Source organism: Lethenteron reissneri, chromosome 22, assembly GCF_015708825.2.
Source record: "Lethenteron reissneri isolate LAM-NWPU_2019-01 chromosome 22, ASM1570882v1, whole genome shotgun sequence".
Taxonomy (NCBI): Eukaryota; Metazoa; Chordata; class Hyperoartia; order Petromyzontiformes; family Petromyzontidae; genus Lethenteron; species Lethenteron reissneri.
This window is the reverse complement of record NC_083800.1, coordinates 3,497,232-3,785,589: the sequence shown is the minus strand read 5'-3', so window position 1 is coordinate 3,785,589 and position 288,358 is coordinate 3,497,232. Positions and strand designations below refer to the sequence as shown.

Here is a 288,358-nt window from a genome sequence, read left to right as displayed (position 1 = left end):
AAGCCCTCTGTAAAACCCGCACAGACGCGCCTTCTCCGGCGGACGAGGAGGACGGTATCTCCTCTCTGCCGTGGCCGTGTGAGGCGCGGCGGTGTGAGGCGTGGCGTGGCCAATGCGGGAGAGAGAGCTCTCGTGAATATGTTACGCAACCAAAAAAAATTAAGGAAGAACGAGAATAATGGCAGTGGGGAAAAGGAACACGCACACCGGATTAATGGACCGCAGATCATCGACTTAAGACGCTTTTGAGCAACGGACACAAAATCAAATAAAAGCTACTGGCGACAGCAAAATGCAAGCAGCCTGTGGTTGCTGAGGTTGTTATTTTTTCTCCCTTCTTCTCCTCCAAATCCTCAGCGAGTGTAACTCTACACCCCACTCTGCAGCGGGACCTCGCGCACTAATTGTGGCATCTTGAGCACCGGGGGGGGGGGGGGGGGCACGGGCTTCACGTTAATGACCAGTGACCGGCAAGCTCTCAAGAAATAAGGTACTCGATTTAATGAGCCGCCACATCACGTGGAATGGGCCCGGCGGAATGTTGCCTGCAGCGAGACATATGTTGAACATTTACCCCCATCAAATAAATGCAATTAATTTACATGCCTTAAAATAGACTCAACAGAACCGTAAACATTCATTGATTGCGACCCATGAATGTCGCCCGGTTAATGAACATACACGCGCGGTGCCACTTACGCCTACGCAAACTATTGGATGAAAGAGCACACGGCGAGCGTGCCCATGGTCTAGCGCGCTCAGGATGGTTCGTGATTTGCTACGAAAACAGCGCAGGACGCTGTTCGCCCGTGAAATATGGAGGTAGGAAGACACGAATCTACAAGAAGGCAGAAGCGGGTTCACAGCTTTAAACCTCATTTTGAGGAAGACGTGGGTGGGTTGGTGGGTAAGACATGAACAGTGCCTGCGCGAAAGAAAAAATTATACGTGATCAATTTTCACGTGACTGTCTGATGCTGCTTGGCAAAATGCTTGCAGTGCTGATTGTTTGTACAGAGTGTGTTTGCAGCAGACGGCACGCTCTTGACAGCGGCTTAGCTGTATAAACAACTCGATGTAAAGAAAACACCAGATAATCATTAGCGTTGTTGTCGACAATGTAAATAACAAAACAGACCAGGGCGGACTAAATGTCTCTTTCGTATTCCTGTCTCTCAGAAAATAGAGACTACTACGCAATCAAATCGGCGCCACGGCCTGCTGCTCGGGCGGTCTCAATTCACGACTCGTTCGCAGATAAACTCGTGCGCGTGTGGGTCACGGTTAAGGTCAAGAGGTGATCGCGGGCAATGCCACTGAGACTCGATCCCCCAGAGTTGTTGTAAAGCTGACGCGTGACCTCCAAGGTATGCCCTTGAAGCCTCCCCTGCCATCTGCCTTCTGGACGTCGCTTTTGATCGCCCACCGTCTGAGTGTCACTGCGATGCGCTGTCTCGGTCACCTTCCCTCCTCCACCCTCTGTTCCACCCGCCGCAAGCCTCCTACTCTTCCCCATTGCATTTGCAACGCCTGCTCGCAAGTGCGTCTGATTATTACTGAAAACACTTACAACAACAAAAACCAAAGCCATTGTAAATAGAGAAAGATGTACGGTTGTGGATGTAAATAGAAATTTCGATAATTGAGATTCTCATAAGCTGAGGGGATAAAATTAAAAGCTAATCTAAACTATTCTTTTACCAGGTAAGGCCCACTGAGCTATATAGCTCTTTTTCACACGTGACCTGACCGCAAATGATAGCTGAACGAAGTGGTTTATCGCGTGTGAACGCATAACAGCCAAATACTCTAAACGCACGTTTATAAATGTGGAGGGAAAAACCGAAGGAGCCAGAGAAAATTCCACGCGACCACGGGGAGAGAGACACGCAAACTCAAAATATACAGCACGTGTCAAGGATCGGGATTGAACACAGGACCTCCTGTATACCAGGCGAGATAGTTAAAATCTCGCCACCGTGGCTACGTGAAACACATGGCTGGATATAAGACGAACACAATAAAGATAATCAAATAAATATTCAGGTGACACAAGGACACGCTGACGCGCGCACGCACGCGCAGACACACCGCTAGATTTGATGCTTGAATGGATAAAGCCAGGAGGAGGACTCTAACGTGCGCCTCGCATCTGACCCCCCGTAACCCCGTCCACGGGGCTTTTACAGCTGAGCCCCCCCCACCCCTCAACTGCATCTCTGTGCCTCCTGGGAACGTCGCGAGAGAGCGACTGGCGCCCAACACAATGCGCCGCCTCGGCCCAAAGCGTGCGGCCTCGCCCGTAAACCGTAGGCAACTAGATGAACTCCTATTCTTGGGTTTTTTTCGGTCAAGTCACGTAGGTAAAAAATTAAAATTAACTACTTACTTGATACAGCAAGCGTGCTGTGACGGTTCCACCTAAAGACGGAAGCTTGTGTTGCCTCCGAAACGTCGTTATTTTAATTTTATTTTTATTTCATTCATTTTAATTTTTAATTTTTACCTACGTGACTTTACCGAAAAAACCCAAGAATATGAATCCTTGCAGTCACGAAAGCTTCAAATCGAGATGAACTCCCCCATACGTCTGCCACTGCCTACTGTGTGACCGAATCGTCGGGGCGGCATGCGCACGATCACGGCAGATTTCGGATGCTGAAGCATGCTCGGATATCCGCTTGGATGGGAGACCAGCATGCAGAAGAGGCTAAGCTCTGTGGATGGCAGTGCAGTGAAAAAGAAGCCGCTGCTGCACTCGCTGAAATCGTTAACCTAACCGATTCGATGCCACCGATCGTCGAGCACGGTTATTGAATAAAAATGGATACATATGCGAATTTTTTATTTCCCTTCTACGTGACTTTACCGAAAGAACCAAGAATATGAATCCCTGCAGTCACGGAAGCTGTACTCGCATAAAGATGGTCTTAAAAAACCAAATAAAATAAATAACATTTTTGTTAAATTTCGATTTAAAGCTTTCGTGACTGCAGGGATTCATCTTCTTGGTTCTTTCGGTAAAGTCACGTAGAAGGGAAATTATAAAATAATAAAAATAAAACAATAAAATTCTCACGACGTTTCGATATCAGCACAGGAAAAAAATTATTGCTGTGGGTTTCACACCTGATGATGATTGCTTGTGTTGCAATCGAAACGTCGTGAGAATGTTATTGTTTTTTTTATTATTTTATTATTTCCCTGCTACGTGACTTTACCGAAAGAACCACGCATAAGAATATGTCCGTCTTGTTTTTCTACGCTCTCGCATCTGCGCACTCCAAAGCCTTCACCAAATTGCACTGGCAGGTGCAGCCAAGTATGGTTAAATAACCGCCTCAACGACCCGCACGGCACGGGGAAGCCCTCATTCGGCAGGGGGTGGACACAGCAGGGCTGTACGTGGACCGTGCCATCGAGGTCAACGTTGACCTTTTCACAGTCTGGAAAAGTGGATATTTTGCACGAGTGCCGCGAAAATGTGTGAACTATTTTCTTCGTGTTGCTTTTAAACCTTGACGTGCTTGTTTTTTTCACTTTTATTCCTCAGCTAAAAACAATGAATATGCGTGTATATATATATTTTTAAAGTCACGTAGAAGGGAAATAATAAAATAAAATAAAAATTCCCTTCTACGTGACTTTACCGAAAGAACCAAGAATATTAATCCCTGCAGTCACGAAAGCTTTAAATCTAAATTTAACAAAAATGTTTTTTTTTATTTTATTTGGTTCTTAAATGCAACTGCATCTATAAAGCGGTTTACAAAACACACGGAAATAACAAGAACAGTATTAACACGACAGCAATCGTATTACAAAATAAATCAAAACGTGTCTTTGGTAACACGAAGAACCCAGTGTAAACACGCAACGTTGGGCCCACCACCACTTTTCCCGGTGATTGGAACCCTTGGCCCAACGTTCCACATTTTCCGGGAACGCACGTGCACAGTTGATGTAGCATTACTTTGTGTGTGTGACAATCTATTGCAGTGCTGAGTTATGATCGTGAAATGCATAATGGATGGCTACAGTAATGGAGGAGATCAATAAACATGCTTTCAAAAATATGATACTGTACTCGCAGAAAGATTGGCTGCGACATTTATGGGAGACTGGTCAATGGACATAAATGGATTCATGAGATCCATTAGCTTTTAAGGTAATGTGTCCTGCCGTATTGCCTTAACATCGAGTAAGGTACACCCAGATCCTGGCTGTCTGTGACAAAATCACCCGAAGTGCACCCAACCTCGTCAGAACTCGGACGCTGAAGCCTGGTTGAGCAATGGAGAATGCTTGGATGCGTGGCCACCGTGTGTAACAGGTGCCATAGGATGCTATGGGACTATGCGTTAGGCAGCAGGGTGCAGTGCAGCAACAATGGATTGTTCCTCCGTGCGTAGGAACGTCCGCGTCTATGCGGTCCACCCCGTCACCAGCTCGCACCGACCGGCGTGGTGAAGTAAGGTCAACAACCCTCCACGACCCCATGCCGCGTGGGGAGGGCCTCACATAGCAGTGGATTGACAGAAATGGCTGTAGGTGTACAACATTTCCCATCACTAAAACCACGTCTTGTCCACGTTCACGATTGCGTCCACCTCGCCGGCACTTTGTATTCACAGTGTTCAGCCTTGTGTACAGTGGCCTTGTCTGTTTAAGAATTGTTTGGGACCTGCGGTAATTGTGAGGTGGTTATTTGCGATATCGTGCGCTTCATTTTCTTGCAGGGTTTTTGCTCTTGTGTGACCTTTGTCACCCAGATCTCCCTTGAAAAGGAGAACACACACACGAGACCGCCTCCTTTCCACGGTCCCATTTCTACCGATCATCCGCGGGTTATCCGTAAAACGGTCAAGTGCCGCGTTTTTTTGTCCAACCTCTTTTTGAGTTAAGCCAGCTGTGATTTGTAAGGAAAATAAATTCAACCGAACGAATACCGTTTGCGCGTTCATCGTGGTACGGCCAGTGGATGAGCTGCCGGGTCTGAAATTCTAAACCGTTTTGAATAAATCGTAGAAAAAAAATATATAATGACAATAAATAACAGATTTTCCGCGCCAGCGATTCAATTCCCTGCCCCTTTATCCATCCACCGAACCACCCAGAAAGGTCGTTTCCAAGCAATTAGCGCGTCTGAGCAGACCGGCGTGAACTACGTGTGTGGTACACAAACCCGCAGCGTGCGTATCTAAGCCAGGGAGCTGGTGGCACAAGCGGAGAGGGGGCATGGGGAAGGTCGTCTCGGGGGTTGGGGTATCGCCCCAAAGCGACAGTGCAGTCGCAAGGTTACATCTTTGCTCTGTAAATTTTTTATTTTTACTGAACAGTATGATGCGTGAACGATTGTGACGATGACTGGTGACTCACTTGCAATCTCGCCGCAATGAACATTACCTCAGGCAGCCGACCACTCACCCCCTCCTCCTGCCTTCATCCTTCCCACACACCCTTCACAGTGGGGAGTGGAAAACCGAACTGAAACTGGCAGTATTCCCATAAGAGCTGAGTGAGTCACGTCGGCGCCATGGTGATTTCGCCCACAGACAAATTCGTATGCAAGCATACAAATGAGTGCCAAACAGTCAACGGTGTGTGTGTTCGTGGGGCACTTCCGATCTCGTTAGCATTCAATCGTCGTGCCGGTCAACCACCTTGGTTAAGTTAATTCGTTGTTGCCGAACGGAAGCAAAAAGCACTTGCGTGCCCGTTCATTGGAATATAATAATCTGATTTTCATCGTCACCATCTCTGCATTTCCCCTGTGGACATATCAACCAAAGACCGCCCGATCTTGTCAGATGTCGGAAGCTAAGCATAGCGCCGTGACTGGACAGTGCTCAGATGGGTGACCTCCATGAACAAACAGGTTGTCATGGGGTGGTGGAGACAAGTGGTGGGTAACAGACGGCAGTCTGGTTAAATCCGTTGCCGTTCTGTATTTCTATGCTCCCTGCCATCAAAATCACATGGACCAGCATGGTAAAGCATGGACAGACAATCTCCATGGCCCACAGAGTTTTGAGAGGCCCTCATCCAGCAGTGAATTGAATAAAGGATGGTACGTGTTCCTGCCTATATTTCATTCACGTGTAAAAGTATATCGGTGCTCTTTCAATCCTCTAGTGGAGCTCTTTATAGGAAAGCCTGAACCAGCGGTGGACACTCCATGTTCTAAGGTTGGGGGCAAGGCTCTATCTGCGATAACCGCTGTTGACTTACCAGCAAGAAGTACTGTTACTCGTTCAACCAATGCCAGAGAACTGATGATCTAGGTCAACTCATGACCTAAGAATAATAAACCTAATATTCTCATCATGGGACCTCCTTTGCTAGTACCAAAATATGATAATAGGGTTTTCCCCTCTTTTCTGGCAACAAAACAGGTGCTAAGATGTTAATACTCCAACACAAATGCACATGTCTACATTATATATGTAAAGGAAAAATAATGACTGATTTGGAAGTGGTGTACAAGCACAAACCAAAATGCAATGAACTCCGAGTTTGACTCTTCGCCACGGCTAACTTCAATTGCAAGTGACATATGAACTGGTTCAAAGCGGCCGCCCTTCACCGTCCCACACTGACCAGGTGGTGAAGTGATGGCCAAACATCTCCCATGACAGACACAGTGTGGAGAGGCCTTCATCCAGCAGTCGCTGGACAAAGGATTGTAATTTACCATCATTATTATTACTACCACGACGACATATTAATATTATATACGAGGCTAACGTTTCGGGCATATACCCTTCCGCAGAGTAGGCAGACTGAGCAGAAAGTCACTGTAGACACATCATCTAATTTCACCAAAGCGGGGGAGGGGGGGGGGGAGAAAAAAAAGTGGAACGTACCTGTCGACCGTTGCACGACGCCACCTTTCAGCCGCGCTGCGTCAGCCGCGGAGCACCGAGCGCTCTTAGCGAGAGCGCCGAGTCAAGTGACGGCAAAAAAACCAGGCCACTCCTTCCACTCGGCCACACTCACCACGGCAACCACCGCGGTTGGAGAGGATGGCGATCGAAGGGAGGGGGGGCGCGAGCGAGGAAGGGGGAGGGGGGCAAGGGGAGGCTGGGGTACCGGAACCCTCCGAGGATCGTACCTAACTGTGCGTACGTGCGTACGTGGGTACGTGCGTACGTCGCAGACCCGTGGCCAAACAAAAGGCTGTTTCATGGGTTTTAAAAAAAATTCTGTCCAGCGGAACAACGATCACCTTGCCCTGCACCAGGACACACCCTGGATGAAAGGCACGGGTGGGAGGGAGGCGGGAGGACTGAAGGTGTGGGCTATGGGGGGAGGGGTGGATGTTATAGCCGGGTCAATCTCGGCGTCGTGACGACACAACAATCAGTGCATCGCGCAGCCGGGCAATACCAATTGAACCCAAAAAGGGGATTCTAGAATTTTCCCCCCATCGCCGTCACCGCCGTCAATTATTGCGCATTTTGCGGTGCGATCAATTTCGTCGGCACAGGGGCGGTTATTTTTATTTGCAATGTTATTGTAACGTAATTAATTGTCAAGCTATGCTGCATAGAATAACGCAGCCGTTAGGCCAGTCCCGTAAAATGTCGACGTGGTGGTAAGCGGTTAAGGACACGTATGCAATGTGCACATCACAGGCTCCCTACAGGAGCTATCCCTGGTCCTGAAGGCTCTTTCCATTTGACGCCTGCAATCATTGACCTTCAGGAAGAGAATGCGATTCTAGAGGTTACCCACATTTTAGCAATGACGTTTCAACGTTCCAAATGAGCCCATAGTCCCGATCAATTTAATTTTACGTCACTCAATTTCAGACATAATAGTGATTGCGGTGTGGTAATTGTAACTAATAACTGTACCCTATTACATTAACAAATGGCATTTGTAATGACGATCAGTTCAATGATATCACATGGCGCACCGATAACGCCAGATCTGAGTTTCAATTAAAACAGTGAATATAATACGTATGGCCTCAACAATAAATCCCCATCGCAACAGTCTCACGCTGGCGAGCACGTCGGCAATTAGCAGTGGACTGTGCAACGGCGGCCTCGCCCTTGATTAAATGCGCGAGCATGGGAGAGGCGCTCCCTTGTGTACGCGTACATCTGCGCCACATGCATCCCGGCGGACCCTGTGAACCAGAATAGCCCTTCATAAAGCGCCCCCCCCCAATAAAACCCAGCCGAGGACGCGAAATAAGCAGGCGATTCTAGGCAACCGCCAACGCGTATCGCGCGGCGTTTCTTTTTCAGACGGCTCTATGTGGGCAGCCGAGACGAGCTGCGCACATTGCTCCAGGGTAGGCCTGTACCACATGACGATGTGCCACCCCCAATTGACCGTCGGAGCGTCGTTTGCCGTTTTTCTTTTTCTACACACGGGTCATCGTTTGTTTGTCCGCAAGCAGCACAGCCGGAGGAATGGGGACCCGTCACAGCCCCCCCGGATCCCTCGCCGCGTTTTGTTTTGCAGCTCTGCCGTCGCCACGACGGACGCGATGCGCAACTTGCCTCCAAGACTCTGCCGGTGATGTACTTCTCACAGCCGTCGCACAGAACGCCAAACTGGGAGTGGTAGTCCCGCTCGCAATAGGGCATCCCGTCCCTGCAAGAGAGACGGCCCCTGAGCTCTCCGAGATCAACGGGTACATGAAATGCCATCGGGCAACGTATGAATGCACCGGTTCGTCGGTTGAAGTCAATTCTGATGCTCACAATGCACGCGTAGTGCTGTGCGCATATGGATTGATATAATTTGTCATGAATGCAAGCGACTGAGACGTGGATTAGAGGACATGCGCTGGTTAAATATATCATTTTAACTGTCAATAAAAGTAAGTCGGCTTGCACAAGACACACCGCTGAACGGGATGACGGTCGAAAATAGATGCGGATTGGCAGCCCAAAAGATACAAAGGGCAGAAGCGAACGTCCACTGCGGAGATGGAGCAATGAGATCATCGCAGCGCATGTGCTGGGTGGATTGCAGCATCATGAGACTATGAAGGATGGCGGGGAGCCTTGGGGAGGCCTTCATACAACTGTGGCTTGACCATGGCTTATGGTGATGATCTTCGGCCACGAGACGCAGTACATGACAAACAATACAAACGAGGTGATGAACATGAGCTAGAAAATGAAAAAACAACACATTTCATTTGATCATCATCCGTATCGTGACTACTCAATAAATCGCTGCGGAAGACGGATCGTCGAATGCTCATTTATAGTCGTTACAATGGCCCCAATATCTCTTCCACGCTCGAGATCCTCGTCTTACAAGCACACGGTGCAGGTGTCCCATATAAAATAGGTACACGACCAAAAGGTTGAGTACAAATTCTAAATGGTATATTTTTTTAATCTGTCACTGAAAGGGAAAAAATGTCAAGAGATCACCCAAATGGCAATCCTTTAGAGGGAGTGTCACACTTTTACTGGAGGAAATGCATAGGCTTTGAGTTAATATAATACTAATTATGTTAATGGAAGAGAAAGTCGTGGCGATATTGATGGGGGACGGTCAAGTGTGCTCAGAGTGGGAGGCGATGTCATAAATACCTTTCAACTTTTCATTTATTATGAATCTATTTATTTAAAATAAAGAGATCATACATATTTATAGATTCCCCTTTCTCCTGTTTAACTAAAGGATACGGAATTATCCTGATGCCAGCAGTATTACAATGAATGTGAAAATGCAATGGGCACTGAATATGAAATGCGGTCATAGTATGGGGTATAGGGAGCCGTATGGACTTTCACAATGTATATTAAATGAGGCATAGTGCGTTTCGTCTGTCGGTGCCAAGGCTTGGATCCGCTCAAGGTGGCTGGGTGGCTGTGGAGCTGGCATGGTGGATATCGTTGGTCTGAATCTGAGTAGCCAGCCACCCGCGATTAAACTTTGTCATCAAATGTAGCGAGTTGATGGCGCTATCCAAGTCACTATGCAAACAACCATCACGTTACAAATGTGCGTGGGATTTAAACCTCATTCAGCTTATTTGAGCTCGTAGAAAAATAAAAAAAATGCCATCTCGAATCCGCTACATTTTTTGGGCGGTGTCTATTACCTCTTCCCATTCCTCGTGTCGTCCAACGCTCGATTCACCTCGGTCGACCCTGCACTGCGCTAGAGACCTGAGCGCCTCGTGGGCGGAGGAAGAGGCCGAGAGGTCGGACACCACTGGGCGTTGTGGTTGCGTCAGATCGACCGTTACCGGCGAGGCTCGGGGAGGGGAGAAAGGGGTCCCTCGCTTGAGGGCCTTGCCAGGAGGGAACTCGAGGGGTTGTGTCCTAAGGGTGGATGCTGCTACGCCTTTGTCTGGGTGTGCGCCACCCGTATTTGACGTGGGTTTTAGGCGCTTTCGGATGCCGTACACACAGTCAACTCTCAATTGTCTGGGGTAATGGGGCAGTGGAGTAGCCTGGATTGAACAATAACCCAGTTCGTCTTCTTGGTTCTTTCGGTAAAGTCACGTAGAAGGGAAATAATAAAATAAAAATAAAACATAATAAAATAATTCTCACGACGTTTCGGCCACACCGCAAGCAGCCGTCCTCACAGGACTCACAGGACGGTTGCTTGCGTTGTGGCCGAAACGTCGTGAGAATTATTTAATTATGTTTCTTAATTATTATTTTATTATTTCCCTTCTACGTGACTTTACCGAAATAACCAAGAAGATGAATCCCTGCAGTCACGAAAGCTTTAAATCGAAAAATAACCCAGTTCTTGCAAAACACAGGTAAATTAGGCTGCAAAAAGCTATTGTTCCCTTTTCCTTTTCATAAAATGTGGGTGAAGGCGTAGGATGTGTCATCCGCCTTTCATTGGTTCTCAGAGCAATCAACAGGTTTACCTGCCCACGTGTTTAACGTCACCCGGCCGCCTCGACGGGCGAGGGGAACAGCTCACAAACGAGCACGTGGAGAGATGAGCGCGGTTAATCCGCAAACCCGGGTAATCTACCGTCGAGAGTTGCCTGTGAATCCTCACTCCCGCCCACTCACTTGCTGATGTATTCTCCGGTGAGAACCTTGCCGCACGCTCGGCACTTGAAGCAGCCCAGGTGCCAGTGCCGCTCCAGGGCAAGCAGCGCCTGCCCGTTTTTGATGTCTCGTCCACACCCAGCGCAGTCTAAAGCCACACAGTGCAGTGCGACACAAAAGAGGTGGGGTAAATTCGCCCGCATATCTCGGCTCCGTGTGTGTACTGTGTGTACATATATTTAACACCGAGACGTGGAGAGCTGCCACGCATTGGTTAGCACCCAGCGCGATGAGCCCGGTAGCCCGAGTGTTGATTCCTGGACGCTTGCTATCATCAGTGGCGAGCGAAGTCGGAATCGATCCTGGGCCTTCAGTTCAACGTCCCGCACTGACCATCGTGGCGAGGGTCAGAGAAGCCCCGTGGCCTATGCAGCTTTGGAATACATTTATCCAGCGGTAGACCGCCAAAGAGCTGTAAATTAATTTATTATATTTATTTTTATTTGGGACACTTCACCGGGTCTTGAGCCGCTACTTAAACAAGGGAGTCATCAGCACTGATGGCTTGGGAAAAGGAGCTCCTAGCACCAGGGAGAGCAGCAGAGGGGTGACCTCCCCATGCAATAATCATGAATTGAAAAAGTAGATTTATTGAAGGTGATTGGCATTCAGAAACCTATCGAGTGAGTGCAGAGCTCAGTGTCTCTTGAAATGCTTGGTTGCATTATTTGTTTGCACGTTTTATGGTTTGTTGAGCTTAACATTTATGATGTGAAAATTCATTCATCACAAAACAGCAGCACTTGGGCTGGTATCATCAGCAGCAGGTCAACGGGCCACCCTTTTCAACACCAACAGATGCCGAACGCATTATTGCTCAACAATAACGCAGCAATTAATGTTTATATATTTATATTAGTGCACGCAAACCACATGCCACCAAAACAACGTAACATCCATCCACGGGCCATTACGGAACGGACGAAAGTTGGCGGTAGAGGCAAACGCTCAACGAGGATAATGCCCATCGTTGTAGACAATTACCGAGCAAGGCAAATTCGCGTTTGGACTTCACCGTCCGTGATGGTGCGCTGCTACGTGAACAGCCAGCGAAGCAGAGCGAGGGGTGGGTGGTGGCGAAGGGGGAGAGGGAGCTGGGGGGGGTACGCGTGTGGGCACTGCGGATGAGGTCTTTGCGGGGGGGGGGGGAGGTGTGTGTGGGGAGTGCGAGCTGGTTTTGTATGCAGCCAGGACAACCCCACCAATGGGTTTCCTTTCTTACGTGCGCCTCCCTTCGCGACGCTCAAAACAAAAACAACAACACCAACCACCCAGCGCAGTCACAATGCACGCGATGAATGAGAACGGAGTGTACTTGGCCATAGCTGGGATGGACGACCCAGACCGTTGGGGACATCGCAAAGGGCACAAGTATAACCACCACCACCTCCCCCCCCCCCCTAATTCCTTCACCGCAGGTTACACGCCGTGTCGGTGGCGCTCGTGGGAGGCGCGTAACGACGCATCGATTCGTTCGCCGATCGAAATCGGTTTCTCCCGCGTTGAATCGCGCGAGTAGCAATCGGTTTCCGAAATTTGTGATGTGTGCACATTTAATGAAATGCTCGGATATTAATGCATGCAAACTAAACAATTGTGAAGGAGACAAAGAAACGACCAAGGGTCAATGCAAACAAGGCGGTAAAGACGAGATGAAAAGAATTGAGCGTTGAACCATGACATTGCAGGCTTGGTTAACATGAACGTGTTGCGTTTTAAATCACTGAGAGGTTTTTGCGAGCCCCAACAGCAAGCAAGGGCTTTGTGTTAATTTCTGGAACCCGAAAACAAATAAAATAAAATCAAACTTTACTCACGTAGCACAATTCGCGCATAAAATGCAATGCTACACAAAGTGCTTGACAAGACAATTGAATAGCGACCGACACAATTTTAACAACAATAAGATTGATACGTTAAAGACATAACATTATAATGAACTAAAATTAGGAAGAAAAACGCATAACAAGCACAAAAATCAGGGCACCCTAATTAAAAGACAATCAAAAAGGTTACGTTTTAAGATGTCGTTTAAAAACATTCACTGATCCTAATGCCCTCGGATTCTGCGGCAGGCCATTCCAAAAGCGACGGCCGTGGAAGCTAAAGGCTGTCTCCTCACAAGTTTTAGTCCTGGCCTTTGGCACAACCTCTCCAAATGTATTCTGCTACCGCAGTGACTGCACATACATTCTGAAACTTATAAAACAGGATATAGGCCAAAATGAATTTGAGCCTTCTTGAAGTCCAACTTTCATTGTGTGGCATATTTGCAATTCTGTGCCGTAAAATGAAATTGGTATGTATGCGTGTATGTTGAACATCCACACCGTGCATAGCCAACACGTGCCCATACGACATGGGCACGTGTCATACTGATAGAATCGTGATTTTTTTAAAAATTGCCCATTCTAAACCCACTGCTGCTTGTTTGACTACACGTTCATGAAAACAGGTCATTTACCCTTTGATTCACTGCGGTGCACCAACTGCTGGACGAACAGAGACGAGCGGATTTGGCCAATTTTTTCGACTGACTGCGATCGAAGGGGTGACCTCTAGATTGTAATTCCAGTGTAACAACCATTACAGCGCGGAAGTACAGAGGACTGCGCGTGTGTGTGCCTTTTTTTTGTTTGTTCACGGTCTCCTAGACTCCACGATGATTGTTGGCATTTGGCTTCTAAAAAGAGTTGCCTCCTTTAGAGGCCATGCGCCAGCCCTGGTGCGGTGTGACCAGCATGGCATGGAAATCACCAGCACTGCGTTGTTGTTGTTGTCGTCGTTGTCGTCAACGTACTCACCACTAATGTTAACCATGGCTGGGAACCAAACACAGTGACCCCCCCACCCGCCCCACCACTCATAGCCATGGTGCATGAACCAGTGCGCTGCCGTTGCCCTATCACACACAACAACAACAACCGCCATTCGCCACTAAGTGGCGGTGACGTCACCACGACGCTTGTGCCAGGCTATGTGCACCTTGAGGCCGCGTGAAGTGTCGAACGCCCGCTGGCAAGAGGTCACGGGGCAGACCCAGGTGCCACGGGTTGACTGGCTGAGACGACTGGTTGATGCACCACCTGTGCCCTCTACTGTGCCAACTTGCTGTGTTTTAGCCATCCGGCGCTCCGCTCGTTGTTGTGAGCGTCGCTCCTCCGCCCTCCGTTGTTGTTGGGGGGCGACTGCCTCCAACTGCCCAGTAGCGTCCTTCACGAGCCTCCTCCACAGAGGCCGATCTTGACACCGCTAGTACCAGTCATCGACAAGTCCGCTCAGCTCCACGTAGTCCTGTACCACATCACTCCATCTCTTTCTAGCCCGTGCCACGCCCGTTTAGCCCCCTCGATCCGGCCGAACAAAAGCTGTTTAGGCATGCGGTGGCTGGGCATGCGGGCTACATGACCCAGCCAACGCAGCCTTGCCTGCTGGAGGAGCTCACCGATGGGAATTTGTCCACATCTTTCAAGGATTTGTGAGCTCCTCACACAATCCAGCCTGGTTAAACCCAGGATGGATCGTAGGCAGGCCAGCCTAAATGTTTCTAACCGGCGAAGATGTTCCATTAGGGGGGTCCACGATTCGCAAGTGTAGAGAAGGAAGGGAATGACCGTGGCTGAGAAGACCTGAAGATTCGTGCAGAGTGATAAACCAGGTAGCTTCCACCACACAGCGTTACGCAACCAATGAAAAGATAATGCCGCTTGACTGATTCGGAGTGAGACCTCTGCTGTTAAACCGGAGCCGGTCATTAGCACACTGCCAATGTATGGGAAACTCTCCACTCTCTCCATAACTGCACTATAACCAATTGGAAGTTGTGGGGGTGGAGTGTCCGATGGTAGAAAATACCCAGGCAGGTGCTTAGTTTTGGTGGGGCTGATGGTAAGGCCCCACCTCTTGGTGGCAAGCTCCAGGTTCAGCAGCAGCACCTCCAACTCCTCCTCTGAGTGAGCAGCAATTAGCAGATAATCGGCATACATAACGTGATTGAGCAATAGGGAGCCATCCCTTGACCGCACCCGGGCATCGATCAGCCTCCCACTGTATCTGTACCAAATGGAAATTCCTCCGGTACAGCTATTGAAGGCTTCACGAACTACGTGGTCAAAATGGATGTTAAATAATCTGGGAGCCAGAGGACATCCCTGTCGCACCCCAAGGTGTACAGGGAATGGCTCTGACTCCCGGCCACGTAGTTTTACCCGGGCCCGCTCACAATCATGAAGGTCCTTAATGAGCATGAGCAGAGGGTCAGGGACTCCAAAAGCACGAAGAACAACCCAGAGCCCAGGCCTACTGATGGTATCATAGGCCTTGACCAGATCAATAAAGCAGAGATGTAGGTCTTGTTGGAATTCCCTACATCTCTGCTGTAGCAGACGGACAGAAAATATGGCATCTGTGCAGGACCGCCCTTTCCTGAAACCGTATGTACAACAACAACAACCAAAATCACGTGGTAAATGTATATGAGTGGTAAATGTATATGAGTATATAATGAGTGCAGTGAGTGCAGTACATTAGGTCACGTGACCAAATTTTAAAGGAGAAAAAAAACCCCTAACAGCCCAAACACATTCGTAGGCAGACTCGCACACAAAAGCAAATTAACAAAGAGTGCACCATAAATGCACATATTGTCCATTCCATCAGCACATTTACAAAAAGCTTCCATTGTTATTATTAAACCGGGTACACAGTGTATGTTCATTGCATCTAAAGCCGTATTTATTCATTATTATTATTATTATTTTCATCATTATCTTGTAAAGGTGGAACGGAGGTTAGCACACTGCCGCTATGAACCCAACGGTCCGAGTTCAGTTCCCAGACATGGAAAACAGCAAGCGGTGATGGGTATCCGAACCAGTCCACCACTATCCCACCGAACCCCGACCCAAATTCACCAACCCAAACGAACCATCGTGGCGAAGTACGTTCAAACGGCTCCCAGGAACCGCAAGCCCTCTTCACACCCCAGCAGCGGATTGACAAAGGGCCTGTGCAGTTGCCTTCACTAAACAAAGGCATGGTGTATTTTTCCAAAAGTCAATCCGTCGATTGACGCGAGTGATCGCGACAGCGTGATCGTAATGTGTCCAATTATGGGTGCACCGCGGGAAAGGGTCAGTGGTGGTGGTGGTGGGGGGGGGGAGGGGGCGGCCGAGTGGCCCCAGGCAACGTTCGCCGTGCCCAGCTGCGCGCGGCGAACTCCTCGTGGCCAGACGCGGAGAGCGTGACGCCGCTCCTGCCGTGCAGTGTCCGCCACGGCGCGGCAGAGGGCATCCGGCGAGTGTGGAGGGAGGGGGTGGAAAGACTCGTGGCTGGATGTGCACGCGCAGCGCTCTCGGTGCGTCATTGATTTGTCCACCGAAATGGGTTTCTCGCGCTCTCGCGACGGACGCACGGGAAAGTCCGCGCGGGCATCGGCCGCTTGCGCCCGGTGACAGCGGCGTGGCAATGGCGCAGCAAAGCGTGGCGTTCAGGCCGATGGAGCGAGAACGACTGCGTGAATGAGATGGGGGGTGAGGGTATTCAATATAAATGAGGCGGTAAAAAATTAGATGTGGGGAAAAAATGACGTGATGGGATTTCATATAGTCGAGACTCCGAATCGTAAGAAATAATCTAATTAGGTGGGGGGGGGGGGGACAAAGAACCAGTCAATGCCAAATGTATTATTCTGAACATTATTTAGCGTTATTAGATATTATTTATTCCACAGCTATAAATACGTGTGTGAATTGACATCACTTCGGGAAGAGAACGATCATTATTACTGCATTCGCAGTTGCAGACACACGGACACGCGCGTGCACTGTGAAAAATGCATCCGTGTTTGCCCGTGGAATTATACACAACGGTGTCATTGGGCTGTTTGGAGAGGGAAAAAATCCCTTCGACTGCTCTGCCTTGTGGGAATAATAGCCTGAAAAATGCCCTACGGCAGGTGGTTCATTTAATCCCATCTTGTGGAGAACATTGTTGGATTATTAAAATTTTTATTTTTTTACATCCTGCAGAGGATATGACTTACTGGCGTCTCGTCGTCCATGCCGCACAGCGCTGGTATTATCCACGGCGTGCTGATCACACAACACCACGGCTGGCGTTTAGCCTCTAAGAAGGGGCGCTCTTTTAGAGGCCAAATTCCAACAATGATCATGGAGTTTATACGACCGTAAAAAAAACACACGCACAGTACTTGATGCTGCCATGCTGTAATGGTAGCACAGCTGGGGGTGCAATCCAGAAGTCACCAGTTCGATGCCATCTCCCGGCACGGCAGTATTAAACAACTGGCCAACTTTCTTAAATCCCAACGATTCACCCAGCGGCATTGATGGATAGCACAGTTAGTTGATTAGCAGGTAACTGCAGGGTGTGGTATTAAAGTGTGGGTAACGGTACTCCCACCTCCATGGAAGGCTTTTGGCCAGCGTGGAATATTGGGCCAAAAAACCCTCTGCAAACATCCTCTAGAGCTCCGTCTAGTGGAGGCCCTTCTGCCATCAGTGGGTTGAGCAAGTAATTGCGGGGCAGCGCCTTCACTTGATCGTTCATTATTGTTATACAGCGTATGGTAGGTGATGGTCGTGCCTTAACAGAACCGCTAGGCTAAGGGGCTTGAAAAGATCACCCTGAATGTGCCCTATCCCATCAAATCTCAGAAAGCTAAGCAGCCAGAGCCTGGTTGTAAGTTATATGAGAGACTACCTGGGAATTCCAGGTGCTGTAGGCTTGGTCTGTGGGTTCTTTAATGTGTGTGGAGCTTTGACTGCTGCTACCCCCTCATTCATGTTGGCTTTCTCCAGGTACTCAAATTTCTTCCGAAATGCCAAACACTCATTAGCATGGCATTGGCCAAACAACCTAACGACACAGGATTTGACTGCGATAGAGATTAAATGACTCAATGACATTGTTTTATTAACCCTTTCCCATTCCGATGACGTACAAGTCATCAGTTTTTTTCTTCTGATTCCCTTCCGATGATGTACGTGTGCGGCGTCATCAGAACAGAACTGCAAAAAAAAATAAGATAAATTACTTGATCAGGACCGAAGCTCCCACAAAGCCATGCGGGAGGGTGTGTGGTGCAGCTTGGCACCAGCTTTCATAAAGTGCAGTCGTGTCGCCAAAGTTCTCTGCGGTAAGTACAATGTCTTTAAAAACAACGGCGCTACTACGCCTCTCTAAATAAAATGAACGCTGAACCGCTTGCGCGTTCCGAGACTCAGCGGTGAACGGGACCTCACCCTGCAACTTGCAGTCATCTCGGATTGGGAAAGGGTTAATTGGTGTGAATAGAAAATAAAAAAAATTGAAAGTTGTGTTTTATTATTACATGTTCTTTGTAGATACGATGCGCATAACGAGAGCATCATTTGAACCCGCGTGCCATCACTGAGGCTTCTATGGGCTGAAGTGTAAAAAAAAATCACCGTTAAGAGAAGAGCAGTGGTTTCTATGTGTTTATCGATGACAAGGGCTCTTAACATTGCATGACAACATCAACGGGATCCACTCAACATGGGCAACCCCGCCCCACCCCCTCTATAGCCGACCCTCTCCCACCTCCCATTCGAAAACGAGGACCCCTATCAATGTGGCTTTTGTAACCTGTTTTTGTAACGTTCGTTTCTAAAGAGCCGTGTCACTTTTCCCGGAGGCAAAATGAGACGGACACTCTAAATTTTGTTTCCGAAACAAAGCCTGAGCGGTCTCCGGGAGGGCACTTTGGCTCTCCATCCATGATGAGCCGCACAAGAGCGTCCTTTTAGAATGTTTCAAGCGGCTAAACATTACACTGCCCTTTCTCGTGCCAGCGCCTGATTTCTGTGTCTGGGAAATGCCTCGCATGTGAAAGCAAAAGAACACGGCACAAGAAATATCTGTTCGCCATTTCAGCAGGGTGTTTGTGCGTGCGTGCGTGCTAGAGCGTGTGTGCGTGAGTAAGGAGCGGTAGCGTAGCAGTTCGCATGCTGCGCTACGAGCCCGTGGACCCGAGTTCGATTCCTGCTCACGGCCAACACGAGTGATAATTATCCGAACTTGATCTGGACCGGGCATAGCGCTGGTCGCCCATCCCGTCGTGTGCCGTGCCAGCCTTCATAGGTGCTCGCTGACAGCACTTGCCCCAACAGTTTATTCAGGCTATGCGGGGGAGAACGTTGTCTTTTGGTTAGCAAACAGTGCTATGAACTCGGCGACCTGGATTTTATTCCTGTCACTGCTATCATCAGTGGCGAGCGATATCTCAACTGGTACTGGGCCACGCCTAGGTTGACTCAGCCTTTTAGTGAGCACCGGGTGTGCTCGCCGCGCCACCCACTCGTCCTGCTGTCCCTGGCTTTAGTAGGTGCTCGCTAGAAGTATTTGCCAAAATGTAGGCTATATTGGGGGGGGGCAGGGGAGATTTTTTTTCTTTGTGTGTTTTACGCGTCCGTGCCGTTTCGCCACTGGAGGGCATGCCATCATCATTCGGGGCAACACTGGGCCGAGGCGTACGTCGACCTGAAAGACCTGAGCATTTCCACTCCATTAGTTCGGGGGGCAAGCCCTCGTGTTCAAAGTAAAAAAAAACAAATGTGCCCTAATTAGCCATCACGTAAATGCTGACCATATATAAGGAAAATAGCCATCGGATATCGGTGGGTCCAATTACTCGACTGCGCAGGAGATTTTTTTTTATTGCTCGAGTAAAATTAGCTCAAAATCAGCATTAGTCATGAGCGTATAATTAATGCCGGAATAAATTACATGCATCCCGAGCATAATATGAATAACGGCGTTTCTCAGTTGGAACCGCCTGAAGGTTGTGCCTCTAGCGACGAGCATGAAAGTTGCACCATCGTGGATTTTCATTTTTAAACAATACAGTATTTTGTTGCCAGATAAAAGAGTAAAAAAACAATTATCATATTTTGCTACTGGCAAAAGAGGTTCCAATGGTGAATATTAGAGCCTTGGGTTATTTCGATAATGTCACGTAGATAGAAAAATAATGATAAAAAAATTAATTAAAAAAAACACTAATGTCGACTGTAGCCTGGTTCTTAATCGGAAGTTAGTGTACTGGCAATCTCTAATGTGGACTATAGCAATGGTTATTAAGCTGGGTGAGTGTACTGGCAGTCTATAATGTAGACTGTAGCCTGGTTCTTAACCTTGGTGAGTGTACTGGCAGTCTATGTGGACTGTAGCCTGGTTTTTAAGCTGGTGAGAATATTGGCAATCGATCATGTAGGCTGTAGCAATGGTTATTAAACTGAGTGAGTGTACTGGCAGTCTATAATGTAGACTTATTCTGGTTCTTTCAGTAATAAAAATAAGAATAAAAATACAAAATAAAAACCTTCTTTATGGATTATAATCTGGGTGGTCTAGCAGCCGAAGGTTTGAAGGAAAACCGTTTGGTTTGTTCAATTAATGAAGCTGAATCAGTGGTGCTACTGTTCGTTTTTGTAAAGAGGCTGTTCTCCCTTATCTCCGGTTGTAGCCAATATTTTTATGGAAAAATTTGAGAAGGACGCCATCCAGGCATCCACTCTATGCCCGTCCTTGTGAAAGAGGCACGTGGATGACACGTTTGTCATCTGGCCACATGGCCAACCAGCTCTGAACCAATTCCTCAACCACATCAATTCCATACACCCAGCTAACAAATTAACCATGGAGGTAGAAAAGGATGGCATGCTACCTTTCTTGGAAGACCTAATCAAAAAGAGACCTGATGGCTCAATGAGCCATTCTTTCTACAGAAAAGTAACCCATACTGACGCCTACCTACAACCTGATTACCACCACCATCCATCCCAGAAGAATTCCCTCATCAAAACGCTACACCATAGAGCTCAATGTATCTCCGACCATGAACACCAAACCAGTGAACTCAAACACGTCCACCAAGCTCTCAAGGTGAATGGATACTCTGACTACACAATCCGCAAAGCCATCACCCCAACCGTGAGGAAGGAGCCAGCTGAGGATCCAATCAAAAGCATCACCTTGCCATACATAGCAGGGGCAACCAAAAATATTTCCAAAATCATGAACAATCACAAGATCCAGGTCCGATTTAACACAGTACATACAATTTGTGATCTGATCCCATCAGTGTAGGACAAGATTCCAAGTGTCTACAAACTAAGCTGCATCTGCGGCAGCAGTTACATTGGGGAAACTAAGCCACATGTCTCGGACCGTGTTCGTGAGCATAAGACAGATTTGAAACACGCCTTTTGGCGTCATCTGGTCCAACACCAATGGAGACTAGGCTCTAAGAAAAGCTGTCTCGGGTGTGGACCAATCAACTTCAAGGACAGTGCATATCATTATCAGAGTTGTTTCTTTTTGTTTGCATTTTGACTGCTTGTGTTGTGGTTATTGCAAACATGATCCCTTGTATAAAGGTATCAGTTTTTGTACCAGTTGAAAGGGTAAAAACCTATTACTATACTCCTATTCACATCTCCACGTAAAATCCACGTAAATTCCATTTGCTCACGTGCGCTCGAGACCAAAATCGTCCGCCAGCATCTGTTCCAGCATTCAAACTCTGGACGAGCTTTAATCCACGACGTTAAATGTGGGGAGGACAGCATGGGACTATCTTTAGCTACTGAAAATACACCGAGAACATGTCGATCGGAGAACACACACGCGCAAAGTTCGAAACGTCACGTTGACCGTTCAGAAAGAAATAAGCTGGCTTGGACAGGACACGTCGATGGTAGAGAAGGTGGCCGGAACTCGAGATTAACGGCAGAGTGGCAGCCAAAGAAGGGATCAACCCTCGAGAGGAAATATACCACAGAGATTAAATACTAAACTCGGCTCTTGTGTAGAAATGAAATGGATCGTTGCATCCCGAGGCCATGAGGGATGGCGATGGCTTGGGAAGGACTCCATTCAGCAATGGATAGATCACAGCTGATGACGACGACGACGATGATTATGATGATGATGAGATATGTACATTGGCTTTAAGACAACCAAACTGCTGAGGTGTTAGAGAAGTGGAGGTTCAGGCGGCTGGGCCACCAGGACTCACTGCTGGGGTTGCTGGGGTCGCGCAGCACGGGCGAGATGGGCTGCGTGCACTCATGGCACAAGCATTCCCTCCCGTTGAACGTGACACGGGCCCCTGATGGGAACGGTTGCCTGGGGGGGAGCGTGGGAACAGAAATAGAACACAGGTGGAACACTGCTGTTACTCATGGTCCTCACCCAGTGAGAGAACAGATCCCCGAGTAGTGGAGCAGTTAGCGCGCCGTAGCGGTTTAGCGCTACGCTGCGCTATGAACCCGGGTGACCTGAGTTCGATTCCCGCTCACGGCCAACACCAGTGAGGATTATCTGAACCGGTCCTAGGCATCCCCTAGGTCGACTCAGCCTCAAATGAGTACCTGGTGCGGTGTGTAAACATCGCCAGTCACCCACCCCCGCGTGTGCCATGCCGGCCTTCATAGGTGCTCGCTAACAGCACTTGCCTCAACAGTCTGTTAAGTCTATACGGGGAATCTTTGTCTTTGTTTTTGTAACCCAGTGAGAAAACACATCCCCGAGTCGTTCTCTTTCTCACTCCCACCACGGGTTATACACGTGCAGACATTAGAAATGATGCAAACATTCACAAACATTATAAAAAAACATTCATATTATTATATCTAACCGCACAATACAATTTGAATTTATAAAGTACCCACACCCATGACCAATGCACCCCAATATCGTCAGATCTCAGAAGTGAAGCGGGGTTGGAGCGACCTTCACCAACATGCACGGTGAAGTAAGGTCAAGAATAACCGACGTGATGCGAGGAGGCCCTTCGTCCAACGGTGCATTGGCAAAAGGGGCTCTACACGTACGAATATAAACGCAAAGCATCTAGACGCGACCGCATCTCAAGACGCCGTACCAACAGGATAATTTCCATCGACAGCCTTGCGGAAGTTTCCTCTACAGCAGGGAATCGTGGGCATTGATATGATCAAATTGTGGCCAGAGAGGGCACCGGGAAGACATTATAGAACAAGCGTGAATTGTAGATGCCCCATGGAGTAGCCACCCTTCCCAAGGCTACACCAGGGGTAGATGCGGCGTGCCCTGGGGCTACACGAGCAGGCAGGCACGCGCTCCGTGATAATGAAGCGAATTCCATTGTACGCTCCACGTGTAGCAACAGTTACTGCGGACCAAGGGCAAAGCGTTAATGGTTATTTAGTATTCAGCACAACTCCTGCCCATTGCCTATGACCCTGCAAATGTTCGCGCACAGTGTTTTCTCCGACGTGAATTGAAACCTGGTGCAAATGCGATGCATGTCCTCACTTTATTTCCACACCCGCCAAGTGAGCGCGAGCTTGAAAACCGTCGATTGCTCACTCCAATCGCGGCACTCGTGAGTGAATATTTACATATATATAAATTACATCATCATCTCGCATCTTACCCCCCCCCCCCCCCACCGGGGTATAGCAAGGTGGATCCCGTGCTAATCAAAATAAATTCTCTGCATGCCTTGGACATTCCCGCCAGAACAGAGGAACATCTTGGATGCGACCTGATTTGAGTGCGTGGTGTGATTAGGCAGGGAGAAGAAAGGGAAGGGAGTACGATGGCGAGTAACTGCGTCGATTCGGCGGCCCGGACCGCTCGTCTTGATTGAATCTCCTCTGCTAGCGTCCGTGTGGTGGTGTGTCACCTCGCCAGGCTTAGACGAAGCTGACTCCTGAACACAACAACATTGATGTGTGCAGCGGGGCAAATCCATGCAATATTCAACAGTAAATGATGTTGTTGGAAATACTCTGGGGGGGGGGCAGGTTGGGAGTGCTTTCAGAGAAAGTTAAATTGAGACTTGAATTAGGCCAGTGCAGCTTTGTGCTTATTATCTAACAGTATCGGCCCGCTTTTCCAAACTGAATCGGGTCGCGGAATCCACCAAGGTCTTCCAACCTGCCCTGTCCCTCCGCCTAGCGGCATCAACCGTGGACTCCCGGACTGCCGGTCTCTCCTCGGCCAGGCGGCACCGCCCCGGTCTTTCCAGCGCGATTGCGGGCGGCCTCTAGGTCTATTGCCCGGAGGACGTCCTTCGAACGCCTCCCGTTCGAAAGACGTCCTCCTTCGAACGGGTTTGTGGCGAACAGACCCGGGGCACCGTCCAGCCTGCAGGGCTCTCACCTGCACACGGAGCACACGAAGCACTGGGGGTGGTAGGTCCTGCCGAGCGCCGTCACCACCTCTCCCTCCACAAAGTCGCCGCACGCCTGGCAGCGAGTGCCGTAGAGGCGCTGGTAGTCCAGCGTGCACACGTACTCGCCGTTCTTCACGAAGAAGCCGCATTGCGCCAGGTCGCAGCCGCACACTGCGGGAGCGAGAGACAAGCGAGCCGCAGCGCGGGCACTGGCGTGGCGGTGAGGAGGGAGGCAGTCGGCCGCTCTGACGCGTGGCGAACTGAGCGGGTGGTGGCATTAAGGCTGAATTAAAAACCGAAATATAAAAAAACGGGACTTCGATCAGCACGGTTGGCTACGTACGGTGCGACAGAAGTTCAACATACCTACGTGCATACTTACACGGAACAATAATGTCAGGATTAATCATAAACTCACTCAACAACGTGTTTCACTAACCTTTTGTCTCCTAAGGGTCAAAGTTTTCCGATTAAATGGCATTTCAGGATGGACGGCCAGGTGATTGGCCAACATGAAGGGGTTACCTCTGGGACAATGCTGCCAATGATTCACCCACATGCCTCACTTCTCGAGGAAAAATTATACCGGTAGGAACCTTCTGGTTACACCAGCCCACAGGGGATTATTGTGTCCTTCTGTCGTGCAGGGAGGGGCTGGGTGGGGAGGGAGGGGCTGGGTGGGGAAGGGAGGGTGGGGAGGGGCTGGGTGGGGAGGGTGGGGAGGGGCTGGGTGGGGAGGGGAGGGTGGGGAGGGGCTGGGTGGGGAGGGTGGGGAGGGGCTGGGTGGGGAGGGTGGGGCTGGGTGGGGGTGGGAGGGGTGGGGCTGGGTGGGGAGGGGCTGGTCACCCCGTGGTGCCCTTATAAAACGCAACGTTTAACCTACTCACGCCGGCTTGTGCCCACCCTCACAGTCGGCCATATTTGCGGAATACACCACGCCGCCGTTGACCCTGGCCATTGACCGAGCAACCCAACGTTCCTACCAGCTCCCTCCGCAGGAATGTGTTTAAATATGCTGCTGCATGTCCGTCTGGTAAACACACAGCCTTATGCACGCTTACAGTCCGTTAATCCACTGCTGAGCGAGCCCCCACCCACAACATATAGCCAGTTAAAAGTATTTTACCATACTTCACCAATCTGGTCAATTGTAGTGGGGGGAGGGGGCGGCGTTGAAGGTAGGGGGAGGTACAGAACAACATTCATTTTTGCTGCACTGCCCTCTACTGCCCCACAACGCCAACTCCGCCTGTCCGTCTCCGTGCTGAAGTGGTCGGACCTTCCAAGCACTGCCACAGACTCAAATGCTGCTTCGCTCTCCGAGGTCTGACGGAACCAGGCACATTCCTGACGATTTGGTCAGCCCCCCCGCCCCCGAACCCCTGTCCAGAGAAGACATTCTCGATTTTTTTTTTCTTTTTCAAAGCGGTTTGGCTTGATTTCGATTGAAAGCTTTCGTGACTGCAGGGATTCATCTTCTTGGTTCTTTCGGTAAAGTCACGTAGAATGGAAATAATAAAATAATAAAAATGAAACATAATAAAATAATTCTCACGACGTTTCGGCCACAACGCAAGCAGCCGTCCTCAGGTGAAGAACAGGTCTGTCAGAAAGACAGTGTCTTCACCTGAGGACGGCTGCTTGCGTTGTGGCCGAAACGTCGTGAGAATTATTTAATTATGTTTTATTTTTATTATTATATTATTTCCATTCTACGTGACTTTACCGAAAGAACCAAGAAGACGGTTTGGCTTGAATTACCGAAGCATTTACATTTTTCCAAAAGGCCATCCTCAACGAGAACGCAGCGACAAAATCGGCGGCCATAAATCCGCGCGCGACAATTTCCCGCGCCCGCGTCTCGGCCGGCACGTGCCGGACACATTTCGTTGAATAATTTTTCGCGGTAAAACATTTTTTTTCTCTCTCTCTCCCCTATCAGCGCAACTGCTCGCCTCGCGCAACCGCTCGTCGGGCCCAGTGGTGGCGTGGCCAGTGAGAAGAGCCTCAGTGGCCGAGATTGACCGTTTTAATTAAGTCTCCGTGCACGTTAAATTTCGATTTAAAGCTTTCGTGACTGCAGGGATTCATCTTCTTGGTTCTTTCGGTAAAGTCACGTAGAATGGAAATAATAAAATCATAAAAATAAAACATAATAAAATAATTCTCACGACGTTTCGGCCACAACGCAAGTAGCCGTCCTCAGGTGGAGAACAGGTCTGTCGAGGAGACAGAGTCTGACAGACCTGTTCTCCACCTGAGGACGGCTACTTGCGTTGTGGCCGAAACGTCGTGAGAATTATTTTATGATGTTTTATTTGTATTATTTTACTATTTCCGTGCACGGCTTGCGGAGGAGCCCGCGTCACGATCAAAAGGCTGGTGGTGGTGGAGGAGGAGAGGAGTCGGGGGGGGGGTCGTTGCAGAGCAACCAGTTGAGAACCGTATGTCATCGGCACCCAACGCTCTGTTCGCGCGTAAAAAAACAATAACAACGTTCATAACGCAAGTCCCTGCCTCCCGCGCGCCCACACTGCCGCTCCGACGCGACGTTTGCAGTCACGGGCGCGGGGACGGAAATAAATGCCCCCGTTAATTGCCGGCGCTCATAATGTTACAATATGAACGGAGAGAAAATAGAGCGCCGCATGTACTCTGAGAGTATGCGACATGCAGGGAGAGACGAGCAAGCCACGGTGACATTTTCAACGTTACACATGTTTTATTTACAGCCCCCTTCATCGATCCGTCGCTGAGTAAAGGTTTCCAACGTCGCATCAGTCGTGGAGGTTGTTTGACCATACTTCACCACTCTGGTTAATGCGGGTTGGTGAAGTTTGGGGGGGGGGTTCCCATGACCGGTTCACACATTCAGCACTGATGTTGGCCGTGGCCGGCGATAGGGTCATAACACATCACCCTCATCACCACACTACAAGGCCGTAGCCATGGAGTCAACATTGGGGGGGACCAAATCTTCCAGGGGGTCTGGGGTCCCCCCCCCCCCCAGAAAAAATAAAAATTTGAAATCAAATTTCCTGCCATTTTCTGCTTAAAATATAAAAAATTCACTAACACATGGGATGGACTTTTTATTTATTTATTTCAATAATGTCTAATAGCGTATTGTATTACATTGCTGATTTTTCTTTTTTACCTTTTCTTGTTTCATTGTATGTAATGGGATTAATAAAGTACAACCATAACCACAATCATATAAACAGAAATCTATTTTATAGCAATATATTTGAGGGGACATTTTGAGTATATTTGAATATTGGGGGGGGGGATGTGTCCCCCCCAATAAATATTACAATTACGGCCTTGCCGCACTACCAGTATATACTGATTGATTCAGGATATATTTGTTACTTATACAGTATATAACAAATATACAGAAGTTCCCTTATCACATGGGATGCATTTGGGCTGCTTTATCATCTAAAAGAGTTAGCCATACCAGAGCTCTTTCTCGCAGTTTTGTTTCAGCAATGGACTAATCTTTGCACACCAAAGTGCACACGGTACAGCCCTGTTTAAACAAAAATAATTTAAAGCACCTCTCCCTAATGTTTTTTTTTTTTACCAGGACCTCCACCACATGCCCGTGCTTTGATAAGGCCCTATATTTTACAAAACAAAAAGCCAGATGGGATTAGTTTTTTTTGGCCCGACTTAAATTCCTTTCGCCAACATTTATATTTAAAAAAAAACGAAAGCTTAAATTCCTGCAGAAGGACCCAGCGTTACTCGCACTGTCACTCTCACCGAGCACTCGACATCCGGCTCAACGTGAAAGCCGTTTCTAGATTTGAAGCTTTCGTGACTGCAAGGATTCATACCCTTAGTTCTTTCGGTAAAGTCACGTAGGTACCGAAAGAACTAAGAGTGTGAAAGCCGTTTCTCCGTGCCGACGGCGTCCGCTCCGTGTCTCTCATCGCGAGCGCCGAACGCGTGTCTGGCCCTACACGGGTAGCGTAGCTGGTGAGTGTGCAGGCGGTGCAAACGCAACAAGGACCCTCTGGCCAGAGTGACCGAAGCACGAGGTTACAAAGAGCAGGGGAAGGTCGGGGCATGCGCCGGGCTACGAGAGAGGTGGCAAAGATTGGAGTGCGGTGGTGGCCCCATTTAATTCGCCGTACCAGGCCTCAAGTGCCAACCACGCTGCTTGCGGCCACACTGCTTAGCGCCATGCGGCTGTTGTGCGCGTTTGATCATCACGTTTGTCGATCAGAGACGCACAGCAGAGGTTAGTGAAAAACACGGGAGGCGGAGGTAATGGCAAGTAACTCTTGGACCAGCCCCGTATTGAAAGTTGCGCCTTTCCATTCGAATTGGACCTGCCAAGGTGAAACCTTTCAATAAATGAAGCCCGTGTAATGACGCGCCCTTTCGCCATCATTATCATCATCATTCATCATCCGCCATGATAAGTATCACCATCATCCATGATCTATCCACCGCTGGAAGACAAGGGCACCTTGGACAAGCCGCCGTAAATAATGTCACCGCGTCGCAAGCCAAATTCACAAAGCCAGTGGTGAATGTTGAACGCTCGAATCGCACAGTAACTCCTTTAAAGCTTTCACCTTTCCTGTGTTTTTTTATTTTATTTGCCACTCTAACCCTCCGAAGGCCTTTTCAACTCACCACTCTAGACGTCCGCGGCCCTATATAGATCGATAGGCACACTGCGCCAAGCAAGGTAAGCGTGATGCTCGCGTTCCGTTACCCCCCCCCCACCTCCCAGACCGTTTGGTGCCATCGCCGTGGATTAACGCTGCTGTCATTCGGACACAAACCAGCAACGAGGGCGGGAAATTGTTGGGTTTACCGCGCTCGATCAGCACTTTGGATTCCGTGGGGGTTTATTTACTGCTCCGCTCCAGCTACATAGATTTCGACTCACAATTCAAAGCCAGGCAGGCAGGGGGTCAACATGCATAACTTCCCTAAAGGATATATATATATGGCTGTACCGACCAACTAAACTAAAACTCAACTGGTTATAGAGTCTGGCAATTCTCTGTTGTAGCTTTTTGTGGCTTTAGGTCCTTTATTAAACTGTGGCAATGACATAGAACAACAACTCTGCTTATGATTAATGTATAAAGAATATAAATGTTTTTTTTCTTATATTTAAAAATAAATATGTGTATAGACCCTCTCCAGAGTGGAATGGTGTCATATTATTTAGAGCTCCTCACCATGAACCCGACTGACCTGACTTTGATTCCCGGCCACGGTTATCGGCAGTGGACAAGTCACGTGTCAAGCGTTCATGGACTCTCTCTCTCCTCCCTTCACCAACCTGCACTTACAAATATGGTCAAGTTTCGATTTAAAGCTTTCGTGACTGCAGGGATTCATCTTCTTGGTTCTTTCGGTAAAGTCACGTAGAATGGAAGTAATGAAATAATTTAAAAAGTTTTGTTTATTATATTATTATGTTTAATTTTATTATTTTATTATTTCCATTCTACGTGACTTTACCGAAAGAACCAAGAAGAGAAATATGGTAAAATTTGGTTAAACAACCACATGGCTAACACGTCTTAGAGAGTCTTTCATCCAGCAGAGGATTGACAATAGGCCATACAATTTTATCAATTATAGTTAATCATGTTGTTGTTATATCATTAAGCCCTTTACAACATGCTAATTTGCCATCCTGGACACACAAACGTCCGACGGCTATTTTTTTTTTACAGCGGGGTAGAGAATGAGCGCTGAGAACTTTAACAATGTTTACATTTCCACAACCGCTTCCACATTGCCACAAACAGCATGAGACAAATGAATGCTACGCACGATGTTTCCTCATAACGAACTAAACATCAGTGAATCACAGCCAGTGGGGGAGGGGGGTGGGAGTCTCAGAAAGGCTGCCAAGTGGGCGATTGTTATGAAAGTTTCAGAACGGTGCTCGGTTTGCTGCACAAGCGCTCAACATGATCGGCGTTGATTTGTTTTTTTTCTCCGACTTGCTTCTGATCTCGCCCTCTCACACAATAATGTACAGGGGACGCGTTGCGCATGTAGCGTGCGCAAGTTAATTATGCATTCCTCTCTCGTCAAACAACTGGAGCTGAACGGGAAATGTATCGGAAAATCACATCATCAATTAATGTTGTAATTCTTTACCTTGAATTGCATCCAAAATCAGATATGTTTAATCTCACGTAATATATAAAAATGTCACTGCGACGGCTTTAAAACTTTGTCGTGTTGTTGTTTTTTTTTGCCGGGGAGATTGTGCTGCGTGGACGAACAAACGGGGCGCGGGACAGCACAATGGCACAGACACACTGCGAAAAAACGCTGATGGGCATTACAGAGTCCAGATTATTGGGGCAGGATAACGTTATCTTTGTAACAACAACAACAACAAAACACAACTCACTCTTTATCTGCTCCGCATAGCAAAAACGTTGTTTTTTCAACGTAGAAAACACAAACGCAGGAATACCAAAATTCATCTTGGACAGGACAGGACAGACACCTGCTATAACAGCTGCGAGCGAGGACTGGCAGCCTAGATAAATGGGGTTCAGGGGAGGGGGCCCAATGCTAAATAATGAACGCCGGCGAGAGACGTACTTTCATCGTCGGCCAAAATGCATACGAGCCCAGGAACATGCCCGGGCGTAACGGCGGGACAAGTACCCAGGGCCACAGGGAGCCCGGAGAGGTACCGACGGCTCGAAAATTCTTCGTCGCAAAAACGGCCCCTTCACGATCCCCCAGTGTGCTTTGCACCGGTCAGCCGAACCGTAAAATCTGACGGTGCGCAAAACCCCCACGCGTGCATAGTTCTTTGTTCGGATTAAAGCGAGTTATTTTGCGGAAACTACAGTTACTGTTGTTGTTGTTGTTTTAATATCCCCGAAACACATTTTAAAGCGGTGTGTTCGTGACTCATCATTTAAGTTCCTTTTGGGTTAGATCGTGGCGGTGTAATGTGACAGGAACTAACCAATCGTGTACCATGATATTGGCCGTGAGAGTCCCACGTGTGAAATGAGCGCGTTCGTACGGTATCCAAAATGTGCACATCTCTCACACACGTTTAAATACCCGCTCTTTCAAAAGTCACTCGCAGAGCAAGGAAGAATAACGTTCTCTTCATGTGCCAATCACAATCATCTTGATTCAATTGGACTGTCGGCAAGTGCAACAATTAATGATAAAAAAAAACACTTCCTTAATGTGTGCGTGTGCAGGCAGTCCATGAATTCTTATGCTGTAGGCAAGAGGTCACGAAGAGAAAACCTTCCCTTCACTCTCCTGCGTCTGTTGCAAGCCCGAGGCGCATGACACACATTTTGAGAGCCACCTGGCGCATCTTACTCACAGAAAAGTATCAGAGTCATCATATTTATTTATACTGGAGGAATCCTATGAGCTATACATCTCTTTTTCACAGATGTCCAGTAGGGGCAGTTAAGAACGTATAGGGAAGCTCAATGTTGAGCACTGGAGTTTCACGACACATCAAAAAGATAAATGCCCTGTTCCCACAACCCAGGTATGGATCTGGCCCAGGTACGAATCTGGGCCGTGCTAGAGTCATCGGATCAGTCTCCCACACTCTGAAAGCTCAATCCCTTCTGCTCTGTAATCCTTACCCCTCATCCCCTCATCAAAACCTCTACGACTCGTCGGGAAGTAATTTTTCGAAAATAAAATATTCATAATAATCGTTAACTCAGGCTTAGGGTAGGTTAGGCTATCCCAAGCATGCATTATTTTCGTTATTTTTGCACGATGTGAAAGCCCAGGAGAATTCATTGGCTCAATTGGAGTTGGCATCCAGCCTGCTTGGTGCCGGATTTGCCTGGAAATGGCGCCACGGAAACCCGTGTGCAGTAGGCCGGTTCACAAACCGAGCGAGCCTGGCTTGCTTGCCGATGGTCACGGAAACAGGAGCAGAAGAGTACCGTGGAGTCTGCAACGCGGATATCTTTGGTACGATATGTTCACCGTCATAATCATCAACATCAGCCATGGTCAGTCCCCTGCTGGATTCAGGCCTCCCCCAAACACCGTCGCCGTCTCTTGATCTGGCTTTCGTTTGCCTCGGCTGCGCCGCACAAAAATGCGAATTTTCTCTCTCCGCTGACTGCAGGAACTGGAGCACAGGCAGCGCCGAATCTACGCGACACGCGCAGCGCAGTCGCACTGCCGGACTCGCTCTTTTAGCCGACGAGCGCACCGAGCGCCGATCAAACGGACGTCGTGGAGGAAAAAATCGGCCGTGCCGGTCGGTGGTAGCACGAGCCTGAAATCCGGCACTAGCGAAGACGAAGGCTCGTGGCTCGCAACTTTAGAGAAGCTCCCCCGTTGGCCATCGAGGTGCCACACCCTGGGCTTGCCAGGGAAATGCGGTCGTGCAAAGTGCAGACGAATCTCATCATCCATCCTTTCTGCATGAAAGACCGTGTGTTGCTCTACCCCCCCCCCCCCCCTTACGTGTGTGAGATTTTCTCAAGGTGCTCCGGTTTTCCTCCCACGTGTATAAACATCCGTTGACTGGCTGAAAACACACGAATAAATAGAGGATTGCAGATCATGGGCAATTGTTGGTAGCGCCGGCTCACCAGCTGGTTTGCCGGCTTGGTCTGTGGTTCCTCAGCGATTGTGAGACGCAAACTTGCGCGAACGACGCTAGAGAAAACTAAACATTATTATTAATATGTGCGGTGCGTGTGGTTAGAGGTGGGGAACAGAGAGTTGCGGCCCAAATCACACGGATTATGCGTGCTAACATTTCTGATGTTTAGTGAAGCGTCGGGCGGTGCGGACGGGGGACGGGTGATTTCCAAAGAGATATTTTTCGTGTTGCTGCTATCAGAGGAGCCCACTTCCGCTGAAACGCTGGCAACGCCGTCCGCTCAGTCGATTGAAAACAGCTTACGAGGGACGGCTTAGTCGAGACAATATGAGCAATTAATGCACAATTTGCATTATAGAAACACTGGGATTTGCTGAGGGGGGAAACAGCATTTCTGTGCTGAAGCCATGATTGCTATAATCATCAAACGATAAATGGCCACAGATGCAAAAATGTCAGTTTATTGTCACGGATCACGGGATCTCCCTAAGGAGGAGAATATTATTCTTATAATTACTCCTGCATGAATAACATGTTACAATATGTCGCACGAGGATAATGGTTTTGCCATGTTGAATGAGCACAGTAAATCATTACTCTTGTGTACCGAGCAATCCAATTGCTTCGCTATCTTCCTTTTCCACCATCACGCTGCATACCCAGGTTTCAAACGTATCTCGAATACATTTGACAGTGAAATGTACGAGTGCTCAGACAGTCTGAGGCACAACGTGCATTCAGGAAGGTTTGCCTTTCATTGTCACTTGATTTTTTTTTCAAACCCAACGGAATCTTCTTTTGAAACATTTCTTTAATTTAAACTCAAATAGCCTTACGTAAATGTCTTATCGCTTGGGTCACCATGTGCCGTTTGACCTTTCGTGTAACAGATACGCGTGAACAACAATGACAGAAAGTATATCGAGTGGCAGGAAGAAGAACACCATGGACTAGAGAGAACATCTGTAAGTTCAAACATCGCACATTCTAACTCTGTAGAAATGTAAGTCTATTTGGGCAAGACTTGTCGCTGGATGGGATGATGGCCCATGGCTAGTCAACGGAGTGGCAGCCAGGGTAAGGAATTGCGTCTGGAAGTATGGCTATTGAGGAGGTGTGGCGAAGAAATGGGTTCGTGGGCAGGTGGATTGTGATGTCGCACGACTGTGAGGAGTAGTGCCGACTCTGGGGTGGCCTTCATCCAGCAGTGGCTTGATCATGGACGACGACGACTGTGAATGACGTAAGAACAGTCGTGGACAGCACTTGATACAGCAAGCGTGCTGTGACGGTTCCACCTGAAGACGCAAGCTTGTGTTGCCTCCGAAACGTCGTGATTGTTATTTTATTTTTTATTTTATTTTTATTTTATTTTACTTTTATTCATTTTTATTTTTACTTTTTACCGAAGTGACTTTACCGAAAAAACCTAAGAATATAGTCGTGGACAGTACTTTGAAAGCCGTGGACTCAGAAGAAGTGTTGTCTTAAGTGAGACGTGGCGATGCAGATTTACTTATCCATTTCATCTTCATATTTGCGCTAATGGTGTAACATTACATTGTAATTCCATTCCTTAGGAGCGAAGTGCAATGCTGATAAGGCGTTCTGCCATTTGAAATATGTCAAAACCTGAAACGTTAACGTATTTATTATTAAATTAAGCGGGTTACTTATTGCGTGGCATCACATATGCAAACAAAACAACACGGGATAATATTTATCCAACAGCGTTATCGGTCAATGGCCACTGGCCACTGCAGTGTGACCGCACTCCGCTTCATAATTGAAACTGTGGCCGGCACTGTTCCTCGACAATTATTAAATTCTATCTCCAGGGCCATAACGACCATTGCCTTGCGATCCCTGCGCGGTGAATGCCAAACATTCAGCACCATCAGCGCTCGTGTCAACGGCCGTAAGAATCCAAGGTTCCCAAGTGATTTTCTCAAAACTAAAATTTGCGGGAAGCGAAAAGTAAACTTTAATTTATTTACTTTTCACGTGTGTGCTCTATCTGAGTATAGGTGTTTGACGTGGCCTTGAGAAAGAAAATTGCTAAGCTCGGAGCACACGCTGCGTTTCGACTCCGAGCAGGGGACGCAGCCAAACTGTGGAAGTTGGGAGCATTCGGTGGTTCTTGGTTACATTTCAGATAGGGCCCACGAAGTTCGCTTCCCCCCTCCCCCCCACAAGACAAAGACAAAGATCCCCCGTATAGCCTTAACAGACTGTGGGGGCAAGTGCTGTTAGCGAACACCTCTGAAGGCCGGAATGGGTGGCCAGCACCACGCCCGACCGCCTTTGTCTCCCCAGTGGCGATGTTTACTCACCGCACCAGGTACTCATTTCAGGCTGAGTCGACCTAGGGGAGGCCCAGGACCGGTTCAGATAATCGTCACCGGTGTTGGCCGTGAGCGGGAATCGAACCCGGATCGCCAGGTTCATAGCGCAGCGCGCTAACCGCTACACCACCGCTCCCCACCCACACTTCGTAACAGACATGAAGAGTTCAGCTGCACTCTGACAACCGTATTCTCTGGATTATACAACGCGCCGCAAAGGGACACGTATCCCACAACGATGAGCACGGTTGGCTACATTACAGCAAGAAGTTCAACGTACGTACATACAATACAGTTGAACGAATGTGGTCGCAAACGCACACCGAATACTGGATACTAAGACACACCCACAGCGTTTGCATTAGAGATCAGGGTGTAAAATCCCAAAGAAAGTCAAATATATTAAAACTTAACAAGCGCTGGCGGCTGACTTGGCATTGACGTGCGAGTTCTACTGTTTGTGACCGACTGTGTTCCGTTACAGGGCGCTTCATCGGCATTGGTGTCACACTGTTAAAAGGGGGAGATAAAAAAATTGACTTGAAAAAACCCACAATTATTTACGTACAAATATTTTGTCCGGACGCCCATGACACCCGCAGTAGCTGCATCCCTGACTCTGAGAGCACGTCCTGGCCACCAGGAGTGTCGGGACACAAAGCGTCAAGTGGCCCACGGGACCAAATAACAAAAAAGGAAACGAAAAAAGAAATCTCTTGCGCTGCCAGTTGCACTCGAGTATGAAACGATGGCAGCTGCGTCAAGTGGGGTGCCGTGAGCTGTGTACGAGCACCCCCACGTCTTTTATCTCGTGAGTCCAAATAGAAGCCTTGTTTGCATTTCCCAGACAACCTTGGCTCCAAATATGTTCAGGCAACTTCTTGGTTCTTTCGGTAAAGTCACGTAGAATGGAAATAATAATTTTAAAAAACCAAGAAGAAGATAAATCCCTGCAGTCACGAAAGCTTTAAATCGAAAAATGTTCAGACAAGTTTGTTTTCAGATACATTGCGAAAGATTATTCTATTAGACCGATTAACGATTCAATTCGCCGCTGTGCGAAGGTTTCCCCGTGCCTGTCATTGGGGTTGTTCGGCCATTCTTCACCACGCTGGTCAATGCGGTTTGTTGCAGGGGATGTCCAGGACGAAGTCAAATGTCACCCGCCGCTGATGTTAACCGTGGCTAGGTATCAAACTTACATTGCAAAGTGTACAATGACACCGCTCAAATCCCTTTTCGGATATCTCTGTTTTCACGTAGATTACTGCATGTTAAAAAAAAATCACACAATGAATGCAATCACAAACCGTTCGCCTACATTCCCACAATGCATAAAAAAAACTAATTATGACTTGAGCCTTGAAAAGTAACTTTAAAAAACTATTAAATATTTGCATCTTGTTTTCATGATACATCTGTTGGCGTTATAAGGTTTCGACTCCTTCCTCTTAATAATAATTAAGGTCGTTTGTTTCATTATTTTCTGCCAGACTTAATTCAAGTATATTTTTTTCCCTTTTGCCTCCTAAAAGGACGGTATCCGTGACCACTCTCATTGGGGCCCTATTAGCAGGCACAAGGTGGCTTTGCGGCAGGACAGGTAATCTTCTTTAAATGAGGCCATTTGAGAGCTGAAAGCATGCCTTCAGGAAGAGAACAGTGGCAGTGAAACATGAAAGTCACGCAGGGGATAAAAAAAATTCCCTGACGGAATCCGCTGCGAAAGACGTGGGCAAGGCATATAGATTTCAGGATTTGCATACAAAATGCACACTTCCCTTGCATGCCTGGCTGAACAAAAGTCTTTTCAATGTGGGATCAAGTGGGTCAGGAATAACATTTACATCATTTCAAAACGAGATGCTGCCGTACAGTAACGGTTGTCGCTTTCGACTTGCAACCCACGAATCGCCGGTTCGATGCGATCTCTCGGTGTGGCAGTTGAGAAAATTGGCTACTGGCACGTTTATTAAATCCCCCCCCCCTCCTCTTCTTCAGATTGGGGCGAGAGGGGTGGGAGGGCCCAAGCGGGCCCCATTTATTTCCTTGCAACAGGGACGTGTGTTCTGAGCACACCAAAAACGAGTCTAAAGACTTGTGAGAAAAAAATATTAGCCTACTTTACCTGAAAAAGCCCCACTGAGTCTCAAGACTATTTAAGAAGGGCCCTGCTACATTGGGATGTTTGGCCAATGCCAGTCATGATTATTTGGATTGTGAGAAGAAACCGGGAGAGCCCGGAGAAAACCCACCATGCGCATGAGAGGGTGACGCTCGGCACGGCCATCTCCTGGTCACGCTACGGCCCCGCGCATCTACAACACCTGGTGGGCCAAGCCTTCGTGGTCAGCCATCCAATTACTGACCAGGCTCAGTCCGGCTTAGCTTCCGAGATAACCCGACAAAATCGAGCACGTTCAGGGCGATCAGGTCAAAGAGAAAAGCCGATATCGCTCACGGTAACAAGACACGAGATTTTCAATTCGCGTGAAACATCCCTTGGCCTGGGTGCACAGCGGGGGGAGGGGGGGGGGTCACGGCTTTTCCGTTTCGCCGAACAGTTTTCAGATTTGACGCTGGAGGTCACGAGGCCTCGCTAAAAAAAATTGCGCCATGACGGTTACGGGCGGTGCAATCAAATCCCAGGCAAAATAAATATTAATTGACGGCACGTAAGGCCGTGTGCCTTGATTATCGATGATCAGCTTCCGTTTGCGAAGCCATGGTGACCCCTGGCAAGAGGACGAGGCTTGAAAAGAGAGAGGCGGACAGTGAACAGGACGAAGAGGTGAGCTGGCAAGTGTGCCGTCTATCTGCAGCGGACAGCTGAGAAATATGCTATTTTAAGACTGTATAACTCTGTGATTAAAGTGCTGCCGTTGCAGTGGTCATAGGTGTGGACTACTAATCATAGAATGTACCATGTTGTTTACACGGGTGCGTGCGTGCGTGTTATCCTGTTGTTTTGCCGCATCGAGTCAAAGTGACCGCGGGACAACATGATGCCCGGTGGTTTACACGCATTCTCGTGTATTTGAGATTTAATTTGCCGCGTGAAATCGAAGTAACCACAATACTCCATAGGTTTTTCAAATCAAATGCCTCCCGGTACCACGTGTTATTGAGTGCGAATCTGTCGCTGTCCGCGATGACTCCAGGATAAGAGAGCTCACACCGTGGGTTTCATCTGCGAGCTCCCAGCCCCGAGCTCCCTGCTCAGCCGGAGACCCGCAGCGGACGTCACCGACTCCCGAATGCAGAGCAACAATCGCCCCCAATTTTAACAGGCGGTGGGCCCCAAAGTGACTTTAAATAACAAGCAGAAGTAACAGCGTACCCACAACAGCATTCACGAGCACATCTTGGACATGGCCGAAATGTACTTGCTTTATGCAGTGAGAAGGACTACTGCTTGTTTATTTGTATTTATATTAAAATATTTGTTACTCACAGTATCCCACAACAGCACTTCCCCCTCCCCCCCAGGATTATTGGTTCGGTGGGTGGGTGGGTGTGTCGGTGGGTGGGTGGGTGTGTGGGTGGGTGGGTGGGTGTGTGGGTGTGTGGGTGGGTGGGTGGATGTGTGGGTGCGTGTGTGTGGGTGGGTGTGTGGGTGGGTGTGTGGGTGTGTGTGTGTGTGGTGGAGAAACAGGAGTAGTCGGTTCACAGTACCCCATCCATCCTGGCCCTTGGAAAGAACAGGCAAGTCGGCCAAATAGAACGGGGAAGTATCAGCGCAGGTAGTGGCGCCGTACCCACAACAGTGGTTACGTGGGGCAGGGACAAGACACGTCGCAGGGAGAAGCGACGGTCGGCGGTCGAGATCAGCGACGGCGTGGCAGCCAAGGGAGGGGACGCACCGACGAGGGGGGGGTAGGGGGTGTCGCTCGCTACTCGGAGCTCTCCCACCTTTGCAGGTGAAGCAGGAGACGTGGAAGTGGCGATTCTCCACGCGGAGGACCTCCCCGCGGCACAGGTCGCGGCACTTGTAGCAGTGGATCGCAGGCTTGTCCCCCAGCACGCTCTGACGCTCGTCCTGACTCTCGGCCACTGCTCATTCCATGGGGGGGGGGGGGGGGTGCGATTGTTTTGGAGGGGCAAATGGGGAGCGGGGGGTGAGTAGGAAGGGTGCAGAAGGTGAGACGGTGAAATGCAAACATTGCACATGAGACGATTGAAATGCGGTTAAATTGCATCCGATTTGGTTGTGAGACGTGTTGTTCAATTTAACGGAAAGCTTAAACAGTGACGAATTGGCGCGTTAAACGCTGGTGCACTTGGCAATGTCGTACTGTGTTTCGCTATGTCAGGTGGCGGAGGGAGTCACGACACGAATCCGGCCAGATAATCACTTGGCCTAACCCAAAACTCAATTTTGAATCGCAAACAAGGTTCTTGACGAATATCGGCTCCGTGCCCGACTGTTCGCTCCCCGTGCCAGGGAGCTTCTTCAGGAGCCTTGAAGAACTTTGAGCAGCTCCCAAGCAAGTGGGAGCGAAACGTCGGACACGGCACCGATCAACACACGGTACGAGCAGAAAGCACTTTGGAGAGCTACAGGGCACAACTGCAAACACCGCCGGCATCGAGAGCCATCAATTTCTACCCCATGCAAGGCGACGTGGCATGCGTACCCTAACATACGCCGATTTGCTCATCACGATCTTGTTCCTTTCTTTCTCACTAGCCCACAGTGTATTTGCGCTAAATCTGAAATATTCAATCGAAAATAATGTTACGGTCATGATTATTGGGTCCATGTTTGTGGGGAATATTATCCATTTTCTATACTTTTTAGGCATAAGCAATTGAAAAATAATACTTAGTACCCAGGAACAAATGTAAATCAACTACTTTTTTTTCATGGTCGATCGGTTGGACTCGGATACAATTGGCGACCGCCTCGACATCCTGGCATCCCGAAGGTGGGAAACCTCCTGTGCCGTCGCCCCAACCATGGCCTGACTGGTGATGTTGACGACGTCATCAAGCCTTGCCCCCTCACCTCCTGTCCAGCGGCACACGTGGAAACGGAGGTGAGACTTTTTTTGGGTTTGTTTGCCAAACTCTTTGTCGCATTGTCCAATTAGCCGATCATCGGCAGGGGAATCGATTGCTAAACATAATTAGAAAGCCCAGCTCTGGAATAATGCCATCTCAACCCCACCCACCCATCGTTGGGTACGTTCCTTGCACCCTGACCTCGCTGTGCCAGGGGGCATGGCCTGGGCAGGCAACGCTGACATTCACCCATCACGATCACGACCCTGCTCCCGCTCAATGTATGCCCTCCAATTACCGCCAGAACTTTTAAAACTGGAGCATGTAAATGTCGTAACTTCTCACGACCTCGGCTACGTTCGACTGCAAGCTAATTATAATTTTGTCGTGAGCTTATTACAGCCTCTTTAAGTCTCGTAAGGCCCTCCAAGAGACAACACTGATTAAGCATATTGTCCCTTGGCTATGCACAAGAGTGGGCCCAGGGAAAACGTACTAACGAGATGCTAATTCAATTCCATCATCATTATCATCATCAGCCGTGATCTCTCCACTGCTGGATGAAGGCCTCTCCTTGCCATTGGCATCACACACAGTCCCGTGATGCCACAACATCCATTTCACTCCCGCATGTGAAGCTGGAGTCTCTGCTATGAAAGTCATCGCCCAAAACATTACCCTGTTATATATTTGTACATTTAAGGCAACGTTATTGACAATTTGTTGAATGGTTTGTTATTGTGGTGGTCATCCTCGTAGGCTTAATTCTCCCCTTTTTCTGCCATTCCATCACAAATCTCGTCCATCATCAGTCATCGATCCTTACTTCCCAAACATGTGTGTGAACATTGCTAACTGAACAACATTAACTTATTTTGCAAGGTCGATAGGCTGATAAAATAACAAAATATTGTCATGGATGCCTAATGACGGGCAGCAAATACCTTGCAACCTCCCGTGGAATGAATGAATGAATGATCAAGCATGTACCCCAAAACAGTCATGATGCGTGTTGACCTGCTTTGTCTTTACAGCAAACGCAAGCAAACGTCGGCCCCTGTCCACAGACAACCACGATCCTTCCCATTCCACACCACAAGTGCGACGTGACTGTTGATGAAAATTGACAAAGGGGCCGTCCATAAATGACGTCACGCGATTTTGGACGATTTTTGACCCCCCCTCCCCCCTTCGTCACACGGCGTCACAAAAAGTCAGACCCCCCCTCTGAAATATGACGTCACAAAGCTCTGCCCCCCCCCCCCCCCAAAAATAAAACATGCTTCAAATCGCTTTAAACTATTGTCATTGTAGTGCGTATTTAAGGTGGCGCTGCACTCTGATGTTGTAGGAGAAAACATTTATTAAAATGTCTATTTAATTAGGTAGAACGTGTTGTCTATATTTATTTAAAGTTGCGCATTTTGATGTGACGTCACATTTCTCAACCCCCCCCCCCCCTCGTTACACATCGTCACAAATGTCTGACCCCCCCAGGTGACGTCACTTATGGACGGCCCCAAAGCTGTCCGCGTAAGCGTTTGTACATTAAAAAAAGACCGCATATACGAAACCGACAAAAAAAATGTAAGTGAGAATTAGCATCGCCATACGGGGAAAGGGACTAATAGCTTCCAAGTTCACTGGATGTTATTCCAAGTGCAATGCGTGCGAAACGAATTTCATTATCGCCGTCACACCTACGAGGCATCGTGGCAAAAAAAAAGACCCGACAGCCCAGTCACCACCAACGTCTGCCCTACGTTCCCCTACAACAGCCCGCGACGGATTCCCGCTGGGCATTGCTGACGTCACAACCTGCTGTACCCCCAGCAGTTGGCTTCAACACTAAACCTGTCTCATTTGAATTATAATTACGATTTTTTTTCTAAATCATAAATAGCCGTTGAATAGCGTACACCGATCCTTTATAGTAAGAGGCCGTATTTCGATTTAAAGCTGTTGTGACTGCAGGGATTCATCTTCTTGGTTCTTTCGGTAAAGTCACGTAGAAGGGAAATAATAAAATAATAAAAATAAAACATAATAAAATAATTCTCAAGACGTTTCGGCCACAACGCAAGCAGCCGTCCTCAGGTGAAGAACAGGTCTGTCGGGAGGACGGCTGCTTGCGTTGTGGCCGAAACGTCGTGAGAATTATTTTATTATGTTTTATTTTTATTATTTTATTATTTCCCTTCTACGTGACTTTACCGAAAGAACCAAGAAGAAGAGGCCGTATGCTCGCGTAAGGCCAGTTTCCTGCTTTGTGTTTCTTGACAGCACCAGGTCCACTCGTAAAACAACGTTTTGCAAAAACTCTGCGCGATGACCCCACATTGCTATCGATGGTAGGGTCGGTCTCTTTTAGAGACGTCGCAATGTTTAGCCGAGCGTGTTCCCTAGTTACGATATGAACCAGTAGAAATACATCTGAAAATGTACAGTTGAGATCTCAGATGCTGCCATGGGCGTGATCGTTTGCACGCTGAGCTTGCAATACAGATGTCGCCTGTCCACATGTTACCTGTTCACATGTTACCTATTCACATGTTACCTGTTCATTCTCTCGGTGGGGCGTGGCAGTCGAAGCAATGGGCAAGTAATTTTGTTTCTTGCTGTGCTTGTCCCACCTGATGACGGAAGCTTGTTTTGCTTCCGAAACGTCGTGATTTAATTTAGTTATTTCTTTTTTTTTCACCTACGTGACTTTACCGAAAGAACCAAAGAGTATGTGGATCCTTGCAGTCACGAAAACTTCAAATCTAGAATGGGCTAGTTTCTTCATTCCCTCCCCACATATCCTACCCCATATCCCCCATGCCTCTGTCTACCCAACAGCGATGTATGAATGTGTGCTGCGCTATTAGTCGATCGGCAGGCCACGTGCGTTTGGGTAGATTGTGGGTACTTCAACCTCCTCCAAACGAAGGTTTTCCTGCCATTTGCATTCCAACTGCGCGCACCACCCCACCTGTGCATCAGACTTCGCCGGACAACAGCCTGTGGAAGGTGACATCCCAGAACTACAACTGAGATTTCCTTCAATTGCCTCTTATCCACACCGAGATAAGAGGCAATTGAACATCGTATGGGAATCAAATCGATCATTTGCGTTTCAGAATCTGGAATTGGGATATTAATAATTTTCGTTAAATAAATATATATGATGGGTTTTGTATGCAGTCATTTGTGACCAGGATGAGAATATCAAGTCACTAGGGTTCAGAACTCAGTTTGTTTCTGGGTGGGAGAAACCCAGATTCAACTCCTGACACAAAACCAATCCATCGAACCACATGGACCCATCCCCCGCTTTGTCTACATTTTCAAAATTATTTTAGAGCAGCGCATTTCTACATGCTGAGAACAGCTTGTGGAAGGCGATATCACAGGACTCTACTTTTGAGATTCTGTCCGGTTAAATGCTTTAATCCACACGAGAAGGGGGAGGAGGGGGGCAGGAAACACTTTCCCATTGTCGCACGATGACGAACATTTAACGTGATAATTGTTTGAGCAGTCGTTGATGAATTGGTTCAATACAATCAACTCGGCCACACTTGAGAACCCAGTTCAATCACGGGCAGCGGGAAGCCAAAATCAAATCTGGAATCTCACCGTTACCAGCTCAGTGCTCCAACCCCCGAGATCGGCCAGCCACCTCAAGTTTGTGTAACTTTTCAAGGAAATTCAACCCTCGGGAAAATGCCTCCACTGCCTCGGCCTCTGTATATTGAGCGATAGAATTGGCGCACGCAGCGGTTGTGTGACTGGATGGCTTGCGGTGGGTCAGAATTAAGGTTAACCCAACCCTTTATAAACCCATATGGCTGCAAGGAGAAATACGACAAACTCTGTTCCAAGAGAGGGGCACACCGCAGTGGTGAGATGTTAACTCCCTCACCTGGTATGGAGGAGTTCGTGGGTCCGATTCCCACCCTGACGCCTGCTGTATATTTGTAATATCCATGCTCTCCCCGTGGTTACGTAGATTTTTTTCCAGGCCCTCTGGGTTTTCCCTCCACGTTTAGGATCAACGTGCGTTTAGAGTATTTGGGTGCTATAGAATTTCCACAAGATAAGCCACTTCGTTGAGCTATCATTTGTGACTAGGTCGCTTCTGAAAGAGAGCTATATGGCTCAGTGGGCTTTACCTGGTAAAATTAAATAGTTTAGTTTAGAAGTTCCCTTTGCGTGCAGCGGCATGAGAACCGTACACGGGGCACTCCTTTACAGTTTCCCAATCAATATTATTAAAGGGAAATGGTCACACACAATCCCGCTACGCGCGCACGTTCCCACACATTCGCCGGGCACACTCCCATTCACCCACACAATGCCACACTCACTCACTTGTCAACAAATAGACTCGGTAGTTCTCGCACTCTCTCCCCGTTCAGCCCCTTTTACGGAGGTCACTGGGTCCATGTACTTACGGCAGTAACCTCAGCAGTAATCATCATCATTATCATCATCATAACTCATCTGTTGCTGATAATTGCTTGTCATTCGTCTCTGTGCAAGTGCCTCCTCTTCCACTACATCAATTCATTTTGTCTCAGCCATCCTCTTCTTCTGTTGCCTTCCACTAACACTGCCATTGCTTTTGCTCGATTGCTGTTTGGTGCCATGTTCTTCACATTACCAGGCCATACAGCAGTCTTTTTGTTCAGCATGGTTGCGGGAGCAGAGGCCCAAAAGCTCCAAACCACACAAAGCAGTCAGCAAGAAACAGCACTTTTTATGAAGTCTTAACAGATATGAGCAAAATATGCTCCTTGAATTCAGCAAGGTGACACAAAAAAAAGTCGAGCAGTTTCAACTTCTGAATTCCACCAATAATTTATATTATTGCTCGTCCCCACCTTAGAGTTCCTTCTCGTTAGCTCACACACTCGGAAGACTTGTTAAAATTCGTCCCGGCTGCCCCTGCACGCGAACTCCAGCCAGGCGTTCGCCCGCCCGCCCGGATGCACGTACGCCACCCACCAATGTGAGTGATCATCCGTCCGTCCACGCACGCTCGCAAGGAGCAGTGAGCGATGGAGGAGGCCGTGTGCTCGGTGGCAGATGACGGGGAGCTCTGCATGCTGATATGAGCTACCCGTCGGAGGCCGTCGGACTGCGAGAAGGGCTGCGTGCAGAACGAGAGAGGGCGAGAGAGAGAAAGCGAGAGAGTGAGCGAGAGAGTGAGCGAGAAAGTGAGCGAGAGAGTGAGCGAGAAAGAGAGCGAGAGAGTGAGCGAGAGAGTGAGCGAGAGAGTGAGCGAGAAAGTGAGCGAGAGAGTGAGCGAGAAAGAGAGCGAGAGAGTGAGCGAGAGAGTGAGCGAGAAAGTGAGCGAGAGAGAGAGCGAGAGAGTGAGCGAGGGAGTGAGCGAGAGAGTGAGCGAGAGAGTGAGCAAGAGGTGGGGGTTTTACATAAAGCTAAGTTTAAAAAGAAAAAAATACGAAATGATGAACGAAGCAAAGTGCCGAATACACCGAGCATCTTCTTGTTTCCACTGATCGTAAAAAAATAATAATCGTGGGACTGACCTAGGAACCGTCTGATTGTAACCGGCATGGCCCCCAGGGGGAGCCGTGCTCTCCTTGGTGGAAAAAGCTCTTGATTTATCGGAACACTTTCACTTGTAGCAGATGTATCCAGCCTTCTGGCAATCGGTGTGAATGGGGATAATTACTTAACGAGAGATGGACATTTGCAAAGGGACACTAATGCAGACAAGGCATGTTTAGGAGCAAGCGGGTTGGAGTGTAAAGGTGGATTTAAATGCTGGCAAGGTCCATGGCAACGGAAGATCCAGCGTGGAAAATGTTAAATTCTGAATTGGTATTTTAGCGGCAAATGTGTACACAGTGTCTGCTCCATGTTCAAAATAGCACAGCTGCTATTTATACCCTCAGTGACTTGGTGTTGCACTGAATCACTGTGACTTGTCATTCATCACTCACCCACCTTCCCGCACACATACACGCCCACACACGCACACACGCACACTACCTATCTACGTGCACATTATAGGAACTCGTCATTCTTTGCGACAATTTGCACACGTCTAGCGATGGTGCAGGACGCGCTGTATCCCCAGAAAGAGTGACGGCGAACGATCGACGAGACTGATGATGGAATGGCAGCAGGAGGAACGGTTCCGAGGCGGACGAACATCACGGAGATGGAGTTATGAGCTTCAGCTCGTGTGCTGGAGCTAGAGGGATCGTTGCATTGCGACGCACTGTGGGGGAATGGTGAAAACTCGGGGAAGCCTTCATCCAACAGAGGATGCAGCATCGCTGACGATTATCGACGGATGTGTATTTTATATAAACAAATATGCCGCATCATAACACGGGACCTTTTTGCCGGTATAAAAATATGAAAAAATAGGAATCGCTTTAACACTTTCTTTTGATTTAATCCTTTCTGGCAATAAAACGGGAGGTGTTCAGATGCTCAAACACCAAATAGAAACCTTTTGCAAGGAATGAAGTCTGCATTACCCACACACAGCACTCGTGGTGAACATGCAAACACACATGGCTCTTATAATATATGGGCATCGTCTGTGAAAATGATTGGCCTACACTAGACAACCTTCTTCATGGCCAAGCCTCTCCAGTGTCAGACCAGAGAACGCCAAAAGGCGAACAGCACCAAGGCAATGCCACACGCATCAGAGCATTGAGAGCTCGGGGTTAGCAGCTACATCACGGGACCTTGCTTGCCAGTATCAAAGTGTGAAAAAATACTAGGTTTACACCATTGGAACCTCCTTTGCCAGTAGCAAAATATGATAATTGTTTTTTTACCCTTTAATCTGACAACAAAACTGACACCTTTTTTTACCATGTGAGACTAGACAACACCATGTGAGACTAGGCTCTAAGAAAAGCTGTCTCGGGTGTGGACCAATCAATTTCAAGGACAGTGCATACATTATCAGAGTTGTGTTTTTTGTTTGCATTCCGGCCGCAGGTATTGTGGTCAATGCAAACATGACTCCTTGTAAAAAATGTGTCAGTTTTGTTGTCAGATAAAAGGGTAAAAAAACAACTATTATTAAAATACTAAGGTTGTTTATTTGCATGTTTTGTTTTCACTCTGCATGGTTAATGCAGATCTGATTCCGTGCAAAACGTTTCTATTTCACACCTGCTGTTTTATTGCCAGAAAGGGTCAAACCGATTCTTATATTTTTTTCATGCGAAACCATGTGTGCTGTATATTTGGTTAATGTGCCGCTGTGGATGATATGTTGACGATTTAAAATTAAACAACATATGTGCGATAAGATACAGTGGCAAGGTTTCCAGTTCAAATCAAACGCACCGACTACTGACGAACAAAACAAGGCACAGCGATGTCACAATGAGTAGACTTCCCAATTAAATGTAAACCCCCCATGAAACAGAAAATGTATCTGACAACCCAGTTGGCACTTCACTTATTTATTTTGTTATTGATGCCATTACATAGGTCGCATGCAGCAAAAGCACTCAATCAATGCATTCGCCCAATTACTTTTGCGATCATGACCAGCTATACATGACACGCTGCATCAGCCAGTGTTTCAAACCCTCTCACCGAGCGCTCAGTCACGGGAGAGACGTGTGATCGTGTGGACGCGTCTCATATTTGGTGATTACAAGCGGCAGATGAACTGTTAACTCCAGGAGCTTTGTTCGCCCCGGAAAATGTTTCTCCTTCCGATTTCTGGTGGCAGATGCCCTTCACATTAACATTTCAGCCGCGCATTAAATAATAACAACCGGTGACACCGTGCGCACGCAACTGAAGAAAAGGAAGAGAGATGTGATACTGCATTATTATTTAAAATGTAAATGCAGGAGATATAAACTCAACTTAAAATACTGGGGGGGAAAAGAAAACAAAACGCATCAACCAAGAACGCCTACGCATATGATAGAATCGAACAGTGGATACTCACGTCAACCGCGAAATTCAACCCAGCGCATATCTATACTTGCGATGCATTATTAACGAGCCCCATTTGACCGAATCAAAAGCATTTATCTCGCAGGAATATCCCGAACGGCTGATGCGTGAGGCGGTGTTCCAATGGCGACACTGCGAGGTACAATCCGAGGGAAATTTATATCCGGAGCAAAAGACGCTGAGCCCCATTGCTTCGTGTGCACGAGTGTCGAACTCTTTTCGCACAGTGCGAAGCAAACCCTGATATAATCGAAGGTGCTGGGGCAGGCAGGGGGACAAAAGTGTTTGGAGAAACTTTGTTGTGAAAATACTTTGCAAAAGACTATTCGTTAAGACCGATTAACGATTCAATTCGCCGCTGCACGAAGGCTTCCCCCTGTGCCGTGTCGGTCGTTGGAGTCGTTGAGCCATACTTCACCACGCTGGCAAATGCGGGTCGTCGCAATCAGATGTTACCCGCCACTGATGTTAGCCGTGGCTAGGTATCAAACTTACATTGCCGGGTTCATTGCAAAGTACATTAAAGCCTAATGGAGAGAGAGCGAGAACACCATACTCCTTCAACGCTGTGTGCTGTTGGCTCATTGGCCCACGTTGATCTGCTAACGACATTCTGCGCCTCCATTGCTCACGGAATTGTATTCTAAAAGAGCCCTCCCGACTTTTTGCCACAAGCGAGTTTCAGCATTCAGAAGCTCGTGTTATGTTGAACAAACGGGAAGCCAGAATCGTGTCGATGTGTGCAGGCGAACATAATGTGAGCGTTGAATTGTAGTTAAACGCCAGCGATAATTGTTTGCATCATTAGTTTACGAATACATGACGAGTACATATTCAGAAGTTAACGATGCATTGATTTTTTAAAAAACAATTTTTTTATGCTCGCAATGAATGCATCGAACCATGTGCACAAGAACCGAATATGAGACAACAGAATCGATGCTTGAATCATAATTGCAATTCCGAATCGTGACAATCCATGGAATTGCTGTGATGGTGGAATCACAACTTGCCTAATCCATTTGTGTTGTAAAATAATAATAGATTTGCATCATAGTTTCACATTAAGCCAGAGTTTAATAACAAAAAAAATAATTAGACAATATATTTTAACAACGATAATTTTTTTTTCCATTATGCCAGCTTTGTTTCCATATCGCCCAACATTTTTTTAAATTGCTCTCAATGGACTGGTGAAATTTGCTAGCCGTCTTAATAATAATAACGGGCACTATTCTAAAGCCACATTTATCAAGCATTTCTCACAATTACTGCTGTGGCAATGAACTCGAGTGCCATTAAACTGAGAAGAAAATATATAGCGTAGCACGGGGAAGGCACGCTTACCCAAATTACCCGCCATCCGTTCCGCAGTGAACTGGCAAACTCATCGCCACAGGGACCACCGCTAAGCAAAGGGTATTGAATGCTGCACAGACAACTGACTGTTCTCTATAGAGCCTGTCCCGTGGACCACCCACTGTGTGAGCAGTGAGTGTGTAGCCATATACGTTAAGGATGCACAGGATCTAATGAGGGTACAGGGAATACTCAGAGTTAAATAGAGTTAAGATTCATGAACAGAGAGGCATCGAGGGTGGGCTGGGTTACTGCCTATTCTGGATAAAACTTTGTGAGCCGTTTGCTTAATCACAAAAGACCATTTGAAATTTCTGCACGCTGCTTTGAAACATTATCAGTTTCGGGAAAAAGCTAATCAGTCCAAATTGAACTTACTTGCTGTTACGCAATAAAAATTGTATTAAATTCTTACAAATTTATACGGTCATCTCAAGCGGGAGGTTATGTTCTAGTGAAGATTACGTTTATTCGGGTTTTGGCTGAGTATAGAGCATGCACGGCTGGAGGAAGTCAGACATAATTGAACATTTGACACATGTACGGGCGCAGCACTTTTGTCAATCCAGTGCTGGATGAGGGCCTCCCCACGCTGTGCGCGGGTAGTGGGGGTTATGTGACAATACATAAACACGGCTGGTAAGTGCGGGGTTGGTCAAGGCGGAGAGAACAGGCGACGGAACATAGAAGTGCAATACAACAACAGATTTTACTGCACTGCGCTCTGCTACCCACAGTGCAGCTGGGTGGTCACCCATCCAGGCACTATCCCGGCTCAACGTGTACTTGGCTTCCGAGATCTGACGAGATCATTTAAATGTGTCGGCGATTTAGTTACAGACAAAAATCTAAACGGCAGCCTCCTGGAAAAATCAACACACCGCATGCCCTGCAGAATTCCTCACGTACAATCACAAATGCCTCACCGTTACAGATTAAAACACGTGACTCGGCCTGCCAACTGCACAACCCAGCCCCTACAAATCCCGGGCTGCTGTGAATATTTTAGTCCAGCAATGTCCATTTGAAGGTCACGTCGGACATTTGAATAAGTGGCAATGGAATCCTGATGGCAATGTAATTGCCGGGCGCCTGTGAGGCATGTGAAGTGGCAAGGTTGCGATTCAAAGGACATGAACTACTCGCACTGTACATGAAAGTGTGACCTCTGAACCCTCAGCCGCGACCCTCTTGAACGGACTCATCGGTCAATATCTCACGGCCTTCGCTTGTAACAAAAAAGTCAACATCGAGGTTATACCTCAGGTTAATGCTTTACCCACGTGCATTTTTTTATTTTTGTGAGTTACTTTTTTTAATTGCCACAAGGTAAATATCTAAAAAGCGCTACTGTACTTGGGGATTGTATATTTGCATTACATTTTCCCATGTTTTATTCATATTGACCGTATTACCATGCATAATCAGGCTGTAGAGTCACATATATATTGCCTAAAATATCTAACATTTTTGTTTAGTTTCTCCCTGAGGGTGGAAAACTACAATTTATAGGATGCCCAATACAGACGCGATATATTTCCTGTATCCCTCTCTCTCCTCCGCACACACACAGGGCCTACCTCACCAAACTTGGGATCAATTTAAAGCCAAGGCTGTATCTTTGTAACCATGTTATATTTTAAAACTTTCAGATGTTTTTACTTTTCTCCAAAAACATTTAAAAAGTTTACAGTTCAGGAAAAGTAAGCAAACTATTGCAGACATTTTTTTAAAAGATAAATACATGACATCCGATTGCACCCGCAATATCTATGGGGAAAAAAAAACTATAAACTATTTTTATTTTTCTATTTAAAGCTTTCGTGACTGCAGGGATTCATCTTCTTGGTTCTTTCGGTAAAGTCACGTAGAAGAGAAATAATAAAATAATAAAAATAAAACATACTAAAATAATTCTCACGACGTTTCGGCCACAACGCAAGCAGCCGTCCTCAGGTGAAGAACAAGAACAGGTCTGTCGGAAAGACAGCGTCTGAAGATGCTGTCTTTCCGACAGACCTGTTCTTCACCTGAGGACGGCTGCTTGCGTTGTGGCCGAAACGTCGTGAGAATTATTTTATTGTGTTTCATTTTTATTATTTTTATTTAAGCAGGTAAGAACCTACTGAGCTGTATAGTTCATTTTCAGAAGCGACCGGGCCATGAATGATAGCTCAACGAAGCAGAAATGTAGAGCAGCCAAGTAAATACACTGAACGCATGTTTCTAAATGTGGAGGGGATACACCGGAGGACCCGGAGAAAAATGCAAACGACCACGGGGAGAAAAACGCAAACTCCAAATATCATCAGGTTCGGGATCGAACCCACGGCCCCCTGTATACCAGACAAAGTAGTTAACATCTCGATACCGCGGCAGACTTCTAGAGGGACACCCCCACAATTCCCACAATCTCCTCCCTCCCCCAACACCACATCTATCACTGGGTGTTAATGTATGTTTAGTATTATTTTTATATTTTTTGCTTGTGTGGCACCGCGTTGGCGAGATGTTAACGACCTCGCCTGGAATACAGGAGGTTGTGGGTTCAATCCCGACCCTGACGCCTGCTGTATATTTGGAGTTCGCGTGTCTCTCTCCCAGTGGTCGCTTGGATTTTTTTTCGGGTTCTCTGGTTTTTCCCTCCACGTTTAGAAACGTGCATTTAGAGAATTTAGCTGCAGTAAATGTCCACGTGATAAGCTACTTCGTTCAACTGTCACTTGTGGTCAGGTCGCATCTGAAAAAAGAGCTATATAGCTCAGTGGGCCTTACCAGCTAAAATAAAAACAGTTTCTAGTTTAAGTTTCATAATGCGTTATGAGCGAATTTTCACTGAATGTGGGGAGGCCTTCATCCAGCAGTGGATGGATAGCGTGCTGCACGTGACATGACAACCAGGGACGATTCAGACATGACTCGCCACTGATGTCAGCCTTGGCCAAGGAATCCAACTCGGTCGGTTCGCTGCAAGTTGCCTCGGTCGCACTCGGACCATTTCTGTTTTCAAATTATTAAGACTCGGTGTGAATGTTGAAACGGCCAGGCTCATAACTCATCGATATATTCCACAAACGGCGGGAGGCCAGGGTCCAAGCTGTCCAGCACGGCTGCCTTGTACTCTATTTCGCAGGGAATGTTTGATTATCAGTAGCTCATTCCAAGCAGTGCATTGTGCATACAACACACAGTGGCAGGGAGCAGGGAAGCAGCAGGCCATGAAAGCATTCACCGTTCTCACCCTCCCGCCGAGACATGCGACTCTAATGACTCGCAAATAGAGAATGAAAAGTTGGACCTTGGGTGTCGGTACAATTCAATCGCTGCACGTTGCCAACTGCTAAACTCCATTAGCGATATAGAAAAACAAATCATATTGCCAAGTCATAATTGATGTCAAGGCCACTGAATCAATGCTTCAATGAAACAGAGTGGCAGCCAAGAAAAGTAACGCAACCAAGAGGTCGTTCACTATGGAGATGGAGCGACCAAAGGCGATCGTGGTTGTGCATTCGGTGGATTGTTACGCTGCAAGGATTGTCAGATGGTGGTGACTTCTAATGGAGGCCTTCATCCATTAGTGGACTGACCAAGGCCAATGGTCGTAATGATGATGTTTCATCTTGTGGAAATAGTTAGGTTTCAGGCAGAGGGACTACATCTCCAAATTGTGTACAAGTTGAAGTGAAATTAATTGCATGTACACCGTTCGAGAGTACCATATTCGCAGAGTGCAACCATTAAATATTGCCGAGCAAATTGGCGCAATTTCATGAGAACACTTTCAAGCGACACTAAAACATTTTCATCGTGACATCATTATATATTTTTTTGATATGCTGTACACGTATGTATATGGAAGCATTCTCTGGGTTAAAAAGGTTCGGGAGGATTCGTGATGCATGGACCGCTGCAGGACTGTGAAAACACCGCCATTAATCTAAGTTTCCATCCCAGAGGCAAAGTACATCGTGATCTGATACTTCAGGATAATCGATTTCCCCCAAGCAGTCGTGACCTGTGGAATAAATTTGATGGCTTGATACACCCATACGCAGGTGAATTGCATGCGTGCGTGTGAGGAGTAGTAGCACAACGGTTAGCGCGCTGTGCTTCTAACCGGGCAGCCTGAGTTCAATTTCCACTCACAGCCATTATCAGTGGCAAACAACATCGGGTGCCAATTTAATCACCAGTCACGCATTTTCACGCAAGCCTCTAACCTCTGTGTCTGGGAAGTGACTCGCAAGGTGAAAGCAAAATCACAATAAATATGTTATCCATTCCGGCAGGGTGTGTGCACGCACACTTCCATACTTGATTGCATGATTGTGAGTGTTGTCATTTCATGATTGTGATTGTGTGTTGTCATTTGCATGATTGTGTGTGTGTTGTCATGTGCATGATTGTGATTGTGTGTGTGTTGCCATTTGCATGATTGTGTGTGATTTCACTTACATGATTGTGTGTGTGTGTTGTCATGTGTATGATTGTGATTGTGTGTGTGTTGTCATTTGCATGATTGTGTGTGTGTTTCCATCTGCATGATTGTGATTGTGTATGTTGTCATTGCATGATTCTGTGTGTGTTGTCATGAAGCATGATTGTGATCGTGTGTGTTTTGTCATCTGCATGATTGTGATTGTGTATGTTGTCATTTGAGCACTGAGCTACAAAACTCGACGAACTGGTCGCATTGTTTTCACGGCGATCATCATAGAAGTGGTCGTGGGCCTCCTCTACGTTGTCGCAGCCATTATAAACATCAGCACCACCTCGTGCGCCGTGCCGGCCTTCATTAGGTGCTCGCGAACAGCGGTTTTGCCCAACAGCCCGAAAATGCGAACGCTAGAGATCTTTGTTAGAAGATTGGCGTATGCATACACCATAGAGTACGTGTCTATTAAACAGAAGCTGCAAAACGCTAAATGACTTTCGTATTGAGAAACGAAGGTGCCACATTTTGAGCAGCTCATTCCCATGAGCATTTTGACTTTACGAGTAACTCATTAATTCATAAGGCCAGCTGACCAAAATGTCAAGTCTTTCCGTACTTCAAAGCGTTATAATAATAAAAAAAACTCCACATTTTAATTATTCATTTGAATTAATATGCATACGCTAGTAGTATCGTAAATGTTATTTTATCACCTTAAGAGAATGTCGTATTTCACAATCTCTGAGAGCATTAACTTTGTATACATAATAAAGAGTCCGATGAAACGGCTTGAGAATTATACTCTTTGGTTCTTTCGGTAAAGTCACGTCGGTAGAAAAATAATAGATCACGACGTTTCGATATCAACACAAGGAAATGATTTCCTCTCGCCTCAGCGGTCCGCCTGCTGTATTGTTTCACCTGAGGACGATGGCTTGTGTTGCTATCGAAACGTCGTGATCTATTACTTTTTCTACCCACGTGACTTTACCGAAAGAACCAAAGAGTATGGATTCCTGCAGTCACGAAAGCTTCAAATCAAGATTGCCTTGAGAATTATTTGTCGCAATCTCAAAATAAACCACAATTAGCATTTCGCCACCTCAATCCACAAACAGAACAACAATTGCCGTGGACCGCTTTAATAAATCCAGACTGGACTACGGACGACGCTGCAGAAGAGACGGTCGGAAATTTGTTTCGACCGACGCGCACAGCAAAGCAAAAAAAAAATGAAGAGTGGCGAGAAAATAAAATTGCTTAGAGCGGCGTTTCAGCCGCCTGGCTAACAGATGAGCCTCATGCCTTCAAAGTCCGCTCCCCGTGCCACCACGGCCATCGCAAGCGGTGCAACGCACGCTGGGAGCCTGCCGTGAATCATATGGACAACAAAAACACACACACACACACTAACACACACACACAAACACAGCAACCGAAAGGCAACGCGTGACGCGCGTTTAACATTTACAATCGCCCGATGAGAACAATAACTTTCCCCGGCTGCACATTTGCCGTTGATCTTGTCACGGTCGTGCACATTGCACATAAAGAGATCACAGGCAGACAGCAATGAGAACGGCGGGTGCGCCCCTTTGCATACCGCCCTGAATTCGCCTGCCGCAACCGTATTGTATCGGATCCATTCTAACGTCATCGGTGGCCCCTGCCCGCTTAGAAACCGAGCAGCCGATCGATGACGATGCCTCGAGCTGGATTTTGACACCAGTAATCTCCGCAGGAAAGCGGAGGGAGCGAGGGAGGGGTGAGGCTTCCGTGTAAGAATACCATTTAACGTAACAATGTCCTTTATTTACGCAAGAAAGCCTCACCGAGACTCGCTTTCTTCTTCTTCTTGGTTCTTTCGGTAAGAAGACCAGGTCTGTCGGGGAGACAGCGTCATTCAGACGCTGTCTCCCCGACAGATCTGGTCTTCACCTGAGGACGGCTGCTTGCGTTGTGGCCGAAACGTCGTGAGAATTATTTTATTATGTTTTTTTTATTTTATTACTTCCCTTCTACGTGACTTTACCGAAAGAACCAAGAAGACGAATCCCTGCAGTCACGAAAGCTTTAAATCGAAATTTACTCGCTTTATTCTTCAGGACGATCCTGCATTTGGGGTTTCTGGGCGACTTACATTGAAGAGTGTTTGGGAATGTGGCAGGAAACCTGAAGAAAAACTCACTGACTGTGATCGTATTGCCACGAAACAGTCCGAGCCAACAGCAGCCGTAATTCCCAGCCATGCTTCCATCCAAATACTAATCAGACTCAAACCTGCTTAGGCTTCACATCTTTTAAATTGAGTGCATTTAGAGTTGCGGCCATGTGGAATTGATTTTAGACAGAGATTTAGCCTAAGACACCTACACGGATATTAATGTCACTTTGCATAAATATATTAAGGAATGTCAAAATATTTTAGTTAATTCTCTCTCTCCTGTCACTTTCAAAATGGTAACACCATATGTTGCACTATTTCTCTGAAGGATGTAGAACTACCGACCATATTCATTTACACAGTGTGCAGTTTGCAAAATAGAGGCTGCTTAACAGATGTGTGGAACATTTTGTCTTCGTCTATTGCAAGCATTCATAAATTTTAAATTTTTTCACCTCGCTCGGGGCTTCATTTCCAGCTGGATCTGTCCGCCGGGTCGGCTACCTAGAAAATATTTCCATGCCCCGGCACACCACATCCAGGATAGCTTTCGCGATGGCTGTGGCTCCTGGTCAAGTGGCACCTACTCCAGTTGATCCAGAAAATATTTCGTGACAAATTAAGCCCTGCAACCACTATACACATATATATAATTCCATTGACCGCAGAGAGCCTGAATTATTCAAAAACTGGCGCATCTTGAACAATGTGCTATGGTTATGGTGAATTACTGGATTTAACACACATAAGAGGCACATGGGGGGGTGGGGGGCTTATCATCAAATTCGATTTGTGTATGACTTGAGCAGCCCAAAATCAAATTAGAAAGCACATCGGCCTTATTCGATTTCGGAGCTGTATCTCAATCTGCAGATAACGCATTATTTGAGAATATGCACGGACACGGTGGGAGCACGGTTTAAATAATCCAGACCTTAATCCTCTTAAGGCTTCCTAAAAAACCTTGCATATGCAATATGAAAGGAGCGTGTTAATATTGCTTTTGGGTAAACTGACTTGCTTTGACAGAATTGACACCTGGGTGTTTATTTGCGGCAGCTAACATGCGTAGGTGGTGGTTGTCCTTTCAGTAGTGTAGCGGTTAGCGCGATTCGTTCTGAACCCGGCAACACGAGGGCTTCACCTAGGTCGACTCAGCCTCAACTGAGTACCTGGTGCGATGTATAAACATTTCCAATGGGGAGACAAAGGCGGCCGCGCGTGGTGCTTGTCCGCCCACCCACCTAGTGACCGCCGTGTCGCCCTTCATAGGTGCTCGCTAACGGCACTTGCCCCAAGAGTCAGTTGCGGGATGTAAGGACGTGGAGCGCCTTTGTCTTTGGTATCGTTTCACACAGTTGGGAGTGGGGGGTGGCGATCAGCAATGGTTATGTTGAAATGTTACTCGCTGGGTTGGTGCAAAGCTTAATAGGAGCCCCGTGTCAACAGGCAAAAAAGTCACACTTTAAAACAATTCGTTTTCGTCTTGGCCTCCTGCCAGGAAGAGAAGCCGTTTGTCCTGTAACTTTTTTCGCTGCAATAGTACAACGCAAAGCAATTTGAATTTCATCCACGGTTGTGAATCATGGAGAAAAGGGATATTGTGTATCTTTTGTGATGTGTTATTTAAACAGAATAGCCGAAGGTATCGTCGGCATTAAATATTCACCACCACACAGAATGCGTGGCTACAATTAATATCACTAAGCATTGTAACCACTCCTGGGCAATTGTTCATGAGTACACAGGTTGAAAGAGCCCTAATATGCTTACCTAAGAATACTTAATGCATTCCTGACAAGCAATCTTGAAATTGAGTAATGTGGATCAATGCCCCCACCACCTCCACCACCTCCACCACCCCCACCACCCTTCATGCTATTTCATCTTCAAGATAAATCGATATGAGAGTGTGTTCACATTCTTAAAATGCTCAAGTCGCCCGCACACTGCCCTTTCTGTTTTCCCAGGGAGGGTTACTTTCTCCAAATGAGGATGTGAACAGCATCGGCGTGTGTTTCTAAGTAGCACAACATGATAATAAATTAAGCAACACCATTTATGTATTAATAATTATTGTTACGATTGCCATTTAAAATCAATTAGGAAATCCACAGAAATAGAAAAGAACAGAGAGTGTCTCGGACAAAAAAACGCACCCCCCTCCTCCCCCACCCAATTAGAGGAAAGGCTGACTCGGCCATTGTGGGATTTGCACGGAAAAATGTCCAAGAGCGAGGTCGACCCAGCCCAACTGCTCTACCCCCCCCCACACCATCTGCCGCACTTGTTTTTTTTTGCTGCTCCAAAAAGACACGCTCGCGTGGGCAGATAACTGGTTAATCAACACTCGCCCATTTGTAATGTACGAAACACAACGCACGTGTATCTTTCACAAGCCCTCTTGCTTCACGGTAACGAAGGCGCTGTCGAGAGAGAGGCACGGAGGGACGCAGTGGACCTGGCAACAGAAACCCACGATTCCTCGAGGGCTTTGCGCCCGCTGCGAACATCAAAAACTTTACTTTCTTGCTCGCCCGCCCGCCCGCCCCAAAACGAAAGCCCAATTTTTTGGGGGGGGTTTATTCTCCAGCAGCTCGCCGCTTAAATTATAAAGGGTGAGAACAAAGTCGCTCGGTTTTCTGCCGCGGTTCCAGTTTGTTTTCACAGAGTTGGCAGAAATAAGTTGCGGTTTCTTGCAAGGGGCCACTGTGGGTGTCCACAACGTTGGTGTCCGGACACCCACAATATAGATTAATATTTTTAACAACTGAACACATTCGAAGATCACACTGTGGTCTTAAAAGAAAGTTTATAAAACAATGGGTGGCCCCTTCATCACAGACCAAAACGTTGTCAATTATACATTCTACGTTGTTCTTTTAAAGGCAGTACTTTTGATACATGTGTTGATTTTTTTTTCTGCCAGTGCATTACTTATTCATTTGTTCAACATTTTTTTTATACATGGCGAAGAGACACCCGCCGACGATTTAGACCAAGCGTGTTTTTTGACTCTTGTGAATTTTATCCTTTCAACAGAGTGGCATGACGGCTTATTATGCAGATGAAACTTTAAATCCACAGTAGCGCACCAACAGTCGGCTCCGTACTGGTGAGTCACTCATCAGCATTTGTTTGGATATAATACCCCTGTGCTGTAGTAAAGTAGTTTAGTTTAACACGCATTAAATAACGATTGTCTGTACGTCGTAAGACATGCCGTCGGTAATTCACGAGCAAATGCCGGGTCACCGTGCGGCTGTAATCGAACCAGTGGCCACCGCGAACCATTCGCCAATGAGGAGGACCCACAGTTTCCCAAAGTGTGGCTGCATCCCTACGTTGAGGAGGAGGAGAGAAGAGGCGTGGGGGGGGGTAGCGGTGTGGGGAGAGAGGACCAGCTGCACCCACCGACCACGGGCACATCACTGGCGGAGTAGTCGCCCGGGTTGATGCCGGGTGGCGGCGGCTGCCTGCGCACGCAGCTCATGGGCGCCATGTAGAGCACATTAGTGACTTCCCCATCCACGATGACGGCCAAGCGCTTGGCCGAACCGTGTCTCTGATCCTTCGTGCACTCGCCCCCATCCAGCCTCGCCCTCTTCGGTCGCAGCTCGGAGCCACACGGGCAGCTCAGCCCCAGAGCTTCCATTTGTTCCCGTCTTCTCTGCGGAGGCTTCTTTTCCACTGCCTCCTCTTCGTCTTCCGTCTTCCCGTCCTCTTTGCTCCAGGTGAAATGGATGGCGGTTGCCACTCACCCAGACGACGAGGTGCGAAGGCCGGGCTACAGCGGAGTTGTGGCACCAGACGGAAAACTCCCGAGACTTTACCGCAAGGCCCCTCGCCAATGGCTTCGCGTGCAATGGATGCGCTTGGTCATTTGCTCGCACTGCACCGACCCAACGGTGCGGTGCCGTTCCGAATGTGACATCTGGATGTTGGCCAACGTCCACGTCATGTCAGCGCTGTGCGTTTGCTGTATTACGTAGGCCCAAGGAGCACTCTAAAACTACGATTCTGATGGAGCATATTAAAAAAGAAATCTGCAACGCTAACATTCTGAAAAGTCTCACCTCGAAGTTGTCTGGTATTTTTAAGCAAAAATTATCCTGAAAGAATTACGCAAGTTCCCAAATATTTAAATAAATACGGTACAATATAATATCCTAGACTGTACGTATTCGCGTTTCACGCATTTGCTTGAACAGACAAAATAAAAATCCTGTTCACATCCCCAGGACACTTATTAATGAACAAACATCTTGAAGGTTTAGAGCAGACAGCGCAAACGGTTTTGACGTGATCTCCGCAATGGGCTCTCCATGAAAGGCTCTCCGTGATGGGGTCTTCGTGACAGGCTCTCCGTGATGGGCTCCATCCAAACTCCTCACCATCCTCCATACCACACGAACAGAGCCACTGTGCCGAGACACTGCAGGGGCTTGGTGGTGGAGCGGTGGTGCGGTGGAGCGGTGTCGCTGTGAGGTGGCCGTCCTCACAGAGGGCTCACTGATTTGCACCTGGCTTAAAGATTTATTTTGAGACGTGGATAATCTGATTATCGGCTCAATCTTTGACACGGGGGATATTCTAACGAATAACACTCTTATTTCCTTCCTAATCCCCTGATCTAACTTTTGGAACTGAAATTTCCTTCACCTCTCTAAGTTCTTCTTAACGTTTAAACTATTCCCATCCTGCCAGTTCAGAGAGGGGTCAGTGCATTGCGTTTTTCCACCTGGCAGGGTTTAGTTGGGGACAGGGCATTGCGTGTTTCACCTGGCAAGGTTTAGTTGGGGACAGGGCATTGCGTGTTTCCACCTGCCAAGGTTTAGTTGTAGACAGGGCATTGCGTGTTTCCACCTGGCAGGGTTTAGTTGGGGACAGGGCATTGCGTGTTTCACCTGGCAGGGTTTAGTTGGGGACAGGGCATTGCGTGTTTCCACCTGGCAGGGTTTAGTTGGGGACAGGGCATTGCGTGTTTCACCTGGCAGGGTTTAGTTGGGGACAGGGCATTGCGTGTTTCCACCTGGCAGGGTTTAGTTGGGGACAGGGCATTGCGTGTTTCACCTGGCAGGGTTTAGTTGGGGACAGGGCATTGCGTGTTTCCACCTGGCAGGGTTGAGTTGTAGACAGGGCATTGCATGTTTCCACCTGGCAGGGTTTAGTTGGGGACAGGGCATTGCGTGTTTCCACCTGGCAAGATTTAGTTGGAGACAGGGCATTGCGTGTTTCCACCTGGCAGGGTTTAGTTGTAGACAGGGAATTGCGTTTTTCCACCCGGCAGGGTTTAGTTGGAGACAGGGCATTGCGTGTTTCCACCTGGCAGGGTTTAGTTGGGGACAAGGAATTGCGTGTTTCCACCTGGCAGGGTTTAGTTGGGGACAGGGCATTGCGTGTTTCCACCTGGCAGGGTTTAGTTGAAGACAGGGCATTGCGTGTTTCCACCTGGCAGGGTTGAGTTGGGGACAGGGCATTGCGTGTTTCCACCCGGCAGGGTTTAGTTGGGACAGGGCATTGCGTGTTTCCACCCAGCAGGGTTTAGTTGGGGACAGGGCATTGCGTGTTTCCACCTGGCAGGGTTTAGTTGGGGACAGGGCATTGCGTGTTTCCACCTGGCAGGGTTTAGTTGGAGACAGGGCATTGCGTGTTTCACCTAGCAGGGTTTAGTTGGAGACAGGGCATTGTGTGTTTCCACCTGGCAGGGTTTAGTTGGAGACAGGGCATTGCGTGTTTCCACCTGGCAAGATTTAGTTGGGGACAGGGCATTGCGTGTTTCCACCTGGCAGGGTTTAGTTGGAGACAGGGCATTGCGTGTTTCACCTGGCAGGGTTTAGTTGGAGACAGGGCATTGCGTGTTTCACTTGGCAGGGTTTAGTTGGAGACAGGGCATTGCGTGTTTCACCTGGCAGGGTTTAGTTGGAGACAGGGCATTGCGTGTTTCACCTGGCAGGGTTTAGTTGGAGACAGGGCATTGCGTGTTTCCACCCGGCAGGGTTTAGTTGGAGACAGGGCATTGCGTGTTTCACCCGGCAGGGTTTAGTTGGAGACAGGGCATTGCGTGTTTCCACCCGGCAGGGTTAAGTTGGAGACAGGGCATTGCGTGTTTCCACCTGGCAGGGTTTAGTTGGAGACAGGGCATTGCGTGTTTCACCTGGCAGGGCTTAGTTGGAGACAGGGCATTGCGTGTTTCACCTGGCAGGGCTTAGTTGGAGACAGGGCATTGCGTGTTTCCACCTGGCAGGGTTTAAAAAGTTAACTGGTTTTGCATTTAAATGCTGGTAGTAGGCAGCAGCATTGAAGATTTATGAGGAGAAACAAATAAATCTTAATTTATTGCCTCAATTTCATACTTATAGTCATTATTTATTGTTTTTTTAGATGTCCTGCCAAAAAACGATTTACATAGGAATCTAAAGATTAATTTACATTTGTTTTGTTTTAGGGTCTACTTAAGATTGCTATTCTGCAGTTATGCTATGTCAACAAGTTGTAAAACATGTTTTTTTACATAACACATTAATAACTGCTGCACATTTGCATCTTGAAACACGCTTCCTATATTAACAAAATGATAAATTCAGCTTTTAACAAATGTTTATTTCTCCCTGCGACGACATTATTTTCATAATCTGGCTGAGCATTGTGTCATGGCTATTTTGTCTCCAAAGAAACCCAATGTACAATTTGTTATTAATTCACTTAAGTTTTTAGAACATCCACCACAATCCTTGCATATCTCTAATAAATCTAAAATAATGAATGAATCACTCTTCAACAGACATTCATATTTCATTTTAATTAAAAAATAACGTATTTGTTAGGTCCTTTGTTCCCTATGACAGCATGATGCTCGGAGCGTTCAAACATGATCCCTTAGTCTACACCCCTGCACCACGATCATTACATGGTAAAGAACCCCCCTCTAGAATTAAACACAAATAGAGACCGTGAAAGGAGATCACTGCAACGCGGAGAACCGTGTCACGACAATCGACCACAGTCTAATCCCGCTTCAATCCCACCACGACGAGGACATAGTAATAGGATGTTTAATCAACTGGATTTTCAATGCACTCTGTTTCATGCGCGTGGGTGTGCATTTGTATAGAGAGGTGACGCAGAGATGAGCACAGGGCACTGCAACCCCAGCAACACACCCTTGACAACAAGAAGATAGTCATCACTGGTGTTTGGCCCTGAGCAGGAATCGAACAATGGTCGCTGGATTCATAGCAGCAGCACGCTAACCGCTGCACTACAAATGCGATCAGATCCTGGCCTGGCAACACCCAAAGTAAACACGGGCCCTGCTGAAGGAAATCAATGTGGGGGGGTGGGGGGGCTGCCTTCCCACCTCCCCGTAGCCCAGCACGTGGAGACCCTCTGGCACGTGTGCCCCCCACCTGTACGATTGACAGCTCTGCCACCGAACGAACACACAGCCTGAAGGAAAGGCCTGGAGAGTAGTGCGTCAAGCGCTGAGTGACACCATTACTCGGCGGCACAAGGTGTCTCTGCGTGAAGAGCTGCCCCATGACCCGCTCTCGCACGTGCTGTGCCACCCTTTAAATCCCGCTGTGCTATCGGCTTCATGTCACGAGAAAAAAGTGTCCATTCGAAACTCCCGCAGGTGCAGTGCTCACCGTGCGTGTTCGAAAATGGCCAGTGGAAGCAGATGTTGCAGAACTACTTGTGAGATCTCTTCAAGTGGCATTTCCTTACCACGGACTGGTCGGTGCAATTTCCCACATCTCAGAGATGGAATGCAGTCACAAGTGAAAATACAAAGTTTACGTGGGGATTTTTTCTTGTGCATTTTCATAGAAATGGGCTGAGACCAGCTCACGACTCTTGAGCAGTTGGTTTCAATCACAGGTGACTGAAACCCAGATAGGAACCAAGAATCTCAGTGCTCTGTCACCTGAGCCACACAGGCACCTATCCACCTCCATTGGAGATTATTAGAAAAGGCGATTCATGTCATGGACATGGCTTCCATGTAGTCAGCGTTAACATCAACACGTGCTCTGGTTGTGTGATTGGACGGCTTACGGTGGAGTTTGAACCCAGGATCTCAGTGGCGCCGTCTCAGTGCTCTGATGCCCAAGTCAACCAAAATGACAATCTGTATTTATACTGGAGGAATCCGATGAGCTATGAAGCTCTCTATCACAGATGTCCAGTCGGGGTGGGTCGGAACGTATCAACAACAATACAACAACATGATAGCAGAGCAAAGTATAGAAAAGGTAAGCAAATCAATGATGTCAGCCACGGCTGGAATCGAACTCAGGTAGCCGGATTCATAGTGCCATGCGGTGACCACTCTACGCCTGTAAGCCATCACTTTAACTTCCTTTCGAGTAAGTACTTGGCCACATCTCCATTGGCATTATATACACATCTTAAATTTAAACAATATTTTTTTTTGGTGAAACTGTGTTGGCAGTGGTGTAGCAGCACAAAATACCTTACTGGCAGTGACCTTACTCATAGCACAGTCGTGAGATATCTCTACCATGCAGAAGGGGCATTGCCCGAAACGCCACCTATTTTATATATGTTTGATCCTTCTAGGGCCACAGTGTTATTGACAAATGTGTCGAGATTTAGTTTCAACTTTTGGGACTTAGTGGAAACAGCAGCACAGATTCTGAGTACAGCACATGCATTATCGCGCCGCACACACGACCCATCTAGTCAAGACCCAGAAGTCATGACTCTGACTAGGTGCCTCGCAGCCGAGTTACATCCCAAACCCTTCACGGTGTACTCCTAATATAAAGGCACTATCAGAAGAAAGTTAATGTCCTGTGAAAATCAGCTTACCTTAAGAAGTGCTCCAGTATTTGTGGAGTGCATTAATATTTCATGTGTCTATGAGTCGAAGATCGTGTCGAGTCCAGCTTTCCTAATGCGCGGTTGGAATGCTCTTCAACGTCAATCAAATAGCAGTCATGCTCAATGTACTTTATGCAATGAAAGCTTGGCCTCTCCGTGTACATGGAGTTGTTTTACAGCTGTTGAAAAGCAGGAGTTTGCAGATCAAAAGACTTGGATGTTAGATTCACCATCCTGGAACAACTCAATGTTACATTCCAGAGCATGAATTTTGTAAAACATATAGTTTAAATAATAAACGAGGTTGATTCAGTGGCGTTGAATTTATCTGCGTACCTAGAGACTCAATTTTGAAGCAAATTAATTATTGCACGCTGCAGATGTAATCAGCACATCTTGCCAGTAAACATGAATAATGCGGAGTAGACATTTAAAAAATATCCCCAACACCTTTTAATCACCATGATACTTAAAAACCTAAACACCACATTAAAGTGGACTTCAATTATTAATGGAACTGTTTGAAATGCACGGTCTAGGCAAGCCACCGCAGGAGTTTATGAATATACGACAATGTGGTCACGTCTCCCTATATATATTTTTTTATTACAAATAAAAAAAAGAAACCATGACTGCACACTGACTGTGCCCCAGCCGCTCAGAATTCTGCCGCATACTTGTATCACCAATGAATCATTGACCGTAACCTCGAATATTATACGGAAAACGTCCTCGCTCAAAACCATCGGGAAATTCAACAGCATTTGTTCAAGCGAACCTGACTATTGGCGAGACACCGAGTAGAGAAACCGGTCCAAAGTTCTGCTTGGATTGAACCAATGCTGCTGATAAGATACACTCCCAGAAGGCCGTGCAGTCGATGGATTGTGTAAAACAAAATACATTTTTTTTACGTGGAGAGACAAATAATAGATGTTAATTTAAATATAATAATGTTTAATCAAATCGTTGATTTTAAATGGTAATAATTTTCTCAAAAATTCAATTTTAATTTACAGTCATTGGTCACTCGACTGCTGCATGGACTTCCCACACGGTTTTGGTCACGGGTGTTGTTTGTCCATACTTCGGGGTTGAGGTTAGGAGTAACATTTTTGTGTTTTATTAATTAAGGGGGTGGGCCCAAGACCAGTTCGGATGTCGCGTTCCACCCGATGTTAGCCCTAAATGGGGATCAAACTCTGGTGGCTGGGTATCGTGTGCACTGCACTGACCACTCCACCACTGCTCCCCACACTCCCACAGCACCCCACTCGCCTATAATTGATTTTATTTTGTTCAAAATGACAGCAATTGTATCGCAAATGACTCGGTCATCTTTTTTTTCTTCTCCGGGAGAAAAAAACGCAACGTTTTGCACTTTTAAAATGGGACAGCCAAACAAAGATTGCATTTTGAAAGTGAATGGATTTTTTTTTTCAATATACAATTGAACAACAATTGAGAACCATTTAAAATGCCACTGGCCACTTCTGCGGGCCGCGCCGCCAAACGTCCAAGGAGTCATCGTCGCGGAAAAGCACTCGCCGATTCACCTTCTACGGACAAACACAGCTCTCATCGCGAGACCCGTTAGCCTCGCACGCTTCCGTCAGCACAAATTGAAATTCCAGGGCAAATGGGCCTCGTTAAGAGAAAGTAATTGCCCTCGCCTCATGCCCCGGCAGTTGGTTTGCCAATTAGGCCACTCTTTCCCAAAAAATAGTTCAGTAGAAAAAACAAATCGTCATCACCGCCTATACAAATGTGCTCATCAAATTTTAACAATGTATATTGTACAAAAAAATCCGAATAAGATTCAAACATGTGGTTTGACACCTGCAGAGTTTGTGATCTACACATGTTAACGATTGCAGTAACCCTGTCAAATGGGACACTTTCCTAAGTGCAAAAAATATCAATATACCGGATGTTGTCACTTTTGCAGAGGTGGCCAGGTGAATCGGTACTCGAGGCAGCACTGGTTGAGATCCTGGGTTCAACACCTGGTCACCGCCCATAATTACTTTCATGTTTTCCTGTGTAGCGGGTTTAATGAGTACATTTCATCTCTGGTTATTCTCTATTGTCAACTCACGGTCTCATTCACTAACAAGACGAAGTGTCTGACTGACTGACGGAGTTCCAGACGCTCCATCTCCTTGTGCCATGACTACCGAACGATTGAACGCACCGCCATCTGCAAGTTTCAAAGCATTAGATACGCAGCTAATACCCAACTACACGTTATGATAACGCGAAGAGATAACCCGGGTATTGCACAACATTCATCATTCATCCATTGCAGAGAACGACAGCTTGCTTGTTACGTACGCAGCCAAGGTGGTGTCAATGCCAGTTTAATTATAAAAAAAAAATAAAAAAAAATCTACTCTGTCGTAATGGACAGCAGGTTCCTCAAGTAGCGCATGCCGCCGGATCATATCCCTGCAATCAGTGGGCTTGGACCAATTCTAGAAAGAACTACAGAATGTTTCATTGCAACTTGGCCATGGACAAATAGCTCGTGTTTGTTGCTCGATGAAACAAACGGATGCCAATTTTCAGTCGAAGTGTATAGGTCCGTGAGCATGTAGTTTAAACGTTTTACCGTTTTGCATGCACTTCAAGATGTAATGCCAGGCGAGGTGTGTTCCAGATATTAAAGGATTCGTTTTTTTTGTATTAAAAAAAATACAGTCAAAGAATACAAGTACAGCAGTCAGTTGATGGGCAGGTCACGATTGGTTGAGTGTGGGTACTTCCACCTTTCAAGTCGTCTGGCCAGAATGGAAGAGTAGACCAAAATTATCCCCTCTAACTGGAGGGCCTTCTGCCAACAGTGGCACCGGCCAGCAATTGCAGGGCTGCAAGCACACAACTTTATCTGTGAATGCTGCACTTTCCATCCTTTTCATGCAGGGGGCGCTGCAAACCTACGCGCCCCCTGCATGAACGACGAAGGCGCAGGGACAGACATTCGATGACGTTGGAATCGATCTGCAGACGGCAGTCTTCTCGCACGGCCAGCAGCTTAATGTTGCCTTATCTCGATCGCGCAATCCAAAACAGGTGAAAGTCCGCATCAAACCGAACCCCCAGCAAGGCCATCTACTTAACGACGAGAGAAAATTCACACGAAACGTCGTTTTCAATTAAGTCTTCCAGATGTAAGATGATATAAGCTCCTAATGAAGAAACAAAATTATCTAATTCAAAACATAATACAATTCAAAGATGTTTCATTTTAAAACTTCAAAACGGAGCATCGGGTGCTTGCGTGAATGCGTCGTTCGTGTGCAATTTTTTCGTGACTTTCCTGGCCAAAGGCCGTAAGTGGTTGTGAGGGGCGCCTACTGGCGCCTCCGAACAACCCCGAGTCGTTATAGAAAAGCAGACACCCTCGGCACCGTTGCCAAACGGAGTCGGCAGAGGGATAATCTTGCAGGCGCCTTGGGTTATCGCCAGCCACCGCCCACTTGCCACTGGCGACTGGGGGTGCCGGCGGTCACGCACAACGGGCACGCCCCGAGCACTTTCATCGTAACGTGGCGGCGGTGGTGGCGGCGGTGGTGGTGGCGGTGGTGGCGGCGGTGGTGGCGGCCAGGGGGGGTGGTGGTGTGACGCCGGCGGAGGGTGCCGCCTCCCACACGCGGGCTAAATATAACCGCACAGCTCGCCACGCTGACGCAATTGGCACGGGCTCGCAGCGTGAATGCGTTACAGCCTAACTGCCTTATTGTCACATCAATCAAGGCAGGCGAGGGTCCAAACGTAGCGGGGATGGTGCACGGTGGCGAGGAAGATCAACTCTGCAGCAGTCGTGACTGGGCCAGTCGTCGTCGTCGACAGCAGCTTGGTCAGGATCAATTTACTGCTGGATGAAATTATCCGCAAGCTGTGACCATCTCCCACGGCTCTGTGATGTGGCAATCCGCCAAGCACCTGTACACATTGAGTCATTGGTTCATCCCCCCGATGGACGGTCCTCGGACACATTTAATTCCTTGGCTACCAGTTTAGTTGCAGCATAGCCAGACGTAATAATATTTATTAATAAGTATTTATTTTTATGGTGCGCATACATTTTCATCTAAGACATGTTTTAGCAAAGACGCCGAACAAATATCAGTGGATTTTTTTTGATGGAATAATTTATGATGCTAAATCATTTGTATATATTTCCCACTGTAGTAATAATGAAATATGTAGCTAGACACATAGAGAGACCATTCAATTGCACGTGGGCCACATTTAGAGCAGCATGACGGCCGAAGAGCAGCGAGCGATGTGCTCCACATCTGGGCAATTTTTTTTTGTGCTCACCTAAATAATTCAGGGTCTCGGTGCTCGGCCACGTGGAAGCGCGTGAATAAAATATTAAACCCAACTGTCGGCGCCGTCGTGCCAAATATTAAGTGTTGCGGGTCTGCGTCGTGCTGAGTGAACAGAGGGGGGGGGGTGGACAGAGTCACGGGGTTTGGGGGTGCTCGGTGCGGGAAGCCTGCACTCCATGGAGGAGAGATGTGGATCCCGTTCATTGTTTCCTGCAAAATTGCCGCTCATCAAACGTTTCTCCTGCGACAGGAAAATGTAAACGTGACAGCCACATCACGAGTTCTAAGGCCCCGGGTTGGTAACTCTCGACTGAGGCTATTCCGGGGAGAATTTTTATTTTACAAACGTATTTTATTTCAAAATCTCCCCGGATTGCTTTCAATAGTCACCAGAAGATCGATGCCAATTCCGGTAGAGACTCACGGACAGTCCGTGAGGATCGGCAACTCTACTCAGGCCACAGAGCACCACTGGCTTCTGGCCCAGAAAACCCATTGCTCCTATGTTGCACAACTCTGCCCCATTTTATGAGGGTCAGCCAATAGTAGCCCTGCAATGTTTGCTTATATATTTTTGCTAAGACGACGTCTACCCGAAAAGATGGAAGGATGAATTCAGTTTGTGCGGAGGTGCCGTTACAGGGCAGGATTATCTGGTGGTGGCAACTTTGGAAGGCCTTCATCCAGCAGTGGATTGACCACGGCTGATGACATGACCATCATCAGCCATGTTATACTAGCAGTCAATAATGAGGGCACGTTATTAAATGTAGGCAAATATTGTATATTACATATTTAAAAAAAATGGTTACCGCTAAAATGCACCACGCTTTAGGCATTGCGATATCAGCTGCAAGCCTTGCACGAGTGGCTTTCCATTAGAGGGGAAATTAATGCGGATGCTTAAGCATGACGAATTATTCGGCAGTGAATAACCTCGGGTGATCACATTGCAGGACTATCAAAACAATAAATCACCTTGGCCGTCCGCACAGCCACGCTCTTGACAGACAATGCATTGCATCGCCGGGCTCCCAACGCCGCACACGTTGGCATAACGTGCGCCGGGATCCGCAGTGAACAGCCTCTCCAGCCGAAAGAGCTGCCAGCCTTGCCAAGGACGCTGGCACGCAAATCGTTGCATTTCAGAAAAACTCCCGGTATGGTGCGCGGTCCACGAAGCGCGCACGTCCGCGTCTCTGCGCGCCGTTATTGGCTGAGGGGCTGCTGCATTACGGCTCGGGGAAGAAGCCACCGCGGCTAGCGGAGCGATCGAGCGAGCGAGCGCACGGGAGCATGCCTGTGATGGCCGTCGGCGGGGTGCAACGCTCCAACTGTGGATAAAGTGAAAGACTCCCACGAGCGCTCGCCTCCTTCATCCTGCGCACATCAAGAGAAAGAAGTGCCGGATCGTATCGCGCGCCCAGGCACTGCAGGGGAGGGAGCCTCCTTACGTGGATTCGGAAGAATAATTTGTTGCTGCGAGGAGTTGCCGCATAAATCAGACGTGCGGAGCACGACTTGGGCAAAATGTAGACTACAGTATTCTGCGCGAGTGCTGCAATGCAAATCGCGGCGAAGGATGGATCTCATTGCCGCATTTCTGCAGCTGTGTCTGTGACTAATGCTGATAATTAAGCGTAGCTTGTGCTTGCTGAATCACAGGGGACAGTTCGATTCTGACAACAACAAACACCTCCTCGTTGTATACACTGAACGCCAAGTCAAATAACGCAATAGGCGTGACTCATGACACTCACGTGAAAGGAAATGGATAGATTCAATTTTCAGATTGCTATTTGCTTTCTTTATCAGAGCCCTGCAGTTTAACGTTGCGAATAAAACATTGCAGGCAATTCAGCTTTGTGTGCACGTTCATAAAAACCTCACCATTTCTGTAATATTCGCAGTGATTGTGTTGAACCAAAATCCATAGCGTCTCCATGTAGGATTATTGAATTGCTCCACCAGCGCTGTATGCATATACGTATGTAGAACTTCTTTCGCACCGTACGTTGACAACGGCACGAATCAGAGGTGCAATTCGCGCGGTAGGCTGCGACTCATGATTCACAGTGTGCTCCAACTATTGAGTGTGCAGGCGCTGCAACTGCACCTGGTGGCACACGGGCGTTATCATGCAGAGCTTGCCATGCTGTGATCTATTTGTATTGTCTTGGTACAGCCTGGGATGCACCCAAGCAGCGAGCTACGAAGTAGGTGGGGAGTGGGGTGGGGGCAGTGGACAGAGGGTCTCATGTCGTCCCTTCCAGCAGGGTCCCATGGCACTGTGCTCAACGCATCATTTTCTCCCATGTGGGCGTTGTCGATTCATCGCTGGATCTCTCCAGCGATCAGCTATCCTTGTTTCCAGCGACACGTGACACGAATCTCGTTGGGGGGTTTTTTCTACCAAATTGTACTTTTTAAAAGCACAATTAATTTCTTTCGCAGCTGAATTGTAAAACGAAAATCAAATCAACGCGTCAAACGATACATCGTGTTCATTTCATAAGTGGCGTGCGTGCCCGAATTGGGATAGCGTTGATGGTAGCAAGCATACTTTTAAACATATAGCAAGAAAAAAAGTGGTTTGCAGAACCTTTGAATATTTTTTTACAAGAAATACTCAAATCAATTCGGAGCAAAGCATGAAGAGCATTACACCTTAGGCCGAGTCTCCTTATTTTACAAAAGAGTCACTGAAAGCCTACGACAAATAATAAGCGAGTTACAAGATGGGGGCGGTAGAAAGCATTCCCATGAAATGCACTCGTGATGTCATTGAGCTGCGAGCTCGGAAATAATTCAATTCTCACAAAACTGCATCTACTTCTGGGAGTCTGCGTGAAGTCGTGATCTATGTTTTATCTTTGCAAACTATGAACAGATCACAGCACAAGCTCTACATGATAATGCACATACGTTCATCACCGCATGAAGTTATGCCGCCTTCGTTAATCCACCCTTAAAACGATGAGATATTTGTCTGCAATGAACAATATTTTCTCTCTCTCTCTCTCTTCCCGGTCAAGTTTTGACAATTTTAATCAAACCCGTAATCGTGTTAATGATCGAGTCTGGCACATTGGCCGTTATTTCCTCGCGCTGTAATTTACTCAACATCTTCATCCATATCACTGCCCTTAAAATGGAAAATATATAATCGGCAACGTTTTGGCCAATAGCTTTTCTTCATCGCTTACAAATAGAGAGACCAAGAGAGACATCGTGTACAAAAAATGTTCATTGGTGACTGCAATTTACACTATGGTGCCGGATGATAAAAAACAAAACATTCTGATAAACACTTTCAAAATTTCCATGTGAATAGGTACCGAATAGTGCCTATATAATTGCTATTTCGAAAGACAACCCTTTGTGAACAGATGTGTTTACAGATCTCACTAGCACACGTGGCCATGGCATTGATCTGCTTAGACCAGCGGTCGGGAACCTATGGCTCGCATATGGCTCCCAGACAATTTTGAGTTGAAAAAAATACAAAAATCAGTTTGGAACTGATTTTAAAATATTTGTGATATTGCTTAATAATAGTGTCATTTTAAAGTAAACATAAATTCGTTTTGAAGATAAATTTCACGGGGCCTCAACGCCTGCATGAAGCTCAACCTCACCACGTACGAACCAGACTACAAGGCCATCATCAAAACCATGCAGCACCAGAAGTCACATTAAAAGTAAGACATATTTAATGTATTATACGTTAAAAATACTATATGGCTCTCAATGCAATATATTTAGAAATATTTGGCTTTTATGGCTCTCCCGGTCAAAAAGGTTCCCGACCCCTGGCTTAGACTCTGAGGTCAGACGAGCTCAGGCTCACCTCGAGCGATTGTTTCACAGGCCGTCTGGAACGCTCTTCCTTCCGACGTTAGGAAGCCACTTGGAGCTGTGCACTTTGAAATCTCGGCTGAAAACTCATTTCTTCAGAAGTGCTTTTGGTGTTTATTTTGCTGTCATTCCTCCACACCTCCAATTAACACGGTTGGCTACGTATATGGTGCGAAAGATGTTCAACATACATACACACACTGCGAGGACACAATGGTGGCTCAGTGAGACTGATTTAAGGGGACGTGGTTCAGCCCTTTTCGGTGACCAATTGCTTCGTGGTATCCCGACAGCATGCGTGACGTCGCATGCTGCCTACGCGGCCGGCGTTACTCCAGGCGGCTCCAGCAGGCACAGCCCCCCCCCCCCCGTGCTGAACCTTACCATTTGGACTCTTCCCATGTGCGAGAGAGAAAAGATCATTCAGCACAGACCGGTAAGTAACCCTTGCAGTGCAAAATGAGTTTGTGCTTCTCGCCCTGATGTTGCAATGTTTGTGTAATGGGTTCCAGAGACACTTGTAGAGGTAACTTCGTATTTACAATATAACACTCCAACAGTCCTGATACTCTGTTACAGCCTAGGGACACAGCCTAGGGCACAGCCTAGGAACACAGCCTAGGAACACAGCCTAGGGACACAGCCTAGGAACACAGGAACACAGCCTACTCGAGCTACGCTCTGGGGTCCTCTGGCTACAATTATCCTAGGGGAGGCTACCTGACCCGACCCAGCCAAGGTGCGGGTCTAGACTCAAGATCCTAGAGCCCCCAGCAGCCCCTCCCCTCTTGGGCTGGCACAGTGGCCCCTCCCCTGGGGGTCGGAGGTAGCTGCAGATGGGTCCTGTCCACCACTGCAGGTAAGTGTGGCCCACCTATGGCACTACATTTGTACAGAACGCCTCTCGTCTGTGGCCTTTTCAAACGCGACTCGTATCATCCGCGGAAGCTGTAGCGTCAATGAAGATGCCCGTTATCCGTGGCCCTATGCTTCCAATTATGTTATTTTCAGTGGATTTTTATTTTTCCCCGTGGATAAGTGGAACCATTTTTTTCGAATAATCCGACGTAGTATGAACGCCACAGATAAGAGGAATTGTTCTCCGCTCGTTTGCATCACACAAGTCGTTTCGGATAATTTTCCAAATGAAATGATGAATTGCCTTCCAGAAGCATTGCGGTTCATACGTATTAGTGTCAATGGGTATTACACGGTGCCCATATATAATGTATGATCGGTGAGATTTGATACAAATTAGACTTGCTGGGAGATATTAAGTAACACGGCAGCACCCGACATCTGTACAAATTGACTGCAAAACCAATACACCTCTTGGAATTTCGGATCGATATAGATTATATTCAACACTGTAGCTGCCGTTTTGTCACGCATTCATTTTTTTTGCATTTAAATACGCAGGCACATTGTGGATTTTGCGAACGGAAAATGAAGGTGCAGTTGGTTAGTCCACTGCCCTATGAACCTGGTGTCCTGAGTTCGAATCCTGTCCAAAGCTAATATCAGTCTTAGTTCTTTCGGTAAAGTCACGTAGGTAAAAATGTCAATTAAAATTAATACAAATAAAATAATAATAATTATTAACTTTTATTTCATTTTTTACCTACGTGACTTTACCGAAAGAACTAAGAGTATGAATCCTCGCAGTCACGAAAGCTTCAAATCTAGAACTAATATCAGTCCCCCATCCCCACCCTTGTTTCACCAACACGCACCAAACAGCCTGGTGAAGTATGGTCACAACAATCCTCGTGACTGACACGGTGCAGGAAGACCTTCATCCAACAGTAGATTGACGAGGGGCGGTAAATGAATGAATGTTACCATATTAGTGTCATCTGACGCGTCACTAACACAAACTACACAATGCAGTACATGCCCTACTAAACGGTACTGAGTGGGCTACCTAATGCAAATTAAGTGGCGAATAGTTCAAAACAAACGCGGCAATGTCTTCATGCGACAGACAGTAAGCTCGACACACTTGGAAATGTCACGTTGCCCTCTCAACCCCCCACAGAACGCTGCACGGTTACAATAGCCGAGACCACTTTATTGAATATTTATAATATATAAAAGCACTCTGAGAGAAAGTGGAACAATATGCATTTTTAATCAGCTTTTTGTTGCAGAGCGCTTGATTGATGAGGAGGGCCCACGTGATCATAAATGCACGCGCGTAAGTGGCTGCATAATGCCTACCACCTTCTTGACATTTTATTTTTATTAAATTACCGTATTCTCTGCATGATAACAGATGCTCGGGAAAGTAAGACGCGCTCTTAACGTACGCCCAGTGACAAAGTTATCCAAAATTTGGTCACAAACACACACACGTCTACCCAATTATAAGACGCAGCTACAACTTTTGCTTTAAAATACAGGGGGGGGGGTGGGAGGAGTGCGCCTTATCATTCTATGGACCGCAGACAGATTCAGATTGGCCATGAGAAGCGAAGGAATGCACGTACAATAAATAAATCTTCATTTTACCTACCAATATCGCCCTCAAAACGAGTAGGCGTCAGTGTGTACATTTACATCCGCACATCTTTAATTGTCGCAGACAGCTCGTGACTGACTCTGCTGGTGAGCCCCAGAAGGTCGAAAACCAGTCGGGAGTTTGCATGCTTCAACAAATTCTGCTGGTTAATATCAGCCTGGCAGACTCGTGGTCAGATGGACTGACACATATATATATAAATAGTATTTTAATTTTGTATTCGTTTTTTTATTACACACGATGCCTAAGCAACGTCAGAAGTTGTGTACATCTGTGCACATGTGCATTCCATATTTGGGGTGCACGGTCGGGATCACAGAATGCATTGCGACGTTGGGTCAACGTTACCAACGTCGCAATGCAGTTGGAACCGTTGGACGAACGTTGACTCAATATTGCTCCAACATTCCTCGTTCACCGAGATAGCCCCCGTTGTAAGCACTGAAATGGGGCTTCCCGTTAAAGACCCCCCCTCTCTTTCAAGTACGTTGCCAGGGGTCCCTCTGGGCCGTATTGCACCGGTGCAGGTGCACCCCCTGTGCACGCGACAGATTCCACCCTCTGTGTAGGTCCTATCTGCAGGTAACAATCTTTGCGTTGTTGGTTCGCGCAAGGGCAGAGCTTTAAAGGCAGGAACATCAAACAGACTTGTTCACATTATTTAAGTAACACGCACGACCCCCCGCCCCTCCGCCCCCCTCTCCATACACCTCCGCCGCTCTACAAACTGGTCTTTTGTTTCAATCAAGACGGGGGGGAAATTGAAAAGCCAATTAATGAGTTGGAACCGGCTCAGGACAACATTCCAACGTGATTCCAGGTCTCCATAGAGACACGCCTGTTGCCGTTTCTTCATCTGGGCACCGACGCGATACGCCAGTGGGTCTTAACCTGGGGTCCACGCACCCCCTGGGAGTGCGTGATGCCCTTCGTGGGGGGTGCGAGACGTGGCCAGAGAGTTTTAGAAGGTAAATCATCAAAACACAAATTAAGCACGGGCACATAAGTACAACTACTTTGTTTCGTCGACCCTATGTATTTATTAACTTTTTTGATTGTTAACGATTTAGAAACAAAGGGGTGCAAGGCTGCAGTAATTGTGAAGAACTACGCTGCTCTAACGCAGCAATTATGTATTGTAGTGCCACGTCACGTATCCGACTCACTGGAGACTGAGCTTGCAGGCGGATACGTGAAAAGGTCAGATATGCGAACACCTGTGGACAAATGACAGTGAAAGCGACGTGTGTACAAATAGGTTAGTGGAATTAAACAAAGCGCACGTTTCTTTAACCATAGGGACGTGTGTCAGTGCGCTCTAGAAGCGAGCGAATATAAAAATCAGCGAGATTAACAATACAATTTGTGAACATCCACGGACATTGACAGTTGCACTGCGCGCAAATACTGCACTGGGCGTGGGCGGTTCATTGGCCGGGTCGGATATGCGAAATCAACAGTGACCAGACACCCGTGATTTAAATCGTTCCTGGTATCACCATTATTTCAGCACCATTGTGATGGGCACGTGATGCTATGGCGCGCTATATCAACCGTCTATGTTATTGCGTATTATTATTACTATTAAATGAATGTACGGCAGAGATGAACAACCCCAAGAAAACGGTATCCTTGTCTTCTTGGTTCTTTCGGTAAAGTCACGTAGAATGGAAATAATAAAATAATAAAAATAAAACATAATAAAATAATTATCACGACGTTTCGGCCACAACGCAAGCAGCCGTCCTCAGGTGGAGAACAGGTCTGTGGAGAAGATTATGTTTTATTTTTATTATTTTATTATTATTTCCATTCTACGTGACTTCACTGAAAGAACCAAGAAGATGAATCCCTGCAGTCACGAAAGCTTTAAATCGAAATTTAAGGTATCCTTGCCATCAATAAGATGACAAATCCAAAGACTGTCTCTTTGTTTAGCGTTGTCCTGCCCCTCCCGGACATGCGAATGCGACTGTCTCCTGTTGCTTAAACCGCGCACGGCATTCGTGTGACTTTTAGCACCCTTGTAATGGGCCTGTTGTGTTAATGTCGCTATTTCAACTGTCTTTATTATTATTTATTATAAAATACATGTACGGCAACGATGAACGACCCCAAAAAACTGTATCTTAAATTTCGATTTAAAGCTTTCGTGACTGCAGGGATTCATATGTCTGGTTCTTTCGGTAAAGTCACGTAGAAGGGAAATAATAAAATAATAATAAAATATTTGTTACAAATATATTTTTTATTTTTATTATTTCCCTTCTACGTGACTTTACCGAAAGAACCAAGCATATGAACTGTATCTTAGTTTTTTATCAACTAGATGAAGAAGTAAAACACTGTCTCTGTGTTTCGTGTTGTCTCCCCCCCCTCCCGCACCTTCGATTAGCACGTTTGGCTACGAAGGCTGCGACCGGAGATCTGCATACGTGCACGTTTCGCCTAGCTGCGGCATCATTCAAATTGGACAGGCACGCTGAGAATAGCATCTCATCTTACCGCGAAGTCTTGACGCTCCCACGGGAGAGTTTGATTTTTGAGAATTAGCAAGGAGAGTGAAATTTGGTCTGGCTGAAAATCGTATTTAGCTCAAATGAGCCTTCGTCGTGGTGCCAGCCGAGGTTGACACGATCTTTTCTCTGTCGAAGAGTGAAGTGTGGTGTTTAATGTCCACAGGCAGGATCCCAGCTTTTCCATCTCATCGGAAAAGGAAGCCACTTCCCACGATTTCCAGAAATGTCAGCACAGTATTATCTTCCCTGATTCATCCATTAACCCTGAAACAAGCCCCCCCACACTACCTGACCCCCCCACCCCTATTCACATTCCAGACATAATTTATCAGATGTCTTGGCCATTAAACTCAGCAACTAAAACCTTTATCATTCAACTATCTATTAACATGTCATCGTCAGACATTGTCAATCTACTGCTGGGTGAAGTCCTCCACCAAGCCTTTGACATCTCTCGTGATCATACCATGTAATGATCCATCCATCTAGCACCTGCGCATGAGCCGATTTCAAAGCTGCATTTACACAGCGTTACGTAGGCATGCAGGTTGAAATTATTTCGCACCGTACGTAGCCAACCGTGCTAATCGGAGGTGCGGGGGTGGGAAGGACAACAGACTATGAACTCTTGGGCACGTTCTCTCCCTTGGCTGCCACTGCTATTATTCTCAACCACCAAACTATCGTCCCCTTCTACCCCGCGCCCTCTTAACTTCTCTTAGCAGTGGCGGACACCAGTAATCCTGCACTATGGGGGGGGCAGCGAGGGGTTTCGTGGATTGCACAAACGTTGAGAAACTCCCTTCTCCCACGGGCGTGGAGGGGCCAATTGTAACCACAATACATTGCTGATCTCGTTCAGAAGCATAAAGGCATCATCACGTAAACTCCAGTCATACTCCTCGTAGCAGCAGCTTTTGGCTGGCGATCGAACAAAGACGGTCACCGCATCGCACGCTTTCAGATGCCCTTGTGCGGCCGTCTGGAACGCTCTTCCTTCCGATATTAAGAAGCCACTAGGAGCGATGTACTTTTAAATATAGATTGAAAACGAATTTCTTTAGAACTGCTTTTTTGTGTTTGGTTTGTTGTCCTTCCCCCGCACCTACGATTAGTGCCATTGGCTACGTACGATGCAAACGAAGTTCAACATACAAACTATGCGGCAGAGCAAGTGGATTAATCGCTATCTGTTACATCTGTACGGGGATAGAGTGCTGCCACCTCGTGTGCGTGGGTTTCCTCCGAATTGTGCAATAAATTCATTAATTCTCCAAAAAAATCATCATCAAATAAATAAACTAAATCCGAGACCCTCCAGAGAAAAAGAGTCCCGAGGAGTCAGCGTCACTCTCCGGATGCCAAATAACCTGCATAACGTAGATTTGCTTACGTGTCCCGATTGGCAATCGTTCATTGCCTACGAATGCTGAGCAGTTGGGAGGATTCTTCTTTCCCGTCACCTAATACACGTCGTGTTCATTTTCCAGTTGCGTCCGTTTCAGTTTGCCGAAGCAGGAGTGCTCATTTGAATGTAAATACTGTACAGGTGAATGTGCTTCATACGGCGTTGTCATGACTAAGTCCGTTCTTGGCCACCGTAATACGCGTAATGGCAAAGGCATACTGTATAATGGGGAGCGGTGGTGGAGTGGTAACGGCGCATTGTGTTACAGGCCCGGCTACCCGGGTTTGATTCCTAGCCATGCACATCAGTGGTGTTTGTGACATCTAATTCTAGTTTGGGTATCCCCTATGTCAACTCAGATTTAAAGAAGTACTCTATTGTACATGATGTGGCACTGGCACCACACGACCCCCGTGTTCTTTTGCCAGCCTTAATAGGTGCTCGCTAACATTCGCTTTTTAGTCTACAACCCTAAATGAGGGTTCTTTGTCTTTTTCGAATATCAGCTGCCATTCTCTGTACACTGTTGAATGAAACTCTCCACACACTTTTTTCACCCCCCCCCCCTCCGATTCTCGCAATTCCACAATCGATCTCGCTTCTCCATTTCACGTGAAAGTGATCCTCTCGTCGCTACATTGGCAAAGTGCTCGCCCTCTCGGGCGCGTTCCTTCCTGAGCCTTGGCAGCCGTGCCCATCACCAATTGTCTCATCCATTGGCCCACCCATCCATCCATCCATCCCTACCGATGCACGCTCTAGCCAAAGCCGCGACGTCTCAACTGCTCCGCGGAGGGAGATCGAACCGACGAAGGCCCCCCCCCCCCCCTGGGGATTGCGACTCCAGCTGCAGTTACCGCCCCCCCCCCGTTACAATCCCGGCAGCGGCCACGGGCTGACTTGGTCACGCGCGCCCTTGCGATGTTCACGTGCGCGAACCACGACGCGCCCAGTGGCAGCGTTACAACACCGCGTGAGCGTTTAATGTCGACGCTGGCTGCATACCGCCTCGATGGGGGGGTCCACGTTGCGGGCTGGGTTGGTTAAAAGAGGTCGCTAACCGGGTACCCGATACCCGTACCCTACCAGATACCCGGATACCCGTACCCGGCCAGGTACGGGAACGGGTACCCATTTGCGACCCTGGTGCGGCCGGGTACGGGTAGGCCGTGAGTCACTGGTGAGTAACCGTTTGTCACTCATTTCGGGTAGGGAACGGGTACGGGTAGGGAACGGGTACCCATTTGCGACCCTGGTGCGGCCGGGTACGGGTACGGGTAAGGAATCAAAACCCGTTTGCGACCTCTGTTGGTTACCCGCTAAGGTCTCGCTGGAACTCGACGTTTCATCTCTGTGGCGTATCCGACGCACCGTGTCCAGAATATTTATAAAAAATATATATCTAGATATTAATACTTACGTAAAAATGTGAAACCTGTAACGTTGCCAGTCATTGAATATGTTGACTATACTTCACCGCGCTCGTCGGTACGGTGGGGAGAAGGAGGGGGGGGACACAGGACCGGTTCCGATATCACTCGCAACTTGTGATATTAACCGTGACCGAGAATCTAATTCGGGTTCCTTCATATCGCCGAAGAATCGCCTCTCATCATTGCGCCACCGCTCCCATACCCCGCATCTCTTTACCGTCGGTGATTTATCATTTACAAATATTCATCGTGCAGCCGCGCAAGCAGCCAAGAGTTGCGGCTGATGTAAATATGTACACGAGCAGGTCGTGGTCTATAGCGCGTATGGACAAGTCACCGGGAACGTGTCCGCTACGGTGCAATGCGATGTGGATGATCAGTGGCAATGGGTGGGCAATCGCCGTGCATGACGGGTGCTATCGACTTTGTACGCAGCCTATACGACAAAAAATAGGAAATACAACAAATATCGCCTTAGCAGACTGTTGGGGCAAGCGCTGTTAGCGAGCCCCTATGAAGGCCGGCACTGTGGCACACGAGGGGGTGGGCGCCCAGCACCACGTCCGGCCGCCTTTGTCTCCCCCTGTGGCGACGTTTACACACCGCACCAGGCACTCGTTTGAGGCCGAGTCGACCTAAGGGATGCCCAGAACCGTGAGCCGGAATCGAACTAGAGTTCGCCGGGTTTCGTGGCGTAGCGCGCTAACCGCTACACCGCCGCTCACACACACAGGCTCACACACCACGACAGACGCTCCACGTGCCGTTCAAGGCTGCGTTGCTGGGTCGTGCGTGGGAGTTGTGCTCGGAAGAACGCGTGGCTGAGTCACCGTCACCGCCACCGACTCTCTTGAGTGCTACTCAAAGGGGGAAATTGAGTTTTCAGGTCCATGCGGCGTACAGCCGTTTCCATGTGGGCACAAATGTGTTCTTTTATTATTAAGTTGTTTGTTTCTTCCTTGTGATGGGACCTTGCAGGATGAACGCCGAGATGTATAAAGGGCACGGCGTGACCAATAAGGTCTGACTTGGTCTGTAGTAAGGTAGGGGGGCACTGATAAGGGGTTGACAGGTGTGGAATTATAAGGCGATCCGCAAAGTAAAAAAAAAACGCACTTCCCAATTTGTGCCCCCCCCCCCACCACCCCCAAATTATTTGCTCACACACGCACACACTTCCCGGATTATAAGCCGCAAACCCCCAATTTTTACTTGGAAATGCAGGGGAGAAAGGCGCAAAGCGCGGCGACCGTTGTACTTCGGTATGTACAGGTGCAGCACGGCTCCTTTCCGTTTATCCACTGCTAGATGAGGGCCTCCTACCCTTCGCTCGTCCATGCCACGCGGGTCGAGTTCACAGTGCGGTGCGCTAATCACTGCACCACCGCTCCGCTGCCGGTGGTGTACAAGCAATGTACTTTAACTCATGAAACAAGCCTCCATCTCTCAAACACTGACCACAAGCGCTGGTCAGTGCGGGTTGATGGCGGTGGTTAGCGCACTGCACTGTGAACCCTGGGCGAGCCCACTTCGATTCCAGGTACAGGGCTCTCACATCGCCGGCGAGCGTTACCTGAACCGGTCTTGCCATCAATCAATCCCCTCCTTCACCAGCAACCACCACACTTCACACCAAGCCGCACTAACTAACCCAGCGCGATGAAGTATGGACAGCATAAATTTCGATTTAAAGCTTTCGTGACTACAGGGATTCATCTTATTGATTCTTTCGGTAAAGTCACGTAGAATGGAAATAATAAAATAATATTAAAAAAAAAAAATTCCATTCTACTTGACTTTACCGAAAGAACCAAGAATATGGACAGCATATCCGCCATGACCGACACGGCAATGGGCAGGTCTTCATCCAGCAGTGGATTGACAGAGAGATGTTCGAACCATGCGCGGTTCCAAAAGTGGTATCAGCGGCAAGATTTGACAAACCAATGGGGGTAGTGAGCGCGCCACCGCGCGATGAAGCCGGCCGCCCCAGTTTGATTCCCGCTCACGGCCAGCATCGACGACTAAGACATATCTGCAACGGGTACTCCCAGCTCCCCAACGATGTCGACAAGCCTTCGTTGTCACGTGTAAAAACACCCGCAACTGAAGAGACAAAGGCGGCCCGGGCGTGATCCCGACCACCACCAGCCGCCTCGTTATGCCCCTGCCTATCGGCGGTTGGCCCCAGGCAATCTGTGTGGCTTTACGGGGGATCTTTTGTTCACCTCTGTGTGTGTGTGTGCGCGTAAAGAACAATGACGGCTGGGCAGTGAAGTCAGCCGAGTCAGCGGGTTGTGTGTAGGCAGGAGGCGCGCGTTCTGTGTGCGCGGTAAGCGCACCAGCGGAGCGAAGCGGCGCTGCTCTCGTTTTATTTCCACAACGGGCGAAGGATTCAAGCGCAGCTATCGCGTAGCGCCGGCGGTGCAACTGCGCCGGACACCAGGGGCATGTGGGTGGTGGTGTTGGTGGGTGGGTGATGATGTTGGTCGGTGGGTGGTGGTGGTGTTGGTGGGTGGGTGGGTGGTGTTGATGGGTGGGTGGGTGGTGTTGATGGGTGGGTGGTGTTGGTGGGTGGGTGGTGTTGATGGGTGGGTGGGTGGTGTTGGCGGGTGGGTGGGTCGGTGGGGTGGGTGGGTGCTGTTGATGGGTGGTGTTGGTGGGTGGGGTTGGTAGGTGGGGTCGGTGGGGTGGGTGGTGTTGGTGGATGGGTGGGTGGTGTTGGTGGATGGGTGGGTGGTGTTGGTGGATGGGTGGGGGGTGTTGGTGGATGGGTGGGTGGGTGGTGTTGGTGGATGGGTGGGTGGGTGGGTGGTGTTGGTGGATGGGTGGATGGGTGGTGTTGGTGGGGGGGTGGTGTTGGTTGGTGGGGACGGGATTGGCCGTGGGAGGGTTGGGTGAGGCGTCGTTTCGTGGGTAGTGGTGAGCGCGCTGCGAACACGGCGACCCGAGTTTAAATCCCGCTCACGGCCAACACAAAGTGACGATTAATTATCGGTCCCGGGCCTCCTCCCCTAGGTCGACTCAGCTTTAAATTAGTACCTGGTGCGGTGTGTAAACATCACCACTGGGGAGACAAAGGTGGCTGAGTGTGGTGCTAGCCACCCACTCCCTCGTGTGCCGTGCCGGCCTTCATAGGTGCTCGCTCTCAGCACTTGCCCCGACAGTCTGTTGAGGCTACACGGGGGATCTTTGTCCTTGTCTCTTCAGGCATCGAATTCCGTGGGACCAAGGCCCGTGCCAAACACACGTGGGCAACACTTCTCAGTTATCCGGAAGGAAAAAAACGCCGCTTATAATCCTGATAATTAAATTGCCTGCGCGTTGATGATAACAAAAAAAAACAAGGCGGCACAAATAATCCGGTATAACTGCGTTGTTTTGTGTGCGAGGAGCGGTGGCGCAACGGGTTGGCACACTGCGTTATATATCAGCTCCCGAGTTCGATTCTAAGAGAAGGGTAAACCAATCCGGCCCCGTCCTTTTCATCAACCCACACTGACAAATGTGGTGAAGTATGGTCAACAGCCCCTATCGCCGACACGTTAATTGACTAAAGGGGCTTTAATTTATCAAATTGTCTGGTGCGCGTGTCACTATGGTGGGGATTCAGAGGGCTCACTTACCTAATAGCGTGCTATATATAACATGTATGAAACATCTACAGTGTTCATATTCTTAGGTTTTTTCGGTAAAGTCACGTAGGTAAAAAATTTTAACTAATAAAAGTAATTTTTATTTTTTACCTACGTGACTTTACCGAAAAAAACCTAAGAATATGAATCATTGCAGTCACGAAAGCTTCAAATCTAGAATCTACAGTGTTACCAGCGGTTTAACGCACATATATAAGAGACTACATTTACCGCAGTGTAGATCGTGTGATTTTAGGTCAGTACAGAATATGGTTTTGGATATGCACTGGAGACAATCGTGATGTATTTTTAGCAAGACCCCTCTCCCTGAATTCTAACCCTCGCCTTTGCACGTACCAAGCATCGTCCTGTATCAACCACATTGCTGTAACTGGAGTCGCAATCTCACTGTGATAGGATTCAATTCCCAGCTCGATATTTTCCAGAACGCTGCTAGGCTGGCTTAATTATCGGCATAGGGCACTACCACTAGAATACAAGGTACGCCCGTTCATAACAATCCTATGTTATTGTGTCATATGTTCCCGCACACCACCACAGGATCACACGGACAAAATAAGGCGAGATGGACTGTGGTTTGCTAAAAAAAAAATCCAAGCACAGCATTCCATCGCGACTATTCCAGCTAAATTAAACGCCGAGCAACGAGTATAGGCTGGCAATCATCGCATTGTTCTGTGCCAGTCATTTGATCGTGCCCGATTTGTTTCCGCCGAACAGAGAAGAATGGGATCCTGCCCACGCGAAGGAGACGGTGGCGGAAACAGTTGCGACAAACCGGGGCATGCCCAAGTCTTACATCCGCGCTGCAAAGTCATCGCGCCTCGGTCCACAACGCCCACTGTCGCATCTCGACTCCAGATGCGAAGCCACTGGCGACGGAGGCATGCGTGGGAATCGCGTGCCGCGCCCGTGAACTTCAGCAAAGGGGGAGTGAGCCTCTCTCAGAATTCCCACGCGCCAACAGGCGTTCTCGCGAAAAACGTGATTGCCTGAACATCGAATCACAGCGAATGCGGCGCCCGATTTCGAAAACTAAGCAGGGGTTTGAGCCTGGCGAATTGCTTGGGTGTGGGTGAACGTCGCCAGGGCTTGATAGGTGTTGTGGGCGTTGTGGCCAGGGGATGGCAGTGGTGAGCATATCCCGCTCGTATGAGCACTGCAGTGGCGTTTTCTCCGAAATGCAATCCGCTCGTGAACGAAAAGGTTTTTTTTGTTCGTCTCTGTCCAAATCGTTTTAAGAATTCTGCATATTTAGCATAACCCACGAACTGAATTCAATGTAATAATGTGCGTGTGTGTATACTGTCAAATTGTCCGTAATATTAATTGACGGAATATTAATTACAGCACAAACAGCAAATAATACAATATAATCATTCACAGCCCTTTGTCAGTCCACTGCTGGATGAAGGCCTCCCCAGCCCGGTTCAAGCAGGTATGGTTGTTGAACCAAGTACGGTTGTTGAACCAAGTACGGTCGTTTAACCAGGTATGGTCGTTTAACCACACCTCACCGGGCTGGTCAGTGTGGGTTCAGATATAACTATCGGATAAAGCACACCTGGCCTCGGCACTGATGTCAGCCCTCTCCTGGAATTGAACTTCGATAGGTTCTAGTTCACAGAGCATCGCGCTAATCATTGCGCCACCACTCCTCCCCAGTAACAGACGCAATGATGCAGCGGGGAAAACAATAGACTGTACTGCATTTGCAATCCAGACATTCCGACGCACAAACAATTAGACGCGACGCTACTGGCTGCGTGTCTGTAGAGGTTGCTAGAAATCACAATGATCTATTATGTCCTTTGTTTACGCAATAAAGCTTCAACGATTAGCGCGGATGTCTACGTACGGTGCAAAAGAAGTGCAACATACGCGCATACAATGAGTCTCAAAACCCCGCTTGTCAAGAAGGGTCCTCCTGCAATGGGACATTTGGCCAACACTGCGTCGGAAGAAGCATGCCACCCTCCTACGAGGGTGGTTACTCGGACGCTCCGCACAGAGAGATCCAAAATCCATCCACAAATAAACAATTAATCCATCTGTGGATTGAAGCAATTGCTGTACCGGCAGTACTGCCACATCCTGGCCACCTCGCAGCCCACGCATATGACACCTGGTTTTCCCAGACAGCATCCCATCAAAGTAGCCGACAAACCAGGCTCCCGCCTGCTTAGCTTCCGAGATCTGACGATTCAGAATGATTTCGCTTAAACAACAAACCCAAATGAACACATCCTATCGACAACCACAGCTCCGTCTAACGCAATCACACACACACATGCGTGTATATGTCATCACAAGCCGTGATCAATCCACTGTTAGATGAAGGCTTCCTTGAGCCGCCGCCGCCTCTGCAACGAAGCACCGACAGCCTTCCCGTGGCGCAGCGGCGTGACTGCTTCAGTCGACCTGGGTGGCTCGATGGGGTAAGGGTGCACCACCCCAAAGCAGTCAGCCACTCGGCGAGAGGCGAGAAAAAAACGCATTCCTTTCTCCCAAACCGCACTTACCAGCGTGGTGAAGTATGGTCAATCCACCAGCTCCACTCTCGCCGCATGACCGACGGACATAGACGTATTAGCATAAACGCAGAGACTACGCGCGTTATGCATGCGAAGAACGCCAAAACGACATCAACTTACTGGAACTTCTCGAGCTCATGATGTCCGGCGATGGATGATTGCGGGGGGGGGGGGTCCCGTTTTCCTCTCTGCCCTGTGCCGAGTCTGTGGCTTCGTCACAGAGCGCTGCGCAAGAGGGAAGCTGGCTTCGTTCGGCTAAGCAGGCGGGCAAGGCAGTCACCACCAAGGGGTGGGTTAGCTAGAGCGGCGGCAGCAGTAGCGCGTAGACTGCTGCAAGTGCAGCAGCAGAGCAGCTGGCTGGCCGCACTGCCAGAGCTGTTCTCCACCCAGCCGGATCGTTCGTTTTGGGCGATCAGCTGGTGGAGAGAGATTGGACGGGAGGGAGAGAGAGGGGTGGGTGGGTGGGTGGGGGAGGTGAGGGGAGGGGGTGTGATGGAGGCTACAAGGTAGCGGGCTGGATGTTGCTAGAGAATTAGAACGCGGAATGAATAAAGGACTCGCCGATCGCAGCCTATGCATTATTGAACATATTTTATTTCTGCTTCAGCGCAAAAAAAAATCAGGGCCTTAAAACATGCTTTTAACGTGATCAATTGCAATAATTGCAATCTTTCCGATATCCCCGCATGTGCGAGTGATCATCTGTGTCGTACGTGTGCATGTATACATGCAGCATTGACAGATCAATTCGCTTGTGTGGCGAATTCATTTGCCTTGCGTCTTTCTTGCCACTCGGCACGCTGTACCGCACGAAAAAAAAACATCGCCCGGAATTTAACCTGGAGCCTCGGACCGAACCGGCAGGTGTCCACAAACACCAACACAGTCCCATGACGTCAACCTCTCAGCGGCTCCTGCCAGCAATGTCTGTGCTTAAAGCCCCCCCTAGTGGTTGCGACAACTGGAGCCAATCAAGAGACGTTCGGGCCATGGTAAACTCCACTCCCATGGTAAACTGGACTCCCATGGTCAACTGGACTCCCATGGTAAACTGGACTTCTATGGTAAACTGGACTGCCACGGTAAACTTGACTCCCATGGTAAACTGGACTGCCACGGTAAACTGGACTTCCATGGTGAAGTGGACTACCACGGTAAACTGGACTCCCATGGTAAACTGGACTCCACGGTAAACTGGACTCCAATGATAAACTGGACTCCCACGGTAAATTGGACTCCAATGGTAAACTGGACTGCCACGGTAAACTGGACTCCCATGGTAAACTCGACTCCTATGGTGAACTGGACTTCTATGGTAAACTAGACTCTGATGGTAAACTGGACTCCCATGGAACTGGACTTCTATGGTAAACTCGACTCCCATGGCAAACTGGATTCCCATGGTTATGGGTCGTCAAACGAAAATAACAAGAAGAGGCATTTTTTTTATTCGGTTAAAAACTCGATATTTCTAGAGTCGCAATGCATGTGCATACGATGCCGTGATCCTTAATAAAGACACGTCACGAAGCAGAGCCGCGGGTTACCGAACCCTGCGCTCGGGGGTAAGGGGGTGCGGTGATGCGTCGATCAATTGATAAGACACCTGGAAACCAACATTGAACCGAGCGTGGTATAATTCGCTGTTTTTTTATTGACTCACGCGCTCAATTGTATTTTATGCACAGAAAATGACAATGTTACAAGCGAGGCTGTTGGAACGGGCAACATTGTACAAACGAGTCCCAAAAAAAATCGAGTAGCTTCTTCAGCCAGCTTATGCAGTACGACTAATCACATTGTGCAATTTTAATAAAACGTTTCAAGAATACAGTAGAGACATGCATTGTTGTAATGGCGAGCAGCACAGCAGACTTGCAATCCAGAGGATGCCTGTACAATGTCCCGACATCAGCTGAAACGCAGCATGGACGGGTTGTGCTTTTTCTGTAGGATTTTATTGTTTACGTATGTGATGTTTATATTTGTATACAATTAATTTTAGGTGTATCTTGTAATTGTATTGCTTGTTGCGGTTGAACCCAAACCAAGTGCCGGATGGCTCACAGGGTAACTCCTAATAAATGAACTGGAACTGGAAACAATGGGAATATCTTTCGATTGAAAGCTGCTTTCGTGACTGCAGGGATTCATCTTCTTGGTTCTTTCGGTAAAATCACGTAGAAGGGAAGTAATAAAATAATAAAAAATAAAATTATATAATAGTCTTATATTATGTTTTATTTTTATTATTTTATTACTTCCCTTCTACGTGACTTTACCGAAAGAACCAAGAAAATGGGAATATCTATTAAACACCTCCTGTCTCTGTCCGCCCAACAATGTGCTCACGTGTGTGCTGGGGTAAAGTGTGGGTGTTGCCACCTCTTCCAAGACGTCTGGCCACCGAGGAATAGTCGGGCTGGATACTCTCGAGAAATGCCCTTTTTAAAAGTCCCTGCCATCAGCACTGGCGTGAGCAGGCAACCTTTGCTTTTTTATTTTACGTAAAATATTCCTTTCCTCTCAGTGACAGTAAAGATTCTAATTATTCTCAATTAACCTATGCATTCCACAGGTCACACCATCACTCATGCCTGAATTAATTTAGCATTCACATACGTCGTCTATTATATTTAAAAAAAAGAATCGTATATGCTAGGCTCGGAAAAATAACAATTATATTACGCGGTATAGTAGTAAGTTTTTACCCTTTCAATTGGTACAAAAACTCACACCTTTATGCAAGGGAATCATGTTTGCAATAACCACAACACAAGCAGTCAAAATGCAAAGAAAAAGAAAAACTGATGTCATGGAGCTGGGTTTGAATCCACGCCTCCATTCGGAGATCAGAAGTCCCCGCGTTGAGCACGGAAGGCTTCCTCGCCTTGAATCTGGCTCCCGAGACTGCTCGAACATCCTGACCACGCACACCTCGGCGAATTCACAAACAGCCATCACGTCGCTTGAGTCTCAAGCCCCGGGGATGACCTCCACGGAGACGGAGCGACGAAATCACAACACGAGTCCAGTTGTTCGAAGGGAGGCCGAAGGCTTGGCAAGACTAAATGTTATAAAATAAAAAGTCTTGTCAGAAGTGGGGTTCGAACCCACGCCTCCATTCGGAGACCAGATTGCCCGCGTTCAAGCACGGAAGGCTTCACTCGCCTTGAGTCTGGCGCCTTAGACCGCTCGGCCATCCTGACATTGAGAACCCCAGCCCAGCCATGTGGTTTATCAGTGGTACTCAACGTTTAACCTTCTCACGCCGGCTTGTGCGTATTTGCGGAATACACCACGCCACCGTTGACCCTGGCCATTGACCGAGCAACCCAACGTTCCTACCAGCTCCCTCCGCAGGAATGTGTTTTACCCCCAAAATAACCTCACTAGTTCTCGAGAATACGATTTCAGGAAGGTCCTGCATCGGGGACGTTTGACCAAATCCACGACGAAGCGTCTTGCCTTCGTGTGGGATGCCACTGGAGCGCGCACCGGCGAGACCACCACCACGAACGCGATGCGATAACACTCAAACGTCCACACGTAAGGGCTCCCAGACCACTTGCTCTACTGTCATCCCCACAGGCGTATACCACCAGTGTATGTGAAAGGGACAAAGGCTGAGCCCTTGCCCAAGCCACCCCAGTTGCATCCCACTGGAGGGAGCTGTAGATAATCCCTCCAGAAGGTATTTGGCCTACTCTTCCACGCGGGCTAGATTGTCTTGGAATAGGTGGGCGTACCCACACTTGGCTCTCATCACACGCAACCGCTCGATCGACCAACTGTGGTGCGTTACTCAGTTGAACTCGGGGGAGTTAACCCGCGTCTGCTGCTGTGTGAACCAGACTACACTGTTTGGAGTGGGACCGTGCATCGATACATCGACCGATTAACATTGATATGGAATCTCGAGTGTTATAAGAAGCGATGCCTTTAGATTGCTACATGCTCCGCGTATTTGGCACACGTGACACTCTCGGCTACTTGAGGCCGCCACATTCGCAACGACTTACAAAAGAAACGGTGAGGGGGACAGCACAGTTAATGTGAACCAAACGTTAAACACGGAATGAGTAACGATACGATTTGGTCATGTCTACAATGCATTCTGCTCTCTCGACTACTCTGTATATGATGAAAGGCTGAAGAAAAATCCGACATCATTGTTCAATATTGTACCAACATTATTTGGCTCGATTAGAAGAATTTGACTTGCAAGATTTGCTTTGTGGAACCATACCGAAGCAATATGTAAAACTTGTTCGCTAACCCACTCCCAACGAACAACCATTAGCAGAGCCCACGGGTTGCAGCTGCGAGTAATATTTATACATTCAAATATATCCGCGCGTGTGAGATTGAAACCGCCCGTAATATCGTGGAAAATTATACCATTGAGTCGGGTCACTGCCCGTGAATTCTTAATGGGCTACGGCATGGGTGGGGACATCTTTTCATTTACCCAGGGCCGAATAGGACTTTCAAATAGGTTTGGTGGATACCCATACATTTACCGCACACACACACACACAGTCAGTAATTTATATCACTGCAAGATGGCCTTGTAGTGATGGAAGTAAGCGAACGCGCTAAATTTAGAAGCACGATATGGTTTGCCGGGTTAAAACAAAAACGTTCCCCTATGGTACGCAATGAGTTGCGGCAAAGAAGTGACCAGCCGGCTATTTTTTGTTCATGAAATTTCATCGCGGGTCCGATGTCGCCCCAAACATGGGCAACCGCGAACCAAAGTGATACGCGTGGTGGGACGGAGAGATTGGATTAATCGAATTGCGCGAGTCGATGTTCAATTCCTATGCTGTATAATGCACAAACATATTCATTGTAAGCATCGGCATCGAGAACATAACACAAGTTGATAAGTGGAAGATACGTCTTGTGAATATATCTGTGTCCTCCACGTGAAAATTGTTTTGTTCTATGCACAATCATCAGTCCAACCGCCTTCTGAGAGTGCTGTGGGGTATACGTACACGGCATAGTTACGTAAGGCGCTTACGCGAACCCCTGCAGATATTTGTGGGCGCTATATCTTTCAGAACGTGAAAATTAAAAAAATATTGTTGATCGAATCACGCACCATCGAATCGCCGAGTAGTGGAAGGGGGTGACGCCGTTCACCCCCCAGTTCTATTTGAATGGGTGACAATCAGGGCTTGCCAGCTGTTATAAGTGTGAGGCTGCAAGGCCGCGTTGGCTGGGTCATGTAGCCCGCATGCCCAGCCACCGCATGCCCAAGCAGCCTCGATTTGGCCGGATAGAGAGGGCTGAAAGGGCGCGCTACGGGCTGGAGAAGAGATGGAGCTGATGCGGTACGGGAGGATATGGAGCTGAGTGGACTTGACGAAAGCCGGTACCAGCGGTGTCAAGATCGGCTTCTGTGGAGGAGGTTCGAGAAGGACGCTGCTACTGGGCAGTTGGAGGCAGTCGCCCTCCAGCAACAACGGAGGGCAGAGAAGCGACGCTCACAACAACGAGCAGAGCGCCGGGCGGATAAAATACTGGAACAATTGGCACAGTGGAGAGCAATATTGGTGCATCTGCCACTCATCTCAGTCAGTCAACCAGTGGCAGCTGTGTCTTACTCGTGACCTCCTGCCAGCGGGCCTTCGACAATTCACGTGGCCTCATAGGCGCACCTAGCATGGCACTAGCGCCGTGGTGACGTCACCGCCACTTGGTGGCGAAGGGGGCACGTTGTTGTTGTTCTTGTTGTTGTTGTTGTTCCTGTTGTTGTTGTTGTTGTTGGCGAGCCATGTGGCTTCTGTAAAAGACGCGAATGACTCAGCGGGCCTTACCTACTAAGATAAAACATAGTTTAGGTTTATTTGTATATATAATTTAAAAGTCATTTGTTTACCTTACCTATAATTTGCACTCCTATCGTTTTGTTTATTCGTTGTTGTTGCAACGTTCTGGTATAAATCAATGTTCTGATTCTGGATATGACAGTGCCGAGTGTCACCCCCTCCGTGGTGTGTATTGGAGCTTTCCTCCCACACGAAGCCTCAACTCAGTCGTGTTACCGACCAAACATTCCGACGCAGGACCCTCCTGAGAAAGGAGCCTTCATTTTAGGGCACGGTTTTGCTGGGTTAGGTGGTAGCATTACTACGACAGTACTATTATTTGCAACCAGCGGTTTGGCAAAGCGTCATTCTGTATGGCGGCAGTTCATAGCCACGATTGCACGCACAGTTGCAGTTTGCCTTTAAGTAGAGAAATCAATTTCCATGCGGATGTTGAAACGCGTGTCAATTGTCAGTGGCTGCATGCTGCTGCCTTTGCTTCAACGAGTAAGCGCATCGCATACAGATTAGTGCCTGCGTGCGTCTGTGTGTTTGTGGAGAGAGAGAGAGAGCGGTGAGCGTAGCGGTTAGCGCGTCGCGCAACAAATGCGACGACCCGAGTTCGATTCCCGCTCACGGCCAAAACCAGCACCAGTGACGATTACCTAAAAGGGTCCTGGGCCGACTCCGCTAGGTCGACTCAGCCTCAAATGGTGGTTCTGGCCACCCACCCCCTCGTGCGCCGTGCCGGCCTTCATTGGTGCTCGCTAACAGCACTTGCCCCAACAGTCTGTTCATGCTATACGGCGGATCTTTGTTTTTGTGCAAATAAGTACTGTCATGATAAAGCTGGAGCCCTGCAATTGCTTGCTCACGTCAGTGCTGGCGCCAGGACCTCTACAAGAGGGAGCTCGGCTCAGAAAAAATGAAGAATTATATTACGCGGTGTTTTAGAGTTGAACAAAAAATACCGTACGTGGTATTAAAAAATACTGGCAAATGTGTACCCTCCAGAGGGCATTTAGTCGGCTCTTCTTCCACGCTGGCCACCACACGCGACCTGCCGATCGACTAACACGACTAGATTAGTCGCAATTACATATGCGTTACAAATGAATGCACTCGTGGGTACAATTCGTGCTCGGCCGAGATGCCTAATTTTACGCGTACAAAGTGCCACGGAGAAGGTCCATTAGCCAAAACGTCGCCTCGTATTTTCCATCTTGCCGAATGGTGTGAGTTTATTTTTAAATATTATTATAATTGTTAGTGTTTGTGCTCGAGCGCCACTGTTGATGCAGCAGCATGCATCGAAATAATTTGCCAAACTTAGCACGGACCCCAGGGCAGTAGCCGCTGGGATTGCGCTCGGCAAACCTCAGCCTCAATTTTCACACCCTGATGCTGTTTGTCGCAGAATAAATATGTTGAAATCCCCACGGACGCACCCCTGCAAGGTGCCAGCCACCAAAAACAGTTATTGCATCTGGACCACGAGCCAATTCGCACTAGCGGTGTACGGTGTAATATCAGGCACACGTGGGCCGTGACACGCGCACGCGGGGACATTGCGGATCCGCCTGCAAGAAGTCGCGTTGGCGTCCGCGCAGCAAAGAGTGACAAGTCTGTACCAGCCCGTCATGCTGACGAGGCGATGCTTTTAGAACTTATACACTGGTCAACACACTTTTTCTGGCATAAGGTATTTCAACGGTTTTAAGGTAATTTTGGGGTGCTGATTCCAAATCTGGCATCGGTATCAAATATTGCATTTTCAATAAAAACTGCAGAAGAAAAATATTAAATAAATGTGGATATCTACATAAAATGATATTATAAACACACTATCCTAAAAAAACAGCACCATATTTTAACACTAAAGCAGTCACTGACTCGCAACAACTTGCAATCATAAGTGACAGAGTTAACTTCGGGTAAAATCTATGAAAATGGGGTATGCCGATAGCATAAAAATGATGTGATAGAGCAAATCTGAGATCAGATTTGGAATCAGCACCCTGAAATTAGTCTAACACAGCTGCAAAAGGCCAGGCCAGAAAAAATGTTTTCTTTTTGTTGACCAGTGTAATAAATTCATCGCACGAGTGGCCTGAATTGTCGTGAGGCCTCGTCCCGTCCCCCACCCCAGAGTCACTTTGTTTTTTCCCCGTTAGATACAATACCACGATGTGTCCAAAAGGGGGCGTACCACTCATTGCAATCACTATACTGTGTTAGGAAAATAAGTTTTGCTGGCTGGAGAGAGGGAGGGAGGGAAGGAAGGACTTTGACAGATGGTCACGTTCATAACACGAGCTGGCTGACAGTGAGAATTACAAACAAACCTAGAGTCATGTGTTTACGTACCGAGATCATGGTCGTGCATATATCATCATCAATACCATGAGGTCCCTGGTTCTCTATAGTTAAAATGTTCCCTCATTCGACAGAGACACAGTTGAGCCATTTCCATTGCGCTATGTGACTGACGCCGTGTGACGAAGGGGGGGGGGGGGCGGGGGGGTCAAAAATCGTCCAAAGTCGCGTGACGTCATTTATGGACGGCCCCTTACGAGGGCGACAGGAGACCATGACAGCGACACCCAAAACGACAAAATCTTTGCGCAGCCCTGGCGGGGTTTCTTCTTTGTTTTCTTTGTCCGACAGCTGGACTCATTGCACATTCACCTCGGCGGATGCCGCCGGATTTATTCTCAACCTGTATAGAGCACATGCCCACATGTGCACCGCAGCAAGCGGTCACGTCAAGCTCCCCTCCTCCCCCTCCCACCGCTCCCCCCTCGAATAAAACAATCACAACGATCTGTGTGCACTGCATACCAAGGAACACAAAGACCCCCCCCCCCCCGTATAGTCTTAACAGACTGTAGGGGCAAGTGCTGTTAGAGGGGACATATGAAGGCCAGAATGGTACACGAGGGGGTGGGTGGCCAACACCACGCCCGGTCGCCTTTTGTCTCCCCAGTGGCGATGTTTACACATCGCACCGAGCACTCAGTTGAGGCTGAGCCGACCCAGGGAAGGCCCAGGACCGCTTCAGATAATCGTCGATGGTGTTTGGTCGTGAGCGGGAATCGAACGCGGGTCGTCGTGTTCATAGCGCAGCGCGCCACCGCTCCCCACCAAGGAACACGCGCACACACTCACACATCCCAGCTCCATAAGTCTATAGCGCAGCTATGTCTAACGGTACCAAATGTCCTCCTGGTGTGGCCACACACAGCCCAAGTGGTTTGAGGAAGGATGTCCCAGCATTCCCCACCCCTTACCCCAGCCCATGCCCACCCCCCCAAGCATATTTCTTATCACACTTGCTAACCACATGCCCAAAAAAGACTCAAAACGACAAGCGGTCAGAAACAAACAGTGATGTCAACTTTGCAATAGATCAAAGTTAATACGTGCCTCGAATTGAGCGACGTTATCAGAACTTGGAAAAAGAAATGGAGTATTGGCTAGGGACTCCAATGCCGAGCAGTGCTAGGGGTAATAACAGAAAGTGCTAATTTAATTATCCCAGCTTAAAATGTTCTGAGCGAGTGGGTGCCTCTTAATACAGCCGAGTAGTTGGGCAGGACTGGCAGAGGAGTTGGTGTGGGGGACGGGGAGTACAGGGACTCCCCTGCTTACGAACGAGTTAGGTTCCAGAGGTCTGTTCGTAATTCGATTTGTTCGTAAGTCCAACTTTACTCCTGTCGATTCCAAACATGTTGTACGGCATGCACACTAAACACGGGGAATATATTTAAAAGTTGTATAATCTCCTGTAGATGTAGATGCCACTGGTTCTTCACGTTCTGCAGATGTAGATGCCACTGGTTCTTCACGTTCTGCAGATGCCACTGGTTCTTCACGTTCTGCAGATGTAGATGCCACTAGTTCTTCACGTTCTGCAGATGTAGATGCCACTGGTTCTTCACGTTCCGCAGATGTAGATGCCACTGGTTCTTCACGTTCTGCAGGTGTAGATGCCACTTGCTCTTCACGTTCTGCAGATATAGATGCCACTGGTTCTTCACGTTCTGCAGATGTAGGTGACACTGGTTCTTCACGTTCTGCAGATGTAGATGCCACTGGTTCTTCACGTCCCGCAGATGTAGATGCCACTGGTTCTTCACGTTCTGCAGATGTAGATTTCACTGGTTCTTCACGTTCTGCAGATGTAGATGCCACTGGTTCTTCACGTCCCGCAGATGTAGATGTCACTGGTTCTTCACGTTCTGCAGATGTAGATGACACTGGTTCTTCACGTTCTGCAGATGTAGATGCCACTGGTTTTTCACGTTCTGCAGATGTAGATGCCACCACCGCCATCTATTGCGCGGCGGTTGAACTTACGACTCTCGGTCCGAAGAGGCAAACTGGACACTCGGCTCGGGTTTGTTCGCATCTCTGAAAGTTCTTGTGTCGAATGTTCGTAAGTCGAGGTGCACCTATAAAAGCGGGTGGGACTGCTGGAGGGAGGTACTGCCAGATCACCACGTGTCCAGGTTGACCCTCCCGGAGACTTTGAAGCTGTATACATCGGTCCGTCAATTGCAAAGGCCCATGACACGTGTAGTGCGATCGGTTGCGTGTGTAAAGAACCAATGTTTTATTTTTTTAGATTCATGTAAATGTTAGAGGCAAATCACAGTCGAATGTTACGTGCCTATGCCAGCGGAGCAAGCACAACTTCAAGCAAGACGAAAGTGATTAGAGAACAGGACAAATGGGACGACAGAAACGAGAGAGGCAAAACAACTGGATTCTTGAACCGACTTGTGGTGACGAACCATGACAATTCATCAAAGCGCAGGGAGGGGAGTGAATCGTTAAAAGTCATCTGCTGTATGATTTAGGCATTAGGTATTGTAGATAAGAGGTACCCGAGTAGCTGCGACTAGGGTTAAAGGATCCAGTATGTCGTGTGAGTGCCGTAATTATCCCAACAGTTATATTTTTGAGTTATCATTGATATGCTATTTAGAGTAGTCACATGCCAGTAGTCTGCAGTAGATGTGTTAAACCCATAGCTGTCACGTGGGGTGTCTACCAAGTACAACATTTATAGATTTAGGCAAAGCAGCATTCGGTCACAGGGACGTTATTTACGCACTTTCAACGGGCAGCGTCTTTTATTGGCTTAAAAATAAAGAATTTTATTTTGGCAGAGCACTTCCTGCTCAAATGATGCCCACGACAAAAGCTGTGCTTATTCAGGAGATGCCCGATGCGCCCCACAGCACGTGTTATTGCACAAAGCATTCCTTGCGCGTTCACAATTAAAATTTGCACTCGGAAGACGGTGGCCCACGCGTCAGATGCCTCGGTGTATAAAGGAATCGCGGTATTGAATGTTTAAATCCACGTGCCGGCATCAGTCATAGACGCACCATCCCGTTACAGCATGTGCCGTATTGCATTCCAATGTCACTCTCTGCTGTCATTCTCAATCCAATGATTATAATTTGCATGCATAAAGCCGTGGAATTTGGCACGAAAGCCATGGAATTGGGATTATTGGTGAATAATTGGCAATCGTGAATGTTTTGTACATCACTTGAATACAAATCTCATTTTAACTCGGTTATTTACAATTGTCGGGGAAGTGTACGGCACTGCCAATATTGACGCACTGCGCTATGAACACTGCGACCTAAGTTCGATTCATGGCCACGGCTAATATCAGTGGCGAGTGTTATCCCAACCGGTCCTGAGCTCCCCATTCATCAACGCACACGACTGACCAGTGCGATGAAGTATGACACTAAAAAAACAACCCGCATCAATGACAAGAATTGGGGAGGCCCTGATTCACCAATGGATTGACAAAGGGCTATCGATGGTTATTTTTGCTATTACTATTGTCATTACTACACAGAAGAAAACAATCTGGCAAATTAGTGCGACGGTTTTGAAAACATTATCTATCATCGCAACTGGCCGATGGGTATGTGAATGCCAACACTCCACGGCACAGATGGCACACTGCAGCGCCCATCATCCATAACATAATCAACTAGCTGAGCCCAAAACATCAAACACTATTACCGTGCGGTAACATCATTCTAAATAGCAGGTCAAAATTGAAAGTCATCTTTACAAAAAAATATATCCCTGGATCGTAGCTGATCTCCAGTTCGTTTCCATGCATTCGCCTAAACCGCAGCAGATTTCCGTGTCTTAGCCTGTCCACTTTGGGCTAGTTTTGTGCGCTGTTGATAACATTGTTCATCGCCGTTTTAGTCTCATTGTTCATTGGTGGAAGCATATCTACGGCAGATTTTCCAGTCTGAAAAGAGAAAAAAACACGCACGCAGTTTGTACAGGGATTTTGCAAGTTTTGCACACAAACAAGGCAGTGCTCAAAGTTGACATAGGTTACATTATTGGTGCGCTTTATAACCAATGCACGCGCGAGACCGTGACGATTGCAAATTCTAGTGGTGCTCTAGAAATCTGAATTTTGGCACAAATATAGTTGAGTCTGTCCCTGCAGCTGTATTTAGAATTCTGGCCCTATAAATTATGCTCCGTAGATTAATTCATCGGACAGGGGGCCCACCAAAACGTTCTAAAACGCTTTAGGGTGTTTTGCTAAACACTTAAAGGAGTGTGCTGCTACCAGTTCCCAGTAAGTCTATATAAATACGTGCGCACGCAAAAAAAACCCCACCGTACAGCCGCGTACATTGTAGGAGCACGTATTGTTAGACATCGTCTATTAATGTGGAAGCCATGCCCAAGGGTTGCGACGTAGTCAGCACGACACCTGGCCACCTTTGTCTCCCCACGGCTGATATTTATACACCACCCCCAGGCACTCGTACGAGGCCGAGTCAACCGAGAGGTGGCCCCAGGAAAGAGTTCAGACACCATTTGCCACCCACGTCATTCGTGGCCAGGGATCACTCAGGTCACCGGGTTAGAGTGCGCTGCGCCAATCGCCACACACTGCCGCTCCCCACCACGCACGAAGACAAAGATCCCCCGTATAGCCTGTAACAGACTGTTGGGGCAAGTGCTGTCAGCGAGCACCTACAAGGGCCGGCACGGCACAGAAGGGGGTGGGTGGCCACCACCACGCTCGGCCGCCTTTGTCTCCCCAGTGATGTTTAGGCACCACACGAAGCACTTTTTTAAGGCTGAGTCGACCTAGGGGAAGATGATGACCAGTTCAGATAATCGTCACTGGTGTTGGCCGTGAGCAGGAATCGAACTCGGGTTACCGGGTTTGTAGCGCAGCGTATCGCTAACCGCTACACTACCGCTCCCCACCCCACCACAAAGATCCCCCGTATAGCCTTAACAGACTGTAGGGGCAAGTGCTGTTAGTGAGCACCTATGAAGGCCGACACAGTACACGAGGGGGTGGGTGGCCAACACCACGCCCGGCCGCCTTTGTCTCCCAAGTGGCGATGTTCACACACCGCACCAGGTACTAATTTTAGGCTGAGTAGACCTAGGGGAGGCCCAGAACCGGTTCTGATAATCGTCACTGGTGTTGGCCGTGAGCGAGAATCTAACTTGGGTCGCCGGGTTCGTGGCGCAGCGTGCTAACCGCTACACTGCCGCTCCCCACCACACACGCACACACTCACACACATGCGCATATACCGACACGGCCACTCATCACTCACGTAGTTTTTGGCACCAACGCTGGCACCCGCCGAGATGAGGAGCTGAGCGAATTTGGGGAGCGCCTGGCGCATGACCTCATGGAGCGGCGTGTCCCCTTCCTGCACAAGGCGGCGGGGGGGGGGGAGGAAAGGGCATGCGAGGAGACACGGCTGTTACAAATACACACACATGCCCACTCCGTGTGCTACTGCCGGAGCGAGTCGTTCACTCAATTGTTTCATCTATTAAACAATTGCAATCGACTACCATTTTCCGCCGTGAAAAAGGCGGCCCACTCCCATGATCCTTCCTGCCGAATGCGGGAAACCCCCTACGAGCCACGCCAAGAGTGAAGTCGCTGATGATGCCGATAACGCCGCCTATCAAATCTCATACAGTGGCACGTGCGGGAACAGAGGTGAGACTTTGTATTTTTTAAATATATTTTGTGTTATGCAAATGGTAGAGTCATCTAAGAAATTAATGTACCGATTATAATCGGTACAATTAATGTGAATTTAATGTACCGATTATAATCGGTACAATTAATGTACAATTAATGTACCGATTATAATCGATTATAATCGGTACATTAAGCGATAACTTAATTAATCGCATATCCCAGCTGTGCTCTCCATCCTCCAATACAGTTGCTATTTACAGAATAAAGCGTCTCAATGTGAATGCATCTCAATGCACTGCACGGAAACAGCTGCCCGAAAATATCGTCAGACACTGACAGAGAAACCACATATCTCAAAACCACACGTGGAGTACAAAGCCCAAAGATTATTTTGTTTTTATCGTCACTTATTGAACTTGCCTTAGGAAGCTCAACATTATTGTTTTGAGTGAGTGCTACTGCACTGTTATAACCCAGTGACTTAACGGCAGTTGATAGATGGATGTGTTGATTTTTTGCCCAAGTAATTCCAGTTTTCTCCAAAACGCAATACACTCGATATACAAATTACAATATAACTGTATACAGAGTTCTCCTGTTAAATAGTCTTGAGCCTCAATTATTCTACGTGTTTTTGCCTCAATTATGCTTTACTCGGAATTTATTTTACAAAAATTGCGTCCATATTACATTTCATTTGTGATATCGGCAGTATGTTGCGAAAGTACTGATTGTGCCGTGCAGTGCACTACCTGGTATCAAGGAAAGGATTTCAAAGATTATCTTATGGACATACTTTTAAAGTCAATTCCATAAGCTACTTTATTCATAATACATATTGTATTCCTTGAAAAAAGTATTTGGCACGTGTCAATTCAATATATAATGTTTTATATTAATAGATGGTATCAAATCAAAATAAGTGAAAACTCAAATTCAAGATGATGATTTTTCTTTTGGTGCATCAACTCCCTCTTGCTTGCGAACCTGTGTCAAGTCACAGGTGGTTGCAACATTGATGTGGACCCAGGATCTCAAGTGGTTCCAGCTCCTCAGGTTCATTGACACAGTTGTTAGCCTCCTGCGCTCATCCGACCACCTCATCTAAACACGCATGTCCGATCCCAATCAACGGGTCCTTCTTGCTGGCACGCACCTTGTCCTGGGCGTTCACGTTGGCGCCACGCTCGATGAGGAACTCTGCCACGTTGTACTGCCCAACGCGAGCGGCCACGTGCAAGGGGCTGCTCAATATCTGTGAGCGAGGAAATGCAACGATTAAACTGCGGTCATGATGAGATGCGCGATTATATTATTATGAGATGTACGAATACACTCTGCTCGTCATCCTCGCAGTGGCGGCGGCTTGTTGGCTCGCCGTCGAACAAAGACGGTCAGATGCACTCCTGCGGCCGTCTGGAACGCTCTTCCTTCCGATATTGGGAAGCCACTGGGAGCTATGCTCTTTCAAATCATCTGGATCAGTAGTTCTTAACCTTTGCTGCAGCCTTGCACCCCTGTGGTTCTCAGTCGTTAAAACTAATTTATGTTAATAAATACACAGGTTTGATGAAACAAAGTAGTTGTACTTACGTGCTTGTGCTTAATTTGTGTTTCGATTATTTACCCTATTTAAAAAAAATCTGACCATTTCTCGCACCCCCAGAAAGGGCATCTCGTACCCCCAGGGGGTGCGTCCACCCCAGGTTAAGAACCACTGCTCGAGATTGAAAACTAATTTTCTTTAACTCTGATGTTTGTGTTATAGTTTGTTGTTCTTCCACTGCACATCCAATTCGCGTGGTTGGCTATGTACGTATGCCTATCAACCCATACGGTTTACCCATAATCTTGAAAAGGGAAATTGAGTTTTCAGGTCCATACGTTTCAATACGGGCACACAAAAATTGTCTCTTTGTTTGTGTTTCTCCCTTGTGATGGGACTTTGTAGGGTGAACGTTGAGATTTGTAAGGGCACGGGATGACCAATTAGATCTGAAATTGTCTGTAATAAGGTAGGCACTGATAAGGGGTTGACAAGTATGTGTACGGTGCGATAAAAGTTCAACATACATACATACTCATGATGGCAAGCTACGGCACGCCAGACTTTTAGTTGACCGGCGAGATGTGTATAAACATTCTACTTACAGCGAGGGGATCGCAGTCATCATCGGTTGTTCTGAAATATCCCCCACCACCAAGATATGATTAAGTAGGCACAACCCCATCAAAGGACGGGACAAATAATATGGAAATGTAAGTACACAGCTCAATTCCCAATCTAACCCAAGGATCCACTGCAGTTTAGATATGTCTCCACATATACATGCAAATCATCATTTACAGAATAAATAAACAGATCTCTTATTTTATTTATTTGCTTTGTTACCCATACTGCTCTGCAAAAATTCGTGAGGTTTTTTTTCTTCCGTTCACCAATATCAGGTGGGAGTGGGTTGACTGTGGAAATGAATTACAACTGAAAATTGAATTTGCTATTTCTGTCCACCCCAATCCACCCACGCTGCCCCTGATGGGTCTGTACCTACTTAAGCCCGTTGTGGTAAAATGCACATGTGCACCATTGATGACAATCTATTTGCTGTAGTTAAATCTTATCATTCATTAGATGTGAGAGTGGTTGGGTGTCTTCATTGTTTTCGTCAATATTATCCGGATCCCCACGATGTTCCCCAAATCTTCTGTGAAATTCCTAGCATTCTCATGTCCAACACTCTGCCTTAAATACCTGTCCAGTCACACTCCAGTTGGAACCACGCCGTAAAAAGCAGGTTAGGTTCCGTTGAAAACAAAAGTCCGTCTTGCAAAGCGAGACCTCGGGATAAACGAGCGAAGGTGGACCTCGAGTCAAGGTGCCCTTGAGGTGGACCAATTGTTCATCTGCTAACGAGTGACGATAATCAGAGGGCGATGACGGTGATGGTGACGATGACGATGCCATTTCGGGCGGTGTTGCTGGAGAACTGCCTCCCGGCGCTGCTGCATAAATTCTGCGTAAGGCGCGAATCTGTCAGCGAGGCACGGGGCGTTTGTTTGCTTTTGAAATGAACCGGGTAGTTTAATATTGATGTCACCACATCCCTCGAGACTCCCAGAGCCAGCCTTTGAATATTTTTTATCATAATTATTTTTCCCCCCTTTTGCAGCGGCCGCAGAAATGGATGAACGCGCGCGTCACAGCATCACGCACTCATGGCGCCTCAGCCTTCAATGAAATGACTCCTCAAACTGCGTATTAATGTTCGCTCACATTTTCCCAGGTCCACCTTGTATGTATATGTACGTATGTCAGAGGTCGCAACCGGGTACCCGATACCCGTACCCTACCCGACACCCGGCTACCCGTACCCGGCCGGGTACGGGTACGGATACCCGTTTGCCACCCTGGTGCGGCCGGGTACGGGTACGGGTAGGCCGTGAGTCACTGGTGAGTAATTGTTTGTCACTCATTTCCCAACGTCTTGTCTCTTCTCACAATTCAAGTTCCTAGAATCAACCCACCCGCACCTGCAACATGGCTTCATCCCAGAGGTCGCAATCAGGTACCCGATACCCGTACCCTACCCGTCCCCGGCCGGGTACGGGTACGGGTAAGGAATCAAAACCCGTTTGCGACCTCTGACGTATGTTGAACTTATTTTGCACCGTACGTAGCCAACCGTGCCAAATCGCGGTTCTCCCTTGGCAAAACAGACTTTTGCTTGAATGAGTTCTCGTCTGGTTTCATGGGAGAGTAGCAATGTCAACTTTCGTGTGAATCAGACGGGTATTTAAGGCAGGCATAATGTCTGCTTATTTTGTTTGCAACATAGAGTTGTGCATTTCACAACGAAGCTAGAAAATGCAGGGCCGCGCGAAGAATATTTGGTTACGGCACAGAAAATGCGGCCAAGTAACTCGAAAGTTCATCTAATAGAATGTGGGCAGGTGCTGTCGGAAGGGAGGTTGCCATTGGGGGGGGGGGGGTGTAGGCAGGAGGAGAGGGGCAGGTGACACCGTTTGCCGGATTATCCTAGTAGCAAAAGTAGCTACGTATGCTACGGGCCCCGCGCTAAATGCTTTCAAGCTATCAATTCCGGTTCAGTGATTCTGCACATGCTCTATTACTATAGTACTATACTGCCTTCAACTTTCATGAACGACTGGGTGTTTAAGGTTAGCGATTTGTCGTATTGTCTGGCTCTATAGAAGATGAAAAAATACAATGACTTTACAATGCAAGTAAAAAATGTGTGTTTTAATATTTCTCTGTTTTCTTTTTACTTAGGGCCCCTTTATAACATCATATGCTACAGGCCCCGCACTAACTTAATCGCAACGGAGCGTCGCGCCCAGAGGTCAGCAACCAAGAGGGAGAATTCAAACCCAGATAGTAAAACATCGTCGTTGAAGGCCGGGATTCAACTTTACTCACCATCATGGGATCGAGCGATAAGGAAAAGGAGCCTTGCCGACGTGTGATTTATATCTACGGCGTCGGACATGAGGATCTCCTGGCCTCCCCTCTCTGTATACTCGCAACCGTTGCGTAACGCCTCCCGTTGAAACGCAGAACTAATTGCACGCCTCGATGGCCCATTGATAAGTTGAACCCCCACCGAGGCTCCTCTATATGGTCGCAACTCCGGTGAGCTGGAACTCACGACCCAACTGCGCATGAATAGCCCAGATTAGGGGCCGTCCATAAATGACGTCACGCGATTTTGGACAATTTTTGACCCCCCCTCCCTCGTCACACGGCGTCACAAAAAGTCAGACCCCCCCTCAAATATGACGTCACAAAGCTCTGCCCCCCCCCCCCCAAACCGTATTTCCATTTTGAAAATAAAACATGCTTCAAATCGCTTTAAACTATTGTCATTACAGTATAGTGCGTATTTAATGCGGCGCTGCACTCTGATGTTGTAGGAGAACACATTTATTAAAAAGTTTATTTTATTAAATAGAACGTGTTGTCTATATTTATTTAAAGTTGCGCATATTGTTGTGACGTCATATTTTTCAAACCCCCCCCCCCCCCATCGTCACACATCGTCACAAATGTCTGACCCCACCCCCCCCCCCCATAGGTGCGTAACGTCATTTATGGACGTCACCTTGGGTCCTCACTCAGCCCCTCGGCAAATTGTTGCGGGCGCTGTCACACCAATGACTCGTGCGCGCGATGACCCATCGGCAGATATAATGATGACATTACCGAGTCTGTCGCCTTGATGCTGGCGCCGCTGTCCAGGAGGGTCTCCAGCACCGCCACGTGCCCTCCCCGGGAGGCGCAGTGCATCGCGGTCGACTTCAACTGGCGGATGGGGAGTGCGAGACGCGGGGCGAGTGGTGGGTGGGTGGGCAGTGGAAGAGGGGGGGGGGGGGATTTACCAGGTTAGGGGCCATCCATTGAGTACGTACGCATGGAGGGAAGAGGGGGGCGTTAACCCAATTGCGTATGGGGGGGGTCTACTGACAATGTACGCATCGGAGACGGGGGGGGGGGTTGAAGCCTCGATGATTTGTCTACATTGGCCTTCAAATGAGTTAGATCGTCCGGCGGTGGACAATCTGTTTGCTTAAACACGTTAATATTATTCATTCTTGATCGTTTCTGCGTGGATTAAATATCGGCCGTTCTATAGGATTCGGGGGGGGGGGTGGGTGCTTCAAGCGAACGTACGCAGGTGGGGGGGGGGGTGAAGTTTTGACAGATTTTTGCGCACCTACTACATGGATGGCCCCTTAGCCGGGGAGTCAAGGGGGAGGGGGGGGTGTTGGCCGGGTATAGAGCGCTCGCATCATCTGCGCGAATTTGCCTATGCACCCCCCCACACCCCCAACGTCAGCTATGCTAATTAGTGCGTAACGCTTCATTCAGTTTCGTGTCCATCGTTCCAACTTGGATCGACGGAGACCATTTGTGGGCACAAGAGGCCCGCGCGCGGGCAGTAACGATGCTCAAATCACCAGCTGTGCCAAGAACCTCCCCCCCCCCGCCCCGTCTCTGGAAGATGACACGGGGAGCAAGATGAGGCGAGCAAAAAAAATCGGTCCCTGGGCGAGATAACGTGATCGACACGTCGACTCACGCCGCCGGCTGGGAGTAGCGTATTACAGCTGTGTGCAATGGGGCACACGCACACGCGTCTCTGTCTCTGCGCTGTGCGAATCGCTTTAAATCACCACTGCCCGCATGTATTGTGCGCAGGACCGGATTAAGATTTTGTAGGCCCCTGTCATACAGGTACTGTGAGGCCCCCAGTAATATTTTCAAAAGGAAAACAAAGTTAAAGAAAGGCTAACAGCAAATAAAATTCAGCATTCACAACTTAATTTAAAACCAAGCGAGATGTTAGAAAATATGTCCGTGAATAGAATTTCAACTGATAATAGGGTTTTCCCCTTTTTTCTGGCAAGAAAACAGGTGTTGAGATGTTAAAACACCAAACTGAAACCTTTTTACAAGGAATCACGTCTGCGTTAACCACAACGCTTGTGGTCAGAATGCAAACAAAACACACTCTGATAATATTTGCATCAAATTAAATAACTTTTCACATCATCTCTGGAGGCCCCCTCCAGTTGGCGGAGGCCCCTGGGCTTGCAGCCCCTAAAGCCCCGTGCCGTAATCCGGCCCTGATTGTGCGCGATACAGCTGAGCTATTTATAGATGGGCGCTAATTTAAACAACAAAAAACGTCGCCACGTGTGTCCTTCGCGCCGCTTTACAGCAGCAGACGCGCGGCGTTCTCGTGCGACGGGCGTTCTTGAGAGAGCAGAGCGAGAGAGACGTCGGAGAGATTTTTTTTTGGCGACGTCAAACTTTTGACACCACGGTGAACTAAAAACACACACCGACGTAGACACAAACTCTTTTATGCAGCCTCAGACTCTTGAGTCATTCTTTACCCTCTGCGCAGGAGAGGGGCAGTTGTCTGAAACATCCCATTACGGTGTTTTATTATTGTTTCGAAGACATGTTGAACAATAACTCTCGTTCAGAGTTAGGAAGCACTCTGTTTCAGAGCTACCAATTTTCAAAATGGTCGTTTGGCCATGTTTTGAAGTTTCGCAAAAATGTAGAACATATTCATAATCACAAAGCCAACGACTGTGCAGTATTAAGCCAGCAAAGAGTCTCAAGACTCTTTTTCAAGAGGACCCTGCATTTTGATGGTTGGCAAATACCATTGATGAGTGGCGTGTGGGGACGAAGCCTGTGATAAAATCGGGATGCATACGAGAGGGGTATAATCACTCTGCACTGCCATCTTTTGGCCACCTTTGCAGCCCCCACGCCTACTACACTTGGCAAGCCCTGATGGTCACCCCCATCCAAGTACTAACCAGACTCAACCCCGCTTTAGCGTCTGATATCCAATGACATTCGTGCACATTTAGGGTGATTTGGCAAAAATAAGCAAACGCACCTTGTCTTTATTTTCCAATTGAGCTCCTTTGTCAATGAGCTTCTGTACCACTTCCAAGTGCCCGGCCTGGCTGGCTTGATGGAGAGCCGTGCGATGGGTCTGGGGACACGGTACATACAGGGAAAAAAACACAAAGATCGCTTGTGTAACCTTATATAAGCTGACAAATACAATGTAAATAAAACAAAACATGAATTACACTGAGAGACGGAAACACGTGGATCATAGAACCAACACAGATGAGATGCACAATATTGACCAATGAGAAAAGTAATTGGGCTTGTCCGACACACGTCGGCAGAAGGGATTAATGTTCGAAGTGATAAGACCCGTGATAGTTAAAGGTGGGAACTACCTGCTGTAGGGACAAGTGCTGTAAGCGAGTAGCAGCGGCTTTGAAGGCCTGCTAGGAGGGAACGCACCCAAGCGGACGAACACCATGAACATGGATCTATGAGATCAGTTCGTTTACAGGAAGTCGGGTAAATTGTCGCATCCCAGGACTGCGAGGGATGGCGACAGCAGTGGATAGAGGATGGGGAAATATGATGAAGCAGCTGCGGGCGAACATATATTAAGACAGCCATGGCGCAATGAGAGGGTGCTACGGCCAGCACCATGCCCGGCCGCTTTTGTCTCCCCAAGTTCGGAGGTCTAAGTACCACACCGAGGCTGAGTGGAACTACGAAGAGCCTCGGACAGGTCCATATACCACACACCCCTGGCGTTATCTATGGGTGGAAATTGAGCCCAGCGCAAGGCAAACGACTGCATCACCGCCACCGACACACACCGCACACACCCACTGATTACCAAAATAAGACCTCCCGTTTAACCTTACAGACTACCGGGACAAGTGCTGTTATTGAGCACCTAGTAAGGCCCGAATGTGCGGCCGGCGCCACGCCTGGTCACCCTTTGTCCACTTAGTCAACCGAGGAGAGACTCAGAATAAGTTGAGCTGTGAATGGACTTATAGCTGCCGAGTTCACGTGTGTATTTAATGTTGTGTAATTGAAGCAGCCGTGCGTGGTGTGGTTGTCAGCTTTGTGTGGACTCTTTCGCAGGGAGATAATTACAGCACTGACCACCGAGCATGATCATCAAAAAAAAAGATGAACTTGAGCCTCACTGGGCTTTCATCGCTTCTAAATACTCTCACGGGACAGGTCCGTGCTGTGGATACAATAGCCAATTTTACCAGTGTGCCTACTCATACAAATGCATTGCTCTTGCAATATCCGTCCTTTGGAAACGTCCCTTTTTTGGTTGTGACTGTCACATGTTTCACCGCTGTTCATGTGAGTTTCAGTACCAGCTTGTGGGGAAGTCAACAGTGATTGTCCTACAGAAAACACATTCCCTGCCGTAGGAATGTGGAATTTCCACCACTGGTGCAAGGCTGTAAACAAGAGATGAACACCACTTCAGAAGAGCTTATCCAAGCAGGAAATTACGCCGACTTGTTTGACTAAATGGCTAACGTTTAGGAAGTTGTAACCAAAACTGAAAATATTCTATTATCATTTAATTTATTTTCTTTCTACGTGACTTTACCGAAAGAACCAAAGAGTAATTCCTGCAGTCCCGAAAGCTTCGAATCTAGTTCAAAAACTGAAAAGTGCACAAATAAGTGCGTGGGAGATGCACGCTTTGATTTTATTACATTAAGAGACAGAAAGATGGACAGATGGACTTGGGGACACGTGCAGGTTTGAGACATCTTTGGGCAATGGGACGTCGCCAGAAAGGTGGTTGCAACGCGTGATAGTGTGGCAGGGAATGTAATCCGGAAGATGTCCACCGCAGAAAGGGAGGGATACGTCATTTTGTGCACAAAGTCCTCGGTGGATCGTTGTTACCGAGCACGACCATGAGAGATTGGCGACGGCTTGGTGAGGCCTTCATCCAGTCGTGGATTGATCACAACTGATGACGACGACGATTATGATGATGATGGCAATTGGAAAACTAACCGCATCGCAAGAGTCAGGGTCACCACCCTGCTGCAGGTACTCCTCCACCACCTCCACTTTCCCTCGAGCCGCAGCTTTCAGGAACTCCGCAACACTCACCGAGTTCTCCTGATGTCCAAAGAGAGGGGAGGAGCAGGATGAACGGTGGAGGCAAAGCTGATTGATCCATCACAAACCATTATTGTCTTCCGTGCAGCACCACTAACCATTCTTCCTTCCTTACACGTGGCATAACGCAATTTAAAAAACAGTGTCCCCATGCTAATGGCATTTATCCGTCCACAAAAGCCTAAATTATTCTCAGTGTTCTTTTCAGGAGGTCCCTATACATTGGTGCGTTAGACTCATCCTTGTGTTAAAGGGTGTTTTGCTTAATGTGAAATGAATCCGTAGTGCTCGCACACAAGCTGCTCATTCGAGGGGACATAGCACTCAACAATTTCGCACAGATGGGGTTGCGCTCGACACTCTTGCTGCGCGGCCTGGCTAAGGAGTTTCAGAAACCTGCGTGGTGTACCAGCCCGCGCCTGCGTGTGCCACCACAGGCAGCTATAGAGGGGCCCATTGGCCGGAGGCTTAAACGCTGTTTGGTGATCGCGAGGCAGCGGTTACAATGCCACGTTCTTGTGCCGAGGAGGGATCGCTTATAGGAAATGAAACAATGTTGATTTCCCACGAAGGGATTTTCACATGGTAATGCAGTGACGTGGTCAGAAGTTGGCAGCATTGCTATGGATTTCGAATCTATCTGTGCGGAAGCTTTAAGTATTCATCCGATGTACGTGTGGTTTTTATTGTTTTTTTTTCAACACGCCGCACACTCAATTATGAAACTGGCCAAATATTGTAATATAGATCACTCCTTACATAGATTATTCCGATTCCTGAAAGCTGGTTAAATGAGATTATTCCAATATGTTTGCTATCTAAAGCCTTGCTGAGTCTCAATATATTTTTTTCACTCGGGACCTGAATTGGTTCGTTTGACCGACTCCATAATGAGTGTTGACATTTGGGAAGAAGCTGGAGAACTGGGGGAAAACCAACACATATATCTGGATAATACTCAACATTTACATCTCATAACCACATTGCAGATAACTTTCGAGATTTGGAGATGGCTGTTCAAGCTGCATCGTACGTGATTTGGTTCATGCATTTAGCAAAACTAGCTAAATAGATTTCTATATCGAGTAATATACAACTTAATTATATAAGAAGGCATATGCGAGGCATGATTTAAGTATGATGTAGATTTCCACGTGAACACAACATTAATCACAGATTAAAGGAATATTGTTTTTCGATATATTAAAGTATCGTTCAGGAAATCGTGAAGATGGCCAGTCCACTAAAATCTCGATTCGTTTTTTTTTTATCCCAGTAACTTAAATCACGCCACTACTTAATCTGCAATTCAATAAGGATAATGCTTTGTATTCACACGGTGCTTAAATGATAATTTTAATGAATAACAAATATGTACATACTGTACCTGCTTGCGATGGCTTGCTTTTACATTTAATTAGAAAAAAAAAACTCAAAACATGATTTTTATTGTTGTCTATAAGAAACTTTTTTTTGCACAACACTATATATCCATGAGCACAAATTCACCGTGTCCCCCCACCCCCCGCCCATATGTAGGCACACAAACAAAGTTTCACTGATAACAGAAAAAGGACGACGCTGAAGCGGACGAGATAAAGGATCGCGTCGTGAGTGAACCGGTCACAACTTCGCCAAACCCGCACTGACCAGCGTGGTGAAGTATGGTCAAACAAAACCCCACGACCGGAACGGCGCGTGGGGGGAGGCCTTCGTCCGTCAGTGGAATTTTAATTGATCTCAAGTTGACGCGTTCTCATTTGGTGCGTAAGGATTTAATTTTATCATTATAATTGTATCTTCTTGGTTCTTTCGGTAAAGTCACGTAGAAAGGAAATAATAAAATAATAAAAATAAAACATAAAATAATTCTCACGACGTTTCGGCCACAACGCAAGCAGCCATCCTCAGGTGAAGAACAGGTCAGTCGGGAAGACAGCGTAAGAAACGTCGTGAGAATAATTTTATTATGTTTAATTTTTATTATTTTATTATTTCCCTTCTACGTGACTTTACCGAAAGAACCAAGAAGATGAATCCATGCAGTCACGAAAGCTTTAAATCGAAATTATAATTGTACTAAAAAATTGTAAATGTTGTGGTTTCACGCTTCAACACACCGGTGGGCTAAAGCAGTGAACTATTTGTCTTTTGTCAACGTGACACTTTTTTACTGATTGGCCGGGTGGTGGAGGGTTACGACACATTTATAAATAACGCGATCTAAACCCAAAAACGTTGATTATGAATTATAATTGTTGTCATTATGCATATTTGCACACACCCAAAGACATTTTACTTTGCGGTCACTTGACAATTTGGTAAAACACTCATCGTTGCACTCGTTTCCGTTACATAACGACAGCATATCAGGTGTGCAAACGTCACAGCAACGTACCGTCTCCTCCTCGTCAATAAGAGTCATTTTCTGCGCTCAGAGATGATAAACGAAGCCAAACGGAATTCGTGGACGTCTCGTCCGTTCGCCCTTCCGGATCTCACAGCTGCGAGCTGGCTGAAATTGTTCGACGCCTTTGCAGAAGCTGTGCGGGATCCCGAAGTGCGTAGCTTGGCGACCACCCGTTGGGTTTAACACACAGACACACACATATATATATAGGAGGAGGAGGGGGGAAGCATGGCTTATAGGGTTGGGGGAGTGGCCCATTCAAGGGGTCATCAGTAACCGCATGGATCAGCTTCTTGAGCCACAGGACCTCCTCATTCCCACCCCTGAACTAAATCCATCCATCATCTTTGCCGACACCCCAACCCCCCTACCTCCCCCCGGACTGCCGCTTGAGCAATTCCCACAACCCCTTATGATCGCTGTCAGTGGCCGATTCAAATGACAGTGACACAGTGTGAGAAACACACAATGTTCTCACTGTTAACACGATTGTTGTGGACATCTGTATTCTACAGATTTCGCCCATGGATCACACACGCCAAATTGCACGCGCACTTTCTAACCCGTGCCTGCTCCACACTCACCGCAAGAGTACATGTAGGTCATGCTAATTTACGGGCCCACTGTAAATCCAATGCTGGATGAAGACCTCCCCATGCCGTGTCGGTCATGGGGGTTGTCTGTCCATACTTCACCATGCTGGTCAGTGCATGTTGGTGAAAGAAAAGTCCAGGTTTGGTTCAGATATCACTCACCACTGATGTGAGTGATGGCCAGGAATCTCTAACCATCCTCCCAGCTAATTGCTGCCCTCCTGAGAACCTATATGTACATTATTTATCCTTTGCTTCTGTACGTTATGTTAATATTCTATTCACACACTATATCTGAAATGGGAGCATTTCTAAACGGTGCTTGCTGTGTAAGAGCTGCAATTATGGTGACATATTCCTGTAATTACCGCAGCGCTTTGAAGGCACGGTTGTTGTGAGACACCCACCTCCCAACAGCGGCGAGTTGCCAGGTGACAGTGCAGGAAGTAGGTTACTGGCCTTTCAGCATAGACTTGTCGAGTGCTCACTCCTCATGCGCATTTCGGATGCAACGAATATTCCAGTTTCTTCCAACGCAAAACAAAATACGAAGGAAACCTTGTTTGAGTCATAGCAAGCGGCAACCTCATTAAAAAACACATTCCTGCGGAGGGGGCTGGTAGGAACGTTGGGTTGCTCGGTCAATGGCCAGGGTCAACGGCGGCGTGGTGTATTCCGCAAATATGCCCGACTGTGAGGGCGGGCACAAGCTGGCGTGAGTAGGTTAAACGTTGAGTTTTATAAGGGCACCACGGGGTGACCAGCCCCTCCCCACCCAGCCCCACCCCTCCCACCCCCCATCCAGCCCCACCCTCTCCACCCAGCCCCTCCCCACCCTCCTCACCCTCCTCTCCCAGCCCTTCCCCACCCTCCCCTCCCCACCCAGCCCCTCCCTCCCTCCCCACCCAGCCCCTCCCTGCACGACGGACGGACACAATAATCCCCTGTGGGCTGGTGTAACCAGGAGGTTCCTACCAGTATAACCTTCAGACTCAAGGATGCTACCTGGGTAAATAAATACGGTTTAAGATTTGAATGCTTTGCAAAACAAATCCAAGTATCTATTTCATTACGCCATTTGACATTAAAATCCCCTTAATATAACTTGACAGCAGCCGTCTGGAAATAATGTTTAATGGGAATTCTGTAACGAACACGATGAGCCAGTGTCTGGAAACAGAATCGGTCGCCCCCACTAAGTTCATTTATTGCGAGGCGACAACTCGAGGCGCCCGCAGTCAGGGATAGCCGGTTCACGCATCGTGAAACCACGGCAGGGACGGCGTGCCATCTGATATAAAAGTATGCATCTGATACAAAAAAAGCTGATTTACAATTTCTGATATGAGGTGAGGCATATGCATGCACCCGCCCGCTGGAATTACGCCACGTGTAAATGTACCGCTCTTTCGTCAATCCACTGCTGGATGAGTGCCTCTCCACAACGGCTGAGTCGTGGGGGTGGGGGGGGGGTTATTTGACCATACTTCACCACGCTGTCCAATGTGGGTTGGTGGCAATGGGAGCATTGAAGCAAAGTACAATGGATAGTCATGCATTGCCCTATGCAATAGATAGCACAACCCTGAAGATATCTGATGACAACCTGGCATGCATGGTGGTCGCCCAGTGAAGCACTATCCAGGCTCAACCGGCTTAGCTTGCGATATGTCATGAGATTGGGTGTATTCCAGATGAAATTTATCGAGAAAAAAACCCCATTCCGGATGGAAAAAGCTCTTTAAAACACCCATACACTGCAATCGGTATTGACCAAACATTCCAATTCTGATAAATAATTACCCTTAAATGACTCAATTGGGATCTGCATATAGTAACACTTCACAGAACCCTACTGAAAACCAGTCTTTCCTGCGTAAAAAAAAACGTAATAATAAATTATAAAACACGATTGGACAGATACATAGGATAGTGTGAATCATACAGGTTAACACAATAGAGTCCACCGCTTTCCACAATTATAATTTAGAACAAAAGCCTCCGCTCACATCGAAGACGTTTGCACATTCGGAGCACGGCAGAGACGCCATGAAATAAAAAGGCGATGTTCGTGTGTAGGCTGTACTGTCTTCGTTTCTCTCCCTGCCTTCATATGCATATGACGAGACAGAGTGTGCATGCATGTGTGGGAGCGGTGATTATTAGTACAGAGGAAAGTATAGGCTTACGAGTCAAATATAGTCCTGCTTTTGACGTCCGTCAACCTTAGGCACCCCCAACTGTGATATACGTGGCACAGCACTTGCACATGGATTTAGACGATACGCACATTGCCTTGCAAGTAATGTGTAGTATGAATCAAAATTGCTGTCTCAAGAGCAGGTGCACGTGAGGCTCTCAAGCCATTGGCAAATGTCAGCTGTGGCTAATGAAAGGGCCTTCCTCATTAATGTTTCCAAGTGGCATTTGTTCAAAGTATATTCCCTTGCCAAAATAGTCCGCCTCAGGGAAAATTACATTCATAACTGTTTTAAATGTTTAAAGATCAAATAAAGTATCCGCTTGCTCGGTGGAGGAATGGTGTGGTCCAGCACCGCCATGCGGCTCTATCGAAGGCGCACAATGTCGAACGTACGATCACAGTAGCAAAGAATAATGACTATCTCCTGTGCTGTGCCGAAAACTGTCTAAATATACACACGTGTATATATATATATATACACTTGGCTCTTTGCAGAACTCACGGGCACGTTGTGGGCCTTGGTATGTAACACGTTGGCCACCCCTGGTGGAGTGATTCCCGCAATGCGCTATGAACGTGTCGACCTGGGTTCGACTCCTGGCCATGGCTAACAACAGTGGCGAGCGGTATCTGACCAGGTTTTGGGCACCCCTCCTTCTGCACCAACCTGCACTGACCAGCGCGGTGAAGTATGATCAAACAACCCCAATGACCGACACGGCATGCAGAGGCCTTCACTTCTGCAGTAAATAATGTGATTATCTTACAGTCCTTTGGCAAAGAGACCAGAAGGATTGCATGATGTTAATTACCTCGCCTGGTATACGGGAGGTCATGGATTCGATCCCAACTCTGAAGCCTGCTGTATATTTGGAGTTTGCATGTCTCTCTCCCTGTGTCGCGTGGACTTTTCTCCGGGTCCCCGAATTTTTCCCTCCACAGTTAGAAACACGCGTCTCGGGTATTTGGTTTGCTATAAATGTCCACACGATAAGCCACTTCGTTGAGTTATCATTTGTGGCCAGGTCGCTTCTGAAAAAGAGTTATGTAACTCAGTGGGCCTTACGTGGTAAAATACAATTTTTTATATAGTTTATTTGGTGGAATTACCCATACTTTACCCCACCAGTCAATGCATTGTGCCGCTTTTGTCATTAACGATGCGAGCATTTTTTTTATTTAATACGTTTTGACAGCACATGCTTCTTACGGCCGTGAGAGCCTGTTAAAAGAGCCGGACAGCCTATTCTGTGACAGATATGGATGTGAAAAGCACATGGTGCAGTGTCCCATGGTGGAACTTAAATGTGTCCAGCTCAGCGTGTGCGTGCGTGACATACCGAGACGAGTGCATTCCCATTGCAGACATTTCAGAAAGAAGCCGAAATGTTTAGAAAAACGGCAAGACGGATAGTCCTTAAATCAAACAGTGGCGATAGAAATAGAGTAGAGCGATGGAGCATCGGCTAGTGCATGGTTGACCGACGACCTGAGTGTCATTCTCAACCATTGCTGTGGCGAGTGAGCCTGTTCTGGGCAACCCCTTCAACAAGCCACAACTCACCGGCGTGGTGAAGTAAGTTCGAACAACCCCCGTGAGTGAAAGGTGTGGTGGGGTGGTCTTCATCCAGTAGAGGATTGATAAATGGCTTACACACACAAACCTATCAATATGAATGCGCTCGCGCATTTCATTGTATCAGTGGTAGTGTCATGCTAGAAATGACTTTACCAGAAAAAACATATTCTCGTAAGGGTCCTGGGATGTTTGGCCAATGCCATTCGTGAGCATTTGGCACGTGGATAGAAACCCAAGCGCACCGAGGAAACCTACATCAACGAGGAGATACCGGTCAAAAGCTCCGCACAGGTAAATTAAATCCACTGACACATTCAACCCATTGCTGTACTTCCATCTCCTGGCCACCTCACAGCCCCTACGTCTGCAACAAAAAATGGCCATTCCCGCATGGTTCACACATCCACACTGGGTTTGATTTGAACGTTGAGCTGCCGCGGCATTATTGTCCTTGACCAAGACACGTGCCGAACCCCCTCCCCTCTGTCTCTGAGCACGCAACACGCGGCGTCTTCATCGTGGTGGCATCACGCAACCCACGCTATTGCGGCCAGACACTGGTGGTGGTGGTGGGGGGGGGTCGGTGATTGTAAGATGGGGATGAAGGGGACAAGGGGGAACACTTTAAGTTCTCCTTATGTACCGCGATATATAATTATGCGTCGGGACGAGTGCAAGCCCAGCGGTAGTGTATATATATAAAGTGTTTACAAACACGGTTAAACTGCCAGCCGCGCGTGTCGCGTTACGAGGGTTGGGGTCTGTGTAAGGCAAGCTCCCGCATTCCCCGCGTGCGAGCGTGACTTGTGCCAAGGATATTATCCCCCCACAGAGAGCGCTTTCAGCCATAAGCGATAGGGGAGATACTTTATTTAAACGGTGTACGTTTGCCGGATGGAAAATGTTTCTAAGCACAAGCTCATATATGTCGTTGTTATAGGTGCAGCCCTGCAATTTCTATGCTCGAGGGTTGACCATACTTCAACCATGCTGGTCCTGCACGAGGGCCGGTTGATGAATTGGGGAGTGCGGTGGGGTGGGATGGGGGGGTGTTGCAGATACCACTCGCCACAGGCTTTTTAGCCGTAGCCGGGATTTTAAATCAGGTGGAAGTTGCAGCAGGTTCGGAGCGCAGTGTGCCGTCAACTGCTGCTCCGTAGCATGTTGACCCACACGGACGTGTCTCTGCTAAGTTCACACCTGCACGTGGGCCACCATCCATGACTCCTTTGCTCCCCTGTGTCACCCCTTTGATTTTTTTTTAAATACAACTGCCATCGTCTCCTGCGAGCGTTGTAAAGTCAGTGCCGAAAATAAAAGCACCCTCCCCCCCCACACACCCACCTCTCATGATTATGCAGTCTCACTAACATCTTAGCGATGGGACCTTTTTTCAATCACTGTACCATTTCTTTTAATCGAATTATGAGATGCTCTCGAAAGACACACCCCAAAACTTGTGTTCGTTTAAAATAGTTACAAAAATCTGGTTACACACACACACCTGCGAGATGACAAGACGGACACCCAGCCGCTTTAAAAGCTTCTTACAATACACCCACTTTGATTTGCCTCTGTATACAGGATTGAATATGCGGAATAAATCTGACACTACGGGTGGCTTGCGTGTTTTTAAGACACATGCACGTGGGACATCTTGCGATTGCAGATAAATCAACAACCGATGTTTTATAACGCGCTGGTGAATGCCACGTTGGATGATCCGCTGGAACGCGGGGAGTGATTTACCGAGGTCCAAGTGGGCCCACACCCTCCCTACCCTGTGGTCCTGGCTGCTTCCAAGTTTCCAAAAGCAACTCAAAAAAATAATTCCCATAAAAAAAAGGTTTTATTTTTCAGACGGTCGTGTTACGGGCACTTCATGTTCATGGTTTACGCGTACGAACAAATTGAGGGTCAGATTGGATAATGATTCAAGATTGTGTGGACGAAGTATAATGTGGAATTACACATTACAGTGCACTTAATGTCTATAAGTGTAGTTCTGAGCGACTTTGCGTACTTTTCAGCGTTTGTTCCACATTCTTAGTACATGTCCGTTTTCTTATCCATCTCATAGCAGGTAAATATGCACTAATTACTAAGTAGAAACTTTAATTAGACACTGGCATGTTGTTTTTCATGATTAAGTGTATTAGCTCAGCTATCATACTTTTTCAACAAATAATTATGCCACTCCGCCGAGAACCGAATCACCCACAATGCACCCTATCTCATCAGAGCTTTGCTTGGATGAACGACCATCACATGCATGGCAAAATAAAGATAGTCATCTTTACAAATCTAACTTTAACACATCCCATCAGCCACGCAGCAATTGGCGAGTATATATTAACAACACCATTGCAAGGTTCTGACCCGTCCCCACAGGACATTTGTGAAAAAGAGTTGTTAGAGCTAATAGGATTCCTCCAGTATAAATAAATATTCTGATTCTCAACACAATCAAAAATCTGGACCGGTTTCGACATCCAGTGTCTCCTCAGCAGAATCAAGCTTGCTTGAATCAAATCTAGTGAACTGACAGATGTTTATAACTAAAATATGATCTTGTGTATCGGCGAGGATCATGCTTTACAGATTGTTAAAGGCTGCGGGGCTGTCTGGCAGACAGCAGAGGGCAGTGTGGAAGAACATGTTACACTGTCGGCTTGTTTAGAGGCTTCGCACCTCGATGCTATCCCATAACTGTCAACCCCCTATCAGTCAGTGCCTACCTCATTACAGACCAATTCAGACCGTATTGGTCACCTCAACGTTCATCCTACAGAGTCCCATAACAAGAGAGAAACACAAACAAATATATATTTTAAAATTGCCCGTATTGAAACGGCTGTACGCAGTAAGGACCTGAAAACGTAATTTCCCTGCACAAGACTACCGGACTAAACCGTACGGATTGACAGCTCTGCTATCCAGCAAACAATGCACGTTGGTCCAACTGATTCCAACCACGTGCCAACACTGGCCCAAAGTTGTTCGTTTGAGTGTGGTGATCGTGGCGAAAGTGTGGTCTCCACTGCGGCTGAATTCAAATGCCCTCTTCTCACAGAACGCACGGCCACCCATGAATCCCACGTGTCACTGTGCAACGGTTACCCGGGCAACGTCCGCACAACAACAAAGCGAAGCAATTGCCACTTCCACAATTCGACTTCGTTGTGCTCAACCGCACGACCGGACGAGTCGATTTTTAAGAAAATAACAGAAACGTTTAGCAAGAGCGAGGTTTAAATTGAACACGCAAATGGATCCTCCCCCCACCCCACTGCCATACAAGCGGTAGAAATAAGAAAAAGCGGTGGAATCATCATCAGTAGCGGCAGCAGTACAATTACTGCATTGACGGCATATCTGCAATCAGGTGTAGTGGCATTAACCGGCTGTAGTTAGTATCAGTAGTAGCGGCACGATCGGTAGCTGTACTAGATAGAAGCTTGCTGCTACTGCCAAGTTGGAAGAGCGTCTGGAAGATGGAAAACAAAGTGGGTCGCCACCCATGGTAAGTGAGTGTGTGAGTGAGTGTGTGAGTGAGTGGGTGAGTGGGTGAGTGAGTGGGTGAGTGAGTGAGTGGGTGAGTGGGTGAGTGAGTGGGTGAGTGAGTGGGTGAGTGAGTGGGTGAGAGAGTGGGTGAGTGAGTGAGTGGGTGAGTGAGTGGGTGAGTGAGTGAGTGAGTGAGTGGGTGAGTGAGTGGGTGGGTGAGTGAGTGAGTGGGTGAGTGGGTGGGTGTGTGGGTGGGTGGGTGAGTGGGTGAGTGAGTGAGTGGGTGAGTGAGTGGGTGAGTAAGTGGGTGGGTGAGTGAGTGAGTGAGTGGGTGAGTGAGTGGGTGAGTGAGTGGGTGGTTGAGTGAGTGGGTGAGTGAGTGAGTGGGTGAGTGAGTGGGTGAGTGGGTGAGTGAGTGGGTGGGTGAGTGAGTGGGTGGGTGAGTGGGTGAGTGAGTGGGTGGGTGAGTGAGTGAGTGGGTGAGTGGGTGAGTGAGTGGGTGGGTGAGTGAGTGGGTGGGTCAGTGGGTGAGTGAGTGGGTGGGTGAGTGGGTGAGTGGGTGAGTGAGTGGGTGAGTGAGTGGGAGAGTGGGTGAGTGAGTGGGTGAGTGAGTGGGTGAGTGAGTGGGAGAGTGAGTGGGTGAGTGGGAGAGTGAGTGGGTGAGTGAGTGGGAGAGTGAGTGGGTGGGTGAGTGAGTGGGTGGGTGGGTGAGTGAGTGAGTGGGTGAGTGAGTGAGTGGGTGAGTGAGTAGGTGAGTGAGTGAGTGGGTGAGTGAGTGGGTGAGTGAGTGGGTTAGTGGGTGGGTAGGTGAGTGAGTGAGTGGGTAGGTGGGTGGATGAGTGGGTGGGTGGGTGAGTGGGTGAGCTGTGTGTGTGAGTGACGGCTACAGAGCCCCCTTCAAAGCACTCACTCATCTTTCGGGAGGGCTGGGGGCGAGGTTTATTTCTCACAAGCTCTTGAACACAGATAAAAAGAGTCCCCGTCATAGCCTTAACAGAACCTTTGGCAGGCCAACGCGGCACACGAGGGGGTGGGGTGGCCAGCAGCACCACCTTCCGTCGACTTTGTCTCGGCAGTGCCGATGTTTATACATCGCACCAGATACTCGTTTCAGGCTGAGACGATCTAGGGGGAGGCCCATGGCCGCTTCAGAAATGCATCACCTACGTTGTCCGTGAGCGTAAATTATAGTATGAGAATGAGTGCCTAATCTTTTACAAAAAAACGACAATTTAACGAAGAAAGTAATGATCAATAGCAAGCAAACACAATGCATTTTTTTAAATAAAAGCTGGATATCAAAGCATTTTGGTCCTGAAGAAAGTCTAGAGATTCAATAAAAAAATTAATTGGTTTAAAAAGAAAATCTTCGCCACAATAATTGTAATGTTTAACGAAAATTTCAAATCTGGATTCTATAGCCTTGTGTTTATGTGCTGCTGGATGAAGGCCTCCACCTGCCTGCCCTGTGGATTGTTTTACCACATTAACGACACTGGTCATTGCAGGTTGGTGAAGGGTAACTCAAGACCGGTTCGGATATCACTTGCCACCGATGTTAGCCGTGACCGAGAATCGATCTTACATCGTCTGGTTCATAACACAGTCCGCATACCACTGTGCCACCACTCAAGCACCAAACACTGTTATCATTTATATATGTATGTACACTTTTAGATTACAACACTTCTAATGGATATCACGAAAGGCGAATGTTCTTACTCTTTGGTTCTTTCGGTAAAGTGACGTAGTTACTTACGTGCAGTCGCGAAAGCTTCAAATCAAGATTGCAAATGTTCTTCAAGATTGCAAATGTTCTTCTTCTGCTGCAGGTACAAGGAGCGCTTGCTGGCAAAGCAAATCAAGCGGGGCAAGAAGAGCGAACTTGCGGGCTCCTACGACTGCCGACAGTGGCGATTCCTCCGTCCCAACCTGGACACGGACTGGCAGGGCCTCCCCCCGGTCTTGACCACCGCAAGCCTCCTCGCGTACAACGCCGCAACACAGCACGCGGCATCATCATCCGCCCGCTCGGCCAACTCTGCAGACGACCTCGAGCCTCACCAGGTGCACGAACATCACGATGTGACCACCGCCCAAGAATCACAGGAACGCCTGGAGCCTCCTGCGAAGGTGAACGATTCCGACAAGCGCGGATCGGCTGATAAAAAGGAGCGTTTGAAGCTACCGGCTATCGATGCCGACACCGCATCGTTGGATGGTTTGCTGGTTCGCGTTGGGAGTCCGCGGGCTGAACCAGTGCTATTCAATTCCAAGAAGACGGGGCAAGGACACCGGCCAAACAAATCGTCCAGCTTCGTGGATCAGCGTCGATACCTGTCCCGGCTCACTCCGCTGCAGCAAGCGCGCCGGGCGCTCGTGGAGGAGACGGAGTGGGGCTTGCTTGAGCACCCACTCGCCCTCTACCCACACCTCCAGCAGAGCCTCGATCCGGAGGTGCAGTAACGCTCGCATCACCGTTAAAACAAAAAAATGTATCTTTTAGCGAAGCCGTATCATCATTCACTCATCCTGTATGTGCAATATCTGTCCAAAGTCAGCTTGGGCCTTCTGCTGATGCTTCCCTGCATCTGCTCTATGTTTCACCACCTAACAGCATATGTACTGCAACATTCACTCCACTGTGAATTCCTGAAGCCCTGACACACTGGGGTAATGTAGGGAATTGTTGCCAGCAATTGTTAGCACTGTTGCATTTACTAATGAGCAACTACGACAACTTGAAACGGATTGGCACGGTGACGTCCCCATGCAACAATGTGAACGGAGAATGTTGACGTGTGTTTTATGAACAAGGATTGGTTTACACAGCGCACAACATTCCTTGTAGTTGACATCCCAATCACCTACAATGGAAAGCAGCAATATCATTTGTTTCCACTAATTTCCCTCAATAGACAATTGAGTGGCAACCATCGCCGGTGACGATACCCAGCGACGATTGCCCGATGATTGCCCTAGTTTATCATCATGATCATCATCAGCCATGATCAATCCACTGCTGGCTGAAGGCCTCCCCATGCTGTCACCATCGCTCATGGCCCTGCTATGTAACCAACCACCTAACAGCCGCACGTGACCTGATTTTGTCATTCCATCTCTGTGCGTGTTTGTGTATAAGGGCCCATATTGATGAGCATCATGGTAATGTGTTCGTTTTATCGTGGCCATGTAGATGTTTGAAGAGGTGGTGAATTTGCTGGACCCAGAGATGCGGCGCTTTGAGGCATCTCTGCAGGAGGATGTGGAGCCACCTCCTGTCGAGCAGGAGGATGAGGAAGACATGGATACTGCAAATGGAGAGGCCACCGAACCCTATCCAATAGAGGGTCGGCCAACCACCATCTCATCCACGTGAGTACACAAACTCATTCTTGATAACTCACAAACGTAAATGCTAATTTACTATCGATTTCTAACCCAAGGTCATTAATGGTGGAATTTTAACGAGGACAAGAAGTGTTCACGACCACACAGAGGCAGTCGATCATCGGCAGAGGATACAAGAAATGTCTTAAATCTGGACCTGAATGAGCAGGGAGCCAACAGCACACATGGCTGGAGGAAAGGGCCTTCCAGACCTTTGGGCAGCAGTGGCGAATGAAATACCACCCATAGAGTGGAGGTCAACAGAAGGCCTTGGTTGTTTGATCAGAGAGTACTTGGAGGTGAGTAGAGTGAGATGAGAGAGGGGAGGGTAGGCAGAGACGGGTTCATGTAGGATTCATGACTTTGGTGATGGATTTCTTGACATTTGTCTGGGACTAGATTGGGAGCCAATGGAGAGACTGGTGTATGAGGGTGACATAGTCTGAATTTCGATTCAAAGCTTTCGTGACTGCAGGGATTCATATTCTTGGTTCTTTCGGTAAAGTTACGTAGAAGGGAAATAATAAAATAATAAAAATAAAACATAAAATAAAATTCTCACGACGTTTCGGCCACAACGCAAGCAGCCGTCCTCAGGTGAAGCAACAGAGCTGTCGGAAAGACAGCGTCGTGAGAATTCTATTTTATTATGCTTTATTTTTATTATTGTATTATTTCCCTTCTACGTGACTTTACCGAAAGAACCAAGAATATGACATAGTCTGCTTTGGTAGTCAATGTTTGTGGTGCTGTTGTTAGTCGAGAGGGCAGGCACCAGAACCCATACCGCTGGCTTCCCAAGGTGGAGGGCAGCAGCAAGGAGGACAGGAGAGGCCGACGGAAACTTCCGAGTGGCTCCTCGCAAGACGAGGACCTCAAGCGCGTCACCCACGACTTCTGCGACTGGGTCGCCTCACTGGTGAGGGCCTGGTTATTTTCACTGACGCACTAACCCAGTGCTCTTCGTTGCAAGGCCCGTGGGCCACTGGCGGCCCCTCGTGGCCTTTAGTGGGGCCTCCGACAAGACACATACGTGAAAACACCCCATTACGCGGTGCTGTCAAATCCAATGGTTTCAAATGTGTGGCGGCCCGTCACACTGATGATGTCTTATCGTCGAAAGTGACACCCCTCTGCAAATTAGTGAAGAGCACTGTACCATTAATTCTGTACCAACCTGATTGAAAGAAATAGAGAATATTCATTAATTCAACGCTGTGGAATAATATTATGCAATGCCTAACTTCAAAGGAGAATATGAATACACAGAAGGTGGCTTAGAATATGAATACTTATGGCAACACGCTCACCATGCAACAAGGCGCACATTTTGACTACAGTAAGACATTCTCAATAATAATCATCATCATCATCATAAAATGTCCCCACCACTGCAGTAGGCTGAAGTCGGAGCAGAACCCACGGAGGAAAGGGGGGAATGGGATGGATATTTATGTATACAGCTCAAATTACAGCCGGCACGACGATCAGCACATTCCAAAAGCTGGTTTCCAGATAGTGTGCAAAATAGCATTTGCCAGGCTCAGGTGGAAGTAGGGTGACACGGGGGGTGTGGATTAAGAGTCAGTTTTGTTTACAGGCATATTTTGTTCATCTCTGCGTGTGTGCAATTGTGTGTGTACTTAGCGGTCAGCGCTACACTGCGCTACGAACCCGGCGACCCGAGTTCGATTCCCGCTCACTGCCAACACCCAGTGACGATTATCTGAACCGGTCCTGGGCCTCCCCTAGGTCGACTCAGCCTCAAATGATTACCTGGTGTGGTGTGTAAACATGACCACTGGGGATCCAAAGGTGGCCAGGCGTGTTGCTGGACATCCAACCATGTAGGTGTGCCATGCTGTGCTTCACAAGTGCTCACTAACAGCATTTGCCTTTACAGTTTGTTAAAGGCTATACTGTATAAAGAAAAGTTTATATTTGGAGCGACGGCGCACTGCTCTCTGAACCCAGTAACCAAAGTTTGATTCCGGGCACAGACAACAACGTTGGCAAATATCTAAACCGGTCCTGGGTATCCCCAAGGATCAGTGGTGGCATGTAAAAAAACTACACCCCCATGTATGCCCCTCTGGCTCTAACAAATGCTCACCAACAGCACTTGCTCCTACACTCTACCTCGACCACAGGGGTATCTTATCTCCGTGTGCGTGCATCCTAAAAGCACCAACCAATGCACGCGCGTCGGAACTTCTTTCGCACTGCACGTGGCCCACCATGCCAACCGGAGGCACCCATCGTGTTTGCGTTTGTGCCGAGGCCAGGGCGGGGAGGACGACGTGATCGAAGAGTCCACCCTGATGAGCCTCTTTGCGAGTGGCTACGAGACCAAGCCCCCGCTCACCGTGCCCATCCACGTGGTGGAGCTCGCCAACGTGCCCCCTGAGCTGCGCTCGGCGGCTGGAGCCACCCCGGACAGCGCTTCCTCCGCCAATGCCAACGGCACCTTCGCCCACAAGACCGGTGCAGGGCCCCGGGTACGCGATCGACAGCACCCACCTTGGCATGCCATTGCGTACGAGATGCGCGGAGCCGTTGCACGGTAGTGCAGCAACGAGAGATGCACGCTTGCTTGTGACTACTTCTTATTTTTCTTTCTTCCTTTTTCCCCCCACTCCTGTGGGGTCTGCCTTCCTGGTCCTCTTCCCTTATGCAATCACTCCTGTCCAAGGCCATCATCTCCACATCCACTCAGCAATCGTTCATAACCTGGCTCACCACTTCAAACCACCTCTCTCCACCCTGGTGCTTCCATGTTAATCGTCACGTGGTTTCCCTTTGTTCTTGCGACATGTCCGAGTTATCGGAGTCGACTTAATTTCAGCTTGTCCGAGATGGAAAACCACGACCAATTTGCAAGTCACAATGCAAAAATGCATACTTTTTTTGTCATTGTGATGAATGTATCGTGGTTGCATATTTACATTAGCCAATCACATTCACCATATACAAATTAATGAAAGCAGATTTGTATATACACATTTTCATGCATGTATTGCAAGTGATGAATTAATGCATTATTACAATTCCGAGTAAGTAAATATGCGCGTTTGGCACGTTTTTTATTTACACCAGTAAAGTCATACTTGCTCACATGTTGACAAATCTGTTACAATTGAATTTTAACGTTGTCGACTTGTGATGACATAACATAGTTGTTACAACTGATGCTTGCCAACGCTAATGCACCTTACATAGTACATAATGAGTGAACCATTACAGACTGAACCGGCCGGTTATAGTTTAGGTAAATGTCGATTTTCTTATCTTAACGTTATTTATATAGCGCCTTAACCAAGACGCTTTAACCAAGGCACATTACAGAAAATTAAGAATGGGACAATATTTTGTATCAAAAACCTCAACATGTTCGTCAATAACACTACCTTAAAATGAAAAAACATAATAGGCTATGATGGAAAGGCCATTGGCTGAAACGTCTCCTATATATATATAACACTATAGCTGACCAGTTAAGTTTTTTTTTATTTGTGCTTGTGCACCACGGCCAACCAAAGTATCACCAAATAATATATGTACCGTTTTGTGTGGCCTGGACTTCACCATCAGCCACAAAGTGGGAGGATGTGCTACGGGGCCTGGTATCTGCCACCTGCCACTTGGAAGAAAAAGCCTCAAAATGAGCCTCTGGAGGACCCGAACGTTGTCCAGGAGAGAGAGGCTTCTGAAGCCAAGAAGAGAGCTACTGCCATTGTAAGACTTTGAATCGCAAACATATTTTAGTCTTCGTGTCCATCTGAGAAAGCCGGCTATGACATAATTGTGTGGGTTCCTAGAAAAAATTGTAAAAACGAATATCACTTTAAATATTTAATTCTGAGAACTTTAATTTCATGAAAATTACCTGTGCCATTTTTCATACCAGCGACAGTTAATGCTTTCCAATGTTTTCCTTCGATTTGCCCAATCCATCCTTATCTCAAAGCAACTATTTATACATTCATATCATTGCAATGCAGCGGTCACAGCCCAAATTCAAAGCTGCCTAACTTTGGAGAGGTATTTGTCGCGGACGTTGCATCAAAACGCGCGGCACCACTAAAGCGGAGCAGCCACGCATTGACCTAAAGCGCTGTGAAAGCTGCCAGTAACAGCTCACTCGCTTGTCTTTACAGGACACGCAGCTGCTGCACTTGCACGGGGCTCTGGCATTCCGCAAGTTTGTGGACGAAAAGGGAGCACGTCGGCCACAGGTAAGACTTTTTCATAAAGTACTCATAAACGTAAGATTTAATGGTATAAGATTTAATTGTGGGTATGCGTGTACATAGTACAGCCCTTTGTCAATCCACCACTAGATGAAGGCCTCCCTCACACCATGCCGGTTATGGGGTTTGTTTGACCATACTTCACCACACTGGTCAGTACTGGTTGGTGCTATCCGAACCAGGACCGGTTCGGATAGCACTTGCCACTCGATGCAAGCCGTGTCTGGAAATCAAACGCAGGTTACAGAGGTCAGTGCAGTGTGCTAGCCACTGCACCGCCACTCCACCCCAACAATGTATGCACTGATAATACCCACATACCCATTAGACTGGCATAAAAAAAATTGAGGCATGAGAATTCAGTTCTAATGAATTTCTACAGAAATTCCCGACAACCAGCTGTCCATGCCGTGGACTCCCTGCCTATTAAAGTCCATGCTGAAGACCTTCCTTTTTTTCCTTTGTCTCTGACCACCTATCTGTAAATCAAATATGCCCTCCATTCCTGTCGAGTGTTTTGAAATGCGGCCACATTAAAACGCCGTTTAAATCCACACATTGCAGTATATTCATGAGCACACATGGTTGTTTATTCCTTGGGGGGTGAAGCGTGGCTGGGATGTCACAATCCAAGTCTCGCCAGGCCACAATGCTACTTCGGGCAAAATATTGTGCGCCAAGTACTTGGTTAACTTTGTAATTGTTTCCGTTATTCTGGAATACTTAAAAATGTCATTTTCTACCAACATCACGATCCAAGTATACACCAATGATCAATCAAACCTCTTTTACCTCCACGTTTAAATTTGAATTTGTATTTTAAATTTACAAGACACCCACAACCCTGCAAAACGGTATTTTTACAATGCAGACAATGTAATATTTAAACCATTTTTCACAAATAGCAGCAAGTATGTCCAGAACAAGGTTTCCGGCCGAATGCTTTGCAGGGGTTGGGCTCACTGTTCCTTTTCTGGTTTCAGTTCCTGGAGCACGTGTCCATGGAGCTCTCTGAGGAGGATGGGAGAGAGCAGACCTCTGCTGGCAAGCCCAGGAAGCGCCAGACTGTGGAAAAGGGACGCCAGTCATCCGCATCCACCGCTGCAGAATCCGTCCTCAATTAAAATCCAAGCGGCATCTGCCAATAATCAACATAGACGTTTCACACGTCACTTCCCACCGTGATTTGGATTAACACTGGAAACATATTAAGCCTATCTTTTTATACTGTAATTGTTTTTTTACACGGTTATTTTTCTAATGGGGTAGAGTGGTGGTGCAGTGGCTCACACACGGCGGCCTAAATCCAACGGCGTAAGTTACAATCCTGACCGTGACGAACATCAGTGGCGAGAGATGGTCTTGGGCACCCCAACCCTCGTGACGAACTCTTACAGACGAGCTTGAAGTATGGTCAATCAATCCCCCTGACCGACACAGAATGGGGAGGATTTCATCCAGCCACGGATTATCAAAAGGCTATGAATTGATATTTTTTTGTTTAATCTAACAGTTAATATAACGTGTAGCACAAGTGATTCCGTACCTGGAACATTTGGTGATCAGGTAACCTGCCATCAAGTGGCCTTGATGACGTTCACACATTTATACCACCTCTGCACCGTCACAAATGTGTTATTGTTTTGCATCACATATCGCTTGTCAACAAAAAACACAGCGCACAAAGACCACAATGATTGTGAACGTAAACATTTATTATGCAAAACAAAGCAACAGTGAGTGTAGAAAATCAACCTGAGATCGAAAATGATGGCCAAATACACGCAAGCCAAACACAATGAAATATACTGGAGTGAAATAAAGACACCGCGTAGATTGTAACAATGTAAAGGTTTCAAACATAATTCAGTTGTCACAACTGTAGAACATGTGCCAAGAATCAATATTGTTTCTTTTTTAATGGTGTTGCCATCAAGCACTAAGAGCCCAAGTACAACCTTTAACTCCATCAAATAAATATAATACCGTTCTCTTTGCATAATAAGAAAACTAATTCTGTCAATTTAAGATTTTTCTAAATTGACCCTGAATTCATCATTTCACTTTTTTCCAAGACTGAAATATTTTTCAAATATTTTCCAGTTGAAAAATAAAATATAAACTCTGAAAATGTGTTTATGGCACCAAAATACCTGTGCAACAGGAAATATATATATATGGTGTATGTAACAGCGAGTGCCACTTACATATTGAGATATACTGTTAATTTGCAGTATAAAAAAATATCGCCATAAAATTTAGTATTTATATATTTTAACCAAACACACATCTTTACTGTACTCACATTTTTTTATATGCTATATTATTTCAATTGAAACCATTGCATAATCTGAGCTTACATTGTAAATGTTAATAAGAAAGCTAAAGAAGCACCACCATCAATTCGATCAGTAAACATTTATAATTTCTTGTGCTTTCAATTCAATTTCCCTACGGTGCAGTGAATGTAAAATTGGGCAGTAGCAGCAACCTTGGCATTGAAGGACAAGTTGTAGACCGAGAATGGTACGTGGGTATTTAAGATAACAATGACTAAAACTGTCCACAATGAAGCATCGCCTATGGAGATATCTAACATGTTTAAATTTACCGTACATGTGAGCAACCTTCCACAGTGGTATTTTTGGTCCTGGAAAGACTAGCTCCATCCTCACTTCCTGTGCATAATTCAAGTAGAGTATTGGTATGTGCCCTCAAAGTGTATTCTCATTACCTCTCATGTACAGTAAATTTGGCTGCAGTAACACAAACGTACGGGTATTCTCTCTATGCCAAGAACACATGAGAGGCAATTCATGCAAATTCCAGTTAAGCAGCTTAACATTCTGCAACGTAAAGCATTTCTTTACACAAGCGCACACAAAACACAGACAGTAAAATGGCACACTTTTTTTGGCATACACCGCAAGTAAAAATCACATCACCATGACAAAAAGGTTGCTTGGAATACAGCTATACACGCAAACATTGCAAAAGCAAGTCAAGTGGAAACAGTTCAACTTTCCCATCTGATGATGACGATGAGGCCAACGTCCCGCGGGGCAGCAGGAGTAAGCCTTGACCAGGGCCCAGCAAGCCTCTCATGTCAGAGTTTCCCCTTTGGTCACCTGCACAAACGAACCGAGTTCAAACGAAAAGCATGGCTCCAAAAGACCACAATCAGATTTGATTCTTTTGTGGATGTCGGCAGCCTTCACGCGGCCCACTCTAAGTGAGAAATCGTGACGAATGCTATAAACGCAGCGACCGAACATCGAGTTATCGATCTCCCGGTCTCCAGAGCAACAACACAAATCAGATAATCCCAGCGAAGTGACTCCAAAAAAGAATTAGGGAGAAGTACTCACCCTAGCTTCGATGTACTCGATCCTGCGTTCCAACGCGGTGAGCTTCTCGTTGAGGGTTGCCAACCGCGATCGGCATGACATATCTACAAACACAACAGTAAACTTCTCAATCTCACGTGAAATTCTAGACAATTGGCTACGAATGGTGCGAAAGAAGTTCATCATACACACATTGCTGTAACTTGTCAGTTGCATGATTTTGGGCATACAGTTCGGATGCTTCTTCTTGGTTCTTTCGGTAAAGTCACGAAAGAACCAAGAAGATGAATCCCTGCAGTCACGAAAGCTTTAAATCGAAAAAGTTCGGATGCTATTTAAAAAAGTGGGTCATCATTTACAATAGAATATGGCTATCGGCACAGCTTATATAAGTATAGCTATACTATAAGCAAAACGTGCTTCAATTACACTGGTAATTTAAGCTCACTCCACTTTGGATATTAGCACACCTGGGCTTGCTCCAAATGGCTGTGCTTATTGGGATAAACCGAGGTTTCGTTAGAGCTGGTTTAGCAAAGCAGGTCATGGGCAAACAGGGCCTGATGTTTGGTTCGCTTCACTCAGGTTGGAGTTTCTGATACGTCAGTGACCAGGTCAAGCATTCCTATTATTACTCTGATTAGTTGTCGGCCAGATATGAGGAGTTGCTAGGTCTGGTCTGGGCGTGTCAGGGGCCTGACTCGGGCAGACGAATTCGCTGTTGGATAGGCACGGATGGGTCACCGCTCCATGAATTCTAGGGTCGTCCCCAAAGAGCCGCTGGGCAACCACAACAAAACAGACAACGTCCTTCTTCCCCTTACGAGATCTCTGCATCCACACCAGAGGTCGCAACCGGGTACCCGATACCCGTACCCTACCCGATACCCGGCTACCCGTACCCGGTCGGGTAAGGGTAGCCGTTTGCGACCCTGGTGCGGCTGGGTACGGGTAGGTCGTGAGTCACTAGTGAGTCACTGGTGAGTCACCGTTTGTCACTCATTTCGGGTAGGGTAGGGAACGGGTACCCGTAACCGGCCAGGTATGGGTAACCATTTGCAACCCTGGTGCGGCCGGGTACGGGTACGGAATCAAAACCCGTTTGCGACCTCTGATCCACACGCACGCAGAGAGACACAGGGATGTGGTCACATGTTCAATGTGCCCCCCCGAAACCCACAAATGACAAACCTGTCAACCCTTTATCAGTGCCCTACATTATTACTGACCAATGCAGACATTATTGGTCACCCACGTGCCCCTTATACATCTCAACGTTCATCCTACAAAGTCCCATCACAAGGGATGGGCCGATGGGCCTGAAAACTCAAATTCCCTGTACAAGAATTCGGGGCAAACCGCATGGGATGATTGACAGGTGCGAAATGAGAATAGTTTTGTTTTAATTGTCGTCGGAGCTTCATGGCAACCGCTCCACGTCCAAGCCAAGATGAGGGCCTGACTCTAGCAGCTGTATTCATCCACAACAAGGACAACAACAAGATCACCCCGCTGGTTCTACACGAGCCCAAGTCACGAACCTCACCATTCTCATGTGCGCAGAGAGCGGCGGCGTCAACGTATTCGTCGCGACGACGGTAAAACCACCACCGGTGAACATTCACACGCCCAACCCAGCCAACCCACCCGGTAGAAATGTCCCCCGGCAGCTGTCCGTGAACTCTGAAGCCTTTCTAGAGCTCATTGTTGGGGCTTCAAGGGTCTTCAAGCGACATTGGCGAGCACCGATCACGGGTAGGGGACGTGGTCAGAGGAGCCACGCCCGTTAGCAAGACAAAGATCCCCCGGGTAGCCTGTACCGGAGTGTTGGGGCAAGTGCTGTTCGTGGCCAGTAGCAGCACCAATGAAAGGGAGGGGGTGGTAGGCAAGGCACACGAGGGAGGGGGGTGTGGGTGGCCAGCAGTAACCACGCCCGGCCGCCTTTGTCTCCCCTCGTTCGAATCACGTTACACCTCCCCCCCTCCTCCTCCAGCACCACCACACAGTCACGAACCATTTCGGTCGTGTGGACGCGATTCGCTCACCGAATGAATTCAAGAAGTCGGCGATCTTCTTAATGCTGCTGGTGATCACCTCGATGTACTCCCTGTTGGCCCAGTCCTGGTGAATTTGCCTCTGCACCTCGTCGTTCTGTGCGGCCATGGCGAGACGGCGGATTTGTGTGTTCACTGAACAATCGGCCAGCCACAGACACACACACGCCTCTCTTGCCAGCCACAGACACACACACACACCGAGCACTGACCCCCCCTCTCTCTCCCGCACTGTCAAGCCTTCCTTCCTTCCTGTCGTAGTTTCCTTCCTACCTCCCCCACCAATCATCACACGAGCCATGCAATTGGGGGGTGAGTTTATTTCACGGCATGAGCCACCAGGAGGCAGCACAGGACAAGTTTACGGAGGCTAAAGGAAGCTATGAAACTATTTGTTTTCATTTGAGCAGATACATCCCACTGAGCTACATCGCTCTTTTTTCAGAAGCGACCTGGTCACAAATGTTAGCTCAACGAAGTGGCTTGCCACGTGGAAAATTACAGCAGCAGCAGCAGCCAAAACACTCTAAACGCGCAGGGAAAAAAAACCGGAGGACATGGAGAAGAATCTATACGACCACGGGGAGAGAGAACACACCAACTCCAATTATACATTCTAGATTTGAAGCTTTCGTGACTGCAAGGATTCATATTCTTGGGTTTTTTCGGTAAAGTCACGTAGGTAAAAAATAAAAATTAATAAAAGTAAAATAAAAATAAAATCACGACGTTTCGGAGGCAACACAAGCTTCCGTCTTCAGGTGGAACCGTCACAGTACGCTTGCTGTATCAAGTAAATGAGAAATTCCAAGAGATCCGACCCCGTATATATACTGGTTGAGGGGGGAGCAGCCAGGACAGGCCCCCTTTTCATTATTATTAATTATACAGGCGTCAGGGTTCGGGATCGAACCACGGCCTCCTTACATACCAGGCGAAGTTGTTATAAACGCATCTCACAACCGCGACACTCATCCACATCTCGGCGATCGAACAGGCCAGCTGCTCAAGTTCGACAAGAACAGCGATGATTTAAAGTGAACATTGTCATTTTAGTTTTTTGGTGATTGGTCAGCTAAACAAAAACCGCAATATATTTGTCAATAACACTACCTTAAAAGGAAACAAGTATATAATGGGTCATGTTTTGGAAAATGTTCCTTTTTCATATGTGTTATGAAGAAAGAAGTCATATGCTATGAAGAAGGGCCATTACACAAAACGCTGCCCATTGTGGTAGACATCTTTCCTTTCATGGCGGTGTTATTGAGATGTTTTATGTGGATACAATCCAGCCAAATACAATGTTAAGGTTTTCCTCAATTGACTGCTGTCTCATCGGTAAAATATCTTTAAACGTACGTTTTTAGTCAGGCTCGTAAATGTAGTCTCTGGTGGGTGGTAGCCGTAGTCACCTTTGATTTTCACCAATGACTCACACTGCGCACGTAAACACAGATCGTGTTAAATTTCATATTCAAAATTTATTTTCCATTCTCTAGATTTTTCCGGTTTTTATTCGGGTTTTATTATTTGTTCTACCTCTGAGGATTAAAACATTGTGGTTCATTGCCTTGCGACAAAACATTTAAAGAAGGACCCAGACGAGATGTTATAAGACTCAATGGGGCTTCATGGTTAAACAAATTGAACTATTATTAGGGTTAGTAAGAGGCAATTGAAGGTGCAGTATCTCAAATACCTGTAAAAGATAAAGGTGCAGCCCTGCAATTACTCTCTAAAGCCACTGCTAATGAATGAGCCTCCACTATCTGAAGCTATAAAGAGCTTATTTTGATGTAAATGTGGCTTACTCTTCCGTACGAGCTAAACATATTGAAGAGGTGTGCAGTACCCACATTTTACCTCACCACACGTGGCATGTAGATGGATTAACTGGCCTATTTATACTACTGGATGGACAGAGGCACGGCGATTTTTTTTAAGTAAAAAAAACCTTGCACCTTTGTTTCAACGGCCACGCCAGGAAAATTAACCGACAACATCTGGCCTGAAAGTCCAGCGTGCTAACCACTGCACCACAACATCAGCTTCCATTAACTGTAGTTCTGCGAAATAATCTTGCAGAACCCATCTGCTCACATGGGGTGAATCCTACGCCGCTTTAAGCCAGATTTCCAAATGGAACATTCTTAATGACTTGACGGCAATTAAATAAATTGGAATGCATTTGGAAAACAAAGAGGCGCTTTAAAGTGGCGAACCAGCATATAAAAAAACGTGTGGAATGGGCGTGGGAGATTATCTAGAACACGAGGAGATGATTATTAAGGAAGGAAAGATGGGGTGGTAAAATGCCAATTAGAGGGATTGATATTCTTGGGTCTTTCGGTAAAGTCACGTAGATAGGTTAAAAGAAAATAACAAAAAATAACCTATCTACGTGACTTTACCGAAAGACCCAAGATTATGAATTCCTGCAGTCACGAAAGATTTAAGTTAAAGGGATTGATGTAAGCTCTCAATTCTTGTACGCCGCCTGCTGTCCCTTATTTGAAACTACAATATAACATTTGACGTAAAGCAGTACCGTACATCCTTTATTCAATCTGCGCTGTATAATGCTAAAATGTGACAGTTAAGAATTGCATATATAAACTACAACAACTGATCCTTAAGGCAGTACCCAGGGGTACCAAATAATACAACATGGTCCAGGCAATTAAAGACTTTATTTCAGGGACACTTTTTTGTTCCAGGGGTGTACTTAACTCCGGGACTGGGGTACCAATCAATCCGAAATCGGTGCGATTTCGCGATGTCGAAACGCAGCGAGGACGATTGTGCTGAAACCCTGAACGCTCGTACGCACCGTAGTGGTGAATCGTGTCCAGCTCGTCGAGATGAGTTGATAGCCGCATCGCCGACCATCAACAGACTAAAAATGACTGCATCAAGGACATTGTGCGAGAGCCGGGATACTATGGTTTGCCTAGGGTACCGCTATAAGGTTCAACTAACCACCATTCATTGACATTGTCCAAATGATGGTGATGAATGTGTGTGACTTGTGTCAATAGAGTATGTTTGTTATGATACAGTACTGTACAGAAATTGCACACCTTTTCCACAATGACCGTTTGTGCATGCAAGGAAGTGCTGCACATACATTTAAGACATACATGTACATATGCAGCACTTTCATTGGTCCACTGCTATATGAGGGCCTCCACGTGCGGGCCGTTGGTGTTATTTGACCATACTTCCCCACACTGGTCAGTGTGGGTTGAGTTAAGGCATGGAGCACAGATGGAGCCTAGTATAGGACAAGCATGGATGTGATGCAGTGCCCCCTGCTGCATACGACAGCCGCTAATTGTATTTAAAACCAGCACGAACTTAATTTATAACCAAGCGAGATGTTAAAAATTATATCCGTGAATAGAATTTCAACTGATAATAGGTTTTCCCCTTTTTTATGGCAACAAAACAGGTGTTAAGATGTTAAAACGCCAAACTGAAACTTTTTACAAGGAATCATGTCTGCATTAACCACAATGCTTGTGGTCAGAATGCAAAGAAAAAAACATACTCTGATAATATATGCATTGTCCTTGAAACTGATTGGTCCACACCAGAGACAGCTTTCTTTATTTTCAACTGTTTATATTAAAATTAATCAGTGACGCATAATTCCAAGCGCTCCCGATGTGATCGTTATGGCTTTCCCCCACCGCCAGTATTATTCATACGCAACAAATACCGTGTAGGCTCTTGCACCAGACAATTGCTCAGATAAAATGTACAAATGATAGATTTTTCAGAATACAATTTCACAGATATGATTCTGAGAAATGCAACTTGGCAGGCTGATACACCAGGAATAAAGAGGTATTTGATTTTATTTCAGAACCAGAGGTGGGAAGGTTGGCAGACGTGCTTCAAGCTATCATTTCACGGCTGTCATGTCTGTCACGAGTCTGAATTTATATGCATGCACAATTTCTTACCTTCGTGGGGGTTTTTTTTTTCTTTCAAATTTGTTGTGGAAGATTGGCTTCGTATTTTCTATAAATGTTGCAACCGGTGGAAGCTGCTGGTGGTCCAACCAACAGGGTCTCGTAATTGTTGCTGAGCAGAATGTGGATCGTTCTGATGTCCCCCCCCCCCCCCCCCCCCCATTATAAGAGATGAGTCTTCATGCAAGGCATACATCAGTCTGAGAACATCGCCTTTGAGCCATGATGCTCATGAATATAAAAAAACCACTTACATCCGTTTGGCAATTCACTCCTGGAGCCAGGTCTCCAGCAGTGAATTTCTTAAATTTCTATCTTCACTGTACTTGTTTCTTTCATTTCCTGCTGGCGAACCGTCTTAGTTCCCTCCAATAATATATATTTGCATTTTTTCGATGTGCATGCATTTGTGCAGTTTTTGCACATCAGGTCGCATGTAGAATGTTTATCAATCCAAAAAGTGTTGTATTAAGAGGTATGTTAATTAATTGAACGGCACATGGCAAGACCTAGGCAGAGCCAATTGGTTATGGAAGCATATGTGCACTAACTATATACAGTATATATCTACACAAAATTTGAGCTTATAATTTGCACAAAAGTTGCATTCCAGCCAAACACCCATCACTGGTGGTCTCCCAGATGGTAACATGACAATTAACATGACAATGCAAAGCAATGCCATGTTACTTGCCAGCTAAATGACACTAATTAGCCAAAACAATACACAAACAATAAACTCACTCGAGTGCCTTCTGTGTGTAGCTCCACATTTCATATCTAATGCATGAAGGAATATTGCTGGCATGTGCTCTTGCGCAAAACAAAGATCCCCCGTATAGCCCTAACAGACTGTTGGGGCAAGTGCTGTTAGTGAGCACCTATGAAGGCCAGAACGGCACACGAGGGGTGAGTGGGCCAGCCGCCTTTGCCTCGCTAGTTGCAATGTTTGTACACACCATACCAGGTACTCATTTGATGCTGAGTCCACCTAGGGGAGTCCCAGGACCAGTTCAGATAATCGTCACTGATGTTGGCCGTGATCGGGAATCGAACACGGGTCGTCAGGTTTGTAGCGCAGCGCACTAACCACTACACTACCGCTTCCCCTTGTGTACACACACACACACACACTTGTGTGTGTACGCTGGAACAGCTGCAGGTGTGTACGTTGGCGCCAAGAGCCATACAGGTACATAAACTACTGTTGTTCACCGTGCCTCGCATAACGAGTGACGATCTGGCATGCATGGCCAGGGCCCAGGAGGTTGGTAAGACATTGAGTCTGAGCATGGGCAAAATGGGGTTTGGATTGGTGGATTGCCAGACCGTGCGTGGATTGAGCATGAAGAACGTTTTTAAGCGGCCAGTATCATATTATTATTATAAAGCACAGCGCACTAGGTTGGCCCGGTGTATTTTAAACTGTGCATTAATGGCAAGAATCCAAGGCACTTCCAAACGGATTTATTTATTTATTTGCTTCAAGCGGCGGTATGTATAAATATTCTGCTTTTTATTTAAGGGCTGAAAGGCATTCAAACCAAACTAACTTGGAGTAAACCGAAACAAAATGCTGGAGCGTGCCCAGCATTACACAGATGTTTGCAAGGGACCTATAAAATATCCATTATGAAGTTCCAGTACGTTTCTTACAAACAGACCTGCCTTTGGAAGAGTCCGTTCAAACAAACATTAAAAAGCCAGCCACTTTGCAAAACGTTATAAAAACAATTCACTTCGTTTTTAGGCATAAACAATATACCACGGTTATATATCTCCCCGATCAATACTACTCAAAAATATTATTTTATTTTGTATCAAAACTGTATTGTCATTTACAGCCATTTGCCAGTTCAGTTGTCGACCATACTTCACCAGTGAGCGTTTTCCAGATTTTACAGTCACCAGTCTCCAGAAAGTACTGCATTCTGTGCAGCAGAACAAATCATTTTGCTTAATTAATTTTTCAACGCACTTGAATTGATTTTCACGGCTGCCTGCGCCTGCTTGGCAGTCAACGTGACTGGTAAAAAAAAAATCGAAATCCCCCTCAACAAAATTTATGGCCATTTCCTTACAACTTCCTAGAAATGCCGTAATAATGTTACTGCCGGTTGATGTGCTGTATCATATCTCACGGTACCACAGCACTACTTGAGCCACAGCTGGAGCAGAGAATTTTTAAATCAACAAATGAGCTCGTCATGTGGAATCAGATGGAACAATAAAATGCATCCTTAAAGTGATAATTTTGACGAATTAAAATTGATGAAACATAATTAGTAGAAGCTAAAAAGTTGAACGGCCATATCAACAAAGGTTCCTTTGCAAGTGAGCAAAACGTTTTTTTTTTGCTAAACTTTAATTACCCAGCAGCACTTTGCCAAAAAAACAAATGCTTCATGGCAAAGTGAGGCAATTTTTGAAAGTGTGCATTTGTCAAGATACACATGCTCATCTGGATGAGTGATTGTGCATTTCCTGCAGTGCAGCTGTTCAGGGCTTGGGCAAGGTCAAGCCAGACAGAGAGCCTGTACCCTAGGCCAGCAGACAGGCCAAGGGAGGCAGGCGAACCGGTGTGCGCTGCATGGCATTACTCTGTTAAGAACAGTGCGACAACTTCAGAAGTGATGTCGCGTGCAGAATCTCGCAGCCGTTCACGCTCCCCATTGAGAAACCGCGGAAGACAAGTATATAGGGCACGCTCTCGTCGTTCTCGTGCGCGCAACCTCCAGGGCATAATTCTACACTGCTAATCTATTATTACATTATTTACGGTGTTTTCAATTATAATTTCATGCGTTCATTTCTTTGGATGAAACGTACCTGTCTTTGTTGAACAGGGGAACGCCTTTGAGCTACGTGCAGGTCTCATGAAAGGCGACACTGTGCTCTCTTTAATGGGGAAAAGTTGAATAATTGCACGCAAATTTCCATACGAATGTTGCCAATTTTTTGGGTACATAATGGCCTACTCTGACTGCTCCAGGCTGCCATGTCAGACAGGCATGGCCAGTGTCTGAATGGTCTAATAGGTAACATTTAAACGCCATAAAGTTGGCCCAAAACTTCATATTATTATTTTCTTAAAGCATTCCACATATGATTTATATAGCAGTTCCACCTTCGTCGGCCGCTTTTTGGTCTCAAGTAACCAGCTCCTATTCATATTTGTCTTCAGTTAAAAAATTAAATATTTGTTTTCGTCACTTCGCGTGTGCGAGCTGCCCTCTGTGGTCCTCTATCCTTCGTTCTGCTGCTTTGAAGTTGCTTCAAAAAGGCCACTTTTAACACTTGTCTCAACACACAGGCGCTTTACACCTGTGCGATTAAATCTCGGGGTGGGAGCTGTGGCCCAGTGGATTAAGGCACTGCTAACAAACATTTAGGGAGAGGTGAACATTTTCTTCGAACAATTTATTAAAAAGTACACGTACATGAGGAACTATAGAAATGTGTTTGAGTGGTGTAACGGCGGTGAGCGCACTGCGCTAGGAACCTGCCGACCAGATTTAAATCCCGGGCGAGAACTAAATTAGCGAGGAATGGTATCGGAAACAGTTCTGGGTACCGCCTCTTCACCAACTCGAACTACTGACCAGTGTGGTGAAGTATGATCGCACAATTCCCATGACTGAAATGACGTGGGAAGGCCTTCATCCAGCAGTGGATTGACAAAGTGCTGTAAAGTATATATCATCTCATACTATAATGGAGCAAGTGTGAGTATGTCTGTAAATCTATAATTGAGGTGCATTATTACATTGGTAGCAAATTTCCTGTACTTTTGTATTGCCCTGATACATACGTACTTAAAGTTTGTGTATATTGATTGGCATTTGTATGAACGAATGAAAACAAATAATGTTAGTTTCACAACTATGAGCCATGAGCACTTTTAAGCCTCTTGGGATTAGAAAGTTTCCAGCCTCCCCTTGGGCCTAGCCTAGCCCTGAAGATTGAGTTCGGCTATAAGGCTCATTTGCTTAAGACCAAATCATCATAAAGGTGCCAGATTTGAACAGACACCACAAGATAAGCAGAGCTGAGCCTGATTATTATTGCTTGGGAGACTACCTGGAACTTCCTGATTTTGTAGGCACGAGGCTGGGGGTTGCGAGGTGGTCAGGAGATGGCATACCATCCATAGGCTCAGTTCACACATTGCATGTATTTGGTCCGTCTTGTGGTTTGAATCTAGTCGTGCGGAGATTTGTGTTTTATTTACTCCTATGCGTGTTTTTTTTTCCTTCTCAATACTCTGGTTCCCTCCCACATGAAGTTGCTCATCAATGGAATTGGCCAACTGTTTCAATGCATGACCTTTTTGAAAAAAGGTCTTGAGACTCAATGAGGATTCCCTGGGTAAATAATCATTTAATTTGTTTATGTAAACACTCCTTCAGCAGCAGGATGTAGCATGTCACCTTCTCTGTTGACATGATCTGCACGTTTCGGTGACATTACAGAGGCTGTTGAGGAAAAGAAAACAAAAAAAAACTATTGAGAGGTCATGGGGTGGAGGAAAGAATGGATATCAGATTCAGGAAATCTGTGACTGGCTTTGGAGGGAGGGGGGGATGAGGGAGTGTTGGTAAAGGCATCTCTTTAAATACTTCCTCCGCATGCATTCCAGCATCGGCCAATATTAACAAACCCTGCGCCGTGGCTAAATAAACACAAAAAATGCTATGGCCCTCGCGATAAAAGGGGTTATTGTTTAAAAAAAAAAACAAGCCACACTTCCCGCTTGAAAAAAAAAATCTGCTTTCAAGAACAGCATGAGCGAGCAGGGGTGTCCTCGCAGCTGGAGAAGGACGACTGTGCGATCAACCCAGCGGAGAGACACGTGCACTGCGGTGTGGCTTTCTTGGTAAAAGCGAGCCGAACCAACGTTGGTGTTCGCGGCATCGACGTACAATGGCAGAAGCTGGAGGATTTCCAAAAACAGCTTCTGTGATGCGACGTCCCCACGGATACTCGATTGCGAGGATGAAAGCAGAGCCACGAGTGGGCCGGCAAAGTGAAGATGTCAGAATGCCACGTATAATGGAAATAATAAAATAATAAAAATAAAACATAATAAAATAATTCTCACGACGTTTCGGCCACAACGCAAGCAGCCGCCCTCAGGTGAAGAACAGCTCTGTCTCCTTGACAGACCTGTTCTTCACCTGAGGACGGCTGCTTGCGTTGTGGCCGAAACGTGAGAATTATTTTATGTTTTATTTTTATTATTTTATTATTTCCATTCTACGTGACTTTACCGAAAGAACCAAGAAGATGAATCCCTGCAGTTACGAAAGCTTTAAATCGAAATGTCAGATTGCGTTAGACGGGTGGGATTCCAACACTGAGTGGGTGTGAATCTCATTTCAGAGAATGTAATATCCGCCAAGCCGATGCAATCGTCACCCACCGCTACGTGCAGAAAAGTTAATTTTAAGCAAAGTTCGCATCCTTAAGGCGCTGCTTTTCTAATGCTTCGTCGTCCAGTCGGTGATGCCGATGTGGTGAATGTGGCAGGGAGCTCTGATCGCACGCACATTTGTTGCGGAAACAATATTCAGTGTGTCCTTCAACAACAACAACAAAAAACAGACGCGCGCACAATTGTTATTTATAACATTTTATTAAAAACTATCAATAAATTAGATGTCAGGCCAGTGGCGGCTTGTGCTCAAATGTTTTGGGGGTGTTCGTCATTTGACACAGAGTTAGAGGGAATGGCTGGGGGCCTGGAAGCATGCCATCATGCTTTCCTCTCATCCCCAATCCTCATTTATCTTAATCATAACCACCATCATCACGACTATCGTTACCAACAATTTATTCAACATAATTTTCCATCATCACTCTTTATGTGCCAATCATCAGTCATCATTAACCACCGTTGACCATTACTGTCGCTGTCATCACGTGTCTTTAGGGGAGGCGGTGCAAAGATGAGCTATGAGTGGGGCTAGAACGGTTATGGGTGAAGCTAGAACGGTTATGGGTGGGGCTAGAACGGTTATGGGCGGGGCTAGAACGGTTATGGGTGGGGCTAGAACGGTTATGGGTGGGGCTAGAACGGTTATGGGCGGGGCTAGAACGGTTATGGGTGGGGCTAGAACGGTTATGGGTGGGGCTAGAACGGTTATGGGTGGGGATAAAACGGTTATGGGTGGGGCTAGAACGGTTATGGGTGGGGCTAGAACGGTTATGGGTGGGGCTAGAACGGTTATGGGTGGGGCTAGAACGGTTATGGGTGGGGATAGAACGGTTATGGGTGGGGCTAGAACGGTTATGGGTGGGGCTAGAACGGTTATGGGTGGGGCTAGAACGGTTATGGGTGGGGCTAGAACGGTTATGGGTGGGGCTAGAACGGTTATGGGTGGGCTAGAACGATTGTGGGTGGGGCTAGAACGATTGTGGGTGGGGCTGGAACGGTTATGGGTGGGGCTAGAACGGTTATGGGTGGGGCTAGACCGGTTATGGGTGGGGCTAGAACGGTTGTGGGTGGGGCTAGAACGGTTTTGGGCGGGGCCTCCACCCAAGGCTGCCAATCTATTGGCTGCCGTGCACCGGTTCTCGTGGGGCAAGGGGGGGGGGGCACCAGTGCCTCCCAGGTTTTCTTACTTTGGACATCAATCGACACATCGAGTGAGATATTGGGAAGCCGCTGTGAGCTTTTAAATCTCGATTTAAAACTCACTTCGTTAGAACCGCTGTGTGTTTTCGTTTTGTTGTCCTTCCCTCGCACCTGACCGACTGGCACGGTTGGCTACGTGCGGTGCGAAAGAAGTTAAACATACGTACATACTGATCATATATGACCCTCCCTGCGAAAAGATGATGAGTCGTGGGTGCAGAGGGCGCGACTGGAGATTTGTCTGAACACTGCAATCCCTATTGAGGAGCCGCCACTGTCTTAGGCACAATCTTATGACATTTAACTTGCTTTTGTTTTTACGACGCATGCGAAATGCTTGGAATGTACATACACAATAAGTATAAACATTAGTAAAAGAAAACAATACTGTTAGTGTCGATTCTTAATATTTTTTTTCAACGTTTATATAAAACCGTACAGCAAAGTGTAGCTTTCTAAGGTTTTGTCTATAAACAATGGCATATATTAAACTTTGTTTTCCTTCTTCAGAAAGTCCCCTGATGTTTTTCTTTTTTTTTTAATGAATAAAGGAGAGAATAAGTGTTACTGGCTAAACAACCGTTTTTCTATCGTTCATCTTTCTGAGCTGCCAGACCAGTCTGATGCATTACAGCACTACGTACATTCTTATCTGTTGTTGTACTCCTGAAAACAAAAACAAAAAACAGAAATGGCTTTCAGGCCCTCTGTATTAAAATAATCTATATATTTTTTTTTATTAATATACATGCTAAAATGCACCTGTAATTACTGTTTAGTACAAAATTACTATTATTACAGTATTATCAATATTATTAATAATATTATAAAATATACATATAACTATTTATACATTTACATGAAAGGCTTCGTACCATGTAGACCGCATTTAAAAAAAAAATCCGCTATCCCCAGCTTCAAAATGTGCTGTACCAACAGTTTTCAGTAGGTCACACACAAACATCTTTTTCGGACGGGAGAAAAATTTCCCGATGTGTGAGGAAAGACGGTCCCAAAGCAGGTGCCATTGTATACACGGTCCATCATCATTTCCTCCAAGGTCTCACGGGTATCGTTCTCTTGTCCTAGTGGGCACGGGCAGCCCACGCTCAAGTGTGAAGAGGTGACTTTTGACGCCCATCTGCAATGTCGTCTTCATTCAAGTCCAAGACGCGACCGTTTCGAGCAGTAGGAGGCATCTTCAAATGGCGCCAATGTCTTCACAACATAACTTAAAAAGAAGTGGCACTCCCACAGTCCTCGTCCATGATTGCTTACAAAAAAAAATACAATACACCAGCATATATCACCATCTGCAGTAGCAGCAAAAATAATTCATAGGCTTAAAGAAAGGTACGTATTACGTATTAACGTTTAAGCTTCAAGGTAGCATTACTCAATTATACGAAAGTATGTTGGAAAGTTGTCAAACGCGCACAATTTAGAAGATCTAAATCCAAATTTACACGAAACGTAAGAAGCGTGGTTTAAGTCTATAAAATCCAGATGAAACGTTCAACCGAGGGTAAATCACCATCATCGGTTAGAAAGTACAGTTAAGCTTACAGCTGCTGGACACAATTCATCAGGACCGGATCAGAGTGGGTGAGACACAGGGCCTACACGGAGGCAACGTGGCACACGGTCCACAGGGCCCTCGTGAATCTACCAGCCCCAGTGGGGGCGTTTTGGGCCCATGTTGGTGCACGTGGGCACTCAGGGCAAACGAGGTCGCACGACCAAACCGGACCCAGGCAGCACCGCCAGCGCACCTCCCCGCCTGGCGGAGTTACGTCCGCTGGGGCGGCTGGCGCGGCGGGTTTGGCTCGGCGAGCGGCAACTCCTGAGTGAAGCCCTCCTCGGGCTGCGCCGGTTTCGGGGGCGGAAGCGAAGGGCCGATGAGCACGGGCGGAACGGACTCGTGGCCGAACACCGAGTCGTCCCCGGAGGAGCACGTGCTGTTGGAGTCCGCGAAGCTGGGGGAGTACTGCTCCAGTGGAGCGCACAGGTCCAGGTACTCCTGTCACGAGGTGGCAGTGGAGACAACGCGATGTTTTAGCGGCGTCCACCTGGGCGACGTTTCTCGCGCCCATTGTTTGCCTGAACCCCAACTAACTCCTGGGATCCTCGTCCGTGTATTTGTCACAATCGTGACCCGACAATCACAACTCTCTGTTCTGCAGCCTCGCCAAATGCTTCATCTCCAAGCTGCGGATGATCGCGAAATGGCCGCTGCCTGACATCTCACCCATAAACGGGACGACGTCACTCCGATACTCCGATCGCTGCACCGGCACCTGATCCAACCAGTTTTAAGATCGCGGTGACCATCCTCAAGGTTCTCCATGGATTCGCCCCTGTCAACCTGTCCAGCTTACGTGTCAACACTCTACTACCCAGCACGCACTTTCCAATCCAGCAAAACCAATACTTTTATCGAAGCCCCCAGTCAACCATCGCGCATTGACAGGCCCCTCGTTCTCCTCTGTTGCCCGTGGCCCCTGTTCAAGTGCAAACGCGACGCTTTCCTTTTTTTTTTTCTCTGCCTATGACTGACTGCCTCTAAAAAATAAAAGGGCCCACTGTTTTTGGACAGCACCTTGAGATGCGGTGAAATTTAGACACTGTCATCATCAGCCATGATCAATCCCCCGGTTGGAGGAAGGTAAGTGGATCGTGGTTGATAATGGTAGCTTCTACATTTCAATTGTGCTGTGGCTTACAAGGCACTGGAGCCTTGGCCCATCTCTGAATCTGTATTCAATGCTAACCACGGGCGGTGCTGTCACTGCAACAGCATTGTGTGACTGCATCCCTCTGCACAGGATTGCATAATCCTAAGTACCTCCTGCGAGCTGAGTGTGAGGATCCTGTCCATGCTCGCCACCAGCTGCTTGAAGGTGGGCCTCTGCGATGGGGAGGCTGCCCAGCACATCTGCATGATCATATACCTGCAGCAGACACGCACGCACACCGCACGCTGAAGCTTGTTTCATGGCGCACAATCGAGCTCCCTGTAGATGAACGGGCAAATATTCCCCCTGCACTGAGATTATAATCAGTTGTCACGGCTATTTCAACCAGACCCGAGGATTTGGTCACATGTTGCGTGTTGTATTATTGCATTTTGTTGCATACAAAGACAAAGACCCCCCCGTATAGCCTTAACGGACTATAGGGGCAAGTGCTGTTAGCGAGCACCTATGGAGGCCGCAACGGTGGGGGTGGATGGCCAGCACCACGCCAGTGGCGATGTTTACACACCGCACCCGATACTCATTTGAGGCTGAGTCGACCTAGGGGAGGCCCAGGACCGGTTCAGATAACCGTCACTGGTGTTGGCCGTGAGCGGGAATCGAACTCGGGTTGCCGGGTTCATAGCGCAGCGCGCTAACCGCTACACTACCGCGCACTCCCACTCATTCGTCCGCCTGTGCAAGCGTCAACGTACAGCTCGTTGGGGCAGTTGCTGGGCTTGTCCATGCGGTGTCCTTCCTTGAGGAGCTTGAAGAGCTCTTCCACTGGGATGCCGGGGTACGGGGAGCCACCCAGAGTGAAGATCTCCCACAGAAGAACTCCAAACGACCATCTGCAAGCACCCACGCGAGAGCACCGTCGATGTGCCACCCCCGCAACATGGCCAAACAGCCGCTCATCCTGGGCCCTATCTCAACATCGACCTTGGCCAGGGTCAACGTCCGTTCTAAACTCCACCATCGGTTGCGATCAGCTTGGTGTATATTTGGGGTGCCATCGAAATTTGCATGTTTATCACATTGCTGGTAAATTGTGTAGGTTCATTACTGTTCATTCTTATGCTCATGGTACGCACATCCAATTGTGTGTATAGGAATCTATTATTTTATATTGTCTTCCATATAATTGGTTCACTTGGCTTTACCTCTCTTGCCACTAGAGGCAGAAAACAACCCTTAGATTCTTGAATCAAATCATGACCTAAAATTGTGATAATTTATCAAATCCCAAAGGAGAGTTAATTGTTATAGGCTTAGTACCATGCAGTCTAACATGAAGAATATCATATCAAGGTGCGTTGTTCACCCGTGGGCACCAGTTTTATATAAAACCATTCCAATCCTCGCATGATGAGCTAGAAAACATACAATTGAGTCCTGCAGTTTCAGCAGAGTGGGATTTGAGTGGCGATTAAATTACAATCTATCTTTATAAAAAAAAAAATTCCAGAGCATTGCCATGCAATCCCTCTCCAAGGATACAGCTGCTGCTGTTGCAGGAGAATTCGAACCAGATCCTCGCTACACGCAGAGCTCACTCTCACATTTTCCCCCAAAGCCTACACTACTCTGGCCCTCCGTTTCTGCACCACCGTCCTTTCCCCCAACAAACAGTCATCCACCCCCCGCATTCCATTGATTCTTTTTTTTTCATGCGCTGGAAAGCATTTTGTTGCATTAAATTATTCGGTCAAATAATAAAATGAATAACGTTAGAGAAAGATCGGTTGCCGGCCGACAGGTTTTCTGCGGTGTTTCATACGATGGCCATGAATGAGATTAGTCGGCTAAGAAGTTGAGATCAGTCTACTCTTACTAAGTTTACCGGAGTGAATTTGATCCCTGAAAAAAATACATTATTTTATCTCTGACCTGTCCTTGACCCTGACAAACTTCCCGCTATGGCTGCGGCTACTCATCACGTGTGACCTCCTGGTTCACCAGTGACCCGGAAATTATTCAGTGAAAACTTGGCCCTAACAAAAAGCCGTTTTATAATACAGACCAAAGAGTGGCACACTGAGTGTTGAACCCGGACCAGAGTTTGTATTGTATGCTTTTGAAAATGTGCACTCCCAAAAGGCCATGCGGCCAATGCGATGTGTAAAATTACACGTGGAAAGACAAATATGGGGGAGCAGGCATCGTGTCTGCTTCTTTATTTTGTTTCAAAATACTGTAAAATTAATTGGTTAATTGCTTAATACAAAAAGGCTGCTTCTCGGTCTCCTTTAGCCGAGATGCACCGTCGGTGCAGGTGGCCTCCGTCAGGTCTGTAATTATGGCTGTGAGTGCGCATCGACTGGCTGTGCGTTGGCGGGCCGCGTGAGCGTGCGTGTCAGGGGGGGCGGCCTGCCAGCCGGCCGGCCGGTGCTTGCGGTCGCGCGCACGCGTGCGGTAACTTACACGTCGCACTGGTGGGTGTACACCCTGTCAAACAGCGCTTCAGGCGCCATCCACTTGACGGGCAGTCGACCCTGCCAGCACCGGGAAACAGAAGGCATATTATTCCTCTGGAATCCGCGCGTACGCTAATTCAAAAGACGTGGGAGGAGGGGTTGTCGAAAGAAAACCTACAAAAATACAACACCGGGGCGCTTTAAATTGAAATTCAACAGTTTTTGCTTGCAGTGTTGGGTATTCATTAATTTCGAAGGGGGGGGGGTTTATTTGTTTAACTAAAAAAAGAAAGCTCCACATATTTGTAAGAAATGTCACACCGTTTGATCTCTCATTTGTAAGTGTATATAAAATGTGGTGATTTAATTAAATGTTTTGGTACTTTGAATTTTTAAATACACAGCGCTCCAAAGACAAGATCCAGAGCCAACAAAGCGAGTGAGTGTAGCCAAAATTAATACCCTCAATTTGTTTGGTTTCATTAACCTTACACAATATTTGTCATGTACTTTGAAAATTCGTTTTACTTTTTGCCCTCAGACCTCCATTCAATGGAGTGAATCTGCACATCATCTTTGATAAATTAGACATGTATTTTGGGAATACAAAAACAAAAACGAACTCACTATTTATCCAGTAAAGCCTCGCCGAATTTCAACACTCGTTTCCAGAAGGGTCCAGCATCAAGATTATTTGCCAATTCCATGAATACTCTGTCTTTGTCATATTGACGATAAGCAGAGTACCCAAAGAAAACCAATACGTAGCGTGGAATTAAAATCTCTAAGCTCCCCCCACACAGATGGATTCAATAACCCGTGGCTGTACAGCCATCGTCCGAATTCAAGTGACGTTTCACCGAGTGTTGGCTCCACTCACGTTGGTGGTCTTCTTGTAGTAGTCGATGTTGTGCACGTCGCGGGCCAGACCGAAGTCTGCGATCTTCATGACGTTGTCCTCGGTGACCAGGACGTTGCGTGCCGCCAAATCGCGGTGGATGCACTGGCGGACACGAGGAGACGGAGTTTTAGTCTCGGGGAGGCGCCCGGGCGCAAGAGAACCGTGCGCTTGCGAGCAAGGCAACTGTGCGCTTGCCAGCAAGACAACGGTATGTCCTCTCCTGCTCTCGCAAGTGTCATGCGACTGCACTATGCAGGGCCGTATATAGAAGGGGGGTGGGGAGCATAGGGCAGGTGGCACGATTTTTCCTGTGCTTTAGATCCAAGGGTGCCTTAGAAAGAGCCAAGGGAAGAGGCCTCAGAGAGCAATTCATTTGACATTTTGGCCGGGCCCTTTCAAAAGGCAGAAAAGGAGTCGGTTTCTTTTTGTCAGTTCCAAGGGAAGAATAATCCACAAACACTGAGCTACAAAACCATTTTTCCCGATTTAATGTGCATGCCCATGGGATGTAGAGAAATTCAGTGGCTTCTAAACACACATTCTGCTGTGGGACAACACAGGCAGACAGTGGAGTTCAGATAATTTCGGGGAGTGTGTCTCTAACCCCAGTCCACATGTTTTCTCGATTACCATCAGGTCTCCACAGTGTATAGCCGGTTAATTTGCATATGAATGGAAAAAGGTGCACCATATCAAATGTCTGAGTTTTAGGAAACACTGACTTCAGGCAATACCACGCGAAACATTGTTTTCCTTCTTGGCTATTTTTTTTTACATTTCACAAAATTTTATCCAGATTGTGCTCGCGGCATTATGTCGCGAGACGAAGCATCAACTGAAATCTGCGGCAGAGCGGTTGTAATCCTTGGTGTAAGCGAAACGGCTCACAGAAGCGGAGATCACAGAGTTGTCTCTGCATCAAACAGTCGGGGCAGCGATTTTGCACCCCAGCTCTGCTGCCACTGAGTGAGTAATGTTCCTTGGCCATGCCAAATTTTACTAGGCAGCGTTTGTACGTGATGGGAGTCGTAATGTATTTTTTCCACGTGTTCATTTGCTCTGTGCCTCGAGCAAAAGACACCCAGAATGCACCTAAACCTCCTTAGATTTCGGAAACTCGGCAGAGTTGAGCCTGAATAGTACTTGGATGGGCGACCGCAATGCACGTTAGGTTGTCACGGGTATCTGCCGCGCTGTGCTACATTTGTGGGCATCGGAAGGGCGGCGCAAACAAAATACATTTGTTGTACTGTGCTTGAACACTCCAACGTCAACGTTCCCCACCGTCACCAATCCATACTGACCAGAGCTGAAGTACAATAGACTCACCCCGATGCCCACATGGCACGGCAGAGGCCCTCATCCAGTGTTGATTATTATAATAATTTTTTACGAGGTATGGCCCACCGAGCTATGTAGCTCTTTATCAGAAGTGACCTGGCCCTCATGTGGAAAATTGAAAGCAGCCAAATACCCTAAACGCATGTTTCTAAATATAGAGCATCTCGCCACCGGGTCAAAAGGCACAGCAAGTGAACACGTGGGAAACGTGACTACAACGGACGATGTGGTGCACGGCGTCGAGAGGGGCAGAGCGAAGGCAGCAGCAGCGGGGGGAGGGGCAGTGCGGAGGGGGGAGGCACCTTCTTGGAGGCGAGGTACTCCATGCCACGCGCCACCTGGTACGCGCACGACACGAGGTCCTTGAAGGTGAGCTGCTCGCTCGGATCGCTGGAGCCGATCGGGTCGAACGAGTATCCGACGCCCGGGGGGCGCCGTGCCCGCAGGTACTCCCGCAAGTTCCCTTTGGAAGCGTACTCCACGATCACGTACAGGGGACCTAGCGGCACGCAGAAAACGAGCGGGGGGGGGGGGGGGTTGTTCGTGTCACTCTCGGTCCCCTACTTGTTAAATGGTAAAAGGTGCAGCCCTGCAATTGCTCGCTCACATCACTACTGGCGGAAGGGCTCGCCACTTTCAAGCTGGCGGACATCGTGAAAGAGGTGGGAGTGCCCACCCCATCACACGCGACCTGCCCATCGGCTGACTGTGGTGTATTTCGTTTATACCGCTGGAGTGCACAGGGGCGGGAGGATTTTAGAAACCCGCACCATTGCTTTAATTCAGTCGCCGCCAGGAGATCGAATAGATCAGCAGGGGGGGCCACTTTCGCCGATAAGACATCAGTGTGAGGGCCGCCACACATTTGAAGCCATTGGGTTTGACAGCACGATGGGGGCTATTTTCACATTTGTGTATTTTCGGGCGCCGCATTAAAGGCTGCCAGTGGCCGCCAGTGGTTCATGCCGGCCTTGCAATGAAGAACACTGGAATAGATCAATCGATCTCGAGATTGCAAGTCCATTGCGCTAACCATTTCACCGCCGCAGCATCATTTACTAATTACTGGTATAAAAATAACAACAAATAAACCGAGTTATTACAAGGTCAAGAGCCTGTGGGTATGAATTCCGCATGCTTATAGTGGCAGTGAGTCATAGCATAGAACAGCCACTGCTGACTTCCCACAGGTACTCATTGTATTGATCCACAAATGGATGGTGGGGCTGACCCAATGCCCGAAGAGGATGTTACAATTGAGCTGTGTGCTCTTAACAAATGTGCTGCGTGGCCAGCTCTTAACTTTGAGCCCTTTATCCTTCATCAAAACTCGCTCTTTTATCGTTTACCATTTCCTGCTATCCATGATCATTGATAGCAGACAACACGGGTCCTGGGATTAGTTTTCTTGCTGTGCCAGCAGATAAGATATAATTAACAGAGGAGAGCTTTAGCCACATGTAACAAACCACTTCAACAAATGCATTGGCCTTGCTACGACCACAAAACTGACAGCAGCGCATTGCTGCTTTGAATTATTGTTGGCAAGTTGCCCGCGATGACGCCACCACGCACCATCCTGGGTGCAGGCTCCCAGAAGGTTGATGATGTTTTTGTGCTTTCCTATCATCTTCATCACCTCCATCTCGGACACCAGATCCGAGAGCTCCTTGTCCGTGGCATCGTCTGAAACGCAGCGCCCACATTCTCGTAAAAAACTTGCAGCCACACAGGGATCAACAACTTTTCTCATTTCAATAACGCCGTCACTACAGGCCAAAAAAGTGTGGCACAGAGAGAAATCTAGGCAAAGCCTCATGGATTCGGTATTCAACGATGCATCGCTTAATCGATTAAAGTCAACTGTTATGCCAACGACACATGCACTATATAACGTGCATAAGAATACAGAGCTGTTGTTCAATTAAGATGAAATCACATCCAACAATTACTTACTATCATCTATAACTGTGCTTGACAACGAGCACAAAACTACCAACAATATATTAGGAATTGTTTTTAACGCCTTGTCGAAAAATATTTGTAATGACATTCTCTATGTATTACGTCTTTTTTGTTATTAAATTGCATTTTGCATAATTATACTGAGAATAATACATTGCTCATTTTCGTGTTGAGGATTTCATTGCTAAACACAGACGCGGAATTGCTTAAGTATGCTTTTTCCTGTGATATCAAATGTCCAATTCAGCTTGACTTACGGCCGTGCTTTCTTAAAAAGGCAAGCTGCACTGCGGTGCTAAATGTTTGGGGAAAAATGACGTGCGGCACAACAGCGGTCGAAGCCAACGAGATCGCTCGCCGTTCACCCTGACGGGATGGGAGTCGATTACTAAAAACAGAAACGTGACTGCAAATTGGCCAACGAGTCCATAAACCGCCATCACCCGGCCTGAACCCCGCCGCTGCACCCAAAATAGTGGCACTCTCATCGCTCCAGAAGAAAACGTTTAATCAGAGGTCATTACACGAGTGCTAATCGGACTCTGTTGCCGAAGAGGCTTTAGGAAATTACAGCATTACACCGCCGCCCTATCGGTAGACAAAAGGGACAAATGCGATTTTCACCGGCGGGTCCACCGCCCCCGCAAACCCTCATTACCCATAATTACCCTCTCTCTCTGCCGGCCTCTCTTCTCCGCACACCCGGGGAAGGAAAAAAAACCCTCATTTTCAGCTCATTACCTCTTGCGCTGCTACCACCAACAATGCCGCGGCCCGGGGCTGTGTCCAGACGGAACAAACCCTAAATCCCCACCGTATGTTTTTTTTTCCTGCCTTCTGTCCATCCCTCCGCGCCCTGCCGCTGCCCTGTGTTTTGCCAGCTCGAGGCTGTGCGCACAGTGTTTCTTTTTGCGAGTCTGCTTTCGTACCTCGATTGACGATTGGGGCTGGGTTCACGCGGAACATTCTGCGAACCCGAGTCCGGATCCGAGGGTGCTACCCCTTGCCATCCCCCCCAACGATACGTTCCTCGATCCCAAAAACCCCACAATATGTTTAAGAGTGACTCTCCTGCGATGCACTGGTCCACTCCGATACGCTACTTGTAATTATACGCGATGCCGTCTAAAGGTTTACTTAAATTTGTAAAAAAAAAAAACCCTACTGTGTGAACACACCACGCTTGCCAGCAGATCAGATCCGTTTCCAAAACGGGCTATGGATTAATGCTGGCTGGATTGTATGAACACAACCGAGGTTTTGAATATCAACTACTTGCCAATAGCTACAATAAACACACCTGCACTTTAGAACATCCGTCCATCAGACTCGCCGCTGATCGATCGGGAAAGCCAACAGAGCATCTCGGCGCCAGCCCGATCGCACGCGAGGGCACAGCGACATTTACAGACTCGCTGCGCCGTACGCCCCAACCCACCCGCCCCAACCACACCGCATCACACACCCACTCCGCCACACCACACGGCACCCACCCTTGAGCATCTTGACGGCCACAGTGGCCGTCTTGTTTGGCTTCTCCTTGTCAACTCCGAGCCCATCGGCCATCACCACCTGTCCGAAGCAGCCTTCGCCCAGGGGCTTTCCCAGAGTCAGCCTGAGCACCGACGCAGCCGTGGTCAGGGTGTGGGATAGCAGGGAGAGCAGCAGAAGGTGGGCGGGTGGGTGGGTGGGCGGAATAGCAAGAAGCGTATTAGTAACAACCTTCTGCACATTTAATACGCTCAGCTATTGATCTGTTTGCGGTAGTTTAGTGGTTAGCGCTGCACTATGAACCTAGTGATTCGGGTTCGATTCTTGCTCACGGTCAACACCAGTGACGATTATCTGAACCGGTCCTGGGCGTCCCCAAGGTCGACTCATCCTCAAAATGAGCACTTGGTGCGCTGTGCAAAACATTTCCACTGGGGAGACAAAGGCGGCCGGGCGTGGTGTTGGCCACCCACCCCCTCGTGTGCCGTGCTGGCCTTGAAAGGTGCTCACTAACAGCACTTGCACCAACAGTCTATCCAGGCAATACGGGGGAGCTTTGTTTTATATATATAAAAGGGGCTTCAAATAAATGTTAACACTTATATGGGACTATCGTTTTTAATTGAAAAAGAAAGGATAATAACACTTTATAACATGATAACAAAAGTATGTTAACAGATTCAGAAAGTCAAAGAGTCTCCACTTGTTCACCATCATTGTCAACGCGTGCCTGGAATCTTCTCCAGGTGGTCTCCAGAGCCCGAAGGCAGCAAATTCTCCGAAGTGTTAACATTTTTTTGAAGCACCCTGTAAGTTGCTTCTTCAATGCACTGCATTCTATACAAGTCGAATGACATAAGAGGGTTCAAGGACCACTTATACTGCCGCGTAAGTCTCCGCGTAGGTATTGTCTGTTGCTTGGCGTGACGTCCGACATTTTACTTCACGAGCTTCTCCAGGAACTGAATATTCAGGTCCTGAGCTCCAACAGTTTCTGAAGAAGCCCCCAGCATAAGGCGCGAGTCGGAGCTGATGATTGCTACGTCTATATTCCAGCTGAGTATTTTGCTGAGAGTCTGTAAAAATTTGGACGTTGACGCCCGGCACACAATAGCCTTCTCTTTCGAGCGACATCGACGGGATCTTAAACATCCACTGCAAAGCAGACGGAGCGTATTTTTTATGCTTACGCAGTATTAACCGGGGCGGCCACTTCGATGCGAGCCGTGAACCCCTGCAACCGGCGGCGAATGCGCTACGGCTGAGCCACGTCACCGACGTGCGCAGTAGCACGCGCGCCGACCTCTGCTTTGCGGCTACACCACCTGCCCAGCGTTATTGATGTTGCTGTGAAATGGCAAAACACCTGTCGCGCGGAAACTCCCAGCGGGGGTCCTCGGGCAGCTCGTACTCGGAGACCCCGGGCAGCCCGCCGCCGTCGCTGGAGGAGCAGCGCGTGATGCGCACGAGCGGCGTGTGCGATGTCAGCGACGAGCTCGAGTCGATGGACACCTGCGGCGGAGCGCACACGACGGACACGCGGTCGCGCAAGGCCCGAGACGGCGTGCACGCGCGGAGCGGAACCTGTGGGTCCCAGCCTGCCCCACCTCCCACCTCCCTCCCAACCCCTTCCCCCCCGATTATAAAGCAGAGAGGGCCGCCCTCTCCCTCCTAATCTCCGAGATCACCGATCGCAGCCCCAGAAGTCTCCCTGCAATGACCCAGCCCTGTCGCCCGTGCACACCAGAAGGCCCCCGTGGTGACCCAAGTCTGGACCTGTACACACCTGCTGCTTGAGCGGAACGCCCTTGGAGAGCTTGCAGAGTTTGGGCTCGGGGAGGCTCTTGGTGGCCGCGTGCCTCCAGCGGTAGAGCAGCATCACGGCGAGCATGAGGCACAGCAGCAGCGCGCCGGTGCAGTAGATGCCGATCTCCGTGTACATGGGGTCCAGCGAGCTGCTGTCCCTCAGCTCCTTCACCGTGGCTTGTGTAGGGAAGGGAGCGGATGGGGGATTCTTGATTAATACATATATGATTGCATTTTAATGTGTAAGTATTCACAGCCGCTTGCAGCACAAATGTGTGTTTGGATGCCCAAGGTCACCACAACAAGGCCATCTGGTTATTCAGTCTCGTGCAAAGTTTCAGAGGCTTTCGTTGTATGGACAGCTTTGGAATCCGTGGCTGGGTCAGGAGAGACCGCGGGTCTATGTAGAGTTTGCAGTGGCACCATCACGATTCAATCGCAGACTCCAGCCGTGCCATGGCTCAGGCAAGGTGGATGCTTGTGAGGCCACGGACACAGAAGGATCAGTGCTGCTGTGCCCGTCTGCAACGAGTCCCACTCCACCAAGCCAAAGAGGCAGCTTTCCCAAAACACATCGGACAGTAGCTCTCCGATGTGTTTTTCTGGTTGTACCACGTGCCGTTCGGCATGATGGCTGACTCTTAGCTCTGAGTGCTAATAATAATTGGCATTTATAAGGCGACGCGGAACGACCGCAAGTCGGCTTCCAAAGCGCTCGCGCGAGCCACAGCACCGCCGCTCAGCACATCGTTGAGACGCGGACGCGTTGACCTTCGACGTCAATCGCATTTCGATTGACGTGAAGCCAATGCTCTTTCACATCATCATTCTTATTATTTGTTTCATTACATAAACTCCAAGCGAGCTTATTTCATTTTTAAGCAAGCAAACGGTTGCACACCCCGAGTACATTTAACTCGTGAAGCAATCGCAAGAGGACAAACGACACAGCGAGCACAGGAAGATGGCATTCGCTTACATGTGCGAGCAACAATTGTGCACCTTGTTGCCAATTGCAAATGTTTGTCCATGGCAGCAAAGAACAGATGAACTTCGCTGTTGTAAAAACCAGAAAAATGAGGTTGTGTGGGCTATGACGGTGCTTTATGTAGCATCAGCGGCAATCTGGGACTATAACTGACACGTGAGTTGTGGTTTGAGACTGCAATGTTGAGCTCCACTTTCAGCTTGGATTGTGTCATTTATATATAAAAAAAACATTTAACGATGCGTTGCTTCATTGACTAAAATGTATTTCGATGCTCAAGATAAATTCATCCAATCACGTGCATCAGAACCGATTACTTTTGATCTCTCAGGTTTAATTTAATTGGTTCGTGCAAACCGTGCAATCACTCGCAACCTCTACTTAAATAAAGAGTTTGAATCGTGGCCCCGAATCAGAACCGCCGAGAATCGTGTCAATTCGGGAAGCCAGCGGTAGGGCTAAATCATTACCTGCCTACAAATTAAACAAACGTAAACAAAACGTATTCATTTCAGCCAAACACAAATCTGTTAAACTCTTGCACCGTTAGTCACACTGCAGTCACGCTGTTTTTAAAAGCTTCTGAATCCAGCCGAGCACGACCCGGGGTCTCGTGTGCAACAATGCGCTAAATGTGCCCGGTAAACTGTGGCTTTAAAAGCTGCCTATTGGCCGTTTAAGCTCTTTGAAAATCAGTGGCCTAGGGGCGGCTTGCTGAGCGAGGAATTTGGAAACTGTTGAGGCTTCATTCCGGGCCAGTGCAGATGGAAATCCGTGCCGGCACGCTCCGTGCACACCCGACGCTATTTGTCCATTCATCGCTCCGGCTCCAGGCGCTAGCTTCCCGCCGTGCTGTCAATTTTAATCACAGAGCTCCTGCATAACTTCTGAAGTATCCCCGGCAGATCGCCTCTTATTTTGCGGCAGATTCCAGGTTTGGAGCAATGCGATTGGCCGATTATGCTGTCGATTTGTCAAGGCTGGCACGAGAGAAACGGGTCAGAATTCGGACAACTGGAAGGCACAGAAGATGGAATAAGCAGTTGTTTCTTCCTTTCCCCCACTAAGTTAATTATTGCTGTGCTGGTAGAATCATGTGCACCGCTAATATTTATCAAGTGTGGCGAATCAAATCTTGCCTTAAAACTGCAGGAATTCCTATTCTTTGGGTCTTTCGGTAAAGTCACATAGATAGGTTGAAAGAAAATAAGAAAAAAGTAGTTTTTTTTAAATAACAAAAAAATATTTTTTTGTTATTTTCTTTGAAACTATCTACGTGGCTCTACCGAAAGACCCAAAGAATGTGGCAAATCGCTTTCCACTTGCTACCGAGCCGCTCGAGTGTTTGAATGTGGTTAAAATGCGTTAATTATTAATGAGCATCCTGCCAGCACGGCAGTGGGTTTAGTGAATCATTACGGATCAAATGATGCCTTGTCAAAACAATTGTAATGGCTGAGATTGAAGCAGCAGGGCCTGAACAATCGCTTCTCACCGCATGTGTAGTGGCAAGAGATTTTCTCATAATCAAGTAGATAGCACTGCTGCGGTAATTTACCACTCGAAACAAACCAACAAAAATGTAAATGAACATAGTAGACTTTGAGCTTCTTGTCGTGTCATGTGTGTGAGTGCATGTTTTTTTTATGACACCCTTCATGTTATTATTTTGAAGTTTTCATTTGCCGTTTGAATTTGCAAACGCAAATATAAATCAGGGTCGTGACCGCCTATGCGTATTTTCGGAACCTTCACCGTTTGAGAACCGTTAACTGTTGTTAACTAAACGAATGAAGTGAGCCGATCACAACAAAAGCAACATCACAACCGTGATGAACAGCAGCAGCAGCAGTGTTGGCAACGTTTCAAATTGGCAAACGACGCGGCAAAGTCGTGCGATTATAACGTAGTTGGGTGGCAGACTCAGACACCGAGGCAAGACACAGTCACGCAGAAGTAACACGCGAGACGAGGCCAGGGTGGTTCTAAAGTCCATGCCTTGCTACGGACCAGTTCAACAAATTATCCCCTTTTAATTACAAATGTAATTGTTACGTGCCGCACGTATCTGATGATTTCCAAACGAGTCCCATGTGAATTAGCGAGGAGCTGATCAATTTCAACCGTTACACCACCACGTGAAACGCACGCGTACACACGGCACAAAGTTCTCCACTTCAACTTGAATCCACTATCTCCGCGCCATGCGGGACGCGATTTGGCAATCGTTGGGCGCGCGTGCGAGTGGACGTGCACATCCGCCGCAACGTTTTCGTTAAATAAAAGGCACATCGGCAAAAGCTCGGAATGACGTAACCCCTTGTGGGTCGCGAGGATATGGAAGCCTGGAGTCAACGCAAGGACCCCAAAAACACACACGCGGTGGGTGGGTGGGGGGGGTCGAGGTGCACGAGGAGAAAAGCTCGGAAAGTACCTGGCACGACATTTAGCCAAGCAGTGTGATAGGCGAACCCGATAGAATTCCCAGCCAAGCAGGTGTACTCTCCGGAATCCTCGAAGGTGACATTCCACAAGTACAGCACCTCGATCTCTTTGTCTGTCGTGTTCACTCCGGCCGTCTACAATGTGGGGGGGGTGGGGGGGGCGATAGGGTGGGTAAGGGGGGGGGGTGCAGTCGGAGGCAAAAATTAAGAAACGAAATCAAGGAAGAACAAAGGGCGAGTTTAAAGACGGAGCTTCCGCCCGCCAGTCACGAGTGGACGACACCCACGGGCACGGCGAGCAGCACGCCGAGACGCGGTTCGGCTTCGGGGAGGGGGACACCGCGCAGCGCCGTTGGGGGGGGGGGCTTCGAGCGTCTAACGAAACCGCAGCGGCGATTGCATTCCGGAGATCCATCCGCGCGGTCCGTGCTCGTCGCATTCATTACGCGTGTTTTTATTAGTTCAATTAATGTGCTCGTCGCTTGAGCGACAACATCAAATGAAACTGTAATGGAAGATTTGGCGACGATCGGCCGATCGACGCTTTGGCGCGGAATTTAACGCGTCGCGCTGCGCAGCCGGCGAGCTGGGTTCAATTCCTGGCCACGGTTATCCATGGTCAGTGAAGAGGCATATCTGAAGTGGTCCCTTGCCAATGCACACTAATAAGTGTAGTGAAGTATGGTCAAACAACCCCCCATAACTGACACTTTTACAGTTATGGGGGTTGTTTGATTTCATCCAGCAGTGGCTTGACGTTTACGTTTATAATCTGCAAGTTTAGAATGTATCAATGAACGATGGGGCTGGCTCAGATATGCGCATTACAAAAATTTGGGGATGTTACTTTTGCAAAGGAACTACGGCGACTGGTCAATGTCCACCTCGTCTTAGCGCAGTGGGTCTCGGCGTCAACCCCGATTTGCTCAACCACTCCCAAGAGAGCAAAAAGGTCCGAAGCTTCAATCGGCTGCGGCGCTGTGCCCACAGCAGATTCACAGCCTGGCAACACACTCACCTGTGCGCCACGCCATCACGTGCGAGACGAGACCATGTGTGGAAATGTGCCGCTCGTGAACAAATGGCCGAGGGCGGATAAGTGAATTAATTAAACAAGTAAAGGGACAGTGTAAATGTTCTGTCTGGGATCATATTAACAGCCACTAACGTTGCCATATGGTCAAACCACGAGTGCCACACATTAACACACACACACACAAAAACAACGATTAACATTATAATTGGTCTTTTAAGTGACCATTAAGAGGCCCTGTTAGTGGCATGAAAGTGCGGATATATCCTGCAGATGGAAGATAATCCTTTGTTTGGTCTTGCCGGGCAAGAGGTCATGAGATCTCGTGGCAGTTGCTCAGAAGCACAAAGGGAACTGCAAACAACCCCGCAGCCAGGATCCAGCGCCGCATACGAATACGAGCAGGGCAAGCGAGCGGTGGCCAAGAGCTCGCACACGCATCGGCTCCCTTTTGGCATTTTCTTTTGAAGGCTAATTATTAATTGATGAACGAACTGATTCTTCACTACAGACCGCTCATCACTCTTGCTCAATAGCTGTGAGATCGCCACAAACCCCCCCCCCCAAAAAAAAAACACTACCCGGTTGATTGCTTGGAAATGCACTAAACGATTTACACGAAGCTTAGCTTGCGCCGCCCCCCTCGGACATGTGTGTGCATATCTATGCACTCGTTGAAAAGAATCGATTAAATCAATGCCACTAATGTCGTTCCGGCTCATTCCGTGCATCTCATTCAAGCGGCCGCCTCGCATTCGCGGCATTGCATCCTGCGCAGCTGCATGTTCATCGGCTCACATCTCCATCTGCCAGCGTCCAAGCCTTTCTCCGCAAGTCACACAAGAGCCAAAGCATTTCTCCCACAAGCCACCTGCGCTTGCAGCAAACCACCTGGCAACCTCCCGCAAGCCCCTGCGTGGCACAAGGCCGCCGCACGAAAACAGGCCGGCTCATTTCGGCCTCGTTTCGAGCGGGCACAAAACAACAACAACAACAACGACGACGACAAAAAGCACAGCAGTCCCAGCGAGCATCCCTGCAGCAGCAAACACCAATTGAAGAAAGCCCTGCGGTCCCAAGGGATCAGCAGGGACAGCTGCCGGGGCAGCGGAGGGCAGAAGGGGCAGAAGGCCCAAGCCGTTACCTGGCGACAGGCCGAGGACCGTGAGCCTCGCCTACATAATCGGAGACCTTACGGGCGTACTGGCCGCAGTCGCCCATCGACACATTGCGCAGGCGCAGCGCCTGCACGTCGGGGCTACTTAACCCCGAGCTCTGGGGGAAACGGAGAGAGACGAACGTGGGGGGGTCGGGGAGGGGGGGCGGCGTCAGCGTGGGGCACGTGAGCGGGAACGCACGTCCACAGTCCTCGCCAAACCCTCTACTCCCCAACGTCCGCACTCAAGCCTCCCTCAAGATGTGTGTGTGTGTGTCGAACTTCGTTCACACCGCACGTAGCCAACCGCGCTAATCGGAGGTGCGGGGGAATGACAACAAGCTGAACACGAAAAGCAGTTCTAAAAAATAAATGAGTTATCAATCGAGATGATTTGAACGTGTATAGCTTCAGTGGCTTCCTAATATCGGAAGGAATAGCGTTACCCCTACACAAAGGGCTATTGCGAACAAATGACCCCATTTCAACTCCATCCTCGGCAGAGTGAGCCCTGTTGATCAAATGCTGCTGGGCTAGATTCGTGTTCACGAACCGCATGGGACCTGTCCAGCAGAGTAAAAACACTCGGTATATTTATATTGATCCCTGACGTTTCAGGCAATGGGCCTTCTGCATAGCACATACGAAGAAGGGCCACAGGTCAAAATATAATTTATTTGATATATATTTTACTTTTAAGTCAGTGTTATTGATAAATCTGTTTTTACATGTATTATTCACCTGTTCGAGGACTGTAATGTGTAGTTAATAATTAACAATCTATTAATTAGTTTATTTTTAATTTATGATGTTACTGGCTGCTTATTTTAGGCTGGGGAAACGAGAGGTATTTTTAAATTTCTGGATTTTTTTTTGTTTATCTGCGAAGATAGCTCAAAACCTTGGACGACTAAAAGGATATTTGTATTAACTCGGGACGACGAGGAATTTGCATCACTTCTGAACAAAATTACCGCCACTACTCCAAACAACGGCGCAGAAACGCCAACTCCGATTAAGCCATCTCACTGACGAGAAACCACGAACGTGTAAACATTACGTCATGTTAGTTTTCCTAACGAGAAATGGAGAAAAAAAAACATACGAGTAGGCGCGCACACGCACGGGAGAGGCACACGGGCAGATGTGCGGACAGACAACGAACCCTACATACTGCAACGAGGGTGTGGAAGCCCTCATCCAGCAGTGGATTGAAAAAGGGAATGCGCTGTGACACTTGAGACGTAGCACGTGAAGCACATTGAGACAAATCTTGCTTTTGCGACAGAGACCTGTGATACGGAAATCTCATTCGGAAGCAAACCAAAATCTCACGCATCAACAAAGTAGTGAGGGATTTAAACAAAAAAAGTCAGAGGATGTCACTTAACGCGACGACGTCACTCGACGATCGCATGACGACGATGGAGGTGGCACCTCACCTTGAGGACCTGCACGTAGGGCGAGCCGTCGGGGCCGAACTTGCTGCCGTTCACCTCCACGTGCTTGAGCCACTGGATGTGGGGCTGCGCGTCGCTGTACACTTTGCAGTGGAACTCCACGTCGCTGCCCTTCACCGCCGTCTTGTTAGCCGGCAGTCCGGCCTGCAGGATGGGCCGGTGCGGCGAGCGCTCTGAGCGGGTAGTAAACAAACATTAAAATTTTAATAAAACACGGGCCTGGGACAAGGGTCACGCAGACGCCGGAAACAAAACGACCGGAGGAAAAAACAAACTGACGGAAAGAGAGAGTTTGTCTTGGCCTAAAACTAACTATTTTTTTATTTTACCAGGTAAGACCCACTCAGCCATGTAGCACTTTTTCAGAAGCTACCAGCCCACAAAAGATAGCTCAACAACGTGGCTTATCAACTCGTGGAAATATATAGCAGCCAAATACTCTAAACGAATGCCGATTCTTAAAGCGGAGGGAAAAACATGGAGGATGCGGAGAATAATCCACGCGACCACGGGGAGAGAAAACACGCAAACTCCGAATATACAGCAGCAGGCGTCAGGGTCGGGATCGAAGCCACGACCTCCTGCATACCAGGCGAGGAGGAGGTTAACATCTATCCACCGCGGCGGCCTGGCGTGGTGACGGGCTCTCACCCACGACGTCCAGCTGGTAGGTGTGGTTGATGGAGCCGTAGCGGTTCTCCACCATGCACGTGTAGTTGCCGCGATCCGAGGGCACGACGCTCTCCATGATGAGGCTCCAGTGCTGCTGCCTCAGCTGCGATGATGAAACACACGGCAACAGCAAGGGTGGCGCGTCAGTCGAGATTTGTATACGCGGACGTGCGAACCTTCACTATTCTGGCAAATCGCCCGATGATGCTGGATATAATTGCCAGCGAAACGTCACGGTACTACTCAAATTATAAATGTTGTGGATTTACTCCCCAACACACCGGTGGGCTGAAGTAGTAACTAACTGGCGCGTTGTTTACGTGACAAATCCATTTCTAATTGGCTGTGTTGGGTGGTCGAGGGTTACGACACATTTATACGCGATCTAACCCAAACAACCTTTATTATGAATAATATTGGTCGCGAAAGCCTACGACGTGTTAAATTGTACGACCCACGTTTGTCAACCAAAGTTCACGACTTGTTATTATTTACAATCTCTACTGCTGGATGAAACCCTCTCCACTCCACGTCGGTCATAGGGATTTGTTTCACCAAACTCCACCAAGATAATTCAGCGCAGCTTGGTGAATGGAGGCAATGGTGGCCAGGGCCAGTTCAGCTATCGCTCGCTACTCATGCATGTATGTCGAACTTCTTTCGCACTGTACGTAGAAAACCATGCTCATCGGAGGTGTAAGCCATGGCTGTGAGGGTCGCTGGGTTCAGAGCGCGGCGTACCACCAACCCGCACCGTCGTCTCGCATAATACAAAAATAAAATAAAAATTATTTAAATCGCACGGCGAGGACCATCACTATTATTGAAACTATTCATTGACCGTCGAGTTCACAGCCGCCTTGCGTGATTGCGCACACGTGACCGAAAGTGCCTGGGGCAGTGGAAGATAAATTGGGTAAATTAAGCATGGGACAAAGGGAGCAATATAACAGACGGTTATTTAAAAAAGAAACATTCGAGCCTTTCACTCAATTATATCTATCTATTTTTTGTGTTTGGGCTTGAGACACATGTATAATCTTACACCTGAGCACCGCCGCACCCAAAGCAAGACTAACGATGGTGTAACGTTACCTGCCCAACTTGCACGTGCCTCCCCGCTTTCGCACAACAATGGGGCGGCATTCGGGAGCCTCTTCACAACCTACTTAGCTATTCAAACGCATTTTTTATTTTACCAGGTAAGGCCCACTGAGCTTTGTAGCTCTTGTTCATAAGCGACCTGGCCACAAGTGATAGCTCAACGAAGTGGCTTATCACGTGGAAATGTATAGCAGCCAAATACTCTAAACGCATGATTCTAAACATGGAGGGAAAAAGCCAGAGGACCCGGAAAAAATCCACGGGGAGAGAGAGAGAGGATACGCAAACTCCAAATATACAGCAGGCGTCAGGGTCGGGATCGACCCCGCAATCTCCAGCATACCAGGCGAGGCAGTTAACACTTTTTACCACGGAGAGAGAGATGCAAACTCCAATTATATACAGCAGGCGTCAGGGTCGGGATCGAACCCGCAATCTCCAGCGTACCAGGCGAGGCAGTTAACACTTTTTACCACGGAGAGAGAGATGCAAACTCCAATCATATACAGCAGGCGTCAGGGTCGGGATCGAACCCGCAATCTCCAGCATGCCAGGCGAGGCAGTTAACATCTCGCCAACCGCAGAGGGTACCGAAGCGGCGACGTTTCTCGCAGCGCCGCGGATCTCCGAGACGCCCGAGGCCGGCGGCGCGAGCAATGAGACGAACAGCGATTGATTTGGTCGCTCGCGACAGGCCATCCATCACAGGGCCTCGTGGTCACCTCGCGGGCGGGTCAATGTCGCCGCGGACGGACGGCCCGGTGTTTGTTTGCTCGTGTAATGGGACAGCCGCATTAATGCCGAGACGAGCAGATGTCGGCGGTTTGCCAGACGTTTGTCATCGCCGCCACACAGGGCGTGGTTCTGTCCTCGGCTGCCTCCCGTCATCGCCGGTTGCCTCGTGTCCTCCCGGTTACCTTGCCATGTCCGATGCCAGACAGCCCGCGCGCGTGCGCGGAGAGACAATGCCACTCGGTAACTGCTATCAGCCTGGCTCGCCTGACGGCAGCTGGCCCAGTAAAACAATTTAAAGCCGGCGTGCCACGTGCTGAATGTTAATGTTTTGTTTAATTATGCGAGGGTGAAGGCGTATTTTGCTCACCATTGTGTGCCAACTAGTCATCGTTTTCAGCTCCGTTTTATTGGCCAAAAATAAGCGTGAGCACACTGAGACGAGACGGGGAATCCCTTATTCATCTTTAACGACTGCAGGGACAAGTTCGTGTAAGTGAGCCCCTATTAAAGAAAGCACGGGACAAGGGGGCAATTTGGCAGGTATCACTTCCAGCGGCATTTGCCACCCCGGTTCTGACAATGAACACACTACACAAAGCAAAAAAATGTAGGAATGAATGGATTGGATACTAATTTATAATGAGCGTCATTGGCTAGGAATTGAACCAGAGAGCCTTTGGATTTGTTGCACCAACCACTACGCCACCACTCCCAAACACACAGAAACAAACATCGGATTTCATCAGCAAACAAGATGACATCACCCCACTCCTCCAGTCCCTCAGCTGGCTCCCGATTCAAAGCCAGATTCTTTTCAAGATCGCCCTTCAAGATGCTCAGTGCACGTTCTGCTCGAGCAACCAACCCCCCAGGTCAACGTCTGCTTGGCGAGCGGTCAATCGTTCTTCTCTGCTGCTCACGTAAGCTGCAACTCCGGCCATCCATGCCATCGATGCCCTTCCCATGCTCAAGACCGTTCCCCGTTCAGAGGCTCAAGACTAAATTTCGATTTAAAGCTTTCGTGACTGCAGGGATTCATCTTCTTGGTTCTTTCGGTAAAGTCAAGTACGTGACTTTAGCGAAAGAACCAAGAAGAAGAAGAAGGCTCAAGACTCTTCCTCTTTTAGATTTGAAGCTTTCGTGACTGCAAGGATTCATATTCTTAGGTTTTTTCGGTATCACTTGATACAGCTATCGTGCTGTGACGGTTCCACCTGAAGACGGAGGCTTGTGTTGCCTCCGAAACGTCGTGATTTTATTTTATTTTTATTTTACTTTCATTAATTTTAATTTTTTTCCTACGTGACTTTACCGAAAAAACCTGAGAATATATCTTCCTCTTCTCTTCCTCCTTGTTCCGACGACAGACCGCCTCTCTCGGTGTAAAACAAACACGCCCGGCGTTCCCACAACGGCGGTCTTGACGTGCGATCGCATCCCAGATGCGGCGTAAATCCCCACCCTAAAAAAACCGAAATTTCTAATTTGGACCCCCCCCAGCGAGCGCCGTGCCCCCACCTCGTTTCCCGTCGCGACGCCTCTCACCTTGATACCGCCCATGCGGTGCTCGCTGCGGAATTCCCGGCCGTTCTTGAGCCAGCGGATGACAGGAGGGGGGTTCCCTGCGGCCGGGCAGCGGAACTTGACGGTGTTCGCGGCGGGCACGGCGTGAAGACGCTTGTCCATCTTCTCAGGGTGGGTCCAGAAGGGAGGGCCTGCTAGTGGGGGAGAGGGTGAGGTGGGTGGGTGGGTGGCAGCCGTCAATGACAGAGTTCCACAGTCATCACGTGTCACACACATGCATGTTATACACGTACATCTACGGCCCATTGTTTTGTTAATCTACTGCTGGACTGCTGGATTGAGGGCCTCCCCACACCATGTAGATGGTGGCAGGTATTGGATTATGCTGCTCAGGACGGGTTGGTGGTGTGGTGAAGGCGGGAAACATAGAAGTACAGCGCAGCAACGGATTTTGCTTCATTGCTCGAAGCTGCCTACCACATAACCCCGCATCATCCAATGACCTGTGATGCATGGTGGTCGGCCGTCAGAGCCATATCCAAGCTATGGGTGCGTTCCCGGTGATATTTGGTCGTGGGCACAACCCGTTATCATTTTGAGGACTTAATTCTCCGAGGCAAACGAGGCTGGCAACGTGTGCCACTTAACCTCGCCCAGATGTAAAAAAAAAATGTTTTTTTGAGGTTATGAATATCAGACCAGTTATAAGATATGTCTGGGAAATGTCTTACTTTATACATTTTTTTAATGCCAAGCTGACTCAACGAGACATGATAACAGGATATACAGCTGGGTTTAGGTTGTACATTGTGCCCATTTATATCAGAGTCATAGCATGTGATTGTCCCATGCCATCAGTAAATGATGGCGCACATGCCTGTGTGCGTGTGTTTGTGTGTTTGTGTGTGTGCGTGCGTGTGTATGTGTGTGGGGAGCGGGAGTGTAGTGGTTAGCGCGCTGCGCTACGAACCCGGCGACCCGAGTTCGATTCCTGCTCACGGCCAACACCAGTGACGATTATCTGAACCGGTCCTGAACCTCCCCTAGGTCGACTCAGCCTCAGTTGAGTATCTGGTGCGATGTGTAAATATCGCTACTGGGGAGACAAAGGCGGTCGGGCGTGGTGCTGGTCACCCACCCCCCTCGTGTGCCGTGCCAGCTTTCACAGGTGCTCGCTAACAGCACTTGCCCCAACAGTCTATTAAAGGCTATACGGGAGGTCTTTGTGTGTGTGTGCGTGTACGCCCATAGCGGTGATAGGTGACTTTGTAACCCAGCCATGAATCATCCGCTGACAGAAAATCAAAGGAATGCAGACGCCTTCATTGTACCTCAACCAACGCGAGATATTCCACGGAGCAGGTAGTTCAGACTGCGATCCTCCGACACAGATAAAGTGCAGCCCGAGTTCATGCACGGCTCCAATCAATGCGACGTTCACATTCTCCTTTGTGTGCCCATGAGGGCCTATGCTCATAAATTCCTAGGTTTAAATAATTTTCAAGAAATGAACATTATTTTCCCAGGAGAACCATCGCTGTGGCTCAAGATTCTATTTTTTGGGGGGGGGAGCAGGGGGGGGGGGGCCTGCGACAATGCGACGTTTGCTCCGTTGTGTTACAAAGGAGGAGTATGCGGCTTCACGTGCGAAGAAACTGAAGAAGCTGCAGAAAACCCACGGACATACGAGGAGGGTGACGCGCGCAACGTTCCACGCAGTTCAATTCAAGAAGCCAAATGCTGTACTGCAATATTCGGGCCCACATTGCAGCCTGAGCCTACACACATCACCTGGGAGCAGTATTCCCAGGCAGATCTTCCATCCAAGTGCTGAACAGGCTCAAGCCCGCTTAGCTTCTGAAAGTTATTGCTATCGGATGCATTAAATTTCGATTTAAAGCTTTCGTGACTGCAGGGATTCATCTTCTTGATTCTTTCGGTAAAGTCACCACGTAGAAGGGAAGTAATAAAAGAATAAAAATAAAACATAATAAAATAGTGAGAATTATTTTATTATGTTTTATTTTTATTATTTTATTACTTCCCTTCTACGTTACTTTACCGAAAGAATCAAGAAGATCGGATGCATTGTACTAAATGACGCTTTGTCTACCCAGCAGTGTCACACCGAGTCTCGAGACCCTTGTTCAGTAGGGTCCTGTCAAGTTTATGTTTTATTCTTTCAGTTTGATGGGGGGGGGGGGGACGTTGCCACGTTTAATCCCAACCGAGTCATTTGCAGGTCATTGTTTTCCTCTGGGTTCTCCAGTTTCCTGGAGAGAGTGGCGGGTCGGGAGAGACCCTCCGTGACCCCGATTTTTAAACGTAATGCTAAACTATTCAAGTTTCCTGGAGAACCCAGAGGAAATGCATGCAGAACGGAGGGAGAACATACAAACTCCACACAGAAAGCCGGGAATCGAACACAGGTTCGTCTTGCTTTGAGACGCGGGTGTTATCAAACGCGCCACTCTGCCGTCTTTGCGGGCAGAACGATTTGATCGTAGGGGTTGAGTTCTTACAAGCAATTGCTTTTCATTGCAAAAAAATATATCGCTCACTATTGCAGACGGCAGGATGCGTACAGATCCAGGAGAGAGAAAAAAAGCTAGAGTTTAATAAGGATACGTGTATCATTGCATAGTAGTGAAAATGCCTGGTACCATGATGATAAAATTTAATAAAAGATGATCGTTTCATGAGGTTCCATCATCTCTCGTTCTAAAGGAAAACGCATTATTTAAATTGGCTCGTTTTCCAAATACACGAATAGTTTCAAATGATCCGAATGCAATAGCGGGATGTCAAAATGTTGTTCCTTATTAGATGTCACGAGCCAAGTGGAAACTCACTCATTCCCTCTTGTATTTGAACACATTACGAAGAATGGTCCGGTCAACCCTTTAGAAATGCGGAGCGAAATGAAGCACACTCGGCAGACATTTTAAAATTATTACGATTTTTAAACGTAATGCTAAACTATTCAAGTGCAAATCTTCTCCGTAAATTATTTCTTTTATAACCCTGACCACGAACAATTTCACGGGAGGTGGGGGGGGGGAGGAAGAGGGGGGGGGCGATCGCACACTATTTTCCTTCGCCGACGTTTGCCGGGACTTGCACTGCTCGGGGTCACGGAGGGTCTCTCCCGACCCGCCACTCTCTCCAGACGACACAGAATCTACAAAACGACAAGAGGCTGCCGGTGGTGGGGGGGGGGGGCGGTTACTTATTCTCGGCACGCGCACGGAGCCTCCTGCATCCCAACAAACCCGGCACCACCGTCACCACTGCCGCCGCCGCCACCAAGCGAGAGGCCAGCACCGCTGCCGAGTGAGCAGCTTTGATCGACACCGCCACACCAAGTGAGGGGCCACCACCATCATCACCACCGGACAATCTTCCCCCATAATAAAGGTTTTTGGGACAGATCGCGTTATTTATAAATGTGTCGTAACCCTCCACCACACGACACGGCCAAATGTGTCACGTTTACAAAGGACAAAATTTTTTTTTATTTTGTCCTTTCTAAACGTGACACATTTTTTACTGTTTGGCCGTGTCGGGTGGTGGAGTGTTACGACGCATTGAAAAATAACGCGATCTAACCCAAAAACCTTTATTATGAATAATATTGGTCGCGAAAGCCTACTACGTGTTAAATCTTCTCCCATGTAGCCGAGAGAGGGTGTGCTGTTAGCGAGCACCTATGAAGGTCGACACGGCACACGAGGGTGCAGTGAGGTCAGCACCAGTGCTTCTATTTACACGCCAAACCAGGTGCAGTACTCATTTGAGACTACGTCAACACAGAGGAGGCTCAAGACCAGTTCAGATATCAATTACCACTGATCTTAGCTATGGCCAGAAATGCCACCCAGGTTGATGGCTTCATACTTCCTCTCCGACAAACCCACCGCCGTCACTGCCACTCTCACCACCAACACAACCACCAACCATGTGGCCAGACCACCAGCTCCTGAGGCATTGAGTCTCCACCACACCAGGCGACATGGGTAGCAGTCAGCAGAGCTGACGAGTGCCGTCGGCCCACGCAAATGCAGCTGCAAGCCACATCCACCAGAGGACGAGACCGGCGGAGTAATAACACCGGAGTCCCCACAAAGCCACAGAGTGATGCGTGGCCTGCGGTCCTGAACGTTCTCACAAAGTGTAGCGCACCGCTTGGCACAGCACACTGAACTCTCATGCACGAGTTCACCGTTGTTCAATAGCCATGGTTTTTTTTATCTTCCTTTGCACAACTACTTGATGTTTCATAATAATTTAGAGCCTTTGTCAAACCACTGCTGGACGAAGGCCTCTCCATGCCATCCCAGTCGTGCAGATTGTGACCATATTTCACCACGCTGGTCAGTGCAGGTTGGTGAAGGAGGAGAGGCCCAGGACTGGCTTACCGTTGATGTCAACCGTAACCGGGAATTGTAATCAGATCACCGGGTTGATAGCTCAGCGTCCCAACAACTGCCCATTCACACCCAACCCCCACATTGCATTCAAACATTAGATCACATATTACGTTCGCTTAAATTCGGTGAGACGATTGAAGATCAGTTTTCAAATTATCTATACATATATAGAACGAATTGATAGCAGGAGCGCCCGTTTTAAAACGCGCGTGTATCGGAGCAACGGTAGCTGCTTTCGCGCTCTCTCAAGGCTCCTCTCGACACCTGCTGCGGGCGTCGGAGACGATGCCGACGGGATAGGGGGCGAGGCACGCGCCGCTCGTTACGCAGGGGCACAACGCTCCCCGTTTCTACTGAACCTCGGCGTGAACAACCCGGAGCAGCGGGGAGGAGGAGGGGTCCCGGGGAGAGAGGGACAGAGTCCTGGACACCGAAACACTGCAGTGAGCACCTGACGACCATCGCTCCGGGGGGAGCAAAACAAGAGGGGATATAAACCCTGGACACGGCCCCCGGTGTTACTCTGTTTCCTGCTTCGTTTGGTTACATTAGTCCCCTTCTTTCCACTCTTCTTCTTCTTCTTTCGCTTCCCCGTTAATCTGCTGCTTCCCGATCGTAGCATCCTACCGTGGGTAGGGTAGTGAGAGCCCAAGTGCCTCCAGACACCAACCTCCCCCCCACCACCCCCCCCCCCCTATTTGAGACCGCATGTTCATAATTTGTACGTCCCTCTGCGATGTCCGTGTCCTGGGTTTCTTGAAAAAAAAATACTTTATTTTAACGAAAAAAACCAAGGGGGCAACGCGAAATCAATAGTCGGGCAGACTGACGCCCTTCGCTACTCGGTGGCTATGGCTCTCGATGGAGCGAGGAGGCGGCGGTGTCAGAGGGCCATCGCAACAAAGCAGCACTGCCATATTCCATCAGGGTGAGGAGACGGGGGGGGGGGGGCTGACTTCTGGAGAAAGTTTGCAAATGTAGCCCAGCATGGAGCCGCAGCAGCAGCATCGTCGTCCAAATATCCACACAGTGCTTTTAAATAATTAATAAGCGGGACGCGCACAAAAAAATCTAATAACACAAACGTGACGGGAGGAGTTTGAAACATTCCTTTTTAAATTGTATTAATTAATGTGTCTGTTTGGGAACCTGTGTTATGGTTTAAAATGCAGCTCTATGCCACAGACATTACATGTTGCAAGGCCCTATTTATATAACATATTTGCATACATTTCAACCCCTTGTCACTGCCTACCTTATTACCGACCAATTCAGACCTTATTGGCCACCCCGTGCCCTTATAAATCTCAACGTTCATCCTACAAAGTCACATCACAAGGGAGAAACACAAATAAATAGACAAAAAGTCAATGTTTGCCCGAATTGAAACGGCTTCATGACGTATGGACCTCAAAACTAAATTTCATCACCACCAATAGTGGAGTACAGGTGGGGTGGGTGGGTGGTGGGGGGTCAACACTTTTAGTGGAAGATGCCGAATCACTGCCGGCGCAACGGCGACCCCAACTGGGTATCGAGCAGCAGAGGCAAAGATGTCCGACGTGTCTGGAATAAGGATTACTCGAGCAAGCATTCCACGACAAGACTTAAGTCTGCGCCTACCATCCGACGAAGCATTCGCAGAGCACAGCTTTTAGAGTGAGGCCGCCTAAGCCGCGCATGCACTCCGGAGGCTCCCCGTGCATTACAGGCCACGGGACCCAGCCCGTGACGTTAGTAACCCGAGTACACTCACGCAACGCATCAGGCAACACGTTCGTTCACTCGCCCGCCCGTCCCACCGGTTCATCCGACACCCTGCGCCGGACATCGACGTGCTTCTTGAATTGGAATTCTGCCGGCACACCCCCCCGTTCATCCTCCCCGGCGCTTTGCGTCGCGTCGACGCTGTGATGCCCAGCGATGTCTGAGACACGCGAATGGGTACTGAAGCGAATGCGAGAATGGTCATGAGAACGTGCGGTGTGGCCTCTGACACGTTTTGAAAATACTGCGACAAAGGCGCAGCGTGAACGATAACACCGAGAGACGGGATATCGTTCAGATTGTGCCTTAAATCCGCAATGACCGGCGTGGTGAAGTATGCTCAAACAACCAACGATGACCGTGTGGGGGGGAAGACCTTCGTATCAGAAGTGAATTGACAAATAGGCTGAACAATTGTTCACGTTTTAGTATATAAACAATGCCCGTCTTCTTAGCCACCGCCGAAAGAAACACCTGAATCAAAAGCATGCGGACAATGCACAGAGTAATGTTTGAATCGCGGCTCTGTGTTATTTTCACCGGTCCCCAACAAAGGCTGTTATTGTTGTGGCGAGACCGCGTGTGCATGTGCGAGCGCTCAGGGGCTGTGCATTCACCTAGGCAGGAAACGAGCAGCGAGCGCTCACGGCGATAGCCAAGTGGTGGAATCACGCTCAGAGGCTGCCAAGTCTCGCTCGCTCTCTCGCTCGCTCTCTCTGTGTGTGTGCGTGTGGTGTGCGAGCAACAGAAAGGTTATTTTGCGTCGCCGGGCTCGTAACAGCTTTGCCGAACGGCGGAATTTGCGCCCGGGAATGGGGCGCTCTTGTACGGTGCAAACGCGGTGGAATGCAACCCGGCACACACAAAAAAAAAGCGTTCGGAGACAGGAAGGAAAGGGGATAATTTAAACCAGAGACTCCTACGTTCGCTGTGCCCAGCGGATGCCGAAATTATAATAAAAAAAGCAGAAAAGAAATATTATTTTGGAGGAGAGGGAAAGCTGGGGGGGAGGGGTGGGGAGTGAAAGGAAACCTGCTCAATTAAACCACAAAAGCTCCAGTTTGCTCTTGGATTTGAAAGTGAAACGTTATACGTCTATTAGTGCTGTGTGCTGTAAACAGACTGTTGTTTAATGTCCGTTCTGAGACGAACCATTGTCCCGCGGGCGGCGAGAACCTCGTATCGCTGGGCACTGCTTAACTTGATAAACGCAGCGTTTTGCTTTTAGAATTCACCGATGTTGGATTGTTTCGTAGATTGCCCGCCCTCCCCTGTCCCGCAAGTCTTGATAAAGGAAAGAGGCTTATCGCGGGAAATGCAAGTGAGTGGCCAAGAAAGATAACGGCGGGCAAGTATGATGTCAGTGATTGCATCTCTTCATGGCCCGCCTACATAGCGCCGTAAACACAGCAGTCAAAACGGTATACTTAGCAAAAATAATTACAGATGCGAAGGGTGAGCTGTTCGTTAATTAAACGTAATTAGCTTTTTTATTTTTGTTGTTGTAAATTGAACTACTTTGGGAAAGGGGGGGGGGGAACCCCCATAAATAAAGCGAATGAAAAAGAGAAAACTCGGTTCAATAAAGGAAGGATTTCCTCGGAAACATTCCTACCGAAAGGTCAGATCACCGCTCCTTTGCACGTTATGCCAGAAAAGAGGTAAAGCCCAGCCCAATGCTTGTTCGTGCCAATGCTGGTGAAAAGCCTCCACTGGAGGTCCCCAACGCTGGGTATTGAACCGATGTCATGAAGGTGCAAAACATTGACGCTTCAGAAATGTCCCGGAGACTATGGTCCACAGTCACATAGAAACGATAATGGGAACCGTAACCTACCTATCACACCTTTAATGGCGACATTTGTTGCTGGCTGCTTGAGGTGTTTGGGCCTTTTTGGGGGTATGTGCACAGCAACCGGTATTGAAATATACACCGTGTCTCTTATCGAACAGCGTTAAAGTGCATCTCACTCACACCAGGGTTTGAAAACGTTCGCTGTTTTTTTTGTTTCTGCCCGGAACAAGGGCAATGCCACGTAATTGATCGTTATAACATTTTTGTTAATTGACAAAGCAGTGTTTGTTAAGCGGAAAGGGCAGTTGAAGGGTTTATTTTCGATCGATGATTTCGTGGCAGCTCAACAACTGACATCACAATCTAGATTTGAAGTTTTCTAACTAACATCACACCGACCCAAGGCCGCTGCGGTGGTAGGTCCCCAAAAAACACACATGTTCTGAGCTTCTACAGCTCACTACGGAAATGTGAGATGTCCCATTCGTTGGGAAATGCATCTTTCCTGAAAATATTCACACTGCACACCAAAAAACCCACACACGTGAACAACAGATGTCGATTCTTAAGTGAGCACTATTCAACCTCCACAGTTTCATTTTCACTGCACCAAAAAAAACAAAAACTGGTTTTATAATTTTACCAGAAGCGACCAGGCCGCAAATGATAGCTCAACGAAATGTAATAACCGTGTGTTAATTTACAGCAACGTACGTTTTTAAATGTGGCAGGAAAACCCGGAGGACCCCGGTGAAAAATCCACACGGCCACGGAGAGAACACGCAAACTCCAAATAAAACAGGCGTCGGGGTCGGGATCAAACCCACGACCTCCTGCAAAGCAGGCAAGATAGTTAACACCTCTCAACCGTGGCACCCCAAATACACGCGACGGCGCTATTCGTCCATGCGTGTATTTAGCACATTTCCATAAGTGCGTTATATCAGCACAAAGGTTTCATGCGTACCCATGATAGTTAATATGCAGAGGGATTTTGTTTTTTGTAGATGAGACTGAAATAATAATAATACGCTTTGCGTGTTTTTGTTTGAAATGCAACGCATGCTCATAGTATTTAATGTATTAGTCAAATGCTAAAGCCATAGTATGTTTAACTCAAATGCGAAACTCTCAACGGAATGGAACACAACTGGGATTCATATCACGTCTGAATTTGACCACATTTATGCGTGATGATGCAAATAAGCAGTGAACGTTTTTATCTTAAGAGTCAAACAGAGGGGAATAAATACATGGCTTGAAAAGGGCCAGGGAGTCAACAGGATAGAAGGCCGGGGGAATAGGGAAGTTCCAAACAACGGTGGCCAGCGGAGGGAGAATATTTTGGACTTTTCTCAGTTTCTTCATTGCCTCCGCATGTCTCTTGTCCTACAACTCCGCACACATGCTGCACCCGTCCATCTACCCAGCTCTAACCGACACAAACACTACCTTTAATTATTCACGGGTGAACACAACTGAAACATTACATCCGTTACGTCCTCCCGCGATGCGGTAATGCCGCCAGCGTGCGCTCGCTCGCTCGCTCGTTTGCTCGCTATTCCGCACGCACATCGCGACGGTTACGTGAAGGAATTACGTAACGCGTCCTCCCCTAACATGTGGCGGGGAATATTTTTCGCAGAGCTCATGTTCCTGGAGGCCCTCGCTTCTACTGGGGGGGCGGGGGGGGCGGGGGGGGCGCCACGGGCGGACACGGACGCACGCGGCGAACCGGACACCGACAGCCACGCGTGGGCACAGAGCTTCTCCCCTGCAGGGGCATTGCAGCCACCTGCTGCTGTAGGGGCCATGAGCGAGGACTGTCGCTGACCCAGGTTCGGGTCCAGGGCTCAGGTCAGGGACTAAATACAATCACGCAGACCACAGATAATGCGTCGAACAGGGTGGTGGGGTGGGGGGAGGCATAGCTTATATGGAGTGCTCTTGCCAATAACATCTGTCAACCCAGAAACATTCGTATAACGAGCCTCACTCTTGCTGATGAGACCAACGATGTCGTAAACCGGTCCAGAGTGTCCTTGCGTAAACAAATGCTGCTGGATATTGCTTGAGGATGCTCATAGGCTGATGGACCAAAAATGTATTTATTTGCGAATGCAACAAGCATGGACCATTCGCCCATGGGGACATATTCCGCTACCGATCCATTCGACGCAGAGGGTCCGAAAACATCAACCTCCTCTTTGACCGAGCGCCAAGGACCGTCTGTAAATGTCTTACAGTTGTTTGGCTCAAGGAGCAGCTATGAAACTTCCTGCTCAAGTCGCTGCTGGCAGAAGTGCCTCAAAATAGAGGGAGCTACAGAAAGTCCATGTAGAGGGGATTACGACCCACGCCGCTACACTGGCCAGGTGTAATGTAAGAGCTGTGAGTGCCTACACTTTACTCCACCACACTTGACCTACCGATCGACAGAGAGAGGACGTGGGGATTTTAACAAACTCTGCCGCAAAGTTAAAACTGTGACGCCGAGACGTCAACCCAAACGGGCGGCCCTCTGGATTGAAATTCCGCTGTGGCTAACCCAGTGGCAGCTGAGTCGAGAAGGGCACGTCAGCGCTGGTACAGCAGCAACTTGTGTGTGCGTGTGCTTGCTTGCGCGCTTACGACCGTGCAAATCTTTCGGTCGTTTTTTAACCCACTTCCCGTGATCCAATCGAGCTGACATTTTGCACACAGACTCGTTGTGCGTGACAATTTATTTTCGTGAAAAAATTTGGATTTTTTTTTACACTTTTTAGGAAAAAATAAATTATATTTAATTACCAATTGCTTAATGGTGGCAGGCAATCATCTGACCCATAGGTGGCAGCCATCTCAAGCCAGAGGACGAGAGGACTCTGGCCGCCACGCATATAAAGGATTTATAGTGAAAAACTTTGTTTTTACGGGTTAATTTTTTATTGCCTCCCTTTTACATCAACATTTAAACGTATGCACACACGCATGCAACACACACAGAAAAAACCGTACGGGGGTGGTGGTGGTGGTGGTGTCGGCGCTGGGGCGGGGGGTTGGGGGGAACGATTGTAACTCGCAGTAATTCGTAGGGAAGAAGAAGATGATGATGAGGCATCACATGGGACGCCGCCCACCCCATCGAAGCTGCTTGCCACTGAGGCCGCAGCTGCTGGAGCGAGGTCACTCGACGGTAACCGTCGGACACAGAATGTGGAGAGGCCAAGTAACGGAAGAGAGAGAGAGGGAGGGAGGGGAATATTTTTTTTATAATTCCACGCTGTCAGATGTTTTTATTTAATTTTCAAATCACAATTGTTATTGCTTTGGAAACACCCCCCCACCCCCGCAACCATTTTCCTATAAGACTGTAATAACGGTGAAGAAATGTAAATAGAAATGTAGTTACAATTCTATACTATATGTCCAGACGCCGCCGGTTCGATCTCCCGGCGAGGCACGCGAAACAAAATTGTTGCAGGTTTCCTTGAAGCCCCGGCCACCTCTGCAGGCATACACGGGTAAGAGCCCACCCAGCTCTGTTTGATCGGCAGGTCATGTGTGGCGGTGTGAGGTGTGGTTTACTTCCATCTCTTCCAAGGCCAGCGAGGAAGAGTAGGCCAAGTGACCTCTGGAAGGGGGGGGGGGGGGGGGCTCTGTTGAGCGTTCTCGAGTCAGCGGTGGCAGAGGGGCCTCCACTCCAGGGGAAGCACTCCTCTGATAGCAGTGGTACGAGAGAGTAATTTCAGAGCTACACCTTTACCTTTCACGAAGACAAAGATCCCCCGTGTAGCCTTAGCAGACTGTCGGGGCAAGTGCTGCTAGCGAGCACCTATGAAAGGCCGACACGGCAAACGAGGGGGTGGGTGGTCCAACACCACGCCCGACCGCCTTTGTCTCCCTAGCGGCGATGTTTACACATCGTACCAGACACTCATTTGAGGCTGAGTCGACCGGCACGCGCGCACAATTGTGCTGGCTTTTTTTGCTCTCTCTCCAAACAAACAATTAGCACGTTGAAATACTGCCCATGTGTTCTAATGCTACCAAGGTCTCATTAAAGGCACTCGACTCACCAAATCCGCCGTCCCTCCCCCTCCGCCCCCCCAGCAGTATTTTACGAGCGAACACAAAACTGCGACGCGGCGGCTTAGATGGCACGTCTCCATACCCGACTAAAAATAGCTGCCAAAAGTGGCCTCTCTGCATGGGAGCATTTTTGCATGTTTTGCAAAAGGTGGTGGGGAGGGGGGCAGGCGGGGAATGGGGGACATTGGGTGGTGGTGGGAGGGGTTAGAAGTAAAAGTTTGCGGTTTGTGAAGAGTTCACCAGAGATAAATTGTTTACGTGTTGTTTAACTGGACTTGCGGTGTCTCTGAAACTTTTTTTGGCCTGCGGACACCTCGGCCCGATGCAAACATTTCCGCGGACCGCCCAGCCGACCGCCCCCCCTGTAACAAACCGCATATCTCTAAATACCAGGAAATAAAAATTCTTTATAATCCCTGAATACAAATTACGCGGCTACAAAGTTGTTTTTTAGGCGAGGAGATGGGTGGGGGGAGGGCATTCTGATGTTAGGTTTGTGATAGTTTAATCAAGTTAGTTTACCAAACTTACATTTTTTTCATTATATGTCAAAAGTAAAATGTTAGTGAATACCCTAAACAAAAATGTACAAACGTGGTCAGTATTGTCCGGATCAGCCTGCGTCTGCATCGCAGCCCCGCGGACCACGAGGAAGGAGCCTCACCGACCACGCCGGAGGCACCAGGTGACCTCCATCCTGAGAACCGCCGCCGTACACCGCAGTGACTCAACCACGATGCCACCTCGAAACCTCCGCGCCCTTAAGGTCACTTTTCCTGCTCGCAACGTTCCCACTCTTGCTTCGTTCGGTCAGCGCGGATGGACGCGGTAAACGAACGTTGATCCCGACGGAAAACCGATGGGACCGTGGCGAGCCCGAGCCCACGGTATGTCAACGTTACGCGGTGGGGAACATACGACCGTGACCTTACGTCTGGTGCCTCGCCAAACTGAGTGTATGTATTCTTTCACACCGCATGGAGCCTACCTTGCGAACCGGAGGTGGCCAATAAACTTTGTGAGCGACGGATGAGAGAGAGACGAAGAGAGAGAGAGAGACGGGAGACATAGTTGACTGTGGATTGGATACGGAGAGAAAGACGAAAGAAGCAGGGGAAGAAGAGAGCGGGAGAGATGGCAGCATTGAGACAACATCCACGTGCTTGGGGGGCCACAGCTGGACAAGAAGCAGCTGGGGAGAGGAGGGAATGGAAGACACATTTGGGGATTCCGTTGCCCAGCGGTGGGAAATTACACGCTGAGAACATCAACAACAGCAACTTTATTGAAATCACACTGCGCATTGCAAGCGATTATGGCGAAATTTATATAATAGCGTAACTCTATTGTGTTTCTCCACGTAGAAAAAACTTGACTTTAGTCCATCACCCGACTGGCACTCCATGACAATATTATCAAGCGGAATTTGTTTAACCAAGCATGACTGATGAAAACCTAGAAGGTCGAAACCGGTCCAGCGTTTGCTTGGCTCACTGCTGCTTGATGACATTGGTCGGAAAAGTGAATTTGGGCTGATGGGCTAAACAATGTTTGTCTCTACACGTGGAGACAATAGGAGGAGGTTCTGCCTGTAAGTGACGTCATCCTATTGTTTCCTCGGAGCCACCGACGCAGGAGTGCTGTCGTGAAATGGTCGTCAACAATTGTTGTGTGGCCCTGAAGGTTGCTATTGGGCTCAGCTGTAAGCAATTTGGTGACTGAGCAGCAGTAACAATTTATCCCCCCCCCCCTCCCGATAAAAAAAAAATCGGCAGGAAAAAGTTTGCCTTGTGGCGTCACTTTTCTAAAATTGGCCCCAAAAACGGACGCCTGAACAATGGCAGGTGTCCTGTGTTGAATCCAGCTTCTCGTCTGTTTGTTTTTTAAGAGCATTTAGCACGTTGCCATCCCCTTGTGATCCCAGGATGCTGCCAATCCATCTTTCTCCTGTGCATGAGCTCAACTCGTCGTTCCATTTCCACGGTGGACATATTCTTGGGTGTGTTCTCTCCTTTGGCTGCCACTGGGTTATCAGTCTCAACCTTCGAATGACATTTCCTGGCCGGGGTCCCACTTGGTTTTCTTAATTGTCAATGCGATGTCTCCGACCCACGTGTTCCTTTTCCCATCTCTCAGTGTCATTCCAAGCGTGCATCTCTCCGCGTTTCTTTGTGCACTTTTCACTGTCCAGTACGCGTCCAATACATGTCCATTCTGTTCTACACATAACCACACAACTGTGGATATACCTGGATAGTCTATAATTACGATTGTTTGATATGTAGGTTTTACCGAACTTTGAATGGGAATCATTATTGTTGCTTGTTTTCTTTTCTATACAGCTAATCCAGTTTCAATCGTGCACGACATTTTGGGGAATTGAACCACGAAAATCACTACCCCATTGCAATTGATCAAAAGCGTGCCCTTACATCGCGCACACTTACACCGCACAATTTGACCTCGCGAGCAAAATCACTACCCATAACTGTAACCGCCAGTCGCAAAACGGAATCAAACTTGAAATGCACATCACTGGCGTTCTCTTGAACGCGATCCTCAAAAGAAATGATCGCCCAACATCAAAGCACCGTTCTGTTTTGTAAAACAACAAAGTCACCTTTCAAAGCACGTGAGGTTTTTTGTGGGTTTTCTTTTTCCATGGCTCGTTTTTTTTTATTCTCCGTTTAATTTTTTCTTGCCGATGACGTCCCGCGACCCTAAATTCATCGCACGCAATACGACAATCACTGCATAACACAAGCCTGTTACTCATTACCGACCTACAATAACTTTGTTTTTTTCACACACGCACATACACAAACGGGGACTTCTTTCGGATTGAAAGTCTGTGCAGAATAACGTCCCTCTGTGCTCAGCGAGGTCAAAGAACGGACGAACGAACCGATGAGCGGACAGGCAGACGGGAGATTGACAGCTTAAACGGTAGGCTTGTGCACCGTTCATTACGTAAAAACATATTTTTACACGCAAGCGCACGCCAGCGAGCAAGCTGAGCCAAGTGACCATAACACAAAAAAAAAACACTAAGTACGCTCTCACACAAAAAAAAAAACCCACACATGTCCTGATAATCGGCTGCGCACGGGATGCTTTTCGGCAAGCTCATCGTGCCGCTTAGCGGGCTGAGCTCATTCATAATTTTGTTGGGTGCCTGCTGTACGCTCGCTGGCAAAAAGCACCGCATTCTGATGCCAGCATCATGGGAAATAGCGGCAGAGCGGGCAGGCAGGCAGGCAGGCGAACGAGTGGGGTGGGGTTGCAGGATGAGGACTGTTGGCTTGAGGTACAAGAGTTGAGGGAAGGAGGGGGGGAGGAGGGGAAACGTAGACGAAATGGACAGAGTTTCTGGGTTTTCCGATCCACTTGCGCCCTCGTTCTAATAAGCGCCGTTTATTCTACAACACGACTGTTTGTGAAGTTGATCATACGGCTGGAAATGTACTGTATGTGTACAGTACTTGCGAAAAATGCAACCGACTTGCGAACGCAACTCAAAAATACACTAAATTTCGATTTAACGCTTTCGTAACTGCAGGGATTCATCTTCTTGGTTCTTTCGGTAAAGTCACGTAGAAGGGAAATAATAAAATAATAAAAATAAAACATAATAAAATAATTCTCACGACGTTTCGGCCACAACGCAAGCAGCCGTCCTCAGGTGAAGACCAGGTCTGTCGGGGAGACAGCGTCGTGAGAATTATTTTATTATGTTTTATTTTTATTATTTTATTATTTCTCAAATATACACATCATGTATGCGGAATGTCAAAATAAATGTGCTGTTAGCGAGCACCTATCAAGGCCGCCACGGCACACGGGGGGGGGGGGTGCCCAACACCACGCCCGGCCGTCTTTGTCTCCCCAGTGCCGATGTTTACACACCACGGCACCAGGTACTCATTTGAGGCCGATTCGAGCTCGGGGAAGCCCAGGAACGGTTGATATCATCGTCATTGATGTTGGTGGCCGTGAGCGGGAATTGAACTCGGGATGGCCAGATTCGGAGTGCAGCGTAGCGCTGACCGCTGCACCACCGCTCCCCGCTGGCACGGACAAGCACCACTCTCAACTCCTCCCCCCTTCTGTTGTTTACCCCGGCCAAGTGGTGCTGCTATTGTTATCAGCCTCCGTCTAGCTGCGCAGATTACCATCTCATTTAGGGTATTATCAGAAGGCCTATTACTGCAGTTAGGGCTGTCTGCAACACAAAGGAAGTCAATTTCGCTTGCTTAAAAAAAAATGTTGTCTTTGATCCGAACGAAATGCTCCGGGCAATTACAGCACCAATTTCGGGTTTGCGTGTTTAATTGGCGCACCGGCTGGCGAATGTCTGGATTGTAAATATGAATTAGTGGGCGAGTTTCGCCAGCATAGATGACGGAACGGCAGGCGACGAGCAGACGTCAGTCAGCGCGAGATCCGCACTCTCTCGAATTGGGCGAATTCTCGATGTTCTAGCGCACGGGTTTTAGTCGGTCATATGCACGTCTCAACGACCTAAACCCGAGAAAGCAAAGCGTGGCCTCGTGTGCGTTCGTTGTGCTGCCGCCCATGGGACCACGCGGCGAGTTTGGTGGCGTCGTGATGGGTAGATGGATGGATGGAAGGGCACGACATTACGTTTCGTGTGCTCGTGGTTGGGGGTTGGGGGTTATCATCAGGACCGGGAGCTCTACTGCTGGCCCAACGCCCACTCCCATGATGACGTTTGTAAAAGGGGAGGTGAAATATCGCGACTCCTTTTCACTGCCTTCAGGCTAAATTGTGTCGTGTCAAGGCTGAGACCGGCGTTTATTATTATTATGATTATGCACACACACACAACTGTATATTTTAAAAGCTAAAAAGCCATAATGCGCAGCACATGGTTCATGCAGGGGGCTCTTCATCATCCCAGACATTGCCTGCAAGCGGCGGCGATGCGTTTTTTGTAAAAAAAGCCGATCAATGCATTTGTGGGCAATTCTCAGTTAAGTGGACAGAGCTATTTGCTGCTTGCAGATCTATCCCCGGCCACTCTCGCATGCCTTGGGAACAACTTTGTATCAATATTCACTTATGGGTTTTATATGGACTCTTGAAATGCATGCGACGAGCAGTGTCTGTTTACGGGAAATGAATGACTGTTGCCACCATTAACAGAGTTAACGTGACAACCGTCGAAATGCTTTAAAAAAATAAACGATCTCAGTATTAATCGCGTCTGAGTGTTTTGTGCAGGATATCGCGTGCGGGAAATGCAAGTTGGAGAATATTGTGTGCTGTTTACGAAGGAAGATGCATATTAAGTGTCTACACCATGATCTCATTTACAATGAAAATGAGAATATGTCCTTGTCGATAGAATGTGTGCACAAAGCCAAAAAAGGAATAATAGTAAACTAAAAGATATCTGCATTTTAATGTCATTCATCTAAACAGGAATGCCCCACGTGAAGTACAAACACTCATTTTCCTGAGACGTGGCCAATTCCTACATTGGCAAGTTTGACGAATTCCACTGTGTTTTGTGTGCGGAAGGACAAGTGGAATACCCAGAGAAAACCCAAATACATCTGTGGAAAATAACATTCAAATGTCCACGCAAATGGTTCACATGCCTACTTGCTGTACTGTCATTTCCTGGTCACCTCGCTGCCTCGGAAGTGAGGGAGTTGTGCAAATATGTGTGTGATCCACGTTCATTATCTTTAGAATGTGCACGCAAAGCCAAAAATGTGCAGTAAGGAACTGTCGATCAACAAAGGTATGTACTTTCCATTGTGTGAGCAACAATTTGATTTGCACGGCGAAAAAATATATATTTCAGCCGTAGCTTTTTATTTGAAGGCGTTCAAGTAAAATACGGTTTAAAGGAGCGCACATCAAAATAAATAAGTGCACATTACACACGCACGATAAGTTAATTACGCATAAAAAATATATAGCGCAGGAAATGTCTGTAGCTTGTGTACCATTAAAAACCCTCATAAAGGCATTCACGACTTCCTTTAGGATATAAATATAATGCGGAATAACGAACGAGTCCGATTAAAACACAAGCAATCAAAAGCACCGCGTGGGCAGGAGGCCTGTGGCACCAGGGTGGCGCGTCACTTCCGAGCGCGTCACGGCGTGGCTCAGCGAGATAAAAAAAATCTGGTCGGTCGCGTTACACAGATGGGACGTCCCATTAAATTAAACAAGACCAGACGCATTTGTCAGGTATTTACATCGGCCTGTCAGCACCCAACGTAGCTCAAGGTGGGGGTGGGGGGGGGGGCGGGGTAAAATATGGGAAGATATGCGCGGACCTGCACAGATGGTCGCCACATTTCCACACGAGGCCGGCACCGTTGCCTCTGTGTGCTGCCACGCCACGGGGCCCTGCGCGTTGTCCGGTGGATGGCACCTGTCCTCGTGACATTTCCCCCCCCCCCCACTCGCGTCCCCAGTGCTCCTTACAGAGGTCGCACTTGTCTTGAGAAAATTCGCTCGAATGTTCAAGCGTTTGCCAGAAGGAGCTGCCGCTGGGTTTTTTTTTCTAAGTCGCGTGCTTGTGCCGCATCTCGGCACACCGTAAAGATCCACGTTAATTCTAGATTTGAAACTTTCGTGACTGCAAGGATTCATACTCTTTGGTTCTTTCGGTAAAGTCACGTGGGTAAAAAATCTAATAAAATAAGTGAAAACAACTCAATTAAATCACGACGTTTCGGGCGCAACGCAAGTGTCCGTCATCAGGTGGGGACAACCACAGCGAGAGAACTATGTTTGCCGAAGGGATGGTTGTGACGAGGGATTATATACCTGGGGGGGGGGCATACACCAGCGAGAGTTCTCTCGCTGTGATTGTCCCCACCTGATGAAGGACGCTTGTGTTGCGCCCGAAACGTCGTGATTTAATTTAGTTGTTTTCCTTTGTTTTATTAAAAAAATTACCTACGTGACTTTACCGAAAGAACCAAAGAGTATGGATCCACGTTAAATTGCACGACCACGCTTAAACAAAAAAAAAACAATCTATTTGGTCGACCATTGCTTCATGCGGATTTGTGTTAGAATCGATCAGTTAGATCACGGCAGTGCGATTGTACTTGGTTTTATAATCTGCGGAAAATCTGAAGAGCGGCGCTGAAAAAAGGACGGATAATCATATGCAGTCCGACCACAGATGACATCATGCATGCAAAAAGCTCCTATTTAGAGTGGCTCAAAAGCAAAGTGTGCCCCCACTGCTTGCCGCATATTGTCGCGTTTAAGCCGCCCATGTTAATTATGTTTGGCGCTTTCTAACGCAAAGAACATTGCGCTACATCTGTACAAACAATACTACAGCAACAAGCGCCGGTTATAACGGCACGCAAGTGTTATTTTAATTAATTGTAATTGTTAAATGGGGTTTTTTTTCTTCGAACGAGTTAATGTACCACCGGACCGTAAAAACGTGCACTATCGTGATTTATCATGCCAACTAATGGGTGGGCATGAAAAAAAGAAATCTGCACACCACGTATTGTTAGGCGCTGAATGGAAGCCGGCCCGACACTGAGCTTCCTCTGACGCTGTTGTTGACCGCACGCCAAAAAATGCAGCTATTCGTTTTATTCAAAAGCAGATTTCTGCAGCTGTTTAGAATGCCCATAAGAAGAAGAAAAATAATAACAAGTGTGTACACGGGGCCAGGCACAACACGACGATAATGTTTAGTGAAAACTAAAATGCCTGTGCTTTTGCCGACATCACGGGCCCTTGTGTATGTTGTGCACGTGGGCCGTGTTTGTGGAATACATGCAAAAAATAGTGCCGTCATCATGATGTACAAGGCGTGCTGGCACTTGCTGCAGCGGTTTTCCTCCGTAACATTTGGTTTTATGAGCAATTTTATTCTGAATGTCAACAACCCGGGCAAAGTATTGACGGTTCCTCAACCGCACTTCTGGCACAAGCACGCAAGTTTACAAAATAAAGCTGCACAATATAAACCGCAGTCCTTTGTCAATCCACTGCTGGATGATGGCCTCCCTACATCATCGCGGTCACGGTGTTGTTTGACGAATTCACTACGCTGCTTGGTACGAGTTGATGAATAGGGGTGTATTAGTCGCGGCTAGGAATCCTAATTGGCGGACTCATGGCGCTAACCGCTGCGCCACCACTCCATCTTAAATCCTTTGGGTGGGGGGGGGGGTAGATTTTCCAATTGGAGTTGAGTCACCGATTTTTTTTTAAATTCGAAAATTAAAAATTGAGACACGTTGACAGCTGTAGACAACAACGCCCCAAGCTCCGTGTGAGAGGAAGCCTGCATTTTGGCTTAGATTTGTTTTCACAAGGTTATCGCTTGTGTTGTTGCTGTTGTTGTTGTTGCTGCTCCCACGATGCCATACACCTTGAGATGGCGAGCACTCACTGTAAATCACCGAGGAGCTTTTTTTTCCCCCCGTAGCGTGAAAAACGAGATGCCGAGAGAGAGGGAAAAAAAACACGACAGGAATTAAACATGTTGTTGCAAGGCGTTGACTAACGCTCTTCAATGTATGCCACATGCGCCGGCTGGAACCCAAATGAATGCGCCGTTAATTAAGGCAGAAAGAAAATTAACACCCCATCACCTCCCGCACACCAACCCCGCGCCCACTGCGCAAAGCATCAGCGTCGTCGTCATCGTCGTCGTCATCGCACGCGGTGGCTGCTGATCAGCTGCGGCTACGCAAGGCAGCTGACAGCCAAGGGGGCCCTCGGTCGGCGGGGGGTTATTAAAAGGATTCGAGAACGAGGAGGAAGGAACCACGGGCAATCGGCCAATCAACTCCAGACGTACACATCGCGGCTGTGCGGACTGGGAGTAAATGGTCGGTGGCCATGGTGGGGGTGGGGGTGGGTGAGAGTGGGGGGTGAGAGTGGGTTGGGGGTGAGAGTGGGGGGTGAGAGTGGGGGGGGGGGTGAGAGTGGGGGGTGAGAGTGGGGGGGTGGAGGAAAAGCAGAAGAAGCAGCGAAATCAGCACTCTCGTCTTCATCTTCTTTAATTTGACTACGGGGATAGGCAACAGTACGAGGGGTAGAAGGAGAATGCGAGAAGGATTCCATTGCGGATTCGGAGAAGTCGTATTGACGTTATATTCATCAACGCTTCCTGCGTAAGAAGTTTTTTTGTGTTTAACCCAAAGTGGATCAGTGTAGCAATGTGATCAACGATGTGCGCGACCATCGACTGTGGCGTAAATAGCGGAGGATAATACTACTCATTATTATTATTATTTCGTGTGCCAAATGCACTGTTGGATGAAGGACTCCACGCACTGGGGTTGATCTTAGAAGTTGTGCTTGGTGATACTTCACACTCGCCAGGGCATGTGAGTGAAACGAGAGCCCAGGACCGGTTCATGTTTCAATTACTAACGATGTTACCCATGGCTGAGACTCGAACTTAGGTCGCCAAGTTTACAGCACAGTGCGTGGAACCACTGCTCCTCCTTCCCAAGTATTTCATTAAACCTACTGCTCCGATTAGCAGGGTTGGCTCCCTTACGGTGTGGAAGGAGTTCAACATCAAATATCCCCCGTATAGCCTGTAACAGACTGTAGGGGCAAGTGCTGTTAGCGAGCACCTATGAAGGTCAGAACGGCACACGAGGGGGTGGGTGGCCAGCACCACGCCCGACCGCCTTTGTCTCCCCAGTGGCGATGTTTACACACCGCACCAGGTACTCATTTGAGGCTGAGTCGACCTAGGGGAGGCCCAGGACCGGTTCAGATAATCGTCACTGGTGTTGGCCGTGAGCGGGAACCCAGGTCGCCAGGTTCATAGCGCAGCGCGCTAACCGCTACACTACCTCTCCCCACTAGTTCAACATACACACTGCTATACATACATACGCGTGCGTGTGTGTGTGTGAGAGAGTGTACATTTTAACAACATATGCATCTGCCGGGGATGATTATGTATCCACCACACAGAGCTGCATTGTCATTAACTATTGTGGCAATATTGAGTCAAGTCACGGCGTCGTAGGAGCGCTCCATGAAGGATAGCAGCAGCAGCAGGGTCGCTGGTGCAGACCAAAGCACGCCGAGGATTTCAACAGACAGCGTTCAAATATTCCATCATCCCCTGTCATGAATCCAGCGAGGCTTTCCGCGGTTTTCCTAAACAAGCCGGGGGTGGCGGGGGGGGGGGGGGTGCTTAATGTAAATAGGTGTCCACAAGAGCCCATTCACAAAAACCTTGCCTCCGAGCGCACACAGTACCGGGCCTGGCTGCCATATGGGAGAAGCTAATGGGAGGCAAATGCGCGGAGGGGAATCACTGTTCGCAACAGATTGGCCATAAATTCCATGAAGTGTTTTATACCCCCCCGCCGCCGCCCCACCCCGTTCATGACAGCAAGCACCGAACGTGTTAGGATTAAAAAAATAAGTATCATCATTATCCTGCCATTATCTATCCACTGCTGAATGAAGGCCTTCCCATGCAATTTATCATCTGGCAACAGCTTCGTGATCCCACAAACCAACGTCGCTTCTGCACTTTAACTATTCTCATCGTTCCATCTCCGTGGCGGACGCTCCCTTGGGCATCTCCTCTCCCCTTGGCTTCCATTCCATCACCAGTCTCACCCCACCGGCCATCATCCCACACTTGCGATTCATCCTGCGTAAGCTCACTTGTGTTTTAAAAAAATAATTTTGACATCTCCAACATGTATTTACATTAGGTAACGTAATTTTTTTTGATGGCACAAAGATGACTTCGTAACACAAAACATGCCTTTAATTGTTATTATTATACTTGTTTACCAAGGTAAGTGCCATTACTCGTTTTCAATTGGTTCATTTGCAGGTAATTTTTCTACATTGGGATGTTTGGCCAATAGCGGTTCGGCTTGACTTTTGTTGTAAAGCTTTGGGACGAAACCAGAAAAGCCAGAGAGAACATATGCAGAGCAGGGGGGGGGGGACGTACCAACTCCACCCAGAAAGACACCCACCGCAGGGTTCAAACCCTTCTTGTTGTGAGGCACGAGTGTTAGCGGTGCACGACCATGCCAACATAATTAAATACTAAGTAGAACACAATTTTAAACATGTATCTCCATTACAAAACGAATGCATTGGAAATACGTGCCTACAATTGCCTCGATGTATATTATAACCGAGCTGTGACAGTGGTACTTTAAACGCACTGCACAATTGCAGCCTTGATCCTGAAGAGGTTCCAGGGTTTTAAAACCTAAAACGTGTCAGAGCAGCAAATATCTGCACTTCCAGTACCCGTGAGCAGCGAGCAGTGGCTGAGGTGTCCCATTGGATCATAGGTGTCCCGTTGGATCATAGGTGTCCCATTGGATCATAGGTGTTCCATTGGATCATAGGTGTCCCATTGGATCATAGGTGTCCCATTAGATCATAGGTGTTCCGTTGGATCATAGGTGTCCTATTGGATCATAGGTGTCACAGTTTAAGCAGGTCACATGCCAAAATTCCATCCCCTTCAGCGATCCTACCCTCTAACCCCTGACCTCTAATCGACAGCACCCTCCCCCCCCCAACCTCCTCTCTCCCCTCCCCCACTCACCCCTCGAGCCACTGCACCAAATCCACTCTTCAATGGAGCAACCCTGAGAAGAGACAGATGTCCGTACAGATACCGGCCGAGCGGAAGTTTTGGACCAGCAGCCGTCCGCGAAAGTCGGCAGTTTATGCTTATTCAACGCAACTTGCAATCCGGGGTCGTTGCCGTTGTTGTTTGAAAATGGAAATAAAAATTTGCACATGTATTCCACGCGCGCGCGTGTGGGCATAAACTACCGGTTCAAAGATGTGGGCATGAAATACGTATGTTGGCGATTCCATGGCAAAGAAATTGCAAGCGAGCTGCAAGAGAATTAGATGCAGCGGTGAGATGAGTGGCATTGTGTATCGCGCTAACCAGCTGCGTAAGAAAATTCACAAGCTACAAAAGCCCAATTGATGCTCATGCTGCGAATATTGACATTATCAGCCTCTGTGTTACATTCTGTCACTCCGTGAATAAAGAACTGACCACGTACGGGCATGCACTTTCCACGTAAATACCTGTATGGGTACAAAACTGAACTAATTCACCGTATATACACATGTACAGTATGCCTCACGAACAAATAAATAAGCACGTATTTTTGCAGGGCATGATTAAAATAATCAGATTATTTTTTTCGAGTCTTATTAAATTAACTGCAGATATAAATCAGTCTGCTCCGCGGCAGATCGCTAATGCACATTACCAGCACGTCGGGTGCCAAGCTCTTTAATGCATGAAGGTTATTTGCCTCTCGCGGATTATTTTACAGCTGTGATTAATTAACATCCTGTGGGCCAGCAGGAAACGAGCATCGTCCCCGTATGCGCAGGCCCTCTATGCGGCCCTTCACGCTCGCACGAGGTCCTCAGCGCTCGCTCGCTCGCTCGCACGCACTTTCGTAAGTCGCACCTGTGTTGAGATAACAACAAAAAACTTCCCACTTTCCTCGGCTAGACAGCCAACCCGGAGACGAAAAATAAAATCCTTAAACTCTTTGGGAAGCTCCAAAAATAGTTGTACGTATGTCAATTTAAGTTTTGTAAAGTCTGAAACGCATAGGGTCGGAAAAATAAACAAGAGCGCAAGGAAGATTATTCTTTTTTTTTTGCCCCTAAAATCGAGACTTGTTGAGGTACAAAGCAGCAGCAGAAAGAGAGACCAACACACAAAATAAATAGTTCCCTGCCCGGTGCGATCAATCAGGACCTTGCCAGGAAGCCGTGTTTACTCTCGACCATTTCACACATGGGGCACAGACTTGGATGTGAATACCTGTATTAGTGCGCTTGCAGGCACGCACGCACGCTCGCGCACAAACGGCGAGCGGCTATGGCGCGCACGTCCGCACACACGTCCACCCACGCACCATATTTCATGTGCGTAAGAGGCGGATGCGAAGGCCAGTTCAGGGGCTCGCCAACAACACGGCCGCCTGCTGAACACCATTTCGTCGTGCTGGCCGTGTACGGTTATGCGACTGTGCTGCATAGCTCCGCGATGTGGTTTTTTAGGGTATGTACCGCGTGTCGTTCGGCATGTTCCAAATTCAGCGCCCGAAGACGCTCCCGGCACGCGGAGCGGAACGTCGGACATCGTGCCGAACAACAGGCGGTACAAGCCAAGAAGAAAACGCATCGGAGAGAAACCATTTCATTCTGCCACCATTCACGCTGGACCGCCAATCATATTGTAAAGTTCCTTGCTGTTTTTGCCTCGCAGCCACTGTGTTTAAAAAAAAAAAAAAGCTCACATCACTTGCCTGCACGAGATCTCAGCGGAAGCTGAAAATCGTTGCACTTGAAACTTCTGGGAACACCTCCAGCTTAACCCGTTCGCGTATCAAAATATCGGCCACCATGCCGAAAAATTATAACTTCGTTTAAAAAAAACGTACCGTCTCTCTCTCTCTATTTCTCTTTTCAAGTTGGTAAAGTTTCTTGCAAATGTGCTTCACCGGTCTCCAAGGATACTCGAGCGATGTGCAGTCTATGGCTTAATCCGTCGAGTGATCTCCCCAACGGAAGCAGCGCTCACAATGCCACGCTCAGAGCTCTGAAGCCGATACGCTTTATACGGCGGCTTTACAGGCGGCCGCGGCCAAAGAGTAAGCGCAAGATGGGCCCATCCGCTTCTCAAGAGAGTGGCCACACACGCCAGAAAATTGAAGCGACAATGGGGGCAAAGAAGAGTGTGGAGGAGGGGGGGGGAATGCAGCTTTTTGTTAAAACCCAACAGTGCCATGTGCAACTTTTTTGGAGGGAAATAAAACGTTCATTTGTCGACTGCGATTGAATGAATTACAGTTTTACGAGAGTTTTGCATGTCCTGAGACACTTTAAAACTTGCGGGTGTTATTCTCACCCGGCACTTTTTAGCAAATATGACGGTGTCAAAGTGGTACGTTATAAAAAAAAACTTCTTGGCACCTTTTTAAAATCAAAGCTGCGGAGGTGACACGGAGGTTTGCGGTTAGAATCCGGCAGGCTGCCCCTGGTTAATACCGCGGGTGCGTTAGCCACGATACATACACACGTGCCGTTTCCTTCACAGCAGAAGTTAAAATATCCTGCCACACAATTCGAAGTAGAGCAGGCCACCGTCAGCAACGATTGCAAAAATTTGTCAAGATGCTCCTAAAGTAGAGGATTGAAACTCGGCGAGGCGTTCCTGGCTAAACAAGCGTAGTAGTAACAATAACAATAATAATATAAAAAGTAACCCAATAGATATTATGCAGCAAGTCTCTGAGTCTGCAGTAAATTGTCGCTATGTCGGAGTTGTCTTTGCGAAGTTTTACAAAACAACACGCGCTTTACATGTACAGTGCATAGCTACACGGAGTATTATTCGCTCATCATAGCACCGAGCGTGCGCAGTTGTGTTTTCACACTTTCAGATGAACTGCGCGGGCAACACGCTGTTTTGAACGGCTCTTTGCTCGGTGGCTTCTCAGCTGTACAAGAAGAGGGACAGAGTTTCTCACAGTATTCTGCCATGCAGTCTGTTAACTACCTCGCCTGGTATGCAGGAGGTCGTGGATTCGATCCCGACCCCGACGCCTGCTGCTGTATATTTGGAGTGTACGTGCTCTCCCTGTGGTCGCGTCGATTTTTTTCTCCAGGACCTCTGGTTTTTCCCTCCACATTTATAAAGATGCGTTTAGAGTATGCAGCTGCTTTAAATTGCCAGGTGATGAGCCACTTCGTTGAGATATCACTTGTGGGAAGGTCGCTTCTAAAAAAGACATACATAGCTCAGTGGGACTTACATTGTAAAAATAAAAAACAAAAATGTTGGGCCTTTGAGCCTGTGCTCGGCAACTGTGTTTTTTTAAAAAAAGCACAAATCACGTGCTCCCCAATTCCACCCATCCGTCCTTCTCACGCAACACCATCTCCGCGTCTCCCGTCCTTACCGTCCGGCCGGTCGGTGCTGGCGTCCGTGGCCCCCCTCTGCTCCACGGGGGACGGGCGCGCGGACACGACCAGGGCCAGCATCGCTCCCAGCAGCAGCGAACCCGGCCCCAACACAGACATCTTGGGCGGCATCGAGTCAGCGCATCCCACGGGAGCTCCCGGCACGGCCGCTGACGCCTCCACCGACTGCGCACGGGAGAGAGGGAAGCAATTAGAGCGCGGCCCACCACCGCCATCATCGGGACGCTGCCACAGCGGCGTAACGGTTATCGCACTGGACTTGCAAATCCAGAGGTTCGATCTCTCCTGCAGACAACCAATTAGCACGGCGGGTTACGTACGGTGCGAAAGAAGTTCAACATACATACATACAAATCACCACCACCGCCCGCTATTGTTTACCCAGCATATGATGGGGTAAAGTGTGGGTACTTATTCCTCTTCAAAAACGTCTGGTCGGCAAAGAAGGTCAATTTACCCCGTAGAACTCTCCCTCTCGTAGAGATGCTATACCCAGCAGTGGAGCGAGCACGTACTTGCAGGGCTGCCCCTTTAACCTTCTATGAGCCAAACCTCCCTTAACGCGAGCCTTGACCTCTGCAGATCTCGGAAGCTAAGCAGTTCTGAGCCTGTTTAAAGTTCTTGACTCATTGACTACTTGCGAATACCACAATGTTGTAGGCGTGGGTTAGAAATGTAGTGTAGCCATAGAGTCTTGCACCTATCTTCATGGAGCTTTGAGTCTTATTCCCTTATTTGGTCGTGGGTATCTTTTGCAATCCGGTTTCCTCACAAGAAGGGAACTCTTGAAATATAGTCTTGAGACTCAATGAGCCTTTCCCTGGAGATTAGATGAAAGGCATTATGATCATGATTGTGAGTTGCATCACTTTTGGACACCGCGGTTAATGTTTCTCGTTTTGAGTTATGCGCTCAGGAACATCAGCCGTTTCCTGAAGGAAATGCCCAATTTGCGGAGGGATAGGCGTGAAAATTGGACTTTAGATGTTCTTGGGTCCTCTAAGCCCCCTTCATTACTTACAGACACGGCACAGTGCTTTGTTTTTACACATACCGGACTGCTCATAACAGTCAAATCCCAAGACTCATTCTTATCCCATTCCCCCACCCACACACGAAAACCTACAGACTTTGCACAGACCTATACGGGCACTCACGCCCGGTCACCTTCGCCCCCCAAGTACTCGTGTTTACACGCCGCACCGGGTACTCGTTTAAGGCCGAGTCGACCTAGGAGAGGCTCAGAACCGCTTCAGACGTCGCTCGCCACCGATGCCGCTACGGCCGTGTTCGTAGCCACGTGGCTGGACATTGTTAGGTGCTCTCTAACAGCACTTGCCCCCACAGTCTACTGAAGGCTACACGGGGAATCTCTATCTTGGTGACGGTAGGTACACGTTTCACAAGAGACACACACACATATATACCCTTATACAATTCAAATATTCTATTATTCATACTTTCATATCGCATATAGCCTTTAACAGACGTTTGGCGCAAGTGCTGTTAGCGAGCACCTATAAAGGCACACAAGGGGGTGGGCGGCCAGCAACCAAGCCCGGTCGCCTTTGTCTCCCCAGTGGCGATGTTTACACACCGCACCAGCTACTCATTTGAGGCTGAGTCGACCGAGGGGCGACCCAACGCCGGTTCACTTTTGTTGGCCGTTAGTGGGAATCGAACTCGGGAGGGCCGGTTTCGTCGCGCAGGGCGCTAACGGCGGCACTTACCGCTCCCCCACAGCACACACACATACATAGTACACACAGTACACACTACTCGTACAAACACTTCATGTCCACTCTCACACGTAAGACTGTTGGGGCAAGTGCTGTTAGCGAGTAGCACCTATGAAAGGCCGGCACGGCACACAAGGGGGTTGGTGGCCAGCATTACACCCGACCGCCTTTGTCTCCCCAGTGGCGATGTTTACACATCGCACTCGGTACTTGTTTGAGGCTGAGTCGACCTAGGGGAGACCCAGGACCGGTTCTGATAATCCTCACTGGTGTTGGTAGCCGTGAGCGGGAATCGAACTCGGGCCGCCAGGTTCGCCGCGCTAACCGCTACACCACCGCTCCCCTCTCACGCAGACACACACGCGCGCACACACACAAACGCACCGACACAATCACACACACACAGAGCTCAGGTGAAAAGCGGTGGAGTGAAAAATGGACTGCGCGTATACAGTCTAGAAACACAGTACTCTCTATACACCGCGCTGACATAGCGCGCAAAACGCCGTCAGTGTGCGCGTGGCAGCGCTGGCTTGTCGGAGCTCACGCTCGGTGCGGCTAGACGCATAACCCGTAAGACTCACCACCCTGCCCTACTTTACATCCTGCCTTCAAATCCCGTCCACGGAGTTATCTTACGGCCCCGTAGCACGTCGACAAGATGCCCTCTTCAGATACGACGAGTGCGTAAAATGACGACGCCGTTTCGTCGATTTACCCATGGGTCATTTTCCGTCCCGTTTTTTTTGACAGCGTCCTTTGTTATGGGAACCTCATTTGCTAGTAAAATATGATAATTGGTTTTTTTACCCTTCTATCTGGCAACAAAACTGACACCTTTTTACAAGGAGTCATGTTTGCATAGACCGCAATACCTGCAGTCATAATACAAACAAAAGAACATAACTCTGATAATGTGCACTGTCCTTGAAGTTGATTGGTCCAAACTTCAAGGACAGTGCACATTATCAGAGTTATGTTCTTTTGTTTGTATTATGACTGCAGGTATTGCGGTCTATGCAAACATGACTCCTTGTAAAAAGGTGTCAGTTTTGTTGCCAGATAGAAGGGTAAAAAACCAATTATCAGCGTCCTTTGTGTTTGTGTTGTTTCTCGTTCTGTTCCCCATTGAGTTACATTATCAGCAAATGGAAATGTAGGCTGCAGCATCAATCGCAACAACAAAAGACTGGACGAACGAGACGAAAAAGCCCTGGGAAACAATGCAAATGCGACGGTTAAAATAAAACGACAGGCTAGGACAAATTATTTAATCAAATCGTGGATCGAGAATGAGTTTTACACCCCTAATGCCACCCGAACTCCGAGAGGCTCTGTGATTTGTTTTGACTTCGGAGCCTTCTGAGACATCGACCGATTGCCGCATGAAGAACAAGCTGGTCACACAGGGTTGGGTCGGGGAGAGGTTTGGTTATAGCCGTGGCTGTAGAAGTGATTCTTCTATTCGGGGAAGGAGGTGCAGCGTTGATTCGGTGGATACGAAGAACACGCAAATTTGCTGTTTGTTTATTCAGATGAGCCTCGCGGAGTCTCTAGGCTATCTTTTCAGAAGGGTGTTGCTACAGTGGGGACGTTTGGCTCATTCCATTGATGAGTATTTTGCCTTCGTGTGGAACGAAAAGCAAAATACTCGGAGAAAATCCAATCACGCGTACCAGGGGGTGATTCACTCCAAAGCTCCACACAAATAGATTCAATAATCCATTGCCGGGCTGCCGCCCTCCTGTCCCTTGTCAGGTAGGTGTGAGGACTAAGGGGCTGGAGTAGCGACAGGGTGATTAATGGCTGTTTGATGGGGGTAGAGATGGGGACAGGGGTTTTGTTCAAGGGTAGGGTTCAACAATCATCGTCAGCCATCATTAATCCACCGCTGGTTGAAGGACTTCCCAAGCCGATGCCACATGTTGCAAATACGCCTATTAATTTCTAAGGTGTGCCTTTAATACAATTCTCGTCACGAGACAATTTTGCACGTGGGTGTTCTGATAGCATCAGATGATTTCAAATAATTAATCGTCGGTTAATGCACAAAGGTATGTTGTTAAGAACAAAAATCAATGACAACAATTTCCTCCAGAATAGATTTTTTGCAAACTTTATGCGTAATTCTTTACGTTCAAAAACCAGGGAAGCAGTAGAGCAGCAGTCGAGTGGCCGTGTCATCCCCAGACGCGGCTAACATCAGCGTCGAATAATAGCTAAACCGATTGCCGAGCACCCCTCAACATCAACCAACCCGCACTGACGGGAAAAGTGAAGTATAGTCAAACAATCCCCATGAGCAGCTGCGCGAGTGGTGTTCTCAATCAACCAGTGGAATGACAAAGGAATCATCAATTACTAAAGTATTGTTATAATTATTGACAACACATACAAATAAATCACGCCCTACGTTTCGACATGTTTTTTTTGTTACACATGCTCTTCCCTCGTCTGTTTCCCATTGCTATTTTTGTCATGGGGCGGTGCGATTAAAATATTGTAGCTTATTTTTTTTTCCATGTACGATGTACGTGGCCTTGACCGCAAGTCCCCAGACATTATCGTCATGCAGAGAGAGCGCGCGGAGAAGAGCGAAAATGTGGAAGAGCGCCAAGAGATAGGTGCTCTCTAAACAAGGGCACACGAGTTGACGCGGCAGGCTCTGCCCAACGAGCGCCTGCTCACTTCCAAATAGGACTCTGCTGCGCCTTGTTGACATTCGACATGTGGTGTCGATTCGACATCATGTAACTCACGGCAGCAGTGGGCCACGATGGCCAACTGTCGTGCTGATGTCTAATAAAGGCAAAGCTTGCTATGCCTGTTGTCTATAATGAAGCGGGGGTAGAGGGTGCTATTGTCTCGACTGCTGTCGAATTACAAAAAGAATGTCAGATTTTCCTCTCCTCTTGAGCTTGGTGACTATCACAGGCATTGTGCGTTTTCTCTTTGAAACACCTTGGGATCGATATACCATTATTATTCCAATTGTTTCCAGTCTGCGCACATGTTTTTTTACAGGCTGATAGGTTTTCTCATTAGCTGCACAGAGTGCGTGAATTTCATTATTTAACTCGTAAAAAACAACTAAGTTCATGTTTTTGATCTTACACAGGAAAGTATCGGACGAAATTGACTACAGAATGCATTAAAATTAACATACACACTATTAATACCGCGTAAATCATGATGTATGTATATATTGAGCTTCTTTCGCACCGTACGTAGCCAACCGTGCTAATCGGAGGATGGATAATTAATCATCGAATTTGACCAAGCACCTGGCGCCACAGCGGACTCATCTTGGTAAGCGTCAATGTCTGTGCCAGTCGTCGCCTCTTTGAAAGACAGCCAGTTCTGGGATCGTTCACAGAGCAGCGCACGCCCGTTTGGAAGGCGATCAGTGAGGGTCCTCACATTCGACTGCGTGGGTCTCCCTGCGTGTGTGTGCACGCCTGGTTACGTACGGTGCGAAAGAAGTACAACACACGTACAGCTCTCTGGCATAGGTCTTTGTATGTATATATTGAGCTTCTTTCGCACCGTACGTAGCCAACCGTGCTAATCGGAGGATGGATAATTAATCATCGAATTTGACCAAGCACCTGGCACCACAACGGACTCATCTTGGTAAGCGTCAATGTCTGTGCCAGTCGTCGCCTCTTTGAAAGACAGCCAGTTCTGGGATCGTTCACAGAGCAGCGCACGCCCGTTTGGAAGGCGATCAGTGAGGGTCCTCACATTCGACTGCGTGGGTCTCCCTGCGTGTGTGTGCACGCCTGGTTACGTACGGTGCGAAAGAAGTACAACACACGTACAGCTCTCTGGCATAGGTCTTTCTACGGTTTGTCCTGTACAGATGGGCTCTCGGTCGTACTGTGAGTTTCGATTTAAAGCTTTCGTGACTGCAGGGATTCATCTTCTTGGTTCTTTCGGTAAAGTCACGTAGAAGGGAAGTAATAAAAGAATAAAATAATAAAACATAATAAAATAATTCTCACGACGTTTCGGCCACAACGCAAGCAGCCGTCCTCAGGTGAAGACCAGGTCTGTCGGGGAGACAGCGTCTAAATTCAGACGCTATCTCCCCGACAGACCTGGTTGTGGCCGAAACGTCGTGAGAATTATTTTATTATGTTTTATTTTTTTATTATTTTACTACTTCCCTTCTACGTGACTTTACCGAAAGAACCAAGAAGACGTACTGGGAGTGTTGAGGCGTCACGACTGTGAATTTGTGTGCTCCAGGTCTCCTCGCTACCGTGGCCGACACAGATTGCCAGGTTGTTTTTTGGAGGGCGAGCGAAGGGGGGGGGGGGGGGTCGAGGTGGTAGTGAAATTGTATTCACCCCTCCACACTCGCCGCTTTGTGCTCGATCCAACCCCCTCCGATCTCACTTGAGCAGGAAATAAAACTGCGACAAGCCACGCTCCAGAGGTCACATACTCCTGGCAAGCACCGACACCCCCCGCCCCCCGGCCCTCATTATAGCATGACGCTTGTATTCCCTAACACTACCGTCTAAAACATATCACCGTTAAGCATCGTGCATTTTTCGTTTAATGCTTTCGTGTCATTTAACAACAACAAAAAAACACCGATGCCCTTGCGGCGAGACCTCAATACGCCACGCGGTCACGTCCGATTGCGGTGGAAGAACATTTTTCGTCAAAATCTTTGACCATCGCTAATCCTAATTGCTCGCCTCTAAGCTTAATTGGCTGAAAAACCCCACATTCGTTGGAAGTTGCGTGTGGTTTTTTTTTCAGCTTGCAATCGCCAAAGGGCACCCGAACGCGTTCTCTCTCCGCCCATATCTGCACGAGCTGTCTCGGGCCAGCCGGTGTCAGTCAGCGCAAGCGCTCACATCGAGACCTCAAACGCGCACCAGAGACTTGACCCTTGTTGTCTTTGATGTCATCAGCTTGTTTTAACTTCCCACCGCTGGGCCTCCTCCATATCCCTCCATTCCTTCGTTGTCTCCAGCGGCCTCGTCCAATCGTGCACTCTAAAAATATTTTGATTTAATCTCACCGCCTTCTGCCGCTCTCTTGCCCTCTCTGCCACGTCTGCCTGATCTCGGGCTCCGCTCTGCAGTACATTTAGTCCATTTCTCGTCGGTTGCACGTATGTATGTTGAACTTCTTTCGTACCGTACGTAGCCATCCGTGCTAATCGGAGGTGCGGGGGCAGGACAAGACTAAACACAGAAATCTGTTCTAAAACAAAATAGTTTTCAATCGAGATTTAAAAGTGCAAAGCTCCGGTGGCTTCCTAATGTCGGAAGGAAGATCGTTCCAGACGGCCGCATAGGCGCATCTGAAAGCGCGCGATGCTGTGACCGTCTTTGGTCGATGGTGAGCCAAAAGACGCTGCGAGAATGACCGGAGTTTACGCTGAGGTTCACCAATGATGCATTAACGACATCATCGGTGAACCTAGGCACCGCCAGACCAAGTTTGCTCAGCCACCCCCTTTTCTGGTGACCTCGCAGAAGTTGGTCTCACCAAACCTGCCGTGGCTGTAATCCCCTAAACCCATGCGCGAAGCAAGACTCGCGAATCACATCTCTCGGCACAGGAGACTGTCTATCAAATTCGGATCCACGTACTTTGGTGTCCGCTCAGCAGAATTGCCGAATCCCGGTAGCTTGGTCTTTCGTTGCCACCGCTAAAGACACAAACAAAGTCTGCCCTTAAGTGCTTCGTTAATATTAGAATTGCCAAGGCATCGTTGCCTTGAAAAACGACAGGACTTTAAGTGACCCATCATTTAAATTCACTTTGAGCCAAACCCTAACCGGGCAGAACAGCTCACATTTTTGTGGGCTTCAATCCCCCGAAAAGCCTTCTTGTATTATGCCTCTGTACAATCTCCACTGCTTTCCTTTTCCCTTTAAGTCACACTCACACGAAGAAGAAACGTGAAATCACGATTTTTTTTTGTTTTACTTTCAACCCCTTTCGGAGGTTGAAAAAAAGTACGTGATCACTCCCCCACACCGCTCAGCATTTCAAAGTTGCTGGCGCTGTACTGTCGCAGAGACAACCACCCATGAATGCCACCGCAAAGCCGCGCTTTGTGATCGGCGCTGCCACAAAGGCGAAGCACGGTCCTTCTCATGCGCCCCTCTTTGGGATGCAAAGCCGCCTTCTGGAAAGACAATGGCAACTCTGCCTTGGCCACGCTGGGCCACGACAATGAGATTCGAGGGAAGCGAAGGGTCACGGGTGGGAGTGGTGCAGACTCTCCGTCTCTGTCTCCGCTCGCGTCTTGACTCGCTTTCCTCGTGCGTGCGAGCCTGCGTGTCTGTCTCCCCGTGTGTGTGTGTGTGTCTCTCTATACTTGTGTGTGTGTGTGTCTCGCTCTCTCCTCGTCTCCGCGTCTTTCTCTCCCTCTCTCTCGTGTGCATCTCTCTTTGTGTGCCTGTCTCTCCCCGTGTCTTTGTAGACGTCTCTCTTTCCCCTCGTGTGTGTGTGTCTGTCTCCCCGAATGTCTGCACGCGCCTCTCTCTCTCCTTGCGTGTCTCTCTCTCTCTTCCATCGTGTCCGTGGCTCGATCTTGTGTGTGTGCCTCCCCCTTTGTCTGTCTCTCTGTCTCTATATTCTTATGTTCATGTGTGTGCGTTCATGTGCGCGTCTCTCTCTCTCTCGTATGCCACTTTTTCTGTGTGTGTGTCTTTCTCGTTTTCCCATGTCCGTCTCTCTCGCTCTGCCCGATCCACTGCTGCACCGGTGTCTCCGCGCCTGCTCACCATATTCCACATCCACAATCTCTCCCACCCCCCTGCCCCCACCACTGTCCTCCATATCTGGCTGTAACAATAAAGGTTAATAGGGGCACGGGGTATGCTGGAACCTGACCGACCATCTGTCCAGCGTGGGCCAGTGACAAGCCTTTCACCCGGCTCGGCTGATAGATGGTCGTCTCCTGCCAGATCTCAGCTACCCACCCCACCCACCCCCCATCCATTCATTTCACGTGCCGCCCATGTGCATGCGTGCACGAGAGGGGCCACAATTTCAGTCGGCGGCCAAGCCTCATACGTGGAGACTCCCAGGTGACCGTGTCGCCGCGTAGGGCCAACGTGACCTACCTCGTGGATGCGTAGCAAAGCTCGGCTCTTTGAAGGAAATTAACTCCCCCCTCCTCTAAATTAGCCTCATCCACACGAGCAGCAAAAACAATTGTGCTCCCCCTATACACAAGCGCTGTTCCCAAAACATATTGATCCAGTTACAATTCAAACGGAGGAGAGGTAAGGCTGAAGTCGATGTGTTTTTGGCTGAATTCCTGCCACACGCCAAACACACGTGCAAGTATAGTACCCTGAAATTTTGAAGTTTTTATTCTTATGCTTTTATATATTTGGATCTGAAATTTATATTAAAGTCCTCATCCTCGTGGATCTCTATATATGCTTTTCAAGCCTGGTTTAACGTTTTATTTTTTTAAAAAATCTATATATTCACGTAAAAAAGTCATTCGGATTATTTTTTTACGTATTGTTAGGTCTCAATTTATGTTTACATTTATGTGGAATCATGTTTGAGAAAATCAATTTACATAGTACGTACAGATGAGAGCCAGAGAGAGAAAACACTGCAGTTCGACATCACAGAATTTCTTAAATTTGAAGTCGAAGATAATCTACTTTTCTGGCTTTGTGCACACATTTCGCCTCTGCCTAATCGTCCGAGAATCTCGCATAACACATTCTCGCACAAGCCAGCAGAAAACATGATTCATGCACGCACGTAGCTATGCGTCTCACAGACAAAGGCAGAGAAAGAATCCGTGGAGCGTCCAAAATAGTTTAACTGTCGGTGCCCCCTTCTTCCTGGCTCGTTCCCTTCAGGTGCATCATCCCCTTGGGTTTTCTTGACATCGATTAAATATTCCTGTGCCAGCTTACGTCATACCAGCGAGGCTCTATTAAATGATTTATTCACCGCTACATATTGTGAGCGACGAAGTAATGTTCTCCTCTGCGTTGCGAGATCCCGGGGCGTTGCTTTGACACGAACACTTTACTTAACCCAAATGGGCCATTTCTCAGCTCAAAATTTGACACCCATCATTTCCTGCCACCTAATAAGCACTTACAGGGTTATCCCGGCCATACGTCGACATACCTGAGCTCGCGATGCATTAGCGTAACCTCTGTCCATTACACCGACGGTTTTGCGACGCGAAACGGAGAGCGAGGGAGCGAGAGAGAGAGAGAGAGTGAAAGAGTGAAAGATGAGTCAAGACGAGACCGAGAAAACAAAACGTGCCCAGCTCTGACGGGACAACAGCAGCAGCACCGGCGTAGCCACACCGCCTCATTACCTCCGCACAAACAGCCCCGCTCACTCGTGCAGAAATCCCACCCTTCCCAAAACCAATTAAAACCGACGCCCAATTTTCATTTTTTTGGCTGGCCAGTCAGCAGCCACACGGGTTCCGTCCTCATTGCAACCTTGTGCCTGTGCAGTTGACGTCAACGTTGAACCACAAAAAAAAACAATGACTGCAGCATTTTTTTGGGAAGGTGGGGGGGGGGACTCAATTTGTAGTTATACGTTTGAAATCTTTAACAAAAATAAAAACCGTAATCCATTTAGGAATGGTGACCTTTTTTTTCTGACAAAGAACAACAGCCACGGTTGGGCAGATTGTAGACAAATTCGCAAGATATGTCTGTAAAAAGTGTAAACTTCTCTGGCAGAAGAAGACGCATTTTATTGAATACAAATACACACACAAAAACGTCGAAAATAAACGATTTAAAATCTTTCACTCATTTCCCACCAAAAGAAAATTCCAACATACTTGTAAAAGTCAGCGATGGGGTCACCCAGCTCATAAATTTCCATCAAACTATTTTTGTTTTTCGGACGTCAACGGAACGTACGTTTGTAACTGCAATCACGCGATGTTATGGCATGTTTAAAAGTCTAAATTTACGCCGTCGCGCACAGCTCAAGGGGAAGAAGAAGAAGAAGAAGATGAAAAAAACACTGGAGGAAAAAACTCGCTCCAGTCGTGTTGTTACCTGGAAGTTTCTTGACTGCTCGCAGAAGAACCCAGAGGAAGGCAACTTTGCAGCCGCAGCGGAAGAGAAAGCCCAGGTGACCCCCGGCTCAAATAATCCTTGCGTTGGAGGAGATGGCGAGCCGGAGATTAGAGGTCTTGAATTGTCCAGTCCTTAACCCCGAGGGCAGGTTTCTCCAATCAGGACTTCTCTCTTCGAAGCCAGACAAAAGGTCAGTTAATCGCAGGGTGTTTGCTGGCTCGGGCTAGGAATTTGCAGCAGCCTTTTCAGCCACGAGGAGAGGTGGGTGGGGGAAGCTAGCGGGTGGCCAGCAGGGCTTAACCTCTGAGGTCGGTGCGCCCCTGGCTTCAAGGGTTCTCCCCGTGCTCTACAATGGACACACGTGTACGTGCGTGCGCGCGTGAGCAAGTGAGTGTTTGCCTATGTGTGTGTGTGTGTATACGACGCACCGATAAGTACCCGACAACCAAAGTTGTCCCGTGTCCTCTGCGACGGTTCGTTACCAGAATTGCTCAACTTCCACGCAAGATCCTCGATGATGAGATGCGTTTTCTGCTCACTTTTCAACGGTGGAATGACGGAGGAGCTGCCGAACTTTTTCGCCCTTTCGAAAAGTCACCGGTTTTCTTTTTTTCGCTGCAAGCCCCGCAAAAAACTGTTCCCGCTGTCGAAGTCGAAATCGAGCAAAAAAAAAATTGCGTCCAGCAGATTCTGATCCGGCTTGACGCTCGTCAACTTCTCCAGCGATCCCGCTCATTCACGGCTGGCACAAAAACAAAAGAACGTGCGGCAAGACGAACTCCCGTCCACCAACCACCACCACCTCCTCCTCCACCCGCCGGGCAGAGAGAGCGATCGAGCGAGCGAGAGCCGCTGTGGACGAAGACCGCGTTACGTGCGCTCACTACGTGCGCGCGCGTCGCCTGCGCGGCAGTCTGCAGGGACCCATCACTTGGCGTGCCTAAAATCCCCCCCATGCTTGCACCCGCCTCCATCCCCGCCCCCGCAATCGGCACGATTCCCTCTGGTTGGCTGCTGCCTCGGACTCGAATCACGGCCCACTGTCGACATCACCTCGAGTCGGACCAATTGCGGCCCGCGCGGATTCAATGAGGCCCTTCCCCAGTTGTGTGTGTGTTTTTTTGTGTTGTGGTAATGAATGACTGATGACTTCTGGCTGTGGGCGATGCAGTGGGGCGTTTTGTTACAACAAACCGTAATTAAAAGCAGCACCCCATACTTAGACAAACCGCGCATCTCCCTGTCCCCGTGCCTGCCCCCCGACCACTGTGCGCTTTTATATTTTTTGTTAAACCGTGATCCGACTGCATTTCATTATGGTGCTTGCCCCCCTCCCTCCCGCATTTGTTTTGCTTTATAGTGGTAATGTTTAACATATTATATTTGATGTGCGTGGCAATACTGTGACGTCGTATGTTATATTGTGTGTACATAAAGCTGGTCGGAATACCGTAAAAGGAAGAGGATTTTTTTTCATCACGAAACGCTGTGATCCATTTATAGACACCCCACTGATTTTGTTTTATTACCCTGTTAATGCTAATGACCTCAGTTTGCGCATCACTGAACGTTGTAAGCAGGTCGCACCAGCCACAGCTGGACACCGTGTACCAGAAGGGGTCTTCAGAGAGCGTAATTTGTGGATTTACGATTGGTGGCAGAGACATCGATCCTTTGCGATAAGACTACAAAATGCCCTTCTCCCTATTATTTTAGTGGGGTGCTCATAATGTCTCGCCCCCCCCCCCCCCGTAGTTTCACGCGCACATGCCAGGCCTGCACACGCGCAAAAAAAAATGTGCCCACCCATGTGACGGGACGTGCAGCGCGGAGCCCCATCGGCTGGGCTACCGAGCGCGACGTCGTGGATGAATCATCGCCGGATCATCAATCGTGAGCGGGCACCCTTTGACAACCGTCCGCTCGGAGTCATTTCCTCTGACCAATCTACGATCGGCTCTACCTGCAGCCAACGTGGTGGGGGGTGGGTGGGTGTGTGTGTAGGGGGAACACTCAGCGAGGCCTACGCGCTACGTGTGTTTTAGATGCAAGTGCGCACGGTCCAGCCGAAACATGTTGTCGAATTAAGGTCACGGTTCGACTCCAGCGGTCGCCCTGGTTTATTGGCATTATTATTGCAGGAGCAATAGCTAGCACGGTTATACGCACCGTCAGCTTCACGGGGGGCTAGGGGGGGGGGGCGTTAAAGACCCCCATTACGTCATCGGCAAGAGTAGTCGAAGTAATTGTGTGCAGGCGTCAGGGTTTTCGATGTTTTGGCAAATTCAAAAATGACCCGCAAATTACTCAATTTGGATGATACGTGTCAAATCATCGCCTTCAACTTGCAGGCAGAGACTGGTGTCCGGGGGTCACTCTCGCAAGCGAGACGAATGAACAGCGTATCCTGTTTTTTTTTTACGAAATAATCTTGAAACTTGACTGGTGCCGCTCCCTGTCTCTCCGTGTCTCCTTGCACGCTCGACGAATAACCGACTGGACATGTGTGAAAAAGAGCTTCATCGCTCATCGGATTCCTCCAGAGTGTAAGAAAAAAAAAACACTCTGATTCTGAACCACTGGGGCTTGCCTACCAGCCGGCGTTGCGGTGCTCACTGGCAAAATCAATCGCGCCATCCGTCCCTCGCTCGGAGAGACGCGATCCCTAGTCGCCAATTCCTCGGTTGATGTGTGAGCAATGAACGCGGGAGTGCTCATTACTCTGCGCACTTTCAAACACGCGAACAGTTATCCTTTGTCCCACGGTGACATTATATCACCCCCGCCGCATCAACGTCATTAAAGTTTCATTTAAATTGTCCAATAATAACTGTCGGCGCTCGGAGTGTGTGTGTGTGGTTTTTTTTTTTTGGCGCAGCTAATATAATGCCCGCGGTCTCATATGCAGACGTCTGCGAACCTATCCGCGTCTATCCTCCTTTGTCATAAACGTTGAGGCTGCCTCTTCATCCCCCCGCCGCGTTGCAATACCATCAGCGATTGGCGGAGGCTGTCGCTTCGCTTCGAGGTTTAATCTTACCCCAAACTAAAGACGTCCACGATGAATGCAGAAGTTCCTTTCGGAATATCTCGCTCTGCGCGGCTTTTTCACGCGCTCCGCTCGGTCTCTAAATCGCCAATCGGTTTTTTTTTTCTCACACGGATTTTTTTGTTAATCCTCCCTTGTGCACGCTGAATGGGGGAATTGGTGGGCGCTTCGGAGAGAGAGAGTGAGAGAGAGAGGGGGGAGAAGCGAGGGGCAAGGGGTGAGGTGGAGAGGCTGAAAGAGAAAGGTGGAAGGGGGGGAGGCGAATAAGAGAGAGACAAGGGCGGCAGAGACGGACGGAGTGTGGGGGGAGTAGAGGGGAAAGGGAGACGTGGGTACATGAATGATTTAGGAAGTTGGGAACCAGGAGAGGGAGAAAGAGAGAGCGGAAAAAACGAACGAATCTAAGAGACGAATTGGGGAAAGGTACAAAAGCGGGCACGGGAGAAAGGGCGATCGAGGAGAGAGTGTTTGGGCCTCCGATGTCACTTAGTCCACTTAGTGTGAGCATTTGCGGACAATAAGTATTTTACAGCTTAATGAGGGGCATTACTCAGCCACACTGGTGTGCGACCATTGTACCGACTGCAGGGAAGGAGAGTGCCCCCCGGTTATGGCTCAAACCCCTGAACAATTAAAACACAAAAATCCAATACCGCTGCACGGCGCGCGCCAAGCATCACAGCCACGACACACGGCACTTGAACCTTCGCCGCGTGCGTGCGTGCGTTTTTTTTTGTGTTGCAGCGACTGTTTGGATCAGCACGGATTATTATAGGAACACGAGCGTTGTGTAAAGTTCACCGAACCGTTTATTTTTGCAGTTTGGAACATTTGTGCGATACAATGACACGTTCGCATACTCCGTGCACGGTGCAAAGAGATAGCGCTGCTGACGATAATAATGTAAGGTGAACGCTAACTGTGCTTTCGCACATTTCAAATTGCCATTATTTTTAGCTGCTGCAGATACAGCGCATTATTCACGAAACTTGCCGAGAAATTCGACATCTGCGGTATTTTAATTGCCTCGCTATTTTGAAGGGAGAAAAAAAATTCAACGTTGTACTTCCAGAGTACGTTATTCCCACTTAAACTGAAGAGGGCTTTTTTTTTACTTTCTTCCAGTGGGGCTCGCCTGCATTATGGTGAAGACGTTATAAGCCGTGCAAGGCTCCGGGGTGGTTCAAATCATCGTGACTATCACCAGGCCCGTGAGAGTAGCGCACTCACACGCCTCGTAATGTTTACATTAAACTTCGTATACTGTAATTAATCTGCGGTTGCACATGAACGCGTTTAATTAGCTGCACTCGGACCTCAACAAATAAATCAGCTGCTGCTGTTGTGTTTTTTTGTCCTATGCTGGACGTGTACCATAATCCAGTGTCATTAATAACTTCATGGCCTTTTTTTGGCCTATCCGCCGCTGGATGAAGGTGTCGTCACGCACCCGTGGTGTCAGTTGTGCCAGGTCTGTTTGACCATTCTTCATGCCACTGATCAGTGCGTGTTGGTTGAAACGGCGAGGAGGGGGGTGGGTGCGTGCGTAAGTTGACGTGAGCCAAGATTAAGACGTCACTCGCCACTGATGTTCGCCGCTGCCGTGAATCGATCTTTAGGACACCGTGTTCACAGCGCAAGCGCGCTAACCACTGCGCCACCGCTCTGAGCAAGTCCGTTTAATTTTCAGCACTGTCATAGCAACAACACAAAATGAATGCGCAGTCTTATGTGACGAGACTGCAAAGCGTAATAATGAATCCAACTTGTTGTAGGAAGCATTACTCACTTCGTGTCAACAAAAGCCAGGAGTGGACGGCTGACATTGACCATTGGCTCGTGGAACGGGATGTGGAGAATGAAGAACCTCAAGGAGCTCGGAGTGGAGAGACAGAGAGGGGAGGGGAGAGAGTGAGAGAGAGAGAGAGAGCAGCAGACGACGAGTAGATGGGGCAGCAGGGAGTCGGCTTGATTTAGTGACAGCTTTATGGGGCTGCTGTAATAAAGGCAAGTCTCTCGTTAATGACGAAATTTATTGCGGCTCCAACTTTCCACGAGTCCCCCCCCCCACCCCCTGTGGACTGAGAGCACAGCGAAATTATTAACCGAGTCACAGTAGCTTCCCTGTTTAATTTATTCTTTAATATATATTCAACTTACTTGTGTTTATTTCTACCTTAATTTAGTCACGACGCCAAGCTTCCATCCTACCCCCCCCCCCCATATAAAATTTGGCTCAGCTCGCAACGGCAGTGGCGGGTCGAGCCAATGGCGCCTCGGTAAACTAGTGAGTGGGGTGTTGTGTTACGAACCACACTGCCGTCTCCTCCGTCCCAACCGGGCACTGGTGGCCCAATTTGCCCACTGCCGCTCGCGAGCTTGACTCGCACGTGGCGGGCTGGTGGGGGAGACGTGAACTGTCACTCGAGAGGAACCGACGAGCGGACCGACCTGGCCAAAATCCTTAAAACGTTGGCGCCGCTGAGACCTCTTTTATTCACCCCCCCCACCCCCACCGCGTACGTTGACTGCGTAACCACGCGAACGAAACCGGCTCCGTCCGTGGAGCCGCCCGTCTACGATCGCTGCGCGCCAGGATGCCCACAGCGGTGCGGCGCAGTGCGTGCGAAGGAGCGACGCAACGAAGAAGAAAGGCAACTTGGCAGCCAACACCGCCGCTATAGCACGCGAACGGTACGTTGGAAAGGCGAGTGAAACGAGAAAAAAAATATCATAATGGCTGTCAATGTTTCGGCTGACAGCCCTTCAGCAGGGCTTCTCAAGAGCACGCATTGAGCTTCCGACCTTTATTTTCCACACCGCGTCTACCATGAGATTTTAAAAAAAAAATCACGTGGTTTCCACAACCGTGCTATAATTATAATTAATCACAAAACACCAAAGAGAAAAATATATATTTAAAAAAACGTTTCCAATATTAATCTTGGCACACACTTCCCTTAACGACTACTGTACGTCGTTTTTTGTTCCCTTAACCGTACTGAAGAGTGCACGATTTGTCAAGGTGGAAGCCGTACGTTACAACAACAACAAAAAATCCTCCACAAATCTTCAGCTCTGCTTGACGCCGAGTTCACTCCGCACAGAGACACCTTCGGTGGTGGTGGCCCACACTGCCACTGGCGACAAGCCGCTCGTCAAACGCAAATTGCTCGCCTGAGTACATCGCTCGGACTGTTAACACAGTTAATTTGGCAGCGCTCATCATAAAACACATCACCAGCTCATAACACATCTCTGCGCTGGGTCAATGACCTTTGAATAGAACATCGCTCTGTTCCCGCTGGCTGTTTCGTGCCATTATCTCGATGCAAATGTGAAGTCGCTGTACGGTTTTCGCGGTTGTGCCGTCCGGCTCTCCGTTGTGCTTTCGCGTGTTGTTCAGCGCGATGTCCGCCGTTTTTCACGCGCTGGGAGCTCCTGCTTCGGGAGCTGAAGCTCCCAGGGAGACACCATCGGACGTCATTGCCAAAAAACAAACGAATCACGTCTGCATTAACCACATATGCCTGCGGTGAACATGCAAACAAAAAACGTGCTCTGCCTTTGAAAGTGATTGGTCCACACCAGAGACGGCTTTCTTTCGAGCCTAGTCTCAAACAGTGTTGGACCAGAGGACGCCAAAAGGCGAACAGCACAAAGACAATGCCACCATCAGGACATTGAAGCTCAGGTTGAGCAGCTACATCATGGGACCGGTTAACACATTTAAAAGCTGTTTTATTGCCAGAAAGGGTAAACATATTCTTATATTTTGATATTGGCAAGGGAGGTCCCATGATGAAGCGCTACAAGCCCTGCACCAGAACGAACGGAGAGCTGTTACGTCGCCTTAAAGCTGGCGATGATGATGCTGAAGCAATGACTGAGCGAATCGCACGCGATCCAATTAATTCCAGTGCCCACAGACATCGCCCAAGTGTGAAGGGTTCTAAAAGGTGGGAGATTGACTTCCTGAATTGACTGCCGCCCGCTTGTGCGCCAAGGCATTGTGTGTGTGCGCGTGTGGGGCGGCGGGGGGGGGAGGTCTGTTAGCGATGATTAGCACGGGGCCCCACAACAAACCCCAGCAGGCACAGCCTCCCTCCGCGATGAAGGCTCATTATAATCACTCGCGAGAGAAGTCGTTGCACACCCCCCCCCCACCCCCCACAGCAATGCGTGGTCCCCGAAATTGTGAAACGATCTCCCCGTGTTGGGAAAACACTGCCTCTTTATTACCTGCTTCGGCGCCGTAATTAGCACACGCACGGAAAATTGCAATAAAATTGGCCAAAATGCATGTGTGAAATATTTCACGTTTGGACACATCGGTAGACTGTGGGGGGTCGGGAGGGGGCAGGATTCATTCGACAGTGCTGTCTGTCGAATTACACGACTAGGGAAAAGATTAAATTAGTGGATATGAAACGCACGGGAAGAATATGAATCATAGCGTTCGTCCACGCAAACCAATATCTATGTACATACCCTGGATATATATTAAGACGAGGGAGAAAAATCTTTTTTTTTCAAACCAAAATTATCCATAAAAGCCGAGAAACTAAATGGTATCATTTCTCTTCAGCAGACACTCCTTGTGTCGCGTGCTGTGATTTATTCATTGATTTCACAGACATGTTATGATTATAACTGTCATTAGATATCCGTCGACAAACTATAAAGCATGCAAACGTGTGTAATGTAGCGCTCAGAGACACCGTCTTGTTCAGTTATAAGTATATTTATTGTGAATAAAGTCCGCGGACTCCACTGATAATTTAACGAGTAACCGCGAGTTGCCTATATACAGCTGGGTAACTTCTGTGACTCTACGCGGCACTCCCCACGTAGCTGGCTGGCTACACAGCAGCGGACGCGTAGTCACGGAGACAATATGTAACTCGAGCCTTCCAAGACGACAAGATGATCAAGATGTACCCGCTCCAAGATGACGACGGCGGCGATGACAGCTCCTTGGTTCCCCCACATCAGCAGCAGCAGCAGCAGCAGCCCAGAACCCTGTTCCACGCCGACTTTTATCCACCCCTCGACCTGGACAAGGCCCCTTTCCCCAAACACTCTCTCACCTCATCTGGGCCTGCCTGTCCCTGTCTCAATGATTACACTGGTCAACACACTTTTTCCTGGCATAAGGTATTCCAACGGTTTGAAGGTAATGTTGGGGTACTGATTCCAAATCTGGCATCAGTTGTCTATCACATCAGGTTTTTGAGATATCAAATATTGCATTTTCAATAAAAACTGCAGAAGAAAAATATTAAATAAATGTGGATATCTACATAAAATTATATTATAAACACACTATCCTAAAAATACAGCACCATATTTTAACACTAAAGCAGTCACTGACTCACAACAACTTGCAATCATAAGTGACAGAGTTAATTTAGGGTAAAATCAATGAAAATGGGGTATGCAGATAGCATAAAAATGAGATGCGATAAAGCAAATCTGAGATCAGATTTGGAATCAGCACCTTGAAATTAGTCTAAAACACCTGCAAAAGTCCAGGCCAGGCCAAAAATTTTATTTTTGTTGACCAGTGTTATTTACGACCAATTAGGCCCCGTGCTTATCCTTACGCGACCCTGTCAGTGCCCGTCAATTAGGACACGAGGAGCTGTACTGTCCTTACATCGCACCTACTGTCCCTACAGATGTATCATGTTTGCAGCTAGTAGGCATTTTTTTTAAGCACGTTCAAATTTGTCTGTGCTCATGATTCTATAGCAATCATCAGCCATGACCGACGCACTGCTGTATGAAGGCCTCCTCAAGCTGTCACCATCTATCACGGTGTTGAGAATGCAACACTCCATCTGGCTCCTGCACGCGAGCTGATTTCATTGCTCCATCTCTGCGATAGATGTCCTCCAGGGTATGCTCCCTCCTTTGGCTGCACATATACATTGGTCACGTAAATTATTGAGAACAAAATATCAGAATATTTACAGGCCAACCAACGATATGAGCAAGTTGGGTCCAGCATAAGTTTCTCTAACCATTGACCGTATACATAATGGTGGATATCCAACCATTATCTGCTCTATTGATCATATAAACAACTTGTTTTTTTATAAAAAATAACCAGAACTTTAATTGTATTCGAAACCCACTAATGGTATCAGTGCGCGTGCATATTATGAATTTCAGGACAGAAATAATTACCAAAGCTAGACATTTTGTTAAGTTCAACTGCCCAAAGTAAACATTTGACATACCACTGCAGGGTTAGGCCCTCTAAACCTAGTCCCTGCAGGTCACTGCCATGGGTGAGAGGGCATCTGACGATGGAGGTGCAACACGGCAGGACAAGTGGGGGCCCTCTCTCTCGTTTCGTTGCCGATATTATGCCACGTCTGGCATGGCCACTCGCTAAATAACGGAGCCGTTTGTGAGATTTCCACAAGTGTACTCAGTGGTGGCAGTTGTGGAAATTTTCGTGTGGTTGTAAATGCTCACATGGAAGCACACAAGGACATATACAACCTCACATTTTTATTAAAATCCAATATTAAAACAACATTTTTTTATGGGACAAAATGAAAAGCGCCAGTTGCTTCCCTTGGCATTTGTCCACTAAGCGTCTCGATTTCTCCAACATGCGTATTACTTCATAAACAAATAATGGAGCGAAACGATTTGACCGATTTAACTTTTTTTTTATATCCCATCGGCAACATCGCCGTTTGCTAACATCTCACGGCTCTAGCGACGGGCATCTTTAGAAACACGAAGTGCCAGAGTGAGTCCCAAGCAACCTTTGGGAGTCGCTCTAACCAACAACCAAAATGAAAACGCAATGTCTGTGATGTGCAGTTATTCAAGGTTCCATGTTTGAGTAAAGTCCACGATACATTTTCCAAATGTTGCAAATGGAGTTTGGTGAATGATTATTACTGCCATTGGAATGGAAATGCGATGGAGACCACACATTTCCCATAGTAGGTAAGGCCCACTCAGCTATGTCGCCCTTTTTTAGAAGCGACCTGACCACAAAGGGATCGCCCAACGAAGTGGCCCGTACATGTCGACATTTTCTCGCAGCCAAATACTCTAAAGCGGAGAAGAATCCACGCGACCACGAGGGAGAGACACGCAAACTGCAAATATACAGCAGGCTTCAGGGTCGGGATCAACCCCACGACATCCTGCATACGAGGCGAGGTAGTTCACATCTCGCCACCGCGACGCCAAATTGGCAGCGGCATCTGGTATCGGTGACAAAGAAAGCACAGAGCAGACTCCGCTGAGCACCATAATTGCGCTCATCATATACTGTAGGAAAATATTATTATGGAGAGGTATATTTTATTCTGGAGGAAGATAGTAAGCGACAATCTGCCCGTGATTGGCCCTTCCATTTCCATTGCGTTCTTTGAGAAGCAAGGTATTTTGGGGGCAATTTTTAGAGTCGTAGCACGCATTTATTGACCATATTTTTCCCCTCAGACGTACAATCGTAATCTAAATCATTGGTCGACTATTTTTTTTTGGGGGGGGGGGGCTGGGGTGACCCCAAAACCACTTGGCCTCATTTAGTAATTTTTTTCTCAATGCTATATCAGCAAGTTTAAAATATACAGCTGTTGAAAGTGCAAAAATAACCGTAAAGGAAAGTTACTGCTTTCCGTGATATTTATTGCAATATGAGGTACATTTTTAAATGCCAAACTTGACGTCTCTAAAATATTGTTCAACTGCAAACACAAAACGCCCGCTTACGCGACGCCCCCAATAACGGCCCTTTTGATTCACAACAAAACACTGGAAGAAAATAAAAGCCGGTTGAGTTTATTAGAGTGGAGCTGGCGGTGGGTGGGTTTTGGGGGGGGGGGGGTGCGAAAGTCCGCACAGTGCAAGAGTTGAACATTCCATTCAAAAACTTAAAAACTGTACAAAAAATATAGCGTCTTTTTTATTTACCGCGCACAGTGCTTAGACGGCCTCTTCAAGGCGCGCACAGAAACGCTTCAACGTTGCGCACGCCGCGCGCTAAGAGACGGAGTGGGAATTGCTCGACCCCCCCCCCCCCTGTCATCCCCTCCCTCCGCCACCCCCCTCCTCCTCCTCCTCCCCACCTCCACCTCCCCCACATTTAATGAGCGGCGGCTTGAACATGAAGCACAAAAGTGCTGAACGCTGCATCTGTCGTTCGACGCTCACGGTTCCGTCCTGCAAGGCAGACGCCGGTGTCTCGCCGCCAGGTTGACTTTTGTTCTAATGTGTTTGCGCCACCGTGAAAATTGAAATCTTCCGAAAATTGAAGGTTGAAATCCAGCCGTGTTTTCTTAATTTTATTTCTGTCTGTCAAACTGGGTAGGTGGAGGGGGTGAAATTGCATCGTCCGCACAGGCACCTGACCGCGGCCCACATCACGTGGGTAACGATGGAAATGCGACGCAAATAAAAAAAACACACAAGACGGTTTCTCGTTATGTAAACATCGAGTTCATTTTTTCGTCCGGAATTAGAGGGAAATTAAGGGTGCGATTAAACGCGCGCAAGTGAGTCGCTAGTGTCGATTTCTGCAGGCGAATTGCGATGTCACGCCCCGATCTCCCTCCGTCAACCTCCATCCCAGTCGACAATAGCACCACGTATCTCATAACTTGCCATAAGGGTGGCAGAACCTCCACTAGACGGAGCCCTATAGAGACCCTCTAGAAGAGGGTCATTTTGTCTACGTTCCACGTTGGTCCGACATCGAATAAGTGGTGGGTGTACCCACACACTTTGGCCCATCACACCGGACCAGCCGATCTACTTAACTAGTGCGAATTCATCTCTTTAGAACTGCCTTGTGTTCAGTTTGTTGTCATTCCCCCGCACCTCCAATTAGCACGGTCGGCTGCGTACGGTGCGAAAGAAGTTCAACACACATGGGTGAACAAAACCGGGGGAGTTTAAAATACGTACACAATCGTTTCACCTGCCGTGCCAGAACATTAAATCGAACCGGCGACCTCTGTAATTTTCAGTCCAGTGTGCTAATCGCTATACAGCAGCAGCAGCAGCTCAATCTCCTAACTTATCGTAACTAATACAATGTAACCCTTTCCCGTTCCGAGACGACTGCAAGTGGCAGGATAAACGCTCAATCTGGGAACGCGCAAGCGGTTCAGCGTTAAATGTATTAGCAGGGGCATAGCGCCGTCGTTTTTAAGGGTGTTGTGCTCACCGCAGAGAACTGTAGCGACGCGCCCACCCTCCCGCATGGCTTTATGGGAGCCTCGGTACCAATACAGTTATTTTAGTTTTTTTACGATTCTATTGCACCTCTCCCCACATCTGCGGTTGCACAAACCCTACAACGTGTCTCTCGACTTCCAGGGCACCGTGCTGCCAAATACGTCTGGCATTGACGCTGGAAAGGAGCGGGGTGGTTGTGCATATTCGCGTGTGCGCTCGGACACACGCTCGTATGTGCACCAAGCCTGATAGATTATTATTTTAATCAAAGGTCAGGTTGCGTAATGGAGTAAGGCATTACACCTTAAACTCCTATGTTTGCGTTGGCTAATTAGCGCTCCGTATCCGATAGCTTCGGTCAAATTACTCGACTCTCAGTCGCGCAGCGTTTCAGGTGCATCCTCCGCGCGCTCCGTTTCAGCTCTGACCTTGAAGACACTGCTACTCCGCTCTCGCACATAACGCGGCATTTGCGGTACATGGGGAAATTAGTGCGCATGCGCAGCCTTCAGATATCAGTGTATCATGTTAAGAGGACGACACTTTTTTTGGCGTCTACGCGACCGTGCAAATGAGATTTTTTTCTCCACGATTTAGTTGCGAAATGTGACCCCCCCCCAAAAAAAAACACTCAAATGTACAATCGCCATCGCCTCTACCCTCGCTGTCACTTGTGCAGGATATTCCAAATCGAGACCGAGCAGACCCCACGTCTCGTTAATGAGGACCAACCATTTCGTCTGCGTCCACGAATGACAATTTGAAAGCAACAAGCCAAATTTCGATTTAAAGCTTTCGTGACTGCAGGGATTCATCTTCTTGGTTCTTTCGGTAAAGTCACGTAGAATGGAAATAATAAAATGATAAAAATTAAACGTAATAAAATAATTCTCACGACGTTTCGGCCACAACGCAAGCAGCCGTCCTCAGGTGGAGACCAGGTCTGTCGGGGAGACAGCGTCTGTCAGGTGAAGACCAGGTCTGTCGGGGAGACAGCGTCTGAAGACCAGGTCTGTCAGGGGAGACAGCGTCTGTCTCCTCGACAGACCTGGTCTTCACCTGAGGACGGCTGCTTGCGTTGTGGCCGAAACGTCGTGAGAATTATTTTATTATGTTTTATTTTTATTATTTTATTATTTACATTCTACGTGACTTTACCGAAAGAACCAAGAAGAAGCGCAACAAGCCAGTTTAAATGTTGTTTTTGTTCCTGGCGACGTCTAATAGAACTGTCCGTGGGACAACGTGAGGCGCACGCCAGCAAAGGCGACGCGTCTCTCCTTCTCGAGCAGCGTGCGGGGACCATTCAGACGCGGCTCGGTGTCTGGGAGCCATGTGACGTCTCCGACTCAAAGTTCAAAGTTCATTTATTAGGTATAGCCCTGTGAGCCATTCGGCTCTTGAATCGGGTGCAACCGCAACAAACAAAACAAACATGAACAAGAAAACATCTTAAAGTGACTGAGTGCAAACAGAAAATCGAAGAAAAGACAGCAAAATATTGCAGAAAAATCACCGTACACCAACCCTGTGCAAATATCCCAGTGGGATGCAAGTCAAACAACAACAACAACAACCACAAGACAACTTAGATTAAGGCCATCAGTCTAACTCTGGACTACAACAAACAAACATGGCCAAACCAAAAAACTCTCAAGCGAGCGTGCGAGAGGGCACCGGAACCCCTCCCCCTTCCTCCTCATTGTGTCCTGCGCCGCACGACAAGGAAAAAATTAACCCGTAAAAACAAAGTTTTTCACTATAAATCCTTTATATGCGTGTTCAATGGGCCACAACTCAGCCCACATTGGTCTTTTAAACAGGCGGCTAGAGTCCTCTCGTCCTCTGGCTTGAGATGGCTGCCACCTATGCGTCAGATGATTGTCTGCCACCATCAAGCAATTGGTAATTAAATATTTTTAAAAAATTCCTAAAAGGTGTAAAATTTTGGGAAATTTTTTTCACTAAAATACATTGTCACGCACAACGAATCTGTGTGCAAAATATCAGCTCGATTGGATCACGGAAAGTGGGTTAAAAAACGACCGAAAGATTTGCACGGTCGTAAGCAAGCAAGCAAGTGAACTTAATATAAAGGATTTAAAAAGGAAAAGAGGCGCGGCCATGAAATTGAAACGCCCGCACCTGTACCGCCACGCACGCCGATCGCTTCGCGCTTGTGCTGTCCTTGCTTGCACGAGCGGCACTCGTGATCGGACGTTGCGGAGGGGGAAGAAACTGTCCGAACCTCTCAGTCTGTGTGAACTCGGGCGAGAATTTACAACAAGAACAACACAATTAGGCGATACTCGACAAAATAAGCAATGGGCGAGAGAAAAACAAATAAGGATTCAATATTATTCATAAATATAAAATGAAGAAGAACGATTTTTTTTAACCGATGGAATTCAGACAAATATGTTACAGTATTTGTTTGAATTGGCCGCTTCACATTTTAATTTTATTTTCGTAACCTACATACATAAAGTAATGTACGTTTTTTTTTTCTTTTTTAAAGACAGATTGCGTATAAGAGTGCTCTATATTTACCCTGAAAGGCCTCGCTTGGGCTCAAGATTCTTTCTTTGGGAGGTTCCTGCAGTGGCTATTGCTTGTCCAAGTCCACGCTAATGAGCGTTTGGCTTGCGGGTAGAAACCTGAGTGCCCGGAGAACACCCACATCGGCGAGAAAGGTAACACTGAAAGCTTTCTTACAGAATGAAGCATCTACCGCTGCCCTGCAATCCTCTGGCCACCTCAAAGTCCGAGCCTACGACGCCTTGGGTATTGGCAGGCAGTATTCAATGCAAGCACTGGCCACGCTCAAGTCAGCTCAGTTTCTGAGAGCCAAACGAGACCGGGTGCAATCTTGATTTGAAGCTTTTGTGACTGCAGGAATCCATACTCCGAAAGAACCAAAGAGTATAGAGACCGGGGGCGTTCAGGGTGATTTCGCCAAAGGCCAACTAATATCTCACAGTGAAGGGCACCGATGATTTAATGCAAAATAAACAAACAGCTCAACACAATTTTCAAAAGCCACTGCCAACGCAGCATCACCACATTCTAATTTGTTTAATGCCAAATAAGCTGGACAAGCAGAGTGTTTAGCAGAAGTCTCTGACTTTGCCACGTTATCCGCACACGTATTATTATTTTTGTTTTTGCATCAGCACATTTCGCGCATTACTGTTGAAGCTGCAATTTGGCAACAGCAACAAAAGAAAGTTACATTTGCAACGGCGACCACATTTTTTAATAGCAGTGGGCAATAATAAACCAGAGCTGCGAAATTTCGGTTACTCAACTCTCAGCGCAGTGTTCTCTCCCTGCTGCGCGAGATGACCTTGAAATGCAAAAACAGTAACTCGGATCGAAGGTGAAGACGCCACTTTTGGCAGGGAGTAATCCTTGCGACAAGCGTCGTCACAAACTTCTGCGACAATAAGTACCCTTGCTGCAAAGAGGTGCAAAATCATAACAGCAAATCCCAGAATGCTTTGCACGTCCAGCTCACATCACAAATCCTGCATTCCTGCACAGTGCCCATGCTGGGTGCGCTGAAAGTCAAGAATAAATGAGTGGCAGCCAAGGGGAGAATATATGCCCAAGTTACGTCCACCGCGGAGATGGAGCTATGAAATCCGCTGGCGTGCAAGTGCTCGGTGGATTATCACATCGCAGGAGATGGCGACGACTTAAGGAAGCCTTCATCTAGCAGCGGCTTAATCAAGGCTTATGGTGATTAGGTCTAGGATAACTGCCAGCTCCAGAGAGCGTAACACGTGGTGTTTTGTTTTAGGCATCAGCACTAAAGCGGAGCCATCACGTGCATGCTGTTGCCACTGCTGCCATGAGTTAAGTGATGTTTTATTTCCAACATTTGCTCTCGCTTCATGCTTACTGGGAATCGTCAATCGTGTGCTGTCCTTCCCCCGCACCTCCGCTTAGCACAGTTGGCTACGTACGGTGCGAAAGAAATTCCACGTACATATAATAACGCTAATGAACGTGAAACTTAACTTGTCCTGCTATTGTCCAAAATGGAGTGGTCCAATTTGTACTCTTTTCTGAGTAGGAGTCTTATCACAGGCTGTGTGCGTTATCAATGCAGGAACTGCGATGTCATCTTCACATGCAAAACATGCATTGCTGTCTAAAGCACCTCGTTTGAGTCTACAGTACTGCATTGTCATTTAGAATGTCTCTTCTCGGCATCTCAGTGGCTAATGGGTTTATCCCGCCAGCTGCGAAAAGTACGTGATTTAAGTTTTTTTTATGCGTAGAAATGCACAAAACAACGCCCACGTTAATTTCACCGGCTGAAGCGTCGGAAACTCCTCAATTGATCCCACGATGTTTTCCCAACTCTGACAATCGGCGCTGTGCCACGAGATGGGTACTCCGCTCGGAACTCTCGCACGCAGAGAAGTGCAACTCCCCGTGATAGAACATGGTCCGCGGAAGGAGACATCGCAGAATTGATTCTGAAATATTTTCAAGTGACCCTTTGTCCCGAAGCAGGGGGCAGTGCTTTCTCAGCTGCCCTGCTACAAATAATGTCCATGGCATCGCAGTCAAACCGATAGTTTTAATTTCCATTTGTGATATTGAGTGCACAATGAAATGGAATGCTTTGGGGGGTTTTTGGGTACAGTCAGCCTGAGACAATTAACTCGCTACACTTGCGAACATTGGTGAATCACGGGTGGCCTGCCCAGATTTCAAAACCCACGATCGCTCAGCAGCTCAACGCTCTGATGATCTCTGAGCCACCCGGCCTCCTTCCACACTGGAGACTTTTAATTGTCGGGCCAGCCTGGCTGTCGCCGGCAGTGACGAGCTACGGACGGGTGTCGAACGCCTCGTGGCAAACGACAACCCAGATTCCCAAGAGCCGTCGGGGGTTCGGCCGGGCTCAGCTTTGCCGAACAACCCAGATTAGATCTCCGCCCCCCACTAATTACTCAGCCGTGTGGTGGCGGAGCATGTAAAACGCATGCGCAAGCACACACTCGCTTGTCGCCAACGCGGGCAGACAGGCACTCTCCACGACGCGCACGCAACTAGCTCGGCAGGGTACACAGGCAGGCGACAGTGCGCACTTGCTGGCACTTGTCAGGGAAGTCTGGGCGACACTCGAGGGCCGTAAACAAATGGGATCGCCGTACGCTCCGCGGCGTGCGGCCCGATAGCTTCCTTGAACCATGTTTTCTACAATTTGGACAGTGCCACTCGTCCTGCTGACGATAGGGAACGATGGCAGACGGCAGCTTTTGGAGCCGTAACGCATTGCTCGACTTATTGGGGTACCTCGTGCGAACATCACAACTCTTTTTTATTTCACCAGATAAGGCCCACTGAGCCGTATAGCTGTTTCAGAAGCGACCTGGCCACAAATGATAACTCAACGAAGTAGCTTATCATCACGTGGAAATGTACAGCATCCAAATAACTCTAAAAAGCGTGTTTGTAAGTGTGGAGGGAAAAACCGGAGGACCCCCGAGAAAAATCCACGCGACCACGGGGAGAGAGACACGCAAACTCCTAATATACAGCAGGCGTCAGGGTCAGGATCGAACCCATGACCTCCTGTGTACCAGGCGAGATCTGTGGAGCATGGTGCCTTTTCTATGATGGAGCAGAAGTTATGGAGCTGTGTGCCTGAGCGTATCCCTGCATTGACGAGCGTGTATGAATCCAAGAGCAGACACCTGGAGACAAAGTGTTTTCAAATTAGCTCATGAATAATTTGGTTATGTGCAATGTAGGAGGAATCAGATAAGATACTGAATATGTATTTCATTATATTGAAGTACTTTGTACGATTTTGTGTACATTCATTGGTTGTCGCTGTTGTTGTGTTTGAAGATAGTGGGCATTTGCTTCACGTGGTTAAGATGTCTTGGGTGAATTTTGAATTGCAATGACACGTGGAGGCCGTTTTCAAATAATACGTTATGATGGCGGCAACGACGGAGACAACTTGCAAATGCACTCACACGAGACACGCCGACTCAAATCAGGATTCCTTCACCACCCATGGTGAGAGAATGAGTGGCGCCAGGATACTTTCCGATGACATTTTTTAATAAAAATAAAACCATTCTTCCCCCACCCCCATCAACTCTCGCCAGCAGCGCCTTTCACACGCGCACACCCCAGCACCACATGTGCAGGAATACAAGTCCCAGATCAGAGAATCCAAACATCCGTTATCTTCAACCAGGCAAGGCTGTTTACACAAGCCCTCGAAGAAAAAAAACACATGCACCCCCCCCCCTCCTTGCCCTCCCACTGCCCACTGCAGCCGCTTAATCCCAACCCTAGAAAGACAAACGTCTTCTGACCACCGACGCAGATGGGCCAGCACCAGGCAGGACGCCGGGACATGAGACGGTGAGGGGCGCGCGGCTTAAGGAGAGGGCTTAGGTCGAATTGAAATTTCTGATATTTGACCTCAGCCGATGCTATCTCAATATCGCGCTGCCCGAAGCCATTGACGCTGCCCTGCACCTCGACACAAGCGCTGGGGTTTATTTATTTATTTCATTTTGGGAGGAGATTGTTGAAGAGAGAGGCAAGAGGGGGGCAACAAATATTTTCTTGTCATAACTGCATTGGAAAAAATGGGACCAAAATTGGCGCGCGTGCTTTGTATATTATACCATACAGTATGTGAAAAGGTCATTTCTTCCATTTTTCTTTTTTCTTTTTTATGCATCTTCTGGACCTTGCCCCTAATTGAGAATTACCATAATCGCCCCATTATAAGACATGCTTTTTCCGCGATACTTTTAAACAAAAGTTCAGGGTGCATCTTATAACCGTTGGGTGCGTGTTTATGAACAAACGTGTACTGTATAAGTTTATTGACATGGGGAACACGTTTGCAGTGTCTCTACTTTTCCAGAGCGACTTACCATCCGTAGAATAAATTCACGGAAATAATTTAGTTTGCCATCTTTGTTATGGCTATATAAATGTTATGCCAAAGGTTCGGATTGCAAACGACCTCAATAAAGGACTCTCTCTCTTACACACACACACGTTTACAAAAGTGAATACGCTATTCGAAGGAATGTCCAGGATATTTTAGAAAATTGGACACAAAGTGGACTGCACTGTCAAAGGATCGCACAGCGTTCTTGCAACAGAAGTCAATTCCGATTTAAAGCTTTCGTGACTGCAGGGATTCATCGTCTTGGTTGTTTCGGTAAAGTCACGTAGAAGGAAAATAATAAAATAACAAAAATAAAACATAATAAAATAATTCTCACGACGTTTCGGCCACAACGCAAGCAGCCGTCTTCAGGTGGATTCAGACTCTGACTACTTGACAGATCTGTTCTCCACCTGAAGACGGATGCTTGCGTTGTGGCCGAAACGTCGTGAGTATTCTTTTATTACGTTTTATTTTTATTATTTTATTATTTTCTTTCTACGTGACCGAAATAACCAAGACGAGAAGTCAATTTTCTTCTTGGTTCTTTCGGTAAAGTCACGTAGAAGGGAAGTAATAAAATAATAAAAAATAATAAAAATAAAACATAATAAAATTATTCTCACGACGTTTCGGCCACAACGCAAGCAGCCGTCCTCAGGTGAAAACCAGGTCCGTCGAGGCGACAGAGAAGTCAATTCTTGAAGACCCCCAGGTCACCCTCTGTTGGGGTCCACTGATTGACTTCACAATGGACCCGTGGAACAAAAGGGTTAATAATTCAAGAAAAAGGTCTTCATTTGGGAGATTCCTCGAATATCACTGGAGGTCACTCCATCCTACTGCAGAGAATGACCGCTGCCCTCTGCCCCATTCTTTCTTCCTGAGCACCAGGAGTGAAAGCCTCTAACGCAGGCACTGCCCTACTCCTTCACTGCCTGTGCCTTCCATCACAAACTTCAGCTGGGTAACTCATCTGCATTTGATAGATATGTCCTCGTATGTTTATATACTAGTGCAATAGTGGTAGCTTATATCTGCTTCATGTTTCTGTAACTTTTTTCCCCCCCAAAAGTATGTTCTTGAACAAACGATTCAGCTACACACAGAGGGCACGTATGGGAAAAGGCACCAGTATAGAACACAATGCCAAGTACAATGATTCCCACCAACATTTGACGTTGCTGTGTGTGTCGATTAAATGTCTCCGTAACTTAATTTTTTATTGTACTACGCTGAAGGGAATTCATAATGTTAACATCGATTTATGCTTGTTGCAATATTTTTCATTTCTCATGTGATGCAGTTGCATTAAGGCTGCATTCTATTGGCTTCGTCAATTTGTTGCGCTTTTGTCATTTAGTTTACCCGGGTGACGCTTGCAAATGAGACTATCCTTACAGCTAGAGATCCGGTTTGAACAAAATAAGCTCGCAACGCAAATGTTAACCTGCGCCGATGCAGAATCTGCTTGCAAGGTAAATGTGAATGTGCTCCGCCACAGAAACGCAGATGCGACATCATCATAATTGTCGTCATCGGCAGCATCGTCATCATCGTGATCATCGTAAATAGCTGCATCATCATCAGCCTCACCTTCGGCATCAACACTTGCAGGCAAAATACACAACACGCGTGGAAAAATATTGAAGACTTACTGTTAAAAGAGGTATCATAGTGTAAATCCACACCCTTGTTGCTGCAATGTCCTTTCGAACAAGAACGATGCAAGTGCCCAAAATCTCGACTCCCACACCGCAATTTCCGACCGACGACAACGACGACAACTCCCTTTGCAAGCGTGGCCGTCCTTGCTTTTCTCTCCTTTTAACCCCCCCCCCCCCCCCCCCACCGGCGTATTTGACGAGCGACATCGGGGAAACAAGGCGGCTGTGTTGTCTCAACAAGGAGCCCCCCGGCCCCCTTGCAAGAAATGTAAAGGGCTCTTCAGCTCTCAAGCTGCGCCCTGCCGCCGCCGCCGCCGCCGCCACACCAACGCGCACGCAGCGCCATCCGTCAGGGGCACGAGAAGTTTTTTTTTGAGCGGCAGCTGTGGCACCTCGCCGGCTCCCCGTGGGGGGAGGAGGAGGGAGGAGCGGTCGGTGGAGGCTTGGAAGGGTGGGTTCCTCTCCCTGTTTTCAACTCGCGTTCCTCCCCCCAGCAGGAACAAAAAAGAATTACCCCCACAGAGCGCTCTTGTTGAGAGTTCACGGGGTTTGGAGTGCAACACACAAAGCGAAAGGGGGCTTCGGAGGGCCAAGAGACAACGCTGTCACTCAACGCCGAAGCGCGCGTCGAGTCGGGGTTTTGAGAAGGGATCATTTAAAGATTGAGAGACGAGGTGGGGACGGCGCCGGGGTTTCGTTGTTGTTAAGAAGCACACAGAACGTCGTGAGAATTGTATTTTATTATGTTAAATTTTTTTTTTCTATTTTTTATTTCCCTTCGACGTGACTTTACCGAAAGAACCAATAAGACGCACAGAATGTGTCGGTGAGGAGCGAGTGTGCGTAACGCCACTCGCTCACGTCTCTCTCACTCCCCCCCCATGCCCCCCCAACCTCACGCTCCGTCTCTGCATCGTGAGTACGAACACGCGCCGTGCAGACGAGCGCGCGGCTGACTCACTGTGTTCACGAGCGGCGGCGCTGCTGCTGCTGCTGCTGCTGTTGATGTACCGCCGTAACCACCACCACCACCACCACCAACCACCATGCCTCTGGTCACCATCCAGACTCTCCGTGCCACTTCAAACAAACGCGGGGCAAAAATTACCCTCGCCCAGAATTTTATAACGAAAAAAAAAAAACTTAAATATATATAATAGTCATCGTGCGAAGGGGGGGGGGGGGTGCGTCATTATCTGAAATGCTCCCCAAGGCTGGTCAACCACAGCAAGCTATAACAAAAAAAATTGGGAGCCTTTAAAGGTTTACAGCTCACAGGAGAGACCATGAACACTGCTCTTTTGTTTTACCTGGAAAACCGACTCGTTTCTGTGCACATGTAACATGCAATTAATTACGCACGTATTTGGCATACAATAAAACATATGCTATGTGCCATTGCCATGACCGGCTACCTTTAATATAGCGTTCAATTGTGAACAAAATAAACACTCATGATGCCATCCCGTGCAACTGGAATGCATTTGACACTCGCACACGTACCCTCATTATCGTCACTCGTTCTCTCCTTTGGTTGGTTATCACCTCCTCTATGCCCCCTCTCATGTCGAGTTCCCGGGCTGTTATTCTTTCATTAGTATTGTCAACAAACGTTTTTTTGTGGATTGTTATCCCATCCGGAGATGCGCCCGGTCCCCAAACTCTCACTTCTGCTCAACAGCGGTGCAATCAATGAACTCCCCAGAATGTGTTTCAAACGCAGTGAAATGCACCGTTGCCCCCTGCAAGTAGCATTGCGTGGGGATTTGCAACTGAGAACATACGCAAAGTGTCAACGCAAAGTCGTTTGCAAAGCCTACCGAATACAGCCAATGTATTATTCATCCTGGTATAATAATTATGGCTGCGATTTAATAAAAGCATGTTTTCCTGAACTTTGCTTATATTCTAAGAGGGCCCATCCCACTTACTAGAACTTCAACTTTTTCCTTCCAGTCGTTTGGCGCTCTTATATATATTGAATTATTTCTCCACGTTCATATTGCGGCGACACAGTGGTTTTGAACTCGGTGACCTGCGTTCGATTCCAGGCCACAGCAATCAACAGTGGCAAGCGAGGTCTGAAAAAGTTCTGGACTTTGCCTCCTTTAGCAACCCGCAATGACCAGTGGGGAAGTATGGTCAAGCAACCCCCATGACTGATATGACATTGGGAATGTCTTCATCCACCAGTGAATTGATAAGTGATTGTAGATTAAAAAAAACATATTAACACTAAACAAAATGCGAAATCTATATGCAGTATAAACGCATACACATTCTTAATGTCAAGTCAAAGTATACCCTTGATCAAGTGAGCATTGGTCATGGAAATTCCACATCCATAGTGTGTTAATTCACAGACAGCATGGAGGAGATATTCTCTTTTATTCCGTCCTTCACAGCCTTAGGGGACAGGCAACACGCCACCAGACCCACAGCTTGAAGATGGTGAGGATCACGATGACAGCGCCACGAGTTCCATTCCAGATCGCAGGAGCCCCGATTGTGAGTCGGAGTTCGCCTTTTATCCTGCCCAGCGTGGCCCGGCCCCCGCACCCCTCTGGATCCCCCAGATGGCCCCGTGCCTTGCCCACAGGTGCAACTGGTAGAACGGGCTGTTACCCCCAATGCTATTGTCTACCAATCTCCCAGCGGCACGCGCTCCAGTGACTCATTCCACGTCACTACACATGGATCAATATTCCCATAGGGCAACCCCCACTGGCTTTCTGATCAAGCAAACAGCCTTCTTATGTGGCGCTGATGGGTGCCGATGGCTTGAATTGACCCCTTTCTAGGATTTGAGCCCATGCTCTGTTATAGGTAGCTTCCCTGGTCCCATATATAGCGCCATAGGCTTTGTGGTCACTTAGGGGCTGTCCATAAATGACGTCACGCATTTTGGACGATATTTGACCCCCTCCCCCTCGTCACACGGCGTCACAAATAGTCAGACCCCCCCCCTCAAATATGACGTCACAAAGCTCTGCCCTCCCCCCCAAACCATATTTCCATTTTGAAAATAAAACATGCTTCAGATCGCTTTAAACTATTGTCATTGTAATGCGTATTTAATGTGGCGCTGCACTCTGATGTTGTAGGAGAAAACATTTATTAAAAGTCTATTTAATCAAGTAGAACGTGTTGTCTATATTTATTTAAAGTTGCGCATTTTGATGTGACGTCACATTTCTCAACCCCCCCCCCCCCGCCCGTAGGTGCGTGACGTCATTTATGGACGGCCCCTTATGAAACCAAGATTATGCTTACCAATTGAAACTCAAAGTCTCATTTGGTCCTCACCTAACAAAACAAAGGTAGCCGCGAGCTATGATGCTGCATTCCCCAGCTGAGCTGCATCCTGGCCTTGCGTCCGCACCACGACTCAGACCGCTCGTAACACACGACTCAGTTTCACGGTTGTGCTTGGCACAACGGACCTTGGAAATTCACCTCCAGAAATAACACATTAATCTGACTCCGCGGCAAAGGGTAAACTCGTGCATTTATTTATTATCTGCCCACCTTTGTTGTGCTGTGGATTTAAGCACTGTGCATAGACGATCATAAAACATTGCTCCATGTTGTGCGGGAAATATTTCCACTTGGCTATATTGCTGGGGTACAGGTTTGAAAATCCTTGGCTAGAAGTGTGCATTCGACCATGGCCTTTCATGGAGTATTTCAGTTTCCCAAGTGACCATCTTCCAACATCTGGGGATTTAAAAAAAAGTATTCTATGCTTGGACTAAGATGGCAACATTCCATGTATAATTTATACGTCAACCGTCAACAGCATGAAACTAAGACCCAGTCTATTTTGAAAGGGCACAAATAACAGTGACACAATGTTTAAATATCCTCGACTATATATTATATATTCTCAAGCTAACTTACAGGACCGTGTACATATACAAGCAGACCTCGCCAAACGCGGCAGTTACGTTCCTGGAAAATGCCGTGTTGTGTTAAACCACGTTTGATAATAAATAGGTCTTATTGAGAAAATGAGGTTGTGTTCCTGTTTAACTATTTCGGAATTATTTTTGCCCTCGTTATTGTACTAAAGGATTCTACGTTTCTCTCCGTTTCATGTGTGTGTGCGTACACTCTTTATACTGGTAGGAACCACCTGGTTCCACCAGCCCACAGGGGATTATTGTGTCTGTCCGTCCGTTGTGCATATAAAAATGGGAGGGGTGGGGCTGGGTGAAGAGGGGAGGGTGGGGACGGGCTGGGTGGGGAGGGTGGGGAGTGGCTGGGTGGGGAGGGTGGGGCTGGGTGGGGAGGGGCTGGTCACCCCGTGGTGCCCTTATAAAACTCAACGTTTAACCAACTCACGCCGGCTTGTTCCCGCCCTCACAGTCGGCCATATTTGCGGAATACACCACGCCGCCGTTGACCCTGGCCATTGACCGAGCAACCCAACGTTCCTACCATCACCCCGACACAACTCCTCCCCCACCCCCGTCTCAATTTTTGTCCACGCACCGCGCCACTCAACGCACAACGCTCGCCCCTGACACTGAATTTCCAGCCCGACCCTCACACTGCCACTCGAAAGTTCACGATTGGGTTCGACTTAAATTTCGATTCTTCACCTGAGGACGGCTGCTTGCGTTGTGGCCGAAACATCGTGAGAATTATTTTATTATGTTTTATTTTTATTATTTTATTACTTCCCTTCTACGTGACTTTACCGAAAGAACCAAGAAGATGGGTTCGACTTCTGATCGGTGCGGTTTGGCGGAGCGTTGCAAAGCATTGCGGAGATGATCTGACGGTGCGATAATTGACATTACGGCAAGCTACGGTGTCGATGATGAAGTTATTCTCGTGGTTCGCATTGCAACGTTCTGCCTGCCGGGTATCGATGACTCGACAGTGGTGGAATATTTGCCCCAAACTAGGACAACACTTCTCTGTGGGTGAGCACGCCAGGTCGATGGTGCATGGGTCCAATAATTGAGGCAACTGCCCCTGAGCTCGTAGCCGCTGATTCTTGAACGAGGACCGCTATCACAGATAAACCTCGCAAGCCCCATCAGTCAAGCCCTCCTGCTTTCCTCTCCAGCCGAATTTTTTTAACCCACGAGGGAGATGCTTGGATCTCTCCCCCCCCATTCCCAAAGCAGCAGCAGCAGCAGCGCTCCTCAAAATAAAAGCAATCGAATGCTGTGTAAATATTTTGGGGAGGGTTATTTTATTTTTGTTGCGGGTACAAAACTGGGGTCTCTATTTTACAAAGCCGCTCGTATTGTAAATTATCTCCGACTTAACAATCTGAGTGAGTTACACAATGCGGATTTCAGCCGCGGTTTAAAGTTACCACTATTTACAGCTGCGCTCTGACCTGTAAAATGTCCATGGAGGGGACTTTATACTGTGGACTTATTGCAGAATGTATTTACGGTTCATAAATTCACCCGACAGCCCCATTTTTAACCCCGAACTTACGTCGATTGTAAATTTACAACGGCAACACCCAGCGTCCTTATCCACCACATTCATTATAATGAATGTGGTGACTGTGCCGTTAGACCGCAGGGGACTAAATCAAAGACTTTTAATGTACTTCGGGAATAACGCAAATCCATAATGATCTCGAATTGCTTGTTATCAAAATGGAATGCTCCTAACAATTTGATTTGTTGCCCTCTTGACTGATCGACGAGTTTATAATCTAGAAAACGCCGGCGACCCCCGACTGCCGAGTGAATGCAGGGGGCAGCGTCGCGCTGAGATGCTCAACTCAGCTGCTAAGTGTTAACACTGATGGCTCACACGCAGAACTCGTCGTCATTTCATGAGATGCATCAAAAGCTAAAAGTAAGAGGAAATGTTCCGATTGCTTATTCAACGGCACGCCCACACGTAGTCACGCAAGCACGTGTACGTGTGTACACACAGAGACAGACAAAGATCACCGGTATAGCCTTAACATAGTGTTGGGACAAGTGCTGTTAGAAAGCATCTATAAAGAGGCTGGCACGGTACACGAGGGTGTGGGTGGTCAGCACCACGCGTGGCCGCCTTTTTCTCCCCAAGTGGCGATGATTACACACTGCGCCAGGTAATCAGTTGAGGCTGAGTCGATCTTGGGGATGCCCTGGACCAGCTTGAATAATCTTCACTGGGTGATAGCCGTATACAGAGGCGGGCTTGTGCACACATACACATGCACGCACGTGTGCACAGGCTCATGGGAAGAAGATTGAGCACAGTGTCAAAAAAAGTCGTATTCTCTTTTGCAGAGCAGTTCATCTCGATATTGGGTACGTATTGGGTTCCAGTTATGTACACATATGTGCAGCTTTGATGATATAAGTTATTCATGATGAAAAGAAAACCTCTGCAACTCCCAAAAAAAATGTGGGATTTGTATATATTTTTTTACTTTCCTAATCATAGGTTGCAAAAATCATGAGATACAAAGCGCTCCAAGATGCCGCACCATCAAAAGCAATCATGATTATGCTTTAACAGTGATATAAATAATTGTTCGATATCATTTCAACGGCTGGATTTCAGATAGTCAAGTCTTAAAGTACCTGGCACATGAATACAGCTTTTCGCGATGGAATTTAAATATTAACTTAAATCAATGGAGCGCAAACACATTTATATACATTTTTTCCCAAATAGATCAAACAAAGAGCATGAGTTTCTTTTTCTTAACAACGTTATGAATTTATACAAACAATGACATATTCAGAACCATTTCACAATCAAAACCCACGGTGAAGCAATAAGCAGTTGCGGTCATCAGCGACCTTAATTCAAATGGCCTCTGGTGGGGACAATGGTGGTGAATCCTCAGTGGTAGAGAGAGCAGCCTCACCAAATTTAAATTGCGAAAACTCAAGTCCCGTTAATTTACAATCCACTGGGATCTCTGAATTTACCGAACCCTGATCATGGGCGTTGAAGGGCGAGGATGGGCGGGGGTTTGGGGGATGGGGGGGGGGATGGCCCCTGACCATGAAGCCTCTCAGAGTCACCGACGGGCAGTGATTTAGGGCACGGAGAGGGTGAGAACGCTGTGCCACCACCGACCCTTCCCACCCCTGGCCACGAACCGGCGGCACAAAGCCCATTCACACCGCGGCGGCGGCGGCGACGGTGGCGGCGGGTCAAATCTCACACCAGCAGACGGATCCCCATCACCCGCCCCAGTCCCGTCTCTCCGTCTCATTGTTAAGGCTCGCATCATCATTAGCATGAGGTTGCGAGAGCGCGCGGGAGGAGGTGGGTGGAGTTCTAACGCTGAGGACCACGTGGTCGTCCGAGCCTTGGTGGTCTGCAAGCTGAGCCCCCGATGGCTGAGCGGCGTTGGGGGTAGGGGGGGAGGAATAATAATGTACCGTTCACGAAGCATGCAACGTGAAAGCATACTCCAACTGTGGTGAGGCAACGCTTGGCAGTGGAGCTGGATCGCGTCAACTGAAATGAGAGCAAAATGTGTGCATCAAAAGCCGCAGAAAGTCTCTCTGCAAAATGGAAAACTCTTCTGCACATTCCAACAAGGATACGAAAGTCCAAAAACATTAATTGAGGGCACGCATGAAATGTGATACTCAGAAACGACCCAAACATCATAAACGGTGTTAAAAATCTGCAGTCACTCGCTTGAAAGGTCAGAGGTGAAAATTACCAACAGCATTATTACAATTTCACTGCTAACCCTGCCAACGTTTGACCAATATTAAGAGAAATTAAACGCTCAAAAAATGTATCTTGCAGGATTCGTTGGAAAAAGAGAAAAACAACATCAAAACAAATCTGCGAACGAAATATATAATCATGACGTGCACTTTGAACAGTTTCCACGCCTTTAAAAGTAGACACGTATAATTAACTCGAAAGTTGTCGAGATCATATCATTTCTTTCCAAAGGCATTTACACGCATAGGGCATGTCAAACAAGCTAATGGCAAGGTCGCTTTATTTTAGCTCTATTCCATTGGGGCCAGAAACACACATTTCAGAAATATTGTAACAAAAATTACAACTAACCAGTGGCATTCAAATTCCATTTTCAAGTGCTCCATAATGGAAATTAGATATTCCACTCCACGCATATTTGCTGTCATTTGCCCCATTTAAATTTAAGGTTCTTGACTTGCATTGACCAGAACTAGATTGAGATTTTATTTTTAAAAAGGGAGTGTTTTTTTATTGAGGGGTCAGATGCGTATTCTTATCAATTACAATTTGCCACACTAATGTGACTCCAAAGTAATCCCTTAGGTGCCGTCCATAAATGACGTCACGCACACCTAGGGGGGGGGGGTCAGACATATGTGACGATGTGTGACGAGAGGGGGGGGGGTGAGAAATGTGACGTTACATCAAAATGCGCAACTTTAAATAAATATAGACAACACGTTCTACTTAATTAAGTAGACGTTTTAAGAAATGTTTATCCTACAGCATCAGAGTGCAGCGCCACATTAAATACGCACTACAATGACAATAGTTTAAAGCGATTTGAAGCATGTTTAAAAACAAATTGGGGGGGGGGCAGAGCTTTGTGACGTCATATTTGAGGGGGTGTCTGACTTTTTGTGACGCCGTGTGACTAGGGGGGGGGGGGTCAAAAATAGTACAAAATCGTGTGACGTCATTTATGGACGGCCCCTTACATGTTTTTCAGGTGCATGGATGATAAACGCAGGTGTGCGGGAACCATGTACACCGAAATGCAAGTGCATAAATAATAGTCACAAACACTTGAAAATCTTCAGGCTAATAAAAAAAAGCAATTAATTACCATGACCGCATGCAAGCCTCGCTTGTCTTGCGGGTCAGCATGCGGCTTGGGCACGAAGCCACTCTTTGTGGTAGACACGACAGCTCGTGTGCCAGTTGTTCAGAGCCAACTGCGGGGTCTACTCCGCGGGCGGGCGGGCGGGCGGGCAGAGAGAGAGCGAGAAAGTCAAAAGCGGGGGAGCGAACTCGGTTCAAGTGATCCCATGTTTGCACAACGTGGCCGCGTGACAATGGTTGTTGACGTCGCCTTTGCTGTCTCTTTATTTTGAACTCCGTCCGGGCAAACTGCCTTCGACGGCAAAGCACATTCTGCCCGCGTGGTTGCGTCGAAAGTTGAAGATTTTCGGTGCTGCCGCCCACGTCCATCGGACTGCACGGGCTTGCTGTGGATAATCGCGCGTGGGAGTCGCTTTTCCGCTCCTCGCAAGGATTTACCGCATCGGACATGCAGGCGATGTACAGAGCACGACCACTTTTTTCTCAGTGTCCTTACCAAATTTTTGTTGAACATTATTATTATTGTATTTGAGAATTTATTTAGATTCTAAAGCATGTCCTCGGTACTGGAATGCGAATATTAGTTTTGTGGGAACCAACGTTTAAATGGAAACGTGAGTAAAAAAAAACATCGTACTTTTCTTTTTCGTTTAAGTCAGCAATGCCAAGCTCGAGAAAAAACAAATTGTGAGACTGGGCACAACAATTGTGAAAATATTGTGCAAGGACTTCAGTGACTTTCAGAGTCTTCGGCGAAAAGCCGACAACAAACAACAAAACTTGAACTTGGATCAAGCGCACCACATTTTGATTGTGCGTGGCAGTGAGTCATTCAAATAACACTGATGGGAAACAAATGGACAATCTGTGAAGTTGCCGTTAGTAGTCGCCGCTTAAACCGGGCCACAACATTCAAGAATCAACATCTGCACGCAATCGCCCGGCGACAAAACACCGCGATACGGAAGCGTCCGAGTGCTACGTCGCACTTCGGCGCAAGGCAACGGACGACAACCGAAGAGCCGAACGAGTCGATGAACTCGATCCCCGGGAGACGAAAATAAAAGGAGAGGAACGGACCACGGAAGAATTGGAATTGGGCTCCACCTGGGAGGGGGTTGGTGGTGATGGTGGTGGTGGTGATGGTGGTGGTGGTGGACTTTACAAAGCATCGGCCAGGAAGAAGGACGAGAAGGAGCAGCAGCAACGGTGGACTGCCCTGAGTGCTGGCACGGAACGAGGTGGACAAAAGTCGTGAGCGCGCCTGCCAACGGAGAAGATCCTTTGCTTTCGCGAGCCATAGAGCTCGCTGAATTTTTTAGTCGCTCTGCTGTTGTTCTTGTTGTTGTTGTTTGGCAAAGCCCAGTGCAACCTTTGTGCTTAATTTAAATCGGCATTATTGCATCAGGAAGAGAGAAAAACCCAATCTTTTTGAATGTGTGTGCACATGCAATGTGTGCCTAACGTTCGTGTCACAGAGGCATTTTTTGTTGTCGCTGTTGTAATTGCTTCAGTTTGCACAGTAAGCGTTCACGTGTAATATAAGCCCAGTTATTAATCTCATAACGCATCTCTGTGTGAGTTTGTGGACAAAAATGTCGCCATCTAGGGCTTTGGGCTGTTTACGCCACTGGGACACGAAGCCACCCCACCGCACATGGCTTTGAAAATAATTAAATGACACTTCAGACTCTGCAAAGTTAATTCAATGGGCCTCAGACATTAAAATAATCAATTCACAATTATATAATTAAGACTCATCAAGCCACTATTACACTCTTATTGCGAATACAGTAAAATAAATAAAGTGTTGTCCAATGAAACGTGAGCACAACCCGTAACAGCTTTAACATGTTGCATCACATAACAGTAAAGGTCACTGCGAATGCCGACAATTTCAACGAGAAACATTAAAGCGTTGCTCTCAGTATTACGTTTACGCATTATAACGTCCCATAACTCGGCGAGGCTTTTCCACCTGCCCGCGTTTGAGCCGATGCCATTTTGACACGGACGGTTTAGTGAATATGCGCCTGCGTTGGGGTTGACAGGGATTGCTTTGTACCGAGATCCGGTACCGACATTGCGTTGAACTTTATTCCGGCTTACTTGCACGTCTTTGATAGACCTCGGCTGACCGAGAGACGCGTCTACCATCAGTGGCGAGTGATGTCTGAATGGTTGTCCCACCTCGCCACTTCACCGACTCACACTGACCAAGGCAAACAACCCCCCATGAGAGTCACAGCGTGGGGATGCTTTCACCCAGCAGCGGATAACACAAAAGACGTTTAAATGCTTTCACATGACTCCTGCAGCCACTAGCGGTTGCTACCATTCAGCGCAATGTAAAAAAAAGAACATCCCAATCGATCTTGAACGAAATCGTGATTCTGAATGGGGACAATTCATCGATTCGTCAGGTGGGCGAATCGTTTAACCCTTAAATAAGCACCGTTCAGAACAAGCATGCCTACCTACCTGCTCGTCCCTCGCCTATTGCAAAGGCATTTATGCAAAACATCTATCATCCCCGGGAGCTATCGCAGCGTACGCGTCGATGCCACGAGCGTGTGAATTTTCTGTGCGCAATCGGAGTGGACCCCAGCTCACGCATCTGATAATTTACGCACGTCAAACAAACCCATTGTGTTGTTTATTGTTGCTGCCACGGTCTTCACCAGGCCCCTTTGCGGGGGTCGTGCCACAGGGTACAGGCGGGGTGACCTTGATGGCATCGCGAGTTCATCCGGATCAATGCCCAGTGTCCACTGGGCCTGGCTTTCCCAGGCTCGTCCCCACACTGTGCTCAGCGAGCGACATGAATCACGAGCGCTGTCCAGCCCAACCTTCGGATCGAGATTCAAGCTGGTGCCACCTTCCAAAGAATAAAAAAGAAAACTGCCCCATCGGGACGACATGCTGAAGCAATATTCTCCCTCTTGTTTAAAAACAACAAAAATATATATTTACTCCCGCTCCACAATTGATGATCGTTAAATGAAAACCAGCAGAGTCCTAGAGGCGGCGATTCATTCGCAGCGTTCGTGTGAAGAGGTGCAAGAGATAAATAGATCGCTCAGTTTACACGATGGCCTTCAACACCTTCGATTCAGTTGGGCCGCCGTAAAAGGGCAGGCGGTGGATGGAGGGGGGAGGAGAGATAAGTGGCCGTCTTAATTGTTTTTTTTTGCTCATTTAACGTCCCACGTATCGAGTGACCGGCATGCTTGCGGAAGCGATGTTAACGGGCGTACAAGCGCGGTTTGTGTTCGACGGCGCTTCGTTAAGAAGCGCCGTGGCGAGCGTACGAGACCGCCGGTCGCGCTAAAACAAGGCCACGGAATGAAAGGCAGGCAGTGTGCATTCAAGAGGCTCCGACCCGGCCACCAAACAAAGTTAGGGGAATAATGGGCAGCCTTTTAGCAATCGGTGTACCGATCTATTTTAAATGCGCCCTCCTAAAAATAACCCCCCAGTGTGATTGAATCGGTTGTGGGACCGCGCTCTATTTTCACGGTGTTGATAAGCTATTAGGGGTCCCGTGGACTAACACTGGCGTAGTTGTGTTTGATAAGCTCTCCTGGCACTCGCTGACACGTCACACGGAAACATGTATGTTTGGGAAACGCGCCTTTTCTTAAATGCTCCACAAATTGCTTCCAGCTCTTCCCCTTCTGATGTCCCGTGCTCACCCATGGTGCGAGGCTAAACATGTAAATATGGAGAAAGCAATGAAACACATGCTCCGTTATGGAAGGCTAATGTGAAACACACACACGGGTACATTTGTACACACAGCAGCAGACACAAGGCTATCTTAAGGCAACCTCAATGCACCCGATTGTGTTTTCAAAGGTCTACCAGGGCGTGTCCAGTCCGTGTGTGAAACCGCCGCTGGATGTGAGGGCCGTTCCACTCTGCGTGGGTCTTAGAGGTCAATGACCGATAATATTGCCACGTTGCTAATTTTGATCTGGTGAGAACGGGCAACGTAGTTCGTCGGTGGCGGTGGGGTGGGGGGCATAAATAGTAACACGACAACAATGGATGTTGCTACACTGCCCTAGGCTGCCCATCACTCACAGCCCCGCACCAATGCCACGGAGGATGTGAATGTTTCGACGGACGAAGCCCATGATACAATATTAACAATAACAAGTTTGTGTGTGTGTGTATAGACGTAGTGACCTTGCTCAAACTACTCTCGAATTATAAATATCAACAATAATTATGAATTATACCTCCATGGAGAACCTGTCCAGTATAACGACGAGTGACACATCACAAAAGGCTTCCCCACTGCCACTTGGACAATACTTCCCCACAATCACAATGCACGATAACGAGCCATGTACACGAGACGACCACTCTCCTATCCACGTGTGCATCAGCACGTGCAGCTGTGCACAGGTGAGCCAACACACGCACACACAAACCAGGTCGACGTCACACGCACACACAACGTGTACGCAAACAGGAGCTTAATTTCAGCTGGGTTGACAACGTGCAACGTGTTTCCACACCTGGCACTCCACATCCAGTGGACATCTCGCTACGGCTGTGGCTACCAGTTCGTTGCATGGCCACTCCCGTCTATCAGCGATGTGGAAGATATCCGTTCGTTCGTTTCTCAGTCCGCTTGTCCTGGTGAGGTTTGCAGCGGCAGCGTGTTGAGTAGTGGCGGTCCAGACCTCCCTTTCCCTGGCGACAGACTCTAACACTAGACTACTATACACGACACGACTATACACTACACTACTATACACTACACTATACACTACTATATACTGCTATACACTACACTACTATACACTACACTATACACTACACTACTATACACTACACTATACACTACTTTATGCACTACACTATAAACTACACTACTATACACTACACTATACACTACACTACTATACACTACTATATACTACTATACACTACACTACTATACACTACACTATACACTACTATATACTACTATACACTACACTACTATACACTACACTATTCACTACACTACTATACACTACACTACACACTACTTTATGCACTACACTATAAACTACACTACTATACACTACACTATACACTACACTACTATACACTACACTATACACTACACTACTATACACTACACTACTATACACTACTTTATGCACTACACTAGAAACTACACTACTATACACTACACTATACACTACACTACTATACACTACACTATACACTACACTACTATACACTACACTATACACTACTATAAACTACTATACACTACATTATACACTACTATACACTATATACTACTATACACTACACTACGATACACTATACACTACACTATACACTACTTTATGCACTACACTATAAACTACACTACTATACACTACACTATATACTACTATACACTACACTACGATACACTATAAACTACTATACACTACACTACTATACACTACACTATACACTACTAGACACTATATACTACTATACACTACACTACGATACACTATACACTACTATAAACTACTATACACCGTCTCTATCTCTTCCTGGGGAATTCCCAGGCGTTCCCAGGCCATCCGAGCGACATCATCCCACCAGCAGCAGCGTGTCCTGGTCCGGCCCAGGACACGTCGGCGAGGCAATGGAAAATCTTCATCGTGGGGGGGGGGGGAAATTAACCCCCAAGTAGCAAGATTGGACTCGCACAGCACCGGCGCCAGCTCGGCCAGTTTGCGTGCGGGTTTCAAAGCTAGAGGGGAGCCGCACCAAAGAAATTACCTCTAAATTTCGATTTAAAGCTTTCGTGACTGCAGGGATTCATCCTTTCGGCTCTTTCGGTAAAGTCACGTAGAAGGGAAGTAATAAAATAATAAAAATAAAACACATTTAAATAATTCTCACAGCGTTTCGGCCACAACGCAAGCAGCCGTCCTCAGACGCTGTCTCCCCGACAGACCTGATCTTCACCTGAGGACGGCTGCTTGCGTTGTGGCCGAAACGTCGTGAGAATTATTTTATTATGTTTTATTTGTATTATTTTATTACTTCCCTTCTACGTGACTTTACCTAAAGAGCCGGGAAGATGAAATTGCCGCTGTTCGGTTGACGCGGGGCGATGTGGGCCACAGAGAGGCAGTGCTCGTGGACAATTCTTGTTTGTTTGACCGAAAAATAAAAGCACGGAGGGTAACGCTCTCATCAGTTGGCCGTGCCACAAAGCATTTATGCTGAGAAAACAAGATCGGACAAAATCGGGCGTATTCCAGTGATCGGACCGCAGTAGGCATGTTACCAATTATCACCAAATAACTAAATAATAATGATACGTAATAAGCGAACATGAGATATGGACAGCATGGTTCGCCAGTGCTCCGACACAAACAGCGCTCGCCAGAACTGTCCCTTGTAATCGTTGTCCGTGCTGTGCGTGTAATCCACGAGTAAGCGCATACAAACTTACAAATCCTGCGCGACATTTGTATCACTTAGGCATTCTTGGGATTTTCAGGATCCACGTCTTTGAACGCAGAATGCCGCGGGCTCCAAAAAAGAAAAAAGTCAAGCGAGGTTACTCCCACGAGTCGGATTGGCAGGCCGGGACACACGCAGCATTTCGGGCGGCAGAAGAATGAGCGCGACCGTACAAACATTTACTCGGTTTTTTTTTTTTGGGGTGGAGGGGGGCAAATATTTTTTTTCAAACTATTTTTTCTTCCAGACAACAGTAGACCCGAGTGCAATCTGTGTGGCAAGGTGGGACACTTGATGGCTTGTTTTCATTTGCGTCTTCCGCCTGTTTATATGAACGCGAAACACACGCACGCGCGCGCACGCACACACACGCACGCGCGTGATTTACGCGGCATCCGATGAGCAAGAATACACCGCGCGCCCTGCTTCGCGTCACGGATCAACACGCGCACGCGCGCCTGTGTGCGCGCCTGTGTGTGCGCCTGTGTGTGCGTGTGTGTGTGCACCTGTGTGTGCGTGTGCGTGTGTTTGCGCGTGTGTGTTGCGTGTGTGTGCGTGTGTGCGCGTGCGTGTGTGTGCGTGTGTGCATATGTGTGTGTGCGTGCGTGTGTGTGCGCGCGTGTGTGTGTGCGCGTGTGTGTGCGTGTGCGCCTGTGTGTGCGCCTGTATGTCCGTGCGTGTGTGTGAGCGCATGTGTTGCGTGTGTGTGCGCGTGTGTGCTGCGTGCGTGTGTGTGCGCGTTGCGTGTGTGTGTGCGTGTGTGTGCGCGTGTGTGTGCGTGTGTGCTGCGTGTGTGCGCGTGCGTGCGCGTGTGTGTGCGGTGCTCCGTGGCCATTGCGGGACATTTGAATGCGCCACGCACACTTTTTTGAGATGTGTGTACGCTTTTTTTTTTGCCAAGTTGAGTGGTGCTCGCGAAATGTTGTGAAAAAGGTGGGGGGGGGGGGAAGATGCTGAATGGAGAGTAATTCACAATGGGTTTTTTTGGGTTAGATCGCATCAATATACAATGTGTCTTTGAACCCACCACCACCCCGACACAGCCGACTAGTAAGGTTTGTCACGTAAACAAAACATTCCAATTCGTTACTAGTTCAGCACACCGGTGTGTTGGAGAGTAAAACCCACGACATTTACAATGCGAGTACGATGTTTAGCCAGTATTTGCAGCTTGCATCATCAGGCGGACAGCCAGAGTTGAGAGTCATTGACACAAACATCCAACAGTTCGCCTGATTTATATCTATAAAAAAAAGTTTGCAGATGACAAAATCAACCCCGGATTGCGCGCGATCTCATTAAGCCTCAGAAGCTGACGAGCGGCGAGCCTCGACGATGCTTGGATGAGCGAGCGCCGTGGCCAGAGCGGGCGTTAGTGAGGGTGGTGGGGCTGGACGTGCAACCACGTGAACTGTTGTACAGCACTCTCACGCTCCGGCATCTACGCTCCCCGCCTTCACCAACACGCACTTGACCAGGGTGGTTAAATATGGTCAGATCATCTTCTTGGGTCTTTCTGTCTACTTGACAGACCTGTTCTCCACCTGAAGACGGCTGCTTGCATTGTGGCCGAAACGTCGTGAGAATAATTTAATTATGTTTTATTTTTATTATTTTATTATTTTCCTTCTACGTGACTTTACCGAAAGAACCAAGAAGATGAATCCCTGCAGTCACGAAAGCTTTAAATCGAAATGGTCAGATCACTCCGATTACCCGCACGGCGCGGGTGGTGGGGGGTGCGCGGAGGGGAGGCCCTCATCCAGCAGTGGATTGCACAAAGGGCTGCACATGTGGGTGCAATACTTCATGTTGCGAGGCAGCACTAGCGATGAACTTGGAGTAGGGGTGAGAGATTGTTTTATTTTATTTTTGCTTTATTTGTGCTTAAGCACTACCGGTTAAGTGGGACCCTAAATATATTTTTCATCTGAATGTTTTTTTTTCCCACAAGAAGGGTCTTCTGATTTTACATCTCTAAGTGGATGGGGCCCACAAGCCCAGCATAATTAGAATTACATGGGAGTGGGCTAACTTAGTTTAATTTACCCTTCATTGCAATGCTCCTGGGTGATCCTTATCAGCTTAGGTGAAGCCAACGCTTGGATTTAATAAGCCAATCCATTATACAGCAATCCCCTTGCACTGACGCTATTCGTACAGATAACAATAACACCAAACACATTACAAATTGAGCAAGCGAAAAAAAAAACCCAAACGCACTCATTCTCATTAACTTGAGATTGCGTCCTCACAAATTGAACCGTCTCATTCAAAACCACTCTCCCCTCGTCCCTCCCCCTCCACCTGCCTATTTACCAATATCATTCGCATTCATAATAGAGGGTTTTTTGGGGTTAGATCGCGTAAATATAAATGTATCGTTTAACCCGCCACCACCCGAAACAGCCAACTAGTAAGGGTCGTCACGTAAACAGAACGTGGCCAATTCGTCACTAGTTGGATGTGTCGGGTGGTGGCGAGTTTAACGACACATCTAACTCAAAAAGCCTCTTTTATGGATGATATCGGTCGCGAAAGCCTCCGTGTTAAACTGATCATTCGCATTGTTAAGAAAAGCTAAATGGGGCTTTGGCAAGACGCGTTAAAAAAAGGGAGGAAGGTCTGATAGTCAAGAATAGTGACGTAGTGGCTGCCAAGGGATGGAATGCATTCCGACAGAACGTCCACCGAGGAGATGGAGCGACGGATTCAGCTCGCGTGTTTGATCCCTGACGGACTGTTGCATTGCACGATTTGCGAGAGACGGTGACTGCATAGGAAGGCCTTCATCCACCAGTGGATTGATCATGGCCGGTGATGATCGTGGCAGGTAAAACATAAATATGCCACTGTTTGTGTTTGGTTTACAGTTCCATGTGCATGTATTGTGATTACAATCAAAAGCGATGAACTTTTTGAATAGATGTGCGAATTCTCTCCCCTCGTTTCTTTCGCAGAATTTGATGAGCACAACTTAATTCAGCAAAGTGTACTTAAAACTTCCGTGACAACAGGAATTCATATTGTTGGTTCTTTCGGCAAAGTCACGTAGATAGAAAACAAAATAAAATTAAAATAAAATAAAAAAATAAAAAAAATTGATACATTTTATTTTATTTTTCACTTTCTATCTACGTGACTTTACCGAAAGAACCAAGAATATAAAAAGTGTACTTTGTTGACAACAGTGTAGCCGCGGCAGCCTCGATAAAATCATCTCCCTCAACACGTGCTTTGGGATTATGAGCCACTTCAAAGCAAGCTCTACAGTGGCAGAAATCCCCGAGTTGACAGCGCACACTTCAAAGCGATCATTTATTAATTATCTGCAATGTTAACGTGAAGACAATAAAACATGCAGAAAACATCATCGATCTGCTGCTGGATAAAGATCTCCCCACGCTATGTCACTCATGGGGGGTGGGCGCTCGTTTGACCATACTTCACCCCGCTAGTCAGTTCGAGTTGGTTCTGTTCTTGCGTATGGCAGCAATAAATTCAGGAACTGGCTCCCAGTGTCGAGGTCTGATAGCTACGGCAGGGCTTCAGGAGAGCGTTCGTGTCGTCTTTTGCTATTCCTTCGCGAGAAATTATCCAAAGTTTGCGTTGCATGGCCACAGTCGCCCAACGCCACTTGCCTTGAATCGGTCCTGGGCCTCCCCTAGGTCGACTCAGCCTCAAATGAGTACCTGGTGAGATGTGTAAACGTCGCCACGAGGGAGACAAAGGCGGTCGGGCGTGGTGCTAGGCCACCCCCCCCCCCACCTCCCCCTCCTCGTGTGCTGTGCCTACTTTCATAAGTACTCGCTAACAACACTTGCCCCAACAGTCCGTTACAGGCGATACGCGGGGGATCTTTGTCTTTGTGCGTCTGTGGAACTTCTTTGGCACCGTACGTAGCCACCCGTGCTAACCGGCGATCCTGGACGATGGGCGTGGCCCGTGACTGGTTCAGACATCGTTCGACACCGATGTTAACCCGGGGTCGGGATTCGAACTGGGGTCAGCGGGTTCGTAGTGCAGCGCGCAAGCCAATAACGTCACCGCTCCACCATGTTCTCCAACATAGCGGCTTCAAGATGTGGAATGCGTGAAATGTGATTTTAGACATCGGCCGAAAAACAAACACACACCAAAAACTGAGAATGGCATAGGTCATCGAGTTGCTGGAGTTGGAGAGTTTTGTCCGCGCTGGAACCACAACTCACTTTCACTATTTGATGTTTGAATGTTTCACTGCCATGCATTAAAAACAAACAATATTGCATTATGTATCCAGTGATGCAATGCGGTTCGTTGTGAACTGTGCGTTCCATGTACAATGTAAACGTGATCACTGTTATTCCTTTGATCCGACAAAAAACATTTATGTAATGAATTATTTAAGAATGTTAATGAACTGTAATCCTAATTTATTTAACGGTTATTGTAATAAATGCACCACTTTTAGAATAATGCGATGCTTTATTTCAGCCAGTAGAGAGTCAGTACTATTGTGCAAAAATTCTGCAACGTGATTGTTTGACATCTGGGAGGAAGGCGGAGTACCTGGGGTAACATTCGAAACTCTGCACAGATAGATTCAACATTATCACTGCTGCACTGCCATTTCGCAGCCTGCAACGCATCTCATTCAAGCACTAACCAGGCACAACGCTGCTTCGCTGCTGGGGTCTGAGATCGGACGCACACGAAATGATTTTGATGTGGGAATGCCGAGCAGAAGGATGAATACATCTTAACATGTTTGATGTGAAGTCATTGTCAGCAATACATACAAACCATCCATCCCGCAGCCCTTTGTAGAAGACAAGCGTTCACAATGAACTGCAAGCTTCTCAATAAAAAGCCAATGAATTTGAAATTCTGCAGCTGCTACGTCTTCGCCAGGAGTGCGACCACGAGTGTATTCCGTCATGTCTTGTCTGCGCGGTAATTTTTGGATCAGAAGGAAGTTCCGAGCACGGAGTTGAAAGGTCACGTCGCGAAAAGCAATTTCACACATCAGTCACACTCCGGCCGAACCTTGCTTCCCTCCCCTCCTGGGGAAATTATGCGCACACTGTTTTGCAAATATTTTTCTCTCCCAAAAAATGTAATCCAATATGTATGCAATCCCATCAGAACAATGGTTGATAGGGTTTCATTGTAAGCTGAGTGATAGGGTTTCACTATACGCTTTTCATTTCACACCAATAAAGGCCAAATGGTAAGACGTGAAGGGGTTTTTATTATTTTTTTATTGTGCTAAAAACCCATGAATATTTAAAAGTATTATAAATATCGCACTGCACATCAAAATAAGTCGTGGCATAAATTACACAAGAGGCACTTTGATATGAATCTAAGATTACGAGCTGTGACCAGAGGCAGTGTTGCTATTGAGAGCCTCCGACAGACCCACCGACAGACAGAGACAAGTGCAGACACTCGGCAATTAACGCACAGGTAGAGATACAGAGCACGCGCGATAGATTAGAGAGCGAGAGAGATGGAGTGAGCAGGGCAGGAAAGGAGTGGAAGAGGGAAGGCCAGACCCCAGGGTAGTGGCGTGGCAGCCACGATGAATGAAGGATTGGAGAGGGTGTTCACAGGTTCACAGGGAGGGAGGGTGGAGTTGGTGGTGGGGGGGGGCTGGTATGTGCCGAAGGCACCAACATTTGGCCGAAGCAACAAAGTTTGGCAGAGCTGAGCCACGCTAAAAAATTTAATAAATTAAACCGGTGGCTCCATGCAGTCTACCTCAGCCTCTGCTAACCCCACCACCCCTCCCTGCAGTCCCTGAAACTCGACAAACACCTCCAGCCAGCGAAGATCTGCCAATTGGAGAGGGGTAGAGTTGGTGTTTTGGCTTGCTTCACTTACCATCTCGTTCATCTGCCAATCACACCATTATTAAAAACTCTGCCAAAGGTCAACGATTATTATTCCAATCGCTGCGCAATTCTTATCCTGGCTATTTAAAAATTGTTTATTTATTCATTGTTTGGCTCACACCGGGCAAATGTTTTTTGACGTTTTTGCCAACTAACTTTAAAAAAAAAGTGTGTGTGTGTACGCGTTTGTTAAGCACTGGGTCGTTCATTTTTCTTGTAAATTTTTGGGAGCACGATCGTCATCGCGTCCAAAAGAACAATTAGACACCGTGAGCACACGCCAACCATCGGAACACGCCCCACAGGAGGACCACCGGGGAGACGGGGCGCCACGGTGACTAGGAGACGTTAACTACCTCGCCTGCAGCAGGGTTCGTGAGTTCGATCACCGACCCCTGTGACGCCTGCTATATATTTGGAGTTTGCGTGTCTCTCTCTCTCCCCGTGGTCGCGTTGATTTTTCTCCGGGTTCCATTTAGAAACATGCATCTGGAGTGTTTAGCTGCTATAGATTTTCACGTGATAAGCCAATTCGTTGAGCTATCATTTGTGATCGCCAGGTTGCTTCTAAGAAAAGAGCTACATAGCTCAGTGGGGCCTTACCTGGTAAAATGAAATAAATAAAAAATTAATATAGTTTAGTTTAGAATGGTGAAATAAACTCGTATTCGGGAGTGAGATATACCGTTGCATTGTGCGATTGTGAGGACTGGCAATGGCTTGGGGGAGGCTTTTTATTCTGCAGTGGATAAAGCATGGCTGATTATGATAATGCAGAACATATGCTGCACACTCGAGAGGACACGTGGATGTGTGAACTACGGTCCTACAGAGCGTACATGCTGTAAAGGCGCAGCCTATATCAATTGCCGCATTAAGTTAAGCAACACTTAGCGTAATTTGCTGCACATTTGACGGGAGGCTACTGTGAATGTCGCAATGGGGCACAAAGCTAGCCGTAGATTTACACGAGCCCTCGCTTGCCAGCGTGTGCCAGGGACAGTGGGATCGGGGGGGGGGGGTCAGAAACGCTCTTTTATCTCACCCCGAGTTGTGAAATTGAGTCTTCATTTTCGAAGAAAAATTAGGAGGGTGTTGGAGCAAAGGGCAGTTCATGTCAGCGAAAGCGGTGGAATGAGGCCTAAGCAAACCGAGCAGAGAGTTCGGGCCCCCAAACAGCTCATCGGGGCCTCGGATCAATGAAAATAACTAGCGGTGCATGAAACATCAGCTCAAATTCAAATGTATTAAGCTAAGTAACATAAACAGTTATCCACCACTGGCTGGGAACGCGGCGGCATTGTGAGCACGTGACCACCGCATATCCAACGCATCCTAATTCTCCGAGAGGTTTTCATGAGCTTCAAAATTGTTTGTATTGCTAATAAGATGAGATGTTGTTGCATTTCGACTCCACATAAATCAACATTGTGGTGTGTAGCAAAGTATAAGCTCGACTGCGAAATACTGCGGTCTGTGTTTTCGCAGCTCTGGTTATTAATCATGATCACATGCTGATTATTACTCATCGCGACAGATGTGAGACAAAGATGAAGCTTAGCCTTCGCATTGATTCAGCTCTGCTCTGAATCATACGTCTCAATGAAAATGCCAAATTAAGACGGTCCTTGTAGTTTAGGGTTATTGAAGAATTTGATCTCGTAATGCAAAACAGGCCTGCTCCAGATTCACTTTACACGTCACCTGACCCCATAACAATCGCAATCTTTGTCGCATATACGTCTCCTCCGCGATTAGAACGTGGACCTTTTCGCCATATCTATAACAAAGGAACATTCGGCAGACCATTTACGCCCGCCGGAATTATCTGACGATAAATCACCATTCAAAAGGGGAGCATTTAATTAAACGACACACAAATTGATCGCTCCATGAAGAAGTTCACAGAATGGCCAGTGTTGTGTTGTCAGTCGCAAACGTCCGTCGGTTGCCCCCCCCCCCCCCCCACTTCTCCCCACCATGCCGAGCGCAGGCAACCCGCTCCGATAACGGTTCCTCCGCAGGGCGAAAGATAATCATCAGATGCCAGATAACGTGGCCCTGCCTCGTGTCTGTGTGTCCCGACATTCGCCGTCCACCTTTTCCGCGCGTCCGCCGGCTGGCTGCGGCACTCGGTGTCGACGCGTTCGTATTAACCCTCTCCCATCCCGAGACGACTGCCAGTTGCAGGGTGTGTGTGCCCTGTTCACTGCTGAATCTGGGAACGCGCAAAGCGGTTCGGCGTTAATTCTATTTAGAGAGGCGTAGTAGCCTTGTGGGAGCCTCGGTACTGATAAAAAACAATTCCGATTCCGTTCTGATGACGAGCACGTACGTCATCAGAACTGAATCAGAAAAAAAAATGATGACGTACGTGTACATCACCAGAACGGAATCGGAATTGTACGTCATCGGAAAGGGTTAATAGAGCCGGGAAGCCGTTGACCGTTCCACCAATGTCACTGCCCCCCACCCCCTCCCCCTGGGGCTTTCAACATCCAACCTGGTCTGTTCCACACACGAGACAATGGGCAGGTGATGCCATGGCAGGCCAATGTGCTCGGCTTTGTCGTATTCTCCTCTGATTAGCACGGATGGCTACGTACGGTGCGAAAGAAGTTCAACATAGTGCATACGTTATAAAATGCCACAGAATAGTAGAAGACGCACCCCTAAACTTGTGACAATAAAGTTACAAAAAATCTGGTCCTACATGCCAACGAGATTAGCAGATGCCCCGCCAAAATAAAGGGAGACAAAGTGCACCTCGTCACCCATAAGAGTCTTCAAAATGCAATCGCAAGAGAAGTGATGAAAATACAGGAATACAGAAATTGCACGTGGGCATGACACACGCGTGATAATGGTCCAAGATACTAAAATAACTGATGGAATCAAACAACACAAAATGAAAATAATGAACTGGTCCATACACAACAAGCATTCGATTCCATTGCAAAACAGCAATACTGTGCTTGTGTTAAATCTGTCATAAGTCCGGACTATAAATAAGACCCCACAGACATATAAATATTTTATGCAACATTTGAAAGGTCGTCCAACTTACGCGTCTATCTCTTTATATATTTGCCCATCGGATGCATTCACCCCACGCCGGTCAACGCGATGTCCCAGAAGCGAGTGGCTCGATTCAGTTCACGAAGAAGCTCCCGTGAGGCTGAGCCGTTGGCTCGCCGGATGTCACCGATGACGCTTTTGACAATGTCAATAAAGCTCCCGGCGCGTGGACCGAAACGTTGGACATCATGCCCAAACAACCCCGAAAAATGCATCTGAGAACTGTACGGCGCAACTGCAAAAAAAACCTACGCTCTAGCGTTGCCTATTTATTTATTTATTTCTCATCGTAACAAAACATGTCCCTGTTTTTCTTAAAGCACAAACTCAAGAAGAAATGTCGACGCAGCATGCAAGGAGGATTGTGCCGTGAAGCAGTCACAAGCGACGTCGCGCTGCTAGCCGGCTTTGCAGATTGGTCGCCGAGAGAGTTATACCCGACCAATTCACAGAAATGTTCAGCGCAAATAGTCGCTCCGAGGCAGCTTTAAATTAAAGGGCATTTCTGCAACTCCTTCTAAGGCACGCCGTCTAACGTCTCTCAGAATGAGGCTTCTCTTCAGCACAAAGGTTTGTGCTTGAGCTTGAACGGAATAGAATAATATACATATATGATTTGAATTCTTCAAAAATAGATCCTTCACGAGACCATGTTTCCAGTCACAAAGTATGAAATATAAGAATAGGTGTTGCCCTTTCTGGCACTAAAACAGTTTGCCGCAAGCACCGTGTGCGGTTCACGCAGACTTGATGCCGTGAATAAAAGGTTTCTAAATTGGCGTTTGAACATCTGAACACCTCCTGTGTAATTGCCAGAAAGGGTAAAACCTATTTCTTTTTTTTTCGACAAGAGATCCCCCATTTCAAAGTGTGGCAAGCGCAACAACAACTGCAAGGTGGCTGCGCCCGAAATAAATGTTTGACATATCCGTAAGCACAAACCTCCCATATACATTCACAGCCCTCACTTTCTCCGCCTCTAAGACATGCGTACCAAGACGTCGCTTAGGACTTGTTTTAGTCGCACACATTCAAAGCCATTTTCGGTGCTTCCGCGTCGTAATTCACGAACCGCTCCTTTGAAATGAAACAGAATAAATAGAAACGCTCATCGGAAGACGATGGCAAGTCAATCAGATAGCGTGGCACGCATCGACGATCTCCCACCGAGATAGCATCTCCCATTTGCTGTCGCGAGACACACTTTTGTTTTCTTCTGCGAGGCCCCTTTTTTGTAGCAATTTCCCCAATTTCCTCCTGATGGTTTCCCGTGGAGCGCGCGACACGGCCGCGGATTCGTTGCGCCCAAAGAGATACAAACATTAAAATTTGATTTAAAGCTTTCGTGACTGCAGGGATTCATCTTCTTGGTTCTTTCGGTAAAGTCACGTAGAAGGAAAACAATAAAATAATAAAAATAAAACATAATAAAATAATTCTCACGACGTTTCAGCCACAACGCAAGCAGCCGAAGGCAGAGTCTGCCTTCTCGACAGACCTGTTCTCCACCTGAGGACGGCTGCTTGCGTTGTGGCCGAAACATCGTGAGAATTATTTTATTATGTTTTATTTTTATTCTTTTATTGTTTTCATTCTACGTGACTTTACCGAAAGAACCAAGAAGATTAAAATTTGATTTTAAAAAATACTAAATAATAGCGCCCGGGCTCCTCGTCCACACGGTTACGCCTGCAATCAGCCATCGCCGTTGGGGAGATCAGTTCATATCTTGCAGGGACCTTCCTCCAGCAGTGGATAGATACTGGCTGATGTTGATGATGAATATAGATTGAAAACTAATTTCTTGTGAACTGCTTTTTGTGTTTCGTGTTGTTGTTGTCCTTCCCCCGCGCCTCCGATTAGAACGGTTGGCTACGTACGGTGCGAAAGAAGTTACATATACATACGGTAGATATTGCTGTTGCCCCATAACATGGAACACGTTTTTTTGTATCAGTCTCGTTATTTCTTCGTTTGTTCATTTGCTTAATTATCATTTCCCCCAACGATATTCCAACCGCGCAAGTGGGACTCACGCAGTGCGACAGGGAACGTTTCCATTTGGAAATCCTGTGCCGCTAGCAGCATCAGAGACTCTCCCTGCAAGATGACGCCACAGAACGGCTCCACGAGTCGCTTCAACAAATGTGCCTCTTTATATCCACAGCAGGAGCAAGACCTCCCCCCCCCCCACACACACATCCATATGTATAAAAAGCCCCTTGCAAAAAAACGTTCATCAAACGTTACTTCAAACCAACACTTTTCATTTGCAGCGGTTGAAATCTACCAAATTACACCGAATTCCCCTACCAAATTTAATACATTTCTCATGAAGCTCAAACGGCGTCCATCTCAGTGGCACGAGGAGGGGGCGGCGTCGATCGAGAGCAGCCCAGCGCGTCGTCTCCCCCCCCCCCCGCCCAAATGAGTACCTGGTGCGGTGTGTAAACATCGCCACTGGGGAGACAAAGGCGGTCGGGCGTGGTGCTGCCCACCTACCCCCTCGTGTACCGTTCCGGCCTTCATAGGTGCTCGCTAACAGCACTTGCCCCGACAGTCTGTTGAGGCTACACGGGCAATCTCTTTTTTTCTTTGGAGAGAGAGATAAAAAAAAACACGCAGCGGTTCGCATTTGTTGCGGCAGCCGAGTCCTTCACTCGATCCGTGCGTTTCTCGACACAAAAGCCACGAGCGCCGTTCGTCGAGTGGAGGCGTCGCGCTACCAATGAAAGGCGGCGCCACCCGAGTTCCACCACGGCGAACGATGTCTCCATCGGTCCTGGCAACCTCCCTCCCCTCCCTCTCATCCCTCTCTCCCTCCCCTCCCTCTCATCCCTCCCTCCTTCCCCTCCCTCCCTCCCGAGCTTCACCAACCCACGCTGGCACCAGCGTGGTGAAGTATGGCTTTGATGACAGAAAAAGAAGTCTTCTTTGTCCAAAAGTGGATTTACTTTGTTGTTGTTATTATTATTGCTCCACACGATTTACTTTAAATGCTACCACAACTCGTGCATCAGGGCCACATTAAAAGCCACACCAAAAATATTGGCATTTTCGTAATACATGTTTTTCCAATTCTACGTAGTATTATTGAATTATATTAATGAGGTATAAACCAATATATTGTATTCATTCAATCATACTGAATAAGTAATGCGAACGTGTCTGCTTCCCTGTGACCGAGTGCATGAGAATAGCCAATATTACAGGGGCTATCAGGACCACCCACTGACCTTTAAGGCGTAACCTTTGTGGCTACAAATGTATCTCTTTTAATAGAGTACGTCACCTAGAACATACCAAAAGGTTCGGGGGGGGCGGGGGGGGTGTGATGTCGTGCTGAGCAAATGCAAGAACCAAGGGGTTTCTACTTGGGGCAGGATAGATGCATCGATTCATTAAAAAAAAAAAATTTGGAGCTCTCAATACATATGCATGGCATCATGTGTGCAAGACTCAGTGGTTTCTTATTCGTACCATGATGATTGGCCACGATCTATCCACTGCTGGATGAACACCTCTGCAAGACATTGTCAAGGGGTGCCGCGGTGGCGAGATGTTAACTCCCTCGCCTGGTATGCAGGAGGTCGTGGATTCTTAATCCAACCCCGATGCCTGTATATTTGGAGTTTGCAAGGCTCTCCCCGTGGTCGCGTGGATTTTTTTCCGGGTCATCCGGTTTTTCCCTCCATATTTATAAATATGCGCTCAGAGTGTTTTGCTGCAAAAAATTTCCACGTTATAAGCCACTTTGTTGAGCTATCATTTGTGGCCAGGTCGCTTCTAAAAAAGAGCTACATAGCTCAGTGGGCCTTATCTGGTAAAATAAAATAGATCAAATATCTCGTGGTCCTGAGATACAACTTTCCATCTAGCTCCTGCACACCACCTAATTGTATTTCTCAATCCTCCATGGTGAATACCTCCATGCTGGATACCATGGAGGGATGTATTCTTTACTTTCGGATTCCAATTCATCGTTTGTTTCAATGACATGTCCTGCCCGAGCAAAAAGCATGTACTAATAGTCACTATGATGTCTCTGACTTGTGTATATTTTTTCTAATCCACGTGTTATCAATTATGCCTCAATAACGTTTTTTTGAAGTGTATATTTCCTACTATGACATATACAAAAGATCAGAAACATAAACATTCATGAAAAAATAAGTAGAAAAAAATACTGAAAAAAGTGTGCGTAAAGAAGGGCGGAACGGTGCGTGCCCAGTAGTCGACCAATTGGTATTTCTAGCATACCATGGGTTCTTGCCGAGGACAACAACCACGACCTCAACAATGCACCTCGCCACCGACTCAAGTCCCGATCCTCATTGTGGGGCCGCCCTGCTGCTGCTGCTGGTGGTGGTGGTGTCACCATCCGATAAATCTCACCGCGATCCAGACGAACGCCGCCGCTGCCGTGCGAACAGAGCGGAGCAGCGCGGACGTCCAGAGCAAACGCCTCGTTCCAGATCCAAACACATCGCGCCTCCTTGGCCTGGACGTTCCTCGAGGACACCGGCGATGGGCACCGCTCCTTCGCGAGTGGGAAAATTGAAAGTCAAGCCACAATGCGAGTGTGGCCACGCAAACTTTAAAACAACGGGCCGTCTAGATTCTAGAAAATACCACTGTAGTTTGCGTTCCTTCAACGGAGGAAGTGCAAAATTGCACAAACGTTCTCCTGAAGCAGTCTCATTGGCACGCAGCTCCTGCACACTTTTACATTCGCAAGAAGAATAGAAGAATGAGTTCACGTGGCCCCTGCAGCCGCTAGTGGCCGCTACATTCGCCACAATGTAGAAAACGAGATCCTTGATTTGAATCGCGACTGAATTGTGAACGCTGAAAAGGGAGTGGTGGGAGTGGTGGTGGGTGGGGGGGTGAATGTACATCATATCACCCCGAATTTATTTTGCAACAGTAATATCAATAGATGCTGAGGTGGTAACAATGTTTTTTTTTATTTACCCAGGAAATCCACACCGAGTCTCAAGTCCTCTTCTGGAAGGGTTATGAATTTTTGAACGTTTGGCCGGCTCGTTTAATGAGCGTTTGGCTTGGCGCTATCCGGTGCCCAATCTCAATTCGATCAGACTCCCCTGCAGCAGGGCATCAAGGCTTTTGTTCATTCCAAAGCCACCGCTGTTTGTAGCCCGTGTGCCCATGTGTGTGCTGCAGTGCCGACACCACATTGACCGGTGCCAACGTCGGGTTCCAATAAATCAGAGAACGTTGAGCCGATCTCGCCCCCCCCCACCACCCCCCCCAACCCCCCACCACGCCCCCCCACCACACCGCCCCCCCTACCCCCCACCACACCCCCCCAACCCCCCACCACACCCCCCCCAACCCCCCACCACACCCCCCCAACCCCCACCCTCCGGCCCTCCTCTTACCACAACTCCACCGCCCTTTCCAAACGCGATTTGCTGCGGCGGCTTCACAGCAGCGTAGTTCTTCTTGGTTCTTTCGGTAAAGTCACGTAGAATGGAAATAATAAAATAATAAAATAAAGCATGTTAAAATAATTCTCACGACGTTTTATTTAACTTTTTATTATTTTATTATTTCCATTCTACGTGACTTTACCGAAAGAACCAAGAAGATGAATCCCTGCAGTCACGAAAGCTTTAAATCGAAATTTAGCAGCGTAGTTACGGGCTAACTGGACACAGAGGTGGAGGTGGGTGGGGGGGGGGGGTCAGCATATTCCGCGTGTGCACTGCTGCTCCCTCGTTATTCGCGAGGGATGCGATCCGGAGACGCTCATGAAGTGCAAACTTCGCGGATAATGACATTGACTCGACGAAAATATATTTTATTTCATGAATCACCCTAAATATATACTTAAAGAAGATATGAAATACGTGAAAATTATGATAATAACACGGGGAAATGCTTATACATTCTAGATTTGAAGCTTTCGTGACTGCAAGGATTCATATTCTTAGGGTTTTTTCGGTAAAGTCACGTAGGTAAAAAATTATAAAATAATAAAAGTAAAATACAAATAAAATAAAAATCACGACGTTTCGGTAAAGTCACCTACGTGAAAAGTCACCTACGTGACTTTACCGAAAAAACCTAAGAATATGCTTATACATCTTTTCGAAGTTATATCTTGTGCATGCAACGTCTGCATATGCCTCTAATGTTTCAAAAAGTTATCTCTCTCGACCTCTCTAATCTCTTTCTGTTTAATCACTTTCTCGCATCGAATTCTCTTTCACCACATTCTCTCTCATCACTTTCTCTCTCTCTTCTCGATGCAATCGTGTCGACTTCCAGATGCTATTCGCAGATAGCCTAACTAGAGGGATCGCAAGCTCCTGAATAACGAGGGTAAACCTGTAGACACAGCCCCTCATCATTGTCAACTTCCGTGGCATTACAACTTAATTCTCATTTAAATGCCCCTATAGTTTGGAACACCCTTCCCCCCATCCATCCACGTCGCTAACCTCCTCTCACTGTTCTTCCGTCTTCTCCGCAGTGGCGAGTGGTGACATCTGCAATCGTATTCGTGGATGTCGATGTTCTTAAAGCATTCAGTTGCCTCTGTGGAGGGCTTGGCGGATGTCGGTGACATTGCCCCGTGAATCGGCGGTGCGGGACAATGCTGGATCGCGTGATCCACGGTCTGGCTTTGGCGACCCTGGCAGTCACATTTCCGACTCTTCTTCATGATTCTTTGGCGTGAAGGAGGTGACCGCATCTGCCGTGCCCTTCCCCTCCTCAAGTCCAGGCTTAAGGCCTTCCTCTTTCCTCTGGCTAAGATTGATTAGCGCTGTCTATGCGAATGAATATGCCCACCTGTTTCTGTACGGTGACGTGGATGTCATACAAACCTAAACTGGCAATTGTATGACTTGGTTAGCCCACGTTTAATGCCATCTGCTCACGATAATTTTGGAAGCTAAGCAGGTTTTTGAGGCCGGTCATGACTTCGATGGGTGGCCATCAGGACTTTCCAGCAGCTGTAGGAGTATGAGTGGCCAGGTAGGCAGAAGATGGCGATCATGAATATAAACCTCCTGGTACTCCAATAAGCCAAACCACCCATTAATGGAATTGGCCAAACGTCCCAACGCAGGACCCTCATATGAAGAAGAAAAAAAACCAGTCACAAGACTCAGTGAGGCTTTCATCGGTAAACAATAGCCGTAACAATTACTATGACGCGTATAGCACGAACGGTGACCCCTTCTCCGTAACTTGTGGAAACTTCACTCCTCTGCCACCACTGGAAATCGAGCCCACCCGGGATGCTTCACTACAACACTGGGGCTCGTGTCGTCCGCATCCCTCGCACACAATCCTGGAGTAGCACTCCCACTGCCTCCCACTCCGTCCATGCCTTCCCCCTATGGCCCCTGTACCCTGGCCAGGGTGTCCTGCCCCGAATGTTCGGTGCAAACCAAACCACATGAACACGCTGGCAGAGGCGCCACTGCTCCCCCACCCAACCCCCCCCCCCCCTAAAAAAAACCCCACCCGAAACCACTACCCTGGCGCCGCGCACACAAGGCCACTCATTGTACGTTGGCTACTTTCAAAGCTGTTTACATAAAAGCCGGGGCCATTAATTACGTTACAACATTGGAACATTTGTGACGCAAAGCGCTTTTTTTTCTGCTGGCACGTGCGCTAATCGCTCCGCACCTTAGATTTGATTCTATTTCGCTTCATCGAGGTGTGATTAGCACGCACGCGAGCAAGCGATCGTTGCTCAACACGCACGGCGTTCGCGAACTGCCGCGAGCGGTCGCTCCACCCGCACTTGCACAATGCCGGGCCACATTCTCTCTCTTTTTCATCTGATTCTCCTCCCTTAAACTGTTTGTAGATATTTCCCAATTGTTTTTTTTTATTATCCTGACCGTGCCATCGACGTGACGTCACGGGATGAAATCCCCACTCGGATCACTCGCACGGCAGTAGCGACCCTTCCTCGTGTTAGAGAACGGCCCGCGGAAGTGGATTTCACAGAGCTACCTCTGAGGTCCCCTTACGAGATGCCCTCTGGTCCGCAAAGTAGAGGGAAGCGCTTTAGCCAACCCGCTCTGCGTTCGATATAGCAAGCTTCGTCGCATGACGGTCAGAAGAATATTTAATTATCGGAGTTGGAATTTGAGCCACGTTGTGATTCTATATATATTAAAAAAATATTTGACCAGGTAAGGCCCACTGCGCTATACGACTGTTTTTCAGTAGCGACTTGGCCACAAATGAAAGTTCAAATAAGTGGCGTATCATGTGTAAATGTATAGCAGACGAATAATCTAAGCGCATGTTTTATAAATGTGAAGGGGAAAACCGGAGGACCCGGAGAAGAAACATCACACAACCACGGGGGAGAGAGAGAGAGACGCAAACTCCAAATATGCAGGCGTCTGGGTCGGGATCGAACCCACTACCTCCTGCATACCAGGCGAGGTAGTTAACATCTCGCCACCGCAGCGCTGGAGAGGACATTCGTCCTCGTATCGGAGTCTCACAACGTCCTCCAGATCTTCCGTAGCTCGCTACATGGGGAGAGAGAGAAAAAATCCTCCTTAAAAACGAACTCCCACCGCATCTGTTTTTTTAAACAATTGATTTTCTCCCCGGCATATGTATCCTGCTTGACGTTATTTATTTGATGTCCTTCAGTTTCATCCTCAAGCGGAATCCGTCCGCAAGTGCTGCCACGTTCTCTGCTGCCGGAGTGCCTTGAGCTCGGAGTCCGTGCGTGGATATTTCTGGCGAGTCCTTCTGAGTCTACTGCCCGTGTCACAAACAGGTTTAGACTACGGCGACCACCTCCCACCCACGCCTACCAGTAAATACATGTACAGCCCTTTGCCCATATACTTGCTGGTTGAAGGTTGCCCTGCTGCGTGACCATTCTTCACCACGCTGGTCAATGCGTGTTGATGATGGGGGCGGGCGGGGGGGGGGGAATATTGCCGGTTAAACCAACTCGCCACTGATGTTAGCCACGATGGGCAATCAAACTCAGATCACTGGGTTCACAGAGGAGTGCGAAAATCACTATGCCCACAGCTCCCACCCATCACCAGACACCTCCAAGTATGTCCCACATAGATTCAGTGATTAAAATCGGTTGTTATAATCGATGCACGCAGTGGCTTGTGTCAAGACAGTACTTTTTCTAATTCGTATGTTTTGTGCATAATGGGTTCATGTGATGCCCGCAGCCACTAGTGGCCGCTCCGTTCACCATGATGTTATAATAAAGGAGGGTTCTCACCACACCGCCGTCGAGGAGAGGTATCCAGTCGGCCGCGCGCCGCTCGCTCGGGATGCAACAGTGCACAGACTCATCCCTCCTGCTATGCTCAAAGTTTTAGGATTTATCAGCACAGAGCCTTTAAACAAACCCCTTTGCACTCAAAATTCTAGGGAGAAAATACGGACAGCGTGTTCAAGTAACAATTGTGCAGCACTGATGCAGAGTTTACCATGGGAACACTTTAACGTGGGAATTTAATGAAGACACAAAAAGTTAGAACATGTGGTTTAACAATCAAACTTGTAAGGCCTTCAACAAACATTGCCCTAACAAGAAAGGAAAAAAACGTTGTTTGCTGTGAAAAATCTAAGTTTGTCCTTGTGTTGGAATCTTAAACAACCAAGTAATGTAAATGTATTCCAGTGGCATTATTCCAGAGGCGTGAAAGCACAGCAAGGCCAATTTTCTCAAATTAGACATCACGGGAAAGTCGTTGCCAAATCGAGCTGTAGCTCCTGCAGAGTGAGCTACTGCCTCATTGAATCTGCAAATTGCAATGCAACTCAATGAGGAGACCGGGGCTGTTTTCAGATTCAAGAGAGAAGCACATGAATGGGTATCTCGTGAAACGTTGGTCAAATTGTCGGAGATACTCCGACCCCCGCCCCCTTCCCTCCCTCCTCACCACCGCCGCACACTCGCTGATAATAAAATAAAAACAAATGAAAGGGTCCCAAGAATTATGATCAATCTCTGAAACGTTTCGCTATTGCCACAAAGGAATGTCTTCTACAGCCATGGACTTGTTGGGCATTTGGACAAACTCGTTATTAAGACGGCGAATAACACCAAAATATTTTTTTCGCGACACCGTGACCGTTTCGGAAGGGGCCGACGTCTTAATGTCTACAGGTTTCAAAGAGGGCGCAAGAGTCCACGAGAAATTGCGTTTTCCTCTATTTTCTCGTTAGCCGCTCTCTCTTCAAGCGCTCAAAGTCGCGGCGGCGTAATTACCGCGTCCTTTCAAGCGCAGGCACAAGCAGGTTATTTCTGTCCAAACGTTTTGGACAGAGTTTCCAAAAAAAAAAAACCCCCGAGTTCAATGTGCTCAGGGCAGCCAAACCAAAAAACCACGAGGCCTTCGTCAGTAAAAAAAAATGTACCGAGAGAAGCGGCCGGTGGAGCAGGGAGGGTAATCCCCAGTGGATCCCGAGCGAGTCGGTCCGCACCTTGTTTGGCTCCGCGTGGCAAGGTGACGGAAAAAACGCTCGCGATGATCACAACGTCGGCGTTCTTCGTCTCCCGCGGCGCGCGGGAGAGCGCATTGAGGTCGCCAACTACACGCGTCGATTTGTCTGCGTTGCGAACGCGGCTTGCCTGGGGCTTCAGAGGGCACGGAGCAAAGACATCCACCACTCGGGTCCTCCGGTGCGACGCGGGTCAGAGATCATTTGGCTGTTTGCGTGTCGAGCTTCTTACGCGCCGCACGTGGCCAACGGTGTCTAATCGGAGTTGATGGGGATGCAATGGGGGCCGATGGGGATAATCGCCCCTGTCGCCCACCCTTGAGAACGTACAAATTGCTATTTTATTGATATTCACCGTCGAAAATATATTACAGGTGTGTTATTATAACTATATTATTGATGTAGGGCCCTATTTTTAAAAGCATAGACGCTTTGGGACAGCCCCCCCGCCTCCGTGCTCCCCTCCCTCCCTCCCCCACCCCCTCGGGAGGTTTCTCGATCTGCCGATAGATTTGCGGAACATCCGATAGCAGCTGCCACGCTCAATAGTCCCTCGTGAGTGGCTAGAGGCTGGGGGGAAGCGTTCGTGACCGTCGATGAATTTGCGGATAATAATAACGAAAAATAAAAATAAATAATAAATAATACGAAGGTGGATAGGGGGAGGATGGGGGGGGGCACGCGCCGGGCACGTCCGCAAAGCAGCGCGCGAAGTGGGGGTCCCCGTCGACACGTAAACACCCCCCCCCCCCGCCCAACAGCCGCCAACAAAGCTCCAAGCAGCCGCAGCCGGGGAGCAATTTGTAAGCGATATCTCGCGCCGCGCTCACACACAAAGTGTGGGGATGGGGGGGGGCACGTGGACAATGCGCCATTTTCGCAGTGGGATAGTGATGGAAATGTATCGGGACGGAAACATTGGGGCTCTAAGCGGTATTTTCTTGCCCACCTCCCCATCTCTCGCCTATTTAAACGTCCCTGCCCCCCCCCCCCCCTTCGCACTCTCTCAGGACATTGCAGAATCTGCCACGTTGTAATTATTCTTAATTACAGACGCGTGCTTAATTTACGCTAAACGTCTGCGATGGTGTTTGAAGACGCAAGCGCAGCCACGGTAGCGCCTGTGTGCAAATCGCAGCCGCTTGAATTGTCTGGACCGAACGTTCGGCTCAATTAAAGTCTGGGATGTGGAGTTTTACACTTGTATCTCTCACTCACACCGATGGAGTCCTGCCGCTTAAAACAAAAACACTCGGGCCAAAAGGTACTTCCCTTTGGCACAATCATTTCGATTCACTTTAATGTGCACTTTATCAAACAGCCTTTCATGTAGCGTGCCACCACCCCCACCACACCACCTCTCCTCCCGCCTTCCCTAATGTGTGTCCGGCAGCCACATTCCAGTTGCAGAGCTTTAAAGATAAGACGAGTGCTCCTCTTGCCCCCTAGAGCAGATGTCAGCCCAGCGACGGGTCTCTGCGTCAATATAAGTGCCAAGCAGAGGGCCAGGTCACCGGCAATCATTCTGACGAATCTGGTTATTGGTGGCTTCGAGGTGTGGTGGTTCAACACCAGGACCGCGACTCGCACGGCTTAGCCACGGGGGTGACATAAATGTGCAGACTCTTCGTCGAACGAATATAAATGTGAATGCTTATTTGTTTTTCTTTCTTTACATATTAAGCAAATGCGCATTATTAAAAGGTGAAGGCGGAAGCCCTGCAATTGCTTTATCACGCCGCGTCTGCTGGAAGGCCCTCCACTTGAAGAATATTTTACACGACTCTTTCGCGTCGCACATTCGTCTTGGAAGGGGTCAGAGTATCCCACAATTTTACCCCCGACCAAACGCGATCTGCCTGGGACTCCCCCCGACCTCGGCTGTGAGCCAACTTGGAGCTGAAATCGTAAGCCCATCGGCTGTGCGGGTCGCTCTTGTCAGCGGTTAAAGCAGACATTCATCACGGGGTACGACTCGAGGTGCAGGGAGTCGACAGAGATGAGATGTGCCGTCTATACACGTCCAAAGATTCCGCATTTGTGTTTCGATTGAGCGCATTATTAAATGATCGACACAATGCAGCGTGCAACATCGTCCGTGTACAAGATTCGGGGTCACGCTATTGTGCTCGCTGCTGCACGGTGTCCTGCAAACGTGTCTCGCTGGGGGGGGGGGGGGGAGCACGGGGGGGGGGGGAGAAGAAACGATCTCCGCCGCGTTCCCCTTCACCGCACTCACTTTGTTCCTCGGACGGCGGAGGTGATCGCCCGTGCGGCACGCGAGCGAGGGCGCGCGCGTGGTCGGCTCGCCGTGGGGAGAGGCGAGCGCGCGTGTTGGGTCGAGTTGATCAATTGGCGGTGATGAAGTGAAGAAAACCTGTTCCTCCTTATCCCCTTCTTCTGGGTTGTGGGGGAGTTCGGTCGGGGTGTGGGGGGGGGCGGACTTTGTGTTTGTTTATAAATACCGCCTCGAGTTCGTAAGGCCCTGGTCACACAGCTTTTATGTGATGTCTTTCAAAAAAGAGTTGAGTCTGCGTTCGTGTTTTAACTTAACGTATTAAATTGTGGCATAAAAACAGCGGTGAAAAGGACGTTGTCCGAAATATTATAAACATTACGAACACAATGCTGTGATCATACGCAGTGTTCGAACAGCAACAAAAAATTAAGAGCACACAAGCTGTACTTTATTACTTCTGGTTTGTTGCAGCAACATTGGCTGAACTGTGTGAAGGTTTTTTTTTATTGAAACAGATGCAGGAGTTTAGTGTGGCATACTTAATGACACATGTTAGCTGATATTCTGCAGATGCAGCCTAACTTCAGAGTGCCTACATGGCTTTGTTTACATGGCCCAAGTTTAAACGGCACATCGGTTAGTTTTATGGCCTTTTGTTAATGTAAATAATCCATCCTTCAACATTTATTTAATTTTTCAAACGCCCCCACTTTATGGAAGAATATTTTTTTGTCTTACTCTCTTTTGATAAACGGACGCACAATCGCGGCGCTGTGTTTATCGCACGTGACCGACCCACGTTTTCGAAATGTGAACTTTCGCAAGCAAAAATAAAACGGCACGAGTCCATTAAATGAGTGCATTTATACCGGCTAATATTCCAACTTACACGCCTATCTGTAAAACTCTTAATACGGTGCCAATTTAGTTTTTTTAAATGAATAGGTCCCCCTATGTACATGGGACATTGAATACACCGACCAAAGGTGGGCTTTGGCTGGCATGGATCGTGACGCCAACAGCCAAGCTGGACCACGTCACAAAACTCACCGCTTATTGACTTTGAAATTGTCAAACATGCTATTGCCACACGAGCGTCGCCAAGGTAGAAAAAGCCACCGTGTGTATTTCAAAGCCAATCCCTTGCATGCGACGATGCCTGCCCGAGTGTTGTCCCCAGTGACGCTGTTCCCATGAAAGTGACCGGAGTGACCGCTGGCTGTTGCTGGTGACAGCAAAGCAAAAAAATTAAAAAAAACTGCGTAACACGACGAGTCCACAATATTATACCGTAGCCGGCCTGAATCCCATGCTCCGTACGTCACGCACAATGGATCGAGGCCACACGGAACGCGCAGTCGAGACAGCGCGTTCTATTTGCGGCCGTCTAGAACTCTACTCCGGCGCTCTTTCGTCGATGTGAGTCACACCGCTCCCTGCTATTTTTTCATTAGCCTCGGGAGCTCTCCTTGGCACCCCCCCTCCCACCCCCTTCTCTCCTCCGCCACGGCTTATTCTGTGCGAGGGGCACGAAAGGTTTATTCCCAGGCGGGGTGGGAATCCAGAAAGACGGTGGCGATCGAGCGGGGTGGGTGGATGGGTGGGTGGATGGGTGGGTGGATGGATGGGTGGATGAGTGGGTGGGTAGGTGGATGAGTGGGTGGGTTGGTGGATAAGTGGGTGGGTGGATGAGTGGATGGATGGGTGGGTGAATGAGTGGGTGGGTGGATGAGTGGATGAGTGGGTGGGTGGATGAGTGGATGAGTGGGTGGGTGGATGATTGGATGGGTGGGTGGATGGGTGGATGGGTGGGTGGGTGGATGGGTGGGTGGATGGGTGGGTGGGCGAATCGAAGGAGGGATTGATATGTCGAGGAGCGAGAGAGAAGGGCATAGATTTTTTTTTGGGGGGGGGGGTGAGGGCGTGGGGGAGAGCTTGCCCGTATTGTCCCTGCATGTGAAGATCCGAGCTGGACCAGTGTGAAGTCTTTGTGTCGGCACAGATGTGTGCCAAATGGGGGGGGGGAGGGGGGAGAGGAATTACTGTAAGCTCCTTGGCAAACGCCGCAGACAGAATATCTCCAGCAAGCACTTAGCCGCACTTGCCGCATACTTGTGAAAATATAGACGGACCTTCGCGCCTGCTGGGACGGTCGCCAGCTCACTCTCTCTTTTTCTTTATCGCCCAAGGCCCACACGCACAACAGCCACCGATTGAGACGTTAAATTGCCGGATAAGCGTTACGCAGCTTGAGATAGAATGTACCGCGCATTGTCGGGGATTTCATTTATTTTTATCAACTCATGCTGGGATTTGAGATTTTTGTTATCATGTATGCAATTTGTCAGTCGATTTTTGCAATTTTCAGAATTTTTTTTTAAAGAATTACAGCCGATGCGAAATGCGTTACGTTAATAACGATCGGTGGAAACCTACGATGGTCGGTATCGAGGAGACGTCGTTTCGATTCGTGTTGAATCAACAAACGATGAGCCATCAAAAAATAAGAACGGTAACTGAAGCAAGCAATTATGAAGCAGGAGCCTCATATGTGTTTGGACTGAGCGAGGCTTTCCTGGGCAAATTATCGGCCTTATTGTTAAGAAGGCACAGGCAGGGTTTGACTTTTATATTTTTTTTGGAGGAGGGGGAGGGGTTCGCTTTGTCCCTCACATTAGCAATCGCGGGTGCATATAATTTTACTTAATTGTAAACTACTGAAAATAAATTAATAACCGTGTCCAGTTTGTGAGTACCGTTGCCCCCCTCCATATCCCACCCCCGCCCAAGGAAGAACGCCCCGTCGCTCGACATTTTCCGATCATAAATTAGTGGCACTGACAAACATGACCGTGGTGTGCGCACCGCTGCTGAGCGATTCCCTTAATTGGTTTATTCGTTTGAATTCACGATTTAATACCTGACTGTGCTTCGCCACTCCACGCGACAGTGCGTGCCGACGACCTTGTGCCAGCCGCCTTCAAGTCCAGGCTCGAGACGAGTTATCCCCGTCTCCTCTTGCCCACACAACCGGCTCCTATCCCGTGAAGTGTCGCCAAAAAAACCGGGTGATCCGTTTATCAGATACCCCGCTCATTTCGTATGGGTCTCTCTCCTTAATTCTAGATTTGAAGCTTTCGTGACTGCAATGATTCATATTCCTAGGTGTTTTCGATAAAGTCACGTAGGTAAAAAAATGTTTATTAAAATTAATACAAGTAAAATAAAAAACGATTTCTGTATCTCTTACTTGATACAGCAATCGTGCTGTGATGGTTCTACCTGAAGACGGAAGCTTGTGTTGCCTCCGAAACGTCGTGATTTTTATTTTATTTCTATTTTACTTTTATTAATTTTAATTTTTAATTTTTTCTCTCTCCTTACCTTCTTCTTGATCACGTGAAATCGATTATTGGACAAAGTGTATCACAAAAAGAGCGATACACGGATTGTGACAGGTGTGTCGACACTGGCGAGAGAAAGAGAGACGTGTGTAGGCTTTGAGTTGAAATTATATTCTCTCTATAATGTCTCCCTATCCGATCGTTGGGGGTAATTATGAATGGAGCAATGATTCAATGAGTCATGTGGGACAGACGCGCCCGGCTATTTCGTACCGAATCTTGACGTGACACTTCATTTAGAAGCTTTACAAATCCAAACCCTAACACAATACACGGTTGCTGCTGCTGTTGGGTGCCGTGGTGGCGAGATGTTAACTATTTCACCTCGTACACAGGAGGTCTGGGGTTCGATACCGACCCTGACGCCTGTATATTTGGAGTTTGAATATTTTCCCCGTGGTTGCGTGGATTTTTCTCCGGGTTCTCCGAGTTTTTCCTCCACATTTAGAAACACGCGTTTCCAGTATTTGGCAGCTATACATTTCCACATTGATGAGCTATCAATTATGGTCAGGTCGCTTCTATAAAAACAAGACCTCTATAGCCCAAGTGGGCCTTACCTGATGACAAAAAAATAGTTTAAATATCTCGTGGTCCTGAGATGCAACATTCCATCCTCCATGATGGTGGATATTCGTGACATTAAGAGTGGGAAAATATTGAATACTTCACGATATCATGAGGTGGAGCAGCGGCACAGTATATGGCTGATATAAATTCCCACGTGACGTGAAGCCCCTTCATTTGTGGCCAGGTAGCTGCTGAACAAGTATAACCCGTAAAAACAAAGTTTTTCACTATAAATCCTTTATATGCGTGGCGGCTAGAGTCCTCTCGTCCTCTGGCTTGAGATGGCTGCCACCTATGGGTCAGATGATTGCCTGCTACCATTAAGCAATTGGTAATTAAATATTTTAAAAAAATTCCTAATAAGTGTAAAGTTATGGGGGAAAAATTTTCACGAAAATAAATTGTCACGCACAACGAGTCTGTGTGCAAAATGTCAGGTCGATTGGATCACGGGAAGTGGGTTAAAAAACGACCGAAAGATTTGCACGGTCCTAAGCAAGCAAGCAAGCACGCAAGCACGCGAACTTAATATAAAGGATTTAAAAAGAGCGATGTAGCTCGGTGTGGGGGCCCTTACCTGGCAAAATAAAGATTGATAGATAATAGTTGAGTTAGTTTGTGTTGTTCTTGAAATAGCGTTAACGTGTTTCATAAATATGATAATTGCTTTTTTTACCCTACTATCTGGCAACAAAACTGACACCTTTTTTTACAAGGAGTCATGTTTGCATAGACCACAATACCTGCAGCCATAATGCAAACAAAAAACATAACTCTGATAATATATGCACTGTCCTTGAAGTTGATTGGTCCACACCCGAGACAGCTTTTCTTAGAGCCCAGTCTCACATGGTGTTGGACCAGATGACGCCAAAAGGCGCACAACTCAAAGACAATGCACCATCAGAGTATGAGAGCTCGGGGTAAGCATATTATCAGAGTTATGTTTTTTGTTTGCATTATGGCTGCAGGTATTGTGGTCTATGCAAACATGACTCCTTGTAAAAAAAGGTGTCAGTTTTGTTGCCAGATAGAAAGGTAAAAAACCAATTATCATATTTTTTACTGGCAAATGAGGTTCCAATGGTGTGTTTCATAACCATTGCACGCAAAGCGAAGCTGCGTTGCATCCAAATCTGAGCCACGCCCTCCCGTTGCGACCACGCAGCGCTGCTACGAATAAAGAAGCAGGCGAGTGCAGCATCTCGCGATGGGTAAACAACAAAAAGGGGGCTAATTACGCGCGATATTTCGACCAGCGAGCTGACAGGTCATTCCGCTTAACCAGCTGAGTTGACCGGTCTTGAGTTAATGAGCACAGATTGTTCAGGAGAGAACGCCCGCCGTGCCACAGCACAATTACCCAGAATCATCCGCGGCATTATTTATCCAATCAGAACGCCGCGGACGGTAATCATCATTTTCACCTTTTCAAACAAAAACAACCCCCATCAGTGGCACAATGAAAGAGATTCCATAATGGCTCGAGATGGACGGTCTTTCTTTGATTGTCAGGTGTGTCATTATGTGGGGGTCCCTGTAGGTTTTTTTTTATAGACTGGATAATGATCCAATTAATAGACTCACCAAATTATTTTACCGACAGTAAGGAAGGGAAAGGGATAACGTAGGTAATTACCGTCCATCAGAGCCGCTAAGTACGTTGCGGCAGGCAGTGTCGTGCGGGGAGCGGTGGCGCATTGGTTAGCGCTCTACGCTACGAATCCGGCGACCCCAGTTCGATTCCCGCTCACGGCCAACACCAGTGAAGATTATCTGAACCGGTCACGGGGCTCACCCAGGTCACACACTCCCTCGTGTGCCGTGCTGGCCTTCGTAGGTGCTCGCTCACAGCCACTTGCCCCAACAGTCTGTTAAGACTACACGGGGGGTCTTTGTCTTTGGTGTGAGGGGGGGGGCTGCAATTAAAATCAAGGATGGGCACCTGTGCTTCTGGCTTTGCGCCGACTCATCGTCTGCGTCATTGTGTCCTGAAGACAAAGGGAGCTGCTTGCGTGCGAAAAAAATATGTACAATGTAAGTAAGTAATTTAATATTACAAATAACGAGCCGCATATAGCCACCAGTCCGGACTGCGAGTGGGTTGTCACTGGTGGCTTTTATTTGTCAACGGTTTGAGATATTCTTGGTTATTTCGGTAAAGTCACGTAGAAGGGAAATAATAAAATAATACATATAAAACAATAGCGTACGTATTTATTTTTATTATTTTATTATTTCCCTTCTACGGGACTTTACCAAAAAAACCAAGAATATGAATCCCTGCAGTCACGAAAGCTTTAAATCGAAATGTAACGGTTTGAGACTTAAATACACCGGTAATGATTGTTTTACCCTGGAATGACCTGGCCTGTAACAAATGCAACTCTCCTGTTGACTGTCTGTTTTAATTGAGCTTAGGGGGGGGTTGGGGAGGGGGAGGATGGGTTTGCCTTTGATTGGCCCAAGACGCGTTGTTTCAAAACGTGTGCAGAAGCGCACGTGTGGATTATATTTGATAGGATAAGTATGCAACGGAGTAATGTGGAGATTTCTCGCCTGGAATTGCGCCCCAGAGACGCGAGGAGGAACACAGATCAGGGAACATACACAGATTAGAGACCTCATGGTATTGCCTGTTAACGAAAAAGTAAGTTCGCTCGGGCAGGACAGGCAGCCAGCCAGGAAGGACGAGTGCTGATGGCTGAGACTCGTGATAGAACGAGAATGGCAGCCAAAAGAGTGAACACGTCAAACGAAACATCAATGACACACATTATTTGTGTCTTTCGGTAAAGTCACGTAGATAGGATCGTCCTGATGACGTTTCGATCACAACACAAGCGGTCGTCCTGATGACGATCGCTTGTGTTGTGATCGAAACGTCGTAGTTTTTTGTTTTATTTTATTTGTATTAATTTGAACCGATCTACGTGGCTTTACCGAAAGACCCAAAGAATATGAATTCCGGCAGTCACGAAAGCTTTAAGGCAAGATCTACGACACACTTTTTTGGGACTAAATCGGAAGTGTGTCTATGTAACAGAGGTACGTGAGCGATAAACTTTCTCCCCATGGTGGACACTGCCCACGGACATCTGTGGAAACAGAGCTTTACAGCTTATCGGATTCCTTCAGTATAAGTACATATTCTTAATCTGATACTGGTCGCATTTGCCACCCCGAGGTGGAACCGACGAACCCCCATTGGATCATGGGCTCAAAAGCAGGGGATGGGCATTTGTGAGCGGCGATAATTTACGGTGGGATGTGCAGTACGCGCAAGGACATCACTGCTGGGCCGGCTCGGGCCACTGAGCACGAGCGGGTCCGATCTGATTCTTTATGAGTATGACGTGAATCTCTTAAGGAGACAATAGTGGACCCACCCTGACCTCTCCCACGACAGCCTGTGTCCTCCTCTCCCCTCCATCGCTTGCTTTACAGCTGCCTTTCAATACAATCGGCTCAATGCGATTTTCACGCGCGCGCACTAAGACAAAGGTCCCCGCGTAAAGCCTGAATATAATTCATATTCTTAGGTTTTTTTCGGTAAAGGCACGTAGATAAACATCAACATTAATAAAAAATAATAAAAATAAAATAAAGATCACGACGTTATTATTTTTTATTAATTTTGATGTTTTACCTACGTGACTTTACCGAAAAAACCTAAGAATATGAATCCTTGCAGTCACGAAAGCTTCAAATCCTGAATAGAATGTTGGGGCAAGTGCCGCTAGCGATCACCTATGAAAGCCGGCAAAGCGCACGTAGGGGTGTGTGGCCAGCAACCACGCCCGGCCGCCTTTGTCTCCCTATGTTTACACATCGCACCCCCAGGAGGCTGAGTCGACCTAGGGGAGGCCCAGGACCGGCTCAGACATTCGTCACCGGCGTTGGTGGCCGGGAGAGGGAATCGAACTCAGGCAACACTGGGTGTGTTGTGCAGCGCGCTGACCGCTGCGCGAACCGCACGCGCGCGCGCAACAACCACAGGCTTGCACAAACATTTTGTGCAAACAAACACGTCCTTTCACTTTCCCTCCCAAATACGTTGTACAATGCCAATGCATACACCGTTACAAACCGCGTACACCACCATCGCGGCTTGTACACACTGGAAATAAACACAATTATAGTTTTACACATTGATTTAAGTATTTGAAAAACAAGGAAACCGCATACACACACCGGCAATACACACACGTGCACTGTTATCTGCACTTATGTGTACGCATTGGAAACGAAATAACAGCAAACGTTTGAAATTAATGAGCAGCATAGCCCTAAGCTGGTGATGGGAATTCTACTTTTTTATGGCAGGGCCCAGTATTTTCACTATCCACAGCACAATAATCGTCGACCTCACCAAATGATGTAGCCCATGTAGATGCGCAGTTATAATTGCGCTGATCCATGCTGCTACCAACATGGGCCGAGCCAACCCCGGTTTGTATTTGAACTCATGTCCTCACCACTACTACGACTAGTACTACTACTACAGCACCACGACTATCTGCTGGCAACTCTGCCAGCCGAGCGATGCTCTCTGGGCAGAGGTATCACTAACCGCTGCGGTAAACGTCTCAGTTCCCGTTCGCAGTGCCGCATTCGGACGTGGTATAAATTCAAATGGCATCATGCATTTTTTATTTTTAATCAACAACTACTACTACTACTACACCCGGACGAGCGAACCCGTTTAGGCGATCGCCGCTATGAGAACTCGAAAGAGGAAGGGGGTGTTTTTTTGTTGTGTCCCTCCCTCGCCCTATCCCACAGCCGAGACTGAATGTCCACGCAGCCCATCGATGCTGTGCAGATGCTGGATTGGGGAACGTCTCAATCGCAGTGCCGAGACAATGACCGCTTGCCCACAACGCCATTATTCTTGCATTGCTGACATGGCTCGCGGGCTGCCCAACCGGCTCTCTTTGTCTTCACTTTTCTCTCGGTAGCATTTTCCCTGCACACCCCCCCCCCCCCCTCCTCCAGCCGGCTCCCCCTCCTTCCTGCTGTCAGTGCGGCATTGTCAGCCTCACTGTGACCTTGGCATGGCGGAGAAGGCGCAAGTCGCCCCCAAATGATCTCGGCGAGAAAATGATGGTCGAGTTCCAGCCGAGGTAGTTCCCTCCCCCAACCCACTACCCCAACCCTCCCCCCCCCTCTCGTCTAATAAAGATGTGCATCTGTTCCCTCGCGACCGCTCACCTCTCAGTAAACGCGATGCCAGCCGCGGTTGCATTTCTCCGAAAGAGACAACAACAACAACAACAAATCGGAAATAATAGAACAAAAATAACAGGTCTGTTGGAACAAAAATTGAGGGTTACGCGTGAGACATCGTCGATGAATATTCGGCCTCCACCTGCAACATCTTGATATCTGGAGACGTCTTAACGGAGACGTCTTAACGGTGTAGGGGGACCGGCCCCATGGCAGCACACAAGGCAAGGCCATTGGTGTCCTTTAATTAAAAGACGACTGCGTATCTTTCACGCAGTCCGACATCATTACGCGCATTCGCCAGCGGAGAAGCTGATTCTCAATGGGGGTGCGGGTGGGGGGACGGGAGTAGAGGGATTACGAGTTAAATTAAAACTTGGCCGGTAATTTGGCATCGGCACAGCGGCGGACAATAGCCACCTTTCACAAAGGGGGGGGGGGGGTCATGGGATCTTCATTGGCCGACAAGGGGGGGGGGGGGTCCTGGCTTGCGACGTCCAGATTAATGTCACCTCCAAAGTGAGCGGGTGAGGACCGGCCTTCTTTGAGCCTCTCTCTCTCAAGCCACTCCCCCCTGTCCCCTCTTTCTCTCGTTCCCCATCGCTCGTTCGTTCGCCCCCACTCGTTCCACCGCGCGCACGCACGCACGCGCGCCAGACACCCCGCGGAGTCGTCAAGTGACAGCGTCACAGAGCCTCAATGACGCGGCCCCTTCCGTCACCCACACCAACCCCCCACAAACCCACGGGCGCGCTCCTCCTTCGTTCCCTCGCTCTCTCTCTCACTCTCGCTCCCGGCCCGTCTCTCCAGCGCACAAAGGCTGGCCGGAACCTCGGCCCCTCTTTCCCACACTCCCTGCGTAACCCGCGGGAAGTGTCATGCTAAATAGATACATTCTGTGTGTATGTGTGTGTGTGCGCGCGCGCGTGTGTTTAATTTATTTATTTGCTTAGCATCTTAATGGAGAAGAAGAGGTTGATGCAGCCAACAAGTTTATTTGAGAGCTGCCCCCCGCGCCAAGAGAATGCGGGACATTTTGTGTTCCTCAACTAGGGCATGTGCCCACTGCTAAGCCGTGTGCGGTAGGATGTCTCTCTCTCTGTCTCTCACACTCACTCTCTATAGGAGCCTCGATTCTTCGCGTGAAGGTGCCTCGAGGATGAGCACGCGACCCCACGGACACCGTGAAGTTTACAGCCCGGCAGCCCTGCCAACGTGCGCGGCGTGCGAGATGAGAATAACCGATTTTAGTGGCTGATGGGGAAATCACGAACCTATATATTCAACTGTGCCCGTCAATTAGGGGTGGGGAACCTTTTTTCTGCCAAGGGCCATTTGGATATTTATAACATCATTCGCGGGGCCATACAAAATTATCAACTTAAAAATAAGCCTGTTATATTTGGTCAAACATGTAATTAACTCACCCCTGATGTGATGGCTGGAACTGCTTCTCTTTGGCGAGGCGTGTGATGTTAGCTGGTACTGATGATGTTGCCACTCGCAACTGCTTTTCCAGGTTTGCTCCTAGATTTGTTGAATTTCGAGTCCCGCCTGCGGTTTCCCTGGCAGGGCCACACCAAATGATTTCGCGGGCCTCATACGGCCCACGGGCCGGACGTTCCACACCCCTGCGTAAACATTAAAGCATGTCAAATGTTTTTTTTTATACTGTGCAGAAATGCGTATCCATTGATACAACTTAAACGTTGCACAGCCCTTATGTCAGATGAGATCGTTCCCACGCAGTGTGGGTCTTCGGGGTTATTTGACCATACTTCACCGCCCTGGTCAGTGTGCGTTGGTGAATGCGGGGAGGTAGAGATTGGAAAGCGTAGAAGTACAGTACAGCAAGGCATTTTGCAGCATTTCCTATCCAAGGCCCACCACATTGCTACAACGGAGCGGACTCGTTTCAAATGCAGCCGTGCGGAGAGAAATAATCCCATACTCTTAGGTTTTTTCGGTAAAGTCAAGTAGGTAAAAAATAAAATTAAAATTAATAAAAGTAATAATATAAATAAAATAAAATAATTATTTCACTTAATACAGTAAATCTAGCTGTGACGGTCCCACCTGATGATGGAGACTTGTGTTGCCTCCGAAACGTCGTGATTTATTATTTTATTTTATTTCTATTACAGTATTACTTTTATTAATTTTAATTTTATTTTTTACCTACGTGACTTTACCTAAAAAAACCTAAGAGCATGAATCCTTGCCGCCACGAAAGCTTCAAATCTAGAAGAAAGAATCCTGATCGAATCAACGCTCTAAAACAAAGTAGCTCTGAGCTGCTGGGCGCGCGCGTGCGAAGCTGCTACGGCAAGCCACGCTCCGAATACTAACGAGTCAGAGCCCCCCCCCCCCCCACTTCCACAACTCCCGGAACCCCCCACCGGAAGCTCCCCCTTGATCAGGACACACACACAAACACAACCATCATCTGCATCATTTTATCCCCCCCTCCTCCTAACCCCCCCGGGGGTGATCCCTTGCGCGAGATGCTTAATTGCTCAATGAGGGATGGCGCGCACGAGAGAGAGAGAGCGGGCGGGCGGGCGAGCAATTGCCCGTGCCAAGCGGGGTCCTCCTGCCAGCGATGGGGGTCTCGTCATCAAAGGAGCCAAGGGCTACCGTGGGGGGGGGGGATGAGTGAGCGGTGGCTCATCGCGAAGCCAATTTCCCGCATCTATAGCCGTGCTCATTTTGCTAACGAAGCGAGTGACGTCGATATTCGTCAGTGACGTGTGTTGTTATTATTTGCGCGTGTGTGTTTTCTTTTAAAATAGACTTTGAGTCAAGCGTGACGACGATGGTGATGACTGCTGCTGCTGCTGCCCGCCAGAGACCAAGGCGTGACCGGCTGTGACGAGAGGATATGAAGGAGTCTGAATGAAGACAAGTCAGTCACGAAGATCGTTCAGTCACTAAAATAGTTCAATCACCTTATTACAGACTTCTATGCACTGAGGTAGACCCACAAATGGTAATTGACTGTTTACAGTACGCGTGTCAAAATTAGTTCGCCGAATGGCTGACCTGACTATATTAGCGGGATATTGCGTGGCCCGTCACACGAACAATAACTAAGAGTGGACTAAAGTGGACACATTTTTTAGAACTGCTTTTAGTGTTTAGTTTGTTGTCCTTCCCCCCCCCCACACCTCCGATTAGTACGGTGCGAAAGAAGTTCAACACCCCGTACATACACACACACGTGATTGACAGATCAGACGAAGGGAATTCCTTCATAAAATCCACATACTACGACTTGACTGCACATCCACGGGCTCTCGGTGAATCATCTATGACAACTGCTGGCTAAACGAACACTGGCTTGCACCCCCCTCGGGTCATTCTTCAATCCGTTCCTGGTTTTGATGGTTCCGTCGTCAAAATGTCGTATCGATCGCCACCACCAACAGTCCCAACAAGATGGCCTTGTTTTGATTTCACCTCCACCTTCAAATTAAACTATTTCTATTTTACTAAGTAAGGCCCTCTGAGCTATCGTGTTCTCTTTCAGAAACGATCTGGCCAACAAACGACAGCTCAACTAAGTGGCTTATCATTGTGTGGAAATTTATAGGAGCCAAATACTCTAAACGCACGCTTCGAAATACGAAGGTAAAAACCGGAGGACCCGGAGAAAAATCCACGCGACGACGGGGAGAGAGACACGCAAACTCCAAATATACAGCAGCAGCAGGCGTCAGGGTCGGAATCGAACCCACGACCTCCTGCATACCAGGCGAGATAGTTAACATCTCATAGCCACTGTGATGATGATGAGAGAGAGAGACACGCAAACTACAAATATACAACAGCAGGCGTCAGGGTCGGCATCGATAGAACGTTCAGCATGTTGGACTTGCAATCCAGAAGATTCTGCTTTCATTCTCCCTCCGTAGCAGTTAAACAAAGGGCGCATTTCTAGAAATCCACCCCCCCCCCCCAACTCGTCGATGGATGGTGGAGTAAAGTGTGGGTCCTCCCATGTTAGCCGGTGTGGAAGTAGCACCTAAATTTCGATTTAAAGCTTTCGTGACTGCAGGGATTCATCTTCTTGGTTCTTTCGACTTTACCGAAAGAACCAAGAAGAAGTAGCACCTAGTTGAGAACCATCCTCCACCACAAGCACAAACAAAATGTTAACACTTATTTGGGACTTTTGTTTTTAATGGAAAAAGAACGGATACTACACTGTAACATGATAACAAATTTCGATTTAAAGCTTTCGTGACTGCAGGGATTCATCTTCTTAGTTCTACGTGACTTTACCGAAAGAACTAAGAAGATGATAACAAATGTAATGTGAATAGCTTCAAACATTCAAAGAGTCTCCACTTGTTCGCCATCATTGTCAACACACGCCTGGAATCTTCTCCAGGTGGTTTCCAGAGCCCGGATGCACATTATTTCTCGTGGAATCGTTGCAAATTCTCGAAAGTGTTAACATGTTCATCTTCTTGGTTCTTTCGGTAAAGTCACGTAGAATGGAAATAATAAAATAATAAAAATAAAATAATTCTCACGACGTTTCGGCCACAACGCAAGCAGCCGTCCTCAGGTGAAGAACAGGTCTGTCGAGAAGACAGAGTCTGAAGGACGGCTGCTTGCGTTGTGGCCAAAACGTCGTGAGAATTATTTTATTATGTTTTATTTTTATTATTTTATTATTTCCATTCTACGTGACTTTACCGAAAGAACCAAGAAGATGAATCCCTGCAGTCACGAAAGCTTTAAATCGAAGTGTTAAGATGTTTTTGAAGCACCCTGTACAAACCGACGGTCACCCTCAACGGCAGAGCCCGCAGGGGTAAGGCTTGTTTTTTTTTACCGAGAGCCGGTGTTTAGTCTGCCATGCATGGATTGTGACATACGCTCATGGAACAGAAACTATTCACGTGATTGAATTGCGAGCAAGTTGCAGTGTATATAAGGGTAAAAAAAGCATTTGTTAGTGTTCTGTGATAGGTACTGATTTAGCGTGCATAAATCACATTACACTCATAACACTGTCAAAGCTGATAAACATTGAAACGAGCTATAGAGAGCAACGCAATTGCAGTGTCGCAACTCAATTTGGAGATGCAAAAACAAAGCTTTGTTGTGAAACAGCCCCAGCTAATTCTGATATTATTATAACCCGAAAAAATCACCGATTTCTCATTTTAGGGATCACAATACCCTTTTAAATAACCTTTATTTGGATAAAATTTCATCGTACTCGGAATGTGTTTCTCTTTGCCACACCACCAACCTGATTCCGATTCCAGGCCGTGGCTACCGTCAGCGGCGAGTGCCATCTGAACCAGTTTCGGGCACCCCCCCCCACGCACCACTCCACCAACCCCCACTTTATTTATACCGGTGGAATCCGAGGAGCTATAAAGCTCTTTTCACCGATGTCATTTCGACGTGATACAAACGAGACGATAAACCAGAGACGGAAGAAAAACAATCGCATCGAATTGTAATTTTAGTTTATTGAAAGTGTGCAGCGAAGGTTGCTGGAGGAAGCACGGACGCAGCACATCCAAAACATCTCAACGGGGGCCTCTCCATCCGGCACGACCTCGTTTAACACGATAGATGCGTTCCTGAAAAGTGCCACGCTAAGCGAAAATCCCGTTAAGCGAGGAATCGCAGTGTTACTGAATCACGCATGGGCACTATAAAATCAGCCTGCAGTCATCCCACGACAAAGGACTGCGATGGGGATACACCGCTCTGTACCGTATCGTTCCGCGTACTGTATCACACTGCTCAGACGCACAGCTCAAGGAATAATTTCGCCGTCGATCTTCCAGAAACCGCGTTATGACGGCCGCGTTCCGCGTTATGTCGGGCGTGTTGTGCTATCAAGGCACGTTCCACGTTGTGCGAAAAGTGTCCGCTTATAGAAAAACTGCGTCATGGCGAAAATGGGTTAAGCAAGGACTTACCGTACATTATTTAAGTGTTTTTATTATTATTACATGATAACATTTCGATTTAAAGCTTTCGTGACTGCAGGGATTCATCTTCTTGGTTCTTTCGGTAAAGTCACGTAGAAGGGAAATAATAAAATAACAATTATTATATTATTTCCCTTCTAAATAATTATTATATTATTTCCCTTCTACGTGACGTTACCGAAAGAACCAAGAAGATGATGATAACATTTATGAGGGCGATGCACACAATGCATGCAGTGCCAAGGTAAAGGATGGCAATATGATGACTTGGTCGCATTGTGAGGGTGATCCTGGTGTGCATCTGCTTGGCCAGGATGCTTATGTGTGGCCCTGCTTATCCACGGCCCTCCGTCCCATTGTCATGCTAATGCCGAAATAGAGTAGATGACACACGGCTGTCTGACATTCAGTGCCGCTTTCTCATGCTAATACCACGACGCCTAATCCGCGCCTTGTCTGAATAATAATAACACCGCTCGGCATCAAAGCTCTCGTGCAGATTTCAATGCCTTCATTATTCCGCGTTCGAAAAAAAACAATGCCACCGCGATGGCCTAAATCAAGTTGGATTTTAGCCGTCCCTTCAAATCAACCCGTCCCCATTCCGAGTTCGCGTAGACGCCATCATCAACAAAGATCCGCCCCGCGTAGCCGACACAGGCGATCGAGGCAAATGCGACGAGTGAGCACTCGTGAAGCGAAGGTGGACACGGCGCACGAGACAGCGGCGTGCCCTCCACCACGCCTTGCCACCTGTCCAGACGCCGCACCAAGTCTCTCGATTGAGGCGAAGTCAACGGAAGAGAAGCCCCCGGGGACCGTTGCGGATATTCGCCACCGATGTTAGCCGTGGCCAGGCATCGAACCCGGGTGGATGGGATTTTATTGCAGTGCGCCAATCACTACACTGTCGCTCCATCCGACAAAGAGTTATATCCTCCGTGTAGCCTACGCACGCTATGAAGGCTGGCACGTCGTACGAGGAAATCAATGGGGTGATGTAATCAGAACCACCGTACATATACCTACACAGAGACAAAGATCCCCCCTATAGCCTGAACAGACTGTTGGGGCAAGTGCTGTTAGCGAGCACCTATCTATGAAAGCCAGCACGGCACACGAGGAGGTGGATGGCCAGCATCACGCCCAGCCGCCTTTGTCCCCCTTACTGGCGATGTTTACACACCGCACCAGGTACTCATTTGAGGCTGAGTCGACCTTGGAGAGGCACAGGACCGGTTCAGATAATCCTCACTGGTGTTGCTCGTGAGCGGGAATCGAACTCGGGTCGCCGGGTTCGAAGCGCAGCGTAGCGCTAAACCGCTGCTCAACACACTCAACACACACACGCGCGGTCACCCATGGAAGCTCCCGTTGTGGAGTCGGTAACGCAGGTGCCACCACGAGGCTTGTCAAGGGCCGGGTGGCAATCGTCGTGGAGCACGTGTGGCCACAGATGGACAGGGGACGTTGATCTCGGCTTGCGGCGTCTTGACTGCGGCTCGCGGCTCGCCCGATGCTATCTGGGGCCCCATCTGTCCGGCGCGCGTTTCCTCTGGGGCAGTAAACAGATGCACTGATTATCTCTTGCTACCTCACTGACATATGGCCGAGAGTTGTCAGAACACATCACGGGGGTCACTGGACAATGGCCATCCACACCCATGGGCACGTACGCGATACATGCACCGCTAACCGGGCTTGGGTTTAAAATGTTGACCTTGAGCGATGAAATGTCTATTATTCACTTTATTTGGTCATTTATTTCCCTATACTGCATTGCTTCTTGACTCCGCCCACCCACCTCACCCCCTTCCAAATCGATTTGGACATCTATTGTATACCTGTGAAAAAGAGCTTTATAGCTTACCGGATTCCTCCAGCATGAAAGCATCTGTTTCCGATAGGCAGGTCACACGTGTTGGGGTAAAGTGTGGGTACTCCTACGTCTTTCTGAACGCCGAGGTAGCGTGTAAGGGTGTGCCTTCAAGTGGAGGCCCTCCTGCCAACAACGGTGCGAGCGATACATTTCAGGGCTGCACCTTTACCTATACCTTGCATGAACAGAACGTCTCATATTTGTGAACAGGTGCTGTCGAGGAAATCTGTTTCAGGGCTTATCAGGCACAAGCAAGTGATTATCTGAGCCAGGCACGTTGGCATACACCGGTAAGTATCCGGCACTTTGGAGGCAACGGTGAATGACGTACGGCTGTGAAACTCTCACATCCAATGGACTTGTGAGGTGGCCAGGAGACGGGAGTTCAACAAAGTGGTTTGAATCCGTCTGTGTGGAGCTTTGAATGTCATCTCCGAGGCTGCGTGAAGTTAGGAAAACGAAACACCTCAGAGGATGAGTCAAATACGTGGACGCGCTTTCGGCTCAAGTTATTCTGAGCACGATTGTGAGCGTGGTTCTCGGGGGGGGGGGGGGAATTAGATTGCAGAAATAAATGGCGCAAACAACGACATTGTTGATGGCATAATTAATATAACAACCAGTGGAAATGAGCCACGTGAATTGATCGAATAACTTAATAAATAAAGGCACGCGATGGTTATAGACGATAATTTAGATAACGAACCGTAGGGATTTGTCGCCAATGATTGTTTTCGTAAAAAAAATTGTGAAACGCAATTAAAGCTCCCGTTGTTCAGTGGGCGGACGAATGAAACACGAATGAAGCATTGTCCGTCGCTCGGGAGATCTTGCCAAGCAATCTTGACGTGGAAATCGCCGCGGAACGAAGAGCAACTCCCGCACCTCCGATTAGCGCGGTCGGCTACTTACCGTGCGAAAGAAGTTCAACATACACACACAGAGACCCACCGAGACACACAGATGTGCACGGCTGGTTACGTACGGTGCGAAAGAAGTTCAACATACACACACAGAGACCCACCGAGACACACAGATGTGCGCGGTTGGTTACGTACGGTGCGAACGAAGTTCAACATACACACACAGAGACCCACCGAGACACACAGATGTGCACGGCTGGTTACGTACGGTGCGAAAGAATTTCAACATACACACACAGAGACCCACCGAGACACACAGATGTGCACGGCTGGTTACGTACGGTGCGAAAGAAGTTCAAGATACACACACAGAGACCCACCGAGACACACAGATGTGCACGGTTGGTTACGTACGGTGCGAAAGAATTTCAACATACACACACAGAGACCCACCGAGACACACAGATGTGCACGGTTGGTTACGTACGGTGCGAAAGAATTTCAACATACACACACAGAGACCCACCGAGACACACAGATGTGCACGGCTGGTTACGTACGGTGCGAACGAAGTTCAACATACACACACAGAGACCCACCGAGACACACAGATGTGCACGGTTGGTTACGTACGGTGCGAAAGAATTTCAACATACACACACAGAGACCCACCGAGACACACAGATGTGCACGGCTGGTTACTATGGTGCGAAAGAAGTTCAACATACACACACAGAGACCCACCGAGACACACATATGTGCACGGCTGGTTACGTACCGTGCGAAAGAAGTTCAACATACACACACAGAGACCCACCGAGACACACAGATGTGCACGGCTGGTTACGTACGGTGCGAACGAAGTTCAAGATACACACACAGAGACCCACCGAGACACACAGATGTGCACGGCTGGTTACGTACGGTGCGAACGAAGTTCAACATACACACACAGAGACCCACCGAGACACACAGATGTGCACGGCTGGTTACGTACGGTGCGAACGAAGTTCAAGATACACACACAGAGACCCACCGAGACACACAGATGTGCACGGTTGGTTATGTACGGTGCGAAAGAATTTCAACATACACAGGTAGGCAACGTGCCCGCTCACTAAGACGGTGGTGATCGATGTGACTCTCGCACAGATGCCTTCGGCCACGCGGCTCCGCAGGGCCGCAAGCTTCACCACGACGATTGCAGCAGGCCGGCTGCCACGCATCTGTGTGGGGGTGGTGGTGGCATCTGTGTGTGTGGTGGTGGTGGTGGCATCTGTGTGTGGTGGTGGTGGTGGCATCTGTGTGTGGTGGTGGTGGCATCTGTGTGTGGTGGTGGTGGTGGCATCTGTGTGTGGTGGTGGTGGTGGCATCTGTGTGTGGTGGTGGTGGCATCTGTGTGTGGTGGTGGTGGTGGTGGCATCTGTGTGTGGTGGTGGTGGTGGTGGCATCTGTGTGTGGTGGTGGTGGTGGCATCTGTGTGGTGGTGGTGGTGGCATCTGTGTGTGGTGGTGGTGGTGGCATCTGTGTGTGGTGGTGGTGGTGGCATCTGTGTGTAGTGGTGGTGGCATCTGTGTGTGGTGGTGGTGGTGGTGGCAGCTGCTTCCAATGAGCCCACGGGGCGGCCCTCTGCTTCTCAAAACATTGCCGCTTATTTTCATTCGGGGTTTTCTGAATTGTTCTCAAAGCAATCACATCCCATGTGCGCTTTGAAAATACAATAATAATAATCATTAAATGGTCATAATGCTTAAGTGTATTCTAAATATCTTTTTTTTTAAGATTGACTTTATAAATTTAACGTACAAATGTTAGGTTCTGCCAAAGGCTGTGCGTCGTCCGCCGTGGCGAAGGGATTTGCTTGAAGAGACGCAAGGCCACTCCGAGCCGCGCAAAAACCAAACTACCTCACACCTGATAATTGTTTTTTACCCTTTTATCTGGCAACAAAACTGACACCTTTTTTTTACAAGGAGTCATGTTTGCATAGACCACAATACCTGCAGTCGTAATGCAAACATAAACCACAACTCTGATAATGTATGCACTTTCCTTGAAGTTGATTGGTCCACACCCGAGACAGCTTTCCTTAGAGCCTAGTCTCACATGGTGTTGGACCATATGACCCCATGTGAGACTAGGCTCTAAGGAAAGCTGTCTCAGGTGTGGACCAATCAATTTCAAGGACAGTGCATACATTATCAGAGCTATGTTTTTTGTTTGCATTACGACTGCAGGTATTGTGGTCTATGCAAACATGACTCCTTGTAAAAAAAAAAGGTGTCAGTTTTGTTGCCAGATAAAAGGGTAAAAAACCATTCTTTGGTTTTTTTCGGTAAAGTCACGTATAAAAATAAAATAATAAATTAAATAATGCTATTATTTAATTTATTATTTTATTTTTATACGTGACTTTACCGAAAAAACCAAAGAATAATTCCTGCAGTCACGAAAGCTCCAAAATTAAGGTAAAAAAACCAATTATCATATTTTTTTTCTTCTGGCAAATGAGCTTCCAATGGTGTAAATAGCTCACACCTATTGCTTTCCGAGCGAACCGTACGAATCTTAGCGACGTCGACTCAACGACACCGATCGCAGAGCGCTACTTGTTTATCTCCATTTCACACTTGTGCACATGCCACGATCGCTGCCATTGTGACCTGCTCGGGAATTAGAACTTACGTCTTTTTTTTCTCTCTCTCAGAATTGAATGGAATCATTTGTAATGCAATGTACATGCAATTATCAATCCACTGCTGAATGAAGGCCTCACTGTTCGGTAATGGAGGCTGCTTGTTCGTACTTCACCAAGCTGGTTAGTGCGCAGTGGAGGCAGCTATTGAGTGTGCAGGCGGTGCAATTGCACCGTTGCCCATGGGCCGAAGGGGCCAAGGTGCCGGGATACAAAGGAGGGGGGTATTGGAGATACGGCAAGTCCTCGCTTAACGTGTGGTGTTGACACAACGCGTGTTCGCGATAACGCGGTTCTTCCATTCGGGAAACACTTTTCGTACAACGTGGAACGGGAACTACTTTAAATTTCGATTTAAAGCTTTCGTGACTGCAGGGATTCATCTTCTTGGTTCTTTCGGTAAAGTCACGTAGAAGGGAAGTAATAAAATAATAAAAAATAATAAAAATAAAACATAATAAAATAATTCTCACGACGTTTCAGCCACAACGCAAGCAGCCTAAGACGTGTCATTTAGACTCTGTCTTATCGACAGACATGTTCTTCACCTGAGGACGGCTGCTTGCGTTGTGGCCGAAACGTCGTGAGAATTATTTTATTATGTTTTATTTTTATTATTTTATTACTTCCCTTCTACGTGACTTTACCGAAATAACCAAGAAGGGGAACTACTTTCTTGAGCTGCGCAACTGAGCGGTGTGATGCAGCTCGCGGAATGATACAGCAACGGGGGGGAGGGTGCACGCTAATCTCTGTTTATTTGTCCCACCATCTCACCGCGTGTGCGTACATCGCATCTCGCCAAACTTTATCGTTGCATTATTTACGGGGAAATTTTCTCTTGAACTCGTTTTCCGAACTTTTCAGGAACGCATCTCTACTATCGTGTTAAGTGAGGACTTAATATACGGAACTACATTTCATTCATTGCACCACAGTCCGTGCCAACCACGCTACGCCACTGTCAGTGTGAGTTGGTGGTGAAGGTGTGTTCAGATCACTCGCCACTGATGTTTTCCTTGGCCGGAAACCAAACTGAGGTCACGGAGTGAGTGCAATGCGCTATACACCGCCCCCTGGAATATTGTATTCCATGACATTTCCCTGTTGATGTTTAAAAGTGAAGGAGCTTAATGTTCAAATATCTGGAAGAAACACGGGGCTACAAGGCTCCAGTGAATTGGAGAGAAAAAATTTAGCGTTTGATAGATTTGCAGCCTGGATAAACAAATAAATAACTCTCTAAACAATGCACCATTATTTTCTCTGTTTTGGAATTTCCACGAGCCGAAATCAATTTTCCGAGTTTCCATATGCAATAGGCTTATAACATTTGATATTTAAAATGCCACATGTAAAGCAGCGTAATTGAACAATTTTACAATATTATTTTTCAAACATATGAATAGAGATGTTCAATAATAATCATAGTAATGTTGGGAGTGCAGCGGCAGTGGCTCTGTGCCACGAACGTGGCGGTGACTTTTATTTTATTCCAGGCAACGGCTCACATCAGTGGCGATGTATGGTCAAGTTTCCATCCAGCAGTGGAGTAACAAAGGGCTGTAAACTACTGTGCAGTAATCTGGAGTGAATGCCAAATTTGAATTAGTGTCAAATATTTGAAATATGTATTTTTTTCCAGCCAGTTGATCTTGTAAAGTAATATTTGTTGACTCTATAACCTTACCCCAAACAGCATCCATATTGATCTGTAATTTAAAACTCCCGTATACTTTTCACAACCGCTAATATATTAAAGGAAAAAAAACACGCTTTCATTCATTTTACAGTGTAATTTTAAATGTTTGCATTTCTTGTCTTGGAGGTCACCAGTCCATGAAAATTCGGATTTCATGGCATTACATATAATTTGAAATACCAGTTTGACTCAAGAAAAGAAAAAAAATATACGCGCGCAAAAACAAATATGACCCACAGAGTGATACAGACTCTGTCGGAGCAAAATGCTGCCAGCGCTCAACTATTAAGGCTCCCAAGGGAATGCTACAACTGGCAGCTTCGCGATGCCGCATTTGTCCCCCCAGTACTGATGTTCACACACCACATCAAGCACTTATTTCAGGTTGAGTCGAGCTCTGGAAAAGCCCAGAATAGCTGCAGATGGCTCTTGCCATTGATGTTATACGCGACTGGGAAAGAAATCCAGGTCGCTGGGGTCGGAGTATAGTGCATACCAGTGCACCACTGATCCACGCCACACGCAAACATAATAGTCCCGAATTTCTCTGTCTCGTACGTCATACGACAGCTCAGCCTACACCAATAACATATTGGTTGGCCAAGTGGTTCGAACATCAGCAGGGGGTACGTAATACAGGGAGGGCACAGCAGGACGTGAACCCCTGGGCTACGGTGTGGTAGGTGAATGCAGCCTGACCAAAGTTGTCTCTACGTGTGACTATGTGTGTGTCTCTCTCTGTGTGTCTCTGTGTTATCTCGCTCTGCTTGTTTGTCTGTCTATGTGTCTCCGTGTCTGTGTTTTGTCTCTCTCTCTCAAATTTAGCAATCTTTAGATAAACGTAATCAACCAGGTAGGGTGTTGACTGTTGTGTTAGCCGACTCTCTGTGTTGTATTGCATTATATTTCTAAGTGTACTAGGTTTGTTTTCTCTTTCATTTGTAACTGGTGATGATTGCTTGTGTTGCAATCGAAACGTCGTATGCTATTATTTAATTCATTTTTCATTCTACGTGACTTTACCGAAAGAACCAAACAGTAATTCCTGCAGTCACGAAAGCTCCAAATCAAGTTTATCTCTCCGGGTCAAACAAAGTCAGAGTCAAAAGTGAGTTTCCAGCCCAAATGTGAATTTAAGCGGTGCTCATCTTCCATTTACAGCCCTGAGTCAGTGGTGGCAATTCCACGTTCCTTTGGCGGGGGTGAGTGTAACCAAAGGGTAACCACTGTTAACTGCCACACAAAGTTAATTTTATTGACCCGGAGGTATGATAGGTTGACGGTACCCCCTAACCAGGATTTGAACTCGCAAACTATCTATTGTTCACTCTACTGCTGGCTCACCTGGTCAAGTGACACCCCAGGGCTTAATTTCAGCTGGGTCTCACCATTGGAACCTCATTTGCTAGTAAAAAATATAATTGGTTTTTTAGCCTTCTATCTGGCAACAAAACTGACACCTTTATTACAAGGAGTCATGTTTGCATAGACCACAATACCTGCAGTCATAATGCAAACAAAAAACACAACTCTGATAATATATGCACTGTCCTTGAAGTTGATTGGTCCACACCCGAGACAGCTTTCCTTAGAGCCTAGTCTTACATGGGTTGGACCAGATGACGCCAAAAGGCACACAACTCAAAGACAATGCACCATCAGAGTATGAGAGGTCGGGGTAAGCATATTATCAGAGTTATGTTTTTTGTTTGCATTACGGCTGGAGGTATTGTGGTCTATGCAAACATGACTCCTTGTAAAAAAAAGTTTCAGTTTTGTTGCCAGATAGAAGGGTAAAAAAACAATTTTCAGCTGGGTCTGTCTGGGGCGCTGACCCGAATAACAGTTCTACAAATTCTTTGGGTCTTACGGTAAAGTCACGTAAATAGGTTTAAAAAAAAATAGTTTTTGGTAATTTCAGTTTTTTGTAATTTTTTTTACCTATCTCGGTGACTTTACCGAAAGACCCACATAATATAAATTCCTGCAGTCACGAAAGCTTTAAGTCAATATTTAACAGTTCTA

At 47.8% G+C, this 288,358-nt stretch overlaps 5 protein-coding genes and 1 non-coding gene across 18 annotated transcripts in view; 1 reads left to right on the top strand and 5 right to left on the bottom strand.

The window, feature by feature from the left end:
* LOC133345533 (actin-binding LIM protein 1-like) overlaps window positions 1–87,664 on the bottom strand; it is a 120,684-nt gene extending 33,020 nt beyond the window's left edge. For all 12 annotated transcript variants that reach the window (XM_061556383.1, XM_061556371.1, XM_061556374.1 and 9 more), the window contains exons 1-6: window positions 87,381–87,664; window positions 39,139–39,279; window positions 24,255–24,438; window positions 22,123–22,232; window positions 11,022–11,148; window positions 8,517–8,610 (exon numbers count right to left, since the gene is read on the bottom strand). In XM_061556383.1, the coding sequence (XP_061412367.1) occupies window positions 8,517–8,610; window positions 11,022–11,148; window positions 22,123–22,232; window positions 24,255–24,438; window positions 39,139–39,279; window positions 87,381–87,399 (675 nt within the window). In that variant the 5' untranslated portion in view covers window positions 87,400–87,664. The remainder of the gene's footprint in view (window positions 1–8,516; window positions 8,611–11,021; window positions 11,149–22,122; window positions 22,233–24,254; window positions 24,439–39,138; window positions 39,280–87,380) is intronic.
* Window positions 87,665–90,352: 2,688 nt separating this feature from the next.
* Window positions 90,353–90,469, bottom strand: TRNAL-CAA (transfer RNA leucine (anticodon CAA)). The gene is made up of 2 exons: window positions 90,432–90,469; window positions 90,353–90,398 (listed from the first exon to the last, which is right to left on the bottom strand). It is a non-coding gene; the product is annotated as a tRNA-Leu (tRNA).
* A 7,201-nt stretch (window positions 90,470–97,670) lies between these two features.
* LOC133345532 (ankyrin repeat domain-containing protein 1-like) lies at window positions 97,671–113,232 on the bottom strand. Its single transcript, XM_061556370.1, has 7 exons — window positions 113,027–113,232; window positions 110,521–110,628; window positions 108,545–108,643; window positions 106,327–106,425; window positions 102,262–102,360; window positions 100,723–100,821; window positions 97,671–99,374 (listed from the first exon to the last, which is right to left on the bottom strand). Exons 1-7 carry the CDS (start codon window positions 113,051–113,053, stop codon window positions 99,285–99,287), a joined length of 621 nt encoding a protein of 206 aa, XP_061412354.1. The 5' UTR covers window positions 113,054–113,232; the 3' UTR covers window positions 97,671–99,284.
* A 7,188-nt stretch (window positions 113,233–120,420) lies between these two features.
* Window positions 120,421–130,098, top strand: LOC133345530 (protein FAM47E-like). The gene is made up of 8 exons (XM_061556367.1): window positions 120,421–120,936; window positions 122,750–123,374; window positions 124,114–124,292; window positions 125,067–125,226; window positions 126,593–126,805; window positions 127,899–128,042; window positions 128,465–128,542; window positions 129,541–130,098. Exons 1-8 carry the CDS (start codon window positions 120,908–120,910, stop codon window positions 129,679–129,681), a joined length of 1,569 nt encoding a protein of 522 aa, XP_061412351.1. The 5' UTR covers window positions 120,421–120,907; the 3' UTR covers window positions 129,682–130,098.
* Window positions 130,099–130,251: 153 nt separating this feature from the next.
* Window positions 130,252–134,184, bottom strand: LOC133345531 (probable protein BRICK1-A). Its single transcript, XM_061556368.1, has 3 exons — window positions 133,950–134,184; window positions 131,926–132,008; window positions 130,252–131,685 (listed from the first exon to the last, which is right to left on the bottom strand). The coding sequence occupies exons 1-3, from the start codon at window positions 134,065–134,067 to the stop codon at window positions 131,659–131,661; spliced, it is 228 nt and encodes a 75-aa protein (XP_061412352.1). The 5' UTR covers window positions 134,068–134,184; the 3' UTR covers window positions 130,252–131,658.
* Window positions 134,185–143,277: 9,093 nt separating this feature from the next.
* On the bottom strand, window positions 143,278–207,119 carry FGFR2 (fibroblast growth factor receptor 2). Of its 2 annotated transcripts, none has more exons than XM_061556365.1 (16): window positions 206,200–207,119; window positions 195,395–195,581; window positions 168,372–168,544; window positions 164,967–165,090; window positions 164,298–164,488; window positions 160,657–160,801; window positions 157,215–157,411; window positions 156,795–156,940; window positions 155,431–155,552; window positions 153,548–153,658; window positions 152,275–152,471; window positions 150,611–150,733; window positions 149,738–149,808; window positions 148,027–148,164; window positions 147,421–147,526; window positions 143,278–146,595 (listed from the first exon to the last, which is right to left on the bottom strand). In XM_061556365.1, exons 2-16 carry the CDS (start codon window positions 195,525–195,527, stop codon window positions 146,365–146,367), a joined length of 2,208 nt encoding a protein of 735 aa, XP_061412349.1. In that variant the 5' UTR covers window positions 195,528–195,581; window positions 206,200–207,119; the 3' UTR covers window positions 143,278–146,364. The 2 variants fall into 2 exon arrangements, with proteins under 2 accessions (XP_061412349.1, XP_061412350.1); XM_061556366.1 differs by having other exon boundaries at window positions 168,372–168,541.
* Between the last annotated feature and the right edge of the window lie 81,239 nt (window positions 207,120–288,358).

What these genes read in the sequence shown, in the direction of transcription:
- LOC133345532 (XM_061556370.1), bottom strand. Translation starts at nt 113,053, where the DNA reads ATGACTCTTATTGACGAGGAGGAGACG. An exon ending in TTATTGACGAGGAGGAGACG is followed by an intron (nt 110,629 to 113,026) that starts GTACGTTGCTGT and finishes TTTGGACATCAG; the next exon opens with GAGAACTCGGTGAGTGTTGC. An exon ending in AATTGGAAAATAAAGACAAG is followed by an intron (nt 106,426 to 108,544) that starts GTGCGTTTGCTT and finishes CCCATCCGCCAG; the next exon opens with TTGAAGTCGACCGCGATGCA.
- LOC133345530 (XM_061556367.1), top strand. Translation starts at nt 120,908, where the DNA reads ATGGAAAACAAAGTGGGTCGCCACCCATG. An exon ending in CCAACCACCATCTCATCCAC is followed by an intron (nt 124,293 to 125,066) that starts GTGAGTACACAA and finishes TGCTGTTGTTAG; the next exon opens with TCGAGAGGGCAGGCACCAGA. An exon ending in AGAAGAGAGCTACTGCCATT is followed by an intron (nt 128,043 to 128,464) that starts GTAAGACTTTGA and finishes TTGTCTTTACAG; the next exon opens with GACACGCAGCTGCTGCACTT.
- FGFR2 (XM_061556365.1), bottom strand. Translation starts at nt 195,527, where the DNA reads ATGCCGCCCAAGATGTCTGTGTTGGGGCCGGGTTCGCTGCTGCTGGGA. An exon ending in ACCGCATGGGCGGTATCAAG is followed by an intron (nt 165,091 to 168,371) that starts GTGAGAGGCGTC and finishes TCATCATCGCAG; the next exon opens with CTGAGGCAGCAGCACTGGAG. An exon ending in GCGTTCCGCTCAAGCAGCAG is followed by an intron (nt 156,941 to 157,214) that starts GTGTGTACAGGT and finishes GCTCCGCCGCAG; the next exon opens with GTGTCCATCGACTCGAGCTC.
- LOC133345531 (XM_061556368.1), bottom strand. Translation starts at nt 134,067, where the DNA reads ATGGCCGCACAGAACGACGAGGTGCAGAGGCAAATTCACCAGGACTGG. An exon ending in CGACTTCTTGAATTCATTCG is followed by an intron (nt 132,009 to 133,949) that starts GTGAGCGAATCG and finishes TTGTGTTTGTAG; the next exon opens with ATATGTCATGCCGATCGCGG. An exon ending in TCGAGTACATCGAAGCTAGG is followed by an intron (nt 131,686 to 131,925) that starts GTGAGTACTTCT and finishes TCGTTTGTGCAG; the next exon opens with GTGACCAAAGGGGAAACTCT.